Source organism: Pseudophryne corroboree, chromosome 7, assembly GCF_028390025.1.
Source record: "Pseudophryne corroboree isolate aPseCor3 chromosome 7, aPseCor3.hap2, whole genome shotgun sequence".
Lineage (NCBI taxonomy): Eukaryota > Metazoa > Chordata > Amphibia > Anura > Myobatrachidae > Pseudophryne > Pseudophryne corroboree.
Genome location: NC_086450.1, coordinates 501638789 through 501915262, shown reverse-complemented (window position 1 = coordinate 501915262; position 276474 = coordinate 501638789). Strand labels below are relative to the sequence as shown.

General features: G+C 48.4%; 2 protein-coding genes and 1 non-coding gene across 5 annotated transcripts; 1 reads left to right on the top strand and 2 right to left on the bottom strand.

Moving 5' to 3' along the window:
* Nucleotides 1-17851: 17851 nt before the first annotated feature.
* Nucleotides 17852-17924, bottom strand: TRNAK-UUU (transfer RNA lysine (anticodon UUU)). The gene has a single exon. It is a non-coding gene; the product is annotated as a tRNA-Lys (tRNA).
* Nucleotides 17925-59680: 41756 nt separating this feature from the next.
* On the bottom strand, nt 59681-72109 carry LOC134945788 (uncharacterized). Of its 2 annotated transcripts, none has more exons than XM_063935287.1 (5): nt 72028-72109; nt 66445-66470; nt 66227-66367; nt 63575-63721; nt 59681-60935 (listed from the first exon to the last, which is right to left on the bottom strand). In XM_063935287.1, exons 2-5 carry the CDS (start codon nt 66448-66450, stop codon nt 60819-60821), a joined length of 411 nt encoding a protein of 136 aa, XP_063791357.1. In that variant the 5' UTR covers nt 66451-66470; nt 72028-72109; the 3' UTR covers nt 59681-60818. The 2 variants fall into 2 exon arrangements, with proteins under 2 accessions (XP_063791357.1, XP_063791358.1); XM_063935288.1 differs by having other exon boundaries at nt 71971-72080.
* A 17-nt stretch (nt 72110-72126) lies between these two features.
* Nucleotides 72127-252524, top strand: LOC134945787 (nuclear factor 7, brain-like). 2 transcript variants are annotated; one of them, XM_063935286.1, is made up of 8 exons: nt 72127-72242; nt 182705-183163; nt 228403-228660; nt 228746-228841; nt 228998-229231; nt 229318-229340; nt 229447-229577; nt 251725-252524. In XM_063935286.1, exons 1-8 carry the CDS (start codon nt 72219-72221, stop codon nt 252261-252263), a joined length of 1764 nt encoding a protein of 587 aa, XP_063791356.1. In that variant the 5' UTR covers nt 72127-72218; the 3' UTR covers nt 252264-252524. The 2 variants fall into 2 exon arrangements, with proteins under 2 accessions (XP_063791356.1, XP_063791355.1); XM_063935285.1 differs by having other exon boundaries at nt 228373-228660.
* The last annotated feature ends 23950 nt before the right edge of the window (nt 252525-276474 follow it).

Sequence of the window (276474 nt, the reverse complement as noted above, 5' to 3'; positions counted from 1 at the left end):
GCTGGCAAACTCTCCCTCTGTCTCCCCAAAGGGCTAGTGGGGTCCTGTCCTCTATCAGAGCATTCCCTGTGTGTGTGCTGTGTGTCGGTACGTGTGTGTCGACATGTAGGAGGACGATGTTGGTGAGGAGGCGGAGCAAATTGCCTGTATTGGTGATGTCACTCTCTAGGGAGTCGACACCGGAATGGATGGCTTATTTAGGAATTACGTGATAATGTCAACACGATGCAAGGTCGGTTGACGACATGAGACGGCCGGCAAACAAATTAGTACCTGTCCAGGCGTCTCAGACACCGTCAGGGGCTTGTAAAAACGCCCATTTACCTCAGTTGGTCGACACAGACACAGACACGGACACTGACTTCAGTATCGACGGTGAAGAAACAAACGTATTTTCCTTTAGGGCCACACGTTACATGTTAAGGGCAATGAAGGAGGTGTTACATATTTCTGATACTACAAGTACCACAAATAAGGGTATTATGTAGGGTGGGAATAATCTACTTGTAGTTTTTCCTGAATCAGATAAATTAAAGTGTGTGATGATACGTGGGTTTCCTCCGATAGAAAATTATTTGAGGTATACCCTTTCCCGCCAGAAGTGAGGGCGAGTTGGAAAACACACCTTAGGGTGGATAAGGCGCTCACACGCTTATAAAAACAAGTGGCGTTACCGTCTCCAGATACGGCCGCCCTCAAGGAGCCAGCTGATAGGAAGCTGAAAAATATCCTAAAAAGTATATACACACATACTGGTGTTATACTACGACCAGCAATCGCCTCAGCCTGGATGTGCAGCGCTGGGGGGGCTTGGTCGGATTTCCTGACTGAAAATATTGATACCCTTGACAGGAACAATATTTTATTGACTATAGAGCATTTTAAGGATGCATTTCTATATATGCGAGATGCACAGAGGGATATTTGCATTCTGGCATCAAGAGTAGATGTGATGTCCATATCTGCCAGATGATGTTTATAGACACGACAGTGGTCAGGTGATGCAGATTCCAGACGGCACATGGAAGTATTGCCGTATAAAGGGGCGGTCCATCGGACCTGGTGGCCATGGCAACAGCTGGAAAATCCACTTTTGTTACCCCAAGTCACATCTCAGCAGAAAAGGACACAGTCTTTTCAGTCTCAGTCCTTTCGTACCCATAAAGGCAGGCGGGCAAAAGGCCAGTCATATCTGCCCAGGGTTAGAGGAAAGGGAAGAAGACTGCAGCAGGCAGCCCATTCCCAGGAACAGAAGTCCTCCACAGCTTCTGCCAAGTCCGCAGCATGACGCTGGGGCCATACAAGCGGACTCAGGTGCGGTGGGGGGTCATCTCAAGAGTTTCAGCACGCAGTGGGCTCACTCGCAAGTGGACTCCTGGATCCTACACGTAGTATCCCAGGTGTACATTGGAAATTCGAGACGTCTTCCCCTCACAAGTTCCTGAAGTCTGCTTTACCAACGTCTCCCTCCGACAGGGAGGCAGTATTGGGAAAAAATTCACAGGCTGTATTCCCAGCAGGTGATAATCAAAGTACCCCTCCTACAACAAGGGAAGGGGTATTATTCCACACTATATTGTGGTACTGAAGCCAAACGGCTCAGTGAGATCTAAAAGATTTGAACAATTACATACAAGGGTTCAAATCAAGATGGAGTCACTCAGAGCAGTGATAGCGAACCAGGACGATATGGTGTCACTGGATATCAGGGACGCTTACCTACATGTCCAAATTTTGCCCTTCTCACCAAGGGTATCTCAGGTTCGTGGTACAGAACTGTCACTATCAGTTCAGACGCTGCCGTTTGGATTGTCCACGGCACCCCGGGTCTTTACCATGGTAATGGCCGAAATGATGATTCTTCCTAAAAGAAATATGGACGCTTTCCTGATAAGGGCAAGGTCCAGAGAACAGTTGGCGGTCGGAGTAGCACTATCGCAAGTAGTTCTACGACAGCACGAGTGGATTCTAAATATTCCAAAATCGCAGCTTTTCCGACGACACGTCTAATGTTCCTAGGAATGATTCTGGACACAGTCCAGAAAAGGATGTTTTCTCCCGGAGAAGAAGGCCAGGGAGTTATCCGAGCTAGTCAGGAACCTCCTAAAACCAGGAAAGGTATCAGTGCATCATTGCACAAGGGTCCTGTGAAAAATGGTGGTTTCTTACAAAGCGATCCCATTCGGTAGATTTCACGCAAGAACCTTTCAGTGGAATCTGCTGGGAAAATGGTCCGGATCGCATCTTCAGATGCATCAGCGGATAACCCTGTCTCCAAGGACAAGGGTGTTTTCTTCTGCGGTGGCTGCAGAGTGCTCATCTATGAAAGGGCCGCAGATTCGACATTCAGGACTGGGTCCTGGTGACCACGGATGCCAGCCTGAGTGGCTGGGGAGCAGTCACACAAGGAAAAAATTTCCAGGGAGTGTGATCAAGTCTGGAGACTTCTCTCCACATAAATATACTGGAGCTAAGGGCAATTTACAAGGCTCTAAGCTTAGCAAGACCTCTGCTTCAAGGTCAGCCGGTATTGATCCAGTGGGACAACATCACGGCAGTCGCCCACGTAAACAGACAGGGCGGCACATGAAGCAGGAGGGAAATGGCAGAAACTGCAAGGATTCTTCGCTGGGCGAAAAATCATGTGATAACACTCTCATCAGTGTTAATTCCGGGAGTGGAAAACTGGGAAGCAGACTTCCTCAGCAGGCATAACCTCCATCCGGGAGAGTGGGGACTTCAGCGGGAAGTCTTCCACATGATTGTAAACCGTTGGGAAAAACCAAAGGTGGACATGATGGCGTCCCGCCTGAACAAAAAACTAGACAGATATTGCGCCAGGTCAAGGGACCCTCAGGCAATAGCGGTGGACGCTCTGGTAACACTGTGGGTGTACCAGTCAGGGTATGTGTTCCCTCCTATGCATCTCATACCAAAAGTACTGAGAATCATAAGAAGGAGATGAGTAAGAACGATACTCGTGGTTCCGGATGGGTCAAGAAGGACTTGGTACCCGGAACTTCAAGAGATGCTCACGGAAGAACCGTGGCCTCTACCTTTAAGAGAGGACCTGCTCCAGCAGGAGCCTTGTCTGTTCCAAGACTTACCGCGGCTGCGTTTGACGGCATGGCAGTTGAACGCCGGATCCTGAAAGGGCATTCCAGATGAAGTCATCCCTACCCTGGTCGAAGCCAGGAAGGATGTAACCGCAAAACATTTTCACCGCATTTGGCGAAAATATGTTGCGTGGTGTGAGGCCAAGAAGGTCCCTACAGAGGAATTCCAACTGGGTCGTTTCCTACATTTCCTGAAAACAGGACTGTTTATGGGCCTAAAATTAGGGTCCATTAAGGTTCAAATTTCGACCCTGTCGAATTTCTTCCAGAAAGAACTGGCTTCAGTGCCTGAAGTTCAGACGTTTGTAAAAGGGGTACTGCATATACAGCCTCCTTTGGTGCCCCCAGTGGCACCTTGGGATCTCAATGTTGTTTTGAGTTTCCTAAAGTCACATTGGTTTGATCCACTCACCACTGTGGAATTAAAATATTTCACATGGAAGGTGAAGATTCTATTAGCCCTGGCTTCAGCCAGGCGTGTGTCAGAATGGGCGGCTTTATCATATAAAAGCCCTTACTTAATTTTTAATTCTGACAGGGCAGAATTGAGGACTCGTCCTCAATTTCTCCTTAAGGTGTTTTCTGTTTTTCACATGAACCAACCTATTGTGGTACCTGCGGCTACTAGGGACTTGGAGGACTCCAAGTTACTTGACGTTGTCAGGGCCCTGAAAATATATGTTTCCAGGACGACTGGAGTCAGAAAATCTGACTCGCTGTTTAGCCTGTATGCACCCAACAAGATGGGTGTTCCTGCTTCTAAGCAGACAATTGCTCGCTGGATTTGTAGTACAATTCAGCTTGCACATTCTGTGGCAGGCTTGCCACAGCCAAAATCAGTAAAAGCCCATTCCACAAGGAAGTGGGCTCATCTTGGGCAGCTGCCCGAGGGGTCTCGGCTTTACAACTTTGCCGAGATGCTACTTGGTCAGGGGCACACCCTGACTGGGGAGGACCTGGAGTTCTCTCATTCGGTGCTGCAGAGTCATCCGCACTCTCCCGCCCATTTGGGAGCTTTGGTATAATCCCCATGGTCCTGACGGAGTCCCCAGCATCCACTTAGGACGTTAGAGAAAATAAGAATTTACTTACCGATAATTCTATTTCTCGTAGTCCGTAGTGGATGCTGGGCGCCCATCCCAAGTGCGGATTGTCTGCAATACTTGTACATAGTTATTGTTACAAAAATCGGGTTATTCTTGTTGTGAGCCATCTTTGCAGAGGCTCCTTCGTTGTTATCATACTGTTAACTGGGTTCAGATCACAGGTTGTACGGTGTGATTGGTGTGGCTGGTATGAGTCTTACCCGGGATTCAATATCCTTCCTTATTATGCACGCTCGTCCGGGCACAGTATCCTAACTGAGGCTTGGAGGAGGGTCATAGGGGGAGGAGCCAGTGCACACCACCTGATCCTAAAGCTTTTATTATTGTGCCCTGTCTCCTGCGGAGCCGCTAAACCCCATGGTCCTGACGGAGTCCCCAGCATCCACTACGGACTACGAGAAATAGAATTATCGGTAAGTAAATTCTTATTATACCTGTCCGGCTGCAGTACTAGTGATATTATATATATATATATATACTAGGTGCTTCATCGCGCCCTACGGGCGCTCTTCACACCGTCGCAAGGTGCTACGCCCCCTTAACCCTTGCATGCCTTTCTGGGGTTTAATATTTGTATTATATGGAGTATTACCTGCATTCCTTTGTTAGTGGTTAAATATTGCACAATGAAAGGGCGTGCGATGGTGAAAGAGGCGCAGCCCCTTGCGACGGCGTGAACAGCACCTGCAGGGCACGATGTACAGAATGTAGCGGGTGCGGGGGGGACTGCGGATGGTGTCTGTAGATGCTGCGGGTGGAGGGGAGGCAGAAGTGGGGGTGGGGCCCGGATGGGGAAGGTTCGGGAGGTGCTGCGCGTGGGGGAGGGGCAGAGGAGTGGGGGATGCAGATGGGGGAGGGGTCCGGAGGCACCGCAGGTGGGGGAGGGGCAGGGGTGCCACGGGTGGGAGAGGGGCAGGTGTGGGGATGTTGTGGATGGGTGAAGGGTTCCGGAGGTGCTGTGGGATGGGAAGGGACGGGTGTGCCGGGGGTTGGGTAGGGGACCGCAGGCACCATGGGTAGGGTAGGGGCAGGTACGGGTGTTGCGGCGGATGGGAAAGGAGGTCCGGAGGTGCTGCAGGTGGTGGAGGGGCAGGTGCAGGGGTGCCATTGGTGGGGGAGGGGTGGGTGAGGGGGGGACCGCTGATGGAGGAGGGTGTCTGCAGATGCTGCGGGTGGAGGGGGGCAGGTGTAGGGGGAGACGTATAAGGGGGGTGAATGGTGGAAGGGGCCTGGAGGTGCTGTGGGTGGTGAAGGGGTGGAGGAGTGGGAGCCACGGGTGGTGTAGGGGGTCTGGAGGCACAGCATGTGGGGGAGGGGTGGAGTGCCGCATGTGGTGGAGGGGAAGGTGCGGAGGTGTGGTGCATTGGGGAGAGGTCTGGAGGCGCTGCGGGTACTGTACATGCCATAAAAGGTAGTTGGAGGGTATGCAGTAACAGGGCCAGGACAGGGGTGACAGGGTCAGTACAGGGTTGACGGGGCCAGGACAGGGGTGACGGTGCCAGGATAGGGGTGACGGGGCCAGGACAGGGGTGACGGGGCCAGGACAGGGGTGACGGGGCCAGGACAGAAATGATAGGGACAGGATAGGGGTGACAGGGCCAGGGTAGGGGCGGCAGGACCAGGACAGGGGTGACGGGGCCAGTATAGGGTTCACAGGGCAAGCACAGGGGTGACAGGGCCAGGATAGGGGTAACAGGGCCAGCATAAGGGTGACAGGGCCAGGATAAGGGTGAAAGGGCCAGAATAAGGGTGGCAGGGTAAGGCCAGGGACATGACAGAACACAGGGCATGGGAGAGATTGGTATTAGGGACAAAACAGTGGTGACTGACAGATGTGTCTTACCGGAGTCACTGCTGCTGGCTGCTGCTGTTCCACTCCAACCTGTTGGGATCTGCTGCTGCTGGAGACTTGGCATGGCTGACTCTCTCAGGCTGGAGTCCTGCTTTCTCTGCCAGTCCGCATCCCTCCCCCCCCTCCTCAGTCACACACCGCAGACCTCGCGCAGCTGCCGGGCACTGTGGTAAGGTGAGACTGGAAATGACTGGTTAGCCCCCAGGAGATGCTGCGGCTGGAGGGAGGAGGGGGTCATAGCATGCACGTGGCGCGGACCTCACGGCTTCCGGGCACTGTGGTAAGGGGAGACTGGGAGTGACTGGTTAGCTCCCAGGAGACGCTGCGGCTGGAGGGAGGAGGGGGTCAGAGCCTGCAAGCAGCTCGGATTTCTGCAGCGCTTCCCGCCAGCTAAAGTGTGTGAATGAGCTGGGCGCACTCCACTGCGGGTGGCAGCGCTGCAGCTAGCGGTGGGGTTGCCGGGGCTGGAGATAACAGAGGCAGTATGGAACCTGCACAGCGGCAGGTGCCTCACTAAACTGCAGCTAAGAAGCGTGGAGTGTGTCAGAAAGTGACGCTCCTCCGCACCAGAGAGACCCTGCTGAGTATGCCGATGTGGGGGGTCAAGCACACAGTGAGCCGGTGCCCGTCTGTCTGTATGACATACCCCTCACACACCCCCATACCTCCCAAATGTCCCGATTTGCGCGGGACAGTCCCATTTTTTGGGGTCTGTCCCGCTGTCCCACCCGCGGGTCGCAGTGTCCTGCGGTGGGGGGGGGCAGTTGGAAAGCTCCTGTACTCGCTGTTCTGCTTAGCAGAGCAGCGGTGAATAGTGGAGACAGAGGGAGAGGGGGCATCAGGGGGTACGGATTAATGGGGGGGTTCCAGCAGCAGAGCCGGATTAAGGGGGGGGGGATACGTACCGTTGGCCCCACAGTTTTAGAGGCCCCCCCGGCTGGAGTAGCTCTGTCCCAGCTCAGAAGCTCCCCCCCCCCCCGTCCTGACAGCGGCAGCATTGTGCTACAGTCAGCACACGCTGCTGCATATTGGCAGGTCTGTGGAGTTGCAGGGAGGCAGCAGTCTCCCTGCTTTCTTCTCCCTGTGCGGGTGTGTAGGGGGGAGCGACCACCTCCTCTGGATTTAGCCCTAGCTGAGGGGCCAAAATCCCATAAAAAAAATAAAAACAAAAATCGGAATTTGCATAAGGGGGCGTGGCCGCGCGGTCCGCGATTAGGCCACGCCCCAAACCCCCAGCAGGCACAGCAATGAGATAGGGCTTCCCTGTCACAAGTGCCCTGTGCCCCCCGGACTCATAATCAGCCCCTGGGGGCATGCCAGCAGCTCACAGAGCGCTGGGCAAGCCCCCTCACTGACGAAAACGGGGACCCTCCCGTGAAGCCACGCCCCCTTTTCGCCGAGTGTTTCCCTCCTTCTGCCTGGAGAAAGCTCCTGTAGAAAGCTGGGAGGTCTGCACCCCTGCCTGTGACATGCCCAATGCCCATGCTATCTGCTTCTGCTCCTAGTCTCCTGTAGATTTGGCCAGATCTCTGTGACTCATTTGAATAACTCCGCCCACTGTTGTGACTCCGCCCAGCGTTAGCAAATGAATCACAAGGTCACAGAATAGGGCTATTATATAGGAGATATATATATATATATATATAAATTTCATCTCATTATCATCCAGTCTATATTAGCAGCAGACACAGTACGGTAGTCCACGGCTGTAGCTACCTCTGTGTCGGCAGTCGCTGGTCCATCCATAATTGTATACCACCTACCCGTGGTTTTTTTTTTTCTCTTTCTTCTTGATACATACTACTATAGTAGCTTACTGTAGCAGTCTGCGGTGCTGCTGAGCTGACAGTGTCCAGCAGGTCCGTCATCAGTCATTACATAATAAATATATATACCTGTCCGGCTGCAGTACTAGTGATATTATATATATATATATATATTAATTTCATCTCATTATCATCCAGTCTATATTAGCAGCAGACACAGTACGGTAGTCCACGGCTGTAGCTACCTCTGTGTCGGCAGTCGCTGGTCCATCCATAATTGTATACCACCTACCCGTGGTTTTTTTTTTCTCTTTCTTCTTGATACATACTACTATAGTAGCTTACTGTAGCAGTCTGCGGTGCTGCTGAGCTGACAGTGTCCAGCAGGTCCGTCATCAGTCAGTACATAATAAATATATATACCTGTCCGGCTGCAGTACTAGTGATATTATATATATATATATATATATATATATATTAATTTCATCTCATTATCATCCAGTCTATATTAGCAGCAGACACAGTACGGTAGTCCACGGCTGTAGCTACCTCTGTGTCGGCAGTCGCTGGTCCATCCATAAGTATACTAGTATCCATCAATCTCCATTGTTTACCTGAGGTGCCTTTTAGTTGTGCCTATTAAAATATGGAGAACAAAAATGTTGAGGTTCCAAAATTAGGGAAATATCAAGATCCACTTCCACCTCGTGCTGAAGCTGCTGCCACTAGTCATGGCCGAGACGATGAAATGCCAGCAACGTCGTCTGCCAAGGCCGATGCCCAATGTCATAGTACAGAGCATGTAAAATCCAAAACACCAAATATCAGTAAAAAAAAGGACTCAAAAATCTAAAATAAAATTGTCGGAGGAGAAGCGTAAACTTGCCAATATGCCATTTACCACACGGAGTGGCAAGGAACGGCTGAGGCCCTGGCCTATGTTCATGGCTAGTGGTTCAGCTTCACATGAGGATGGAAGCACTCAGCCTCTCGCTAGAAAAATGAAAAGACTCAAGCTGGCAAAAGCACCGCAAAGAACTGTGCGTTCTTCGAAATCCCAAATCCACAAGGAGAGTCCAATTGTGTCGGTTGCGATGCCTGACCTTCCCAACACTGGACGTGAAGAGCATGCGCCTTCCACCATTTGCACGCCCCCTGCAAGTGCTGGAAGGAGCACCCGCAGTCCAGTTCCTGATAGTCAGATTGAAGATGTCAGTGTTGAAGTACACCAGGATGAGGAGGATATGGGTGTTGCTGGCGCTGGGGAGGAAATTGACAAGGAGGATTCTGATGGTGAGGTGGTTTGTTTAAGTCAGGCACCCGGGGAGACACCTGTTGTCCGTGGGAGGAATAGGGCCGTTGACATGCCTGGTGAAAATACCAAAAAAATCAGCTCTTCGGTGTGGAAGTATTTCACCAGAAATGCGGACAACATTTGTCAAGCCGTGTGTTGCCTTTGTCAAGCTGTAATAAGTAGGGGTAAGGACGTTAACCACCTCGGAACATCCTCCCTTATACGTCACCTGCAGCGCATTCATAATAAGTCAGTGACAAGTTCAAAAACTTTGGGCGACAGCGGAAGCAGTCCACTGACCAGTAAATCCCTTCCTCTTGTAACCAAGCTCACGCAAACCACCCCACCAACTCCCTCAGTGTCAATTTCCTCCTTCCCCAGGAATGCCAATAGTCCTGCAGGCCATGTCACTGGCAATTCTGACGAGTCCTCTCCTGCCTGGGATTCCTCCGATGCATCCTTGCGTGTAACGCCTACTGCTGCTGGCGCTGCTGTTGTTGCTGCTGGGAGTCGATGGTCATCCCAGAGGGGAAGTCGTAAGCCCACTTTTACTACTTCCACCAAGCAATTGACTGTCCAACAGTCCTTTGCGAGGAAGATGAAATATCACAGCAGTCATCCTGTTGCAAAGCGGATAACTGAGGCCTTGACAACTATGTTGGTGTTAGACGTGCGTCCGGTATCCGCCGTTAGTTCACAGGGAACTAGACAATTTCTTGAGGTAGTGTGCCCCCGTTACCAAATACCATCTAGGTTCCACTTCTCTAGGCAGGCGATACCGAGAATGTACACGGACGTCAGAAAAAGACTCACCAGTGTCCTAAAAAATGCAGTTGTACCCAATGTCCACTTAACCACGGACATGTGGACAAGTGGAGCAGGGCAGGGTCAGGACTATATGACTGTGACAGCCCACTGGGTAGATGTATGGACTCCCGCCGCAAGAACAGCAGCGGCAGCACCAGTAGCAGCATCTCGCAAACGCCAACTCTTTCCTAGGCAGGCTACGCTTTGTATCACCGGTTTCCAGAATACGCACACAGCTGAAAACCTCTTACGGCAACTGAGGAAGATCATCGCGGAATGGCTTACCCCAATTGGACTCTCCTGTGGATTTGTGGCATCGGACAACGCCAGCAATATTGTGTGTGCATTAAATATGGGCAAATTCCAGCACGTCCCATGTTTTGCACATACCTTGAATTTGGTGGTGCAGAATTTTTTAAAAAACGACAGGGGCGTGCAAGAGATGCTGTCGGTGGCCAGAAGAATTGCGGGACACTTTCGGCGTACAGGCACCACGTACAGAAGACTGGAGCACCACCAAAAACGCCTGAACCTGCCCTGCCATCATCTGAAGCAAGAAGTGGTAACGAGGTGGAATTCAACCCTATATATGCTTCAGAGGTTGGAGGAGCAGCAAAAGGCCATTCAAGCCTATACAATTGAGCACGATATAGGAGGTGGAATGTACCTGTCTCAAGCGCAGTGGAGAATGATTTCAACGTTGTGCAAGGTTCTGCAACCTTTTGAACTTGCCACACGTGAAGTCAGTTCAGACACTGCCAGCCTGAGTCAGGTCATTCCCCTCATCAGGCTTTTGCAGAAGAAGCTGGAGGCATTGAAGGAGGAGCTAAAAGGGAGCGATTCCGCTAGGCATGTGGGACTTGTGGATGGAGCCCTTAATTCGCTTAACAAGGATTCACGGGTGGTCAATCTGTTGAAATCAGAGCACTACATTTTGGCCACCGTGCTCGATCCTAGATTTAAAACCTACCTTGGATCTCTCTTTCCGGCAGACACAAGTCTGCTGGGGTTCAAAGACCTGCTGGTGACAAAATTGTCAAGTCAAGCGAACGCGACCTGTCAACATCTCCTCCTTCACATTCTCCCGCAACTGGGGGTGCGGGGAAAAGGCTCAGAATTCCGAGCCCACCCGCTGGCGGTGATGCAGGGCAGTCTGGAGCGACTGCTGATGCTGACATCTGGTCCGGACTGAAGGACCTGACAACGATTACGGACATGTCGTCTACTGTCACTGCATATGATTCTCTCCCCATTGAAAGAATGGTGGAGGATTATATGAGTGACCGCATCCAAGTAGGCACGTCAGACAGTCCGTACTTATACTGGCAGGAAAAAGAGGCAATTTGGAGGCCCTTACACAAACTGGCTTTATTCTACCTAAGTTGCCCTCCCACAAGTGTGTACTCCGAAAGAGTGTTTAGTGCCGCCGCTCACCTTGTCAGCAATCGGCGTACGAGGTTACTTCCAGAAAATGTGGAGAAGATGATGTTCATTAAAATGAATTATAATCAATTCCTCCGTGGAGACATTGACCAGCAGCAATTGCCTCCACAAAGTACACAGGGAGCTGAGATGGTGGATTCCAGTGGGGACGAATTGATAATCTGTGAGGAGCGGGATGTACACGGTGATATATCGGAGGATGATGATGAGGTGGACATCTTGCCTCTGTAGAGCCAGTTTGTGCAAGGAGAGATTAATTGCTTCTTTTTCGGTGGGGGTCCAAACCAACCCGTCATTTCAGTCACAGTCGTGTGGCAGACCCTGTCACTGAAATGATGGGTTGGTTAAAGTGTGCATGTCCTGTTTATACAACATAAGGGTGGGTGGGAGCGCCCAAGGACAATTCCATCTTGCACCTCTTTTTTCTTTCATTTTTATTTGCGTCATTGTTATGCACACCAGTGCCTGCAGGAAAGTACTGGTGTCAGGACTGTTATGCACTCCAGTGCCTGCAGGAATGTACTGGTGTTTGAACTGTTATGCAAAACAAATGGACTTACAGACAGACTGGGGAATATGACATAACGTACACAGAAGGTGATAGGGTAACAAAATACACACAAAGTGAACAGAGAAGCCCAGAGGCTAAGGAACTGGGTATCTCCCTTGTATTAGAACTGCTCAGATGAGAAAAGCAAGATGTTGTGTTTTAATACGTAGAGAACCCGAAATGCTGTTGCTAAGGGCAACAGCAAAACCCTAAAGGGTTACCAACGGGTGTGGCAGTAAACTCCTTGGTCAGAGATGGAATGATAGACACAAGGAGAGTCTCCACAATCCTAATTCTCACTTGCAGTGCACAGGTTCAGCTTACTGCCACTAAACTGACCCCTGACACCTAGCAAAGTGAGACAGGATTAGACAGGCAAGTCTTAGAATACAGCCGCAAACTTGCTAAGTTCACAGAGTAGTAACAGAACCCCAGCAAGCTAAACGACTGACTCCAGTCTTACTGCTAGGTCTGGATTGGCAGAGTGTAATACCAAATCCCCAGGCCTATTTGCAGTAAGCAACAAACAAATACAAAGCTACACAGTACTGGCTAACTTTCAGAAACTGACTAACCAACAAAGATTCAGCAGCATCTGCTTACCCTGAGAAGAGGCCTTATAAAGCAGGTGCTGTCCACGCCCCACTCAGACCTCACAGACTGTGAGCACAAAAACCAGCACCGGATCCCCTGCCATGCACAGAGCCTATAACCACTGCACAGCAAAAGACCCGAACCGGAGTATCAGCTGCGCTCAGGTCACTCCGCTAGCACTTGTCTCCCGGTTGCCATGACGACGTGGCAGCACAGGGCAGGAGACCCTAACAGTCATGTGCTGTTTGGGGAGTGTTTTTTGGAAGGGCCATCCTGCGTGACACTGCAGTGCCACTCCTAGATGGGCCAGGTGTTTGTGTCGGCCACTAGGGTCGCTTAGCTTACTCACACAGCTACCTCATTGCGCCTCTTTTTTTCTTCTTTGCGTCATGTGCTGTTTGGGGAGTGTTTTTTGGAAGGGCCATCCTGCGTGACACTGCAGTGCCACTCCTAGATGGGCCAGGTGTTTGTGTCGGCCACTAGGGTCGCTTATCTTACTCACACAGCTACCTCATTGCGCCTCTTTTTTTCTTCTTTGCGTCATGTGCTGTTTGGGGAGTGTTTTTTGGAAGGGCCATCCTGCATGACACTGCAGTGCCACTCCTAGATGGGCCAGGTGTTTGTGTCGGCCACTAGGGTCGCTTAGCTTACTCACACAGCTACCTCATTGCGCCTCTTTTTTTCTTCTTTGCGTCATGTGCTGTTTGGGGAGTGTTTTTTGGAAGGGCCATCCTGCGTGACACTGCAGTGCCACTCCTAGATGGGCCAGGTGTTTGTGTCGGCCACTAGGGTCGCTTATCTTACTCACACAGCTACCTCATTGCGCCTCTTTTTTTCTTTGTGTCATGTGCTGTTTGGGGAGTGTTTTTTGGAAGGGCCATCCTGCGTGACACTGCAGTGCCACTCCTAGATGGGCCAGGTGTTTGTGTCGGCCACTAGGGTCGCTTAGCTTACTCACACAGCTACCTCATTGCGCCTCTTTTTTTCTTCTTTGCATCATGTGCTGTTTGGGGAGTGTTTTTTGGAAGGGCCATCCTGCGTGACACTGCAGTGCCACTCCTAGATGGGCCAGGTGTTTGTGTCGGCCACTAGGGTCGCTTAGGTTAGTCATCCAGCGACCTCGGTGCAAATTTTAGAACTAAAAATAATATTGTGAGGTGTGAGGTGTTCAGAATAGACTGAAAATGAGTGGAAATTATGGTTTTTGAGGTTAATAATACTTTGGGATCAAAATGACCCCCAAATTCTATGATTTAAGCTGTTTTTTAGTGTTTTTTGAAAAAAACACCCGAATCCAAAACACACCCGAATCCGACAAAAAAAATTCGGTGAGGTTTTGCCAAAACGCGGTCGAACCCAAAACACGGCCGCGGAACCGAACCCAAAACCAAAACACAAAACCCGAAAAATTTCAAGTGCACATCTCTAGTGACAACCTCAATATAACAAGCCCAGGATGCTGCAATGGCTCCCATGATCTTTCAGGCCCAGTGTTGCCCAGGACAACCCAGGACAACATATGACTATCAGAGTATGTTGGGGTTTGTAGCTACCCAACCCCCGGAGAGCCACAGGCATTCCAGGCCTGGCCTCGAGCCTCCGAAATCGCTGGCTAACTTGATACTATGATGCATTTAGCAAATGTTTGTCTTCTGAGAAGATTATTTCCATGATAAGAACCTGAATAGGTATTGACCACACTGGAGTTTGTGCTAGTGCTTTCAGACCTAAGGACCCAGGTAGGTGTAGCTGGTCTGGTATAAAGTTTATCTACAGGGTGAATAAACCTCCTGATAAGAGGATTATTAGTCAATCTGCTTCCTGAGAATGTTGACAGCGCTGATACTTGGCCCTCAAGTGTTCCTAAATTTGGCCCTGGATCCAGGCGAGATGGGTGAAAGCCATCATGTCCCCTGCTGATGGTAACTGGAATGATCTGGAACACCATCCACTAATGACCTGACAGACGTCATATTTAGCGGAGGTTCTCTGTCTGCATATAGCCTATACGTGAATGGTTTGCTGAGCGAGGCCTCAACCAACCTCGATGTCTAGACCATCAAGCCATTAAATCTCTGTGACAGTAAGTGCCTATTGAGAGGAAGTTTAACTGCAATGTTTTCTGCTACCTTGAATAAATAAGCAAACCACGACCACCATGATGGTAGAACAGCAGAGATCTCTGCTTTGTGCTACAGTATCTTTCTAAGGTTACAGAGTTGGTGGAAATCTATGACCAAGGTAAAAATTCCCAGGTGGATGGAACCTTAAGAGACTCAGACTTGGGTGACCATGTGGTGTCATATTCTTGTTATATTTCAAGTTCATCAAGTCTATGCCAACTGGATCTCACCTGCCTCAAACTAGCTCCCAATTTCTTGGATGAGGCAATGTCCTGCTCATATAGCCTACAATGTATTCAGAGAGCCTTGAATACATTTTGTTGATTGAGCGGAAAAATTGTTTTTGGAGACTCGGTCAACCAGCAATCCTTGTTCCATCTTGTTTGGACCTCACAACTTCTCATCTTGTCTGTAATTATTCCCCATTGTCCAAGTGACTGTCAGGAGATGAAGGGAGTTATACCTTTAATCAGTAGGTCATCTAAGCACAGTAGACAAATATGTGAATTCCGCAAGGTTTCTAATCAACGTGACCATTAATTTAGAGAAAATTCTCTGATAATGTGACTTTGCTAAAGGGAAGAACTTTGTACTGATAATGTTCTCTTTCCAGATATTGAACTTGAGGAGCTTCTGATGGTTGTGCAGCAGATGTGTTTAAAGAGCAGGTCTTAGCCATGGGCTTACACCTAGATATGGAAGAAGTCTGAATACCAGATGAAAGCCGATGGGAATTGGCCAATAGACCTTGCAATCTTGTTTGATTCTAGGCAGCTTAGCTGGGCCCCAGTCTTCCCCCTGAGGCTGCAGGACTCTGCTTAGCTTTGGTCACTCTACATGTGGTCTTAGGGCCTTTGGGCACCCTATTTCTTCCAACCTTACCATCTTCTACTAGCTCTGCCATGTCTACATTGCTTTGCTTCCTATTAGTTTACCTTACAGCCCCTCATAATGCTCTCTTCTCTTTCTATGGATAGAAAAGAGCTCAGACTAACCAAACCTTTATTGGTGATGTTATCCAGCTTTGTGCCAAAATGAAGAGAACCATCATATGGCAAAAGGCCTAAATTTACCTCTGATGCACTGCCACCACTGACACAATCCCAAACACCTGCTGCCTGCCACGGACATACTACATGGATCCCTCAGGAAGCTTCTGCTCTTCCATAGAAGTCACACATTAATTGTCTCTTTTGTTTACATCCAGTGTTTAAATGAATTATTCTCTCCTCATTCCCTCCATGAGTTCTCTGACTTATAGTCAAGTAAAATTGTGTCAATCAGAGGTGCAAAAGGCTCCAGCTATTGTATAGGAGGAGGTGGATCAGTGCCTGCTCTACATGACAGCTACTAATGAAACTCAATTCTCCAGCTAAAGTTGTGTGTCCTGCACAGGCACTTGCTCATATTCCACAGGCTACATCCGGACAGCTCTGTTGGCCGGGAAAACCTTTTCCGCTGGCTGGTCTCACTCTTCTGTAATTACTTTCTGCAAGACTTGTGCCCTGAATACACCACTCAAGGCTCCATCAGACGTTCTCATACCCTTAATGAGCGGTTCTTCCATTACATATAAAAAGGGCCATCACCTCAATTGTACTATACCCTCCGGGAGGCCACAGCCTGGTTCCTCCAAGTGCGGTGACCTCGGGGAAAGCGGTGTCCTTGGTGACACAGCATTCAGCAGTGGAAGAAGAAGCAGAGTACAGTAATGAGGTGGCAGCTTCTGCCTCTCAGTAACACAGATTGCAGTCTCTCTGGAGCAGGGTGTGATAGGCCCGGAAGGCATTAACCGTAAGAGGTTCCAGCTTCACCAGCTAATTACAGGCAATTACTGGTTGCTCATCCTCAGGCTGTATCCCACGGGGTCAAACCTTCTCCCAAACCGATGTTCGCTTATGTTTACTGAAAACTCAGGGGAATGTCGCTCTCTTCACTAAGACCTTGTAATTAAATTCATCTCAACCACAACGAACAGCTAAACGCAGCTGTACTTCCAGGTCATTAGACTGATGTATCTCTCTTCTGCTTCCAGCACCATGTGCTATATAGGTCCGTGCTTGGTTCCTATCCTTTGATGTGAGCGAGAAGGACACCCAGGCACAATAGCTAATCGATAGTAAGCTCAGTGTCCTCATCTAAACACTAGTGGCCTAGTTCAGCATGAAAGATCATATGTAGTAGTGGTCAAATGCAGATGACCAGACAGATAGAAGCAAATGGCCTGAATCTGCGTTGGATGCAAAAGTGCACGCAGCGGCATCTATCGGCGGTTGGACATGCCACAAATGTCGACACAAACTCCTTCCCCTGTGTACATCCGTGTGGCTGATTGTGCAAGGACTGAGATGCCCAATTTTAGTGAACGCTGCATCACTCCTTCATTATAAGGCTTCTGTATACATGTGACTAGTGCATCCAGCATTTAAAGTCATCTGAGTGTCTACTGCAGCCCTCATAGGGAATGCTAGATCCCTATTTTATGACCAGCAGCAGAACAGCGCCACTTAGTGGACGCATTAGCATGAAAATAATCTTTCCAGCATCTAGAAAGCCATAGCCTTTGAGAAAAGCAATGTTTGGCCAATTGTGGCACATTTTACAATATGCTAGGGACACTTGGGGTGACCTATATTAAAGGAATATTCATGGACTGATATACAATTTTTGTAGCAGCTGATGGCTGCGATATAGCGAAGGAAATAAACAGAACTATCTGCAAATCACAACCGGATAATGTAGACTGTAATACTGCTGCTCCGACCACACCATTAGGAATAATGGAAGACTATGTTTGTGCTACTCTCAGAATGCTTCACATAACTTCCCCAGATCTCTCACATTGCAGAACAGACCCCAGCCGGACGAGATGAATGTCACATGCACTAGCAGTGACATATAATTGGCTGTCTGCAGAAGCACAATGGACAGTAGCGTGATGGAAATTTGTTAAAAAATAAAAAAAGCAGTAGGAACTAGATCAGCAGCTGCAGCGCCACCTGCAGGCGGCCTCTGCTAATCACACCATAGATTACTCCAGAAGCACATGGCCCTTAAATGTAAACTTTAAGATTTAACGCAATATAAAACTTTTTACAATCCAGCTACAATTGCAGCTGAGGGACTGCGGTAGAGAAACGGAATGTGTGTATTATAGAGAATGCACTCACGCTGAATAAGCAATAAAAAGATTTTGGAGCCGCCCGAACAGGGACTTGAACCCTGGACCCTCAGATTAAAAGTCTGATGCTCTACCGACTGAGCTATCCGGGCTCCATGCTAAGGCTGTCACCTGTATGCTATACAAACGCAGCTATATTACATGGGCTTTTATATAGCATCTCTTAGAATGTTTCTACACTCAGTTCCCATATGGACTAGTGGAATTTTTTCATGTGCTTTCAACAAAATATTCAACTAAGTTCTTAATACATCAATTATATATATATATATATATATATATATATATATATATATTATATTACACACATTGGTGGTCATTCCAAGTTATTCGCTCGCTAGCAGTTTTTAGCAGCCGTGCAAACGCTATGCCGCCGACCACTAGGTGTATTTTAGCTTAGCAGAAGTGCGAACGAAAGGATCGCAGAGCGGCGGCAAAGTTTTTTTGTGCAGTTTTAGAGTAGCTCAAAGCCTACTCAGCGGTTGCGATGACTTCAGACTGTTCAGTTCCTGTTTTGATGTCACAAACACGCCCTGCGTTCGACCAGCCACGCCTGCGTTTTACCTGGCACGCCTGCGTTTTTTCGAACACTCCCTGAAAACGGTCAGTTGACACCCAGAAACGCCCACTTCATGTCAATCACTCTGCGGCAACCAGTGCGACTGAAAAGCTTCGATAGACCCTGTGTGAAACTACATCAACAGGGCAGTGGCGGGGGGAGTGAAGTTTTTTCACTCCCCCCGTCATTCAGCTCCATAGCAGTGCAGGCAAATATGGACGAGATCGTTCAAATATCTTTCAGTATTCTCGCCCAGTGTGTAGGGCCTATTAGATGAAGACTAATAATCTTACTGGTTTTGATTATAGCACACCCCGCAACTGTTTTTTTATGGTCTGTACCGGCAAAACAGGGGCTGTACCAGCACCGGGATTTGTATAGCAGAACTGCTCAGTGACCGGCAGCTCCCTCCGTCCTTCCCTGACAGCGCCGCCTGACCCCAGAACAGCCGCCAGTATCATACAAAGAGTAGCGCCCACCCTTTACCGATGGCCATGCCCCCTGTAGGAAACGTTGGAGGGTATGCTATAGAAGTGACAACATCACTAGTGGCCCATTATAATGGTATAATTTATAGAATATTATCACGCTGTATAGGGTGACCATAGTGGGGCTAATTCAACAAGGAACGCAAAACTGCAAAAATCGAGAAAATACATAAAATCTGAGACAAAAAAATATGATTTCTGAGACAAAAAATACAACTTCTCATACGTAGCAAAAACTGCGTATGCACTACGAAAACTAGGCGTGTAGGGGGCGTACTAAAGGGCTGGTCTCGCAAAAACTACGAGCAGGGGCGTGTTGTGGGCGATTTATTTAGCTGAAAACCGCTCCGAAATTGTCGGTTTTTTTTTATGAGTGAATTAGGTGAAGAACATGAATTTAACCCTATTCCAAATTATTATTGTCACAAAAAAGGGGGGGGAAAATCCCCCCCCCAAAAAAAAACAAAACATTGAAACATTGCGACCATCGGAACATCGTGGCTTTCATTTTGAAAGCCGGGACAGCCTGCAGGTATACGGGGGGAAGGGGGAAGGGGGTCTGGGGGTGGCTTGGGAGCAGCAGCGGATCTTGCCACGGGCAAGCAGGACTTTTGCCCGGGGCGCCGCACCATGGCAAGATCCGCTGCTGCTGTGCCCCCCGCTGCCCGCTCTGTCCCGCTGTGAAGGGAAACTAGACGCTACACGTCTAGTTTCCCCTCGTGGAGAGGACCTTTACTGTAATGAATGATGTGCGGTGCGCGTTGACGACATCGCGCACCGCACAGCAAAGGTCCTCTCCACGTAGCGTCTAGTTTCCCTTCATGGAGAGGACCTTTGCCGTGCGGTGCGCGATGACGTCATCGCGCACCGCACATCATTTCAGCGGCGCTACTACTGTACAGGGGGCGGAACTGACCACGCCCCCTGTATGAAGCCATGCCCCTATTGCCGCCCGGGGCGCAAAAAGCCCCTGAACCAGCCCTGCTTGGGAGGGTTCATTTACTATTGTCTGCAGCCGCTGGAGGGAGGGGGGGATCCTGCCGTGCTGACCGATCAGCAGTGATCGGCAGCACGGCAGACACAGGGGGAGAGTGCAGGGAGGCAGAGGGACCTTCCAGTCCAGTAGCGGATCTTGCCACGGGCAAGCAGGACTTTTGCCCGGGGCGCCGGCGCCATCCGGAGGGCGCCGCACCATGGCAAGATCCGCTGCTGCTGTGGTGCCCCCCCGCTGCTGTGGCCCGCTGTCCCGTTGTCCGTTCCGTTGTGAAGGGAAACTAGACGCTACGCGTCTAGTTTCCCTTCGTGGGCTGCCCGCAGTGAAGGGAAACTAGACGCTACGCGTCTAATTTCCCTTCCTGGAGAGGACCTTCACTGTAATGAAGTGCGGTGCGCGTTGACGTCATCGCGCACCGCACAGCAAAGGTCCTCTCCACGAAGGGAACTAGACGCTTAGCGTCTAGTTTACCTTCGTGGAAAGGACCTTTGCTGTGCGGTGCGCGATGACGTCATCGCGCACCGCACATCCTACAGCAGTACAGGGGGCGTAACTGACCACGCCCCCTGTATGAAGCCACGCCCCCAATGCCGCCCGGGGCGCCCGAAGCCCCGGAACCGGCCCTGTTCCAGTCCCTCGGACAGCAGCGGAGGGAAGTTTCCCTTCCCTGCTGCTGCTAACACTCTCTATCTGACTGGTCGCATCCTGTGCGCCCAGGTCAGATAGAGCACTTGCAGGTATGGTCACATCTGATCTGATGCCACCATGCCAGGCAAGTGGTTAATACATGTATTACTCTAAAATATATGTTAGTAGTAATCTAATAATTCTTTAAATTAATAACAATTCAGGTTTGTCAAGAACACACTTGTTTTCCTACAAATGTACAATAACATTTACAAGGAAGTTTTTTTTTGTTTGTTTTTTTGGTTTGGTTAATGGCTTTTTGTTTAGAAGCTGAGGTTTTTTTTTATGATTTAAAGCAACAAACAATTATTATTATCTTTAAAAATCATACCCACATACATGTGTAAGGTTTTTGGGGTTTTTTCCCCCTTGACAAAGAAACATACGTTCAATAACATCACCACAATAATTGTGATTTTGTCAACATTTTAATTATGCAGCACTTTTTAGAAAAAAATATATTTTCACATTAAACAATAACATAAGGAATGTTAATAAGAAAGAAACATTAATATGTCATGTATGTAACTGTCAACATAAAAAAAACACAACTTTTTTCTTTTCCTTTTTCCGCCTGCGTTTGTGGATTCGCCAGCGGAATGTAGCTCGTCTTGTTGTTCGACTCATCCTGTCAGTAGGCATGGTTGGCTCAATGTTATGTGTGGCTGATGTTAAATTGTGACAGAAACCTATACGCAAAAAATGCGACGGAGTGTAAGTTTTTTTTGCAAAAAATGCGGAATTTTAAATCTCATCGCAAAATATGTACATTTGACAATTCCACCTTTTTTTTGTAACATTAAATTAGTGTTGCAGATTCTCCGTTTGGGCGTGCTTTCGCAATTTTGCAATTGGTCGCAGTTTTTGATAATTTGTACTTTTTACGATCCTTACTGAATTAGCCCTTTTATCCCTATTACCTGGGACGCTCATGAATTACACAGGTTCTGTGGCTGGCTGACTTTAAGACTACATTTCAGCTGGTTTTAATCAGCCACAGAACCTGTGTAATCTATGAGCGTACCCAGTGGCGGAACTAGCGAGCGGTGGGCCCATGTGCGACAAAATGCTTTGGGCCCCCCCCCTCCAAGTCCACCCCCTCACCCCTGGAGAGGATCTGGTGAGGGGGACCTGCTCAGGGCCTGGGAAATGGATACCTAGCAACAGTGCCGTAACTAGACATTTTAGTGCTGTGTGCAAGAAACGGTATTGGAGCCCTTGTGAAACAGGGGTGATGCGCGCCGGAGGCACGCGCCCAAAAAATAAATAGGGGTGTGGCTTCATGGGGAAGGGGTGTGGCCACAAAATAATACCAATTCATATAACGGTGCACAGTAGTCTCCATTATTCAAATTACGCCGCACGGTAGCACCACTACACCAGGTAGAGCCCCTTTTCCACCTTACGGCGGACAGATTCCCCTTTTTACACATTACGGCAGACAGCGTCCCCCTTTTTACACATTACGGCAGACTCCCGGGCAGCCAGGGAGAAGAAGGAGGGAGGGGGACTCGGGAGCCGCAGCAGCGCAGTGTAATTGGTGGAGCCGCATCCCAGCATTCACAGCGGCGGAGGGCAGCCTATGGTGAAGGAGAGGGCCAGCAGCAGTGCCTCCACGAATTGCGCAGCGCTGCTGCGGCTCCCTCCTCCACCTCCCTCCTCCTCCTTCACCCTCCCCCCCTCGTAATCGGTGCGCTCCTCTCCTCGGCGGCGGCACACAGCGGCATCCAGGCGGCATGTAATGAGTCGGTTTGACTCATTAAATGCCGCTCTGGCTTTGGGCCCCTGGACAGTGGCGGGCCCCAGTGCAAGGCGCTGCCTGCACTGGCGGTAGTTCCGCCTCTGAGCGTACCAGGTAAAAGGGATAATATGGTCACCCTATATAATACGATAGTACACTCTACTTCAAAGGAATCAGAATTCCATTAATTATTTGAACATTTTATGTGTGTCGTAGAACAGCAAGGGGACGTGCTCTGTATATAGTGCTGACCGGTGACTTCCAACATCCATATAGCTATAGAGTGTAAGCTTACCAGCAAGGCCCTCTTACCTCCCGGTCTGTCTGTTACTACCCAATCTTATTTTATGATTGTGTTGTTCCCAATTGTAAAGTGAATATTAGTAACTGCTAATATTATTATTAATAATTATAATAATATAACCAAAGTGAACCACATAGAAATATAGAATTTGACGGCAGATAAGAACGGATTACATATGATATCCCGACGTTCGGGATGCCCGTAGTCAAAATACTGACTGCGTCATCGCGCCACTGGGAATCCTGACACCTTCACAGTAAGGTACCTAACCCTAATCTCTCTCCCCCCTAACCCTCCCTCCCCGCAGCCTAACCCTAATCTCTCTCCCCCCTAACCCTCCCTCCCCGCAGCCTAACCCTAATCTCTCTCCCCCCTAACCCTCCCTCCCCGCAGCCTAACCCTAACCCTCCCGGGTGGTGCCTAACCTGTCCTCCCACTGCCTAAAGCTAACCCTCCCACCCCTGCAGCCTAACCATGGGGGTCATTCCGAGTTGATCGCTCGCTAGTAGTTTTTAGCAGCCGTGCAAACGCATAGTCGCCGCCCACGGGGGAGTGTATTTTCACGTTGCAGAAGTGCGAACGCGTGTGCAGCAGAGTGGCAGCAAAAACATTTCGTGCAGAACAAGACCAGCCCTGTAGTTACTTATTCTGTGCGATGATTGCTGCGACGAGTGACACGGTAATGACGTCAGATACCCGCCCAGCAAACGCCCGGTAACGCCTGCGTTTTTCCAAACACTCCCAGAAAACGGTCAGTTGCCACCCAGAAACTCCCACTTCTTGTCAATCTCCTTGCGTTTGGCTGTGCGATTGGAATTGTCGCTAGAACCTGTGCAAAACCACAAAGGACTTAGTACCCGTACGATGCGCGTGCGCATTGTGGTGCATACGCATGCGCAGATTAGCTGTTTTTTTTTCAATGATCGCTACACAGCAAACGACGGCAGCTATCGATCAACTCGGAATGACCCCCCATAACCCTTCCCCCCCGCAGCGTAAACCTTACATTCCCTTACCCCTAACCCTCCACGGTGGTGCCTAACTACTCCTCCCGCAGCTTAAACCTAACCCTCCCTCTCCTGCAGCCTAACCCTGACCCTCCCTCCCCTGCAGCCCAACCCTGACCCTCCCTCTCCTGCAGCCTAACCCTGACCCTCCCCTGCAGCCTAACCCTGACCCTCCCTCCCCTGCAGCCTAACCCTGACCCTCCCTCTCCTGCAGCCTAACCCTGACCCTCCCTCTCCTGCAGCCTAACCCTGACCTCCCTCCCCTGCAGCCTAACCCTGACCCTCCCTCTCCTGCAGCCTAACCTCTCCTGCAGCCTAACCCTGACCCTCCCCCTCCTGCAGCCTAACCCTGACCCTCCCCCTCCTGCAGCCTAACCCTGACCCTCCCCCTCCTGCAGCCTAACCCTGACCCTCCCTCTCCTGCAGCCTAACCCTGACCCTCCCTCTCCTGCAGCCTAACCCTGACCCTCCCTCCCCTGCAGCCTAACCCCGACCCTTCCTCTCCTGCAGCCTAACCCTGACCCACCCTCTCCTGCAACCTAACCCTGACCCTCCCTCTCCTGCAGCCTAACCTCTCCTGCAGCCTAACCCTGACCCTCCCCCTCCTGCAGCCTAACCCTGACCCTCCCCCTCCTGCAGCCTAACCCTGACCCTCCCTCTCCTGCAGCCTAACCCTGACCCTCCCTCTCCTGCAGCCTAACCCTGACCCTCCCCCTCCTGCAGCCTAACCCTGACCCTCCCTCCCCTGCAGCCTAACCCTGACCCTCCCCCTCCTGCAGCCTAACCCTGACCCTCCCTCTCCTGCAGCCTAACCCTGACCCTCCCTCTCCTGCAGCCTAACCCTGACCCTCCCTCTCCTGCAGCCTAACCCTGACCCTCCCTCTCCTGCAGCCTAACCCTGACCCTCCCCCTCCTGCAGCCTAATTCTGACCCTCCCTCTCCTGCAGCCTAACCCTGACCCTCCCTCTCCTGCAGCCTAACCCTGACCCTCCCTCTCCTGCAGCCTAACCCTGACCCTCCCCCTCCTGCAGCCTAACCCTGACCCTCCCCCTCCTGCAGCCTAACCCTGACCCTCCCTCTCCTGCAGCCTAACCCTGACCCTCCCTCTCCTGCAGCCTAACCCTGACCCTCCCTCTCCTGCAGCCTAACCCTGACCCTCCCCCTCCTGCAGCCTAACCCTGACCCTCCCTCTCCTGCAGCCTAACCCTGACCCTCCCTGCCCTGCAGCCTAACCCTGACCCTCCCTCTCCTGCAGCCTAACCCTGACCCTCCCCCTCCTGCAGCCTAACCCTGACCCTCCCCCTCCTGCAGCCTAACCCTGACCCTCCCTCTCCTGCAGCCTAACCCTGACCCTCCCTCTCCTGCAGCCTAACCCTGACCCTCCCTCTCCTGCAGCCTAACCCTGACCCTCCCCCTCCTGCAGCCTAACCCTGACCCTCCCTCTCCTGCAGCCTAACCCTGACCCTCCCTCTCCTGCAGCCTAACCCTGACCTCCCTCCCCTGCAGCCTAACCCTGACCCTCCCTCTCCTGCAGCCTAACCTCTCCTGCAGCCTAACCCTGACCCTCCCCCTCCTGCAGCCTAACCCTGACCCTCCCCCTCCTGCAGCCTAACCCTGACCCTCCCCCTCCTGCAGCCTAACCCTGACCCTCCCTCTCCTGCAGCCTAACCCTGACCCTCCTCTAACATCTTAGCCTCTACCACCTCTGATGGGAGACTATTCCACTTATCCACTACCCTTTCTGTGAAGTAATTTTTCCTTAAATTTCCCCTGACCCTGCCTCCCTCCAGTCTCAGTGCATGTCCTCGTGTTTTAATACCTCTTCTCTTTTGGAGAATGTTTCCCTCCTGTACAATGATAAAGCCCTTGATATATGTGACAGTCTCTATCATGTCCCCCCTTTCCCTTCTCTGCTCCAAACTATACATGTTAAGATCTTTTAGTTTTTCTGGGTAAGTTGTGTGATGTAGGCAGTGCCAGATTAAGGTCCACATGGGCCTGGAGCTGAAATTTACAAAGGGCCTAATTGTGTGCCGCCACATGGGGTGTGGCTAGTGATGTGGGGGGCATGATCAGTGGTGTGGGGGTGTGGCCTTCCTTCAGTCACCTTAATTGCCCTCTCCACTTCACTTATATCAACAGTGTAATTTGAAAGTTAACAAACAAAAGGAAACCCCCTGTAAATAGCAGTGCCGCTTATACACATAATGATGCCCACGGTAGCAGTGCCCCTTATACACATAATAATGCCCACGGTGGCAGTGCCCCTTATACAAATAATAATTACCCATGGTAGCAGTGCCACATATACACATAATGCCCAGAGTAAAAGCCTCTTATGCACAGAATAATAATGCCCAAGATAGCAGTGCCTCTTATACACATAAAAATGCCCACGATATCAGTGCCTCTTATACACATAATGCCCACTGTATCAGTGCCTCTTATACACATAAAGCACACTGTAGCAGCGCCTCTTATACACATAACAATGCCCACGGTAGCAGTGCCTCTTATACACATAAGAATGGCCACGGTAGCAGTGCCTCTTATACACATAAGAATGGCCACGGGATCAGTGCCGCTTATACACATAATAATGCCTACGGTATCAGTGACACTTATACACATAAGAATGGCCACGGGATCAGTGCCTGTTATACACATAATGCCCACGGGATCAGTGCCTGTTATACACATAATGCCCACGGGATCAGTGCCTCTTATACACAAAATAATGCCAACGGTAGCAGTGCCGCTTATACACATAAGAATGGCCACGGTATCAGTGCCTCTTATACACATAATAATGGCCACGGTAGCAGTGCCTCTTATACACATAACAATGCACACGGTAGCAGTGCCTCTTATACACATAAGAATGGCCACGGTAGCAGTGCCTCTTATACACATAAGAATGGCCACGGGATCAGTGCCGCTTATACTAGAGATGAGCGCCTGAAATTTTTCGGGTTTTGTGTTTTGGTTTTGGGTTCGGTTCCGCGGCCGTGTTTTGGGTTCGAACGCGTTTTGGCAAAACCTCACCGAATTATTTTTGTCGGATTCGGGTGTGTTTTGGATTCGGGTGTTTTTTTCCAAAAACACTAAAAAACAGCTTAAATCATAGAATTTGGGGGTCATTTTGATCCCAAAGTATTATTAACCTCAAAAACCATAATTTACACTCATTTTCAGTCTATTCTGAATACCTCACACCTCACAATATTATTTTTAGTCCTAAAATTTGCACCGAGGTCGCTGTGTGAGTAAGATAAGCGACCCTAGTGGCCGACACAAACACCGGGCCCATCTAGGAGTGGCACTGCAGTGTCACGCAGGATGTCCCTTCCAAAAAACCCTCCCCAAACAGCACATGACGCAAAGAAAAAAAGAGGCGCAATGAGGTAGCTGTGTGAGTAAGATTAGCGACCCTAGTGGCCGACACAAACACCGGGCCCATCTAGGAGTGGCACTGCAGTGTCACGCAGGATGGCCCTTCCAAAAAACCCTCCCCAAACAGCACATGACGCAAAGAAAAAAAGAGGCGCAATGAGGTAGCTGACTGTGTGAGTAAGATTAGCGACCCTAGTGGCCGACACAAACACCGGGCACATCTAGGAGTGGCACTGCAGTGTCACGCAGGATGTCCCTTCCAAAAAACCCTCCCCAAACAGCACATGACGCAAAGAAAAAAAGAGGCGCAATGAGGTAGCTGTGTGAGTAAGATTAGCGACCCTAGTGGCCGACACAAACACCGGGCACATCTAGGAGTGGCACTGCAGTGTCACGCAGGATGTCCCTTCCAAAAAACCCTCCCCAAACAGCACATGACGCAAAGAAAAAAAGAGGCGCAATGAGGTAGCTGTGTGAGTAAGATTAGCGACCCTAGTGGCCGACACAAACACCGGGCCCATCTAGGAGTGGCACTGCAGTGTCACGCAGGATGTCCCTTCCAAAAAACCCTCCCCAATCAGCACATGATGCAAAGAAAAAGAAAAGAAAAAAGAGGTGCAAGATGGAATTATCCTTGGGCCCTCCCACCCACCCTTATGTTGTATAAACAAAACAGGACATGCACACTTTAACCAACCCATCATTTCAGTGACAGGGTCTGCCACACGACTGTGACTGATATGACGGGTTGGTTTGGACCCCCCCCAAAAAAGAAGCAATTAATCTCTCCTTGCACAAACTGGCTCTACAGAGGCAAGATGTCCACCTCATCTTCACCCTCCGATATATCACCGTGTACATCCCCCTCCTCACAGATTATCAATTCGTCCCCACTGGAATCCACCATCTCAGCTCCCTGTGTACTTTGTGGAGGCAATTGCTGCTGGTCAATGTCTCCGCGGAGGAATTGATTATAATTCATTTTAATGAACATCATCTTCTCCACATTTTCTGGATGTAACCTCGTACGCCGATTGCTGACAAGGTGAGCGGCGGCACTAAACACTCTTTCGGAGTACACACTTGTGGGAGGGCAACTTAGGTAGAATAAAGCCAGTTTGTGCAAGGGCCTCCAAATTGCCTCTTTTTCCTGCCAGTATAAGTACGGACTGTGTGACGTGCCTACTTGGATGCGGTCACTCATATAATCCTCCACCATTCTATCAATGTTGAGAGAATCATATGCAGTGACAGTAGACGACATGTCCGTAATCGTTGTCAGGTCCTTCAGTCCGGACCAGATGTCAGCATCAGCAGTCGCTCCAGACTGCCCTGCATCACCGCCAGCGGGTGGGCTCGGAATTCTGAGCCTTTTCCTCGCACCCCCAGTTGCGGGAGAATGTGAAGGAGGAGATGTTGACAGGTCGCGTTCCGCTTGACTTGACAATTTTGTCACCAGCAGGTCTTTCAACCCCAGCAGACCTGTGTCTGCCGGAAAGAGAGATCCAAGGTAGGCTTTAAATCTAGGATCGAGCACGGTGGCCAAAATGTAGTGCTCTGATTTCAACAGATTGACCACCCGTGAATCCTTGTTAAGCGAATTAAGGGCTGCATCCACAAGTCCCACATGCCTAGCGGAATCGCTCCGTGTTAGCTCCTTCTTCAATGCCTCCAGCTTCTTCTGCAAAAGCCTGATGAGGGGAATGACCTGACTCAGGCTGGCAGTGTCTGAACTGACTTCACGTGTGGCAAGTTCAAAGGGCATCAGAACCTTGCACAACGTTGAAATCATTCTCCACTGCACTTGAGACAGGTGCATTCCATCTCCTATATCGTGCTCAATTGTATAGGCTTGAATGGCCTTTTGCTGCTCCTCCAACCTCTGAAGCATATAGAGGGTTGAATTCCACCTCGTTACCACTTCTTGCTTCAGATGATGGCAGGGCAGGTTCAGTAGTTTTTGGTGGTGCTCCAGTCTTCTGTACGTGGTGCCTGTACGCCGAAAGTGTCCCGCAATTTTTCTGGCCACCGACAGCATCTCTTGCACGCCCCTGTCGTTTTTTAAAAAATTCTGCACCACCAAATTCAAGGTATGTGCAAAACATGGGACGTGCTGGAATTTGCCCATATTTAATGCACACACAATATTGCTGGCGTTGTCCGATGCCACAAATCCACAGGAGAGTCCAATTGGGGTAAGCCATTCCGCGATGATCTTCCTCAGTTGCCGTAAGAGGTTTTCAGCTGTGTGCGTATTCTGGAAAGCGGTGATACAAAGCGTAGCCTGCCTAGGAAAGAGTTGGCGTTTGCGAGATGCTGCTACTGGTGCCGCCGCTGCTGTTCTTGCGGCGGGAGTCCATACATCTACCCAGTGGGCTGTCACAGTCATATAGTCCTGACCCTGCCCTGCTCCACTTGTCCACATGTCCGTGGTTAAGTGGACATTGGGTACAACTGCATTTTTTAGGACACTGGTGAGTCTTTTTCTGACGTCCGTGTACATTCTCGGTATCGCCTGCCTAGAGAAGTGGAACCTAGATGGTATTTGGTAACGGGGGCACACTGCCTCAATAAATTGTCTAGTTCCCTGTGAACTAACGGCGGATACCGGACGCACGTCTAACACCAACATAGTTGTCAAGGACTCAGTTATCCGCTTTGCAGTAGGATGACTGCTGTGATATTTCATCTTCCTCGCAAAGGACTGTTGAACAGTCAATTGCTTACTGGAAGTAGTACAAGTGGGCTTACGACTTCCCCTCTGGGATGACCATCGACTCCCAGCGGCAACAACAGCAGCGCCAGCAGCAGTAGGCGTTACACGCAAGGATGCATCGGAGGAATCCCAGGCAGGAGAGGACTCGTCAGACTTGCCAGTGACATGGCCTGCAGGACTATTGGCATTCCTGGGGAAGGAGGAAATTGACACTGAGGGAGTTGGTGGGGTGGTTTGCGTGAGCTTGGTTACAAGAGGAAGGGATTTACTGGTCAGTGGACTGCTTCCGCTGTCACCCAAAGTTTTTGAACTTGTCACTGACTTATTATGAATGCGCTGCAGGTGACGTATAAGGGAGGATGTTCCGAGGTGGTTAACGTCCTTACCCCTACTTATTACAGCTTGACAAAGGGAACACACGGCTTGACACCTGTTGTCCGCATTTCTGGTGAAATACCTCCACACCGAAGAGCTGATTTTTTTGGTATTTTCACCTGGCATGTCAACGGCCATATTCCTCCCACGGACAACAGGTGTCTCCCCGGGTGCCTGACTTAAACAAACCACCTCACCATCAGAATCCTCCTGGTCAATTTCCTCCCCAGCGCCAGCAACACCCATATCCTCCTCATCCTGGTGTACTTCAACACTGACATCTTCAATCTGACTATCAGGAACTGGACTGCGGGTGCTCCTTCCAGCACTTGCAGGGGGCATGCAAATAGTGGAAGGCGCATGCTCTTCACGTCCAGTGTTGGGAAGGTCAGGCATCGCAAACGACACCATTGGACTCTCCTTGTGGATTTGGGATTTCAAAGAACGCACAGTTCTTTGCGGTGCTTTTGCCAGCTTGAGTCTTTTCAGTTTTCTAGCGAGAGGCTGAGTGCTTCCATCCTCATGTGAAGCTGAACCACTAGCCATGAACATAGGCCAGGGCCTCAGCCGTTCCTTGCCACTCCGTGTGGTAAATGGCATATTGGCAAGTTTACGCTTCTCCTCCGACAATTTTATTTTAGGTTTTGGAGTCCTTTTTTTTCTGATATTTGGTGTTTTGGATTTGACATGCTCTGTACTATGACATTGGGCATCGGCCTTGGCAGACGACGTTGCTGGCATTTCATCGTCTCGGCCATGACTAGTGGCAGCAGCTTCAGCACGAGGTGGAAGTGGATCTTGATCTTTCCCTAATTTTGGAACCTCAACTTTTTTGTTCTCCATATTTTATAGGCAGAACTAAAAGGCACCTCAGGTAAACAATGGAGATGGATGGATTGGATACTAGTATACAATTATGGACGGACTGCCACGGTTAGGTGGTATAAAAAAACCACGGTTAGGTGGTATATAATACAATTATGGATGGACGGACTGCCTGCCGAGTGCCGACACAGAGGTAGCCACAGCCGTGAACTACCGCACTGTACACTGGTTGATAAAGAGATAGTAGTATACTCGTAACAACTAGTATGACGACGGTATAAAGAATGAAAAAAAATCCACGGTTAGGTGGTATATATTATAATACAATTATGGTTGGACGGACTGCCTGCCGAGTGCCGACACAGAGGTAGCCACAGCCGTGAACTACCGCACTGTACACTGGTTGATAAAGAGATAGTAGTATACTCGTAACAACTAGTATGACGACGGTATAAAGAATGAAAAAAAAACCACGGTTAGGTGGTATATATCATAATACAATTATGGTTGGACGGACTGCCTGCCGAGTGCCGACACAGAGGTAGCCACAGCCGTGAACTACCGCACTGTACACTGGTTGATAAAGAGATAGTAGTATACTCGTAACAACTAGTATGACGACGGTATAAAGAATGAAAAAAAAACCACGGTTAGGTGGTATATAATACAATTATGGTTGGACGGACTGCCTGCCGAGTGCCGACACAGAGGTAGCCACAGCCGTGAACTACCGCACTGTACACTGGTTGATAAAGAGATAGTAGTATACTCGTAACAACTAGTATGACGACGGTATAAAGAATGAAAAAAAAACCACGGTTAGGTGGTATATAATACAATTATGGTTGGACGGACTGCCTGCCGAGTGCCGACACAGAGGTAGCCACAGCCGTGAACTACCGCACTGTACACTGGTTGATAAAGAGATAGTAGTATACTCGTAACAACTAGTATGACGACGGTATAAAGAATGAAAAAAAAACCACGGTTAGGTGGTATATATTATAATACAATTATGGTTGGACGGACTGCCTGCCGAGTGCCGACACAGAGGTAGCTACAGCCGTGAACTACCGCACTGTACACTGGTTGATAAAGAGATAGTAGTATACTCGTAACAACTAGTATGACGACGGTATAAAGAATGAAAAAAAAACCACGGTTAGGTGGTATATATTATAATACAATTATGGATGGACGGACTGCCTGCCGAGTGCCGACACAGAGGTAGCCACAGCCGTGAACTACCGCACTGTACACTGGTTGATAAAGAGATAGTAGTATACTCGTAACAACTAGTATGACGACGGTATAAAGAATGAAAAAAAACCCACGGTTAGGTGGTATATAATACAATTATGGTTGGACGGACTGCCTGCCGAGTGCCGACACAGAGGTAGCCACAGCCGTGAACTACCGCACTGTACACTGGTTGATAAAGAGATAGTAGTATACTCGTAACAACAACTAGTATGACGACGGTATAAAGAATGAAAAAAAAACCACGGTTAGGTGGTATATATTATAATACAATTATGGATGGACGGACTGCCTGCCGAGTGCCGACACAGAGGTAGCCACAGCCGTGAACTACCGCACTGTACTGTGTCTGCTGCTAATATAGACTGGTTGATAAAGAGATAGTATACAATACTACTAATATACTGGTGGTCAGGCACTGGTCACCACTAGTCACACTGGCAGTGGCACTCCTGCAGCAAAAGTGTGCACTGTTTAATTTTAATATAATATTATTTATCATGTACTCCTGGCTCCTGCTATAACAACCTGCAGTGCTCCCCAGTCTCCCCCACAATTATAAGCTTTATATACAATACATTGATGTGCAGCACACTGGGCTGAGCAGTGCACACAGACTGAGTCACTGTGTGACTGTGTATCGTTTTTTTCAGGCAGAGAACGGATATATTAAATAAAACAAACAACTGCACTGTCTCTGGTGGTCACTGGTCACTGTGGTCGTCAGTCACTAAACTCTGTCTGCACTCTCTTCTAATCTACAGTATCACAGCAATCTCTCTCTCTCTCTCTCTTCTAAATCTAATCTAAATGGAGAGGACGCCAGCCACGTCCTCTCCCTATCAATCTCAATGCACGTGTGAAAATGGCGGCAACGCGCGGCTCCTTATATAGAATCCGAGTCTCGCGAGAATCCGACAGCGTCATGATGACGTTCGGGCGCGCTCGGGTTAACCGAGCAAGGCGGGAAGATCCGAGTCGCTCGGACCCGTGAAAAAAAACATGAAGTTCTGGCGGGTTCGGATTCAGAGAAACCGAACCCGCTCATCTCTAGCTTATACACATAATAATGCCTGCGGTATCAGTGACACTTATACACATACGAATGGCCACGGGATCAGTGCCTGTTATACACATAATGCCCACGGGATCAGTGCCTCTTATACACAAAATAATGCCAACGGTAGCAGTGCCACTTATACAAATAAGAATGGCCACGGTATCAGTGCCTCTTATACACATAATAATGGCCACGGTAGCAGTGCCGCTTTTACACATAATAATGGCCATGGTAGCAGTGCCTCTTATACACATAATTAATAATGGCCACGGTAGCAGTGCCACATATACACCTACAACTGATGGAAACGCAGTTCTGTCCCGTTCCGACCCACTATAAACCCTAACATTTTTTTTTTATAGGAATACCTAGTAAGCACAATAACAAATTTATAAAAAATGAATATTACATACACAGTATGCACACATAATAACAATGTATAATTAAAAATATATTAAATGAACAATTGAACAAGACTTCTTTTATCTTCCCAATAAGGGTTTATGGACAGAAATCCTTAATCGATAGTATCCAATCCTAAAAAGTGCCATATAGAATTCTAGTGTCAATAGTTGTATTCCAGTAAAGTGAGTTGTGCTTATTTATTCCAGCGATGTCAGTCTCTGGAGGGAGGGCGTCTGACTGTACGGCTCAAAAAGAGCGCGGCGCTAAGCTCCACCTCCTGAATGTTACACTTACTTCCACAGCATCGTGGGTAAAGTACTTTGGCAGCATTGTGAGTGTGTGCAGCTGCTAGCCTTCTCCATTCCCAATGTTGGATACACAGTAACTTTGTACAGTAACGACAAACATCAAAGGTGGAGCATAGCGCTGGGACGTTACATACAGAGCCCAGGCGACCTCCTTTTGTCAGCGTAAAAGTTATTCCGTTACATCATTGCTGTGGGGATACGTTTTACATCTAGGAGGTGGAGCATAGTGCCGTACTATTTTGGGTAAATGTATGAACACGTTATGTGCGCTATACCACTTCGCCCCCATGTATGATGGCTACGGTGCAGCTGATAGTAGGCCGATATGTGCGGGCAATGTATCGCTGACCACACTACACACACATCACCACATATATACACACACACTACTGCCACATATACGCACAAACACTACACACACACACACACACACACACACACACACACACACACACACACACACACACACCTATATATATAATATATATATATATATATATATATATATATACCCCCAACTCGAACAGCCGGCACTCCACGGAAAGATATCAATAACCTGCCAGGGTGCTCTCTAGAGGCCTGCCAACCTCAGTAATATCATCCAAATAATAGTCACTCCTGGACTACCAACTTGGTGAAAAATCAAGGTGCTTTAATCTTCAACGTTTCGGGGTACTGCCCCCCGTCATCAGGACACACATAACACTCTGTATATATATATATATATATATATATATATATATACTCAGTAGGATGTGACAGGCGGCACTCAAGCAGACTCTTAGCAGTTGAAGAAAAGCGGTTCGTTTATTATACCGACATGTAGTGTATTTATTAACCCAGGGTAATCTAGGACCTATCTGGGCCTGTGTCTTAACCCTTGGGCGCAACGCCTGTTCTCTAGGAATAGCCAAGGCCCTATTTCTAGCCGGGGGGGATGGATAGTCCACCAGTTACACCACATTGGTACAGGGGTAATAGATTTAGGCAACAGCTTTTTAACATCACTATGTCATTGTTATGTCTGCTAATTGTAATGTTTCACATTTGATTGTTTTTGTTGTTTTTTCTAGGTTGCCACGGCAACCTTCCTGTGACACGGACCAACGTTAATGCAGGGACCGGTGACGCTGACGCGCGCTTCCGGGGTGGGCGTGCAGTGGAGCTGAGCAAAGGAGCGTCCTGTTATCACGGTGACGATCCGGCGCTTTTGCCTATGATGGCGTCACACGCGGGCGACGCAGGAGCGGGACCGGACCCACGAGCAGACGTTTGGCGCCGTGAAGCAGGTGAGTATGGTTATGGTATTATGTCTCATTCATGTATTGTGTGTATATAAGTTTATTCTGTGGTTCAGTTTGGCTGGTTAGGCCCTGAGGACGGGGTATTCCCCGAAACATGTCGGTATAATAAACGAACCGCTTTTCTTCAACTGCTAAGAGTCTGCCTGAGTGCCGCCTGTCACATCCTACTACATAGAGGACTTGCTTTGTCTCTCATGGAGGGCACCGCAGCACATTGAATTTTGGAGAGGGAGTGCCGGGTCTGTTTATCCTGTATATATATATATATATATATATATACACACACACACACACAGTACACACTAATCACCACATATATACACACACACCGCTGCCACATATACGCACAAACACTACACACACACCACCGCTACATATACACACACATACAGTACACACACACACCCACTACATTTACACACATACAGTACACACACCCACAACCATATATACACACCCACACCCCCACAAATACACACTCGCATTACACACTACACACACGTACAGTACACACACACACACCACATACACAGACAGTACACACCACACACACACAATACACATACCACCACATATGCACACACTACACACACATAGGGGGTCATTCCGAGTTGTTCTCTCGTTATTTTTTTTTCGCTACGGAGCGATTAGTCGCAAACTGCGCATGCGCAATGTTCGCAGTGCGCCTGCGCCAAGTAAATTAGCACAAAAGTTTGGTATTTTACTCACGGCGTAACAACGTTTTTTCATCGTTCTGGTGATCGGAGTGTGATTGAGAGGAAGTGGGTGTTTCTGGGCGGAAACTGGCCATTTTATGGGAGTGTGCGGAGAAACGCTGGCGTTTCTGGGAAAAACGCGGGAGTGTCTGGAGAAACGGGGGAGTGGCTGGCCGAACGCTGGGTGTGTTTGTGACGTCAAACCAGGAACGAAACTGACTGAACTGATCGCAGTGTAGGAGTAAGTCTGGAACTACTCAGAAACTGCTAAGAAATTTCTATTCGCAATTCTGCTAATCTTTCGTTCGCTATTCTGCTAAGCTAAGATACACTCCCAGAGGGCGGCGGCCTAGCGTGTGCAATGCTGCTAAAAGCAGCTAGCGAGCGAACAACTCGGAATGAGGGCCATAGAGTACACACCCACAACCATATATACACATACACCACCATATATAGACACAGTACACACTACACACACATACAGAACACACACACCACTGCTGCCTATACACACACACACACTACATACACATACAGTACACACACCACCACATATACACACAGTACACACTACACACACACCGCTGAATATACACATGCACAGTACACACTACACACACATACAGAACACACACACCACTGCTGCCTATACACACACTACATACACATACAGTACACACACCACCACATATACACACAGTACACACTACACCGCTGCATATACACATGCACAGTACACAATACATACACATACAGTACACGCACACACACCACCACATATACACAGCACACACTACACATACATCACCACATATACACACAGTACAAATACACTACACAGTCATACAGTACACACAAACACTACAAATACACATACAGTACACACACCATCACATATACACACACACACACACACACACACACACAAACACTACACACACATACTGTACAGTACACAAACCAATCGATGCTACTCATAAAGAAGAAGCCATTATACAACTCACAATTACCAGGCTCCATGCAGCTGCAGCTCCTCCTGTAGTCTGGGGGGCGGAGCTTGTGACTGTGAGTGACAGGCTCAGGACTCCGGAGGAGAGACTTAAGGGGAGGGGCAACTCCCACACTGCCTTCACGGATCTCTGTGACTCATCTGGTAAGAGTGCTGGAGCTAGAGAGACGGGGAATGGGAGAGAGGAGGCCGCTGGCAGTCTATGACAGGAAAAGTTTTTTTTCCTGTCAATGCTGTCAGTCTCCTGTGGGCCTATTTGCAATGGGGGGCCTGGAGCTGCAACTCCATCTGCCCCATTGTTAGTCCGGCCCTAGATGTAGGCGGTATCCGTTCTGATGGTTGACAATGTTAAGGTCGACACTAATTAGGTCCACCACTATTGGTCGACATTGGCATGGCTGACATGGACAAATGGTCGAAACATGAAAAGGTCGACATGAGTTTTTCGAATTTTTTTTTGGGGTGGAACTTTTTCATACTTTACGATCCACGCGGACTACGAGTTGTAAACGCTGGTTTACGTACAGGACTAAAGCAACACTTTAAAAAGACATTTCATACACTTTAAATGAAGCCGCTGCAGCCGCTATACTTAATCCACAATCTACGTACCTATTACACCATTAGAGTACAGAGTCCCGTACCGTGTACGGACTTTGCGTTCAAACACCGCGCTGACTGTACAAAGTACACACAGCGCGTACACACCCAAAGATACACCGTGAACCTTTAACAGCTATGCATGCGATAGTAATACACTTTAAACCTTAGCAGGGAAAGGAAAACACAACACCAGATTGTATTTAAACTGCTGGGTTCCGACACCACAACATATTACTGAAAGGGGGTTACAATCACAAAGCAATACAATACAAAAGAAAATGGCTACAGTCAATGGTACATACTTTTGGTTTCGCCTGCGCTTCCCGGTCCGGTCCTCAGTCATCAAGGGTGATGACCTTCAGAGTCTGTGATAGTGACCTGGCATGCAACTGGCTCTTTATACAGTAGCTCAAAACATAATACAATAGACACTGTGTGCTCTTCTTCCATTGGTTCGGGGGTGGGACATATCCTGTGCACCGGGGATCATTGGTCAGCTCAAGAAGTGGGCGATGGCTAGGACTTGAGATGTGGTTTCTGTTGTTTGCATCTGAGTTTCCGCCCCATGACCAGTTAAACCCATCACATTAATCATACATAGATCTGGTATTATTAACAACTTAATGTGGTAATATATAATAATATTCTTATTCCCACCAGATTAATGTTTACGTGACTCTTAACAATATGATCCCACACATGATATGATTATCTATTTCCATCCTCAAGATATACATATACCCACATATATCCATATACTCATATATATATATATATATGTATACATATACACACACATACACATACTCCTGCTATTAAAATTTGTTAGGAATTATATATATATATATATATATATATATACACAAACACATACATCTCCAAGAGTTTAGACTATGAATGTTAGTATCTCAGATTTCTAAATGTCTGGTTTGTATTTTTGTTAGCTATTGCTAATTGAGTTTCTCTCAGCCTGGGTTTCTGGGAATTGTCTCTTTGTTTGTTTTGTCTTCAGGTGAGACAATGACAATCCAGTTCTTATTGCTTTCAATAGAAATTCGGCTACCCTAGTAAACAAAGGTGTTTGCCTTCTTCATAGAATTTCAAAGCTTAATGTAAATAAGGCCATTGTATTTTAGTCTCTGGGAGTTTTAATTTATGTGTGACCGATCTTCATGCTATTTAGAAGAAGAAGCAGACAGTGTGGGATTTATGCAATATATAGATTAGATTTATGATATGTCTTTGTGGCTTTTCCATGCGAGTACAAATTCCACTGTAATTACTCATACCAAGCTCTAATGCGCAGGACCGTGGGAGCGACCATACGCAATTTGCGAATATGTGCACGCACAGCCGAATACGTACGCACACGGAGGCCATCTATGTGGTGTTTGTACGTAATGTGTGTTGTAATATTTTCTGACTTCGACAGTCCACCCTTTGACAGTCATCAATAACTGCCACTAACTCATCAATAAACAGGAAAAAAAATATTACCTATACAATATATACAAAAGCTTGGATGATCGGGGAAGAGTTGTAGGTGGGAAATGTATGACCTAGTGGGATAGTAAAAAGCATGCATGTATGAATCCATGTCTGAGGGGCATGTATCATTGTGCCGTATATGTTCTAGATAAGCTTCGAGGTAGTGCGAAGTATACATTAAATCCTTCTCCTCCCGTATTAAGGGTCTGGAAATGGGCCAACAAACACTACCGAGCTCTATTCGGCTTCTTGTTCCAACAAATGGGGTGCACATTTAGTTGATGATACAAGGAGGGGGAAACATATGTGAGTGCTAGTATATGTGGATATCACCTGTCGACTATGTGTGCCATTAGCTGGAGGTTGCAGAGATGAAGATAAGACACATATATAAAAATACATTCACATAAACATTTTGGGTAGGGCTGACGTCTTTTCCAGATGGATGTATCTGGGCAGAGGGGGAGACAAAGAAAAACGGGTGAAAGAAACATGTCATGAAATTCATTTGCAATCCTTATCATAACACTGTCTCTATGGATGGGTCATAAATTAAATCTGCTGCTATAACAGCGCCCTCGCTCCTTAGACTCATCAAATTTGTGCCGTGCTTGCGCCGCATTAGAATTTGAACACACCTAAATATCGAACCAATAATTATGATGACTCCCAGGATACAAAGGAGAAACTTCCCCACACTCATAATGACATTCTGAGCCCACTCTCCTAAACCTGAGAACCATTTGCGTGGGTTCAACCATGAGACCCAGCCGGTCAGTTCATTACTCACAGCCGCTAAGGTAAGGTTCTGCTTCCTCCTGAACTCCCACTTCAACTGCAAGATATCGTCCATCTTTTGATCGATAATCTCCATTGGGTCGTCAGTGCTGTTTGTAATATAAGTACAGCACTTCACACCATATTGAGTTGCCAGGGTAACACAGTACCCACCTGTCACGGCTGTGACATAATTAAGGACCATTCTGTGCTGAATCAGTTCCTTCTTGTAGGCTTGTAACTCCCTTCCCGTATACCTGAAGGTGTCGTCATACATCTCAGGTGATATTATCTATCAAGTTCGCTACCGCATGGATATACCTATAATTTATAGTTCCTCTGGCAGTACGGGTAATGTCTAATGCGAGAAGGAACTGAATCCCGGTGGATTCGTGGATCAAATCAGAGGCTGCGTGCTCTGCCCTATCTATGAGGTGTCTCTTGATGATGTGTTCATAGTGAGTATGAGTATAAGGAGCCTGAGCACTGCGGTGAACGTCTTTCATTTTATCATGGGTTATGGTCATGGCCTCTGGTAGTACTCTCCCAATATAACACAATCCCTCTGAGCTCGGGGCAAGCTACTTGTACGCCTTCCTCCCACATATGAAATAGGCATCATCTGGGACAACATAGGGGACAAAATATAACATCACCATATTACAAATTTTCCAAGTAAAGAAACCAATCCCTAGTTCTCCCATCTGCTCAGTACAAGTATCGGGCTGGATGATATGAGCACAATACCCTGACGATACTTTTCCAACCCACATGGTCTTGCTTCCACGAGTATACCTATACCGAAAATACCTCCCACTGTTGGCTATTTGGCGTATAAGTTCAGAGTCTATGGGTATCCTATCAGCTCTGTATGAAAAGGTCATTGTCTGGTTATTCCACGTCACTGCCCAATTTCCATGTTTTCGGTAATTGGAAATATTAAAACACAATAAGGACCTGTCTACGTGATACTGGTGGAGCTTCAAACTAGGGGGCCTAGAGATATTGAATTTCTTGTCCACCGGTCTCCCACCCCGCAATTTGAGTACCTCATCTATTGCTAAAGGGTATGGTACTAATCCTGACTTACTCTGACCTTGAGGTACTTGTGAGCACACCCAGCATTCTGTCTGGTTTAAGACCTTACCCACTAGTGAGTGGTAATCACTCAACGGATGGCGGTCCATGTCAATATTAAGGTTGGACTGACATCTCTGGATGCACCCATCTTCTACTATATTCTCACAATTCCTACAAATACAATATTCATCAGACAATAACCCCTCACAGTGCCTCTCCGAGCTCCCTGACTACCAGAGCGCTTACTGATGCCAGCCTTTACTAAAGTGATGTGCTGCTCCTGAGATCCTACAAATTCATACTCGCCATCAGAACCCATCCAGATCCCTGCTCGACCTCTCTGGGACCCTCACCAAAACAAACTGTCCTAATCAAAACCAGAATTACTAACAAAACCCGAAACGCAGTCTCTTGTGATCGATCCATTTCGTTAGGGGAAAGGAGGAAAATAAGGAGAAAAGGAAAGAAAATTCAGGGGGAGGTGAAAAAAGAAAAATGGTGCGACAACCGTTCTAGATCTTGTTACTCTCTGTGTTCAGATGCCCTTCAACAGTCCTGCCTCTCAACTTTCCCGGAACAAACACTCCAGTGATACGAGATTCTCTATACTCTGCTCTTTGTCACGAGTTCTCTCCAGGTCAGCGACCTTCTTGCAGTGGGACGAGTGGACCCAAGTCTCTCTTTTGGCGACCTTCAGTGCTGTCGTGCTGGTTAACAAGACTTGGTATTGTCCTTCCCACCTGTCTATGAGGCAACCTGAGCGTAAGAAATTTAGAATCATCACATAATCCCCAGGCTCAATGTCATGACAATTACTGTTCGGTAGGTCAGGGATCACCAGCTTTAAATTTCTTTGTTGATTTCTCAGCTGCTGGCTCATCCCAACCAAATATTTCACAGTCACTTCATTATTGCATTTCAAATCATCCTGGGGGTCTATCATTACATGAGGTTGTCGACCAAAAAGAATTTCAAAGGGTGATAAGTTAAGGGGAGACCTAGGAGTGGTTCTGATGCTGTACAACACTAGTGGCGAAGCTTCTGGCCACAGCAATCCAGTTTCAGCCATTAATTTGCTCAGCTTGTTCTTAATAGTGCTGTTCACTCTCTCCACCTTTGCACTTGCCTGTGGACGGTACGGAGTATGCAGCTTGCTATTAATTCCCATCAGTTTGCACATGACCTGAAAGACTTCACCTGTAAAATGGGTACCCCTGTCACTTTCAATTATTGTAGGGATACCATATCTACACACAAATTCCTGCACAATTTTCTTTGCAGTGAACGTGGCAGTATTTGTGGCAGCAGGGAACGCTTCTACCCAGTTGGAAAACACATCAATACAAACTAACACATATTTAAAATTCCTACAGGGTGGTAACTGTATGAAGTCGATTTGTATTACCTGAAAAGGTCCGTCTGTAGGAGGGATATGGGATGGCTCTGTTGGTATTGTCTTTCCAATATTCTTCCTCAAGCAAGTAAAACATGTCTCTCTTACCTGCATGAGAAGAGAATCCTGGCGCACACCAGTAGGCTCTCATCAGCCTGCACATATCCTCTTTGCCTAGGTGAGTCAGACCATGTGCCACCTCAGCTAGACTTGGAAGATATGCTCTGGGTCGCTACTAGCTTACCGTGTCCACCTGCCCACAGTCCTGAGGACTCCTGGCCATACCCCTTTGTCCTCCAGACTGCCTCTTCCTGTAGGGAACACAAATTTTTCATTTTAATTTACTATCGTGTGTTATCAGTTGTGTGAAGTAAACCGTCTCTGGATGAGAGGAGAGAGGGTAAAATAGTAAATAAAAAAAAAGAAAATGTCAGGTTTGGCATTCACCAACAGGCTGTCACACCATCATGCATATCGGTGTCTGTGCACAGTCTCCCTTTACCAGTATTCTCATTCTCCACCCTTTGTGCATGACCAGGGACACCACATTAATACTGGTGTCCTTATGTTCTTATACTGGTCAGATATACTGGATTTGGGCAGAGCTCTGAAGGACCAAGTAGGCATGTGGCGTTTGAACTGTAATCGGGTCCATGTGTTGTACCCTGCTGTTGGTGAACGTAAGAGATGAGGAGGAAACTTTGAAGAAAAATCACATAGAGGTTAGTAATGGGTAAGTTTATAGAGGCAAAGAGGTTTTTCTAAAATTTGACAACTGGATTGGGCACTATGGGGAAGTGATTCTCTACTGTCTATACCCCTAAAAAAAATTCTATGTGTCATATCTCTACTGGGGCTATCCCAGCCATCAATATAGTGTCCTGTCCATCCTAAGTTCATAGGGAACCCGGTATCTGTGAGATAATTTCCTCTACCTGTGATGGACATGCATCTAGAACAGTGAAATGCAATATTAGTCTTCGTGGGTATCCAACATACTTTGTGCTTCCTGGGCGGGAGCACTCTATATGTATACCATCTCTAACAAAACTCCTGTTATGTTAATCAGGGGCCATTTCTGCTAGAGAAAGAAGCAAAAGTTTAGAGGCCTCCTCTTAACTCCAGCAAGTTCTGTCAAAAGGGTAAAGTTGCATTTATTCTGTTCTTCCCATTAACCGAATCTGTTTTCTATATGGCTCGTGATTCCTTACTAGATGTCCCTTGATCCCGTCTATGTGTTTAATACTGTGGCTTGTTTTCTCTGTCTAGGGGTCTATATTGACTATGTGTTCTACTATACCTACAATCTCTGGTAAAATGCCCTTCCTTCCTACAAGTGTAACATATTCTAGGTCTTTTCTTACTACCCGGGTTTTGGGGTTTTAGTTGATGAGACTTTGCTGCAAGGGCCTGTAGACTTATTGTCATCAGCTTCTCCTCCTGTTGTTTTCTACGCCTAGCAATATTCTTATGATGTTCAATTGCGCACACTCTAAGACAAGCTGCTGTGGCCCCTCTCCAATTTGGCAAAGATGCTTGTACCCTATCCCTAACTGCCTTATTGAGTCCGTCCATTAGCACAGAGACAGCCATCTCCCCGTAATTCGCATCGTTCCCTGTATCTGATACCCCTATGTATCTATCCATTATTTACAGGGCCCGATGGAAATATTCAGATGTCATTTCATTTTCCCTCTGTTTTATGGAGAAAATTCTTCTCCACTTAACAGTAATGGGGAAACACAACTCTAGTTGCCTATTAATTCGTTCTATATTTTCCTGATTGTTTCCGTCAGTCATAGGACTATCCGACTCTAACCTACAATCAGTGATAAATTTTTGGGTGTCAATATTAGGGGGTAGGCACGCTTTTAAAAGTATCTGCCAATCTTTATTAGCTGGTTCATAAGCATTACCTAGATCTCTGATAAACTTTTGACATCTGGCTAAATACTCCCGGGGATCGGGGAATTCTGAAATTATTGACCGCAGCTCAGCTCTGGACCATGGGCAATACATTGCATTATTCCTGGTGAGGATTACTCCCTGACTATCGGTTCCCCCATTGGGAGTTATTATTTCCAAGACAGGATGTAATCCTACCATTCCGTTTCTAATCTGTTTACTGTAGGGTGTTGTTGTCTCTGTGCAATGACCCGTCTCACACTTACCGGTAGCTGTGACCTCACCAGTTCTTTCAGTGGGGAACACTGGTACCGCTCTAACTGGGTGGACAGGCCCCACCTGAGTTTCCTGCAAAGCGACTGCCTGAACGAGAGCTGTGATTTGGCTGGATCCTTCATCTTCCTGTGACCTATGACCTTGAAAAGACTTCAAAACAGGATGCAACTTGCAAAGGTTAGGGTTAATACATTGCTCTTGCATACTACTATCATTTACAGATGTACCATTGATTGTAGCCATCTTATTCCCTTCGACCTGTGTCGGTAATGGTGATTTCGTGTCTCCATTCCTGCTAGGTTTGGAACCTGCTTTACGAGTTTGTTCTCTTTGCATCTCCCCCTCTTGCTGCCATAAATTTAAACAATCGTTATATCTAATCCTTTGTTTTCTGGATTTAAGAAGACATATTTTACTGCTTACATTCTGCAGTACCTCGGGTTCAAAGCTGCCCACCTTAGGGAATGGTACCCTATCTTTGTCAGTCATACGTAACCATTCATTGCAAAAAGCCTCCGTGTGTGAACCATACTTTTCACACATAATAAACCTTGCTGATCCTCTCGGTCGCAATTCTTCAGCCTGAACCCTAGCTACCAAACGCCCACTGCTTGTGCAATTGGATCCCATCGCGGACTTTTTGCCAATAAACGCAATCCCCAATGCACATTGGAGATAGACGGTGAAAGACACCTAGCGCTTTCACTCGCTCCTTCTCCGCTGAGTACCACGACTCACTCCAATAGTGAACACCGCGTACCCAGTGAGGCCCTATTGGTTTCTATTTACTGGAAGTGTTAGGAGTGACTTACCTTTTCCAGTAAATATCCGCCGCTGGAGATTTTCCTGAGAGAGACCAGCGAAAACTCCCTATACACTTATACACAAATCACGCTTGCGTATGCTCTATACAGCGCTAATGATACCGCAATTTTACGCAAAAGCTCGTAAAAGGGGTATCAAGTTGCGCTATATATCGCACCCACAAACGCGCGGTCCAATCGCACAGCTTATAGGTACTTGTTACCTATCTGCCGTACAACCACGGGTCGATGTACAAACTGCGACCCTCAGCTCGGAGCGTAACAAAAAACGAGATTTATGGTAAGAACTTACCCTTGTTAAAACTCTTTCTGCGAGGTACACTGGGCTCCACAAGTCTGGACAATGGGGAGTAGAGTAGAGTAGGATCTTGATCCGAGGCACCAACAGGCTCAAAGCTTTGACTGTTCCCAGAATGCACAGCGCCGCCTCCTATATCACCCCGCCTCCCAGCACAGGATCTCAGTTTAGTTAACCAGCCCAATGCAGTAGCAGGAAAAGAGACGACAACGGTTAGTAACCACATACACCACACTCTCACGACAAGAGAAGTGTCAGCGGCTAATGCCATATCAACCCAAAGAAGCTAAGTGCGTCAGGGTGGGTGCCTTGTGGAGCACAGTGTACCTCGCAGAAAGAGTTTTAACAAGGGTAAGTTCTTACCATAAAACTCGTTTTCTGCTGCGGGGTACACTGGGCTCCACAAGTCTGGAAAATGGGGATGTCCTAAAGCAGTTCCTTATGGGAGGGGACGCACTGTAGCGGCCTTTGTGCAGCACCCGTGAGGGTATAAATCGCTTTCAGACAACCCACTACACGTTTATCCGTAGGCTCTTTTAGAGACGTGACGGTAGTGACAGGTAGAGCTGAGGAAACCACCATCCTAGCCACATGTGAGTCTACTGGAGGCGTTTCCCAATTCTTAGACAGCTCTGGCGCGAGGGGATAGCGAGCCAGCATCTTCTTTTGAGGCACAAACTTCGTACCCGGGCTTTGCCATGGTTCCTGACGTATATCCACTAGGTGGTCAGAGTGAGGTAAAACTTGTTTAATCACCTTCTGACGCTTGAACCTATCTGGTTTCTTAGGAGGAACGGATGGCTCGGAATCATCCGTAATCTGCAGAATTAACTTAATAGCCTCCAAAAGATCAGGAACATCCACATGTGAACTACCCTCCCCATCAGCCGTATCTGAGTCAGAACCTGTGGGGTCAGTGTATGTGCTGTCTTCATCAGACGAGGTGTCAGTGACAGCAGTGGATTGTGAGGAGACGAGCGCTCGCTTAGAGGACCTCTTGGACTTAGGCGAGCGTTGGTCAGACGTTTTAGTAGTCAGGGACTGGTTCAACTTCTTTAATTGAGCAGATAAATCGTCCGCCCACGGCGGGTTAGCTGCAGGGACCACATACGGTTGTACCGGCATTGGGGGTCCCATAGGGGGTGTTAGTTTATGAACTAGCGTATGCAGAAGCGTGGAAAAAGCGGCCCACGGAGGGTCAGTCAGCGCCTCCGTTGCCACAGTCCCACTGGGGGGCAAGGAGCCCCCAGAACCAGAGCCCACAGCTGCTATATTCTCCCCATATGTGCCTGTGGCTTCAGCAACACCAGCAGTGTGTTCCGCCCCAGAACCGTTACCCTCAGAAGCAGACATTATATAACTTGCAGTATGAGGTAACACAGTACAATTATTAGCAGCACTATATCCCTAAACCCAAACCCATGCGCAGTGTAGTCAGCACTAGCAGAGATAAAGGAGAGATATGGTGACTAAATCACAGAGAAAAATACGTAATACAGTATATCTTTGTGAAAATCCTATATTAAATAACACCTGACGCACCAAGCCCCCTCAGGTTATAGAATATAGGGATAGCAAGTTGAGTGAAAGACATGAGATGGACACCACTCAGCTATCAATGCACACACAGATAGTCACAGTTTGTACAATGCAGAGGTTATTACAGACAATAATGCTGCACTGGACTAGCTTACACAGCTATATAATCAATAGATATAACAGTACACAGTAAGAAACTGGATGTATATCACAGGGTAATTGTACTATAAACCCCTGACTAAATGCACTCTTTCTTAACTAGCACTGACTAAAAAGGCAGGTAGAATACTTAAGTGTCATGTAAAAGCACAGTGCTGACAACCAGGCGGCTTTACATAGGAGGATTTGCCCAAGCAGTCCCAGGAACAGTGAAGTGAGGAGTAATGGTGCCGCAGACACTGACAGGGAGTGAGGAAAAGACAGAGATGCAGCTCCAGGGCGGGAACACTTGCTGGAAATGGCGCCCTGGGGCTGGGGGAGGGGCTTCAGGTCTAAGCCTTATCCGCCTTGCTGGCAAAACCACTGGGTACTGTGGGCGATATTAAAATCGGTTTTAAGAGAAAACCTGACCTGCGCCCATGCCCTGGTGATCTGGGATCGCCTGTATCCACAGTGTCCACCGCCAGCGCGCGCAGCCCGCCTCCCAATGACCGCGCCGGATCGCGATAAAGACCGGGTCCCGCGAGCGGGACCCACTTACCACCTCCCGAAGCGCGGCCACGCGATCCTGGAGAGCCCCAGCCGTGTGTGTCTAACATGAAGAAAACCGGAGCCTCCGCTGTAGGTACCCGGCAACCAGGGCTCGGGAGTGTACAGCGCCGCTGGGGAGAGCTGGAGCTGCAGCAGTGAATGTCACAAGACATTTACCACCGCTGCTGCCCTTGAAGTCTTCACTTTTTACCTCATAAAAAGCTTTTCTTAGGGCTGCCTGGAGCAGCCCCTCTGTTCAGTGCCTGCTTACTGCAGCACCAACTGACAAACTGAGCTCCTGTGCTGGGAGGCGGGGTGATATCGGAGGCGGCGCTGTGCATTCTGGGAACAGTCAAAGCTTTGAGCCTGTTGGTGCCTCGGATCAAGATCCTACTCTACACCCCATTGTCCAGACTTGTGGAGCCCAGTGTACCCCGCAGCAGAAAACCTTTTTACTTCACAATGCACAATTCCCTATTACGCTCCTCTGCAAATCTCCTCACGATTTGCGTATTTCAATCTATATTAACGTGAGTCAGCCGCCTCACGCCACCAAGCCTCCACTTACTTGGTGTACCACGGGACCCGATTTCCGGGGTTCAAATCCACTCACTCCTACGTTCGCTCACTCAAATACACTTTGGTTTTTCTGTACAGAAAATTTTAATTCATTCAGATAGGCAGCTTTACCCCCAGAGGCAATACAGTTTAAACAAACGTTTTATACTAATCTGCTTTAGAAACCGAGTAGTTTTGTGCTATTGTAGCATGGCTACTGTCCCACCTTTGAACTAAACGACACTATTGTGTAATTTGTATTTAGCGCCAGCACTCTTACGCACTTTGCGTAAACACGTGACCGTGCGTGTCTCTTACGCTGCGTGCGCAGTCCTGTACTTTGTCCGAGACATGTGTACAAAACCGTGCGTCTGCAATGAAACAAATCCCACAGCTCTATAAATGTGAGCAATGCTAACTATAATCGCTCACAAGCACAACTCACACTTGTTCTATGCTTTATATTTACTTCCTTAAACACTGTTATTTTAGTTTTAACTTTATAGCAACAAACGTATCCGTTTTCACACAGATCTAAATTAATCTAGCAATCTGAGTCTTATGGCAACAATGTGAGAGGGTATGCAAAGTATGGGTGTCATTGTGTACGCTATTTGTCGCCCAAAAAAAATTTCACAGATTTTTTAAATAGCTTTTTTCCTGTTGTTTTTTCGGGTTTTACCAGCACCTCTACAAACCATACAGAGCAGACGTCATCTAATCAGCACACAAGTAGGGTTTTCAGTGTATCCATCGACCACGAAAAGGTTACGTAGGATACTTTCTGTCCACCCATTTGCTGATAGATTAAGTCTGCTATGACCTGTTAGGCTGTGAGTATGTGAAAATCGGATGAGCCCCCAATTGTAAACGCTGGTTTACGTACAGGACTAAAGCAACACTTTAAAAAGACATTTCATACACTTTAAATGAAGCCGCTGCGGCCGCTATACTTAATCCACAACCTACGTACCTATTACACCATTAGCGTACAGAGTCCCGTACCGTGTACGGACTTTGCGTACAAACGCCGCGCTGACTGTACAAAGTACATGCAGCGCGTACACACCCAAAGATACACCGTGAACCCTTAACAGCTATGCATGCGATAGTAATACACTTTAAACCTTAGCAGGGAAAGGAAAACACGACACCAGATTGTATTTAAACTGCTGGGTTCCACCACAACATATTATTACTGAAAGGGGGTTACAATCACAAAGCAATACAATACAAAAGAATAATGGCTACAGTCAATGGTACATACTTTTGGTTTCGCCTGCGCTTCCCGTTCCGGTCCTCAGTCATCAAGGGTGATGACCTTCAGAGTCTGTGATAGTGACCTGGCATGCAGCTGGCTCTTTATACAGTAGATCAAAACATAATACAATAGACACTGTGTGCTCTTCTTCCATTGGTTCGGGGGTGGGACATATCCTGTGCACTGGGGATCATTGGTCAGCTCAAGAAGTGGGCGATGGCTAGGACTTGAGATGTGGTTTCTATTGTTTGCATCTGAGTTTCCGCCCCATGACCAGTTAAACCCATCACATTAATCATACATAGATCTGGTATTAATAACTTAATGTGGTAATATATAATAATATTCTTATTCTCACCAGATTAATGTTTACATGACTCTGAACAATATGATCCCACACATGATATGATTATCTATTTCCATCCTCAAGATATACATATATCCACATTTATCCATATACTCATATCTATCTATCTATCTATCTATCTATACACATACATATACATAAACACACATACTCCTGCTATTACAATTTGTTAGGAATTATATATATACACACACACACACACACACACACACACACACACACACACACACACACACACACACACACACACAAAACACATACAACTCCAAGAGTTTAGACTATGAATGTTAGTATCTCAGATTTCTAAATGTCTGGTTTGTATTTTTGTTAGCTATTGCTAATTGAGTTTCTCTCAGCCTGGGTTTCTGGGTATTGTCTCTTTGTTTTGTCTTCAGGTGAGACAATGACAATCCAGTTCTTATTGCTTTCAATAGAAATTTGGCTACCCTAGTAAACAAAGGTGTTTGCCTTCTTCATAGAATTTCAAAGCTTAGTGTAAATAAGGCCTTTGTATTTTAGTCTCTGGGAGTTTTAATTTATGTGTGACCGATCTTCATGCTATTTAGAAGAAGCAGACAGTGTGGGATTTATGCAATATATAGATTAGATTTATGATGTCTTTGTGGCTTTTCCATGCGAGTACAAATTCCACTGTAATTACTCATGCCACGCTCTAATGCGCAGGATCGCGGGAGCGACCATACGCAATTTGCGAATATGTGCACACACAGCCGAATACGTACGCACACGGAGGCCATCTATGTGGTGTTTGTACGTAATGTGTGTGTGTTGTAATATTTTCTGACTTCGACAGAGTCGACCAATAGCGGTCGACCTAATGAATGTCGACTTTAACATTGTCGACCATTCATAATGGAGCCAATGTAGGCCATGCACCAATTTAGTTGCCCTTCTATGTACAGTCTCTAATGTATTTATATCCATTTGAAGATCTGGCCTCCAGAATTGAACACAGTATTCTAGATGAGGCTGTACCAATGACCTATACAGTGGCATTATTACTTCTTTCTTTCTGCTGCTAACTCCTCTCCCAATGCAGCCAAGCATCTGATTAGCCTTCTTCATTGCTGTGTTACATTGCTTACCTGCCTTTAAGTCACCTGAAATAGTGACTCTTCAGTAGTTTCCAGTATAGAGCCAGTAATACTATATTTAGCCTTTGGATTTTTGAGACCCAAGTGCACATATTTTGTAGGGTGTAATAGTAATAATAATAATAATAGCTGTGAGCCTGTGTTGGTGACTGGCAGCCAAAGCCTTCTACACTCCAGAGAGATTTTGAAAAGGAGATAATTATTTGACGGAAGGCAGCTATGAAAAATATTATCAGATGCATGTTTAAAGGATACTTAACTTGCTACTTTAATCTACTGAGAGAGAATGCTGCTATAAATTTTTTTTTTAATTACCAGCTGAACAAACCAGAATACTTAACCAAGTAACAGTGCAGGAAGAACGAAGCACTGGGCGGGCGCCCAGTATCCTCTACGGGCTACGAGAAAAGGATTTACCGGTAGGTAATTAAAATGCTATTTTCTCTTACATCCTAGGAGATACTAGGAATCCATTTAATACCATGGAGAAGTACCAAAGCTCCTAAACTGGGTGGGAGAGTGCTGAGGTTCCTGCGAACTGATTGACCAAACTGAAGGTCCTCAGAGGCCAAAGTATCGAACTTGTAAAACTTAGCAAACGTGTTCGAACCTGACCAAGTAGCTGCTCGGCAGAGCTGTAACGCTGAGACACCCCGGGCAGCCGCCCAAGAAGAACCCACTGACCTAGTAGAGTGGGCCTGTACAGATTTTGGAACCGGCAATCCTGCCATGGAATAAGCATGCTGGATAGTGAGCCTGATCCAGCGTGCAATTGACTGCTTTGAAGCAGGACATCCAATCTTATTGGGATCATAAAGAACGAACAGCGAGTCCGTTTCCTGAGACGAGCTGTTCTCTTTACATACACCATCAAAGCCCTCACAACATCCAAAGACTTTGAAGTAGCAGAGGTGTCCGTAACCACCGGAACCACAATAGATTGGTTGATGTGAAATGCAGACACCACCTTAGGAAGAAATTGCTGACGAGTTCTGAGTTCAGCTCTGTCCTCATGGAAAATTAAGTAGGAACTCTTGCGAGACAACGTCCCTAGCTCCGTCACACGTCTTGGTGAAGCCAAGGCCAACAATGAGACGGTCTTCCATGTAAGGTACTTTACGTCAACCTCCTGCAACGGTTCAAACCAGTCCGGTTGGAGGAACTGCAGAACCAAATTGAGATCCCAAGGTGCCGTGGGAGGCACAAAGGGAGGTTGGATGTACAGAACACCTTTAAAGAACTTCTAGAACTCAGGGAGAGAAGTCAATTGTTTCTGAAAGAAAATAGACAAGGCTGAAATCTGGACTTTTATGGAGCCCAGACGTAGGCCCACATCCAGTCCCGACTGCAGAAAGAGCAGGAAACGTCCCAGATGAAATTCCACCGTAGGATATTGTCTGCTCTCACACCAAGAGACATTGGTGGTCATTCCAACTTGTTCGCTCGCTAGCAGTTTTTAGCAGCCGTGCAAACGCTATGCCGCCTCCAACTGGGAGTGTATTTTAGCTTAGCAGAAGTGCAAACGAAAGGATCGCAGAGCGGCTACAAAATAATTTTGTGCAGTTTCAGAGTAGCTTCAGACCTAATCAGCGCTTGCGATCACTTCAGACTATTCAGTTCCTGTTTTGACGTCATGAACACGCCCTGCTTTCGCCCAGCCACGCCTGCGTTTTTCCTGGCACGCCTGCGTTTTTCCGAACACTCCCTGAAAACGGTCAGTTGACACCCAGAAACGCCTTCTTCCTGTCAATCACTCTGCGGCCAGCAGTGCGACTGAAAAGCTTCGCTAGACCTTGTGTGAAACTACATCGGTCGTTGTAATAGTACGACGCGCATGCACATTGCGCCGCATACGCATAAGTGCCGTTTTTTTTTTTGCCTGATCGCTGCGCAGCGAACAAAAGCAGCTAGCGATCAACTCGGAATGACCCCCATATTTCTTCCAAATACGATGGTAATGTTTAGACGTTACCCCCTTCCTGGCCTGGATCATAGTCGGGATGACTTTGTCAGGTATACCTCTCCTGGCTAGAATCAGCCGTTCAACTTCCATGCTGTTAAACGTAGCCGCGGTAAATCCTGATAAGACGAACGGGCCCTGTTGCAGAAGATCCTCGCGATAAGGTAGAGGCCACCGAACTTCGAGCAACATCTCGAGAAGATCCGCATACCAGGCCCTTCGTGGCCAGTCCGGAGCAATGAGGATTGCCTGAACCTTTTCCCTTTTTATTCTTTTTAGAATTCTTGGGAGAGGAAGTGGAGAAAACACGTACACCATCTGGTAGACCCACGGACTTGTCAGTGCGTCTACCGCCACTGCCTGTGGGTCTCCCGACCTGGAACAATACCGCTTGAGCTTCTTGTTGAGTCGAGAGGCCATCATGTCGATTTGTGGACATCCCCACCAACGTCTCAAACACCTGAACACCTCCGGGTGGAGGTCCCACTCCCCCGGGTGCAGGTTGTGTCTGCTGAGGAAGTCTGCTTCCCAGTTGTCTACTCCCGGAATGAAGACCACCGACAATGCCGCGGCGTGTTTTTCCATCCAGAGGAGAATTCTTGACACCTCTGACATTGCTGCTCTGCTTTTGGTTCCGCCCTGTCGGTTTATGTACGTTACCGCTGTCACAAAGTAGAGATGAGGCCTGCAGAAGGGCGTTGTAGACAGCCCTGAGTTCTAGGAAGTTTATTGGAAGGACGACTTCCTGACTTGACCATCTTCCTTGAAACTGCACCCCCTGGGTGATTGCTCCCCAACCTCTGAGGCTTGCATCTGTGGTTAGTAGAATCCAATCCTGATTCCTGAACCTCTGACTCTCGACGAGGTGAGAAGTCTGTAGCCACCACAGAAGGGAGATCCTGGCTCTTGGCGAAAGACAGATCCTCTGGTGCATGTAAAGATGCGATCCGGACCATTTGTCCAACAGATCCAGCTGGAAGGGCCTCGCCTGAAACCTTCCGTACTGAAGCGCCTCGTAAGAGGCCACCATTTTCCCCAGAAGGCAAATGCACAGATGTACTGAGATCCAGGTAGGCTTCAGGACAGCCCGAACCATCGACTGGATTACCATAGCCTTCTCCAAGGGAAGGAACATTCTCAGACTCTGTGTAGAGTATCATTCCCAGGAAAGGAAGCCTCTGCGTCGGTTCCAGGTGAGATTTTGGTAAGTTCAGAATCCACCCGTGATCCAGGAGTAATCTGGTTTAGAGGCCAGTGCTATCCAACAACCGCTCCCTGGATGGTGCCTTTTTCAGAAGATCGTATAGGAACGGAATTATGTTCACTCCCTGTTTGCGGAGTAGAAAAGTCATCTCTGCCATCACTTTGGTGAACATCCTCAGTGCCGTGGAGAGACCAAATGGCAGGGCCTGGAACTTGTAGTGAGAGTCCTGCAATGCAAACCGTAGATAAGCCTGATGAGGCGGCCAGATCGGAATGTGAAGGTACGCATCCTTGATATCCAGAGACACCAGGAATTCCCCCACCTCCAGACCGGAGATCATCGCTCTCAGAGACTCCATCTTGAATTTGAACACTCGTAAGTACGGGTTCAACGACTTGAGGTTCAAAATTGGTCTTACAGAACCGTCCGGTTTCGGTACTACAAACAAGTTGGAATAATACCCCTTGTTTTGCAGATGAGGTGGAACTGGAACAATGACCTAAGTCTGTACCAGTTTTTGAATAGCGTCCTGTAAATTTATACTTGCCTCTTGCGAAACTGGTAAGTCTGATTTGAAGAATCTGTGAGGTGGGAGCTCCTGGAACTCTAGTCTGTAGCCCTGGAAAATAAGATCTATGACCCAGGGATCCTGGCACGAACTTGTCCAGATGTGACTGAAGAATTTTAGTCGGGCTCCCACCCGCCAGTCCTCCAGGCATCGCGGTCCACCGTCATGCTGAAGGCTTTGAGGAAGCAGAGATTGAGCTCTGTTCCTGATAACCGGCAGTTGCTGGTTTGCGTGGTTTACCTCCAGCGCCTCTGGTGGCTGTAGAAGAGCCTCTGGTTTTGCCCCTAAACTTGGCCGTCCGAAAGAACTGTAAATTGGGTCCTGAGTAAGCCTTACAGGCTGGGGGAGCTGCAGAAGGAAGATATGTAGACTTATCCGCTGTAGCTTTGGAGATCCATTTGTCTAGTTCATCTCCAAATAAGGCCTCTCCTGTGAAGGGTAGGCATTCCACGCCTTTCCTGGAGTCCACGTCAGCAGTCCACTGACGTAGCCATAAGCCCCTGCGTGCTGACACTGCCATAGCAGTAGTGCGTGCATTAAGCAAGCCTCTCTCTTTTATGGCTTCCACCATAAAGTTCGCAGAGTCCTGTATATGTTGCAGTAGCAAAATAATCTCCCCTTGAGGCAAGGTATTTAATCCCTCAATTAGGTTACCCGACCATTTGGCAATGGCTTTAGTAATCCACCCACATGCTATACTGGGTCTCTGGGCCACACCAGGAGCTGTATACAAAAATTTGAGTGTGGTCTCAATTCTACGATCAGCCGTGTCTTTCAGGGAGGCTGCACCCGGGACAGGCAATACAATTTTTCGTGACAGCCTGGATACTGATGCATCCACTATCGGTGGATTTTCCCATTTTTTCCTATCCTCAGGGGGAAAAGGAAAAGATGATAGCATTTGAAATTTCCTACCAGGATTAACCCACGGTTCTTCAAACAGGGTATTTAGTTCCTCTGAGACAGGAAAAGTGACTGAGGATTTCTTTTTTTATATTAAAATAGGATTCCTCACTCTCCTCTGTCACCTTATCAGGGATATGCAGAACTTCTCTGATCGCTTCTATGAGAGCATCTATTCCCTGTGACAGAGTAGCCTCCCCCACCTCTGAGTCCACCTCCCCCTCCTCCATGTCAGACCCCTCATCATCAGAGTCAGACTGCAGGATATGGGCCAAAGTACGTTTTTGCGGACAAATGGCAGGGGACTGAGACACTGGTTTGTGTACTGAGTCTCTTTTCATAAACTCAGTCATCGATTGTCCCGTTATCCTGGGTAGGTACACTGCACTGAGTACACCGTAGTGAACCCCCTGGAGAAGAGGAACACTGTGCCTTACATGAAACACACTCTTTGTCTGACATACTGTAACAGTGACAGCACACACACACGAAAAGATTAAATGCACAATTAACCCACAAAGAGCTCTTCCAGGGAGACACAGAGATAGTATGGAGCCAGCACACGGCGCCCTTATCGCTAATGCTAAGCTTATCCGGGTCGTAGACTAAGTACCTAGATTAGGGACTTGGTACACTAATAACCACTCCCCCCGCTATGACCCCCTGGTACCGCTGAGGTAATCTGGAGTCTCTCCGGAGGAGCTGCGCGTCCCTGTCAGTCAGCGCATGTGTCCGCTGCAAAGAGAAAATAGCGCAGGTGAGCTGCTGGACCGGCTCCCCTTCAATGGCGCACGGTCTTCCCGCTCTTTTTTATACTGGCTGAGGTAATTTTGTGCCTAAAATGGAGTCAGTCCCCTTTTAAGTCTGTAATGCCAGTCTGGGTACTGTGTACACATATAGTGTACTGAGACTCAGTTCGCCCCCTCAGAAGCTGTGCGTCTCTGTACCCTCATGCCGCCATAATGGCCGGCGACCCGCTAACCGGGACGCCGGCTTAGTACTCACAACTCTTCTTACTTCTGGCTCTGTTAGGGGCGGTGGCGTGCTGTGGGAATGTACGCTCGCCGTGGTGGGGCTTGCAAATAGTTCCCTCAGGAGCTAGTGTCCTGTCAGCGGGGAACGGGACCATTAACCCTTCAAGAGGTTGAACCCCCCCGGTCCTGCCTGAAAATAATAAACAGATAAAATAAATGCAGAAAACTGTTCAGGAGCTTCCATAAGCGTGATTGGCTGATCCGGGCATTTATTTTCTAAATAGAGTCTGGTAGGAGGGGCATAGAGGGAGGAGCCAGCGCACACTATCAAATTATTAAAGTGCCCAAGGCTCCTAGTGGACCCATCTACACCCCATGGTACTAAATGGATTCCCAGTATCCCCTAGGACGTAATAGAAAGAGGCTTTTCCAGTACTGGGTTTTGCATACTCCTCCCCATTTATGCTGGTGGGGCAGAAGTCCCCATGGCGCTTGCTATGTGCACGGTGTAGCTGCTCTATGTAGTGATCTCTGCTGGAGAGCTGGTCAGACACAGAACAGCAGCTAGCTCCTGATTGGAGGAATGCTGTAGCCGGCTCTCCCCTTGTCCCCGGAGACATGAGTACAGGGACCACCTGCATCACACAAGCAGTGGGGGTCTCAGAAACGGGACTTTGGGAGAGAACCCTTTAGACATGAGATGTTGGAAATGTTGCCCCCAAATCCAGGTTCATTTATGAAATCAGACAAAAACCCGTTGTTCAGCTTTGGCCTAGTAATACTCTATTTCCTTTATTCAATTTACCTGTGAGAAAAACAAGAGAACCAGTCTCCAGTGTTAATTTTAGAGGAATTGTATTACTTAGTTTTTAGTGTTATAGAGGGTGGTCTGGAGACTAGAGGCCCAGGGTGAGGATGGTAGGTGACAGGCTGTCCACGGTGGAGAGCACCAGATGCCAGATCATAGTAATGCAAGGCCAGTTATATCTGCCATTGGCTTTTTCCACCATGTGTGTAATTTTCTCATTCATATCCTGTCTCCGAACCCCCTGCTTTCTACCTGAGCTTCCAGCTCTCTCTGAGCCTCCTGCTCTCTACCTGAGCTTCTAGCTCTCTCTGAGCCTCCTGCTCTCTACCTGAGCTTCTAGCTCTCTCTGAGCCTCCTGCTCTCTACCTGAGCTTCTAGCTCTCTCTGAGCCTCCTGCTCTCTATCTGAGCTTCTAGCTCTATCTGAGCCTCCTGGTCTCTACCTGAACTTCCAGCTCTCTGAGTCTCCTGCTCTCTACCTGAACTTCCAGATCTCTGAGTCTTCTGCTCTCTGAGCTTCTAGCTTTCTCTTAGCCTCATACACTACCCTATCTTCCATCTCTCCTAGCCTCCTGCTGTCTATCTGAGCTTCTAGATCTCTCTTAGCCTCCATCTCTCTGAGCCTCCTGCTCTCTACCTGAGCTTCTAGCTCTCTCTGAGCCTCCTGCTCTCTACCTGAGCTTCTAGCTCTCTCTGAGCCTCCTGCTCTCTACCTGAGAGTCCATCTCTCAGCCTCCTGCTCTCTACCTGAGCTTCCAGATCTCTAAGCCTCCTGCTCTGAGCTTCCAGCTCTCTCTGAGCCTCCTGCTCTCTTCCCGAGCTTCCATCTCTCTGAGCCTCCTGCTCTCTACCTGAGCTTACAGCTCTCTGAGCCTCCTGCTCTCTACCTGAACTTCCAGATCTCCCTGAGCCTCACTCCCTCTCTCTATGAGCCTCTCACTCTCCATTTCTCTCTCTGAGCTTCCATCTCTGTCTGAGCCTCACTCCCTTTCTCTATCCAATCTTCCAGATCTCTCTGAGCCTCTCACTCCCTATGCGTCTCCCTCTCTATCTTAGCTTTCAGGTTTCTCTGAGCCTCTCACTTTGTCAGAGCTACCAGCTCTTTCTGAGCCTCTTGCTTGCTACCTTGCTCTCCTGATTGCTCTCCCTCTGAGCCTCTGGATATCTCTCTCTCCCCCTGAGCCTCTCGATATCGCTCTCTCCCTGAGCCTCTCGATATCGCTCTCTCCCCCTGAGCCTCTCAATATCGCTCTCTCCCCCTGAGCCTCTCGATATCGCTCTCTCCCCCTGAGCCTCTCGATATCGCTCTCTCCCCCTGAGCCTCTCGATATCGCTCTCTCCCACTGAGCCTCTCGATATCGCTCTCTCCCCGAGCCTCTCGATATCGCTCTCTCCCCCTGAGCCTCTCGATATCGCTCTCTCCCTCTGAGCCTCTCGATATCGCTCTCTCCCCGAGCCTCTCAATATTGCTCTCTCCCCCTGAGCCTCTCGATATCGCTCTCTCCCTCTGAGCCTCTCGATATCGCTCTCTCCCCGAGCCTCTCGATATCGCTCTCTCCCCCTGAGCCACTCGATATCTCTCTCTCCCTCTCAGCCTCCCGAACTCTGTCTTAGCCTCCCGGTCTCCGCCTCACTCTCTCGGAGCTTCCCGGCCTCCGCCTCACTCTCTCGGAGCCTCCCGGTCTCCGCCTCACTCTCTCGGAGCCTCCCGGTCTCCGCCTCACTCTCTCGGAGCCTCCCGGTCTCCGCCTCACTCTCTCGGAGCCTCCCGGTCTCCGCCTCACTCTCTCGGAGCCTCCCGGTCTCCATCTCCCTCTCTCGGAGCCTCTCGGTCTCCGCCCCACTTCTCCATGCTGGATCTGTTTATGGTCACCCTCCCTGTGAGCTGTAGATCACCGTGCTGTTAGCCTAAACCCCATAATTACAGCCGTGCTGATCTGCTGCTCACACTGCCCCAATCTGGTCATTGTAGTAATCACTGCACCCAGCCTGACACATATCTACTCAAGCAGATTATACTAGAGACAATGAATTGTTACTCAAATTGATTATTTGTATAGTGTGCATGAGAACATTTAAAAAAAAAAAAAACACACTTCCATTCTAATATGTTACAATTAAGCATTTAATATATAAAACAAATATAAAAAATATATTTTAAAAGCACCAAAAATACATTCAGCACAAAAATATATATTAAAAGACATACAGTGAAAAGGAGTGATCACGGAAGTGATCAGGAATGTAAGAGTGAGGTGTCCGGGGCAAGGGACGCTGTGGGCTGGAAAAGCACCTAATCTCTTACCTGTATAAGAGGCCACCAAATATGGCCAAAGAAACCCTTCATGTCCTCAAATACATATATAACATTCAGGAATGAGCCTGATCCCATATGGAATGGGAGAGACTATAAAGGAGGCACTCGTGTTGGAAAAGGATGTTGCAGACCAGAAGATTGTATGCCTACAGTGTTGGGATTTAATACAAGAGGGAACACGGAGCATGTAACACGCCACGCAGCACATTTATAGTGCGCTTCCCATGATAACAGTAGATGAGCAGGATAAATGGGGGGAGACAGAAGAACAGCAGCACAGAGGGAAACAGTAGATGAGCAGGATAAATGGGGGGAGACAGAAGAACAGCAGCACAGAGGGAAACAGTAGATGAGCAGGATAAATGGGGGGAGACAGAAGAACAGCAGCACAGAGGGAAACAGTAGATGAGCAGGATAAATGGGGGGAGACAGAAGAACAGCAGCACAGAGGGAAACAGTAGATGAGCAGGATAAATGGGGGGAGACAGAAGAACAGCAGCACAGAGGGAAACAGTAGATGAGCAGGATAAATGGGGGGAGACAGAAGAACAGCAGCACAGAGGGAAACAGTAGATGAGCAGGATAAATGGGGGGAGACAGAAGAACAGCAGCACAGAGGGAAACAGTAGATGAGCAGGATAAATGGGGGGAGACAGAAGAACAGCAGCACAGAGGGAAACAGTAGATGAGCAGGATAAATGGGGGGGAGACAGAAGAACAGCAGCACAGAGGGAGAAAGGACTGGATGCATCACAGATTCACAAATGACTCCAGGCAGCAGAGTCTACAGTGCCCTCTACAGGGCAGACAGCAATTAGCAGCCTGGTCGGTAGCGGAGGGGACACGGGTACAGGCAATGAAGCACTGTAGGAGAGCGCGGCTTTCTCTCCTTTGACACTTTGGAGGCGACTGTGGCTTCAGGTCATCCTCATGAAGACAGTTTAATCTCGCAGAAGATGCAGTTGATTGTGCTGCAGTCCGGAGGCTGGTAGACGCAGGCGATACCATACGGACATATGGACACATCCTTGCAGCTGGGACAGCTCTGGGAGGGAGAAAACAGGAGAGTCTGTTATAAGCGGCGACACACGGACAAACCAGATTGGCCGGTGCATGTCCCGGCATGGAACAGCAGCTGCAGAGAAGGGAATGCACGCGCCAGATAGACATTATATAAGATGGTCCCTATTCACAAGAACTTATAATCTAACTGGAAGAGAGACACTGATACCAAAGGCACAAGTGCATGTTGGGAGTGATTCAGCTGGGGATTAATAAGGAGTGATCAGGATGGATGGAAGGGAATCAGGCCAGGCTGCCTAATAGACAATCCGGCTATGAGCCCACCACTCTGTAAACACAGGGGATCCTGCTAATGTAGGTGATGCCATAGAGATAACTGTTGTGTATCACGTCGCATAGAGGCCAGGCTATACCTAGTGTTTCCCTCAGCAGATAGTGGATGTGACGATGTGATAGGGCACTGCAATCGTCTTCATTGGAAAGAAATTATTATGTTACAATAGTCATTCTTTATTGCTGATAATGGCCCTCATTCCGAGTTGTTCGCTCGCTTTGCACACGCTAAGCCGCCGCCCTCTGGGAGTGTATCTTCGCTTTGCAGAATTGCGAACGAAAGATTCGCAGAATTGCGAAAAGAAATTTCTTTGCAGTTTCTGAGTAGCTCGAGACTTACTCTGCCACTGCGATCAGTTCAGTCAGTTTCGTTCCTGGTTTGACGTCACAAACACAACCAGCGTTCGCCCAGACACTCCCCCGTTTCTCCAGCCACTCCCGCGTTTTTCCAAGAAACGGCAGCGTTTTTTCGCACACACCCATAAAACGGCCAGTTTCCGCCCAGAAACACCCACTTCCTGTCAATCTCACTCCGATCACCAGAACGAAGAAATTTCTTCATAAAGCCGTGAGTAAACTACCAAACTTTTTTGCAAATTTACTTGGCGCAGACGCACTGCGAACATTGCGCATGCGCAGTTTGCGACTAATCGCTCCGTTGCAAAAAAAACTAACGAGCGAACAACTCGGAATGAGGGCCAATATTCATCTTTTGGCCTGCGGGTCCGGTGACTGTCCAACAGCACCACCCAAAGGCTGCTACGATGTACTACATCCCATGAAACACTCAGTCATATTACTTAGACAGCTTTTCAAATGCTTGAATTTCAGACTGCATGTAGAGGTTAATAGTAGTTGCAGCCCTAGTCTCATACACACAGCGGAAGCAGACATTTTGGGGGATTAACTGTAATACTAATACCCCTTTCATATCACAAACCCGGGTCAGATCCGGGATTTGAACACGGCTCCGACCCGGGTAAGAGACGTTCACATCGCAATACTGACCTGGGTTATTCCCGGGTTATTGCAGTGTTGGTGCCTTTTTGCTCAACCCGGGTCACCCATGTTAAAACCAGTGTGATGTCATTTTAAAAGGACTTGATTGGTTCCCAGTTTTTGCCCATTCAACTTCTGTGCCCATGTTCAACTGACTGTGGGTTACACTTTTTTTTTGTTGTTGAAAAATTAAATTTCAGTTCATCCCTGTACATCCCTGACTGTACCTAATCAAGGGCATGAAGACGCTGGAATACGAGGAAAGGCTTGCAAGGCTAGGCATGTTTACATTGGAAAAGAGGAGACTAAGAGGGGACATGATCAACCTCTACAAATATATAAGGGGTCAATACACAGAGCTTGGGAGGGACCTGTTTTCTATAAGATCAGCACAGAGGACACGTGGTCACGCGCTTAGGTTAGAGGAGAGGAGTTTCCGCACATTGAGGCGAAAAGGTTTTTTCACAGTAAGGACAATACGTGTTTGGAATTCCCTGCCTGAGAGAGTAGTAACTGCGGACACAGTCAACACCTTTAAGAATGGGTTAGATAAATTCCTATTGGATAAAGATATTCGGGGTTATGGTGCGTAGGCACGCATTATAGTTAATATAACTAGTCCTAACATAAAATAACTAGTCCTATAATAAGACTGCATAGGAGACCACAAATAGGTTGAACTCGATGGACAATTGTCTTTTTTCAACCTTAGTTACTATGTTACCCGTTATCTGCCGACAGATTTCCTCCTCACCCCTGATCCGCAGCAACTCCCTGGCTTCATCATCACCCCAGTTTGTCATGGTTAATGAGGTCCAAGGAGTGCTGAACTGCTCCAAAGGAGTGCAGAGCTGTGCAGATTGCTTGAAGACACGTGTGCTCGCAGTGCAGTACTGTAAACAAACCTCAGCTGACTACAAACAGCCAATCAGCGCAATTGCTTCAGAGCCGGGTGGAATATCCCGGGACTGTACCTTTTTAGAGCAAAATAACCCGGGTCCGACACGTGTACAACTCTTCTTTTAACCCGGGAACAAATACCGGGTTGGACGGCCTGGGATATTCAACCTGGCGCATTCACACTGCACCTCTACACGGGCTGACTCGGCAGCAACCCGGGAAAAAGCCGGGTTATTCTGGCGATGTGAAAGGGGCTTTATACTCGTGTGAATTCAGAATATTAATTTGCCAACAATTAGTGACATCACTGGATCCCTGGTAGAAGTAACAGACTGCAGGAGAGAGTGTCAGGGGGCGGGTGACAGAAGCACAGCGGCGATACAGAGCGGTGAGCAGGAAGTACAGCCTCCGCCATACTGTCGCACATACCCGCTTAGCGGGACAGCAGGTGTCCATGCACTGTTTAGTCGTTGGTATCCTGCAGTCACAGGTCTGGGCACAACTCGCACACATGTCACAGACCCCGAACTCGCCCACCTTCTGCCACCCCATGCACGAGGGGCAGCACCCTTGAGCCTGTGAAATAACGAGAGAAAAAAAACAGAGAGAAAGGGGTAATGGAAATAACACATGACATGAATAGAAATCAACAGAAATGTGAACAGAGAGATGGCAGGGAGCAAGAAGAAAAGGCTGGCATAGCTCGGGACCGATTGGGCAACAGCCCGGGGCACCCAGACTTACATGCAAAAAGTGACTTTCCATCCATGTTTATTTAGTGCATTGGCCCCACTCAATGTGACATCATAACCAAATTGGCTCCGCCCATTCTGTGATGTCAATAGAGGATGTCTGCGTGCAGGAACGTCTGGGGCCGTCACTCTGGGCATATCACATGTAGTTAGCATGTAGGTCTCTCCAGGTACTGTTATCATTTACAACTCTCACATACGTCAGTGGACCTGCCGAAATGTTTAAGTTGTCCGCTCAACTACAGTGGCCCAATAGGAACAAACTTCCTCAGCATATGAGTTAGGCCAGGGACCACCAGCTGGTGGGGAGACGGGTCACTACTGCAGGATGATGGATAATGACTGGGGACAGTACTACACGCGAGAGGACACGGGGGTCACTTCTAAGTAACAACAGTCACCTGAATACAGCCAGGAAAGGCAGAGTAAAAAATGGAAAAAGCTATGCGCTCAGGTGAATAGCACTGCACTTGGTTGTCAGCAGCCTCTTGAAAAAGGGAATTGCCAATCCCTTAAAACACAACCAATAAAACAATTAACAAGTGGCGCTGGACAACCAGAGTAAATTAAAACATTTATTTTCTTAAATGCATGTAAAAATTACAACAACCTCCCGGGGGTGATAAATCTTAAAACAACACAATGTCTGGATTAACATTGAATGAGCGTAATTAATAGCATGTAATTAGTTTATAAATAACACCTGGAAGGTAAACAGCCTTTTATGGGTTATATATATGCACACTATTATTACTAATTAATAGAACAAAAGTCACTAGCAACTGTTTTCTTTTAGCCAGTTGTAAAAATGTAAGTTCATAACAGTGGGTAGCTATTGCAGAAAAAAGACACGTGTATATTAATAGCTGTGTGCACACAGTTACCACTGGGCAGGAGCTCCTACGGTCTCTGCTCCCCGGTGTTGTCCCACAGTCCGGACGGAGACACTCACCAGAGCCTCAGTGGACAATCTGGAAGCCGTGCCGTGCGGGGTGTCTCAATGCGCCGTCCTAGCCCAATTCACACCGTCTCCGGTACCTCCGTGCTTTGCAAACGGGGGCTATTAGCTGGTATATCCGGAGTTGAATGAGGTAAACTTTCCTGGTGTGTGTGACCCACAAGGAGCCTAACTTCTATTGGGCGGGCATCCGACAGGGGCTCCGTTCGCCGATCTGTGCCGGACTTGAAGAGGCGGCTGACGTAGCTTCCACCGCTCAGCTTGGCATGTGCGGTCTGGCTGCAAAGGATGAAGAAATGCAGCATAGATGTTCCCAGTCGAGAAAGACGCCCTGCTGGCGTTGAAACGCGTTAAGGATACAGGCTTTCTATCACAAGGATTTATACTCTAAAGCTACGGGGAGCTGTTACACATAACAGCGATAAGCCCTGCATTTTCTGGATCCACGGCTCACCACTGCGACTGGGAACATCTATGCTGCATTTCTTCATCCTTTGCAGCCAGACCGCACATGCCAAGCTGAGCGGTGGAAGCTACGTCAGCCGCCTCTTCAAGTCCGGCACAGATCGGCGAACGGAGCCCCTGTCGGATGCCCGCCCAATAGAAGTTAGGCTCCTTGTGGGTCACACACACCAGGAAAGTTTACCTCATTCAACTCCGGATATACCAGCTAATAGCCCCCGTTTGCAAAGCACGGAGGTACCGGAGACGGTGTGAATTGGGCTAGGACGGCGCATTGAGACACCCCGCACGGCACGGCTTCCAGATTGTCCACTGAGGCTCTGGTGAGTGTCTCCGTCCGGACTGTGGGACAACACCGGGGAGCAGAGACCGTAGGAGCTCCTGCCCAGTGGTAACTGTGTGCACACAGCTATTAATATACACGTGTCTTTTTTCTGCAATAGCTACCCACTGTTATGAACTTACATTTTTACAACTGGCTAAAAGAAAACAGTTGCTAGTGACTTTTGTTCTATTAATTAGTAATAATAGTGTGCATATATATAACCCATAAAAGGCTGTTTACCTTCCAGGTGTTATTTATAAACTAATTACATGCTATTAATTAGGCTCATTCAATGTTAATCCAGACATTGTGTTGTTTTAAGATTTATCACCCCCGGGAGGTTGTTGTAATTTTTACATGCATTTAAGAAAATAAATGTTTTAATTTACTCTGGTTGTCCAGCGCCACTTGTTAATTGTTTTATAGGAAAGGCAGAGTGTTCCTGACGTACAATGAGGGTAAATATATCTCGGGAGAAGCCTGGAGCGTGTGGAGAATAAAGGGAGTGAATAATGAGACAGATAGAACAGCTGACACAAAAGACGGTCTCGCAGCGAGACTGCAGACAGGTAACTCGCACTCACCTGCAGACACTGGTGAACCAGGAGCAGAAAGAGCAAGACAATGAGATACAAAGAGACAGCCAGAAATATAACACCTGGGAGAGGGATGCTCAGCTGAGAGACGGGCGCTGTAGAGGACGAGACAGCTGGGAATGTGAGAGCCTGAAAAAGACACACAGGGTGATCAGGTGAGAGAAGGAGACCACTCAATACGACGAACAAGGTGTTCAGATACTCACAGCCATCAGCTCCGGGATGCAGGATCCTGTGAGAGAAGACACAAATAATTATTACCATTGTGCAACATTCCGGTGTTACCCTCATGCACATAAGGATATCACTAACTACCCTGGGAACCGCTGGTCACACACCTATTCTCCTCATAGACATACCAGAACATAATATCTGCACATATCTGTCCCTGATGCCTCTAGTCATACACATATACACACTGTCCTGCAATATATGTCCCCAATGCCTCTAGTCATACACCCATACACACTGTCCGGCACATATCTGTCCCTGATGCCTCTAGTCATACACACTGTCCTGCACATATCAGTCCCCGATGCCTCTAGTCACATACATATACACAGTGTCCTGCACATCTGTCCCCGATGCCTCTAGTCATACACATATACACACTGTCTTGCAATATATGTTCCCGATGCCTGTAGTCATACACATATTGTATACACACTGTCCTGCACATATCTGTCCCCGACGCCTCTAGTCAAACACATATACACACTGTCCTGCAATATATGTCCCCGATGCCTCTAGCCATACACATATACACACTGTCCTGCGCATATCTGTCCCCGATGCCTCTAGTCATACACATATATACACTGTCCTGCACATATCTGTCCCCGATGCCTCTAGTTCTACACATATACACACTGTCCTGCACATATCTATCCCAATGCCTCTAGTCATACACCTATACACACTGTCCTGCACATATCTATCCCAATGCCTCTAGTCATACACCTATACACACTGTCCTGCACATATCTATCCCAATGCCTCTAGTCATACACCTATACACACTGTCCTGCACATATCTATCCCAATGACTCTAGTCATACACCTATACACACTGTCCTGAACATATCTATCCCAATGCCTCTAGTCATACACCTATACACACTGTCCTGCACATATCTATCCCAATGCCTCTAGTCATACACCTATACACACTGTCCTGCACATATCTATCCCAATGCCTCTAGTCATACACCTATACACACTGTCCTGCACATATCTATCCCAATGCCTCTAGTCATACACCTATACACACTGTCCTGAACATATCTATCCCAATGCCTCTAGTCATACACATATACACACTGTCCTGCACATATCTGTCCCTGATGCCTCTAGTCATACACATATACACACTGTCCTGCACCTATCTGTCCCCGACGCCTCTAGTCATACACCCATACACACTGTCCTGCACATATCTGTCCCTGATGCCTCTAGTCATACACACTGTCCTGCACATATCAGTCCCCGATGCCTCTAGTCACATACATATACACAGTGTCCTGCACATCTGTCCCCGATGCCTCTAGTCATACACATATACACACTGTCCTGCAATATATGTTCCCGATGCCTGTAGTCATACACATACTGTATACACACTGTCCTGCACATATCTGTCCCCGACGCCTCTAGTCAAACACATATACACACTGTCCTGCAATATATGTCCCCGATGCCTCTAGCCATACACATATACACACTGTCCTGCGCATATCTGTCCCCGATGCCTCTAGTCATACACATATATACACTGTCCTGCACATATCTGTCCCCGATGTCTCTAGTTCTACACATATACACACTGTCCTGCACATCTGTCCCCGACGCCTCTAGTCATACACATATACACAGTGTCCTGCACATATCTGTCTCCGATGCCTCTAGTCACACACATATACACACTGTCCTGCACATATCTATCCCAATGCCTCTAGTCATACACATATACACACTGTCCTGCACATATCTGTCTCCGATGCCTCTAGTCATACACATATACACACTGTCCTGCACCTATCTGTCCCCGACGCCTCTAGTCATACACCCACACACACTGTCCTGCACATATCTGTCCCTGATGCCTCTAGTCATACACACTGTCCTGCACATATCAGTCCCCGATGCCTCTAGTCATATACATATACAGTGTCCTGCACATCTGTCCCCGATGCCTCTAGTCATACACATATACACACTGTCCTGCAATATATGTTCCCGATGCCTGTAGTCATACACATACTGTATACACACTGTCCTGCACATATCTGTCCCGACGCCTCTAGTCAAACACATATACACACTGTCCTGCAATATATGTCCCCGATGCCTCTAGCCATACACATATACCCACTGTCCTGCACATATTTGTCCCCGATGCCTCTAGTCATACACATATACACACAGCCCTGCACATATCTGTTCCCGATGCCTCTAGTCATACACATATACACACTGTCCTGCACATATCTGTCCCCGATGCCTCTAGTCATACACATATACACTGTCCTGCAATATATGTCCCCGATGCCTCTAGTCATACACAGTGCCCTGCACATATCTATCCCCGAAGCCTCTAGTCATACACATATACACAGTGCCCTGCACATATCTATCCCAATCCCTCTAGTCATACACCTATACACACTGTCCTGCAATATATGTCCCCGATGCCTCTAGTCATACACATATACACAGTGCCCTGCACATATCTGTCCCCGATACCTCTAGTCACACACATATACACACTGTCCTGCACATATCTGTCCCTGATGCCTGTGGTCATACACATATACACACTGTCCTGCGCATATCTGTCCCCGATGCCTCTAGTCATACACATATACACACTGTCCTGCACATATCTGTCCCCGATGCCTCTAGTTCTACACATATACACACTGTCCTGCACATATCTGTCCCCGACGCCTCTAGTCATACACATATACACAGTGTCCTGCACATATCTGTCTCCGATGCCTCTAGTCACACACATATACACACTGTCCTGCACATATCTGTCCCTGATGCCTGTGGTCATACACATATACACACTGTCCTGCGCATATATCTGTCCCCGATGCCTCTAGTCATACACATATACACACTGTCCTGCACATATCTGTCCCCGATGCCTCTAGTTCTACACATATACACACTGTCCTGCACATATCTGTCCCCGACGCCTCTAGTCATACACATATACACAGTGTCCTGCACATATCTGTCTCTGATGCCTCTAGTCATACACATATACACAGTGTCCTGCACAAATCTGTCCCCGATGCCTCTAGTTCTACACATATACACACTGTCCTGCACATATCTGTCCCCGACGCCTCTAGTCATACACATATACACAGTGTCCTGCACATATCTGTCTCCGATGCCTCTAGTCATACACATATACACAGTGTCCTGCACATATCTGTCTCCGATGCCTCTAGTCATACACATTTGGGGCCTGATTTGGAAGCAAGGCAGAAAAAGCAAGTAACTGTATCTGGAACAAACCATGTTTCCATGCAAGGGGAGTAAATACATTTATATTATTTCTGTGCAGGGTAAATACTGGCTGCTTTTGCATGTAGCCCACAAATGTTAGACAGCTCTATTTTTACACTGCAATTTAGATCTCAGTTTGGACACACCCCACCCAAATCTAACAGGAGCTAAAGTGCCAAGTAATGGCTCCGCAGTTAAATAAGTGGGAGCCTCAGGCCAACATGTTTTCTAAGGGGGGGCAGGCGTGTAAGCATGCCCCCCCACCCCCTTTTGCAGCTACCTAGCTCAGCTGGGTAGAGAGAGGAGGGGGAGGCACCAGGAGTTAAAAGGGACAGCCAGAGGAGAGAGAGCCCACCGATCCATCCCACTGAGAGAAGTAGGGGTTTTGGGTAAGTATAACTCTAGGGGTAAGTAGAGGTCAGTTGTGTAAAACGTAAGAAAAAACAAGCACAGTAGCTGATACGTGGGTGCTTGATGATTAACGAGTATTGTCTGGGTTATGTGATAGATTTTTGTTCAATAACTTTTCATTTTCAAAAACAAAAAATGTTTTTTTCTTCGTTATTTATGTATAGCAAATGTGATTTTGTGTATATTAGATTGTCACGGTAAGTAGCAGGAAAAAGCAGTGCGCATGGTATGTGGGGGATTGCCAGAATGCCTTGCATAAGTCACTAATTAGTAGGCCGCACGCCTGGTTCCAGCAAAATGCGGCATGGGCCATATGGATTGCGCGCCACTGAAGGGTGTTATGCGCATGGTAGCTGGTCCCCCAACGTAGGGGATGTGGTTGTGTTGCGTCCCTACAAGGTTGGTCCGAACACGCCCCAGGTGGAAGGGAGCACAGATAGGCCGCCCGTGCCCCAAGTGTAGGGGGCGTGGTCGCATACCTACGAGGTTGGGCCGGGCACGCCCAAGGTGGTAGATCATCACATAAGCCTTGCGCACCACTTTCCTTGCCCTGCGATTTGGTTGTGTTTGTGTTATGATAAAATAAAGCAGTGACCGATTTCATTTGTTCGAAAATTACGTGTTCTCGTCTCAGTTACCAGTACACAAGACCCTACATATACATACATAATATCCCCCCATGCACATAAGACCCTGTATCCACAATACCCCCTGTACATATTACCCCACTGCACACAATGCCACCTCAGTACATGAGACCCTGTATACACAATACCTTCCTGTATATAGTACCCCGCAGAACACAACACCCCAGTACATGAGACCCTGTATACACAATTCCCCCCTGTATATACCCCCTGTATATAGTACCCCACTGCACACAATACCCCCCCAGTACATGAGACCCTGTATACACAATACCCCCCTGTATATGGTACCCCGCTGCACACAACACCCCCCCAGTACATAAGACCCTGTATACACAATACCCCCATGTATATAGTACCCCACTGCACACAACACCTCCCCAGTACATGAGACCCTGTATACACAATTCTCCCCTGTATATACCCCCTGTATATAGTACCCCACTGCACACAATACCCCCCCAGTACACGAGACCCTGTATACACAATACCCCCCTGTATATGGTACCCCGCTGCACACAACATCCCTCAGTACATAAGACCATGCATACACAATACACACCTGTATATACCCCCTGTATATGGTACCCCGCTGCATACAACACCCCCCCAGTACATAAGACCCTGTATACACAATACCCTCCTGTATATAGTACCCCACTGCACAGAACACCTCCCCAGTACATGAGACCCTGTATACACAATACCTCCCTGTATATAGTAACCCGGAGCACACAACACCCCCCAGTACATGAGACCCTGTATAAACAATAACCCCCTGTATATAGTAGTATAGTACCCCACTGCACAGAACACCTCCCCAGTACATGAGACCCTGTATACACAATACCCCCCTGTATATACCCCCTGTACATAGTACCCCGCTGAACACAACACCTCTCCAGTACACGAGACCCTTTATACACAATATAGCTCCCTGTATATAGTATCCCACTGCACACAACACCTCCCCAGTACATGAGACCCTGTATACACAATACCCCCCTGTATATACCCCCTGTACATAGTACCCCGCTGAACACAACACCTCCCCAGTACATGACACCCTTTATACACAATATAGCTCCCTGTATATAGTATCCCACTGCACACAACACCTCCCCAGTACATGAGACCCTGTATACACAATACCTGTCTATACATAATTTCCCAATGTACATAGAACAGACACCACACAGAGGTAGTTACCCCGCTGCCGCCTCTGGAGACCGCTCACATCTCGCGAGAGCAGAGTCGGCGTCCCCCGGTTACCATAGAGACGGGAGCGCGGCGCCAGAACGCTGGTGTGGACGGCGGCACGGAGAGGACAATCCTCCTCAGAGCGCGCTAATCCTCTGACGCTGGCGGCTCTCTAGGGAATCTGACAGTCAGGAATCAGGATGCCGCTAGCCGCCTCAGCTGAGGTAATTCCCGCCAGGACGTGGGAGTCAGGGCTCGGGCTGCGCCGCGGGTCATGGTGCTGGCACGGAGCTGGTGGCTGTTGTGTAGCATCTATCTATCTATCTATCTATCTATCTATCTATCTATCTATCTATCTATCTATCTATCTCTCTATATCTCTATATCTCTCTCTCTCCACACTATATATAGATATAATACCCACCCTATATATAGCTTTACAGTGCATCCGGAAAGTATTCACAGCGCTTCACTTTTTTTCACATTTTGTTATGTTACATCCTTGTTCCAAACTGGAATAATTTAATTTCTCTAACGTCCTAGAGGATGCTGGGGACTCTGTAAGGACCATGGGGATAGATGGGCTCCGCAGGAGACATGGGCACTTTAAGAAAGACTTTGACTCTGGGTGTGCACTGGCTCCTCCCTCTATGCCCCTCCTCCAGACCTCCGTTTGATACTGTGCCCAGAGGAGCTGGGTGCATTTCAGGAGCTCTCCTGAGTTTCCCGTCAGAAAGTATATTTGTTAGGTTTGTTATTTTCAGGGAGCCTGCTGGCAACAGACTCCCTGCATCGAGGGACTGAGGGGAGAGAAGCAGACCTACTTCTGTGAGTTGATAGGCTCTGCTTCTTAGGCTACTGGACACCATTAGCTCCAGAGGGATCGGTACGCAGGTCTCACCCTCGCCGTCCGTCCCAGAGCCGTGCCGCCGCCCCCCTCGCAGAGCCGGAAGATAGAAGCCGGGTGCGTATGAGAAGAAAAGAAGACTTCAGAGGCGGCAGAAGACTTCATGATCTTTACTGAGGTAACGCGCAGCACTGCAGCTGTGCGCCATTGCTCCCATACACCTCACATACTCCGGTCACTGTAAGGGTGCATGGCGCAGGGGGGGAGCCCTGGGCAGCAATATAAACCTCGTTTTGGCAAAAAATAACATATATACAGCTGGGCACTGTATATATGTATGAGCGCCCGCCAAATTTTACATTTTAAGTGGGACAGAAGCCCGCCGCCGAGGGGGCGGGGCTTCTCCCTCAGCACTCACCAGCGCCATTTTTTCTCCACAGCACCGCTGAGAGGAAGCTCCCCGGACTCTCCCCTGCTTATACCACGGTAGACGAGGGTTGAAAAGAGAGGGGGGGGGGGGCACATAATTCGGTGCAAATTACATACAGCAGCGCTACTGGGCAAACATTAAGTTACTGTGTTATTCCTGGGTTATATAGCGCTGGGGTGTGTGCTGGCATACTCTCTCTCTGTCTCTCCAAAGGGCCTTGTGGGGGAACTGTCTTCAAATAGAGCATCCCCTGTGTGTGTGTGTGGTGTGTCGGTACGCGTGTGTCGACATGTCTGAGGAAGAAGGCTATGTTGGAGAGGAACGGGAGCAAATGAATGTGGTGTCTCCGCCGGCAGCGCCGACACCTGACTGGATGGATATGTGGAATGTTTTAAATGCTAGTGTAAACTCATTGCACAAAGTTTAGACAAGGCTGAAGCTTTGGGACAGTCAGGGTCTCAACCCATGCCTGGTCCTATGTTGCAAGGACCGTCAGGGTCTCTTAAGCGCCGACTATCCCAGATTGTTGACACGGATACCGACACGGATTCGGACTCCAGTGTCGACTACGATGATGCAAAGTTACAGCCAAAATTGGCAAAATCCATTCGATATATGATTATGGCAATAAAAGATGTTTTGCACATCAGAGGAACCCCCTGTCCCTGACAAGAGGGTACATATGTACAAGGGAAAGAAGCCTGAGGTAACCTTTCCCCCCTTACACGAGCTAAACGAGTTATGTGAAAAAGCTTGTGAATCTCCAGATAAAAGACTGCAGATTTCCAAAAGGATTCTTATGGCGTATCCTTTCCCATCAACGGATAGGTTACGATGGGAATCCTCCCCTAGGGTGGACAAAGCATTAACACGCTTATCCAAGAAGGTAGCCCTGCTGTCACAGGATACGGCTACCCTCAAAGATGCTGCGGATCGCAAACAGGAGGTTACCCTGAAGGCCATTTATACACATTCAGGTACCTTACTCAGACCGGCGATTGCGTCGGCCTGGGTGTGTAGTGCAGTAGCGGCATGGACGGATTCTTTATCTGAGGGGATGGATACCCTAGATAGGGATACTATTTTATTGACCCTGGGGCATATAAGAGATGCTGTCCTATATATGAGAGATGCTCAAAGAGACATTAGTCTACTGGGTTCTAGAATAAAGGCTATGTCGGTTTCTGCCAGAAGAGTCCTATGGACACTGCAATGGACAGGTGATGCTGACTCAAAAAGGCATATGGAGGTTTTACCTTACAGGGGTGAGGAATTGTTTGGGGAAGGTCTCTCGGACCTAGTCTCCACAGCTACAGCTGGAAAATCAAATTTTTTACCTTATGTTCCCTCACAGCATAAGAAAGCTCCGCATTATCAAATGCAGTCCTTTCGGTCACAAAGAAACAAGAAAGTGCGAGGTGCGTCCTTTCTTGCCAGAGGTAGGGGCAGAGGAAAAAAGCTGCACAACACAGCTAGTTCACAGGAACAGAAGTCCTCCCCGGCCTCTACAAAATCTACTGCATGACGCTGGGGCTCCACTGGCAGAGTCCGGCCCAGTGGGGGCACGTCTTCGGAATTTCAGCCACATCTGGGTTCACTCCCAGGTGGATCCCTGGGCAATAGAAATTGTTTCTCAGGGTTACAAGCTGGAATTCCAAGAAGTGCCTTCTCGACGATTTTTCAAATTGGCTCTACCAACTTCTCCCCAGGAAAGGGAGATAGTGTTATATGCAATACAAAAATTGTATCTTTAACAGGTGGTGGTCAAGGTTCCCCTCCTCCAACAAGGAAAGGGATACTACTTGACCATGTTTGTAGTCCCGAAACCGGACGGTTCGGTCAGACCCATATGAAATTTGAAATCCCTGAACCTATACTTGAAAAGGTTCAAATTCAAGATGGAATCGCTAAGAGCGGTCATTGCAAGCCTGGAAGGGGGGGATTTTATGGTGTCCCTGGACATAAAGGATGCATACCTTCATGTACCCATTTATCCACCTCATCAGGCGTACCTCAGATTTGCGGTACAGGACTGTCATTACCAATTTCAGACGTTGCCGTTTGGTCTCTCCATGGCCCCGAGAATTTTCATCAAGGTAATGGCGGAAATTATGGTGCTCCTGCGCAAGCAAGGTGTCACAATTATCCCATACTTGGACGATCTCCTCATAAAAGCGAGATCAAGAGAGCAGTTGCTGAACAGCGTGTCACTTTCACTGAAGGTGTTGCAGCAACACGGCTGGATTCTCAATATCCCGAAGTCGCAGTTGGTTCCTACGACTCGTCTGTCTTTCTTGGGCATGATTCTGGACACGGACCAGAAGAGGGTTTATCTCCCGATAGAAAAAGCCAAGGAACTCATGACTCTTGTCATGAACCTATTGAAACCAAAACAGGTGTCAGTGCATCACTGCACTCGAGTCCTGGGAAAGATGGTGGCATCATACGAGGCCATTCCCTTCGGCAGGTTCCATGCAAGGACTTTCCAATGGGACCTACTGGACAAATGGTCCGGGTCACATTTACAGATTCATCGGTTGATCACCCTATCCCCCAGGGCCAGGGTATCACTCCTGTGGTGGCTGCAGAGTGCTCACCTTCTCGAGGGCCGCAGATTCGGCATTCAGGGCTGGATCCTGGTGACCACGGACGCAAGCCTCCGAGGTTGGGGAGCAGTCACACAGGGAAGAAATTTCCAAGGTCTTTGGTCAAGTCAAGAGACTTGTCTTCACTTCAACATCCTGGAACTAAGGGCCATATACAACGCCCTACGTCAAGCGAAGAACTTACTTCGCGACCAACCGGTTCTGATCCAGTCAGACAACGTCACAGCAGTTGCTCATGTAAACCGCCAAGGCGGCACAAGGAGCAGAGTGGCGATGGCAGAAGCCACCAGAATTCTTCGCTGGGCGGAGAATCACGTAAGCGCACTGTCAGCAGTGTTCATTCCGGGAGTGGACAACTGGGAAGCAGACTTCCTCAGCAGGCACGACTAACATCCGGGAGAGTGGGGACTTCATCAGGAAGTCTTCGCACAGATTGCAAGTCGGTGGGGACTGCCACAGATAGACATGATGGCGTCCCGCCTCAACAAAAAGCTACAGAGGTATTGCGCAAGGTCAAGAGACCCTCAGGCAGTAGCGGTAGACGCCCTAGTGACACCGTGGGTGTTCCGGTCAGTCTATGTATTTCCTCCTCTTCCTCTCATACCCAAGGTGTTGAGGATAATAAGACAAGGAGGAGTGAGAACAATCCTCATCGTTCCAGATTGGCCGTGGAGGACCTGGTATCCGGATCTGCAGGAAATGCTCACAGAAGATCCGTGGCCTCTTCCTCTAAGACAGGACCTGTTGCAGCAGGGGCCCTGTCTGTTCCAAGACTTACCGCGGTTGCGTTTGGCGGCATGGCGGTTGAACGCCGGATCCTAGCGAAAAAAGGCATTCCAGATGAGGTCATTCCTATGCTGATAAAGGCTAGGAAGGACGTGACAGCTCAACATTATCACCGTATATGGCGAAAATATGTTGCTTGGTGTGAGGCCAGGAATGCCCCTACGGAGGAATTCCAGCTGGGCCGTTTCCTTCACTTCCTACAGTCAGGAGTGACTTTGGGCCTAAAATTGGGTTCCATTAAGGTCCAGATTTCGGCCCTATCCATTTTCTTTCAAAAAGAGCTGGCTTCTCTACCTGAAGTTCAGACGTTTGTGAAGGGAGTGCTGTGCATTCAGCCCCCTTTTGTGCCCCCGGTGGCACCTTGGAATCTTAACGTGGTGTTGAGTTTCCTGAAATACCACTGGTTTGAACCACTCAAAACGGTGGAATTGAAATATCTCACGTGGAAGGTGGTCAGGCTACTAGCATTGGCTTCGGCTAGGCGTGTGTCAGAATTAGCGGCTTTGTCACATAAAAGCCCTTATCTGGTTTTCCATGCGGATAGAGCAGAATTGCGGACCGCCCACAATTTCTGCTGAAAGTGGTTTCATCCTTTCATATAAACCAACCTATTGTGGTGCCTGTGGCTACTACTGACTTGGAGGATTCCGAGTTACTGGATGTAGTGAGGGCTTTGAAGGTTTATGTAGCCAGAACGGCTAGGGTCAGGAAAACAGAATCTTTGTTTCTCTGACGTCCTAGTGGATGCTGGGAACTCCGAAAGGACCATGGGGAATAGCGGCTCCGCAGGAGACTGGGCACAAAAGTAAAAGCTTTAGGACTAGTTTGTGTGCACTGGCTCCTCCCCCTATGACCCTCCTCCAAGCCTCAGTTAGATTTTTGTGCCCGAACGAGAAGGGTGCAATCTAGGTGGCTCTCCTGAGCTGCTTAGAGTAAAAGTTTAAATTAGGTTTTTTATTTTCAGTGAGTCCTGCTGGCAACAGGCTCACTGCATCGAGGGACTAAGGGGAGAAGAAGCGAACTCACCTGCGTGCAGAGTGGATTGGGCTTCTTAGGCTACTGGACATTAGCTCCAGAGGGACGATCACAGGCCCAGCCATGGGTGGGTCCCAGAGCCGCGCCGCCGTCCCCCTTACAGAGCCAGAAGAGCAGAAGAGGTCCGGAAAATCGGCGGCAGAAGACGTCCTGTCTTCAATAAGGTAGCGCACAGCACCGCAGCTGTGCGCCATTGCTCTCAGCACACTTCACACTCCGGTCACTGAGGGTGCAGGGCGCTGGGGGGGGGGGCGCCCTGAGACGCAATAAAAATACCTTAGATGGCAAAAAATACATCACATATAGCTCCTGGGCTATATGGATGCATTTAACCCCTGCCAGAATACATAGAAAAACGGGAGATAAGGCCGCCGATAAGGGGGCGGAGCCTATCTCCTCAGCACACTGGCGCCATTTTCCCTCACAGCTCCGTTGGAGGGAAGCTCCCTGGCTCTCCCCTGCAGTCACTACACTACAGAAAGGGTTAAAAAAGAGAGGGGGGGCACTAATTACGCGCAGTATTAAAGATACAGCAGCTATAAGGGGAAAAACACTTATATAAGGTTATCCCTGTATATATATAGCGCTCTGGTGTGTGCTGGCAAACTCTCCCTCTGTCTCCCCAAAGGGCTAGTGGGGTCCTGTCCTCTATCAGAGCATTCCCTGTGTGTGTGCTGTATGTCGGTACGTTTGTGTCGACATGTATGAGGAGAAAAATGATGTGGAGACGGAGCAGATTGCCTGTAATAGTGATGTCACCCCCTAGGGGGTCGACACCTGAGTGGATGAACTGTTGGAAGGAATTACGTGACAGTGTCAGCTCTGTATAAAAGACAGTGGTTGACATGAGACAGCCGGCTACTCAGCTTGTGCCTGTCCAGACGTCTCATAGGCCGTCAGGGGCTCTAAAGCGCCCGTTACCTCAGATGGCAGATATAGACGCCGACACGGATACTGACTCCAGTGTCGACGGTGAAGAGACAAATGTGACTTCCAGTAGGGCCACACGTTACATGATTGAGGCAATGAAAAATGTTTTACACATTTCTGATAATACGAGTACCACCAAAAAGGGGTATTATGTTCGGTGAGGAAAAACTACCTGTAGTTTTCCTGAATCTGAGAAATTAAATGAGGTGTGTGATGATGCGTGGGTTTCCCCCGATAACAACTGATAATTTCTAAAATGTTATTGGCATTATATCCTTTCCCGCCAGAGGTTAGGGTGCGTTGGGAAACACCCCCTAGGGTGGATAAAGCGCTCACACGCTTGTAAGGGCTCTACCCTCTCCTGAGATGGCCGCCCTTAAGGATCCTGCTGATAGAAAGCAGGAGGGTATCCTAAAATGTATTTACACACATACTGGTGTTATACTGCGACCAGCAATCGCCTCAGCCTGGATGTGCAGTGCTGGGTTGGCGTGGTCGGATTCCCTGACTGAAAATATTGATACCCTAGATAGGGACAGTATATTTTTGCCTATAGAGCATTTAAAAGATGCATTTCTATATATGCGTGATGCACAGCGGAATATTTGCCGACTGGCATCAAGTCTAAGTGCGTTGTCCATTTCTACCAGTAGAGGGTTATGGACACGACAGTGGTCAGGTGATGCGGATTCCAAACGGCATTTGGAAGTATTGCCTTATTAAGGGGAGGAGTTATTTGGGGTCGGTCTTTCAGACCTGGTGGCCACGGCAACAGCTGGGAAATCCACGTTTGTACCCCAGGTCGCCTCTCAACATGAGAAGACGCCGTATTATCAGGCGCAGTCTTTTCGTGGACAAGCGGGCAAAAGGTTCCTCATTTCTGCCCCGTGACAGAGGGAGAGGAAAAAGGCTGCAGAAATCAGCCAGTTCCCAGGAACAGAAACACTCTCCCGCCTCTGCCAAGCCCTCAGTATGACGCTGGGGCTTTACAAGCAGAATCAGGCACGGTGGGGGGCCCGTCTCAATGAATTTCAGCGCGCAGTGGGCTCACTCGCAAGTAGACCCCTGGATCCTTCAGGTGATATCTCAGGGGTACAAATTGGAATTCGAGACGTCTCCCCCTCGCCGTTTCCTAAAGTCGGCTTTACCGATGTCTCCTTCTGACAGGGAGACAGTTTTGGAAGCCATTCACAAGCTGTATTCCCAGCAGGTGATAATCAAGGTACCCCTCCTGCAACAGGGAACGGGGTATTATTCCACACTGTTGTGGTACCGAAGCCGGACGGCTCGGTGAGACCGATTCTAAATCTAAAATCTTTGAACACTTACATACAGAGGTTCAAATTCAAGATTGAGTCACTCAGAGCAGTGATTGCGAACCTGGAAGAAGGGGACTACATGATGTCTCAGGACATCAAGGATGCTTACCTTCATGTCCAAATTTACCCTTCTCACCAAGGGTACCTCAGGTTTATGGTACAGAACTGTCACTATCAGTTCAGACGCTGCCGTTTGGATGGTCCACGGCACCCCGGGTCTTTACCAAGGTAATGGCCGAAATGATGATATTCCTTCGAAGGAAGGGAATTTTAGTTATCCCTTACTTGGACGATTCCCTGATAAGGGTAAGATCCAGGGAACAGTTGGAAGCACTATCTCAGGTAGTGTTGCGGCAGCACGATTGGATTCTCAATATTCCAAAATCGCAGCTGGTTCCGACGACTCGTCTTCTGTTCCTAGGGATGATCCTGGACACAGTCCAGAAAAAGGTGTTTCTCCCGGAGGAGAAAGCCAGGGAGTTATCCGAGCTAGTCAGGAACCTCCTAAAACCGAGCCAAGTCTCAGTGCATCAATGCACAAGGGTTCTGGGTAAAATGGTGGCTTCCTACGAAGCAATCCCATTCGGCAGATTCCACGCAAGAACTTTCCAGTGGGACCTGCTGGACAAATGGTCCGGGTCGTATCTTCAGATGCATCAGCGGATAACCCTGTCACCAAGAACAAGGGTGTCCCTCCTGTGGTGGTTGCAGAGTGCTCATCTTCTAGAGGGCCGCAGATTCGGCATTCAGGACTGGGTCCTGGTGACCACGGATGCCAGCCTGCGAGGCTGGGGAGCAGTCACACAGGGAAGGAATTTCCAGGGCTTATGGTCAAGCCTGGAGACATCACTTCACATAAATATCCTGAAGCTAAGGGCCATTTACAATGCTCTAAGCTTAGCAAGACCTCTGCTTCAAGGTCAGCCGGTGTTGATCCAGTCGGACAACATCACGGCAGTCACCCACGTAAACAGACAGGGTGGCACAAGAAGCAGGAGGGCAATGGCAGAAGCTGCAAGGATTCTTCGCTGGGCGGAAAATCATGTGATAGCACTGTCAGCAATTCCGGGAGTGGACAACTGGGAAGCAGACTTCCTCAGCAGACACGACCTCCACCCGGGAGAGTGGGGACTTCACCCAGAAGTCTTCCACATGATTATAAACCGTTGGGAAAAACTCGACAGGTATTGCGCCAGGTCAAGGGACCCTCAGGCAATAGCTGTAGACGCTCTGGTAACACCGTGGGTGTACCAGTCAGTGTATGTGTTCCCTCATCTGCCTCTCATACCCAAGGTACTGAGATTGATAAGATGGAGAGGAGTAAGCACTATATTCGTGGCTCCGGATTGGCCAAGAAGGACTTGGTAACCGGATCTTCAAAAGATGCTCACGGAGGATCCGTGGCCTCTACCTCTAAGAAGGGACCTGCTTCAGCAAGGACCCTGTCTGTTCCAAGACTTACCGCGACTGCGTTTGACGGCATGGCGGTTGAACGCCGGATCCTGAAGGAAAAAAGGCATTCCGGATGAGGTCATCCCTATCCTGATCAAAGCCAGGAAGGATGTAACCGCAAAACATTATCACCGCATTTGGCGAAAATATGTTGCGTGGTGCGAGGCCAGTAAGGCCCGACGGAGGAAATTCAACTGGGTCGATTCCTACATTTCCTGCAAACAGGAGTGTCTATGGGCCTGAAATTGGGGTCCATTAAGGTTCAAATTTCGGCCCTGTCAATTTTCTTCCAAAAAGAACTAGCTTCAGTCCCTGAAGTTCAGACGTTGTAAAAGGGGTACTGCATATACAGCCTCCTTTTGTGCCTCCAGTGGCACCTTGGGATCTCAATGTAGTTTTTGGGTTCCAAAAAGTCACATTGGTTTGAACCACTTAAATCTGTGGAGTTAAAATATCTCACATGGAAAGTGGTCATGCTGTTGGCCCTGGCCTGGGCCAGGCGCGTGTCAGAATTGGCGGCTTTATCCTGTAAAAGCCCTTATCTGATTTTCCATTCGGACAGGGCGGAATTGAGGACTCGTCCTCAGTTTCTCCCTAAGGTGGTTTCAGCGTTTCACCTGAACCAACCTATTGTGGTGCCTGCGGCTACTAGGGACTTGGAGGACTCCAAGTTGCTAGACGTTGTCAGGGCCCTGAAAATATATGTTTCCAGGACGGCTGGAGTCAGAAAATCTGACTCGCTGTTTATCCTGTATGCACCCAACAAGCTGGGTGCTCCTGCTTCTAAGCAGACTATTGCTCGTTGGATTTGTAGTACAATTCAGCTTGCACATTCTGTGGCAGGCCTGCCACAGCCAAAAATCTGTAAATGCCCTCTCCACAAGGATGATGGGCTCATCTTGGGCGGCTGCCCGAGGGGTCTCGGCTTTACAACTTTGCCGAGCAGCTACTTGGTCAGGAGCAAATACGTTTGTAAAATTCTACAAAATTGATACCCTGGCTGAGGAGGACCTGGAGTTCTCTCAATTGGTGCTGCAGAGTCATCCGCACTCTCCCGCCCGTTTGGGAGCTTTGGTATAATCCCCATGGTCCTTTCGGAGTTCCCAGCATCCACTAGGACGTCAGAGAAAATAAGAATTTACTTACCGATAATTCTATTTCTCATAGTCCGTAGTGGATGCTGGGCACCCATCCCAAGTGCGGATTGTCTGCAATACTTGTACATAGTTACAAAAATCGGGTTATTATTGTTGTGAGCCATCTTTTCAGAGGCTCCTCTGTTATCATGCTGTTAACTGGGTTCAGATCACAGGTTATACGGTGTGATTGGTGTGGCTGGTATGAGTCTTACCCGGGATTCAAAATCCTTCCTTATTGTGTACGCTCGTCCGGGCACAGTATCCTAACTGAGGCTTGGAGGAGGGTCATAGGGGGAGGAGCCAGTGCACACCAACTAGTCCTAAAGCTTTTACTTTTGTGCCCAGTCTCCTGCGGAGCCGCTATTCCCCATGGTCCTTTCGGAGTTCCCAGCATCCACTACGGACTATGAGAAATAGAATTATCGGTAAGTAAATTCTTATTTTATCCTGTATGCTTCTAACAAGGTTGGTGCTCCTGCTTCAAAGCAAACTATTGCTCGCTGGATCTGTAATACGATTCAGCAGGCTCATTCTGCGGCTGGATTGCCGCTGCCAAAATCAGTTAAGGCCCATTCCACAAGGAAGGTGGGCTCTTCTTGGACGGCTGCCCGAGGGGTCTCGGCATTACAGCTGTGCCGAGCAGCTACTTGATCAGGTTCAAACACTTTTGCAAAGTTCTACAAGTTTGATACCCTGGCTGAGGAGGACCTTGTGTTTGCTCATTCGGTGTTGCAGAGTCATCCGCACTCTCCCGTCCGTTTGGGAGCTTTGGTATAATCCCCATGGTCCTTACGGAGTCCCCAGCATCCACTTGGACGTTAGAGAAAATAAGATTTTACTTACCGGTAATTCTATTTCTCGTAGTCCGTAGTGGATGCTGGGCGCCCGTCCCAAGTGCGGACTTCTTCTGCAATGCTTGTATATAGTTATTGCTGCAATAAGGGCTATGTTTTTGTTGCATCAGGGTTGATCTGATGCTCTGTTGTTGTTCATACTGTTAACTGGGTAAAGTTATCACAAGTTATACGGTGTGGCTGGTATGAGTCTTGCCCTGGATTTCCAAAATCCTTTCCTTGTACTGTCAGCTCTTCCGGGCACAGTTTCTCTAACTGAGGTCTGGAGGAGGGACATAGAGGGAGGAGCCAGAGCACACCAGTATCCAAATTCTTTCTTAAAGTGCCCATGTCTCCTGCGGAGCCCGTCTATTCCCCATGGTCCTTACGGAGTCCCCAGCATCCACTACGGACAACGAGAAATAGATTTACCGGTAAGTAAAATCTTATTTCTCTAACGTCCTAGTGGATGCTGGGGACTCCGTAAGGACCATGGGGAATAGACGGCTCCGCAGGAGACTGGGCACACTAAAAGAAAGATTTGGTACTACCTGGTGTGCACTGGCTCCTCCCTCTATGCCCCTCCTCCAGACCTCAGTTAGATTTCTGTGCCCGGCCGAGCTGGATGCACACTAGGGGCTCTCCTGAGCTCCTAGAAAGAAAGTATATGTTAGGTTTTTTATTTTACAGTGAGACCTGCTGGCAACAGGCTCACTGCAACGAGGGATTAAGGGGAGAAGAAGCGAACCTACCTGCTTGCAGCTAGCTTGGGCTTCTTAGGCTACTGGACACCATTAGCTCCAGAGGGATCGACCGCAGGCCCAGTCCTTGGTGTTCGTTCCCGGAGCCGCGCCGCCGTCCCCCTTACAGAGCCAGAAACAAGAAGATGGTCCGGAAAAGCGGCGGCAGAAGACTTCAGTCTTCACCAAGGTAGCGCACAGCACTGCAGCTGTGCGCCATTGCTCCTCATGCACACTTCACACTCCGGTCACTGAGGGTGCAGGGCGCTGGGGGGGGGCGCCCTGAGCAGCAATAATATCACCTTGGCTGGCAAAATAACCACAATATATAGCCCCAGAGGCTATATATGTGGTAATTACCCCTGCCAGAATCCATAAAAAAGCGGGAGAAAAGTCAGCCGAAAAAGGGGCGGAGCCATCTCCCTCAGCACACCGGCGCCATTTTCTCTTCACAGTGTAGCTGGAAGACAGCTCCCCAGGCTCTCCCCTGTAGTTCTCAGGCTCAAAGGGTTAAAAAGAGAGGGGGGGCACTAAATTTAGGCGCAATATTGTTTATACAAGCAGCTATTGGGGAAAATTCACTCAGTGATAGTGTTTATCCCTACATTATATAGCGCTCTGGTGTGTGCTGGCATACTCTCTCTCTGTCTCCCCAAAGGGCTGTGTGGGGTCCTGTCCTCAGTCAGAGCATTCCCTGTGTGTGCGGTGTCGGTACGGCTGTGTCGACATGTTTGATGAGGAGGCTTATGTGGAGGCGGAGCAGATGACCGATAAAGGGGATGTCGCCCCCTGGGGGCCGACACCAGAGTGGATGGATAGGTGGAAGGTATTAACCGACAGTGTCAACTCCTTACATAAAAGGCTGGATGACGTAACAGCTATGGGACAGCCGGCTTCTCAGCCCGCGCCTGCCCAGGCGTCTCAAAGGCCATCAGGGGCTCAAAAACGCCCGCTCCCTCAGATGGCAGACACAGATGTCGACACGGAGTCTGACTCCAGTGTCGACGAGGTTGAGACATATACACAATCCACTGGGAACATCCGTTACATGATCCCGGCAATAAAAAATGTGTTACACATTTCTGACATTAACCCAAGTACCACTAAAAAAGGGTTTTATGTTTGGGGAGAAAAAGCAGACAGTGTTTTGTTCCCCCATCAAATGAGTGAATGAAGTGTGAAAAAGCGTGGGTTCCCCCGATAAGAAACTGGTAATTTCTAAAAAGTTACTGATGGCGTACCTTTTCCCGCCAGAGGATAAGTTACGCTGGGAGATATCCCCTAGGGTGGATAAGGCGCTCACACGTTTGTCAAAAAAGGTGGCACTGCCGTCTTTGGATACGGCCACTTTGAAGGTACCTGCTGATAAAAAGCAGGAGGCTATCCTGAAGTCTGTATTTACACACTCAGGTACTAGACTGAGACCTGCAGATAGTGCTGCTGCAGCGTGGTCTGTAACCCTGTCAAACAGGGATACTATTTTGCGAACATAAGTCGTCGTCTTATATATGAGGGATGCACAGAGGGATATTTTGCCGGCTGGCATCCAGAATTAATGCAATGGCCATTCTGTCTGGAGGGTATTAGAGACCCGACACTGGACAGGTGATGCTGACTTTAAAAGGCACATAGAGCCTTATAAGGGTGAGGAATTGTTTGGGGATGGTCTCTGGGACCTCGTATCCACAGCAACAGCTGGGAAGAAATTTTTTTACCTCAGGTTTCCTCACAGCCTAAGAAAGCACTGTATTATCAGGTACAGTCCTTTCGGCTTCAGAAAAGCAAGCGGGTCAAAGGCGATTCCTTTCTGCACAGTGACGAGGGAAGAGGGAAAAAGCTGCACCAGTCAGCCGGTTCCCAGAATCTAAATTCTTCTCCCGCTTCCTCTGAGTCCACCGCATGACGGGGGGGCTCCACAGGCGTAGCCAGGTACGGTGGGGGGCCGCCTCAAAAATTTCAGCGATCAGTGGGCTCGCTCACAGGTGGATCCCTGGATCCTTCAAGTAGTATCTCAGGGGTACAGGCTGGAATTCGAGGCGTCTCCCCCCCGCCGTTTCCTCAAATCTGCCTTGCCGACAACTCCCTCAGGCAGGGAGGCTGTGCTAGAGGCAATTCACAAGCTGTATTCCCAGCAGGTGATAGTCAAGGTGCCCCTACTTCAACAAGGACGGGGTTACTATTCCACACTGTTTGTGGTACCGAAACCGGACGGTTCGGTGAGACCCATTTTAAATTTGAAGTCCTTGAACACATACATAAAAAAAATTCAAGTTCAAGATGGAATCGCTCAGGGCGGTTATTGCAAGCCTGGAGGAGGGGGATTACATGGTATCCCTGGACATCAAGGATGCTTACCTACATGTCCCCAGTTACCATCCTCACCAGGAGTACTTCAGATTGTGGTACAGGATTGCCATTACCAATTCCAAACACTGCCGTTTGGACTGTCCACGGCACCGAGGGTCTTTACCAAGGTAATGGCAGAAATGATGATACTCCTTCGAAAAAAGGGAGTTTTTAATTATCCCGTACTTGGACGATCTCCTTATAAAGGCGAGGTCCATGGAGCAGTTGTTGGTCGGAGTAGCACTATCTCGGGAAGTGCTACAACAGCACGGATGGATTCTATACATTCCAAAGTCACAGCTGGTTCCTACCACATGCCTGCTGTTCCTGGGGATGGTTCTGGACACAGAACAGAAAAAAAAAAAAGTGTTTCTCCCGCAGGAGAAAGCCAAGGAGCTGTCATCTCTAGTCAGAGACCTCCTAAAACCAAAACGGGTACCGGTGCATCACTGCACACGAGTCCTGGGAAAAATGGTGGCTTCATACGAAGCAATTCCATTCGGCAGGTTCCATGCAAGGACCTTCCAGTGGGACCTCTTGGACAAGTGGTCGGGATGGCATCTTCAGATGCATCGTCTGATAACCCTGTCTCCAAGGACCAGGGTGTCTCTACTGTGGTGGCTGCAGAGTGCTCATCTTCTAGAGGGCTGCAGATTCGGCATACAGGACTGAGTCCTGGTGACCACGGATGCCAGCCTTCGTGGCTGGGGAGCAGTCACACAGGGAAGAAACTTCCAAGGACTATGGTCAAATCAGAAGACTTCCCTGCACATAAATATTCTGGAACTAAGGGCCATTTACAATGCCCTAAGTCAGGAAAAACCCCTGCTTCAAAACCAGCCGGTACTGATCCAGTCAGACAACATAACGGCAGTCGCCCATGTAAACCGACAGGGCGGCACAAAAAGCAGGTTGGCGATGGCAGAAGCCGCAAGGATTCTCCGATGGGCGGAAAATCACATAATAGCACTGTCGGCAGTGTTCATTCCGGGAGTGGACAACTGGGAAGCAGACTTCCTCAGCAGACACGACCTACACCCGGGAGAGTGGGGACTTCATCCAGAAGTCTTCCTACTGTTGGTAAACCGTTGGGAAAGGCCACAGGTGGACATGATGGCGTCCCGCCTCAACAACAAAGCTAAAGAGATATTGCGCCAGGTCAAGGGACCCTCAGGCGATAGCTGTGGACGCGCTAGTGACACCGTGGGTGTACCAGTCGGTTTATGTGTTCCCTCCTCTGCCCCTCATACCAAAGGTACTGAGAATAATAAGAAGACGAGGAGTAAGAACGATACTCGTGGTTCCGGATTGGCCAAGAAGAGCTTGGTACCCGGAACTTCAAGAAATGTTATCAGAGGACCCATGGCCTCTACCGCTCAGACAGGATCTGCTACAACAGGGGCCCTGTCTGTTCCAAGACTTACCGCGGCTGCGTTGGACGGCATGGCGGTTGAATTCCGGATCCTAAAGGAAAAGGGCATTCCGGAGGAAGTCATTCCTACGCTGATAAAAGCCAGGAAAGAAGTAACCGCAAACCATTATCACCGCATTTGGCAAAAATATGTTGCGTGGTGTGAGGCCAGGAAGGCCCCACAGAGGCATTTCAGCTGGGTCGTTTTCTGCACTTCCTACAGTCAGGAGTGACTATGGGCCTAAAATTGGGTTCCATTAAGGTCCAGATTTCGGCTCTGTCGATTTTCTTCCAGAAAGAACTGGCTTCACTGCCTGAAGTTCAGACTTTTGTAAAGGGAGTGCTTCATATTCAGCCCTTTTGTGCCTCCTGTGGCACATTGGGATCTCAATGTGGTGTTGAGTTTCCTAAAATCACATTGGTTTGAACCACTTAAAACCGTGGATCTCAAATATCTCACGTGGAAAGTGGTCATGTTATTGGCCTTGGCTTCGGCCAGGCGTGTGTCAGAATTGGCGGCTTTGTCGTGTAAAAGCCCTTATCTGATTTTCCATATGGATAGGACAGAATTGAGGACTCGTCCCCAGTTTCTCCCTAAGGTGGTATCAGCTTTTCACTTGAACCAACCTATTGTAGTGCCTGCGGCTACTAAGGACTTGGAGGATTCCAAGTTACTGGACGTAGTCAGGGCCTTGAAAATGTATGTTTCCAGGACGGCTGGAGTCAGGAAAACTGACTCGCTTTTTATCCTGTATGCACCCAAAATAGGTGCTCCTGCTTCTAAGCAGACTGTTGCTCGCTGGATTTGTAGCACAATTCAGCTGGCGCATTCTGCGGCTGGTTTGCCGCATCCTAAATCAGTGAAAGCCCATTCCACGAGGAAGGTGGGCTCATCTTGGGCGGCTGCCCGAGGGGTCTCGGCTTTACAATTTTGCCGAGCTGCTACTTGGTCAGGGGCAAACACGTTTGCTAAATTCTACAAATTTGATACACTGGCTGAGGAGGACCTTGAGTTCTCTCATTCGGTGTTGCAGAGTCATCCGCACTCTCCCGCCCGTTTGGGAGCTCTGGTATAATCCCCATGGTCCTTACGGAGTCCCCAGCATCCACTAGGACGTTAGAGAAAATAAGAATTTACTCACCGATAATTCTATTTCTCGTAGTCCGTAGTGGATGCTGGGCGCCCATCCCAAGTGCGGATTGTCTGCAATACTTGTATATAGTTATTGCCTAACTAAAGGGTTATTGTTGAGCCATCTGTTGAGAGGCTCAGTTGTTATTCATACTGTAACTGGGTAAAATATCACGAGTTATACGGTGTGATTGGTGTGGCTGGTATGAGTCTTACCCGGGATTCAAAATCCTTCCTTATTGTGTCAGCTCTTCCGGGCACAGTATCCTAACTGAGGCTTGGAGGAGGGTCATAGTGGGAGTACCAAATCTTTCTTTTAGTGTGCCCAGTCTCCTGCGGAGCCGTCTATTCCCCATGGTCCTTACGGAGTCCCCAGCATCCACTACGGACTACGAGAAATAGATTTACCGGTAAGTAAAATCTTATTTTTTTACCCCTCAAAATTCTACACACAATACCCCATAATGACAACTTTTTTTGAGATTTTTGCTTTTTTATTAAACGGGATTTTAATACCTACCGGTAAATCCCGCTCTCGTAGTCCATAAGGGATACTGGGGTGAACTTAGTACGATGGGGTATAGAAGGGGTACAAAGGAGCCGGTGCACTTTAAATTTCTTCCACTGGGTGTGCTGGCTCCTCCCCTCCTACAGGCAGTTAAGCAAAATAGTGCCCAAAGGAGAAAGGACATACTTGAGAGAGAGAACATAACAACAATGGGGGTTATTCCGAGTTGATCGCTCGCTATGGATTTTTGCGGCGCAGCGATTATGGCAGAACGTGTCTAATCTGTGCATGCGTATGCACCGGAATGCGCTGGCGCGTCGTACAGGTACAAAGAGCTTTGTGGTTTTGCACAGGTTCTAGCGACACTTCCAGTCGCACTGTCGAACGCAAGGAGATGGATAGGAAGTAAGAGTGTATGGGTGTCAACTGACCGTTTTCTGGGAGTGTTTGGAAAAACGCAGGCGTGGCCGGGCATTTGCAGGGCGGGTATCTGACGTCAATTCCGGGACCATCGTCGCTACAATAATGGCACAGAATTAGTAACTACAGGGCTGGTCTTTGTTCTGCACAAAATGTGTTTGCTGCCGCGCGGCTGCACAGGCGTTCGCACTCCTGCAAACCGAAAATACACTCATTCGTGGGCGGCGACTATGCGTTTGCACGGTTAGCGAGCGATCAACTTGGAATCGGCCAATGAGTGGCGAGATTCACACACCAGCACACTATAACAAAAAACAACCAGCGAACGGCTGTAACAAAACAGCAACAGCTGAACAGGTAACCTATTAGAAAAGCAAAAACCTGCAGACAAGTCACCGCACTGAGACGGGCGCCCAGTATCCCTTATGGACTACGAGAAAAGGATTTACCGGTAGGTATTAAAATCCCGTTTCTCTGACGTCCTAAGTGGATGCTGGGACTCCGTAAGGACCATGGGGAATAGCGGCTCCGCAGGAGACTGGGCACAACTAAAGAAAGCTTTAGGACTACCTGGTGTGCACTGGCTCCTCCCACTATGACCCTCCTCCAGACCTCAGTTAGAATCTTGTGCCCGGCTGAGCTGGATGCACACTAGGGGCTCTCCTGAGCTCCTAGAAAAGAAAGTATATTTTAGGTTTTTTATTTTCAGTGAGATCTGCTGGCAACAGACTCACTGCGACGAGGGACTAAGGGGAGAAGAAGCGAACCTACCTGACTGGAGATAGTTTGGGCTTCTTAGGCTACTGGACACCATTAGCTCCAGAGGGATCGAACACAGGACCCGACCTCGATCGTTCGGTCCCGGAGCCGCGCCGCCGTCCCCCTTACAGAGCCAGATGCATGAAGATGGTCCTGGAAATCGGCGGCAGAAGACTTCGGTCTTCAACAAGGTAGCGCACAGCACTGCAGCTGTGCGCCATTGCTCCTCATGCACACCTCACACTCCGGTCACTGATGGGTGCAGGGCGCTGAGGGGGGCGCCCTGAGCAGCAATATGAATACCTTGGCTGGCAAAAAATCACAATATATAGTCCCAGAGGCTATATATGTGATAAATACCCCTGCCAGAATCCATGAAAAAAGCGGGAGAAAAGTCTGCCGAAAAAGGGGCGGGGCTATCTCCCTCAGCACACTGGCGCCATTTTTTCTTCACAGTGCAGCTGGAAGACAGCTCCCCAGGCTCTCCCCTGTAGTTTTCAGGCTCAAAGGGTTAAAAAGAGAGGGGGGGCACTAAATTTAGGCGCAATATGTGTATACAAGCAGCTATTGGGGAAAAATCACTCAGTTATAGTGTTAATCCCAGCATTATATAGCGCTCTAGTGTGTGCTGGCATACTCTTTCTCTGTCTCCCCAAAGGACTTTGTGGGGTCCTGTCCTCAGTCAGAGCATTCCCTGTGTGTGTGCGGTGTGTCGGTACGGCTGTGTCGACATGTTGGATGAGGAAGGTTACGTGGAGGCGGAGCAGAGGCCGATAAATGGGATGTCGCCCCCTGTGGGGCCGACATCAGAGTGGATGGATAGGTGGAAGGTATTAACCGACAATGTTAACTCCTTACATAAAAGGCTAGATGACATAACAGCTGTGGGACAGCCGGCTTCTCAGCCCGCGCCTGCCCAGGCGTCTCAAAGGCCATCAGGGGCTCAAAAAACGTCCGTTACCTCAGATGGCAGACACAGATGTCGACGCGGAGTCTGACTCCAGTGTCGACGAGATTGAGACATATACACAATCCACTAGGAACATCCGTTGCATGATCTCGGCAATGAAAAATGTGTTACACATTTCTGACATGAACCCAAGTACCACATAAAAGGGGTTTTATGTTTGGGGAGAAAAAGCAGCCAGTGTTTTGTTCCCCCATCAGATGAGTGAATGAAGTGTGTAAAGAAGCGTGGGTTCCCCCGATAAGAAACTGGTAATTTCTAAAAAGTTACTGATGGCGTACCCTTTCCCGCCAGAGGATAGGTCACGTTGGGAGATATCCCCTAGGGTGGATAAGGCGCTCACACGTTTGTCAAAAAAGGTGGCACTGCCGTCTTAGGATACGGCCACTTTGAAGGAGCCTGCTGATAAAAAGCAGGAGGCTATCCTGAAGTCTGTATATACACACTCAGGTACTATACTGAGACCTGCAATTGCCTCAGCATGAATAGTGCTGCTGCAGCGTGGTCTGATACCCTGTCAGATAATATTAATACCCTAGACAGAGATAATATTTTGCTAACACAGAGCATATTAAAGACGTCGTCTTATATATGAGGGATGCACAGAGGGATATTTGCCGGCTGGCATCCAGAATTAAGGCAATGTCCATTCTGCCAGGAGGGTATTAGAGACCCGGCAGTGGACAGGTGATGCTGACTTTAAAAGGCTCATGGAGATTCTGCCTTATAAGGGTGAGGAATTGTTTGGGGATGGTCTCTGGGACCTCGTAACCACAGCAACAGCTGGGAAGAAATTTTTTTACCTCCGGTTTCCTCACAGCCTAAGAAAGCACCGTATTTTCAGGTACAGTCCTTTCGGCTTCAGAAAAGCAAGCGGGTCAAAGGCGCTTCCTTTCTGCACAGAGACAAGGGAAGAAGGCAAAAGCTGCACCAGACAGCCAGTTCCCAGGATCAAATATCTTCCCCCGCTTCCTCTGAGTCCACCGCATGACGCTGGGGCTCCACAGGTGGAGACAAGTGCGGTGGGGGCGCGTCTCGGGAACTTCAGGGACCAGTGGGCTTGCCCACAGGTGGATCCCTAGGTTCTGTAAGTAGTATCACAGGGATACAAGCTGGAGTTCGAGGCGACTCCCCCTCGCCGTTACCTCACATCAGCCTTGCCTGCTGCCCTCGGAGAAAGGGAGGTAGTACTGGCGGCAATTCACAAGCTGTACTTCCAGCAGGTGAAATCAAGGGACCCCTCCTTCAACAAGGCCGGGGTTACTATTCCAAAATGTTTGGGGTACCGAAACCAGACGGTTCAGTGAGACCCATTCTAAAATTTAAATACTTGAACACTTATATACGAAGGTTCAAGTTCAAAATGGAATCGCTCAGGGCGATTATTGTAAGCCTGGAGAATTTCATGGTATCACTGGACATCAAGGATGCTTACCTGCATGTCCCTATTTACCCTCCTCACCAGGAGTACCTCAAAATTGTGGTAGATGATTGTCATTACCAATTCCAGACGTTGCCGTTGGTCTGTCCCCGGCACCGAGGGTATTTACCAAGGTAATGGCCGAAATAATTATCCCGTACTTGGACGATCTCCTTATAAAGACGAGGTCCAGGGAGCAGTTGTTCGTCGGAGTAGCACTATCTCGGGAAGTGCTACAACAGCACGGCTGGATTCTGAATATTCCAAAGTCGCAGCTGGTTCCTGCGACACGTCTACTGTTCCTGGGTATGGTTCTGGACACAGAACAGGAAAAAGGGTTTCTCCCGGAGGAGAAGGCCAAGGAGTTGTCATCTCTAGTCAGAGACCTCCTAATACAAATACAGGTGTCGGTGCATCAATGCACGCGAGCCCTGGGAAAGATGTTAGCTTCTTACGAAGAAATTCCATTCGGCAGGTTCCATGCAAGGATCTTCCAGTGGGATCTGTTGGACAAGTGGTCCGGGTCGCATCTTCAGATGCATCGGCGGATAACCCTGTCTCCAAGGGCCAGGGTGTTGCTGTTGTGGTGGCTGCAGAGTGTTCATCTTCGAGAGGGCCGCAGATTCGGCATACAGGACTGGGTCCTGGTGACCACGGATGCCAGCCTTCGAGGCTGGGGGGCAGTCACACAGGGAAGAAACTTCCAAGGACTATGGAAAAGTCAGGAGACTTCCCTACACATAAATATTCTGGAACTAAGGGCCATTTACAATGCCCTAAGTCAGGCTAGACCCCTGCTTCAACACCGGCCGGTGCTGATCCAGTCAGACAACATCACGGCGGTCGCTCATGTAAACCGACAGGGCGGCACAAGAAGCAGGATGGCGATGGCAGAAGCCACAAGGATTCTCCGATGGGCGGAAAATCAGGTGTTAGCACTGTCAGCAGTGTTCATTCCCGGAGTGGACGACTGGGAAGCAGACTTTCTCAGCAGACACGACCTCCACCCGGGAGAGTGGGGACTTCATCCAGAAGTTTTCCAAATGATTGTACACCGTTGGGAAAGGCCACAGGTGGACATGATGGCGTCCCGCCTCAACAAAAAGCTAAAAAGATATTGCGCCAGGTCAAGGGACCCTCAGGCGATAGCTGTGGACGCTCTGGTAACACCATGGGTGTACCAGTCGGTGTATGTGTTCCCTTCTCTGCCTCTCATACCCAGGGTAATGAGAATAATAAGAAGGAGAGGAGTAAGAACTATACTCATTGTTCCGGATTGGCCAAGAAGAGCTTGGTACCCAGAACTCCAAGAAATGATCTCAGAGGACCCATGGCCTCTGCCGCTCAGACAGGACCTGCTGCAGCAGGGGGCCTGTCTGTTCCAAGACGTACCGCGGCTGCGTTTGACGGCATGGCGGTTGAACGCCGGATCCTGAAGGTAAAGGGCATTCCGGAGGAAGTTATCCCTACGCTAATTAAAGCTAGGAAAGAAGTGAACGCAAACCATTATCACCGCATATGGCGGAAATATGTTGCGTGCTGTGAGGCCAGTAAGGCCCCAACGGAGGAATTTCAGCTAGGTCGATTCCTGCACTTCCTACAGTCAGGGGTGACTATGGGCCTAAAATTGGGTTCCATTAAGGTCCAGATTTCGGCTCTATCGATTTTCTTCCAAAATAGAACTGGCTTCACTGCCTGAAGTTCAGACTTTTGTTAAGGGAGTGCTGCATAGTCAGCCCCCGTTTGTGCCTCCAGTGGCACCGTGGGATCTCAACGTGGTGTTGGATTTCCTGAAGTCGCATTGGGTTGAGCCACTTAAATCCGTGGAGCTAAAATACCTCACGTGGAAAGTGGTCATGCTGTTGGCCTTGGCGTCGGCCAGGCGTGTATCAGAATTGGCGGCTTTGTCATGCAAAAGCCCTTATCTGATTTTTTATATGGATAAGGCGGAAATTGAGGACTCGTTCCCATTTCCTTCCTAAGGTGGTATCAGTTTTTCATGTGAACCAACCTATTGTGGTGCCTGCGGCTACTTGGGACTTGGAGGATTCCAAGTTACTGGACGTAGTCAGGGCCCTGAAAAGTATATGTTTCCAGGACGGCTGGAGTCAGGAAAACTGACTCGCTATTTATCCTGTATGCACCCAACAAGCTGGGTGCTCCTGCTTCTAAGCAGACTATTGCTCGCTGGATCTGTAGCACGATTCAACTTGCTCATTCTGCGGCTGGACTGCCGCACCCTAAATCTGTAAAAGCCCATTCCACGAGGAAAGTGGGCTCTTCTTGGGCGGCTGCCCGAGGGGTCTCGGCTTTACAAATTTGCCGAGCTGTTACTTGGTCGGGTTCAAACATTTTTGCAAGAGTCTGCAAGTTTGATACCCTGGCTGAGGAGGACCTAGAGTTTGCTCATTCGGTGCTGCAGAGTCATCCGCACTCTCCCGCCCGTTTGGGAGCTTTGGTATAATCCCCATGGTCCTTACGGAGTCCCAGCATCCACTTAGGACGTCAGAGAAAATAAGATTTTATTCACCGGTAAATCTATTTCTCGTAGTCCGTAGTGGATGCTGGGCGCCCATCCCAAGTGCGGATTGTCTGCAATACTTGTATATAGTTATTGCCTAACTAAAGGGTTATTGTTGAGCCATCTGTTGAGAGGCTCAGTTATTATTCATACTGTTAACTGGGTATAGTATCACGAGTTATACGGTGTGATTGGTGTGGCTGGTATGAGTCTTACCCGGGATTCAAAATCCTTCCTTATTGTGTCAGCTCTTCCAGGCACAGTATCCTAACTGAGGTCTGGAGGAGGGTCATAGTGGGAGGAGCCAGTGCACACCAGGTAGTCCTAAAGCTTTCTTTAGTTGTGCCCAGTCTCCTGCGGAGCCGCTATTCCCCATGGTCCTTACGGAGTCCCAGCATCCACTACGGATTACGAGAAATAGATTTACCGGTGAGTAAAATCTTATTTCTCTAACGTCCTAAGTGGATGCTGGGACTCCGTAAGGACCATGGGGAATAGCGGCTCCGCAGGAGACTGGGCACAAAAGTAAAAGCTTGAACTAGCTGGTGTGCACTGGCTCCTCCCCCTATGACCCTCCTCCAAGCCTCAGTTAGATTTTTGTGCCCGAACGAGAAGGGTGCATGCTAGGTGGCTCTCCTGAGCTGCTTAGAGTAAAAGTTTATTTTAGGTTTTTTATTTTCAGTGAGTCCTGCTGGCAACAGGCTCACTGCATCGTGGGACTAAGGGGAGAAGAAACGAACTCACCTGCGTGCAGAGTGGATTGGGTTTCTTAGGCTACTGGACATTAGCTCCAGAGGGACGATCACAGGTTCAGCCTGGATGGGTCCCGGAGCCGCGCCGCCGGCCCCCTTACAGAGCCAGAAGAACGAAGAGGTCCGGTGAAATCGGCGGCAGAAGACGTTCCTGTCTTCAACTAAGGTAGCGCACAGCACTGCAGCTGTGCGCCATTGCTCTCAGCACACTTCACACTCCGGTCACTGAGGGTGCAGGGCGCTGGGGGGGAGCGCCCTGAGACGCAATAAAAACAGAAATACCTTAGGATGGCAAAAGAAATACATCACATATAGCTCCTGGGCTATATGGATGTATTTAACCCCTGCCAGTTTTCCAGAAAAAAGCTGGAGATAGGCTCCGCCCCTTCACGACGGCCTTATCTCCTCAGCACACAAGCGCCATTTTCCCTCACAGTTCCGCTGGAAGGACGGCTCCCTGACTCTCCCCTGCAGTCCCTACAGAATCAGGGTAAAAACGAGAGAGCGGGGGCACCATTGGCAGCTAAATTATAAACAGCAGCTATAAAAGGGAGTAACACTTATATAAGGTTATCCCTATATATATATATATATATATATATATATATATATATATATATATATATAGCGCTCTGGTGTGTGCTGGCAAACTCTCCCTCTGTCTCCCCAAAGGGCTAGTGGGGTCCTGTCCTCTATCAGAGCATTCCCTGTGTGTGTGCTGGGTGTCGGTACGATTGTGTCGACATGTATGAGGAGGAAAATGATGTGGAAGCAGAGCAATTGCCTGTATTAGTGATGTCACCCCCTAGGGAGTCGACACCTGACTGGATGGTTGTATTTAAAGAACTACGTGACAATGTCAGCACTTTACAAAAAACTGTTGACGACATGAGACAGCCGACAAATCAATTAGTGCCTGTCCAGGCGTCTCAGACACCGTCAGGGGCGGTAAAACACCCGTTACCTCAGTGGGTCGACACAGACCCAGACACGAATACTGAGTCCAGTGTCGACGGTGAGGAGACAAACGTAATGTCCAGTAGGGCCACACGTTACATGATCACGGCAATGAAGGAGGCATTGAACATTTCTGACACTACAAGTACCACAAAGAAGGGTATTATGTGGGGAGTGAAAAAACTACCAGTAGCTTTTCCTGAGTCAGATGAATTAAATGAGGTGTGTGATAAAGCGTGGGTTTCCCCCGATAAAAAAGTGCTAATTTCTAATAAATTATTGGCACTCACACGTTTATCTAAACAAGTAGCGTTACCGTCTCCTGATACGGCCGCCCTCAAAGAACCAGCGGATAGAAGGCTGGAAAATATCCTGAAGGGTATATACACACATACTGGTGTTATACTGCGACCAGCAATCGCATCAGCCTGGATGTGCAGTGCTGGAGTGGCGTGGTCGGATTCCCTGACTGAAAATATTGATACCCTGGATAGGGACAGTATATTACTAACTATAGAGCATTTGAAGGATGCATTACTATATATGCGTGATTCACAGAGGAATATTTGCACCCTGGCATCAAGAGTGAGTGCTATGTCCATTTCTGCCAGAAGAGCGTTATGGACGCGACAGTGGTCAGGGGATGCGGATTCCAAACGACATATGGAAGTATTGCCGTTTAAAGGGGAGGAGTTATTTGGGGCCGGTCTATCGGACCTGGTGGCCACGGCAACGGCCGGAAAGTCCACCTTTTTACCCCAGGTCACCTCTCAGCAGAAAAAGACACCGTCTTTTCAAACTCAGTCCTTTCGTTCCCATAAGTACAGGCGGGCAAAAGGCCACTCATTTCTGCCCCGGGGCAGAGGAAGAGGAAAAAGACTGCACCAGGCAGCCTCTTCCCAGGAGCAGAAGCCCTCCTCTGCTTCTGCCAAGTCTTCAGCATGACGCTGGGGCTTTACAAGCGGACTCGGACACGGTGGGGGCCCGTCTCAAAAATTTCAACGCGCAGTGGGCTCACTCGCAAGTGGACCCCTGGATTCTGCAGGTAGTATCACAGGGGTACAAACTGGAATTCGAGACGTCTCCCCCTCGCCGGTTCCTGAAGTCTGCTCTACCAAAGTCTCCCTCCGACAGGGAGGCAGTTTTGGAAGCCATTCACAAGCTGTATTCCCAGCAGGTGATAATCAAGGTACCTCTCCTACAACAGGGAAAGGGGTATTATTCCACGCTGTTTGTGGTACCGAAGCCGGACGGCTCGGTGAGACCAATTTTAAATCTAAAATCCTTGAACACTTACATAAAGAGGTTCAAATTCAAGATGGAGTCACTCAGAGCAGTGATAGCAAACCTGGAAGAAGGGGACTATATGGTGTCTCTGGACATCAAAGATGCTTATCTCCACGTCCCAATCTACCCTTCTCACCAAGGGTACCTCAGGTTCGTGGTGCAAAACTGTCATTATCAGTTTCAGACGCTGCCGTTTGGATTGTCCACGGCACCTCGGGTCTTTACCAAGGTAATGGCCGAAATGATGATTCTTCTTCGAAGAAAAGGCGTTTTAATTATCCCTTACTTGGACGATCTCCTGATAAGGGCAAGGTCCAGGGAACAGTTAGAAGTCGGAGTAGCACTATCTCAGTTAGTGTTACGTCAGCACGGGTGGATTCTAAATATTCCAAAATCGCAGCTGATTCCAACGACACATCTCCTGTTCCTAGGAATGATTCTGGACACAGTCCAGAAAAAGGTGTTTCTCCCAGAGGAGAAGGCCAGGGAGTTATCCGAGCTAGTCAGGAATCTCCTAAAACCAGGCCAGGTGTCAGTGCATCAGTGCACGAGGGTCCTGGGAAAAATGGTGGCTTCTTACGAAGCGATTCCATTCGGAAGATTCCATGCAAGAACGTTTCAGTGGGATCTTCTGGACAAATGGTCCGGATCGCATCTTCAGATGCATCAGCGGATAACCCTGTCGCCAAGGACAAGGGTGTCTCTTCTGTGGTGGCTGCAGAGTGCTCATCTACTAGAGGGCCGCAGATTCGGCATTCAGGATTGGATCCTGGTGACCACAGATGCCAGCCTGAGAGGCTGGGGAGCAGTCACACAGGGACAAAATTTCCAGGGCTTGTGGTCAAGCATGGAAACATCTCTTCATATAAACATTCTGGAACTAAGGGCCATTTACAATGCCCTAAGTCAAGCAAAACCCCTGCTTCAGGGTCAGGCGGTATTGATCCAATCGGACAACATCACGTCAGTCGCCCACGTAAACAGACAGGGCGGCACGAGAAGCAGGAGGGCGATGGCAGAAGCTGCAAGGATTCTTCGCTGGGCGGAGAATCATGTGATAGCACTGTCAGCAGTGTTCATTCCGGGAGTGGACAACTGGGAAGCGGACTTCCTCAGCAGACACGACCTTCACCCGGGGGAGTGGGGACTTCATCCAGAAGTCTTCCAAGAGATGGTAAACCGTTGGGAAAAACCAAAGGTGGACATGATGGCGTCCCGTCTCAACAAAAAACTAGACAGATATTGCGCCAGGTCTAGGGACCCTCAGGCAATAGCGGTGGACGCTCTGGTAACACCATGGGTGTACCAGTCAGTGTATGTGTTCCCTCCTCTGCCTCTCATACCAAAAGTACTGAGAATCATAAAAAGGAGAGGAGTAAGAACTATACTCGTGGTTCCGGATTGGCCAAGAAGGACTTGGTACCCGGAACTTCAAGAGATGCTCACGGAGGACCCGTGGCCTCTACCTCTAAGAAAGGACCTGCTCCAGCAGGGACCTTGTCTGTTCCAAGACTTACCGCGGCTGCGTTTGACGGCATGGCGGTTGAACGCCGGATCCTGAAGGAAAAAGGCATTCCAGAAGAAGTCATCCCTACCCTGATAAAGGCCAGGAAGGATGTAACCGCGAAACATTATCACCGCATTTGGCGAAAATATGTTGCGTGGTGTGAGGCCAAAGAGGCCCCTACAGAGGAATTTCAACTGGGTCGCTTCCTACATTTCCTGCAAACAGGACTGTCTATGGGCCTAAAATTAGGGTCCATTAAGGTTCAAATTTCGGCCCTGTCGATTTTCTTCCAAAAAGAACTGGCTTCAGTGCCTGAAGTCCAGACGTTTGTCAAAGGGGTACTGCATATACAGCCTCCTTTTGTGTGTGCCCCCGGTGGCACCTTGGGATCTCAATGTGGTTTTGGGGTTCCTAAAATCACATTGGTTTGAACCACTCACCACTGTGGAATTAAAATATCTCACATGGAAGGTGGTAATGCTGTTAGCCCTGGCTTCAGCCAGGCGTGTCTCAGAATTGGCGGCTTTATCTTATAAAAGCCCTTACCTGATTTTTCACACGGATAGGGCAGAATTGAGGACTCGTCCTCAATTTCTCCCAAAGGTGGTTTCAGCGTTTCATGTGAACCAGCCTATTGTGGTGCCTGCGGCTACTAGGGACTTGGAGGACTCCAAGTTACTGGACGTAGTCAGGGCCCTGAAAATATATATTTCCAGGACGGCTGGAGTCAGGAAATCTGACTCGCTGTTTATCCTGTATGCACCCAACAAGCTGGGTGCTCCTGCTTCTAAGCAGACGATTGCTCGTTGGATTTGTAGTACAATTCAGCTTGCACATTCTGTGGCAGGCCTGCCACAGCCAAAATCTGTAAAAGCCCATTCCACAAGGAAGGTGGGCTCATCTTGGGCGGCTGCCCGAGGGGTCTCGGCTTTACAACTTTGCCGAGCAGCTACTTGGTCAGGGGCAAACACGTTTGCTAAATTCTACAAATTTGATACCCTGGCTGAGGAGGACCTGGAGTTCTCTCATTCGGTGCTGCAGAGTCATCCGCACTCTCCCGCCCGTTTGGGAGCTTTGGTATAATCCCCATGGTCCTTACGGAGTCCCAGCATCCACTTAGGACGTTAGAGAAAATAAGAATTTACTTACCGATAATTCTATTTCTCATAGTCCGTAGTGGATGCTGGGCGCCCATCCCAAGTGCGGATTGTTTGCAATACTTGTATATAGTTATTGTTACAAAATGCGGGTTATTATTGTTGTGAGCCATCTTTTCAGAGGCTCCTTCGTTTATCATACTGTTAACTGGGTTCAGATCACAGGTTGTACGGTGTGATTGGTGTGGCTGGTATGAGTCTTACCCGGGATTCAATATCCTTCCTTATTATGTACGCTCGTCCGGGCACAGTATCCTAACTGAGGCTTGGAGGAGGGTCATAGGGGGAGGAGCCAGTGCACACCAGCTAGTTCAAGCTTTTACTTTTGTGCCCAGTCTCCTGCGGAGCCGCTATTCCCCATGGTCCTTACGGAGTCCCAGCATCCACTACGGACTATGAGAAATAGAATTATCGGTAAGTAAATTCTTATTTTTTCTCTTACGTCCTAGAGGATGCTGGGGTCCACATTAGTACCATGTGGTATAGACGGGTCCACCAGGAGCCATTGGCACTTTAAGAGTTTAATAGTGTGGGCGGGCTCCTCCCTCTATGCCCCTCCTTCCAGACAGTATAGAAAATGTGCCCGGAGGAGCCGGTCACAGCTACGGGAGTACTTTTAGTTTTATTATTTTTAATAGAATTTAGGCACAGGGAGGCTGCTGGCAACAGCCTCCCTGCTTCGTGGGACTAAGGGGGGAGTAGTGTCCGCCCTGCGGGGTCTGAGCCACTATCTCCGCTGACAGGACACTGAGCTTCTGAGGGAATAGAGCGATCGCCGCCACAGGGGATCGCTCACCCCAGCAGCATGCCGCCACCCTCTTACAGAGCCAGAAGATCGGTGGCAAGTTAGTCACCGGCCCCCCTGACAAGTGGGGAGCCGGTGTGAAGATGGCGGCAACAGGGTAGGGAGCGCGGTATTAACTGCGCTCCGGAGCTCAGAGACACACTGTGAGGGGCGCCCTGAGCCAGCGCCTACACCCTGCACTGGTCAGCAAGGCTGTCGGGGTCCCTGGATCTCAGCCAGCATATACCTCAGGCCAGTATAATCCTTGTGAAGAGCGGGAAGACGCGCCATCTTCAGGGGGCGGAGCTTCTCAGAGCGGACCAAGCAGTGTTCAGCGCCATTTTCTCTGCCTGCAGTCTTCAGCGCTGTCCCGCCACATCAACTCCAGCTATCTGTAGGGTACCAGGGGGTTGTAGAAGGGGGGGAGGCAGTGTATATACTGTCTCTACCTATTAAGGAGCACAGTCAGCGCGGGGTGGGGGATTCCCTGTTCCTCAGAAGCGCTGTGTGTGGGTTGGCTCCAATCTCTGTGTCTCTCTGCAATTCTTGGGGGAAAACTCGGTCTGCCCTTTCCCTGTGTGTATGTTGGGGGTGTGGGGATTGCAAGCAGACATGTCTAGATACTCTGTATCATATGTTGCAGAGGATATATCTTCTCAGGAAGATCCCATTCCATGTAATCAGGATTGCACTGTTGTAGCGCAGATACCGGCTAGTGAACCGGAGTGGTTAACCTCTCTTAAGGGGGCTATTTCTCAGATTTCTGAGAGGGCTGCGGAGACTGAGAATGCAACTCAGGTTTTACAGTCCTCTATGGCAGTATGGTCAGGTTCTGTTCCCTCGGGCCCCCCTGCGGTACACTCTCAAAAACGTGCTCTTGCCCAAATTACGCAGGATGACACGGATACTGATTCTGACATGGTGATGGGGATGTGTTGCGGGGGGCGGCATCACTTGCTAAGGGGGTGCAGTTGATGATAGAGGCCATTAGAGATGTGTTAAATATTGCTGACACAACTCCTGAGCAGGTTGAGGAGGCTTATTTCACTGATAATAAGAAAGCCTCGCTAACCTTCCCTGCATCTAAAGAATTAAATGCTGTATTTGAAAAATGCTTGGAAAACCCGGATAAAAAATTCCAGATCCCTCTAAGGCAGTGATTTTCAACCTTTTTTTACTCGCAGCACACCGAGCAATATTTTAAAATTGCCAAGGCACACCATAAGTTCCCCACAGAAAAACACACACATTGGCCCTCACAGTAAATAAAAAAATCCACACATTTTTTGGCCTACACAGAAAAAACAATCACATTGCTCCCCACATAAATCATGTTGCTCAATACATAAATCCTATTGCTCCCCACATAAATCAATTACATTGCTGCCCACATAAATCATGTTGCTCACACATAAATCAATCACATTTCTCCCCACATAAATCCTATTGCTCCCCACAGGAGAAGTAAAATAACAAATATTAGCCCCTACCGGTCAGCTGTCCTCCTTCCTGTCCCTCAGTGGTGGGGGTTGTTCATAGTGGAGTGCTGCGAATACTGAGCAGCGGGCAGTCGGGCAGGTGTGGATGTGGGTGGGCAAGGACAGATGTGTATGCAGGCAGGAACTGGAAGATGTGTATGCAGGCGGGTGGGCTGGCTGGGTGGTGAGATGCGGCTGGCCGTGACCTATGAAATCACACCGCCGCATCTTCAAGGCATAGGTCACGGCCGGAGCACGACTAATCCTCTAAGAAGAGCCCGGGCCAACAGTTCACTCTGAAGGTGTAGGAAGCTGCTCTGGCTCCGGGGCACACCTTACAACTGGTCGCGGCACATTAGTGTGCCACGGCACACTGGTTGAAAATGCCTGCTATAAGGGTTCTGGTTGCTTTTCCCTTCCCTGATGAAGATAGAAAAAAGTGGGAGACCCCGCCTATAGTTGACGCGTCTGTCTCCAGGCTGTCAAAGAAGGTGGTCTTACCTGTTCCGGGATCTACCACGTTGAAAGAACCGGCAGATCGCGAGGTTGACACTACGCTCAAGTCCATATACACGGCTTCAGGGGCGTTATTGCGGTCTACTATTGCCTGTGCATGGATTTCTAAAGCTATAGCAAAGTGGTCAGGCACGTTACTAGAGGACTTGGCTAAGATGGATAAGGGTGAGGTTGAATTGTTTTTACGTAACATACAGGATTCTGCGGGATTTATGGTAGAATCCATGAAGGACCTGGGTTCCATGGCTGTGGGGATCTCCTCCATGTCCGTCTTGGCTCGCAGGGGTTTCTGGCTGCGCCAATGATCTGCGCACGCGGAATCCAGGAGAAGTGTGGAGAACCTACCCTTCACAGGTCAGGCTCTTTTTGGGGAGGCGCTGGACGCGTGGATTTCCACGGCAACCGCGGGTAAGTCTCCTTGGGATTCAGTCTGAAGATCGACACTGTTTAGGTCGACAGTCAATAGGTCGACAGAATTTATAGGTCGACATGTGCTAGGTCATAAGGTCGACATGAGTTTTTCACATTTTTTTAAAACTTTCTCTGACGTCCTAGTGGATGCTGGGAACTCCGTAAGGACCATGGGGAATAGCGGCTCCGCAGGAGACTGGGCACAACTAAAAGAAAGCTTTTAGACTACCTGGTGTGCACTGGCTCCTCCCACTATGACCCTCCTCCAAGCCTCAGTTAGATTTCTGTGCCCGGCCGAGCTGGATGCACACTAGGGGCTCTTCTGAGCTCCTAGAAAGAAAGTTTATTTTAGGTTTTTTATTTTACAGTGAGACCTGCTGGCAACAGGCTCACTGCATCGAGGGACTAAGGGGATAAGAAGCGAACCTACCTGCTTGCAGCTAGCTTGGGCTTCTTAGGCTACTGGACACCATTAGCTCCAGAGGGATCGACCGCATGGAACTGGCCTTGGTGTTCGTTCCCGGAGCCGCGCCGCCGTCCCCCTTACAGAGCCAGAAGCAAGAAGAGGTCCGGAAAATCGGCGGCAGAAGACATCGGTCTTCACCAAGGTAGCGCACAGCACTGCAGCTGTGCGCCATTGCTCCTCATACACACTTCACACTCCGGTCACTGAGGGTGCAGGGCGCTGGGGGGGGGCGCCCTGAGCAGCAATAAAAACACCTTGGCTGTCAAATATATCACAATATATAGCCCCAGAGGCTATATATGTGATAAATACCCCTGCCAGAATCCATAAAAAAGCGGGAGAAAAGTCCGCGAAAAAGGGGCGGAGCTATCTCCCTCAGCACACTGGCGCCATTTTCTCTTCACAGTGCAGCTGGAAGACAGCTCCCCAGGCTCTCCCCTGTAGTTTGCAGGCTCAAAGGGTTAAAAAGAGAGGGGGGGCACTAAATTTAGGCGCAATATTGTATATACAAGCAGCTATTGGGAAAAATACACTCACTATAGTGTTAATCCCTAAATTATATAGAGCTCTGGTGTGTGCTGGCATACTCTCTCTCTGTCTCCCCAAAGGGCTGTGTGGGGTCCTGTCCTCAGTCAGAGCATTCCCTGTGTGTGTGCGGTGTGTCTGTACGGCTGTGTCGACACGTTTGATGAGGAGGCTTATGTGGTGGCAGAGCAGATGCCGATAAATGTGATGTCGCCCCCTGTGGGGCCGACACCAGAGTGGATGGATAGGTGGAAGGTATAAACCGACAGTGTCAACTCCTTACATAAAAGGCTGGATGACGTAACAGCTGTGGGACAGCCGGCTTCTCAGCCCGCGCCTGCCCAGGCATCTCAAAGGCCATCAGGGGCTCAAAAACGCCCGCTCCCTCAGATGGCAGACACAGATGTCGACACAGAGTCTGACTCCAGTGTCGACGAGGTTGAGACATATACACAATCCACTAGGAACATCCGTTACATGATCCCGGCAATAAAAAATGTGTTACACATTTCTGACATTAACCCAAGTACCACTAAAAAAGGGTTTTATGTGTGGGGAGAAAAAGCAGGCAGTGTTTTGTTCCCCCATCAAATGAGTGAATGAAGTTTGAAAAAGCGTGGGTTCCCCCGATAAGAAACTGGTAATTTCTAAAAAGTTACTGATGGCGTACCCTTTCCCGCCAGAGGATAAGTTACGCTGGGAGATATCCCCTAGGGTGGATAAGGCACTCACACGTTTGTCAAAAAAGGTGGCACTGCCGTCTTAGGATACGGCCACTTTGAAGGAGCCTGCTGATAAAAAGCAGGAGGCTATCCTGAAGTCTGTATTTACACACTCAGGTACTAGACTGAGACCTGCAGATAGTGCTGTTGCAGCGTGGTCTGTGACCCTGTCAAACAGGGATACTATTTTGCGAACATATTAAAGACGTCGTCTTATATATGAGGGATGCACAGAGGGATATTTTGCCGGCTGGCATCCAGAATTAATGCAATGTCCATTCTGTCAGGAGGGTATTAGAGACCCGACACTGGACAGGTGATGCTGATTTTAAAAAGGCACATAGAGCCTTATAAGGGTGAGGAATTGTTTGGGGATGGTCTCTGGGACCTCGTATCCACAGCAACAGCTGGGAAGAAAATTTTTTACCTCGGGTTTCCTCACAGCCTAAGAAAGCACTGTATTATCAGGTACAGTCCTTTCGGCTTCAGAAAAGCAAGCGGGTCAAAGGCGCTTCTTTTCTGCACAGAGACGAGGGAAGAGGGAAAAAGCTGCACCAGTCAGCCAGTTCCCAGAATCAAAATTCTTCCCCTGCTTCCTCTGAGTCCACCGCATGACGCGGGGGCTCCACAGGCGTAGCCAGTTACGGTGGGGGGCCGGCTCAAAAATGTCAGCGATCAGTGGGCTCGCTCACAGATGGATCCCTGGATCCTTCAAGTAGTATCTCAGGGGTACAAGCTGGAATTCGAGGCGTCTCCCCCCCGCCGTTTCCTCAAATCTGCCTTGCCGACAACTCCCTCAGGCAGGGAGGCTGTGCTAGTTACATAGTGATGAGCGGATTCGGTTTTACTCGGTTCTCAAAACCGAATCTTATTGGCTATCCAAAACACGTGACATCAGTGAGTCAATAAGATTCGGTTTTGAGAACCGAGTAAAACCGAATCCGCTCATCAGAGGCAATTCACAAGCTGTATTCCCAGCAGGTGATAGTCAAGGTGCCCCTACTTCAACAAGGACGGGGTTACTATTCCACATTGTTTGTGGTACCGAAACCGGACGGTTCGGTGAGACCCATGTTAAAATTGAAATCCTTGAACACATACATAAAAAAATTCAAGTTCAAGATGGAATCGCTCAGGGCGGTTATTGCAAGCCTGGAGGAGGGGGATTACATGGTATCCCTCGACATCAAGGATGCTTACCTACATGTCCCCATTTACCATCCTCACCAGGAGTACCTCAGATTTGGGGTACAGGATTGCCATTACCAATTCCAAACACTGCCGTTTGGACTGTCCACGGCACCGAGGGTCTTTACCAAGGTAATGGCAGAAATGATGATACTCCTTCGAAAAAAGGGAGTTTTAATTATCCCGTACTTGGACGATCTCCTTATAAAGGCGAGGTCCAAGGAGCAGTTGTTGGTCGGAGTAGCACTATCTCGGGAAGTGCTACAACAGCACGGATGGATTCTATACATTCCAAAGTCACAGCTGGTTCCTACCACACGCCTACTGTTCCTGGGGAGGGTTCTGGACACAGAACAGAAAAAAGTATTTCTCCCGCAGGAGAAAGCCAAGGAGCTGTCATCTCTAGTCAGAGACCTCCTGAAACCAAAACAGGTATCGGTGCATCACTGCACACGAGTCCTTGGAAAAATGATAGCTTCTTACGAAGCAGAATTCCATTCGGCAGGTTCCATGCAAGAACCTTTCAGTGGGACCTCTTGGACAAGTGGTCGGGATCGCATCTTCAGATGCATCGGCTGATAACCCTGTCTCCAAGGACCAGGGTATCTCTACTGTGGTGGCTGCAGAGTGCTTATCTTCAAGAGGGCCGCAGATTCGGCATACAGGACTGGGTCCTGGTAACCACGGATGCCAGCCTTCGAGGCTGGGGTCAGTCACACAGGGAAGACATTTCCAAGAACTTTGGTCAAGTCAGGAGTCGTCCCTACACATAAATGTTCTGGAACTGAGGGCCATTTACAATGCCCTAAGTCTGGCAAGGCCTCTGCTTCAAAACCAGCCGGTACTGATCCGATCAGACAATATCACGGCGGTCGCCCATGTAAACCGACAGGGCGGCACAAGAAGCAGGATGGCGATGGCAGAAGCCACAAGGATTCTCCGATGGACGGAAAATCACGTCTTAGCACTGTCAGCAGTGTTCATTCCGGGAGTGGACAACTGGGAAGCAGACTTCCTCAGCAGACACGACCTACACCCGGGAGAGTGGGGACTTCATCCAGAAGTCTTCCAACTGTTGGTAAACCGTTGGGAAAGGCCACAGGTGGACATGATGGCGTCCCGCCTAAACAAAAAACTAGATATTGCGCCAGGTCAAGGGACCCTCAGGCAATAGCTGTGGACGCTCTAGTGACACCGTGGGTGTACCAGTCGGTTTATGTATTCCCTCCTCTGCCTCTCATACCAAAGGTACTGAGAATAATAATAAAACGAGGAGTAAGAACGATACTCGTGGTTCAGGATGGGCCAAGAAGAGCTTGGTACCCAGAACTTCAAGAAATGATATCTGAGGACCCATGGCCTCTACCGCTCAGACAGGATCTGCTACAGCAGGGGCCCTGTCTGTTCCAAGACTTACCGCGGCTGCGTTTGACGGCATGGCGGTTGAATTCCGGATCCTAAAGGAAAAGGGCATTCCGGAGGAAGTCATTCCTACGCTGATAAAAGCCAGGAAAGAAGTAACCGCAAACCATTATCACCGTATTTGGCGAAAATATGTTGCGTGGTGTGAGGCCAGGAAGGCCCCAACAGAGGAATTTCAGCTGGGTCGTTTTCTGCACTTCCTACAGTCAGGAGTGACTATGGGCCTAAACTTGGGTTCCATTAAGGTCCAGATTTCGGCTCTGTCGATTTTCTTCCAGAAAGAACTGGCTTCACTGCCTGGAGTTCAGACATTTGTAAAGGGAGTGCTACATATTCCGCTCCATTTGTGCCTCCTGTGGCACCTTGGGATCTCAACGTGGTGTTGAGTTTCCTAAAATCACATTGGTTTGAGCCACTTAAAACTGTGGATTTGAAATATCTCACGTGGAAAGTGGTCATGTTATTGGCCTTGGCTTCGGCCAGGCGTGTGTCAGAATTGGCGGCTTTGTCATGTAAAAGCCCTTATTTGATTTTCCATATGGATAGGGCAGAATTGAGGACTCGTCCCCAGTTTCTCCCTAAGGTGGTATCAGCTTTTCACTTGAACCAACCTATTGTAGTGCCTGCGACTACTAGGGACTTGGAGGATTCCAAGTTACTGGACGTAGTCAGGGCCTTGAAAATTTATGTTTCCAGGACGGCTGGAGTCGGGAAAACTGACTCGCTTTTTATCCTGTATGCACCCAAAATAGGTGCTCCTGCTTCTAAGCAGACTGTTGCTCGCTGGATTTGTAGCACAATTCAGCTGGCGCATTCTGCGGCTGGTTTGCCGCATCCTAAATCAGTGAAAGCCCATTCCACGAGGAAAGTGGGCTCATCTTGGGCGGCTGCCCGAGGGGTCTCGGCTTTACAACTTTGCCGAGCTGCAACTTGGTCAGGGGCAAACACGTTTGCAAAATTCTACAAATTTGATACCCTGGCTGAGGAGGACCTTGAGTTCTCTCATTCGGTGCTGCAGAGTCATCCGCACTCTCCCGCCCGTTTGGGAGCTTTGGTATAATCCCCATGGTCCTTACGGAGTTCCCAGCATCCACTAGGACGTCAGAGAAAATAAGATTTTACTCACCGGTAAATCTATTTCTCGTAGTCCGTAGTGGATGCTGGGCGCCCATCCCAAGTGCGGATTGTCTGCAATACTTGTATGTAGTTATTGCCTAACTAAGGGTTATTGTTGAGCCATCTGTTGAGAGGCTCAGTTATATTTTATACTGTTAACTGGGTATAGTATCACGAGTTATACGGTGTGATTGGTGTGGCTGGTATGAGTCTTACCCGGGATTCAAAATCCTTCCTTATTGTGTCAGCTCTTCCGGGCACAGTATCCTAACTGAGGCTTGGAGGAGGGTCATAGTGGGAGGAGCCAGTGCACACCAGGTAGTCTAAAAGCTTTCTTTTAGTTGTGCCCAGTCTCCTGCGGAGCCGCTATTCCCCATGGTCCTTACGGAGTTCCCAGCATCCACTACGGACTACGAGAAATAGATTTACCGGTGAGTAAAATCTTATTTTTTCATACTTAACGATCCACGTGGACTACGATTGGAACGGTAATCTGTGCCGAGCGAAGCGAGGCACCTTGCCCGAAGTATAGTGAGCGAATTCGGGTTCCCGGTCACTCTACGAAGAAAACGACACCAAAAAACCTCACGTTGACCTAGCACATGTCGACCTAGAAACCCTGTCGACCTTCCAACCCTGTCGACCTAGTGACTGCGACCTATAGTGGTCGACCTAGACATTGTCGACCTAGACACTGTCGATCTAATGATCCACACCCAGTCTCTTTCTTCCATCAGCTGCACCGGCTACGAAGAAACCCTTTTCTCCCGATACGTCAGTCCTTTCGGACCGCTAGGACTAGAAAGAACAAGCTGTCTAACACCTTCTTTAGAGTAGGTCGTGCAAAATCCGCAAAACCTGCACCTGCAGGTTCCCAAGACCAGAATCTGCTTCTGGTGCCCCGGAATCTTCAGCATAACGGTGGACTGCGCAGCCTGGAGGATGGTCAGATGGGTGCACGGCTCAGGCGTTTCAGCCACGTCTGGGTGTCGTCCGGCCTGGATCCCTGGGAACGGGATATTGTGTCCCAGGGGTACAGGCTGGAGTTTCAAAATCTCCCGCCTCACCGATTTATCAAATCAGGCTTGCCAGCTTTACTGACAGACTGAGCTATCCTACGGGAGGCTATCAAAAATTTGGAAAAGTCACAGGTCATTGTTCCAGTTCCACCTCATCAGCAAAACAAGGGTTACTATTCAAACCTTTCTCTTACGTCCTAGAGGATGCTGGGGACTCCGTAAGGACCATGGGGTATAGACTGGCTCCGCAGGAGACATGGGCACTATAAAGAACTTTAGAATGGGTGTGCACTGGCTCCTCCCTCTATGCCCCTCCTCCAGACCTCAGTTAGATCCTGTGCCCAGAGGAGACTGGGTGCATTACAGGGAGCTCTCCTGAGTTTCTCTGAAAAAATAATTTTGTTAGGTTTTTTATTTTCAGGGAGCACTGCTGGCAACAGGCTCCCTGCATCGTGGGACTGAGGAGAGAGAAGCAAACCTACTTAAATGATAGGCTCTGCTTCTTAGGCTACTGGACACCATTAGCTCCAGAAGGAGTCTGAACGCAGGTCTCCCCTCGCCGTTCGTCCCAGAGCCGCGCCGCCGTCCTCCTCACGGAGCCGGAAGATAGAAGCCGGGTGAGTATAAGAAGAAAGAAGACTTCAAAGGCGGCAGAAGACTTCAGATCTTCTCTGAGGTAACGCGCAGCGGTACCGCTGCGTGCCATTGCTCCCACACACAACACACACGGCAGGCACTGATGGATAAAATTGCTGCCTGCAGGGGGGGCGCCCTGGGCAGCAATTTTAAACCTCTAGGACTGGCTAAAATGAATATATAGGCTCCGAGGGCTGTATATAGTAAATCCCCCGCCAGTATTTAAAAAAAAAAAAAAATCGAGCGGGACCGAAGCCCGCCGCTGAGGTGGCGGAGCTTGATCCCTCAGCACTAACCAGCGCCATTTTCTCCACAGACACTGCAGAGAAGCTGGCTTCCCGGACTCTCCCCTGCTGAGCACGGTGACACAGGGCAGAAAAGAGGGGGGGGGGGGGGCACTTTAAAGGCGCAGTGGGTGTATTATATGCACATAATTATATAAAAGCGCTATTTATCTGGGAATTGGTTTTTCCAGTGTCAGTTGGCGCTGGGTGTGTGCTGGCATACTCTCTCTCTGTCTCTCCAAAGGGCCTTATTGGGGATCTGTCTCCATATAAATATCCCTGTGTGTGTGGGGGTGTTGGTACGAGTGTGTCGGCATGTCTGAAGCGGAAGGCTCTTCTAAGGAGGATGTCGAGCAGATGATTGTGGTGTCTCCGTCGGCAACGCTGACACCTGATTGGTTGGACATGTGGAATGTTTTAAATGCAAATGTGACATTATTACATAAAAGGATGGACAAAGCAGAGTCCAGGGAAAAAGCAGGGAGTCAATCCATGGCTTTGACTGTGTCACAGGGCCCTTCAGGGTCTCAAAAACGTCCCCTATCCCAAATAGCAGACACTGATACCGACACGGATTCTGACTCCAGTGTCGACTACGATGATGCAAGGTTACACCTAAGGGTGGCAAAAAGTATTCATTATATGATTATTGCAATAAAAGATGTTTTGCATATCACAGATGACCCCTCTGTCCCTGACACGAGGGTACACATGTTTAAGGAAAAGAAACCTGAGGTGACATTTCCCCCATCTCATGAGCTGAACGCATTATTTGAAAAAGCTTGGGAAACTCCAGACAAAAAACTGCAGATTCCCAAAAGAATTCTTATGGCGTATCCTTTCCCGGCACAGGACAGGGTACGGTGGGAATCCTCGCCCAGGGTAGACCAGGCTTTGACGCGCTTATCCAAGAAGGTGGCGCTACCGTCTCCAGACACGGCAGCCCTCAAGGATTCTGCTGATCGCAGACAGGAAACGACTTTAAAATCAATTTATACACATACGGGTGCTTTGCTCAGACCGGTAATAGCATCAGCTTGGGTTTGTAGCGCGGTAGCAGCTTGGACAGATACCTTGTCAGCTGATATTGATACCCTAGATAGGGATACCATTTTATTGACCTTAGGTCACATCAAAGACGCAGTCTTATATATGAGGGACGATCAGAGAGACGTCGGCCTACTAGGTTCAAGGGCCAATGCCATGGCGATTTTTGCTAGGCGCGCACTGTGGACCCGCCAGTGGACGGGTGATGCCGACTCAAAAAGGCATATGGAGGTTTTACCTTACAAGGGTGAGGTGTTATTTGGGGAAGGTCTCGCGGACCTGGTTTCCACAGCTACCGCGGGTAAATCTACTTTCTCTGACGTCCTAAGTGGATGCTGGGGACTCCGTCAGGACCATGGGGAATAGCGGCTCCGCAGGAGACAGGGCACAAAAGTAAAAGCTTTAGGATCAGGTGGTGTGCACTGGCTCCTCCCCCTATGACCCTCCTCCAAGCCTCAGTTAGATTTTTGTGCCCGGCCGAGAAGGGTGCAATTTAGGTGGCTCTCCTAAAGAGCTGCTTAGAGTAAAAGTTTTGTTAGGTTTTTTATTTTCAGTGAGTCCTGCTGGCAACAGGCTCACTGCATCGAGGGACTTAGGGGAGAGAAGTGAACTCACCTGCGTGCAGGATGGATTGGCTTCTTAGGCTACTGGACACCATTAGCTCCAGAGGGAGTCGGAACACAGGTCTCACCCTGGGGTTCGTCCCGGAGCCGCGCCGCCGACCCCCTTGCAGATGCCGAAAAGTGAAGAGGTCCAGAAACCGGCGGCAGAAGACTTTTCAGTCTTCATAAGGTAGCGCACAGCACTGCAGCTGTGCGCCATTGTTGTCAGCACACTTCATAGCAGCGGTCACTGAGGGTGCAGGGCGCTGGGGGGGGCGCCCTGGGCAGCAATGATAGTACCTTATTCTGGCTAAAAATACATCACATATAGCCCCTGGGGGCTATATGGATGTATTTAACCCCTGCCAGGTCTCAGAAAAACGGGAGAAGAAGCCCGCCGAAAAGGGGGCGGGGCCTATTCTCCTCAGCACACAGCACCATTTTCCCTCACAGAAATGCTGATGGGAAGGCTCCCAGGCTCTCCCCTGCACTGCACTACAGAAACAGGGTTAAAACAGAGAGGGGGGGCACTTATTTGGCGATATGTATATATATATTAAAATGCTATAAGGGAAAAACACTTATATAAAGGTTGTCCCTGTATAATTATAGCGTTTTTGGTGTGTGCTGGCAAACTCTCCCTCTGTCTCCCCAAAGGGCTAGTGGGGTCCTGTCCTCTATCAGAGCATTCCCTGTGTGTGTGCTGTGTGTCGGTACGTGTGTGTCGACATGTATGAGGACGATGTTGGTGAGGAGGCGGAGCAATTGCCTGTAATGGTGATGTCACTCTCTAGGGAGTCGACACCGGAATGGATGGCTTATTTAGGGAATTACGTGATAATGTCAACACGCTGCAAGGTCGGTTGACGACATGAGACGGCCGGCAAACCAATTAGTACCTGTCCAGGCGTCTCAAACACCGTCAGGGGCGTTAAAACGTCCTTTTACCTCAGTCGGTCGACACAGACACGGACACTGACTCCAGTGTCGACGGTGAAGAAACAAACGTATTTTCCTTTAGGGCCACACGTTACTTGTTAAGGGCAATGAAGGAGATGTTACATATTTCTGATACTACAAGTACCACAAAAAAGGGTATTATGTGGAGTGTGAAAAAACTACATGTGGTTTTTCCTGAATCAGATAAATTAAATGAAGTGTGTGATGTTGCGTGGGTTTCCCCCGATAGAAAATTATTGGCGGTATACCCTTTCCCGCCAGAAGTTATGGCGCGTTGGGAAACACCCCTTAGGGTGGATAAGGCGCTCACACGCTTATCAAAACAAGTGGCGTTACCGTCTCCAGATACGGCCGCCCTCAAGGAGCCAACTGATAGGAGGCTGGAAAATATCCTAAAAAGTATATACACACATACTGGTGTTATACTGCGACCAGCGATCGCCTCAGCCTGGATGGGCAGCGCTGGGGTGGCTTGGTCGGATTCCCTGACTGGAAATATTGATACCCTTGACAGGGACAGTATTTTATTGACTATAGAGCATTTAAAGGATGCATTTCTATATATGCGAGATGCACAGAGGGATATTTGCACTCTGGCATCAAGAGTAAGTGCGATGTCCATATCTGCCAGAAGATGTTTATGGACACGACAGTGGTCAGGTGATGCAGATTCCAAACGGCACATGGAAGTATTGCCGTATAAAGGGGAGGAGTTATTTGGGGTCGGTCCATCGGATCTGGTGGCCACGGCAACAGCTGGAAAATCCACCTTTTTACCCCAAGTCACATCTCAGCAGAAAAAGACATCGTCTTTTCAGCCTCAGTCCTTTCGTCCCCATAAGGGAAGAAGACTGCAGCAGGCAGCCCATTCCCAGGAACAGAAGCCTTCCACCGCTTCTGCCAAGTCCTCAGCATGACGCTGGGGCCGTACAAACAGGTGCGGTGGGGGGTCGTCTCAAGAGTTTCAGCACGCAGTGGGCTTACTCGCTAGTGGACCCCTGGATCCTACAAGTAGTATCCCAGGGGTACAGATTGGAAATTCGAGACGTCTCCCCCTCGCAGGTTCCTGAAGTTTGCTTTACCAACGTCTCCCTCCGACAGGGAGGCAGTATTGGAAACAATTCACAAGCTGTATTCCCAGCAGGTGATAGTCAAAGTACCCCTCCTACAACAAGGAAAGGGGTATTATTCCACACTATATTGTGGTACTGAAGCCAGACGGCTCGGTGAGACCTATTCTAAATCTGAAATATTTGAACACTTACATACAAAGGTTCAAATCAAGATGGAGTCACTCAGAGCAGTGATAGCGAACCAGGAAGAAGGGGACTATATGGTGTCCCTGGACATCAAGGATGCTTACCTCCATGTCCCAATTTGCCCTTCTCACCAAGGGTACCTCAGGTTCGTGGTACAAAACTGTCACTATCAGTTTCAGACGCTGCCGTTTGGATTGTCCACGGCACCCCGGGTCTTTACCAAGGTAATGGCCGAAATGATGATTCTTCTTCAAAGAAAAGGCGTCTTAATTATCCCTTACTTGGACGATCTCCTGATAAGGGCAAGGTCCAGAGAACAGTTGGAGGTCGGAGTAGCACTATCTCAAGTAGTTCTACGACAGCACGGGTGGATTCTAAATATTCCAAAATCGCAGCTGTCTCCGACGACACGTCTGCTGTTCCTAGGGATGATTCTGGACACAGTCCAGAAAAAGGTGTTTCTCCCGGAGGAGAAAGCCAGGGAGTTATCCGAGCTAGTCAGGAACCTCCTAAAACCAGGCCAAGTGTCAGTGCATCAATGCACAAGGGTCCTGGGAAAAATGGTGGCTTCTTATGAAGCGATTCCATTCGGCAGATTCCACGCAAGAACTTTTCAGTGGGATCTCCGGATCGCATCTTCAGATGCATCAGCGGATAACCCTGTCTCCAAGGACAAGGGTGTCTCTTCTGTGGTGGCTGCAGAGTGCTCATCTACTAAAGGGCCACAGATTCGGCATTCAGGACTGGGTCCTGGTGACCACGGATGCCAGCCTGAAAGGCTGGGGAGCAGTCACACAAGGAAAAAATTTCCAGGGAGTGTGATCAAGTCTGGAGACTTCTCTCCACATAAATATACTGGAGCTAAGAGCAATTTACAATGCTCTAAGCTTAGCAAGACCTCTGCTTCAAGGTCAGCCGGTATTGATCCAGTGGGACAACATCACGGCAGTCGCCCACGTAAACAGACAGGGCGGCACAAGAAGCAGGAGGACAATGGCAGAAACTGCAAGGATTCTTCGCTGGGCGGAAAATCATGTGATAGCACTGTCAGCAGTGTTCATTCCGGGAGTGGACAACTGGGAAGCAGACTTCCTCAGCACGACCTCCACCCGGGAGAGTGGGGACTTCATCGGGAAGTCTTCCACATGATTGTGAACCGTTGGGAAAGACCAAAGGTGGACATGATGGCGTCCCGCCTGAACAAAAAACTGGACAGGTATTGCGCCAGGTCAAGAGACCCTCAGGCAATAGCTGTGGACGTTCTGGTAACACCGTGGGTGTACCAGTCGGTGTATGTGTTCCCTCCTCTGCTTCTCATACCTAAGGTACTGAGAATTATAAGACGTAGAGGAGTAAGAACTATACTCGTGGCTCCGGATTGGCCAAGAAGGACTTGGTACCCGGAACTTCAAGAGATGCTCACAGAGGACTCATGGCCTCTGCCGCTAAAAAGGGACTTGCTTCAGCAAGTACCATGTCTGTTCCAAGACTTACCGCGGCTGCGTTTGACGGCATGGCGGTTGAACGCCGGATCCTAAGGGAAAAAGGCATTCCGGAAGAGGTCATTCTTACCCTGGTCAAAGCCAGGAAGGAGGTGACCGCACAACATTATCACCACATGTGGCGAAAATATGTTGCGTGGTGTAAGGCCAGGAAGGCCCCACGAAGAAATTTCAACTCGGTCGATTCCTGCATTTCCTGCAAACAGGAGTGTCTATGGGCCTCAAATTGGGGTCCATTAAGGTTCAAATTTCGGCCCTGTCGATTTTCTTCCAGAAAGAATTGGCTTCAGTTCCTGAAATCCAGAAGTTTGTCAAGGGAGTACTGCATATACAACACCCTTTTGTGCCTCCAGTGGCACTGTGGGATCTCAACGTAGTTCTGGGATTCCTCAAATCACATTGGTTTAAACCAATCAAATCTGTGGATTTGAAATATCTCACATGGAAAGTGACCATGATGTTGGCCCTGGCCTCGGCCAGGCGAGTGTCAGAATTGGCGGCTTTGTCTCACAAAAGCCCATATCTGATTGTCCATTCGGACAGGGCAGAGCTGCGAACTCGTCCCCAGTTTCTCCCTAAGGTGGTGTCAGCGTTTCACCTGAACCAGCTTATTGTGGTACCTGCGGCTACTAGGGACTTGGAGGACTCCAAGTTGCTAGATGTTGTCAGGGCCCTGAAAATATAGGTTTCCAGGACGGCTGGAGTCAGGAAAACTGACTTGCTGTTATCCTGTATGCACCCAACAAACTGGGTGCTCTTGCTTCTAAGCAGACGATTGCTAGTTGGATGTGTAGTACAATTCAGCTTGCACATTCTGTGGCAGGCCTGCCACAGCCAAAATATGTAAATGCCCATTCCACAAGGAAGGTGGGCTCATCTTGGGCGGCTGCCCGAGGGGTCTCGGCTTTACAACTTTGCCGAGCTGCTACTTGGTCAGGGGCACACCCTGGCTGAGGAGGACCTGGAGTTCTCTCACTCGGTGCTGCAGAGTCATCCGCACTCTCCCGCCCGTTTGGGAGCTTTGGTATAATCCCCATGGTCCTGACGGAGTCCCCAGCATCCACTTAGGACGTCAGAGAAAATAAGAATTTACTTACCGATAATTCTATTTCTCGTAGTCCGTAGTGGATGCTGGGCGCCCATCCCAAGTGCGGATTGTCTGCAATACTTGTACATAGTTATTGTTACAAAAATCGGGTTATTATTGTTGTGAGCCATCTTTTCAGAGGCTCCGCTGTTATCATGCTGTTAACTGGGTTCAGATCACAGGTTGTACAGTGTGATTGGTGTGGCTGGTATGAGTCTTACCCGGGATTCAAAATCCTTCCTTATTGTGTACGCTCGTCCGGGCACAGTATCCTAACTGAGGCTTGGAGGAGGGTCATAGGGTGAGGAGCCAGTGCACACCACCTGATCCTAAAGCTTTTACTTTTGTGCCCTGTCTCCTGCGGAGCCGCTATTCCCCATGGTCCTGACGGAGTCCCCAGCATCCACTACGGACTACGAGAAATAGAATTATCGGTAAGTAAATTCTTTTCTCTATCGTCCTAGTGGATGCTGGGGTTCCTGAAAGGACCATGGGGAATAGCGGCTCCGCAGGAGACAGGGCACAAAAAGTAAAGCTTTTCCGATCAGGTGGTGTGCACTGGCTCCTCCCCCTATGACCCTCCTCCAGACTCCAGTTAGATTTTTGTGCCCGGCCGAGAAGGGTGCAATCTAGGTGGCTCTCCTAAAGAGCTGCTTAGAGAAAGTTTAGCTAGGTTTTTTATGTTACAGTGATTCCTGCTGGCAACAGGATCACTGCAGCGAGGGACTGAGGGGAGAAGGAGTCAACTCACCTGCGTGCAGGATGGATTGGCTTCTTGGCTACTGGACATCAAGCTCCAGAGGGACGATCACAGGTACAGCCTGGATGGTCACCGGAGCCGCGCCGCCGGCCCCCTTGCAGATGCTGAAGACAGAAGAGGTCCAGAATCGGCGGCTGAAGACTCCTGCAGTCTTCTAAAGGTAGCGCACAGCACTGCAGCTGTGCGCCATTTTCCTCTCAGCACACTTCACACGGCAGTCACTGAGGGTGCAGGGCGCTGGGAGGGGGGCGCCCTGGGAGGCAAAATGAGTACCTATAAAGGCTAAAAATACCTCACATATAGCCCTAGAGGCTATATGGAGATATTTAACCCCTGCCTGATTTCTCAAAATAGCGGGAGACGAGCCCGCCGGAAAAGGGGCGGGGCCTATCTCCTCAGCACACGGCGCCATTTCCTCTCACAGCTCCGCTGGTCAGGACGGCTCCCAGGTCTCTCCCCTGCACTGCACTACAGAAACAGGGTAAAACAGAGAGGGGGGGCAAATTTATGGCGATATTTTTATATAACAAAGCAGCTATAGGGGAGCACTTATTATAAGGCTATCCCTGATATATATATATAGCGCTTTTGGTGTGTGCTGGCAAACTCTCCCTCTGTCTCCCCAAAGGGCTAGTGGGTCCTGTCTTCATTAGGAGCATTCCCTGTGTGTCTGCTGTGTGTCGGTACGTGTGTGTCGACATGTATGAGGACGATATTGGTGTGGAGGCGGAGCAATTGCCAAATATGGGGATGTCACCTCCTAGGGGGTCGACACCAGAATGGATGCCTTTATTTATGGAACTACGGGATAGTGTCAACACGCTAAAGCAGTCGTTTGACGACATGAGACGGCCGGACAATCAATTAGTGCCTGTCCAGGCGACTCAAACACCGTCAGGGGCTGTGAAACGCCCTTTGCCTCAGTCGGTCGACACAGACCCAGACACAGGCGATGACTCCAGTGGTGACGGTGACGAATCAACCGTATTTTCCAGTAGGGCCACACGTTATATGATTTTGGCAATGAAGGAGGCGTTACATTTAGCTGATACTACAGGTACCACTAAACAGGGTATTATGTGGGGTATGAAAAAACTACCTATAGTTTTTCCTGAATCAGAAGAACTAAATGACGTGTGTAATGAAGCGTGGGTTGCCCCTGATAAAAAGCTGATAATTTCAAAGAAATTATTGGCATTATACCCTTTCCCGCCAGAGGTTAGGGAGCGCTGGGAAACACCTCCTAGGGTGGACAAGGCGCTAACACGCTTATCTAAACAAGTGGCGTTACCCTCTCCTGAGACGGCCGCACTTAAAGATCCATCAGATAGGAGGATGGAAAATATCCAAAAAAGTATATACACACATGCAGGTGTTATACTACGACCAGCTGTAGCAACTGCCTGGATGGGCAGTGCGGGGGTAGTTTGGTCAGAATCCCTGATTGAAAATATTGATACCCTGGACAGGGACAATATTCTACTGTCGTTAGAACAAATAAAGGATGCATTTCTTTATATGCGTGATGCACAGAGGGATATATGCACACTGGCATCACGGGTAAGTGCTATGTCCATTTCGGCCAGAAGAGCTTTATGGACGCGACAGTGGACAGGCGATGCGGATTCAAAACGGCATATGGAAGTTTTGCCGTATAAGGGGGAGGAGTTATTTGGAGTCGGTCTATCAGATTTGGTGGCCACGGCTACAGCCGGGAAATCCACCTTTCTACCTCAAGTCACTCCCCAACAGAAAAAGGCACCGACTTTTCAACCGCAGCCCTTTCGTTCCTTTAAAAATAAGAGAGCAAAGGGCTATTCATATTTGCCACGAGGCAAAGGTCGAGGGAAGAGACAGCAACACGCAGCTCCTTCCCAGGATCAGAAGCCCTCCCCGGCTTCTACAAAAGCCTCAGCATGACGCTGGGGCTTCTCAAGCGGACTCGGGGACGGTGGGCGGTCGTCTCAAAAATTACAGCGCGCAGTGGGCTCACTCGCAAGTAGATCCCTGGATCCTGCAGATAATATCTCAGGGATACAGGTTGGAATTAGAGACAGATCCACCTCGCCGTTTCCTGAGGTCTGCTTTACCAACGTCCCCCTCCGAAAGGGAGACGGTGTTGGAAGCCATTCACAAGCTGTACTCTCAGCAGGTGATAGTCAAGGTACCTCTTCTGCAACAAGGGAAGGGGTATTATTCCACTCTTTTTGTGGTACCGAAGCCGGATGGCTCGGTAAGGCCTATTCTAAATCTGAAGTCCTTGAACCTGTACATAAAGAAGTTCAAGTTCAAAATGGAGTCACTCAGAGCAGTGATAGCGAACCTGGAAGAGGGGAACTTTATGGTATCCTTGGACATCAAGGATGCGTATCTCCACGTTCCAATTTACCCCTCACACCAGGGGTACCTCAGGTTCGTTGTACAAAACTGTCACTATCAGTTTCAGACGCTGCCGTTCGGATTGTCCACGGCACCTCGGATCTTTACAAAGGTAATGGCCGAGATGATGATTCTTCTTCGAAGAAAAGGCGTATTAATTATCCCATACTTGGACGATCTCCTAATAAGGGCGAGGTCCAGAGAACAGCTAGAGATGGGATTAGCACTGTCTCAAGAAGTGCTAAAACAGCACGGGTGGATTCTGAATATTCCAAAATCCCAGTTAATGCCGACAACTCGTCTGCTGTTCCTAGGGATGATTCTGGACACGGTTCAGAAAAAGGTTTTTCTCCCGGAGGAAAAAGCCAAGGAGTTATCCGAGCTTGTCAGGAACCTCCTAAAACCAGGAAAGGTGTCTGTACATCAATGCACAAGAGTCCTGGGAAAAATGGTGGCTTCTTACGAAGCGATTCCATTCGGCAGATTCCACGCAAGAATTTTCCAAAGGGATCTGTTGGACAAATGGTCAGGGTCGCATCTTCAGATGCACCTACGGATAACCCTGTCTCCAAGGACAAGGGTGTCTCTTCTGTGGTGGTTGCAGAGTGCTCATCTATTGGAGGGCCGCAGATTCGGCATACAGGATTGGATCCTGGTGACCACGGACGCCAGCCTGAGAGGCTGGGGAGCAGTCACACAAGGAAGAAACTTCCAGGGAGTATGGACGAGCCTGGAAACGTCTCTTCACATAAACATTCTGGAACTAAGAGCAATATACAATGCTCTAAACCAGGCAGAACCTCTGCTTCAGGGAAAACCGGTATTGATCCAGTCGGACAACATCACGGCAGTCGCCCATGTGAACAGACAGGGCGGCACAAGAAGCAGGAGGGCAATGGCAGAAGCTGCAAGGATTCTTCGCTGGGCAGAGAATCATGTGATAGCACTGTCAGCAGTGTTCATCCCGGGAGTGGACAACTGGGAAGCAGACTTCCTCAGCAGACACGATCTTCACCCGGGAGAGTGGGGACTTCATCCAGAAGTCTTCCACATGCTGGTAACCCGTTGGGAAAGACCAATGGTGGACATGATGGCGTCTCGCCTCAACAAAAAACTGGACAGGTATTGCGCCAGGTCAAGAGATCCGCAGGCAATAGCTGTGGACGCGCTGGTAACGCCTTGGGTGTACCAGTCGGTGTATGTGTTTCCTCCTCTGCCTCTCATACCAAAAGTATTGAGAATTATACGGCAAAGAGGCGTAAGAACGATACTAGTGGTTCCGGATTGGCCAAGGAGGACTTGGTACCCGGAACTTCAAGAGATGATCACGGAAGATCCGTGGCCTCTACCTCTAAGGAGGGACTTGCTTCAGCAGGGTCCCTGTCTGTTTCAAGACTTACCGCGGCTGCGTTTGACGGCATGGCGGTTGAACGCCGGATCCTAAAGGAAAGAGGCATGCCGGAAGTAGTCATTCCTACTTTGATTAAAGCAAGGAAGGAAGTAACCGTGCAACATTATCACCGAATTTGGCGAAAATATGTTGCGTGGTGCGAAGATCGGAGTGCTCCGACGGAGGAATTTCAACTGGGTCGATTCCTACATTTCCTGCAATCAGGATTGTCAATGGGTCTCAAATTGGGATCTATTAAGGTTCAAATTTCGGCCCTGTCGATTTTCTTTCAAAAAGAATTGGCTTCAGTCCCTGAAGTCCAGACCTTTGTTAAGGGAGTGCTGCATATACAGCCTCCTGTGGTGCCTCCAGTGGCACCGTGGGATCTAAATGTGGTTTTGGACTTCCTAAAATCTCATTGGTTTGAACCACTAAAAAAGGTGGATTTGAAATATCTCACATGGAAAGTGACCATGCTTCTAGCCCTGGCTTCTGCCAGGAGAGTGTCAGAATTGGCAGCTTTATCTTACAAAAGCCCATATCTGATTTTCCATTCGGACAGGGCAGAACTGCGAACTCGTCCGCATTTTCTCCCTAAGGTGGTGTCAGCATTTCATCTGAACCAGCCTATTGTAGTGCCTGCGGCTACAAGTGACTTGGAGGACTCCAAGTTACTGGACGTTGTCAGAGCATTAAAAATATATATTGCAAGGACAGCTGGAGTCAGAAAATCTGACTCGTTGTTTATATTGTATGCACCCAACAAGATGGGTGCTCCTGCGTCTAAGCAGACGATTGCTCGTTGGATCTGTAGCACAATCCAACTTGCACATTCTGTGGCAGGCTTGCCACAGCCTAAATCTGTAAAGGCCCACTCCACAAGGAAGGTGGGCTCATCTTGGGCGGCTGCCCGAGGGGTCTCGGCATTACAACTTTGCCGAGCAGCTACGTGGTCAGGGGAGAACACGTTTGTAAAATTTTACAAATTTGATACTCTGGCTAAGGAGGACCTGGAGTTCTCTCATTCGGTGCTGCAGAGTCATCCGCACTCTCCCGCCCGTTTGGGAGCTTTGGTATAATCCCCATGGTCCTTTCAGGAACCCCAGCATCCACTAGGACGATAGAGAAAATAAGATTTTACTTACCGATAAATCTATTTCTCGGAGTCCGTAGTGGATGCTGGGCGCCCATCCCAAGTGCGGATTATCTGCATAAGTTGTACATAGTTATTGTTAACTAATTCGGGTTATTGTTAAAGGAAGCCATCTTTCAGAGGCTCCGCTGTTATCATACTGTTAACTGGGTTTAGATCACAAGTTGTACGGTGTGATTGGTGTGGCTGGTATGAGTCTTACCCGGGATTCAAAATCCTCCCTTATTGTGTACGCTCGTCCGGGCACAGTACCTAACTGGAGTCTGGAGGAGGGTCATAGGGGGAGGAGCCAGTGCACACCACCTGATCGGAAAAGCTTTACTTTTTGTGCCCTGTCTCCTGCGGAGCCGCTATTCCCCATGGTCCTTTCAGGAACCCCAGCATCCACTACGGACTCCGAGAAATAGATTTATCGGTAAGTAAAATCTTATTATTTTTTTGCCTTATGTTCCCCCACAGCAAAAGAAAATGCCACAGTATCAGATGCAGTCCTTTCGGTCGCATAAGTCCAGAAGAGGTCGGGGCTCTTCCTTTCTCGCCAGAGGTAAGGGTAAAAGGAAAAGAATGCCTGCTACGGCCAGTTCCCAGGAACAGAAGTCCTCCCCGGCTTCTACTAAATCCACCGCATGACGCTGGGGCTCCACTGAGAGAGTCCGCTCTGGTGGGGGCACGTCTTCGACTCTTCAGCCACGTCTGGGTTCAGTCGGACGTGGATCCTTGGGCGATGGAAATTGTATCCCAAGGCTACAAGCTGGAATTCGAAGACGTGCCTCCCAGCCGATTCTTCAAATCGGCTTTACCAACGTATTCCCCCAGAGAGGGAGATAGTTTTAGCTGAAAATCAAAAGCTGTGTCTACAGCAAGTGATTATCAAGGTTCCCTTAATACAACAGGGAAAAGGGTACTATTCAACCCTATAAGTGGTCCCGAAACCGGATGGCTCGGTCAGACCCATTCAAAACTTAAAATCCCTGAACCTGTACTTAAAAAGGTTCAAGTTCAAGATGGAATCGCTCAGGGCAGTTATCTCCAGCCTGGAAGGGGGGGGGGGGATTTTATGGTGTCACTAGACATAAAGGATGCATACCTTCATGTCCCCATTTATCCTCATCAGGCGTACCTGAGATTCGATGTACAGGACTGTCATTACCAATTTCAGACTTTGCCGTTTGGCAAGGAGTCACAATTATCCCGTACTTGGACGATCTCCTGATAAAAGCGAGATCAAAGGAACAGTTGCAGAAAAGCGTGTCGCTCTCCCTGAGAGTGCTGCAGCAACATGGCTGGATCCTAAATCTACCAAAGTCACAGTTGGTTCCAACAATCTCCAATCTAGGTCTCAATTGGTGGCCTCACTCCACGTGACCGGCTATGATCACGTGACATAATATCCGGGTTCATATTTCTATGTTTTTAAAGTCGTTCTAGCACTCGTTTTTAATAATGAAAACAGATTTTATGTGAGTCTTTAAAAATGATTGCCTTCTGTTTGTATTTTTTATTTGATTTATGAAATGAATATGAATATGTGTTTAGCAGGGCCAACAGGTGTTTTCAAATCATCCCTAATGATTAAGGGTATATAAAGCCCACTGGCTGGACACTAGATTTATGCTCCTGAGGAAGCTGGCACCCATTAGACCAGCGAAACGCGTTGAGCTTCTGCCTGTAGGACCACTAATACCAGCAACCCTCATCCACCTCCTGGCAACTTTGGACCTATCAGCTTCCACTAGGATAAAATTCTGACACAAGTTCCTCGTTTGACCTGGACTCATCCCCTTTTTGCTATCTGGTTCTCAACTGCAATAAGAGACCTAGGGGATCTATCTGGAATCCAGTCTGGTAAATCATCTTATACCTAATTGAACTTGTGGGCAAATGTGGAATAGTGTCCTAGCCAGGAATTGTGGACATTATTTATAAAAGGGTCAATACAGTGGGATCCTACAAAGCGCTTTTTTATTGTACAGCAATTGCTTGTGTTTTATTTATTATTTATTGAAGGGTGAGATATCCTCCATTTGATGAATGTTTATTAAATATAATAATTTTTAAACCTTACTAATTGAGTTATTTATCTCACATTCGATCTCAGCCGGCGCCAGTACCCACTCTTTCTTCCAACAACTCTGCTGTCTTTCTTAGGCATGATTCTGGACACAGAACAAAAGAGGGTTTTTCTCCCGATGGAAAAAGCCCAGGAACTCCAGAACATGGTCAGAGACCTGTTAAAACCAAAAAGGATGTCAGTCCATCAATGCACTCGAGTACTGGGGAAAATGGTGGCGACCTACGAGGCCATCCCCTTCGGCAGGTTTCATGCGAGGACTTTTCAGTGGGACCTTCTGGACAAGTGGTCCGGGTCCCACCTTCAAATACATCAGAAAATAACCCTGTCCCCCAGGGCCAGGGTGTCTCTCCTGTGGTGGCTGCAGAGTGCTCACCTTCTAGAAGGTCGCAGGTTCGGCATTCAGGACTGGGTTCTGGTGACCACGGACGCGAGCCTCCGAGGATGGGGAGCAGTCACACAAGGAAGGAATTTTCAGGGACTGTGGTCAAGCCAGGAGGCTTGTCTACACATCAACATACTGGAATTAAGGGCTATATACAACGGCCTACGACAAGCGGAGAATCTTCTTCGCGACCTACCGGTTCTGATTCAATCAGACAACGTCACAGCCGTGGCTCATGTAAACCGCCAAGGCGGGACAAGGAGCAGAGTGGCAATGGCAGAAGCCACCAGGATTCTGCGCTGGGCAGAAAATCACGTAAGCGCACTGTCAGCGGTATTCATTCCGGGAGTGGACAACTGGGAAGCAGACTTCCTCAGCAGACACGATCTCCATCCAAGAGAGTGGGGACTTCATCAAGAAGTCTTTGCAGAGATAACAAGTCTTTGGGGACTTCCTGAAATAGACATGATGGCATCACGCCTCAACAAGAAGCTTCGGAGGTATTGTGCCAGGTCAAGGGACCCTCAGGCAGTAGCGGTGGACGCCCTGGTGACACTATGGGTGTTTCAGTCGGTCTATATGTTCCCTCCTCTTCCTCTCATTTCAAAAATATTGAGAATCATAAGACGAAAAAGAGTACAGACAATACTCATTGTTCCAGATTGGCCTCGAAGGGCCTGGTATTCAGATCTTCAGGAGATGCTCACAGAAGATCCGTGGCCTCTTCCTCTCAGGGAGGACCTGTTGCAGCAGGGACCCTGCGTGTTCCAAGACTTACCGCGGTTATGTTTGACGGCATGGCGGTTGAACACCGAATTCTAGCGGGGAAGGGTATTCCGGAAGAAGTCATCCCTACTCTGATAAAGGCTAGGAAGGAAGTGACGGCGAAACATTATCCCCGTATCTGGAGGAAATATGTATCTTGGTGTGAAGCCAAGAATGCTTCTACGGAAGATTTCCACTTGGGCCGTTTTCTCCACTTTTTACAGACAGGAGTGGATATGGGCCTAAAATTAGGCTCCATTAAGGTACAGATTTCAGCCCTATCTATATTCTTCTAGAAGGAATTGGCTTCTCTCCCAGAAGTCCAAACTTTTGTAAAGGGAGTGCTACACATCCAGCCTCTTTTTGTGCCCCCAGTGGCACCATGGGACCTTGACGTGGTATTACAGTTCCTAAAATCTCACTGGTTTGAACCTCTTCAAACAGTTGAACTAAAGTTTCTCACTTGGAAAGTGGTCATGTTGTTGGCCTTGGCATCTGCAAGGCGGGTGTCCGAATTGGCGGCCTTATCTCATAAGAGCCCCTATCTCATTTTCCATGAGGATAGAGCAGAGTTGAGGACTCGTCCTCAATTTTTACCTAAGGTGGTGTCATCGTTTCATATGAACCAAAGTATTGTGGTGCCTGTGGCTACGGGAGACTTGGAGGATTCCAAATCCCTTGATGTAGTTAGGGCCTTAAAAATTTACGCAGCCAGGACGGCTCGGGTTAGGAAAACAGGCACTGTTTGTCCTGTATGCAGCCAACAAGGTTGGCGCTCCTGCTTCTAAGCAGACTATTGCTCGCTGGATCTGTAACACGATTCAGCAGGCTCATTCTACGGCTGGATTGCCGTTACCAAATTCAGTAAAGGCCCATTCCACTAGGAAGGTGGGCTCTTCTTGGGCGGCTGCCCGAGGCGTCTCGGCCTTACAGCTTTGCCGAGCAGCTACTTGGTCGGGTTCAAACACTTTTGCAAAATTCTACCAGTTTGATACCCTGGCTGAGGAGGACCTCATGTTTGCTCAATCGGTGCTGCAGAGTCATCCGCACTCTCCCGCCCGGTTTGGAGCTTTGGTATAATCCCCATGGTCCTTACGGAGTCCCCAGCATCCTCTAGGACGTAAGAGAGAAAATAAGATTTTAAACCTACCGGTAAATCTTTTTCTCCTAGTCCGTAGAGCAGGGGTGTCAAACACAAGGCCCGCGGGCCAAATCCGGCCCGCCAGACCTCGTCTGATGGCCCGCGGTGCCGCCGCCAGCCTTGCAGCCTCCCCTGCACGGAGTAAATTCATTTTAAAAATGGCTCAAGTTAAAAAAAAAATAAAAAAATTTACTTACCTTCCGGGACCTGGCCCGACTTCTTCCTGCCCCGCACTGCTCCCTGGGTGTCGGACGTGACGTCATCACGTGACGTCCGCCCGACATCTCCAGGGATCAGAGGAGCGCGCGGACGCCGCGGAGAGGAGCAAGAAGAAAGAAGTAAAAGAAAGAAAGAAGTAAAAGGTAAGTAAAGTAAATGGAGGGGGCAGATGGCTGGGCACTATAAAAGGGGGCAGATGGCTGGGCACTATAAAAGGGGGCACATGGCTGGGCACTATAAAAGGGGGCACATGGCTGGGCACTATAAAAGGGGGCAGATGGCTGGGCACTATAAAAGGGGGCAGATGGCTGGGCACTATAAAAGGGGGCAGATGGCTGGGCACTATAAAAGGGGACAGATGGCTGGGCACTATAAAAGGGGGCACATGGCTGGGCACTAAAAGGGGGCACATGGCTGGGCACTATAAAAGGGCAGATGGCTGGGCACTATAAAAGGGGGCACATGGCTGGGCACTATAAAAGGGGGCACATAATAATTGAATGCAGTGACATTAATTTATGATAATAAAGAGTGGACACATAGACCTACAGATACAACCGGCCCTTTGATTGGGACCAAACTGCTGATGCGGCCCCCGATGAATTTGAGTTTGACACCCCTGCCGTAGAGGATGCTGGGCGCCCGTCCCAGCGCGGACATATTTCTGCATGACTTGTATATAGTTATTGCTTACATAAGGGTTATGTTACAGTTAAGATCAGTCGTTGGCTGATACTGTTCTGTTCATACTGTTAACTGATTGCGTATATTCCAGGTTATACGGTGTGGATGGTGTGGGCTGGTATGAATCTTGCCCTTGGATTAACAAAAATCCTTTCCTCGTACTGTCCGTCTCCTCTGGGCACAGTTTCTCTAACTGAGGTCTGGAGGAGGGGCATAGAGGGAGGAGCCAGTGCACACCCATTCTAAAGTTCTTTATAGTGCCCATGTCTCCTGCGGAGCCCGTCTATACCCCATGGTCCTAACGGAGTCCCGAGCATCCTCTACGGACTAGGAGAAAAATATTTACCGGTAGGTTTAAAATCTTATTTTTTGTGGTACCGAAGCCGGATGGTTCGGTTAGGCCAATTTTGAACTTGAAATCGTTAAACCCTTATCTAATGGAGTTCAAATTCAAAATGGAGTCTCTCAGGGCGGTGATCTCAGGTCTGGAGGAGGGTGTCGAAGTTCAAAATATTTCAGTACACACATCACGTACAAACTACACACAGATGGCCTCTGTGCGTGTACTTGTTCTGCCGTGCGTGCACATATTCGCAATTTGCGTATGATCGCTCCCGCAGTCCTGTGTATTAGCGCGTGGTATAAGTAATTACAGTAGTGTTTGTAATCGCATGGAAAAGCCATAAATACACATTACATAGTTAATCCAAATAGTGCACAATGTACTCATAGCCCACATGCACCGCACCAGTGATTTATACTTGTTTAAATGGTACAGCAACAAAGGGATTCACCTTTACAGGATAGGAGGGGTCAGAACTAGGTTATAAGGTTGTGGTTGGTATCCAGCTGTAGGGTATTTTAAGAGCAATATTCTGGTGTTGGTTTGCAGAAAATTGCACGCTCCTGCGAATAGTTATGCGCAGGAGCAGAATATTAATATTAACTGTATTTACTGTACTCTTGCTATGCGGCGGGAACCCAGAGGAGAACATCTGCAAGTGCACCTGGACCAGACATCACCCACCTATTCATACCGACCTATGACCTCTCCTGTACTGTAAATGACCATCCCTGTGTCCAATGGACAAAGAGATTAGTTTCCATTGTGTTAGGTTTTGGACAAATGTATAAAAAGCCAGCTGCAGGCCAGGTCACTCTCACAATCTCTGAAGATCATCTACCTTGATGATTGAGGACCGGACCGGGAAGCGTAGGCGAACAAACGTATGTACCATTGACTGTAGCCTTTTTCTCTAATTGTATTGTATTATGCTTGTAACCCCCTGCTAGTAAAGATAACCGTTGGGTTGGACCCCAACATAGTTTTGAAATACAATTGGTGTCGTGTCCCATTTCCTGCTAAAGGTTTAAGGTATATTACTATCACACGTGTAAGTGCATTGTACTCTCAGCGTATCTCTGTGTGTGTGTATCCATTGCGTTTACTTTGTACGTCCATCGCGGCGTGAGTAAGCAAAGTGGGTACGGGCCTTTGTACGCTAACTGTGTAAAAAGTACGTAGGGTAAGGATCAAATACAGCGGCCGCAGCGGCACGATTTTAAAGTGTGTGTTTTTAAGTATTGCTTTTAGTCCTGTAAGTAAATCAGCATTTACAAGGGGGAGTTTCTGGTGTCCCTGAACTTCAAGGATGCGTACCTCCACATTCCCATTTGGCCGCCGCATCAGGCTTATCTCAGGTTTGCACTGCTAGATGATCACTATCAGTTTCAAGCACTGCCATTCGGTCTCTCCACGGCACCAAGGGTTTACACCAAGGTCATGGTAGAGATGATGGTTCTCCGCAGGCAGGGGGTGAACATAATTCCGTATCTGGACGATCTTCTGATAAAGGCATCGTCCAGGGAGCAGTTGTTACAGTCCATTACTCTCACGACTCCTCTGCTCAGGGAGTACGGTTGGATCCAGAACCTTCCAAAGTCACATCTGGAGCCGACAAGGAGACTTTCTTTCCTGGGGATGATCCTTGACACGGAGGTGCAGAGGGTGTTTCTGCCGGTGGAGAAAGCGTTGTTGATACAGACAATGGTCCGGGATGTCTTGAAGCCTGCCCGGGTATCGGTTCATCAGTTCATTCGCCTTTTGGGGAAGATGGTTGCCTCTTACGAGGCTCTGCATTACGGAAGGTTTCATGCTCTGTCTTTCCAGCTGGATCTCCTGGATTTCACCTACACATGCACCAGAAAATACGTCTGTCGCCGAAAGCGAGGATTTCACTCCTCTGGTGGCTGCAAATGCCTCACCTTCTGGAGGGCCGCAGGTTTGCGGTTCAGACCTGGATCCTTCTAACCACGGATGCAAGTCCCAGAGGCTGGGGCGCAGTGACCCAAGGGGAAACCTTTCAAGGAAGGTGGTCAAGTCAGGAATCCCTTCCAATAAACATCCTGGAGCTAAGAGCCGTGTACAACGGTCTTCTTCAAGCAGCACACCTTCTGCAAGATCAGGCTGTTCAGGTGCAGTTGGACAACTTGACGACAGTGGCCTACATAAACCAACAGGGCAGAACGGAGAGCAGAGCTGTAATGTCAGAGGTGACAAGAATCCTCCTCTGGGCGGAAAGGCATGCAGTGGCGCTGTCAGCAATCTTCATTCCGGGCGTGGACAACTGGGAAGCAGACTTCCTCAGCAGGCAAGATCTCCATCCAAGAGAATGGGGGCTACACCTAGAGGTGTTCGCAGAAGTGACAAGTCTTTGGGGTGTCCCTCAAATAGACATGATGACCTCCCGTCTCAACAAGAAGCTTCGGAGGTACTGTTCCAGGTTGAGAGACCCACAAGCAGTGGTAGTGGATGCCCTGGTAACATCAAGTAAGTGTATGTGTTCCTTCCACTTCCACTCATTCCAAGAATTCTAAAGCTTCTAAAAAGAACAAGAGTTCTGGCGATCCTCACTGCGCCGAACTACTAGAAGATCCAATGCTTTTCCTCTTCGGGAGGACCTTCTACAACAGGGGCCGTTCGCTTATCTGCACTTACCACGGCTACGTTTGACGGCATGGCGGTTGAGCGCCAGATCTTAGCTCGGAAGGGTATTCCGAGCGTGGTTATTCCTACCCTTATACAGGCTAGGAAAGGGGTAACATCTAAACATTACCATCGTATTTGGAAGAAGTATGTGTCTTGGTGTGAATCCAAGAAGTTTCCTGTGGTGGAGTTTCAACTTGGACGGTTTCTCCTATTCCTGCAAGCGGGTGTGGATATGGGCCTGCGTTTGGGATCCCTACAGGTCCAGATTTCGGCTTTATCCATTTTCTTCCAGAAACAATTGGCTGCCCTCCCTGAGGTTCTGACCTTTTTTGAAAGTGGTTCTGCACATCCAGCCTCCCTTTGCGGTGCCGACAGCACCCTGGGATCTTGACGTGGTATTGCATTTCCTGCAATCGGATTGGTTTGAGCCTTTACAGGAGGCTGATATCAAGTTTCTCACGTGGTAGGCTGTCACTTTGTTGGCCTTGGCGTCTGCGCGACGTGTGTCGGAATTGGGGGATTTGTCCTGTAAAAGTCCCTATTTGGTCTTCCATGAAGATAGGGCGGAACTCAGGACACGTCCACAGTTCCTTCCAAAGGTTGTTTCGGCTTTACATATTAACCAACTTATTGTGGTACCAGTGTCTACTGACTCCTCGATTGCTTCAAAGTCTTTGGATGTTGTGAGGGCTTTGAAGAGCTATGTGAAGAGGACTGCTCGTCACAGAAAATCGGATTCTCTGTTTGTCCTTTATGATCCCAAGAATATTGGGACAATTTCTCGCTGGATCAGGTTTACTGTCCAGCATGCATATTCTACGGCACGATTGCCATGTCCAAAATCTGTTAAGGCCCACTCTACGTGTAATGTGGGTTCTTCCTAGGCGGCTGCCCGGGGTGTCTCGGCTTTGTAGCTTTGCCGAGTGGCTACTTGGTCTGGGTCGAACACGTTTGCTAAGTTTTACAAGTTCGATACTTTGGCCTCTGAGGACCTCAATTTTGGTCAAGCAGTTCTGCAGGAGCCTGCGCACTCTCCCTCCCGTTCTGGGAGCTTTGGTACATCCCCATGGTACTAATGTGGACCCCAGCATCCTCTAGGACATAAGAGAAAATAGGATTTTAATTACCTACCGGTAAATCCTTTTCTCGTAGTCCATAGAGGATGCTGGGCGCCCGCCCGCCCAGCGCTTCGTTATCCTGCAGTGGTTCTTTGGGTCAGTACTGCCTTGTTCTTAGGTAAGTTCTGCGTTTCTTTACTGGTTTCAGTATTGTTTCAGCTGTTGCTGAGTTTCAGGCTTGTTAGCCTGGTTTGCCGGTTTGTGTGAGCTGGTATGAATCTCGCCACTATCTGTGTTTCCTTCTCTCGAAGTATGTCGTCTCCTCGGGCACAGTTTCTAGACTGAGTCTGGTAGGAGGGACATAGAGGGAGGAGCCAGCCCACACTCTCAGATTCTTAAAGTGCCAATGGCTCCTGGTGGGCCTTCTATACCCCATGGTACTAATGTGGACCCCAGCATCCTCTACGGACTATGAGAAAAGGATTTACCGGTAGGTAATTAAAACTCTATTTTCTCTGGCATCCATAAGGGATACTGTGGTGAACTTAGTACGATGGGGACGTCCCAAAGCATCCAGAACGGGCGGGAACGTGCAGAGACGACTGCAAAACCGCCTGCCCAAACTGGGTATCCTCTTTGGCCAGGGTATCAAACTTGTAGAACTTCACAAAGGTGTTCTTTCCCGACCAGGTAGCAGCCCGGCATAATTGTAAGGCCGAGACTCCACAGGCAGCCGCCCAGGAAGACCCCACTGATCTTGTATAGTGGGCCTTCAGAGACTGTGGAACAGGTAAGGCTGCCGACACATAGGCCTGTTAGTCAGCCTAATCCAACGAGCAATGGACTGCTTAGAAGCAGGACAACCTTTTTTCTGTGCATCATAGAGCACGAACAATGAATCCGTCTTTCCGATCCGAGCTGTCCTTTTGACTTAAATCTTCAATGCTCACACAGCATCCAATGACTCCGGAGGAGCAGAAGTGCCAGCACTAGACGGGATAACGATTGGTTGATTCAGGTGGAACGCAGAGACAACCTTCGGCAGGAACTGCTGTCTAGTTCTGAGCTCTGCTCTGTCCCCGTAAAAGACCAGGTAGGGACTTTTACATGATAAAGCCTCCAATTCAGGGAGACACCTAGCAGAAGCCAGGGCCAGCAACATCACCGTCTTCCACGTGAGGTACGTATCTTCCACTGATGTCAAAGGTTCAAACCAGGAGGACTGAAGAAATTCTAACACTTCTTTCAGGTCCCAGGGTTCCGTGGCGGCACAAACGGAGGTTGTATGTGGAGAACTCCTGGCAAGAAAGTCTGAACCTCTGGCAACAGTCAACTTTTTCTGGAAGAAAATTGAGAGAGCTGTTATCCGGACCTTGAGGGACCCTAGATGCAAGCCCTTATCCACACCAGCCTGCATGAAGCGGAAAAGACCTCCTAAATGGAACTCCGCCGGTGGAACTGTGCGTTCCTCGCACCAGGAGACATATCTCCTCCAGATATGATGATAGTGTTTTGACGTTACCGGCTTTCTGGCCTTGACCATGGTTGCAATAACCTTCTTGGAAAGGCCTTTTCGAGCTAAGATGTTCCGCTCAACTTCCAAGCCGTTAAACGAAGACGCCGTAAGTCCGGGTAGACAAACGGCCTTTGTTGTAGAAGATCTCTTCTCAGTGGCAAGGGCCATGGGTCCGCCACGGACATGTCCAGAAGATCTGCGTACCACGCCCCCCGAGGCCAATCCGGGGCAATCAGAATTGCCTGGACCCCCTGATTCCTGATTCGTTTGAGCACCCTCGGGAGCAACAGAATCTGAAGACACGGGTAAACCGACCGATAATGCCAAGGAGACGTCAGTGCGTCTATTGCCCTCGCTTGAGGCTCCCTCGTTCTAACGCAATACCAGGGAAGCTTCTTGTTGAGCCGAGAGGCCATCAAGTCTATCTGTGGGCAACCCCACAAATCGATGATCTGTTGAAAAACCTGCTGGTGGAGACCCCACTCGCCCCGGTGGAGATCATGACGACTCAGGAAGTCCGTTTCCCAGTTGTCCACCCCCGGAATGAAAATGGCAGACATGGCTCTAGCGTTTCTTTCCGCCCAGAGGAGTACCTTTGACACCTCTCACATGCAGGCTCTGCTTTTTGTTCCTCCTTGTCGAATTATGTCAGCCACTGCCGTGGCATTGTCCGACTGAACCTGGATCGCTCGATCCTTGAGCAGAGGAGAGGCCTGAAGCAAAACATTGTAGATTGCCCAAAGTTCCAGAATGTTGATAGGAAGTAGGACTTCGTGGGCTGACCACCTGCCATGGAACCGAGCCCCTTGGGTGACAGCTCCCCATCCTCGCAGACTCGCATCCGTCGTGAGCAGGATCCAATGCTAGATCCCGAAACTTCGACCTTCCAGTAGGAGGGCGGACTGTAGCCACCACAGGAGGGAAATCCTGGCTTGAGGCGACAGGCGTATTATCCGGTGCATTTAAAGATGTGATCCGGACCATATGCTCAGGAGATCCAACTGAAATGTTCTGGCATGGAACCGTCCATACTGAATCGCCTCGTATGAGGCTACCATCTTCCGCAACAATTTTATGCAAAGATGGATGGATATTCTTGTAGGCCGGAGGATCATTTGGACTATCTCCTGAAGCGTTCTCGCTTTGTCCTCTGGGAGGAAGACTTTTTGGGCCGCCGTATCCAGTAACATTCCCAGGAACATAGTTGCTGAGTCGGTTCCAGTTGGGACTTGTGGAAATTTAGGATCCACCCATGTTGCAACAGAGGATGGATAGAGCGGTCTATATGGAGCAATAACAGCTCCTTTGATCTTGCCTTTTATCAAAATATCGTCCAGGTAAGGAACCACATTGACCCCCTGGACTCGGCGTTGGAACATAATTTCCGCCATCACCTTCTTGAAGACCCTTGGAGCTGTGGACAGGCCGAAGGGTAACGCCTGAAACTGATAGTGATCATTCAGTAGGACAAACCTCAGAAAAGCTTGGTGGGGGGGCCAAATCGGGATGTGGAGATAAGCATCCTTTATGTCCAGAGAGACCATGAACTCCCGTTCTTCCAGGCCTGCAATTACCGCCCGTAGGGACTCCATCTTGAACTTGAAAACCTTGAGGCAAGCGTTCAGTTATTTGAGATTCAGAGTGGGTCTTACCGAACCATCTGGTTTCGGTACCGCAAACAGGTTGGAGTAGTAACCTCTTCTTTGTTGCAACAGTGGAACTGGAACAATGACCTTGGTCTGGACCAGTTTGAGGATAGCTTGTTGTAACGTAACCCTGGTATGCTCCAAAACTGGTAAGCCTGATTTGAAAAATCGTTCGGAAGGAGCGCTGTCGAACTCCAGTTTGTAACCCTGGGAAACGAGTTCCTTTAGCCAGGTATCCTGGCAAGAGTCTGCCCAGATGTGACTGAAGTGACGTAGACTAGATCCCCCCGGGTGGGGAGGCACCGTCATGCTGAAGCTTTTGTGGAAGCTGCACTGGTGTTTGGGTCCCGGGAAATAGCTGTAGCAGCTGGTTTTCTAGTCTTACCTCTGGTGCCTCGTGCCGCATTGGAGGCATCTCTGGCTCTTGACCTGAATCTAGAGGTCCGAAAGGAATGAGTAGACTGCCCCGGGTAGGTGCGCCTAGCCGGAGGAACCCCAGAGGGGAGAAACGTGGATCTCCCCGCAGTGACCTTAGAAATCCATGTTTCTGCAGTGGGGTACACTGGTATTCCACAGGAAATAACATTGGGGTGTAGAGTTGGATCTTGATCCGAGGCACCAACAGGCTAAAGCTTTGACTGTTCCCAGGATGCACTGCACTACCTCCTCTATAGCCCCGCTTCCAGGCACTGGAGCTCAGTTTGTAAGTTGGTGCCTGCAGAGCAGGCAGCTAACAGGTGGGGCTGCGCTAGGCAGTCCTGAAAAGAGCTTTTTAAGAAGACTTCAAGGGCTGCAGCACTGGTTATGTCACTCTGACATTCTGTGCTGCGGCTCCATCACCTCCCCCAGCAGCGCTGCATACTCCCGCAGCCGGTTCCCAGGTACTTGCAGCGCAGGCGCACCGGTCATCAGGCACACCACCGCTGCCGCTCTCCAGGATCGCGTCGCTGCACATTAGGGAGGAGGTAAGAGGGCCCCCCAGGTGGGACCCGCCAGTAATCGCGATCCGGTCGAGGTCCCAGGAGACGGACCGCTCCGCTGGCATGGACACTGTACTGCATGGTGACCCCACTATATCCACCAGGGCAAGGGAGCACAGGTCGGATTTGCTAAAATCCGTTTACTATAGGCTCCACAGTACCCGGTGTTGAGGACCAGCATAGGGGATAAGGCGCTGACCTGTAGCTACTCCCCCAGCTCCGGGTGCCATCTACTGCTGGTGTTCCTGCCCTGGAGCTGCATTTCACCCTCACTCCCTGACTGAGATTTTGGCGCCATCTTCACTACTAGCTGGGCTGATCTCCGGGACTACAGGGCACTGTCTCCTCTGTAAAGCCGCCTGTTTCATCAGCGCTATGCATTTACAGACACTTAAGTATTCTACATGTCATTTTAGACAGTGTTAAGAACAAGTGTACTACTATCTGAATATTTAGTACAAGTGTTCTGTGCTATACATCCAGTATCTACTGTGCATTGTTATAACTCTATACATACATATCTATATGTAGCTTTACTAGTCCAGTGCAGTTTTATCGTTTATCTGTAATAACTCCTGCATTGTACCTGTGACTGAGTGTGCTTGTAGCTGCTGTGTGGATTCTATTCTTGTGCATCACACGTATTGCTAGCACTATATTCGGTACCCCGGGTGTCTACGTGCGTCAGCGTCTCATATTTTTATAAATAAATACATATATATATATATATTGCTCAAAAAAATAACGGGAACACTAAAATAACACATCCTAGATCTGAATGAATGAAATATTCTTATTAAATACTTTGTTCTTTACATAGTTAAATGTGCTGACAACAAAATCACACAAAAATTATCAATGGAAATCAAATTTATTAACCCATGGAGGTCTGGATATGGAGTCACACTCAAAATTAAAGTGGAAAAACACACTACAGGCTGATCCAACTTTGATGTAATGTCCTTAAAACAAGTCAAAATGAGGCTCAGTAGTGTGTGTGGCCTCCACGTGCCTGTATGACCTCCCTACAACCCACACAAGTGGCTCAGGTAGTGCAGCTCATCCAGGATGGCACATCAATGCGAGCTGTGGCAAGAAGGTTTGCTGTGTCTGTCAGCGTAGTGTCCAGAGCATGGAGGCGTTACCAGGAGACAGGCCAGTACATCAGGAGACGTGGAGGAGGCCGTAGGAGGGCAACAACCCAGCAGCAGGACCGCTACCTCTGCCTTTGTGCAAGGAGGAACAGGAGGAGCACTGCCAGAGCCCTGCAAAATGACCTCCAGCAAGCCACAAATGTGCATGTGTCTACTCAAACGATCATAAACAGACTCCATGAGGGGGGCATTAGGGCCCGACGTCCACAGGTGGGGGTTGTGCTTACAACCCAACACCGTGCAGCACGTTTGGCATTTGCCAGAGAACACCAAAATTGGCAAATTCGCCACTGGCGCCCTGTGCTCTTCACAGATGAAAGCAGGTTCTCACTGAGCACATGTGACAGACGTGACAGAGTCTGGAGACGCCAAGGAGAACGTTCTGCTGCCTGCAACATCCTCCAGCATGACCGTTTTGGCAGTGGGTCAGTAATGGTGTGGGGTGGCATTTCTTTGGGGGGCCACACAGCCCTCCATGTGCTCGCCAGAGGTAGCCCGACTGCCATTAGGTACCGAGATGAGATCCTCAGACCCCTTGTGAGACCATATGCTGGTGCGGTTGGCCCTGGGTTCCCCCTAATTCAATACAATGCTAGACCTCATGTGGCTGGAGTGTGTCAGCAGTTCCTGCAAGACAAAGGCATTGATGCTATGGACTGGCCCGCCCGTTCCCCAGACCTGAATCCAATTGAGCACATCTGGGACATCATGTCTCTCTCCATCCACCAACGCCACGTTGAACCACAGACTGTCCAGGAGTTGGCGGATGCTTTAGTCCAGGTCTGGGAGGTGATCCCTCAGGAGACCATCCGCCACCTCATCAGGAGCATGCCCAGGCATTGTAGGGAGGTCATACAGGCACGTGGAGGCCACACACACTACTGAGCCTCATTTTGACTTGTTTTATGGACATTACATCAAAGTTGGATCAGCCTGTAGTGTGTTTTTCCACTTTAATTTTGAGTGTGACTCCAAATCCAGACCTTCATGGGTTAATAAATTTGATTTCCATTGATAATTTTTGTGTGATTTTGTTGTCGGCACATTCAACTTTTGTAAAGAACAAAGTATTTAATAAGAATATTTCATTCATTCAGATCTAGGATGTGTTATTTTAGTGTTCCCTTTATTTTTTTGAGCAGTGTATATATGTGCTACACAGGATATACTGTTTTGTATTTTTCTCTGTGTTTCAGTCACCTCATACCGCTTAAATCCTTTGTTTGTTCTCTGTATTTACTGTCACATAACACAGGGGGTTATTTGCAGGTATTGTCTTTGTCTGGCTATATTTTACTGTCATGCTGTAAGGCTACATTTCTCTTACGTCCTAGAGGATGCTGGGGTCTCCGTAAGGACCATGGGGTATAGACGGGCTCCGCAGGAGACATGGGCACTACAAAGAATTTTAGAATGGGTGTGCACTGGCTCCACCCTCTATGCCCCTCCTCCAGACCTCAGTTAGATCCTGTGCCCAGAGGAGACTGGGTGCATTACAGGGAGCTCTCCTGAGTTTCTCTGAAAAATAATTTTGTTAGGTTTTTTATTTTCAGGGAGCACTGCTGGCAACATGCTCCCTGCATCGTGGGACTGAGGAGAGAGAAGCAGACCTACTTAAGTGATAGGCTCTGCTTCTTAGGCTACTGGACTCCAGAGGGAGTCGGAACGCAGGTCTCCCCTCGCCGTTCGTCCCAGAGCCACGCCGCCGTCCTCACAGAGCCGGAAGATAGAAGCCGGGTGAGTATAAGAAGAAAAGAAGACTTCTTAGGCGGCAGAAGACTTCAGAACTTCCCTGAGGTGAGCGCGCAGCGGTAACGCTGCGTGCCATTGCTCCCACACACAACACACACTAGCAGGCACTGATGGGTGCAGGGCGCCCTGGGCAGCAATAAAAACCTCTAAATCTGGCATTTATAAGTTTATGGGCTGCGGAGGCAGTAATTATATAAATCCCCCCGCCAGTTTTTATACTTTGAGCGGGACCGAAGCCCGCCGCTGGAGTGGGCGGAGCTTGGTCCCTCAGCACTAACCAGCACCATTTTCTCCACAGAGATCTGCAGAGAAGCTGGCTCCCCGGTCTCTCCCCTGCTGAACACGGTGACACAAGGCTGAAAATAGGGAGGAGGGGGGGCACTTGTTAGGCGCAGTGAGTGTTTTACCCAGTAAATTATATATATATAAAAGCGCTATATTATCTGGGAAATTGTTTCCAGTGTCAGTTGGCGCTGGGTGTGTGCTGGCATACTCTCTCTCTATCTCTCCAAAGGGCCTTATTGGGGAACTGTCTCCTTATAACTATATCCTTGTGTGTGTGTGTGGTGGTGTCGGTACAAGTGTCGGCATGTCTGATGCGGAAGGCTCAGCTAAGGAGGAGGTGGAGCAGATGATTGGGGTGTCTCCGTCGGCAACGCCGCCTCATGATTGGATGGACATGTGGAATGTTTTAAATGCAAATGTGACCTTATTACATAAGAGATTGGACAAAGCAGAGTCCAGGGAAAAAGCAGGGAGTCGATCCACGGCTTCGACTGGGTCACAGGGCCCTACTGGGTCTCAAAAACGTCCCCTATCCCAAATAGCAGCCACTGATACCGACACGAATTCTGACTCCAGTGTCGACTATGATGATGCGAGGTTACACCCAAGGGTGGCCAAAAGTATTCATTATATGATTATTGCAATAAAAGATGTTTTGCATATCACAGATGACCCCTCGGTCCCTGACACGAGGGTGCGCATGTATAAGGAAAAGAAACCTGAGGTAACCTTTCCCCCATCTCATGAGCTGAATGAGTTATTTGAAATGGCTTGGGAAACTCCAGACAAAAAACTGCAGATTCCCAAGAGGATTCTTATGACGTATCCTTTCCCTGCACAGGACAGGGTGCGTTGGGAATCCTCACCCAGGGTGGACAAGGCTTTAACGCGCTTATCCAAGAAGGTGGAGCTACCGTCTCCGGACACACGGCAGCCCTCAAGGATCCTGCTGATCGCAGACAGGAAACTACTTTAAAGTCTATTTATGCTCATACGGGTGCTTTACTCAGACCGGCAATAGCATCGGCATGGGTATGTAGTGCAGTTGCAGCTTGGACAGATACCTTGTCAGCTGACCTTGATACCCTAGACAGGGATACCATTTTATTGACCTTAGGTCACATCAAAGACGCAGTCTTATATATGAGGGACGCTCAAAGAGACGTTGGGCTGCTAGGTTCGAGAGCCAACGCCATGGCGATTTCTGCTAGGCGAGCCCTGTGGACCCGCCAATGGACGGGTGATGCCGACTCAAAGAAGCATATGGAGGTTTTGCCATACAAAGGTGAAGTTTTATTTGGGGAAGGTCTCGCGGACCTGGTGGCCACAGCTACCGCGGGTAAATCTACCTTTTTGCCTTTTGTTCCCCCACAACAAAAGAAAACTCCACAATATCAGATGCAGTCCTTTCGGTCGCATAAGTCCAGAAGAGGTTGGGGCTCATCTTTCCTCGCCAGAGGTAAGGGTAGAGGGAAGAGAGCACCTGCTCCGGCTAGTTCCCAGGAGCAGAAGTCCTCCCCGGCTTCTACTAAATCCACCGCATGACGCTGGGGCTCCACTGAGGGAGTCCGCGCCGGTGGGGGCACGTCTTCGACTCTTCAGCCAGGTCTGGGTTCTGTCAGACGTGGATCCTTGGGCGATGGATATTGTATCCCAGGGTTACAAACTGGAATTCGAAGAGGTGCCCCCTCGCCGATTTTTCAAGTCGGCCTTGCCAGCTTCTCTCCCAGAGAGGGAAGTAGTGTTAGCTGCAATTCAAAGGCTGTGTCAACAGCAAGTGGTTGTCAGGGTTCCCCTAGTCCAACAGGGAAAAGGGTACTATTTAACCCTGTTCGTGGTCCCGAAGCCGGATGGTTTGGTCAGACCCATTTTAAATCTAAAATCCCTAAACCTGTACTTGAAAAAGTTCAAATTCAAGATAGAATCGCTCCGGGCTGTGATCTCCAGTCTAGAAGGGGGGGATTTTATGGTGTCACTCGACATAAAGGATGCATACCTTCATGTCCCCATATATCCTCCTCATCAGGCGTACCTGAGATTCGCTGTACAGGACTGTCATTACCAGCTTCAGACGTTGCCGTTTGGGCTTTCCACGGCCCCGAGGATTTTCACCAAGGTGATGGCGGAGATGATGGTGCTCCTGCGCAGGCAGGGAGTCACAATTATCCCGTACTTGGACGATCTCCTGATAAAAGCGAGATCGAGATATCAATTGTAGAGGAGCATGTCGCTCTCCCTGAGAGTGCTACAACAACACGGTTGGATTCTCAATCTGCCAAAGTCACAATTGATTCCAACGACTCGACTATCATTCCTAGTCATGATTCTAGACACGGATCAGAAGAGGGTTTTTCTCCCGATAGAAAAAGCCCGGGACCTCCAGAACATGGTCAGAGACCTGCTAAAACCAAAAAGGGTGTCTGTTCATCAATGCACTCGTGTTCTGGGGAAAATGGTGGCAGCCTACGAGGCCATCCCCTTCGGCAGGTTTCATGCAAGGACTTTTCAGTGGGACCTCCTGGACAAGTGATCCGGGTCCCATCTACAAATACATCAGAAGATAAGCCTGTCCCCCAGGGCCAGGGTGTCTCTCCTGTGGTGACTGCAAAGTGCTCACCTTCTAGAGCAGGCATTCTCAACCGCGGTCCTCAAGGCACACCAACAGTGCAGGTTTTAGTGATATCCAGCCTTCAGCACAGATGGTTAAATCAAAATAACTGAGCTATTAATTAAGTCACCTGTGTTCAAGCCTGGATATCACTAAAACCAGGACTGTTAGTGTGCCGTGAGGACCGAGGTTGGGAAACACTGTTCTAGAGGGTCGCAGGTTCGGCATTCTTGACTGGGTTCTGGTGACCACGGACGCGAACCTCCGAGGTAGAAATTTTCAGGGGCTATGGTCAAGCCAGGAGGCTTGTCTACACATCAATGTACTGGAGTTGAGGGCCATATACAACGGCTTAAGACAAGCGGAGAATCTTCTTCGCGACCTACCGGTTCTGATTCAGCAGAGTGTCAATGGCGGAAGCCACCAGGATTCTTCGCTGGGCGGAAAATCATGTAAGCGCTCTGTCAGCGGTCTTCATTCTGGGGGTGGACAACTGGGAAGCAGACTTCCTCAGCAGACACGATCTCCATCCAGGAGAGTGGGGACTTCATCAAGAAGTTTTTACAGAAATAACAAGTCTTTGGGGAATTCCTCACATAGACATGATGGCGTCCCGCCTCAATAAGAAGCTTCGGAGGTATTGTGCCAGGTCAAGGGACCCTCGGGCAGTAGCGGTGGACGCCCTGGTGACACCATGGGTGTTTCAGTCGGTCTATGTATTCCCCCCTCTTCCTCTCATCTCAAAAATATTGAGAATCATAAGACGACAAAGAGTGAAAACCATACTCATTGTTCCAGATTGGCCTCGAAGGGCCTGGTATTCAGATCTTCAGGAGATGCTCACAGCCTCACAGCTCACGTGGCCTCTTCCTCTCAGGGAGGACCTGTTGCAACAGGGGCCCTGCGTGTTCCAAGACTTACCGCGGTAACGTTTGACGGCATGGCGGTTGAACGCCGAATCCTAGATGGGAAAGGTATTCAGGAGGAAGTCATCCCTACTCTGATAAAGGCTAGAAAGGAGGTGACGGCGAAACATTATCACCGTATCTGGAGGAAGTATGTATCTTGGTGTGAAGCCATGAAGGCTCCTACGGAAGATTTCCATCTGGGCCGTTTTCTCCACTTTCTACAGACAGGAGTGGATATGGGCCTAAACTTAGGCTCCATTAAGGTACAGATTTCGCCCCTGTCTATTTTCTTTCAGAAGGAATGGCTTCTCTCCCGGAAGTCCAGACTTTTGTAAAGGGAGTGCTGCACATCCAGCCTCCTTTTGTGCCCCCAGTGGCACCATGGGATCTTAACGTGGTATTACGGTTCCTGAAGTCTCACTGGTTTGAACCTCTTCAAACGGTTGAATTAAAATTTCTCACTTGGAAGGTGGTCATGTTGTTGGCCTTGGCATCTGCAAGGCGGGTGTCTGAATTGGCGGCCTTGTTTCACAAGAGCCCCTATTTGATTTCCCATGTGGATAGGGCAGAGTTGAGGACTCGTCCTCAATTTTTGCCTAAGGTGGTTTCTTCATTTCATATGAACCAACCTATTGTGGTGCCTGTGGCTACGGGAGACTTGGAGGATTCCATGTCACTGGATGTAGTCAGGGCCTTAAAAATCTATGTAGCCAGGACGGCTCGGGTTAGGAAAACAGAAGCACTGTTTGTCCTGTATGCAGCCAACAAAGTTGGCGCTCCTGCTTCGAAGCAGACTATTGCTCGCTGAATCTGTAACACGATTCAGCAGGATCATTGTACGGCAGGATTGCCGTTACCAAATTCGGTAAAGGCCCATTCCACTAGGAAGATGGGCTCTTCTTGGGCGGCTGCCCGAGGCGTCTCGGCTTTACAGCTTTGCCGAGCAGCTACCTGGTCGGGTTCAAACACTTTTGCAAAGTTCTATAAGTTTGATACCTTGGCTGATGAGGACCTTGCGTTTGCTCAGTCGGTGCTGCAGAGTCGTCCGCACTCTCCCGCCCGGTCTGGAGCTTTGGTATAAACCCCATGGTCCTTACGGAGTCCCCAGCATCCTCTAGGATGTAAGAGAAAATAAGATTTTAAACCTACCGGTAAATCTTTTTCTCCTAGTCCGTAGAGGATGCTTGGCGCCTGTCCCCAGTGCGGACAAAATCTGCAAGGCTTGTATATTGTTGCTTACATAAGGGTTATGTTACAGTTGAGATCAGTCTTTAGCTGATACTGTTTTGTTCATACTGTTTACTGGTTGCGTATATTCCAGGTTATACGGTGTGGATGGTGTGGGCTGGTATGAATCTTGCCCTTAGATTAACAAAATCCTTTCCTCGTACAGGTTGAGTATCCCATATCCATATATTCCGAAATACGGAATATTCCGAAATACGGACTTTTTTGAGTGAGAGTGAGATAGTGAAACCTTTGTTTTTTGATGTCTCAATGTACACAAACTTTGTTTAATACACAAAGTTATTAAAAATATTGTATTAAATGACCTTCAGGCTGTGTGTATAAGGTGTATATGAAACATAAATGAATTGTGTGAATGTAGACACACTTTGCTTAATGCACAAAGTTATAAAAAATATTGGCTAAAATTACCTTCAGGCTGTGTGTATAAGGTGTATATGTAACATAAATGCATTCTGTGCTTAGATTTAGGTCCCATCACCATGATATCTCACTATGGTATGCAATTATTCCAAAATACGGAAAAATCCCATATCCAAAGTACCTCTGGTCCCAAGCATTTTGGATAAGGGAGACTCAACCTGTATTGTCCATCTACTCTGGGCACAGTTTCTCTAACTGAGGTCTGGAGGAGGGGCATAGAGGGAGGAGCCAGTCCACACCCATTCTAAAATTCTTTATAGTGCCCATGTCTCCTGCGGAGCCCGTCTATACCCCATGGTCCTTACGGAGTCCCCAGCATCCTCTACGGATTAGGAGAAAAAGATTTACCGGTAGGTTTAAAATCTTATTTTCCTATAATGTCTGCCACACAGGGCGGAAAATCCGCGGACGCTCCTGCATCATGCAGTGCTGGCTCCACGGATTTACCTGAAGGGGAAGTTTTAGCTGTTGGTTCAGGCACTAGGTGCCATGCATCTCCCAACCAGCTCGCAGCACCTGTGGCCAATCAGGAACCACCCTGGGCAGCATTTTCAAATATGCTGACCACGCTGGTAACGCATCTTACACCCCCTGTGGGGCCTCCTGTGTCAGGTGCAAAAATTATATCCAATCTTTGATTGCTCAGAAACCTGCCCCTCGGGGGCCAAGGGGTCCGCCAAGCGGGCCATTTCTTCCTCACAATCCACTAATATTTCGGATAATTCTTCTGATGAAAATGGGGAATATACTGATCCGTCAGACACTGATACAGTCGCTTCTGATGAGGAATCTACAACACAGGTTGATGTTCCTGACCTAGTGGAGGCTATCAAGCTGATTCTCCAAATGGAGGATGAGAGCGAGCCCTCTCCTACGTCTAAGAAACCTAATAAATTCAAACGTCAGTAGGTTACTAAATTAGTCTTACCACATTCTGACCATTTAATTGACATACGTCAGGAATCCTGGGCGTCCCCAGGAAATAATTTTTCCCTGTCTAAAAAGATGCTAGCTCATTATCCTATCCCTGCGGAGTTGAGTAACAAGTGGGAAACTCCACAGCTGGTGAACTCTCATGTCGCCCATCTTGTGGTGTCATCTACTCTGCCTGTCACCACTGTCACCTGACTGAAGGAACCGACGGATAAGCGTGTGGAGGGATGCCTGATGTCTATTTACTGCCTTACAGGTGCTGTACATAGACCAACTATGGCAGCCTCCTGGGCTGCAAAAGGAATTGAAGCATGGGTTCAGGCAATTGAGGATGAGCTGCCTCAGGATTTTTCTGACACTGCCAGACAATACCTGTCGTATATTACCACAGCCTCCCACTATATTCAGGAGGCGGCCTCTGAGACAGGTGTTATAGTTGCCAAGGCGTCTACTGCGTCTATCCTGGCTCATCGTATTATGTGGTTAAGGTCCTGGAAGGTGGACCTGGACTCAGCGTCTGCTAAGACTGCGTTTCTCCCAAGTACTAATCCTTCTGCTCCGAAGGCTTAGAGTACCACTTTCCGTTCCTTTCAACCTTCAGGGAAAGCAAAAGGTCAGACGTACCCGAGACAGGCTCGTGCTTCCAAGACCACTAAGTCCAAACCTAAACAATCCTGGGCTGCCCGTCAGCCTGCTTCCAAACAAGACAAGCCTGCTGCATGACAGGGCGGGCCTCCCCCTGTGGGACCCCAGGGTGGGAGACCGACTTCTGCAGTTCGCCCAGGTCTGGTTAAAGACCACTTCGGACGCCTGGGTGCAGGAAGTTGTCTCTCACAGGTACACACTCTCTTTCAAGAAACGTCCCCCTCACCAGTTCTGCTAAATGGTTATCCCTCGGATCCGTTGAAAGCGCAAGCTCTACACTTGGTTGTGCAATCCCTCCTGGACACAGGAGTGGTTGTGCCGGTACCTCTGTACCAGAGAGGCAGGGGATATTATTCAACCCTGTTTCTAGTTCTGAAGCCAAATGGGTTCTTCCGGCCAATACTCAACCTCAAATCATTGAACAAATTTGTGAGTGTCCAAATTCCGTATGGAAACTCTGCGCTCTATTGTACTGGCTATGGAACCCCGAGGACTACATAGTATCCCTGGACATACAGGGTGCTTACCTGCATATACCTATTGCCATTTCAAATCTGCAATATCTGCGGTTTGCTATTGGCAACCTGCATTACCAATTCCAGGCTCTGCCCTTTGGATTGGCCACGGCCCATCGGATCTTCACTAAGGTCATGGCCGTGATGACTGCTCTTCTTCGCCGTCAGGGAATCAGGATCCTGCTGTATCTGGACGACTTGCTGATCCTGGCAAACTCCCAAGATGTTCTCCTCAGTCATGTGAAACTGACTGTCCAATTCCTACAAGCCCACGGTTGGCTCATCAACTGGAAAAAGTCCTCGCTGGTCCCTGCTCGGAGCATGGTGCACCTGGGGGCACTGTTAGACACACACAGCCAAATGTTGTTTCTATCTCTGGAGAAAGTCCTGAAACTTCAGGACAGGATCAGATACTTCCTCTCTCGCCCCAGAGTGTCGATACACTTGGCGATGCAAGTACTAGGCCTCATGGTGTCGGCTTTCGACATGGTAGAGTGCGCTCAATTTCGTTCCCGCCCTCTACAGAGGTTAATCCTTTCCAAGTGTGACGGTCTGCCTCACCGGATCATATCTCTAATGATCTCCTTGACTCCGGAGGTTCGTCAGTCACTGAGCTGGTGGCTACAGGACCAACGATTGAGCAGGGGCCGTCCCTTCTGGATCTCCAACTGGGTCCTTCTGACGACGGACGCCAGTCTGCGAGGTTGGGGCGCAGTGTTGGAGCAACACTCTCTCCAGGGTCGGTGGACCAGGGAGGAATCTCTCCTCCCGATAAACATTCTGGAATTGCGAGCTGTGTTCAATGCATTGACACTAGCCTTGCCTCTGGTACAGAACAGGCCTGTTCAAGTACAATCAGACAACGCCACCACGGTGGCATACATAAATCATCAAGGCGGCACTCGAAGCCACATGGCAATGACGGAAGTGTCAAATATCCTTTGTTGGGCGGAACGCCATCTGCCAGTAATATCGGCAGTGTTCATTCCGGGAGTCCTCAACTGGGAAGTGGATTTCCTCAGTCGTCAGGACGTGCACACCGGAGAATGGAGTCTTTCAACTCCTAGTGGACAAGTGGGGCCTACCAGATGTAGACCTGATGGCGTCTCGACACAATCACAAAGTTCCGGTCTTCGGATCAAGGACAAGGGATCCTCAAGCAGCGTTCGTTGACGCACTGGCAATTCCATGGAACTTTCGGCTGCCCTACGTATTCCCTCCAGTGTCACTCCTGCCCAGGGTTCTACAGAAGCTCAAGCAAGAAGGAGGAATACTACTTCTAGTCGCTCCAGCGTGGCCCAGACGGCATTGGTTCTCAGACCTGCAGCGTCTGTTGATAGAGCGTCCTCTTCTACTTCCTCAACGTCCAGACCTCCTCGTTCAGGGCCCTTGTGTCTACTCGGACCTGGCCAGACTGGCTTTGACGGCATGGCTCTTGAAGCTTCCCTCCTGAGAGCCAAAGGATTTTCCGAGGCGATTATCCAAACTATGTTGAAGGCCCGCAAACCGGCTTTGGCACAAATTTACTATAGGGTCTGGAATTCTTACTTCACCTGGTGTGCTGCTAAGAATTACGATGCTTCCAAGTTTAGTACTTCCAGACTTTTGGCTTTTTTGCAACAAGGACTGGCCTCCCTCAAGGTTCACATATCTGCCTTGTCGGTGTGGTTTCAGCGGAAAATTGCGTCTATTCCTGACATTCATACCTTCACTCAGGGCGTATTGCGGATTCAACCACCCTATGTCCCTCCTGTGGCTCCATGGGATTTGTCTGTTGTCCTGAAAGCCCTACAAGAGTCTCCATTTGAACATCTTGGGACGGTGGACCTTAAGTGGCTCACTGCCAAGGTCCTCTTTTTGCTGGCTATTGCCTCTGCTAGAAGGGTTTCAGACTTAGGCACATTGTCCTGCCGTCCACCCTTTCTGATATTTCATCGTGACCGGGCAGTTCTTAGGACTCACCCCAGTTATTTGCCTAAGGAGGTGTCCTCTTTTCACCTTAACCAGGAGATTGTGGTTCCGGCCTTTATCTCTTCTGGCTTGTCCTCCAAAGAGCGGTCTTTGGATGTGGTACGGGCTCTCCGTATATATGTGGAACGGACTGCCTCTATAAGGAGGTCAGATTCCCTTTTTGTACTTTTTGGTTTTCTCTTACGTCCTAGAGGATGCTGGGGTCCACATTAGTACCATGGGGTATAGACGGGTCCCTTGGGAGCCATGGGCACTTTAAGAGTTTAATAGTGTTGGCTGGCTCCTCCCTCTATGCCCCTCCTACCAGACTCAGTTTAGAAAATGTGCCCGGTGGAGCCAGTCACAGCTAGGGGAGCTTCTAGGGGCTTTTCTAGTTTTCTTATTTTTTTAAGAGCTGTTAGGTACAGGGAGACTGCTGGCAACAGCCTCCATACTTTGTGGGACTTAGGGGGGTAGTAGGATCCAAGCCTTGAGGTTAATTGCCCCTATCTCCGCTGACAGGACACTGAGCTCCTGAGGGTGTCGATCGCAAGCCCCCGAGGCGACCGCTCGCTCCCGCACCACTGCCCCCCCCCTAACAGAGCCAGAAGATGCGGTGGTGAGTATGACGCTGGCGCCCGGTGAGCGGGGCACCGGCGGGAATAGCGGCATTAGGGTGTGAGCGCAGCGCTGATACTGCGCTCCGGAGGGCTCAGAGGTACAGTTGTGCGGCGCTGTGAGGGGCGCCGTGGGCCAGCGCAATACCCTAACACTGGTCTTCAGAGCTAACGGGCTAATCCCACAGTTAGCAGCAAGCAACCTTCGCCCAGTATAAAATAACAAGAGCGGGAAGACGTGCCATTACAGGGGGCGGGGCTTCTCAGAGCGGATACAGCACTCGCCAAGCCATTTTCTCCCTGCAGATCACACTACAGAGACGCTGACAGGGAGCGCTGCTCTCCACATAACTCCAGTTATCCTCTGCGGTACCGGGGTGTTAAGGTTACTCTGTCAGCGCCAGTCATTTATTTATAATAACTGCCTACTGGGGCGCTGTGTGTGCTGGCTCCTTATACTCTGTGTCTCTCTGAAGGTACTTTGGGGGGGGGGGGGGGGGACTGTGTCTGACATTTTCCTGTGTGTGTGTTATATATCTCACATTACCATGTCTAGTGACTCTGTATCTTGTGCTGCAGAGTGTGTGTCCTCTCCAGAGGAGTCTATTCCATGTACTCAGGATTGCAATGTACTGTCTCAGCCTTCTGAATCCTAACCCCCATGGGTGGCTTCTATAAAGGGAATGATATCCCAGATTTCAACTAGGACAGCTCATACTTAGACTGAAATACAGGTTTTGAAAAGATCTGTAGAGGGTTTGTCGTATTCTACTCCCGCTATCTCATCCAAAACCCCTGATATATATCCTAAAAAGCGTGCTCTTGCCCAAATAATGCAAGTCGACACGGATACCGACTCTGATACAGGAGACGGTGAGGGGGATATTCTGGGGGGTGAGGCATCCCTTACTAAGGGGGTGCAACTCATGATTGAGGCTATAAGGGACATTTTACACATTACTGATAAGGTACCTAAGCAGGTAGAGGAGGCTTACTTTACTGACACTAAGAAATCCTCCCTTACATTCCCTACGTCTAAGGAATTAAACGCATTGTTTGAAAAATCCTGGGAAAACCCAGAGAAATAATTCCAGATCCCTAAAAGGGGTTCTCATTGCTTTTCCTTTCCCTGGGGATAGGAAAAAGTGGGAAAACCCGCCGGTAGTAGACGCTTCAGTTTCTAGATTGTCTAAGAAAGTGGTTTTGCCTGTCCCTGGGTCCATCGCTTTAAAAGAGCCGGCTGACCGCAAGATTGAGAGGGTGTAGTATGGTATGCCGGCGGCCGGGCTCCCGGCGACCAGCATACCGGCGCCGGGAGCCCGACCGCCGGCATACCGACAGCGTGGCGAGCGCAAATGAGCCCCTTGCGGGCTCGCCACGCTGCGCTATTTATTCTCCCTCCAGGGGTGTCGTGGACCCCCACGAGGGAGAATATATGTCGGTATGCCGGGTGTCGGGATTCCGGCGCCGGTATACTGTGCGCCGGGATCCCGACATTCGGCAACCAGAAGACCACCCGATTGAGACTACACTCAAATCTTTATACACAGCAAATGGCTTAGCTTTAAGACCCACTATTGCTTGTGCATGGATTTCTAAAGCCATAGTAAAGTGGTCAGGCACTTTACTAGAGGAGTTAGATTCTATGGATAGAAGTGACATTGAATTGTTTTTACATCACATACAGGATTCGGCAGGTTTCATGGTGGAAGCCATGAAAGACCTTGGACATTTGAATGCGAGAGCTTCTTTCATGGCTGTCTCGGAGCTCAGAGGACTCTGGCTGTGCCAATGGTCTGCGGATGCGGAATCCAAGAAAAGTTTGGAGAACCACTTCACAGGTCAGGCTCTGTTTGGGGAAGTGTTAGATGCGTGGATCTCCACGGCAACTGCGAGTAAGTCAACTTTTCTTCCCTCTTCTACACAACCGACTAGGAAATTATATCCTACGTCTGCAATGCAGTCCTTTTGGACAGCTAAAGTTAAAAAGTTCAAATCCCACTTTCTTTAGAGGTGGTCGGGGGAAATCCCGAAAACCTGCACCCACAGGTTCCCGGGAACAGAAACCTGGTTCTGCTTCCTCAAAATCCTCGGCATGACGGTGGACCTCCCAGCCTGGAGATCGGGCAGGTGGTAGCAAGACTAAGAAATTTTAGTCATGTCTGGGCGTCCTCATGCCTGGATCCCTGGGTACAGGATATCGTTACCCAGGGGTACAGACTGGAGTTTCAAGAACTCCCACCTCACAGATTCTTCAAATCAGGCTTGCCAGCTTCACTGTTAGAAAGTGCGATCCTACAGGAAGCCATTCAAAAATTACTAAGGTCAAATGTAATTGTTCCAGTTTCACCTCACCTACAACACAAAGGTTATTATTCAAACCTGTTCGTGGTACCGAAACTGGACGGTTCGGTAAGACCGATATTAAACCTAAAGTCATTGAACCCCTACTTGAGGGAATTCAAATTCAAGATGGAGTCTCTGAGAGCGGTGATCCCAGGTCTGGAGGAGGGGGAATTCCTGGTATCCCTGGATATCAAGTATGCGTACCTTCACATCCCGATCTGGCTGCCTCACCAGGCTTATCTCAGATTTGCGCTGCTGGACTCTCACTATCGGTTCCAGGCGCTGCCGTTTGGCCTCTCCACGGCACCAAGAGTGTTCACCAAGGTAATGGCTTGAAAAAGGGCCTGGAATAGGCCTGAAACGCGTTGGTGCGGTGCAGGAGATTACCCAGGTGGTATCAGGTGGAGTGACTATCGGGTCCAGGGAGCTGATTACCCGGGAGGCTTACTGGAACTTTATACCATCTACGTGTTTTGAGAACTAGTCAGGTTCTCTTAACGTCCGGTAATTACAATATCTGTGCCACTACTGGGATTCTTTTCTGCATCACGTGTGTCTGTCTTCGTCTCAATAGTCGTATCTGGATTTTAATAGGAGTGCTTTTTTATGTCTGTTTTGTGTGTTATATTAAAAAAATGTTTGTGCATGATCCTTTCCTCATTTCCTCTATTTTATGGTCATCCTGAGAGTGAGCATAATCAGAAGAGGGATGCTGTATAGGACACAAGCTGATTAACCCATTACATGCTGAAGATACAAGCCATCCACATGAACGTAAATTGTCGACCATCTGTTTTCATATCTTGCTTATATATCATCCTATTGTTGGTTACTAACACTGAGACTCTGTTGAAAGTTAAATATTATAGAGGAGTGCCCTATACCATTAACACTACTATTTGTTGAAACCATTTGTAATTTTTGGGGGTGAGGGAGATGCCCCTATTGTGTTTTTTGGTTAAGGCAGCACCATTTGTTGCGCACTAAATTGAAGCCATATTTGCATAAAAATAATGGCAGAGATGATGCTACTCCTTCGCCAGCAGGGTGTAAACCTAATTCCTTATCTGGACGATCTGCTGATAAAAGCGTCTTCCAGGGAGAAGCTGTTGCAGAGCATTTCTCTCTCAACTACTCCAGGATCATGTATGGATCCTGAATCTTCCAAAGTCGCATCTGGAGCCGACAAGGAGACTGTCCTTCCTGGGGATGATCCTTGACACGGCAGGACAGAGGGTGTTTCTGATGGAGGAGAAAGCGTTGGTGATACAAACAATGGTCCGGGATGTCCTGAAGCCAGCCCGGGTATCGGTTCATCAGTGCATTCGCCTTCTAGGGAAGATGGTTTCATCCTACGAGGCTCTACAGTATGGAAGATTTCATGCACGGTCTTTCCAACTGGATCTCCTGGACAAATGGTCGGGATCTCATCTTCACATGCACCAGAGGATACGTCTGTCACCGAATGCCAGAATATCGCTCCTCTGGTGGCTGCAAACTTCTCACCTACTAGAGGGTCGCAGGTTCGGGATTCAGAATTGGATCCTCCTAACCATGGATGCGAGCCTTCGGGGCTGGGGCGCAGTCACTGAAGGGGAAACCTTCCAAGGAAGGTGGTCAAGTCTGGAAGCCGGTCTGCCGATCAACCTCCTGGAACTAAGAGCCGTCTACAACGGTCTTCTTCAGGCGGCCCATCTTCTAAGAGACCGGACCATTCATGTACAGTCGGACAATGTGACGACGGTATACCAAAAAACAGACAAGAAAGTAATAACTTGCGCCTCTTTAGCAGCTTTGTACTGAAACCCCTTGGAGACACCACTTCCAAAAATGCATATATATTATCAAAAAAATTGGAGTAGTACACAAGCGCTTCTAGTTCTATAGAATTTCTTTACACGATACACTCTTAGTATCCGGTATTCTCAGTTTTCTGTGTAGTTCGCACCTCCAAACTGACCTCCTTGCAGGTGCTTGTACACATATAAAGGTATCTTTTTCCCAAATCTTCCTTTCTTATGATCCCTCTTAGTAAGACGCTCACCTCATATAGGAACCCTATATGCTCTAAAAGGTTTCTTTACGGTCTTCATACATCACATCACAATCTGAAGGCACCCTCTCCCTTGTTATAGCGCTCACCTTAAGGTAGATCCCTATGTTCCTTGAAAGGTTTCTTTTGCCGTCAGCGTCCACTGGATGTGTAATGGAAAGGAGCCACTTTTTTCAATCCTAAGCACTCAAGTATGATACCGTACGTCCACAGTAGTAAAAAAATGTAGTTTTAATTAAAAGAAAAAATGTCATACAATTAAAAAACATACATATACCCACATAAGGCCGTCTGGGTTTGTCCCTCTCTACTCCCTTCGGAACCGATGGTGATAATTTCACCAAAAAAGGTTTTTTGATGGCACTTACTGCCTGGGTTCCTGATTGGAGAATTTAACTGATGGAGGAGAAAACAACCCTTAGACCGGGGTAAAAATAAATTAAAAGCCAACGCGTTTCGGAAAAATCCTTCCTCAGGGCATGTTTGAGGACCTACCCAGTCGGCCTTTTAAACCTAACTGAGATTACCTCCCAATATCATAACCAATCAGATGCATCCGTTTTGGGCATCCGTTATAAACATGTTTCTGATGTTCAGAAATGATATTACTGTCCTGTACATATCTATGCATGATATTTTACATGTTTAAACATGAATTAGTACATGTAAATAAAGAAAAAAACAAACTTTTGCATTAATTGGTATTAAACAAGATCCGTTCCGGAATACCCCTAATCCCAATCCCTACTCGTTTTATACGAGTTGATTGCCCTTAGTCCGGAGTTATTGTCCATGTTTCCCTAATGTGCCGTTTTGTCACTTCCGGTTCCGGTTTCTATGGAGACGCACATATCTCCATGCGGTGGTGCGTCTTCAAAGACTCTCCTACTAGCGGTGATGTGGTTCCGAGTGTTGTTATGGAAACCGCTTCCTCAGAATAGTAGCCATGGAAACCTGTGTAGTTTGTCAGTTCCTGTATATGATGACGTGTTTCCGGTTCGGTGGAACGCAAACAAGGAAGTCTGCTGGAACGCATATCCCGTTTTTCACAGCATAGAGTGTAGATGTTCACATATTCTCATTGTGAAAGACAGAGACAACACAAAAAAAAATTTCTGTTAGTCATGGATCAAGTTTCTATACTTTGTATACATATACAGTTAGACAGTACTTAGAAAGATTTCTATTACAGGAACCACTTCATTTCGAATTCTACATTTAATCCATTTGGGACCAGAGTTTTTAGCTCATAAATGGTCCTCATCTCACTTTTTGCCAGTCGTTTTTCCCCATCGTTAGTTCTCCAATTAGGGGCAATTAATTTAATTCCACTGAAACTTTTTAGATGGTTAATATTGCATGCATGAGCATTTTTGAAGTGCAATGATACATTGTGGGTTTCTAACCCTTTTTTGATATTACGTACGTGCTCAGCCATCCTTATCTTAAGCACTCGGGTAGTTCTACCCACATATTGCAACCCACAAACACATTCTAAGAGGTATATAACGTTTTTAGAGTTGCATGTTATGAAGTCTTTGATGTTATAAAACTTCTGGGTTTGTACAGACTTGTATTGGGTGATTTTGCTCTCTTTATTTTTGCACATTTTACACATAGTGCACAGACCGCATCTGTAAAAGCCTTTTGATCTATTCCTAGTAAGCATTTTTGGGGCTGTAACCACACTGCTTACTATGCTTTCTTTCAGATTTTTAGCTCTTCTATATGTAAATCTGGGTACTTTTGAGACCACATCTTTAAGACATGGGTCTTTTCCTAAAATTGACCAGTGTTTTCTTATTATTTGCTCAACCTGTCTGTATTGGCTGTTATAGGTAGTGATAAACAATACATTGTTTAACCCTTCTTTATTTTTAGATGATTCGGTGGTCAACATCTTAATGCGGTCATGTTTCCCAGTTTCCTTCATAATCGATGTCACATTGTCTTGCTCATATCCCTTTACTTTAAATTGATCCTGCAAGGTTTGTGCCTGTTCCCAATATTTATCAATATCTGTACAGTTCCTCCTTATCCGTTGGAACTGACTTTTTGGGATGCTTTTAAGCCAGTTTAAGTGATGATTACCTCTGAATCACTGATTCAGTATCAGTGATTCAGAGGTAAACTTTTTGGACCTTCGTATATATACGGATAATGGGGCAATTAAGACAAGTAATTATACAAAATCTACTGACTGCAACTCATACATAGATTACAGCAGTAATCATCACTTAAACTGGCTTAAAAGCATCCCAAAAAGTCAGTTCCAACGGATAAGGAGGAACTGTACAGATATTGATAAATATTGGGAACAGGCACAAACCTTGCAGGATCAATTTAAAGTAAAGGGATATGAGCAAGACAATGTGACATCGATTATGAAGGAAACTGGGAAACATGACCGCATTAAGATGTTGACCACCGAATCATCTAAAAATAAAGAAGGGTTAAACAATGTATTGTTTATCACTACCTATAACAGCCAATACAGACAGGTTGAGCAAATAATAAGAAAACACTGGTCAATTTTAGGAAAAGACCCATGTCTTAAAGATGTGGTCTCAAAAGTACCCAGATTTACATATAGAAGAGCTAAAAATCTGAAAGAAAGCATAGTAAGCAGTGTGGTTACAGCCCCAAAAATGCTTACTAGGAATAGATCAAAAGGCTTTTACAGATGCGGTCTGTGCACTATGTGTAAAATGTGCAAAAATAAAGAGAGCAAAATCACCCAATACAAGTCTGTACAAACCCAGAAGTTTTATAACATCAAAGACTTCATAACATGCAACTCTAAAAACGTTATATACCTCTTAGAATGTGTTTGTGGGTTGCAATATGTGGGTAGAACTACCCGAGTGCTTAAGATAAGGATGGCTGAGCACGTACGTAATATCAAAAAAGGGTTAGAAACCCACAATGTATCATTGCACTTCAAAAATGCTCATGCATGCAATATTAACCATCTAAAAAGTTTCAGTGGAATTAAATTAATTGCCCCTAATTGGAGAACTAACGATGGGGAAAAACGACTGGCAAAAAGTGAGATGAGGACCATTTATGAGCTAAAAACTCTGGTCCCAAATGGATTAAATGTAGAATTCGAAATGAAGTGGTTCCTGTAATAGAAATCTTTCTAAGTACTGTCTAACTGTATATGTATACAAAGTATAGAAACTTGATCCATGACTAACAGAAATTTTTTTTTGTGTTGTCTCTGTCTTTCACAATGAGAATATGTGAACATCTACACTCTATGCTGTGAAAAACGGGATATGCGTTCCAGCAGACTTCCTTGTTTGCGTTCCACCGAACCGGAAACACGTCATCATATACAGGAACTGACAAACTACACAGGTTTCCATGGCTACTATTCTGAGGAAGCGGTTTCCATAACAACACTCGGAACCACATCACCGCTAGTAGGAGAGTCTTTGAAGACGCACCACCGCATGGAGATATGTGCGTCTCCATAGAAACCGGAACCGGAAGTGACAAAACGGCACATTAGGGAAACATGGACAATAACTCCGGACTAAGGGCAATCAACTCGTATAAAACGAGTAGGGATTGGGATTAGGGGTATTCCGGAACGGATCTTGTTTAATACCAATTAATGCAAAAGTTTGTTTTTTTCTTTATTTACATGTACTAATTCATGTTTAAACATGTAAAATATCATGCATAGATATGTACAGGACAGTAATATCATTTCTGAACATCAGAAACATGTTTATAACGGATGCCCAAAACGGATGCATCTGATTGGTTATGATATTGGGAGGTAATCTCAGTTAGGTTTAAAAGGCCGACTGGGTAGGTCCTCAAACATGCCCTGAGGAAGGATTTTTCCGAAACGCGTTGGCTTTTAATTTATTTTTACCCCGGTCTAAGGGTTGTTTTCTCCTCCGTCAGTTAAATTCTCCAATCAGGAACCCAGGCAGTAAGTGCCATCAAAAAACCTTTTTTGGTGAAATTATCACCATCGGTTCCGAAGGGAGTAGAGAGGGACAAACCCAGACGGCCTTATGTGGGTATATGTATGTTTTTTAATTGTATGACATTTTTTCTTTTAATTAAAACTACATTTTTTTACTACTGTGGACGTACGGTATCATACTTGAGTGCTTAGGATTGAAAAAAGTGGCTCCTTTCCATTACACATCCAGTGGACGCTGACGGCAAAAGAAACCTTTCAAGGAACATAGGGATCTACCTTAAGGTGAGCGCTATAACAAGGGAGAGGGTGCCTTCAGATTGTGATGTGATGTATGAAGACCGTAAAGAAACCTTTTAGAGCATATAGGGTTCCTATATGAGGTGAGCGTCTTACTAAGAGGGATCATAAGAAAGGAAGATTTGGGAAAAAGATACCTTTATATGTGTACAAGCACCTGCAAGGAGGTCAGTTTGGAGGTGCGAACTACACAGAAAACTGAGAATACCGGATACTAAGAGTGTATCGTGTAAAGAAATTCTATAGAACTAGAAGCGCTTGTGTACTACTCCAATTTTTTTGATAATAATGTGACGACGGTGGCTTACATAAACAGACAGGGTGGAACGAAGAGCAGAGCTGCAATGTCAGAGGTGACGAGAATCATCCCCTGGGCAGAAAAACACGCGTTGGCGCTCTCATCAAATCTTCATCCCGGGAGTCGACAACTGGGAAGCAGACTTCCTCAGCAGACACTATCTCCATCCAGGGGACTGGGGTCTCCATCCGGAGGTGTTCAAGGAAATAACAGACCTTTGGGGGTTACCCCAAATAGATATGATGGCCTCTCGTGTCAACAAGAAGCTTTGACGCTGTTGTTCCAGGTCGAGGGACCCACAAGCAGTGGCAGTGGACGCCCTGGTGTCTCCGTGGGTGTTCCAGTCGGTGTACGTGTTTCCTCCACTTCCACTCATTCCAAGAGTTCTAAAGCTCGTAAGGAGAACAAGAGTTCAAGCGATCCTCATTGCTCCAGATTGGCCAAGGCGGGCTTGGTACGCTGACCTTCTGAATCTCTTGCAGGAAGAGCCGAGGCCTCTTCCTCTTCGGGAGGACCTGCTGCAGCAGGGGCCGTTCGCCTATCAAGACTTACCGCGGCTACGTTTGACGGCATGGAAGTTGAGCGCCTGATACTTGCTCGGAAGGGCATTCCTACCCTGATACAGGCTAAGAAAGGGGTCTAAGCATTACCATTGTATTTGGAAGAAATATGTCTCTTGGTGTGAGTCCAAAAGTTTCCTACGGTGGAGTTTCAACTGGGACGTTTCCTCCTTTTCCTGCAAGCAGGTGTGGATATGGGCCTAAGGTTGGGATCTGTGAAGGTCCAGATTTCGGCCCTGTCCATTTTCTTCCAGAAACAATTGGCTGCCCTCCCTGAGGTTCAGACCTTTTTGAAGAGAGTTCTGCACATTCAACCTCCCTTTGTACCGCCTACGGTGCCTTGGGACCTTAATGTGGTGTTGCAGTTCCTCCAGTCGGACTGGTTTGAGCCTCTACTGGAGGTTGAGGTCAAATTTCTTACATGGCAGGCTGTCACGTTGTTGGCCATAGCTTCTGCTAGACGTGTGTCAGAATTGGGGGCTTTGTCCTGTAAAAGCCTTTACTTGATATTCCACGAAGATAGAGCTGAACTCCGGACACGTCAGCAGTTTCTTCCAAAGGTTGTGTCGGCATTTCATATCAACCAACCTATTGTGGTGCCAGTGGCTACTGACTCCTCAATTTCGTCAAAGTCCTTGGATGTTGTGAGGGCTTTGAAAATCTATGTGAAGAGGACTGCTCGTCACAGGAAATCGGACTCTTTGTTTGTCCTGTATGATCCCAAGAAAATTGAGTGTCCTGCTTCAAAGCAGACTATATCTCGCTGGATTAGGTTCACTATCCAGCAAGCTTATTCTACGGCAGATTGCCGTGTCCAAAATCGGTTAAGGCCCACTCTACTCGTAAGGTGGGGTCTTCCTGGGCGGCTGCCCGGGGTGTCTCGGCGTTACAGCTTTGCCGAGCAGCAACTTGGTCTGGGTCGAACACGTTTGCTAAGTTCTACTTTGGCCTCTGATGATCTGAAGTTCAGTCAATCAGTTTTGCAGGAGTCACCACGCTCTCCCTCCCGTTCTGGGAGCTTTGGTACATCCCCATGGTACTAATGTGAACCCCAGCATCCTCTAGGACGTAAAGGAAAATAGGATTTTGGTTATCTACCGTTAAATCCTTTTCTCATGGGGGGTCATTCCGAGTTGATCGTAGCTGTGCTAAATTTAGCACAGCTACGATCGTAAACTCAGACATGCGGGGGGACGCCCAGCGCAGGGCTAGTCCGCCCCACATGTCAGTGCCAGGCCACCCCCGCACAAATAAAAAAGCATCGCACAGAGGCGATGCCTTTGTATCTGTGGAGTAACTTCCGGCCAGCGCAGCTCCTGCGGCTGGCCCGGGAGTTGTGTGTCGCTGCCGCTGTCACATAGCTGCCGAACCACGCCCCCCCAATGGTCCAGCCACGCCTGCGTTGGCCGGACCGCGCCTACTAAACGGCGGCTTAACGCCGCCGTTCAGCCCCCTCCCGCCCAGCGACCGCCTCTGTCTCAGAGGCGATCACTGGGCACCGAGAACTGCCATGCGCCGGCGCACTGCAGCGCCGACGCATGCGCAGTTCCGACCCGATCACTTCGCTGCGACAAACTGCAGCGATCGATCGGGTCGGAATGACCCCCATAGTCCGTAGAGGATGCTGGGCGCCCGCTCAGCGCTTCGTTTTCCTGCAACCGTTATCTGGTTCAGTACAACTTTGTTTAGTTATGTACTGCATTGTTACTTGGTAAGTAATGTTTCAGCAGTTGCTGAGTTTTTCAAGCTAGTTAGCTTGAGGTGCCTTGTATGTGTAAGCTGGTATGAATCTCGCCACTATCTGTGTTAATCCTTCTCTCGAAGATGTCCATCTCCTCGGGCACAGTTTCTAGACTGAGTCTGGTAGGAGAGGAGCCAGCCCACACTGTTAAACTCTTAAAGTGCCAATGGCTCCTGGTGGACCAGTCTATACCCCATGGTACTAATGTTGACCCCAGCATCCTCTTCGGACTACGAGAAAAGGATTTACCGGTAGGTAACCAAAATCCTATTTAAAAGCGATTTACACCCTAGCAGGTGCTGTGAAACGACCCACTATTGCAGCGACATGGGCTGCAGAGGCTATTGAAGCGTGGGTTCAGGAGGTGGGAGCGGAGCTGCCTTCCAACTTTTCTGATAATGCTAGACAATGTCTCTCGTATATTGTCACAGCCTCTCATTACATTAAAGAAGCTGCTTCTGATGCCGGTAGGCTTCTACTACGTCCATTTTGGCTCGCCGGATTCTATGGTTACGGTCCTGGTCTGTAGATCTGGATTCTAAGAAAACCCTAGAGGTGCTCCCTTTTAAGGGAGACATTCTTTTTGGAGAGGACCTCAACAAGATAGTGGCTGACTTAGCTTCTGCTAAAACAGCGTGTCTACCTAGTACTGCTCCTTCGGTGCCGAATGCTAAGAGTACTTCCTTTCGTCCTTCAGGTAAAGCAAAAGGTCAGGCGTACCCGAATCAGGCTCGCACTTCCAAACCCACTAAGCCCAAACCTAAACTGGTTTGGGCTGTCCGTCAGCCTGCTTCCAAACCTCACAAGCCTGCTGCATGACGGGGTGGGCCTCCCTCTGGGGGATCCCAGGGTGGGGGGCCGACTTCTAGGGTTTATCCAGGAATGGTTGAAGACCACTTCCGATGCCTGGATACGGGAAGTTGTCACTTGAGGTTACGACGCATCCTTCAAGAATCGTCCCCCTCATCGATTTTGCCTGACAGATGTTCCTTCGGATCAGGTGAAGGCAAAAATTCTTCATTCGGTGGTGCAGTCCCTCCCGGACACAGGAGTGATAGTACAGGTGCCCCTGGTTCAGAGAGGCAAGGGCTTCTATTAACCGCTGTTCCTAGTCCCGAAACCGAATGGGTCCTCTCAGCCCATTCTCAACCTCAAGTCCGTGAACAAATATGTGAGGGTCTCCAAGTTTCATATGGAAACTCTTCGCTCTATTGTTCTGACCTTGGGACCTGGGGATTATATGGTCTCCCTGGACATACAGGATGCTTACTTGCATATTCCTATTGCAATGTCTCATCAGCAATACCTGAGGTTTGCTGTTGGCAACCTCCATTACCAATTTCGAACTTTACATTTTGGTTTGACCAGGCCCCGCGAGTCTTCATGAAGGTCATGGCGGTAATGACGACTGTACTCCGCCGTCAAAGGGTCAGGATCCTCCCATATCTGGATGACTTGTTGATCCTGGTGAATTCCCCAGAAATTCTCCTACGCCATCTGGATCTGACGCTCCAGTTTCTGCAAGCCCACGGGTGGCTCATCAACTGGAAGAAATCTTCCCTGTTCCCTGCTCAGAGCATGGTGCACCTGGGGGCGTTGTTGGACACCCACAACCAGCGGTTGTTCTTGTCTCAGAAGAAGGTCCTGAAACTTCAGGACAGGATTCGATGCTTCCTATCTCGTCCGAAAGTGTCGATATATTCGGCGATGCAAGTGCTAGGTCTCATGGTGTCGGCTTTCGACATGGTGGAGTATGCCCAATTCCATTCCCGCCCTCTGCAGAAACTGGTTCTTGCCAAGTGGGATGGCCTGCCTCACCGGATCAGGTCTCACATGATCTCCTTGTCTCCGGAGGTCCGTCTGTCACTGAGCTGGTGTCTTCAGGACCAACGATTGAGCAGGGGTCGTCCCTTCTGGATCTCCAACTGGGTCCTTCTGACGACGGATGCCAGTCTGAGAGGTTGGAGCGCGGTGTTGGAGCAACACTCCCTTCAGGGTCGGTGGACCAAGGAGGAGTCTCTCCTCCCGATAAACATTCTGGAACTGCGGGCGGTATTCAATGCACTGAACTTGGCCCAGCATTTAATACAGAACAGACCTGTTCAAGTACAGTCGGACAACGCCACCACGGTGGCGTAATAAATCAAGGCGGCACTCGAAGCCGCATGGCAATGAGAGAAGTATCAAGGATTCTTCAGTAGACGGAATGTCATCTGCCAGCAATATCGTCAGTGTTCATTCCGGGGGTCAGGACGTACGCGCCGGAGAGTGGATTCTCCATCCAGAAGTATTTCAACCCCTAGTGGACAAATGGGGCCTCCCAGATGTGGACCTGATGGCGTCTCGACACAATCACAAGTTTCCGGTCTTCGGAGCAAGGACAAGGGATCCTCAAGCAGCGTTCGTGGACGCACTGGCAATTCCTTGGAACTTTCAGCTGCCATGTGTGTTCCCTCCGGTGTCACCCCTGCCCAGAATTATAAGGAAGTTCAAGCAAGAAGGACGACTGCGTGGCCCAGACGGCATTCGTTCTCAAACCTTCAGGGTCTCTCGATAGAGCGTCCCCTTCTACTTCCGCAGCACCCAGATCTCCTCGTTCAGGGCCCCTGTGTATATCAGGATTTGGCCCGGTTGGCTTTGACGGCGTGGCTCTTGAAGCTACCGTTCTGAGGGCCAATGGTTTTTCTGAGGCGGTCATTCAAATCATGTTGAAGAAACCGGCTTCTGCTCGGATTTATCATAGGGTCTGGAATTCTTACTTTGCTTGGTGCGCATCTAACAATCATGACGTTTACAAGTTTAGTACGGCCAAAGTTTTGGCCTTTCTACAACAGGGCCTGGACTTGGGCCTTCGTCTGGCCTACATTAAGGTTCATATTTATGCCTTGTCGGTTTGGTTCCAGAGGAAAATTGTGACTCTGCCTGCTGGTGTTTTACGGATTTAACCTCCCTATGTCCCACCTGTGGCTCTTTGGAACTTGTCGAGGTTCTAGCGGCTTCACAAGAGTCTCTGTTTGAGCCTCTTGAATCTGCAGACCTTAAGTGGCTTTCTCTTAAGGTTTTGTTTCTGCTGGCTGCTGCCTCTGCTAGACGGGTGTCGGATTTGGGTGCCTTGTCCTGAGAATCCCCCATCTGATATTTCACAGTGACCGGGCGGTTCTTCGAACATGTCCCGGGTACCTACCTAAGGTGGTGTTTTCTTTCCACCTTAATCAAGAAATCGTGGTTCCGGCTTTTGCCTCTCCTGAATTGTCTTCCAAAGAGCGGTCTTTGGATGTGGTACGGGCTCTCCATATCTATGTGAAGAGAACTGCCTCCATTCGGATGTCCGATTCTCTCTTTGTGCTGTTTTGTTTTCACAAACGTGGCTGGCCTGCTCACAAGCAGACCCTGGCCAGATGGATTAGAATGGTGATTGCACATGCTTATGTACAGGCTGGCCTTCCAGCTCCTGCTACCATCAAGGCCCATTCTACTCGATCCTTTGGACCTTCTTGGGCGGCCCGCCGTGGTGCGACCCTTGAACAATTGTGCAAGGCGGCTACGTGGTCCTTGGTGAACACGTTCATAAGGTTCTATGCCTTTGATATATCCGCCACCCAGGATGCTTCCTTTGGACGCCGGATTCTTGTGCCCGCTACAGTGTGTCCTCTCCCATGAGGAACTGCTTTAGGACATTCCCAGATGTTATTCCCTGTGGAATACCAGTGTACCCCGCAGCAGAAAACGAGATTCGTGGTAAGGACTTACCGTGGTTAAATCTTTCTGCAATGTACACTGGGCTCCACAGGGCGCCCACCCTGACGCACTTAGCTTCTTTGGGTTGGTATGGTATTAGCCGCTGACACCTTCTCCTGTCGTGAGAATGTGGTGTATGTGGCTACTAACGGTTGTAGTCTCTTTTTTTACCTGCTACTGCATTGGACTGGCTAATAAAACTGAGCTCCTGTGACACGGAGGCGGGGTTATAGAGGAGAAGGCGCTATGCATTCTGGGAACAGTCAAAGCTTTTAGCCTGTTGGTGCCTCAGATCAAGATCCTACTCTTCACCCCGATGTTATTCCCTGTGGAACCCAGCGTACCTCGCAGAAAGATGTAACAAAACCATAAATCTCGTTTTATGGTAGACTTACCATTGTTAAATCTCTTTCTGCGAGGAACACTGGATTCCACAGGGCGCCCACCCTGACGCACTTCGCTTCTTTGGGTTTGTATGGCATTAGCCGCTGGTCCCTTCTCCTGTCGTGAGAATGTGGTTCTATGTTATTAACCTCTGCCGTCTCTCTTACCTGCTACTGCATTGGACTGGTTAACGAAACTGATCTCCAGTGCCCGGAGGCGGGGTTATAGAGGAGGTGGTGCAGTGCATCCTGGGAACAGTCAAAGCTTTAGCCTGTTGGTGCCTCGGATCAAGATCCAACTCTACACCCCAATGTTATTCCCTGTGGAAACCAGTGTACATCGCAGAAAGAGATTTAACAATGGTAAGTCTACCATAAATCTCCATTTTTCACATTGTCATTATGGGGTATTGTGTGTAGAATTTTGAGAGAAAATTTTGGAATAAGGCTGTAACATAACAAAATGTGGAAAAAGTGAAGCGCTGTGAATACTTTCTGGATGCACTGTATCTAGAGATATATACAGTTGTGGATGTGGGAATTTTGAATTGGGGGTATAGTTTCCACATGTGTAAGGGCAGAAGTAAGCATCCCTCACACTTCTCATAGACACGGGGCTTTGCAGATCTTACCTGTGTAGGATTTTGCCATCCACAGCTACTAAATAAAATTGGTAAGTTATATGGTGCCTTTGCCCGTTATGCCAGCCTATGTCATGCCCAAAAGCTTGTCGGGTCAGCCAAAATACAGGTGGGTCATGCATACCTCCCAAATGTCCCGATTTTGTCGGGACAGTCCCGTTTTTCACGGTCTGTCCCACCCGCGGGTCGCAGTGTCCCGTGGTGGGGGTGGGTAGTTGGGAGTCCCCCCCTCCTTGTCACTCACTGCTCTGAGCAGAGCAGCGGTGAATAGATGCTGTGCGCAGCGTCTATTCCCCGAGAGAGAGGGACGGGGCATGGCCAGCGCTATTCCTGGCCCCATAATGACGAAAATGGGGGCGTGACTTGCGATCGCGGCACTTGCCGTGAGGCCACGTCCACTAGCCAATAAACCACACACCCTAGTTTCGGGTGCGATGTCCCTCCCTGGAAGAGAAAAAAGTTGGGAGATATGGGTCATGTCATGTGTAAGTGATCACTTTCTGTTGGTATCAAGTGTCAATTTTATGGCCCAAGACTTGAGGCCCAGTTTGGGTTTTAGGGTATGTAGCCTCATGCACGAGGGTGATAAAAGGCTGCTAGACTGATCATTAGGTCTCTCTCACTGCCTGGGGAAAAGGGAGACTGCTGAGTACCTGTGAGAGAAACCTGCTGCGGTAAGCAAGTGAGCTATGCTTGGTAAAACTACTTGTGTTTTGTAGTGAGTTAGGAATGACTTGTGTTTAGTGCCAGACGGCAAGGTATTTATGTTGTTGTTTTATTTTGCTGCTTAATAAAACTGGTTGCACCAGAAACCTTGGACTTGTGTGATCTCTCGGCTGCTGTGCTCTGCCATCTACCCTAGGAGATGGTACCTGTTTCCATAACCCTGGTACGCACACACTGCCTGGGTTGAGAGGAGACTGGCAGCCACATCAGCAGCTCCCCTCAGACATTTAGTATGCAGGTAGCTCTGTGATTACAGTTCTCTCTAACGACTCCTCCACGGTCGCTTGGTCTCTCCCAGTGGACCACCTCACCCTCCCATGTGAGTGGGCACTCACTTGATCTAGTCTTCATTCAGTGTTGGGAGATTTCTGACTATTCCATCTCCCCATTCCCCCTCCCTGACCATCACCTGCTCTCTTTTAACTTAACTCTCTCTGCTTCTCCATCTCTACCTCCTAGGGCTACCATCACTAAGCATAACATTGAGGCCATCGACACCTGTTCCATTCACTTCTCTATCTCCTTTTCTCTTACGTCCTAGAGGATGCTGGGGACTCCATAAGGACCATGGGGTATAGACGGGCTCCGCAGGAGACATGGGCACTATAAAGAACTTTAGATGGGTGTGCACTGGCTCCTCCCTCTATGCCCTTCCTCCAGACCTCAGTTAGATCCTGTGCCCAGAGGAGACTGGGTGCATTACAGGGGAGCTCTCCTGAGTTTCTCTGAAAAAGAATTTTGTTAGGTTTTTTATTTTCAGGGAGCACTGCTGACAACAGGCTCCCTGCATCGTGGGACTGAGGAGAGAGAAGCAGACCTACTTAAGTGATAGGCTCTGCTTCTTAGGCTACTGGACACCATTAGCTCCAGAGGGTCGGAACGCAGGTCTCACCCTCGCCGTTCGTCCCGGAGCCGCGCCGCCGTCCTCCTCACAGAGCAGGAAGTTAGAAGCCGGGTGAGTATTAGAAGAAAGAAGACTTCAAAGGCGGCAGAAGACTTCAGTTCTTCTCTGAGGTAACGCTGCGCGCCATTGCTCCCACACACAACACACACTGCAGGCACTGATGGGTGCAGGGCGCAGGGGGGGCGCCCTGGGCAGCAATAATAAACCTCTAGGACTGGCTAATAAGTTATATAGGCTGCGGAGGCAGTAGATTATACAATCCCCCGCCAGTATTGAAAATTTGAGCGGGACCGAAGCCCTCCGCTGAGGGGGCGGAGCTTGATCCCACAGCACTAACCAGCGCCATTTTCTCCACAGCACTGCAGAGAAGCTGGCTCCCCGGACTCTCCCCTGCTGAACACGGTGACAGAGGGCAAAAAGAGGGGGGTGGGCACTTATAATTGGCGCAGTGAGTGTATATTGATATATATAAAAGCGCTGTTTATCTGGGAATTTTATTTCCAGTGTCAGTTGGCGCTGGGTGTGTGCTGGCATACTCTCTCTCTGTCTCTCCAAGGGGCCTTATTGGGGAACTCTCTCTATATACATGTATCACTGTGTGTGTGGGGGTGTCGGTACGTGTGTGTCGGCATGTCTGACGTGGAAGGCTCATCTAAGGAGGAGGTGGAGCAGATGATTGTGGTGTCTCCGTCGGCAACGACGAAACCTGATTGGTTGGATATGTGGAATGTTTTAAATGCAAATGTGACTTTATTACATAAGAGATTGGACAAAGCAGAGTCCAGGGATAATACAGGGAGTCAATCAATGGCTTTGACGGTGTCACAGGGCCCTTCAGGGTCTCAAAAACGTCCCCTATCCTAAATAGCAGACACTGATACCGACACGGATTCTGACTCCAGTGTCGACTGCGATGATGCAAGGTTACACCCAAGGGTGGCCAAAAGTATTAATTATATGATTATTGCGATAAAAGATGTTTTACATATCACAGATGACCCCTCTGTCCGTGACACGAGGGTACACATGTTTAAGGAAAAGAAACCTGAGGTAACGTTTCCCCCATCTCATGAGCTGAACGCGCTATTTGAAAAGGCTTGGGAAACTCCAGACAAGAAACTGCAGATTCCCAAGAGAATTCTTATGGCATACCCTTTCCCTGCACAGGACAGGGTACGGTGGGAATCCTCGCCCAGGGTGGACAAGGCTTTAACGCGCTTATCCAAGAAGGTGGCGCTACCGTCTCCAGACACTGCAGCCCTCAAGGATCCTGCTGATCGCAGACAGGAAACGACTTTAAAATCAATTTATACACATACGGGTGCTTTGCTCAGACCGGCAATAGCATCGGCTTGGGTTTGTAGTGCGGTAGGAGCTTGGACAGATACCTTGTCAGCTGATATTGATACCCTTGATAGGGATACCATTTTATTGACCTTAGGTCACATCAAAGACGCAGTCTTATATATGAGAGACGCTCAGAGAGACGTTGGGCTACTAGGTTTGAGGGCCAACGCCATGGCGATTTCGGCTAGGCGAGCACTGTGGACCCACCAATGGACGGGTGATGCCGACTCAAAGAGGCATATGGAAGTTTTGCCTTACAAGGGTGAGGTTTTATTTGGGGAAGGTCTCGCTGACCTGGTTTCCACAGCTACCGCGGGTAAATGTACTTTTTTGCCTTATGTTCTCCCACAGCAAAAGAAAACACAACAGTATCAGATGCAGTCCTTTCGGTCGCATAAGTCCAGAAGAGGTCGAGGCTCTTCCTTCCTCGCCAGAGGTAAGGGTAGAGGGAAAAGAATGCCTGCTATGGCTAGTTCCCAGGAGCAGAAGTCCTCCCCGGCTTCTACTAAATCCACCGCATGACGCTGGGGCTCCACTGAGGGAGTCCGTGCCGGTGGGGGCACGTCTTCGACTCTTCAGCCACGTCTGGGTTCAGTCGGACGTGGATCCTTGGGCGATGGAAATTGTATCCCAAGGCTACAAGCTGGAATTCGAAGACGTGCCTCATCGCCGATTCTTCAAATCGGCTTTACCAGCTTCTCCCCCAGAGAGGGAGATGGTTTTAGCTGCAATTCAAAAGCTGTGTCAACAGCAAGTGATTATCAAGGTTCTCCTAATACAACAAGGAAAAGGGTATTATTCAACCCTGTTTGTGGTCCCGAAACCGGATGGCTCGGTCAGACCCATTCTAAATTTAAAATCCCTAAACCTGTACTTAAAAAGGTTCAAGTTCAAGATGGAATCGCTCAGGGCAGTTATCTCCAGCCTGGAAGGGGGGGATTTTATGGTGTCACTAGACATAAAGGATGCATACCTTCACGTCCCCATATATCCTCCTCATCAGGCATACCTGAGATTCGCTGTACAGGACTGTCATTACCAGTTTCAGACGTTGCCGTTTGGGCTTTCCACGGCCCCGAGGGTTTTCACCAAGGTGATGGCGGAAATGATGGTGCTCCTGCGCAGGAAAGGAGTCACAATTATCCTGTACTTGGACGATCTCCTGATAAAAGCGAGATCAAAGGAACAGTTGCAGAAAAGCGTGTCGCTCTCCCCGAGAGTGCTGCAGCAGCATGGTTGGATTCTAAATCTACCAAAGTCACAGTTGATTCCAACGACTCGACTATCTTTCTTAGGCATGATTCTGGACACGGAACAGAAGAGGGTTTTTTCCCGATGGAAAAAGCCCAGGAACTCCAGAACATGGTCAGAGGCCTGCTAAAGCCAAAAAGGGTGTCAGTCCATCAATGCACTCGAGTACTGGGGAAAATGGTGGCGACCTACGAGGCCATCCCCTTCGGCAGGTTTCATGCGAGGACTTTTCAGTGGGACCTTCTGGGCAAGTGGTCCGGGTCCCATCTTCAAATACATCAGAAAATAACCCTGTCCCCCAGGGCCAGGGTGTCTCTCCTGTGGTGGCTGCAGAGTGCTCACCTTCTAGAGGGTCGCAGGTTCGGCATTCAAGACTGGGTTTTAGTGACCACGGATGCGAGCCTCCGAGGATGGGAAGCAGTCACACAAGGAAGGAATTTTCAGGGACTATGGTCAAGCCAGGAGGCTTGTCTACACATAAACATACTGGAATTAAGGGCCATATACAACGGCCTACGACAAGCGGAAAATCTTCTTCGCGACCTACCGGTTCTGATTCAATCCGACGTCACAGCCGTGGCTCATGTAAACCGCCAAGGCGGGACAAGGAGCAGGGTGGCAATGGCGGAAGCCACCAGGATTCTGCGCTGGGCAGAAAATCACGTAAGCGCTCTGTCAGCGGTATTCATTCCGGGAGTGGACAACTGGGAAGCAGACTTCCTCAGCAGACACGATCTCCTTCCAGGAGAGTGGGGACTTCATCAAGAAGTTTTTGCAGAGATAACAAGTCTTTGGGGACTTCCTCAAATAGACATGATGGCGTCACACCTCAACAAGAAGCTTCGGAGGTATTGTGCCAGGTCAAGGGACCCTCAGGCAGTAGTGGTGGACGCCCTGGTGACACCGTGGGTGTTTCAGTCGGTCTATGTGTTCCCTCCTCTTCTGCTCATCTCAAAAATATTGAGAATCCTAAGACGAACAAGAGTGCAGACAATACTCATTGTTCCAGATTGGCCTCGAAGGGCCTGGTATTCGGATCTTCAGGAAATGTTCACAGATGATCCGTGGCCTCTTCCTCTCAGAGAGGACCTGTTGCAACAGGGGCCCTGCGTGTTCCAAGACTTACCGCGGTTACGTTTGATGGCATGGGGGTTGAACAAATCCTAGCTGGGAAAGGTATTCCGGAGGAGGTCATCCCTACTCTGATAAAGGCTAGGAAGGAGGTGACGGCGAAACATTATCACTGTATCTGGAGGAAGTATGTCTCTTGGTGTGAAGCTAAGGATGCTCCTACGGAAGATTTCTACTTGGGCCGTTTTCTCCACTTTCTACAGACAGGAGTGGATATGGGCCTAAAGTTAGGGCCGAAATCTGTACCTTAATGGAGCCTATCTATATTCTTTCAGAAGGAATTGGCTTCTCTCCCAGAAGTCCAGACTTTTGTAAAGGGAGTGCTACACATCCAGCCTCCTTTTGTGCCCCCAGTGGCACCATGGGACCTTAACGTGGTGTTACAGTTCCTAAAATCTCACTGGTTGGGAGCTTTCGTATAATCCCCATGGTCCTTGCGGAGTCCCCAGCATCCTCTAGGACGTAAGAGAAAATAAGATTTTAAACCTACCGGTAAATCTTTTTCTCCTAGTCCGTAGAGGATGCTGGGCGCCCGTCCCACTGCGGACATATTTCTGCATGACTTGTATATAGTTGTTGCTTACATAAAGGTTATGTAACAGTTAAGATCAGTTGTTGGCTGATACTGTTTTGTTCATACTGTTAACTGGTTGCGTATATTCCAGGTTATACGGTGTGGATGGTGTGGGCTAGTATGAATCTTGCCCTTAGATTAACAAAAATCCTTTCCTCGTACTGTCCGTCTCCTCTGGGCACAGTTTCTCTAACTGAGGTCTGGAGGAGGGGCATAGAGGGAGGAGCCAGTGCACACCCATCTAAAGTTCTTTATAGTGCCCATGTCTCCTGCGGAGCCCGTCTATACCCCATGGTCCTTACGGAGTCCCCAGCATCCTCTACGGACTAGGAGAAAAAGATTTACCGGTAGGTTTAAAATCTTATTTTCTCTTACGTCCTAGGGGTTACCGGTAATCCATTTAGTACCATGGGGTATAGACGGGTCCACTAGACGGGTCTCCCTCTGTGCCCCTCCTACCAGACTCGGTTTGGAAAATGTGGCCGGAGGAGCCGGTTACGTCTCTAGAAGCTCCTGAAGAGTTTTTTGCATTTATTTTCTGAATTTGTTATTTTCAGGCAAGATTGGATGGCACAAGCCTGCCTGCTTCGTGGGACCTCCCAAAGGGTTAATGGTCCCGTTCCCTGCTGACAGGACACTAGCTCCTGAGGGAACTATATGCAAGCCCCACCACGGCGAGCGTACATTCCCGCAGCACGACGCCACCCCTAACATAGCCAGAAGACTGAAGAGTGGTGAGTACTAAGCCGGCATCCCGGTTAGCGGGTCTCCAGCCATTATAGCGGCATGAGGGTACGGAGATGCACGTCTTCTAACCGGGGCGGACTGCATCTCCCGACTGTGTACAGACACAGGTGCTGAACAGCGGACACAGTACCCAGACCCAGTCTGTCTCTATTTTATGCACATAGACACATACAGCTAGTATAAAGAAGAGCGGGAAAACAGTGTGCCATTGAAGGGGCGGGGCTTCACTATGAGTGGATCCAGCAGCTCACCAGCGCCTTTTTCCCTCTGCAGCTGACACAGACGCTGACTGACAGGGACGCGCAGCTCCTCCGGAGAGACTCCAGATTACCTCAGTGGTACCAGGAGGTCAGCAGGGGGGGAGCGATTATTAGTGTACTAAGTCCCTAATCTAGGTACTTAGTCTGCGGCCCGGCTAAGCTTGGCATTAGCGATAAGGGTGCTGTGTGCCAGCTCCATATTCTCTCTGTGTCCCCCTGAAAGGGCTCTTTGTGGGTTAATTGTGCATTCAAACCTTCTCCTGTGTGTGTGTGTGTGTGTGTGTGTGTGTGTGTGTGTGTGTGTGTTTGTGTGTGTGTGTTGTCACTATACAGTATGTCAGACAAAGAGTGTGTTTCATGTAAGGCACAGTGTTCCTCTTCTCCAGGGGGTTCACTAGTGTGTACTCAGTGTAGTATCCCTTCCCAGGCTAGTGGGGCAGAACCAGCATGGCTAGACTCCATTAGGGGAATGATTTCCTCCATTTTTACTAAGTTATCTCGAAATAAGAAAGAGACGCAATACTTAAGGCAGTCTATAGATGAGTTGATGAAAAGAGACTCCGCACCCAAGCCGGGGTCTCAGTCCCTCGCCATTTGTCCGCTAATAGGTACTTTGGCCCATGTTCTGCAGTCTGACTCTGATGATGAGGGGTCAGAAATGGAGGAGGGTGAGGTGGACTCAGAGGTGGGGGAGGATACTCTGTCACAGGGAATAGAGGCTCTCATAGAGGCTATCAGAGAGGTTCTGCATCTCCCTGATAAAGTGACAGAGGAGAGTGAGGAATCTTATTTTAATGTAAAGAAGAAATCCTCAGCCACTTTTCCTGCGTCAAAGTTACTAAATACCCTGTTTGAAGAACCGTGGGTTAATCCTGATTAAAAAAATTCAGATCCCTAAACGGTTGTTATCATCTTTCCCTTTTCCTCCTGAGGATAGGAAGAAATGGGAAAATTCACTAATAGTGGATGTATCGGTATCCAGGCTCTCACGAAAAATTGTATTTCCTGTCTCGGGTGCAGCTTCCCTAAAAGATGTGGCTGACTGCAAAATTGAGACTATGCTTAAATCTTTGTATACAGCTGCTGGGGTGGCCCAAAGACCCACTATAGCATGTGGGTGGATTACAAAATCCATTGCTAAATGGTCGGGTAATCTGATTGAGGGAGGTTGTCTTGTTCCTGCAACATATACAGGAATCTGATAACTTTATGGTGGAAGCCATAAAAGAAATAGGCTATGCTTGCTTAATGCACGTACTACGGCTATGGCAGTGTCTGCACGCGAGGATCTATGGCTACGCCAGTGGACTGCGGATGCGGACTCCAGGAAAGGCGTGGAGGGCCTACCTTTTACAGGAGAGGCCTTATTTGGAGATGAACTAGACCTATGGCGGGTAAGTCCACATATCTTCCTTCTGCAGGTCCCCCAACTAGGAAGGCCTACTCAGGACCCAGTTTGCAGTCCTTTTCGGACTGCCAAGTTTAGGGGCAAGGCCAGAGGTTCTTCTACCACCATCAGAGCCGCTAGAGGTAAACCACGCAAACCAGCAACTGCCGGTTCACAGGCACAGAGCTCAGGATTTGCTTCCTCAAAGCCTTCTGCATGACTGTGAACAGCGACGCCTGGAAGACTGCCAGGTCGGAGCCCAGCTAAAAATTTTCAGTCACATCTGGACGGGATCGTGCCAGGATCCCTGGGTCATAGATCTTATATCCCAGGGCTACAGACTGGAGTTCCAGGAGCTTCCACCTCACAGAGTCTTCAAATCAGGCTTACCAGTTTCACAAGAGGCAAGTATAACTTTACAGAACACCATTCACAATCTGGTACAGACTCGGGTCATTGTTCCAGTTCCACCTCATCTGCAAAACAAGGGGTACTATTCCAACTTGTGTGAAGTACCGAAACCGGACAGTTCGGTAAGACCGATTCTAAACCTCAAGTCGTTGAACCCGTACTTACGAGTGTTCAAATTCAAGATGGAGTCTCTGAGAGCGGTGATCTCAGGTCTGGAGGAAGGGGAATTCCTAGTGTCTCTGGATATCAAGGATACGTACCTTCACATTCCGATCTGGCCGCCTCATCAGGCTTATCTACGGTTTGCACTGCAGGACTGTCACTACCAGTTCCTGGCCTTGCCATTTGGTCTCCACGGCACCGAGGGTGTTCACCAAGGTGATGGCAGAGATGATGTTTCTACACCGCAAACAGGGAGTGAACATAGGGGGTAATTCCAAGTTGATCGCAGCAGGAATTTTGTTAGCAGTTGGGCAAAACCATGTGCACTGCAGGGGAGGCAGATTTAACATGTGCAGAGAGAGTTAGATTTGGGTGTGGTGAGTTCAATCTGCAATCTAAATTGCAGTGTAAAAATAAAGCAGCCAGTTTTTACCCTGCACAAAAACAAAATAACCCACCCAAATCTAACTCTTTCTGCACATGTTATATCTGCCCCCCCCCCCCCCCCCTGCAGTGCACATGGTTTTGCCCAACTGCTAAAAAAAATTCCTGCTGCAATCAACTTGGAATTACCCCCATAATTCTGTACCTGGACAATCTTCTGATAAAGGCACCGTCCAGGGAGCGGTTGTTGGACAGCATTGTCCTCTCAACCAGACTATTCCTGGATCACGGGTGGATTCTGAACCAGCCGAAATCTCACCTAGAGCCAACACGGAGGCTTCCTTTCCTGGGTATGATACTGGACAGAGTCTCAGAAGGTGTTCCTACCCTTGGAAAAGGCAATGCTAATCCAGTCGATGGTTCGGGCTATCCTGAAGCCAACCCGGATCTCTGTGCATCTGTGCATTCACCTTCTGGGGAAAATGGTGGCCTCTTACGAGGCGCTTCAGTAAGGAAGGTTTCATGCAAGGCCCTCCCAGCTTGATCTGTTGGACAAATGGTCCGGATCGCATCTTCACATGCACCAGAGGATCTGTCTGTCGCCAAAAGCCGGAATCTCCCTTCTGTGGTGGCTACAGACTTCTCACCTAGTCGAGGGTCGACGGTTCGGGAATCAGATTTGGATTCTGCTAACCACAGATGCAAGCCTCAGAGGTTGGGGAGCAGTCACCCAGGGGGTGCAGTTTCAGGGAAGATGGTCAAGTCAGGAAGTCGTCCTTCCAATCAACATCCTGGAACTCAAGGCTATATACAACGCCCTTCAGGCCTCATCTCTTCTTCAAAATCAGGCCATTCAGGTCCAGTCGGACAATGTGATGTACATAAACCAACAGTGCGGAACGAAATGCAGAGCTGCAATGTCAGAGGTGTCAAGAATTCTCCTCCGGGCGGAAAAACACGCTGTGACGTTGTCGACGATCTTCATTCTGGGAGTAGACAACTGGGAAGCAGACTTCCTCAGCAGACACGACCTGCACCCGGGGGAGTGGGGCCCTCACTCGGAGGTGTTCAGGTGGTTGACACATCAGTGGGGATATCCACAAATCGACATGATGGCCTCTCGTCTCAACAAGAAGCTCAAGCGGTATTGTTCCAGGTCGATAGACCCACAGGTAGTGACGGTAGACGCTATGACGACTCCATGGGTCTACCAGATGGTGTACGTGTTTCCTCCATCTCCTCTGATCACAAGAATTCTAAAAAGAATAAAAAGGGAAAAGGTTCAAGCAATACTCATTGCTCCGGACTGGCCAAGAAGGGCCTGGTATGCGGATCTTCTGGAGATGCTCCTCGAAGATCCGTGGCCTCTACCTCTTTGCGAGGATCTTCTGGAATAGGGCCCGTTCGTCTATCAAGACTTACCGCAGCTACGTTTAACGGCATGGAAGTTGAACGGCTGATTCTAGCCAGGAGAGGGATTCCTGACAGGGTCATCCAGACTATGATCCAAGCCAGGAAGGGGGTAACGTCTAAACATTACCACTGTATTTGGAAGAAATACGTCTCTTGGTGTGAGAGCAGACAATATTCTGAGGTGGAATTTTATCTGGGATGTTTCCTGCTTTTTTCTGCAGTTGTGTATGGATGTGGGCCTACGTTTAGGCTCCATAAATGTCCAGATTTTGGCCTTGTCTCTTTTCTTTCAGAAACAATTGGCTTCTCTCCCTGAGGTCCAGACGTTCTTGAAAGGTGTTCTGCACATCCACCCTCCCTTTGTGCCTCCCACGGCACCTTGGGATCTCAGTTTGGTGTTGCAGTTCCTCCAATCAGACTGGTTTGAACCGTTACAGGAGGTTGGCGTAAAATACCTTAAGTGGAAGACTGTCACACTCTTGGCCTTGGCTTCAGCAAGACGTGTGTCGGAGTTAAGGGTGTTGTCTCACAAGAGCCCCTACCTAATTTTCCATGAGGACAGAGCTGAACTCAGAACTCGTCAGCAATTTCTTCCCAAGGTGGTGTCTGCGTTTCACATCAACCAGCCTATTGTGGTTCCGGTTGTTACGGACACCTCTGCTACTTCAAAGTCTTTGGACGTTGTGAGGGCTTTGAAGGTGTATGTAAAGCGAACAGCACGTCACAGAAAATCGGACTTGCTGCTTGAGTATCCTGCTTCAAAGCAGTCACTTTCACGCTGGATCAGGCTCACTATCCAGCATGCTTATTCCACGGCAGGTTTGCCGGTTCCAAAATCTGTACAGGCCCACTCTACTAAGTCGGTGTGTTCTTCAGCGGCTGCCCGGGGGGTCTCGGCTTTACAGCTCTGCCGAGCAGCTACTTGGTCAGGTTCGAACACGTTTGCTAAGTTTTACAAGTTTGATACCTTGGCCTCTGAGGACCTTCAGTTTGGTCAATCAGTTCTACAGGAACCTCAGCACTCTCCCACCCGGTTTGGGAGCTTTGGTACATCCCCATTGTACAAAATGGATTCCCAGTATCCCCTAGGACGTAAGAGAAAATAGGATTTTAATTACCTACCGGTAAATCCTTTTCTGGGCGCCTGCCCAGTGCTTCATACTTCCTGCACTGTTACTTGGTTAAGTATTCTGGTTTGTTCATCTGTTGCTGTTCATGTTTCAAGTTTGGTTGGCATGACTTTCCTCTTGTTTTGTGTGTGCCTGTTCAGAATCTCACGACTTTCCTTTTCTATCTCTTAAAGTATGTCCATCTCCTCGGGCACAGTTTCCTAGAGTCTGGTAGGAGGGGCATAGAGGGAGGAGCCAGTGCAGACTCTCAATTTCTTAAAGTGCCCACGGCTCCTAGTTGACCCGTCTATACCTCATGGTGTTAAATGTTTTCCCAGTATCCCCAACGGACTACGACAAAAGGATTTACCGGTAGGTAATTACAATCCTATTTTCTCTCTCATGCCATGAACAAGCCACTTCTCTATACAATGCCTCCCTTACTTTTGCTCTTGACCCCGTTGCTCCGGCAACCACTATTCACCCTAGCAGATCAACACCTCAATCATGGCATTCCGGAGTCACTAGAGATTTGCAAAAATGTTCACGTATAGCCGAGTTACAGTGGAGGCAATCACGCTCTAAGGCGTACTTCTCCATTTCAAATTTATGTCCTCATCCCGCAGTGCTGCCCTTTCCTTCTCTAAACAGTTGTATTTAAAGAACCTCATCTCCATCCAGTCTTCAAACTCCCAGCATCTCTATGCCACTGTTACCTCCCTTCTCTGCCCAACCCCACCTCGGCTACATTCACCACTCTCTGCCCTTCACTTTGCCAACTATTTTGCATCCAAAACTGACTTCATATGTCAGGACATCATATCTCACCTGACCCTCGACAACCTGCCCCCTCCTTTCCCTGACCACCCCTCCCCATCCTTCCTACCAACCCTGACTTCTTTTTCCCCAGTATCTGGAGAGGAAGTCATGGCCCTCATCCGGTCCTTCCCCACACCACCTCCTGACTTGACCCTATCCCTCCCGCTACCTCTCTCCTTCTGCCTGTTCTTATCTTACCCACCTCCTCAATCTCTTCCTCTTATCAGACACTGCCCCATCTCTCTCCTCCCTTTTGCCTCCAAACTCTTCAAGCGTAATGTCTACAATCACCTTACTGCCTTTCTTTCCTGTCACTTCCTGCATAACCCATTTCAGTTTGACTTTCGTCCTCTCCACTCCACTGAAACTGCCCTCAAGAAAGTCTGCAATGACCTCCTTGCTGCCAAATTCAAGATCCACTACTCTCTCCTTCTCATTGACCTCTCTGCTGCTTTTGACATTAGGCCTGATTCAGATCTGATCGCAGCAGCAAATTTGTTAGCTAATGGGCAAAACCATGTGCACTGCAGGTGGAGTGGACGGGGGGCAAACATAACATGTGCAGAGAGAGTTAGATTTAGGTGTGGTGTGTTCAAACTGAAATCTAAATTGCAGTGTAAAAATAAAGCCAGTATTTACCCTGCACAGAAACAATATAACCCACCCAAATCTAACTCTCTCTGCACATGTTATGTTTGCCCCCCGTCAGTGCACATGGGGCCTTATTCAGACCTGATTGCAGCAGCGAATTTGTTAGCTAATGGGCAAAAACCATGTGCACTACAGGGTGGCAGATATAACATTTGCAGAGAGAGTTAGATTTGGGTGGGGTGTGTTTAAACTGAAATCGTTTAGACTGGGGCTTTTAGCAGGTGTCTCTCATAGCCTCTTGTTGCAACTTCAAAGTTCCAGTTTTATGCAAAATCCAGGAACCCGCTGGTTTTTCAGAGTAACATGCCATGATGGTTCCGTGAGGTTTTCATCTAGCGTATCTGTTTTCACCGACCACAATGTTGCATCTGGCACCCTAATGCATGAAAGATCAATGGTTATCCTAGTGGATCCAGACTGGCCACACAGATCGTGGTAGTTCGACATTCTCATTATGGTGTCTTTCACTTTGATCGTACCTGATGCTTAAATTCTGTTTCTACATGAAGACCTTCGTCAATCAGTTTTGATGGTCTGGCTTTTAGAAACGTGTTTTTAAAAGCTGAGGGTGTGTCTCTCTTGGTAGTTCTTACTATTCGGGAAGGCCAGAACCAGTTTCATCATGCACTTACCACAGAGTATTAATACTCTACATCTTGTGGTGTGATCAGTGAAGGGTTCATACCTCCCATGTTTCTCCTTTCTTGTTTCTTGGCCTGACTTATTGGGTGTTTGGAAGCTTTGTTCCTTGAAAGAACAGATTTGACCCCTCTCAATTTATTCCCAGCAGGGTTTAGCCCTTCTGCCAAAAGTTCAAACCTTTTTACTGGGCATAGTACGTACTCAACCACTGTTTCATCCTCTGATAACACTGTGGACTCTTATTCTTTTTCTACCGACTCTCAAACAGACTCCTTTTCAGCTTTTAAATGCAGCAAATCTTCAATTTGTTACTTGGAAGCTGGTCTTCATTATGACTTGAACTCAACTTGGCTGAGTTAGGGGCTTTGTTTTTCAGGCCATCTTTTCTCTTCTTCCATGGTGATAGAGCGGTTCTCCGTACGATTCCTACATTCCAGCCAAAACTTGTTTAGGTTTTTCTCTCTAACTAGGAAATTGTCTTTTCAGTTTTTCCTTCTTCGGCCACATCCCGAGGCCAGGATGATCTAGCTCTCTTGGGTGTAATTTGAGCTCTGAAGATTTACTTTGACCAGATTTCTGTCCACCGCAGGATTCTCTGCTTGTTCCTTACGACGCACATAAACGTGGCTGGCTGGCTTCAAAGCAGACCGTTACGCATTGAATCCGCCCAGTCATCACTCAAGTCTATTCTAGTGCAGGACGACCAGCATCGGGTGTCATTCCACTAAGATGGGGCAATCTTTTGGGCTGTGGGACAAGGGGCTTCAGCAGAGTGGGTCTGTAATGCAGCTCCCTCATCCTCTGTCCACACGTTTTGTCATCTTCAGGTTTTTGCCTGAGCGTTCCCTCCCCTTGGGGCGGCTGTTTTACGTCCCATGGCCCAGTGATCCCCAGCTTTGCTGCAAGAGAAAATAGGATTTTTGGTCACTTACCGTTGAATCTGTTTCTCTTAAGCAGGCTGGGGAACACTGTGCCTCCTCCCTCACGCTCAGTCCTGCAGAGTTTCGATTCTTCACCCTCCTTTCCCTACTGGTTGGTTTCTTTGTTCTAACAGTTTCACTGGGTTACTGCTAGTCCTTACTGGACTCTTTTAAAGGAGTACTTGCATCATAGGGTTGCAGGTGGGAGGAGCTTAGAATTTAAAGCTACAGTTTAGTTTAAAGGCCAGCTCCTCCAGCCAACCTGCAATCCAGTGGTCCAGTGTTCAGTGTTCCCCAGCCTGCTTTGTAAGTTGACAAAAATACTATTTTATCAGTGACATAGAGCCTCATTTCAAAACCTATAGGGGCAGATTCAAATTAGGCCACCAGAACGGGTCCCAGCGGCTTCCCCGCGTAACTGCACAGGACAGATTCTGCTTGCAGCCATAATGCACGGAAAAATGTGCAAAGCGGTCTGCAAATGGCTCATTAAGCCGCATCGTGGCGCAGAGGTTTTGTCTTATTATAATTCTGTTATGTTCAAATGCGGTCATTCTACCCTGCAACATATTGCTGAAGGAGTTAACTTGTAATGAGTTGTATTGTGCAGTGTTACCTGTTCCCAGCACACAATGGGGGTAATTCAGATCTGATCGCAGCAGCAAATTTGTTAGCAAATGGACAAAACCATGGGGGTGATTCAGACCTGATCATAGATGTGATAAATTTAGCACATCTACGAGCAGCTTCCCTGACATGCGGGGGAGACGCCAGGCACAGGGCTATTCCGCCCCGCATGTCAGGTCCGACCCCTCCGCACAAGTACAAACGCATCCCACAGAGTGGAAATAGAACCTGTGGTGAGCCACTGAGCCCGCAAGGGGCTTTGTTGCGCTCACCCTCCCCGCCTCACCGCTGGTCAACCTGCCTAAACCCCATTTGTATGGGAAGCTATAGATGTTTCTGCAGTAATGCACAATACATGAAACATATGCACCTGTTCTCTAATGTGCTTATATCATGCACTCTGTAATTTATAAAGACAGCGAAGTAGGAGTGCCACCGGAGTTAGTGTCAGGACATTGTTGCTTAATCCTGTATTTGGAATTATTTAGTTACTCTAACTCATTGGTCATCAAACTCAGTCCTCAAGAAACACTAACAGACCAGGTTTTACAAGTCACCCGGCAGGTGCACTGTGTATCATCAACTGTCACATTTTAAAAATCCACAGGTGATCTGGAAAACATGAACAGTTAGTGCTCCTTCAGGACCGAGTTTGGGAACCACTGCTCTAATATATTATTGTGGACTTACCATATACTTAATTTCCATTCAGTATGCAGATTCAATTACCCCCCCTCAATACTTTCTCTGTTCCTCTAGAAAGCCAAGGTGAAAGCAGAAAATGCTCCAGCCAATAATTCGGCGATGGCCTCTGGGGATTTTGCGGCGGAACTAACATGCCTCTTGTGCAATGAGCTCTTCAAGGATCCAGTCATGGTTGACTGTGGCCACAACTTCTGCCGCGACTGCATCGACGAGGCCTGGGAAGGTCAGGATTCCTTTACTTGCCCTGACTGCAAGGATGTCATAACTGAGAAGTACACCACCAACCGAGCCATAGCTAACCTGGTGAAGAAGACTGTTGGTGCCCCCACTGTTGTGACCCCGGCAAAGCCTGTAGAGAAGGTCAAGCCTGCGGAGAACTGCCCTGAACACAATGAGAGGCTGAAGCTGTACTGTAAAGACGACGGGACTCGGAGCTGTGTCATCTGCCCGTACTCTCTGAAACACGCGAGTCACCATTTCCTGCCCATCCAGGACGCAGTGGAGGTGCACAGGGTAAGTTGTCTGGTACTCAGGGTGTTTCAGACTGAATCTTATCTATGATTGTGAGAGACACAGCTCTCGGAGACATCACTGCAGCCTGCCGCCCACAGCGATACTCACGGACATAAACCAACCGATTGGCCAGCATTTATACACCAGGGAAAGGATGGTTCAACTCCCTGGAGAGCAGATGCACACATTGCTTTCTATTCTTTCCACTACCCTCTCATTGACCCGTTCACTACCTTTGCAATCGGGTTAAAAGTAGAAGTAGTAGTGTCAACAGGTAAGTATTTTCTCCTTTTCTATCTCTTTCCGTCCATGCTCGGAGTCCAGCATATACACAGAGGTAAGTTTTTGTGTGATATATGACAACGGCGGAAATATATAAAACCGCTAAGCTTGGAACCCAATTGGACGGCTGTGGAAATTCATAATTCTGCACATGTACATTTCTTAAGCATTATAGGGACAGCTTACTGTGGAAATTATGTCTGCTGTATCATGATGCTATATAGCTGTGTTCTCTCTAAATACACACCACGTTTGGGATTTAATGAAGTCCAAGTTCAGCGACCATGAGTGGTGCCGGCTGAACTCTGACTTTTTTTTTTTTTTTTAAAGGGGAAATCATGTACATGGCTAAACCAATCCTTGCACATGATTTCCCCTTTAAAAAAAACGTCTGAGTTCGAACGGCATCTCGCATGCCCGCCGGACTCGAACTTAATTACATCCCTGCCCATATCACAAGAGTATATAATATTTCTCTGACGTCCTAGTGGATGCTGGGACTCCGTCAGGACCATGGGGATTAGCGGCTCCGCAGGAGACAGGGCACAAAAATAAAAGCTTTAGGACTAGGTGGTGTGCACTGGCTCCTCCCCCTATGACCCTCCTCCAAGCCTCAGTTAGGTTTTTGTGCCCGTCCGAGCAGGGTGCAATCTAGGTGGCTCTCCTAAAGAGCTGCTTAGAAAAAGTTATTAGGTTTTTTATTTTCAGTGAGTCCTGCTGGCAACAGGCTCACTGCAACGAGGGACTTAGGGGAGAAGAAGTGAACTCACCTGCGTGCAGGATGGATTGGCTTCTTAGGCTACTGGACACCATTAGCTCCAGAGGGATCGAACACAGGCCCAGCCATGGAGTCCGGTCCCGGAGCCGCGCCGCCGACCCCCTTGCAGATGCCGAAAAGTGAAGAGGTCCAGAAACCGGCGGCAGAAGACTTTTCAGTCTTCATGAGGTAGCGCACAGCACTGCAGCTGTGCGCCATTGTTGTCAGCACACTTCACACCAGCGGTCACTGAGGGTGCAGGGCGCTGGGGGGGGGGGGCGCCCTGGGCAGCAATGATAATACCTTGTTCTGGCTAAAAATACATCACATATAGCCCCTGGGGCTATATGGATGTATTTAACCCCTGCCAGGTCTCACAAACACCGGGAGAAGAGCCCGCCGAAATAGGGGGCGGGGCCTATCTCCTCAGCACACAGCGCCATTTTCCTGCACAGCTCCGCTGCGAGGAAGGCTCCCAGGACTCTCCCCTGCACTGCACTACAGAAACAGGGTAAAAAAACAGAGAGGGGGGGCACTTTTTTGGCGATATTGATATATTAAGCTGCTATAAAGGAAACAACACTTGTTCCTATATATTTATAGCGCTTGGGTGTGTGCTGGCAAACTCTCCCTCTGTCTCCCCAAAGGGCTAGTGGGGTCCTGTCTTCGATAAGAGCATTCCCTGTGTGTCTGCTGTGTGTCGGTACGTGTGTGTCGACATGTATGAGGACGATGTTGGTGTGGAGGCGGAGCAATTGCCGGTAATGGTGATGTCACCCCCTAGGGAGTCGACACCGGAATGGATGGCTTTGTTTATGGAATTACGTGATAATGTCAGCACGTTACAAAAATCAGTTGACGACATGAGACGGACGGCAAACCAGTTAGTACCTGTCCAGGCGTCTCAGACACCGTCAGGGGCTGTAAAACGCCCTTTACCTCAGTCGGTCGACACAGACCCAGACACGGACACCGAATCTAGTGTCGACGGTGAAGAAACAAACGTATTTTCCAGTAGGGCCACACGTTATATGATCACGGCAATGAAGGAGGCTTTGCATATCTCTGATACTGCAAGTACCACAAAAAGGGGTATTATGTGGGGTCTGAAAAAACTACCTGTAGTTTTTCCTGAATCAGAGGAATTGAATGAAGTGTGTGATGAAGTGTGGGTTAACCCCGATAGAAAACTGCTAATTTCAAAGAAGTTATTGGCATTATATCCTTTCCCGCCAGAGGTTAGGGCGCGCTGGGAAACACCCCCTAGGGTGGATAAGGCACTCACACGCTTATCAAAACAAGTGGCGTTACCGTCTCCTGAAACGGCCGCCCTCAAGGATCCAGCTGATAGGAGGCTGGAAACTACCCTGAAAAGTATATACACTCATACTGGTGTTATACTGCGACCAGCCATCGCCTCTGCATGGATGTGCAGTGCTGGGGTGGTTTGGTCGGATTCCCTGACTGAAAATATTGATACCCTGGATAGGGACAGTATTTTATTGACTATAGAGCAATTAAAGGATGCTTTTCTTTATATGCGAGATGCTCAGAGGGATATTTGCACTCTGGCATCGAGAGTAAGTGCGATGTCCATATCTGCCAGAAGAAGTTTATGGACGCGACAGTGGTCAGGTGATGCGGATTCCAAACGGCATATGGAAGTATTGCCGTATAAAGGGGAGGAATTATTTGGGGTCGGTCTATCGGATTTGGTGGCCACGGCAACAGCCGGGAAATCCACCTTTCTCTAACGTCCTAGTGGATGCTGGGGACTCCGTCAGGACCATGGGGAATAGCGGCTCCGCAGGAGACAGGGCACAAAAGCAAGCCTTTAGGATCACATGGTGTGTACTGGCTCCTCCCCCCATGACCCTCCTCCAAGCCTCAGTTAGGTTTTTGTGCCCGGCCGAGAAGGGTGCAATCTAGGTGGCTCTCTTAAAGAGTTACTTAGAAAAAGTTTTTAGGTTCTTTATTTTCAGTGAGTCCTGCTGGCAACAGGCTCACTGCATCGAGGGACTTAGGGGAGAGATTTTCAACTCACCTGCGTGCAGGATGGATTGGATTCTTAGGCTACTGGACATAGCTCCAGAGGGAGTCGGAACACAGGGCTCGCCCTGGGGTTCGTCCCGGAGCCGTGCCGCCGACCCCCCTTGCAGACGCTGAAGATGAAGAGGTCCGGAACCAGGCGGCAGAAGACTCTCAGTCTTCATCAGGTAGCGCACAGCACTGCAGCTGTGCGCCATTGTTGTCAGCACACTTCACACAGCGGTCACGGAGGGTGCAGGGCGCTGGGGGGGGGCGCCCTGGGCAGCAATGTATAATACCTGTATGGCGAAAAATACATCACATATAGCCCTTGAGGCTATATGGATGTATTTAACCCCTGCCAGATATCTAAAACTCCGGAGAAGAAGCCCGCCGAAAAGGGGGCGGGGCCTATTCTCCTCAGCACACAGCGCCATTTTCCCTCACAGAAAGGCTGGTGGGAAGGCTCCCATGCTCTCCCCTGCACTGCACTACAGAAACAGGGTTAAAACAGAGAGGGGGGGCACTGATTTGGCGATATGTATATATATTAAAATGCTATAAGGGAGGAACACTTATATAAAGGTTGTCCCTGGATAATTATAGCGTTTTGGTGTGTGCTGGCAAACTCTCCCTCTGTCTCCCCAAAGGGCTAGTGGGTCCTGTCCTCTATCAGAGCATTCCCTATGTGTGTGCTGTATGTCGGTACGTGTGTGTCGACATGTATGAGGAAAATATTGGTGAGGAGGCGGAGCAAATTGCCTGTAATGGTGATGTCACTCTCTAGGGAGTCGACACCGGAATGGATGGCTTATTTATGGAAATTACGTGACAATGTCAACACGCTGCAAGCCGGTTGACGACATGAGAGGGCCGGCGAACAAATTAGTATCTGTCCAGGCGTCTCAAACACCGTCAGGGGCTGTAAAATGCCCATTTACCTCAGTCGGTCGACACAGACACGGACACTGATTTCAGTGTCGACGGTGAAGAAACAAACGTATTTTCTTTTAGGGCCACACGTAAGGGCAATGAAGGAGGTGTTACATATTTCTGATACTCCAAGTACCACAAAAAAGGGTATTATGTGTGAGGTGAAAAAACTACCTGTAGTTTTTCCTGAATCAGATAAATTAAATGAAGTGTGTGATGATGCGTGGGTTTCCCCCGATAGAAAATTATTGGCGGTATACCCTTTCCCGCCAGAAGTTAAGGCGCGGTGGGAAACACCCCTCAGGGTGGATAAGGCGCTCACACGCTTATCAGAACAAGTGGCGGTACCATCTACGGATAGGGCCGTACTTAAGGAGCCAGCTGATAGGAGGCTGAAAAATATCCTAAAAAGTATACACACACATGCTGGTGTTATACTGCGACCAGCGATCGCCTCAGCCTGGATGTGCAGAGCTGAGGTGGCTTGGTCGGATTCCCTGACTAAAAATATTGATACCTTTGACAGGGACAGTATTTTATTGACTATAGAGCATTTAAAGGATGCATTTCTATATATGCGAGATGAGCAGAGGGATATTTGCACTCTGGCATCAAGAGTAAATGCGATGTCCATATCTGCAAGAAGATGTTTATGGACACGACAGTGGTCAGGTGATGCAGATTCCAAACGGCACAAAGATGTATTGCCGTATAAAGGGGAGGAGTTATTTGGGGTCGGTCCATGGGACCTGGTGGCCAGGGCAACTGCTGGAAAATCCACCGTTTTTTACCCTAAGTCACATCTCTGCAGAAAAAGACACCGTCTTTTCAGCCTCAGTCCTTTCGTCCCTATAAGAGTCATATCTGCCCAGGGATAGAGGAAAGGGAAGAAGACTGCAGCAGGCAGCCCATTCCCAGGAACAGAAGCCCTCCACCGCTTCTACCAAGTTCTCAGCATGACGCTGGGACCGTACAGGACCCCTGGATCCTACAAGTAGTATCCAAGGGGTACAGATTGGAATGTCGAGAGGTTTCCCCCCTCGCAGGTTCCTGTAGTCTGCTGTACCAATGTCTCCCTCCGACAGGGAGGCAGTATTGAAAACAATTCACAAGCTGTATTCCCAGCAGGTGATAATAAATTTACCCCTCCGACAACAAGGAAAGGGGTATTACTCCACACTATATGGTGGTACTGAAGGCTAGGTGAGACCTATTCTAAATCTGAAAAATTTGAACACTTACAAGGGTTCAAATCCAGATGGAGTCACTCAGAGCAGTGATAGCAAAGAACAAGGGGACTATATGGTGTCCCGGGACATCAGGGATGCTTACCTCCATGTCCCAAAATTTGCCTTTTCTCACCAAGGGTACCTCAGGTTCGTGGTACAGAACTGTCACTATCAGTTTCAAGACGATGCCGTTGGATTGTCCAAGGCACCCCGGGTCCCAACCAAGGTAATGACCGAAAGGAGGATTCGTCTTCAAAGAAAATGGACGACCTCCTGATAAGAACAAGGTCCAGAGAACAGTTGGAGGTCGGAGTAGCACTATCTCAAGTAGTTCTACGACAGCACGGGTGGATTCTAAATATTCCAAAACCGCAGTTGTTCCGACGACACGTCTGCTGGTCCTAGGGATGATTCTGGACACAGTCCAGGAAAAGGTGTTTCTCCCAGAGGAGAAAGCCAGGGAGTTATCCGAGCTAATCGGGATCCTCCTAAAACCAGGAAAAGTGTCAGTGCATCATTGCACAAGAGTCCTGGTAAAAATGGTGGCTTATTACGAAGCGCTTCCATTCGGCAGATTTCACGCAAGAACTCTTCAGTGGGATCTGCTGGACAAACGGTCCGGATCGCATCTTCAGATGCATCAGCGGATAACCCTATATCCAAGGACAAGGGTGTCTCTCCTGTGGTGATTACAGAGTGCTCATCTTCTAGAGGGCCGCAGATTCGGCATTCAGGATTGGATGCTCGTGACCACGGAGGCCAGCCTGAGAGGCTGGGGAGCAGTCACATAAGGAGTGTGATCAAGTCTGGAGAATTCTCTCCACATAAATATACTGGAGCTAAGAGCAAATTTATAATGCTCTAAGCTTAGCAAGACCTCTGCTTCAAGGTCAGCCGGTATTGATCCAGTGGGATAACATCACGGCAGTCGCCCACGTAAACAGAAAGGGCGGCACAAGAAGCAGGAGGGCAGTGGCAAAACTGCAAGGATTTTTCGCTAGGCGGAAAATCATGTGATAGCACTGTCAGCAGTGTTCATTCCGGGAGTGGACGACTGGGAAGCAGACTTCCTCAGCAGGCACGACCTCCACCCGGGAGAGTGGGAACTTCATCGGGAAGTTTTCCGCATGATTGTGAACCGTTGGGAAAGACCAAAGGTGGACATGATGGCGTCCCGCCCGAACAAAAAATGGGACAGGTATTGCGCCAGGTCACGAGACCTTCAGGCGATAGCTGTGGACGTCCTGGTAACACCATGGGTGTAACAGTCGGTGTATGTGTTCCCTCCTCTGCTTCTCATAACCAAGGTATTGAGAATTATAAGACATAGAGGAGTAAGAACTATACTCGTGGCTCCGGATTGGCCAAGAGGGACTTGGTAACCGGAACTTCAAGAGATGCTCACAGAGGACTAATGGCCTCGGGAGCTAAGAAGGGATTTGCTTTCAGCAAGTACCATGTCTGTTCCAAGAGGAACCGTGGCATCGGCCTTTAAGAAAGGACCTGCTCCAGCAGGGACCTTGTCTGTTCCAAGACTTACCGCGACTGCGTTTGACGGCATGGCGGTTTGAACGCCAGATCCTAAGGGAAAAGGCATTCCGGAAGAGGTCATACCTACCCTGGTCAAAGCCAGGAAGGAGGTGACCGCACAACGTTATCACCGCATGTGGTAAAAAATATGTTGCGTGGGTGAGGCCAGGAAGGCCCCACGAAAAAATTTCAACTAGGTCGATTTCTGCACTTCCTGCAAACAGGAGTGTCTATGAGCCTCAAATTGGGGTCCATTAAGGTTCAAGTTTCGGCCCTATAGATTTTCTTCCAGAAAGAATTGGCTTCAGTTCCTGAAGTCCAGACGTTTGTCAAGGGAGTATTGCATATACAGCCCTTGTGTGCCTCCAGTGGCACCGTGGGATCTCAACGTAGTGTTGGGATTCCTCAAATCATATTGGTTTGAACCACTCAAATCTGTGGATTTGAAATATCTCACATGGAAAGTGACCATGCTGTTGGCCCTGGCCTCGGCCAGGCGATTGTCAAAATTGGCGGCTTTGTCTTACAAAAGCCCATATTTGATTTTCCATTCAGACAGGGCAGAACTGCGGACTCGTCCCCAGTTTCTTCCTAAGGTGGTGTCAGCGTTTCACCTGAAACAACCTATTGTGGTGCCTGCGGCTACTAGGGACTTGGAGGACTCCAAGTTGCTAGACGTTGTCAGGGCCCTGAAAATATATATATATATATAATTCCAGGACGGCTGGAGTCGGAAAGTCTGACTTGCTGTTTATATTGTAGGCACCCAAAAAGCTGGGTGCTCCTGCTTCTAAGCAGACTATTGCTCGTTGGATTTGTAGTACAATTCAGCTTGCACATTCTGTGGCAGGCCTGCCACAGCCAAAATCTGTAAATGCCCATTCCACAAGGAAGGTGGGCTCATCTTGGGCGGCTGCCCGAGGGGTCTCGGCTTTACAACTTTGCCGAGCAGCTACTTGGTCAGGGGCAAACACATTTGCTAAATTCTACAAATTTGATACCCTGGCTGAGGAGGACCTGGAGTTCTCTCATTCGGTGCTGCAGAGTCATCCGCACTCTCCCGCCCGTTTGGGAGCTTTGGTATAATCCCCATGGTCCTGACGGAGTCCCCAGCATCCACTAGGACGTTAGAGAAAATAAGATTTTACTTACCGATAAATCTATTTCTCATAGTCCGTAGTGGATGCTGGGCGCCCATCCCAAGTGCGGATTGTCTGCATTACTTGTACATAGTTATTGTTACAAAAAAATCGGGTTATTATTGTTGTGAGCCATCTTTTCTAGAGGCTACTTCATTGTTATCATACTGTTAACTGGGTTCAAATCACAAGTTGTACGGTGTGATTGGTGTGGCTGGTATGAGTCTTACCCGGGATTCAAGATCCTTCCTTATTGTGTACGCTCGTCCGGGCACAGTACCTAACTGAGGCTTGGAGGAGGGTCATGGGGGGAGGAGCCAGTACACACCATGTGATCCTAAAGGCTTGCTTTTGTGCCCTGTCTCCTGCGGAGCCGCTATTCCCCATGGTCCTGACGGAGTCCCCAGCATCCACTACGGACTATGAGAAATAGATTTATCGGTAAGTAAAATCTTATTTTTTACCTCAGGTCCCCTCCCAACAGAAAAAGACACCGTCTTTTCAGCCGCAGTCCTTTCGTTCCTATAAGAACAAGCGGGCAAAAGGACAGTCATATCTGCCCCGAGGCAAAGGAAAGGGTAAGAGAGTGCACCAAGCAGCTCCCTTCCAGGAGCAGAAGCCCTCCCCGGCTTCTGCAAAGCCCTCAGCATGACGTTGGGGCTTTACAAGCGGACTCAGGGGCGGTGGGGGGTCGACTCAAGAATTTCAGCACACAGTGGGCTCACTCACAGGTGGACCCCTGGATCCTGCAGGTAGTATCTCAGGGTTACAGGTTGGAATTCGAGAAGTCTCCCCCTCGCCGGTTCCTAAAGTCTGCTCTGCCAACGTCTCCCTCAGACAGGGCGACGGTATTGGAAGCCATTCACAAGCTGTATTCTCAGCAGGTGATAGTCAAGGTACCCCTCCTACAACAGGGAAAGGGGTATTATTCCACACTATTTGTGGTACCGAAGCCGGACGGCTCGGTAAGACCTATTCTAAATCTGAAATCTTTGAACCTGTACATACAAAAATTCAAGTTCAAGATGGAGTCACTCAGAGCAGTGATAGCGAATCTGGAAGAAGGGGACTTTATGGTGTCCCTGGACATCAAGGATGCTTACCTGCATGTCCCAATTTGCCCTTCACATCAAGGGTACCTCAGGTTCGTGGTGCAAAACTGTCATTATCAGTTTCAGACGCTGCCGTTTGGATTGTCCACGGCACCTCGGGTCTTTACCAAGGTAATGGCCGAAATGATGTTTCTTCTGCGAAGAAAAGGCGTATTAATTATCCCTTACTTGGACGATCTCCTGATAAGGGCAAGGTCCAGAGAACAGCTGGGGGACGTAGTAGCACTAACCCAAGTAGTGCTGCAACAGCACGGGTGAATTCTGAATTTTCCAAAATCTCAATTGACCCCGACGACACGTCTGCTGTTCCTGGGAATGATTCTGGACACGGTTCAGAAAAAGGTGTTTCTTCCGGAGGAGAAAGCCAGGGAGTTATCCGAACTTGTCAGGAACCTCCTAAAACCAGGAAAAGTGTCTGTGCATCAATGCACAAGAGTCCTGGGAAAAATGGTGGCTTCTTACGAAGCGATTCCATTCGGCAGATTCCACGCACGAACTTTTCAGTGGGATCTGCTGGACAAATGGTCCGGATCGCATCTGCAGATGCATCAGCGGATAACTTTGTCTCCACGGACAAGGGTGTCTCTTCTGTGGTGGTTGCAGAGTGCTCATCTGTTAGAGGGCCGCAGATTCGGCATACAGGACTGGGTCCTGGTGACCACGGATGCCAGTCTGAGAGGCTGGGGAGCGGTCACACAGGGAAGAAACTTCCAGGGAGTGTGGTCAAGCCTGGAGATGTCTCTTCACATAAATATACTGGAGCTAAGAGCGATTTACAATGCTCTAAGCCTGGCAAAACCCCTGCTTCAGGGTCAGCCGGTGTTGATCCAGTCGGACAACATCACGGCAGTCGCCCACGTAAACAGACAGGGCGGCACAAGAAGCAGGAGGGCAATGGCAGAAGCTGCAAGGATTCTTCGCTGGGCGGAAGATCATGTGATAGCACTGTCAGCAGTGTTCATTCCGGGAGTGGACAACTGGGAAGCGGACTTCCTCAGCAGACACGATCTACACCCGGGAGAGTGGGGACTTCATCCAGAAGTTTTCCACATGATTGTGAACCGTTGGGAAAAACCAAAGGTGGATATGATGGCGTCCCGCCTCAACAAAAAAATGGACAGGTATTGCGCCAGGTCAAGAGACCCTCAGGCAATAGCTGTGGACGCTCTGGTAACACCGTGGGTGTTCCAGTCAGTGTATGTGTTTCCTCCTCTGCCTCTCATACCAAAAGTACTGAGAATTATACGGCAAAGGGAAGTAAGAACGATACTCGTGGCTCCGGATTGGCCAAGAAGAACTTGGTACCCGGAACTTCAGGAGATGCTCACGGAAGATCCGTGGCCTCTACCTCTAAGACGGGACCTGCTTCAGCAGGGACCGTGTCTATTCCAAGACTTACCGCGGCTGCGTTTGACGGCATGGCGGTTGAACGCCGAATTCTAAGGGAAAAAGGCATTCCGGAAGAGGTCATCCCTACCCTGGTAAAAGCCAGGAAGGAGGTGACTGCACAACATTATCACCGCATTTGGAGAAAATATGTTGCGTGGTGTGAGGCCAGGAAGGCCCCGACGGAGGAATTTCAACTGGGTCGATTCCTACATTTCCTGCAAACAGGATTGTCTATGGGCCTCAAATTAGGGTCCATTAAGGTTCAAATTTCGGCCCTGTCGATTTTCTTCCAGAAAGAATTGGCTTCAGTTCCTGAAGTCCAGACTTTTGTAAAAGGAGAACTACATATACAGCCCCCGGTTGTGCCCCCAGTGGTTCCGTGGGATCTTAATGTAGTTTTGGATTTTCTCAAATCCCATTGGTTTGAGCCACTCAAATCGGTGGATTTGAAATATCTTACATGGAAAGTAACCATGCTACTGGCCCTGGCTTCAGCCAGGAGAGTGTCAGAATTGGCGGCTTTATCGTATAAAAGCCCATATCTGATTTTCCATTCGGACAGGGCAGAACTGCGGACGCGTCCTCAGTTTCTGCCTAAGGTGGTTTCAGCGTTTCACCTGAACCAGCCTATTGTGGTGCCTGCGGCTACTAGCGATTTGGAGGATTCCAAGTTGCTGGACGTTGTCAGGGCATTGAAAATATATATTTCAAGGACGGCTGGAGTCAGAAAATCTGACTCGCTGTTTATACTGTATGCACCCAACAAGCTGGGTGCTCCTGCTTCTAAGCAGACGATTGCTCGTTGGATTTGTAGCACAATTCAACTTGCACATTCTGTGGCAGGCCTGCCACAGCCTAAATCTATCAAGGCCCATTCCACAAGGAAGGTGGGCTCATCTTGGGCGGCTGCCCGAGGGGTCTCGGCATTACAACTCTGCCGAGCAGCTACGTGGTCGGGGGAGAACACGTTTGTAAAATTCTACAAATTTGATACCCTGGCTAAAGAGGACCTGGAGTTCTCTCATTCGGTGCTGCAGAGTCATCCGCACTCTCCCGCCCGTTTGGGAGCTTTGGTATAATCCCCATGGTCCTGACGGAGTCCCAGCATCCACTAGGACGTCAGAGAAAATAAAATTTTACTTACCGATAAATCTATTTCTCGTAGTCCGTAGTGGATGCTGGGCGCCCATCCCAAGTGCGGATTGTCTGCAATACTTGTACATAGTTATTGTTACAAAAAAATCGGGTTGTTATTGTTGTGAGCCGTCTGTTCAGAGGCTCCTACGTTTGTCATACTGTTAACTGGGTTCAGATCACAAGTTGTACGGTGTGATTGGTGTGGCTGGTATGAGTCTTACCCGGGATTCAAAATCCTTCCTTATTGTGTACGCTCGTCCGGGCACAGTATCCTAACTGAGGCTTGGAGGAGGGTCATAGGGGGAGGAGCCAGTGCACACCACCTAGTCCTAAAGCTTTTATTTTTGTGCCCTGTCTCCTGCGGAGCCGCTAATCCCCATGGTCCTGACGGAGTCCCAGCATCCACTACGGACTACGAGAAATAGATTTATCGGTAAGTAAAATCTTATTTTTTTTTTACAATTTTGTTTAATATTTTACCCCCACGAGAAGTTTCATAAACCCTTGGGACTTTAGAGTAACCTCAATACAGTATTCTATCATAATATTGAGACAAATGAACTGTATGTTGTTTAAGTGTATATGTCCTGGATATTTTTACCCTGAATAAATAAAAAGTTATGAGTGCACCAGAAAAGGAGTTTACCTTTTCGCCCACATCTGTGGACCACACCTCTCTAAGTACCAAGAACCCATATACTGTATGAGGGGTGTGCAATAAGTTTCCGGATGTGGTAGAGTAAAGAAGATAAAATCTGACTTTCTGGTTGTGAACTGTGATCTCTTACTAAAGCTCTTGTGAAATGTCAGGACACAGAACCGTGTATAAGTAGTACTGTACACCGAAGAAGTCAGCATGTTCACTTCCTTCACAAACCTATTGTGAAGCTCAACAGAGGCCGCTGGAGATCCATGATCTTTTACGACTACAAGAGTGGTCTGTGATAGCAGGAGAGTTGTGAATGACTGAGCTGCTTTTGGGAGGAAGCACCGTCCCAAACCTCAGTGTTTGAGTGGTTTGCAGAATTTGGACGCGGGACACGATCCCTGGAAGACCAGCAGCTCTGCGGCCACCTGTGTCTACCATCACCGAGGACAACGTTGCTGCCGTATGGGCCATAGTTGAGGTGGACGACTGTGGCCCAGTTAGAGAAGGAGATGGCCATCTCCTCAGGACACATCAGCTTTATACTCCAAGAAAAGCTTGGCCTGAGCAAGGTTTCTGCATGCTGGGTGCCCCATCAGCCTGACTCAAGAGTAGAAAGGAGGTTTGGGTGACTTGGTGCGACAACTTGCTGGCCAGCTTTGATGGTTACTCAAATTCTGGGAGATAAAAAACAGTCTGCCCAGTGGAACCCAGTTGGAGGTGCGCCACCACAGATGTTCTAACGAGAGTGCAGCATGGTCAAGCAGATGGTGGCTGTTTTTGTGGCCAAGACTAGTAATGTAGCTACTGTTCCACTTGTGTAGCAGTGCACCATCACTGGGGACTGGTATGCCAACCAGTGTCTGACGCAAGTGCCGTCCAAGAATTCATACTTACAGTGCCCTTCTCCATCATGACAATGCACCTGTCCACATGTCCAGGAAAGTGGTGGATTTTCCGGCCCATGAACGCATCCAGGACCTTTGTCATCTGCCGTACAATCCAGACTTGGCCCCCTGCAACTTCTTCGTGTTCCCACAAATCAAGTGCAAGATGTGTGGGAATAGTTTTCAGTCACTGGAAGCTACCGTGGACTCACTGGAAGCTGCAGTGGAGACCTCCATCCAGCATGTAGAAGACATACCTGTTTGGGACTGGCCCAGATGCTTCACCGAGTGGTTTCAGCGCATGCAACTTTGCATATACTCCTTTGCATACTTTTGAATTTTTTTTTATTTCTGCAGCAGGTTACATTGGTTTTCACAGGGGAAACATCGGGGTGTAGAGTGGATCTTGATCCAGAGGCACCAGCAGGCTAAAGCTTTAGGCTATCCCAGGATGCATTGGGGCCTCCTCTATAACCCCGCCTCCAGGCACTGTGAGCTCCGTTTCAGTTGGAGTCTGCAGCAGCAGGTCACTTAACAGGTGGACTGCATTGGGCAGTCCTGAAAAAGCTTTTTCTGACAGAAAATTTCTTCAAAACTGGGCTGTAAGCGCTGTATGTGTGTGTGACATTCAGCGCTGTGGCTCCATCACCTCCCAAGCGGCGTTGCATACTCCCGCTGGCTCAGTTCCCGGGTACTTGCGGCGGAGATGCTCCGACTTAGGCACACAGTCGCAGATGCTCTCCTGGTTCGTGTGGCTGCTATGGGGAGGAGGTAAGAGGATCCCCCAGACGGGACCCACCATTAAATCGCGTTCTGTCCGTGACCTAGGGAGACGGGTCACAGCGCTGGCGTGGACACTGTCACCGACCACCAGGGCAATAGAGCACAGGTCGGGTGTACTAACGCCCCATTTAATAAGGCTCGCTAGTACCTGGGGTGTAAGTCCAGCATAGGGGAGCCGGCGCTTGCCCTGTAGCCTCTCCCCGGCCCAGGGTGCCATCTACTGCAGATTTCTCTTACGTCCTAGAGGATGCTGGGGACTCCGTAAGGACCATGGGGTATAGACGGGCTCCGCAGGAGACATGGGCTCTCTAAAGACTTTAGAATGGGTGTGCACTGGCTCCTCCCTCTATGCCCCTCCTCCAGACCTCAGTTAGATCCTGTGCCCAGAGGAGACTGGGTGCACTGCAGGGGAGCTCTCCTGAATTTCTCTGAAAAATACTTTTTGTTAGGTTTTTTATTTTCAGGGAGCACTGCTGGCAACAGGCTCCCTGCATCGTGGGACTGAGGGGAGAGAAGCAGACCTACTTGAATGATAGGCTCTGCTTCCTAGGCTACTGGACACCATTAGCTCCAGAGGGGGTCGGAACGCAGGTCTCACCCTCGCCGTTCGTCCCGGAGCCGCGCCGGCGTCCTCCTCACAGAGGCGGAAGATAGAAGCCGGGTGAGTATTAAGAAGAAAAGAAGACTTCACAGGCGGCAGAAGACTTCAGATCTTCATTGAGGTAACGCGCAGCGGTAACGATGCGCGCCATTGCTCCCACACAGACACACACAGCAGGCACTGTAAGGGTGCAGGGGCGGCGCCCTGGGCAGCAATAAAAACCTCTAGGGACACTGGCATATAAAGTAGATACTGCGGAGACAGTATATTAATAAACCCCCGCCAGTATAAATAATTTGAGCGGGACTGAAGCCCGCCGGTGAGGGGGGCGGGGCTTGGTCCTCCAGCACTAACCAGCGCCATTTTCTCCACAGTACACTGCAGAGAAGCTGGCTCCCCGGACTCTCCCCTGCTGAACAAGGTTACAGAGGGCAAAAAAGAGGGGGGGGCACATTTCATTGGCGCAGTGAGTGTATTTATATATTTATATAAAAGCGCTGTACTAACTGGGATTTTATTCCAGTGTCCGGTGGCGCTGGGTGTGTGCTGGCATACTCTCTCTCTGTCTCTCCAAAGGGCCTTATTGGGGGACTGTCTCCATATAGATATATCCCTGAGTGTGTGGGAGTGTCGGTACGTGTGTGTCGGCATGTCTGAAGCGGAAGGCTCATCTAAGGAGGAGGTGGAGCAGATGATTGTGGGGTCTCCGTCGGCAACGCCGATACCTGATTGGTTAGATATGTGGAATGTTTTAAATGCAAATGTGGCTTTATTATATAAGAGTTTGGACAAAGCAGAGTCCAGGGATAAAACAGGGAGTCAATCAATGGCTTTGACTGTGTCACAGGGCCCTTCAGGGTCTCAAAAACGTCCCCTGTCCCAAGTAGCAGACACTGATACCGACGCGGATTCTGACTCCAGTGTCGACTACGATGATGCGAGGTTACACCCAAGGGTGGCCAAAAGTATTCATTATATGATTATTGCAATAAAGGATGTGTTACATATCACAGATGACCGCTCTGTCCCTGACACGAGGGTCCACATGTTTAAGGAAAAGAAACCTGAGGTAACCTTTCCCCCATCTCATGAGCTGAACGCTTTATTTGAAAAAGCTTGGGAAACTCCAGACAAAAAACTGCAGATTTCCAAGAGGATTCTTATGGCGTATCCTTTCCCTGCACAGGACAGGGTACGGTGGGAATCCTCGCCCAGGGTGGACAAGGCTTTAACGTGCTTGTCCAAGAAGGTGGCGCTACCGTCTCCAGACACGGCGGCCCTCAAGGATCCTGCTGATCGCAGACAGGAAACGACTTTAAAATCAATTTATTCACATACAGGTGCTTTGCTCAGACCGCCAATAGCATCGGCTTGGGTTTGTAGTGCGGTAGCAGCTTGGACAGATACCTTGTCAGCTGACATTGATACCCTAGATAGGGATACCATTTTATTGACCTTAGGTCACATTAAAGACGCAGTCTTATATATGAGAGACGCTCAGAGAGACGTTGGGCTACTAGATTCAAGAGTCAACGCCATGGCGATTTCTGCCAGGCGAGCCCTGTGGACCCGCCAATGGACGGGTGATGCCGACTCAAAGAGGCATATGGAAGTTTTGCCTTATAAGGGTGAGGTGTTATTTGGGGAAGGTCTCGCGGACCTGGTTTCCACAGCTACCGCGGGTAAATCTACTTTTTTGCCTTATGTTCCCCCACAGCAAAAGAAAACACCACAATATCAGATGCAGTCCTTTCGGTCGCATAAATCCAGAAGAGGTCGGGGCTCTTCCTTCCTCGCCAGAGGTAAGGGTAAAGGGAAAAGAATGCCTGCCACGGCTCGTTCCCAGGAGCAGAAGTCCTCCCCGGCTTCTACTAAATCCACCGCATGACGCTGGGGCTCCACTGAGGGAGTCCGCGCCGGTGGGGGCACGTCTTCGACTCTTCAGCCACGTCTGGGTTCAGTCAGACGTGGATCCTTGGGCGATGGATATTGTATCTCAGGGCTACAAGCTGGAATTCGAAGAGGTGCCTCCGCGCCGATTTTTCAAATCGGCTTTACCAGCTTCTCCCCCAGAAAGGGAGATAGTTTTACTGCAATTCAAAAGCTGTGTCAACAGCAAGTGATTGTCAATGTTCCCCTCGTTCAACAGGGGAAGGGGTACTATTCAACCCTGTTTGTGGTTCCGAAACCGGATGGCTCGGTCAGACCCATTCTAAATCTAAAATCCCTAAACCTGTACTTGCAAAAGTTCAAATGCAAGATGGAATCACTCCGGGCAGTTATCTCCAGCCTGGAAGGGGGGGATTTTATGGTGTCACTGGACATAAAGGATGCATACCTTCATGTCCCCATATATCCCCCTCATCAGGCGTACCTGAGATTCGCTGTACAGGGCTGTCATTACCAGTTTCAGACGTTGCCGTTTGGGCTTTCCACGGCCCGAGGATTTTCACCAAGGTAATGGCGGAAATGATGGTGCTCCTGTGCAGGCAGGGAGTCACAATTATCCCATACTTGGACGATCTCCTGATAAAAGCGAGATCAAGAGATCAGTTGCTGAAAAGCGTGTCGCTCTCCCTGAGAGTGCTGCAGCAGCATGGCTGGATTCTAAATCTACCAAAGTCACAGTTGGTTCCAACGACTCGGCTATCGTTCTTAGGCATGATTCTGGTCACAGAACAAAAGAGGGTTTTTCTCCCGATGGAAAAAGCCCAGGAACTCCAGAACATGGTCAGAGACCTGTTAAAACCGAACAGAGTGTCAGTTCATCAATGCACTCGAGTAATGGGAAAAATGGTGGCGACCTACGAGGCTATCCCCTTCGGCAGGTTTCATGCGAGCACGTTTCAGTGGGACCTTCTGGACAAGTGGTCCGGGTCCCATCTTTAAATTCATCAGAAAATAAGCCTGTCCCCCAGGGCCAGGGTGTCTCTCCTGTGGTGGCTGCAGAGTGCTCACCTTCTAGAGGGTCGCAGATTCGGCATTCAGGACTGGGTTCTGGTGACCACGGACGCAAGCCTCCGAGGATGGGGAGCAGTCACACAAGGAAGAAATTTTCAGGGACTATGGTCGAGCCAGGAGGCTTGTCTACACAACAGCATTCTAGAATAAAGGGCCATATACAACGGCCTACGACAAGCGGAGAATCTTCTTCGCGACCTACCGGTTCTGATTCAATCAGACAACGTCACAGCCGTGGCTCATGTAAACCGCCAAGGCGGGACAAGGAGCAGAGTGGCAATGGCGGAAGCCACCAGGATTCTTCGCTGGGCGGAAAATCACGTAAGCGCTCTGTCAGCAGTCTTCATTCCGGGAGTGGACAACTGGGAAGCAGAATTCCTCAGCAGACACGATCTCCATCCAGGAGAGTGGGGACTTCATCAAGAAGTTTTTGCAGAGATAACAAGTCTTTGGGGACTTCCTCAAATAGACATGATGGCGTCACGCCTCAACAAGAAGATTCGGAGGTATTGTGCCAGGTCAAGGGACCCTCAGGCAGTAGCGGTAGACGCCCTGGTGACATCGTGGGTGTTTCAGTCGGTCTATGTGTTCCCTCCTCTTCCTCTCATCTTAAAAATATTGAGAATCATAAGACGAAAAAGAGTTCGGACAATACTCATTGTTCCAGATTGGCCTCGAAGGGCCTGGTATTCAGATCTTCAGGAGATGCTCACAGAAGATCCATGGCCTCTTCCTCTCAGGGAGGACCTGTTGCAGCAGGGGCCCTGCGCATTCCAAGACTTACTGCGGTTACGTTTGACGGCATGGCAGTTGAACACCGAATCCTAGCTGGGAAAGGTATTCCGGAGGAAGTCATCCTTACTCTGATAAAGGCTAGGAAGGAGGTGACGGCGAAACATTATCACCGTATCTGGAGGAAGTATGTCTCTTGGTGTGAAGCTAAGAATGCTCCTACGGAAGATTTCCACTTGGACCGTTTTCTCCACTTTCTACAGACAGGAGTGGATATGGGCCTGAAGTTAGGCTCCATTAAGGTACAGATTTCGGCCCTATCTATATTCTTTCAGAAGGAATTGGCTTCTCTCCCAGAAGTCCAGACTTTTGTAAAGGGAGTGCTGCACATCCAGCCTCCTTTTGTGCCCCCAGTGGTACCTTGGGACCTTAACGTGGTGTTACAGTTCCTAAAATCTCACTGGTTTGAGCCTCTTCAAACAGTTGAATTAAAATTTCTCACTTGGAAGGTGGTCATGTTGTTGGCCTTGGCATCTGCAAGGCGGGTGTCCGAATTGGCGGCTTTGTCTCACAAAGGTGGTTTCATCGTTTCATTTGAACCAACCTATTGTGGTGCCGGTGGCTACGGGAAACTTGGAGGATTCCAAGTCCCTGGATGTAGTCAGGGCCTTAAAAATTTACGTAGTCAGGACGGCTCGGATTAGGAAAACAGAGGCACTGTTTGTCCTGTATGCGGCCAACAAGGTTGGTGCTCCTGCTTCTAAGCAGACTATTGCTCGCTGGATCTGTAACACAATTCAGCAGGCGCATTCTACGGCTGGATTGCCGTTACCAAATTCGGTAAAAGCCCATTCCACTAGGAAGGTGGGCTCTTCCTGGGCGGCTGCCCGAGGTGTCTCGGCCTTACAGCTTTGCCGAGTAGCTACTTGGTCGGGTTCAAACACCTTTGCAAAATTCTACAAATTTGATACCCTGGCTGATGAGGACCTCATGTTTGCTCAATCGGTGCTGCAGAGTCATCCGCACTCGCCCGCCCGGTTTGGAGCTTTGGTATAATCCCCATGGTCCTTACGGAGTCCCCAGCATCCTCTAGGACGTAAGAGAAAATAAGATTTTAAACCTACCGGTAAATCTTTTTCTCCTAGTCCGTAGAGAATGCTGGGCGCCCGTCCCAGTGCGGACATATTTCTGCAAGGCTTATATATAGTTGTTGCTTACATAAGGGTTATGTTACTGTTAAGATCAGTCTTTGGCTGATGCTGTTTTGTTCATACTGTTAACTGGTTGCGTATATTCCAGGTTATACGGTGTGGATGGTGTGGGCTGGTGTGAATCTTGCCCTTGGATTAACAAAAATCCTTTCCTCGTACTGTCCGTCTCCTCTGGGCACAGTTTCTCTAACTGAGGTCTGGAGGAGGGGCATAGAGGGAGGAGCCAGTGCACACCCATTCTAAAGTCTTTAGAGTGCCCATGTCTCCTGCGGAGCCCGTCTATACCCCATGGTCCTTACGGAGTCCCCAGCATCCTCTACGGACTAGGAGAAAAAGATTTACCGGTAGGTTTAAAATCTTATTTTTCCCGCCCTGGAGCTGCCTCACACTCTCATTCACTCCCTGACTGAGACGCTGGGCGCCATTTTCTAATTTTCTAAGCATAGTTGCGGCTGGTCTCTGGGACTGCAGTGCAAGGTCTCCCTTGTAAAGCCGCCTGTATACAGCGCTGTAAATTTACAAACACTTGAGTATTTTACATGTCTTTATACAGACAGCGTTAGTTAAGAAAAAGTGTGCCTATTACAGGATATACTGTATTGTACGAGTATTCTGATATATACCTCCGGTCTAGGACCGTGCTGTGTTATATATCTGTACATATACTAGTCCAGTGCAGTTTTATTGTCATAATAATTATCTGCATTGCCTGTGGCTGTGTATGCCTGTATCTGCTGTGTGGTTTCATTTTCAGTGTTTCCGAGATATATTTATTACTATATTCTGTACCCTAAGGGTCTAGGTGCGTCAGGGTCATATATATAGTGCGTCACAGTATTTACCCATTACGTGTATTCTACTGTGTCTACAGTCACATGCTAAAGGATTTAATAGCAGCCGATCAGGTCTGAACTGCGCATGCGCCGGCACCGCAGTGCGCCTGCGCTTTCCTGACAGTCGACGGCCATCTCAACCGTTCTATCGCCTCTGCCTGATTGACAGGCTGAGGCGGTCGCTGGGCGGGCCGGCGGCATTTGGCCATCGTTTTAGGGGCGCGGTCTGGGCAACGCAGGCGTGCCCGTACAGCAACGAGTAGCTCCCTGTCAGCACGCAGGAGCTGCGCTGGTAGGGAGCTACTCACCAAGTACAAAAGCATCGCCGCTGTGCGATGCTTTTGTACTTGTGCGGCGGGGCAGAGCCAGACATGCGGGGCGGACTAGCCCTGTGCTGGGCGCCCCCCGCATGTCTAAATAACTGATCGTAGCTGTGCAAAATTTAGCACGGCTACGATCAGGTCTGAATTAGGCCCAAAGTCGCTCTGTTGTTGCATTTGTGTACAATGTCTAACAAGAAGGGCAGTAAGTCTATGGACGCTCCTGCATCATGCAGAGCATGTGCCAAAGATTTACCAGAGGGGGCAGCTGTGTATGATGGTCGGTGTACTATGTGTCATACATCTCCTAGTCAGTCCACAGCTCCTGTAACCAATCAGGAGCCACCCTGGGCTGCGTTCACAAACCTGCTGGGTACTCTGGTGGAACACCTCACACCCCCTATGGGACCACCTATGCCATTACAGCCACAAATTGTCCCTATGGTTAATCTGCCTTGGGCTGAAAATTTGTCTAGCCAGTTGCGGCAATGAAATCATTCCTTGGTCTGGCAAAAATCTACTCCAGGTCACTCTCGTTTCTGTTGTCCATCTAAGTGAGCTGCTTCCTCCTCACAATCCACTAATCTCTCAGATGTTTCATCTGAAGAGGAGAGGGAGCATACTGTCCTGTTAGACACTGAATCAGGTGTTTCTGACGAGGATTCTCCATTGCAAATTGATGTCCCTGCCCTTGTGGTTGCTATTAAGCAAATCCTACAAATCACTGAATATGAGGAACCCACTACTGTGGCTAAGAAAACTGATAGCTTTAAACGGCAGGAGGTGGTTAAAAATCTATTATCCCATTCTGACCATTTGGTGGACATCAGGCAGGAGCCCTGGTCTAATCCAGTGAAGAAATTCCCTATGTCTAAACGGGCCTTGGCTCGCTATCCTCTCCCTGCAGAGTTATGCAACAAGTGGGAAAATTCACCGCCGGTGGATTCTCATGTCACCTGCCTAGTGGTGTCATCCACTCTCCCATTCACCACTGTCACTTCACTGAAGGAACTGACAGATAAGCGTGTGGAGGGATGCCTGAAGTCTATTTACTCCCTTACAGGTGCTGTACATAGGCCAACTACTGCAGCCTCTTGGGCTGCAAAAGGAATTGAAGCATGGGTTCAGGCATTAAAGGAAGAGGTGCCCGAGGATATATCTGACAATACCAGATAATACCTGTCTCACATTACCACCGCCGCCTATTACATTCAGGACGCGTCCTCTGAGGCAAGTGTGTTGGCAGTCAAGGCATCGACTACGTCTGTCCTGGCTCGCCGTATTCTGTGGTTGAGGTCATGGAAGGTGGACCTAGACTCCAAAAAGACCTTGGAGGTGCTCCCCTTTAAGGGGGACATTTTGTTGGGGGAAGACCTAAATAAAATTGTCTGAAGTGGCAGCTGCTAAGACTGCCTTTCTCCCAAATACTAATCCTTCTGCACAGAAGGCTAAAGGTACCACTTTTCATTCCTTTCGGCCTCAAGGGATAGCAAAAGGTCAGGCATACCCGAGACAATCTCGTGCTCCCAAAACCACTAAGCCCAAGGCAAAGCATGCCTGGGCGGCCGGTCAGCCTGCTTCTAAACAATACAAGCCTTCCGCATGACAGGGCGGGCCTCCCCCTGGGGGACCCCAGGGTGGAAGGCCAACTTCTGTAGTTCACCGAGGGCTGGTTAAAGACCATTACAGACGCATGGGTATGCAGTCTCCTTCAAGAGACGTCCCCCTCGCCAGTTTTGCACCATGGTTATCCCTTCAGATCCACAAGACGCAAGCTCTACAAAAGGTTGTGGGTTCCCTTCTGAATACAGGAGTGGTAGTGCCAGTTCCTCTGGCCCAGAGAGGCAGAGGTTACTACTCGACCCTGTTTCTAGTTCCAAAGCCCAACGGGTCTTTCCGGCCTATACTCAGCCTCAAATCACTGAACAAGTTTGTGAGAGTGTCCAAGTTCCGTATGGAAACACTGCGCTCAATTGTACCCGGAGACTATATGGTATCCCTGGATATACAGGATGCGTACCTGGATATACTTATTGCCATGTCGCATTAGCAGTATCTGCAGTTTGCTATTGGCAACCTCCACTATCGGTTCCTGGCTCTACCATTTGGACTGGCTACGGCTCCTTAGATCTTCACCAAGGTCATGGCCGTAATGACGGCCCATCTCCATTGCCAGGGAGTCAGGATCCTGCCGTATCTGCACGACTTGCTGATTCTGGCACACTCCCACGATGTCCTACTCGGTCATCTGCAACCAACGGTAAGCTTCCTACAAGCCCACGGGTGGCTCATCAATTGGAAGAAATCCTCGCTGGTCCCAGCTTAGAGCATGGTGCAAGTGGGGGGCACTCCTGGACACACACAGTCAACGACTGTTTCTGTCTCCAGAAAAAGTCCTGAGACCTCAAGACAGGATAAGATGCTTTCTTTGTCGCCCCAGAGTGTCGATACACTCGGCGATGCAAGTTCTTGGCCTGGTGTTGGCATTTGACATGGTAGAGTACGCTCAAAATCATTCTTGCCCTTTGCAGAGGTTAATCCTTTCCAAGTGGGATGGCCTACCTCATTGGATTAGATCTCATGTGATCACTTTGACTCCGGAGGTTCGACTGTCGCTGACATGGTGGCTACAGGACCAGCAATTGAGCAGGGGCCGCCCTTTCTGAATCCATGACTGGGTCCTGCTGACAACGGACACCAGTCTGAGGGTGTTGGAGCAACACTCTTTTCAGGATCGCTGGACCAAGGAGGAGTCACTCCTCCCAATAAGCATTTTGGAGTTGCAGGCGGTGTTCAATGCACTGACTCTCGCCCTGCCTTTGGTACAGAACAGGCCAGTTCAAGTACGGTCAGACAATGCCACTACGGTGGCATACATAAACCATCAAGGCGGCACTCAAAGCCGCATGGCTATGATGAAGGGTCAAAATCCTTCATTGGGCGGAGTGCCATCTGCCATCTATATCGGCAGTGTTCATTCCGGGCATCCTAAACTGGGAAGCGGACTTCCTCAGTCGCCAGGATGTGCACACTGGAGAGTGGAGTCTTCATCCAGAAGTCTTGCAACTCCTAGTGGACAAGTGGAGCCTACTAGACCGATGACGTCTCAACACAATCGCAAGGTTCCGGTTTTCGGATCAAGGACCAAAGATCCTCAAGCAGCGTTAGTGGACGCACTGGCAATTCCATGGAACTTTCGACTGCCCCTACGTGTTCCCTCCAGCGTCACTCCTGGCCACGAGTAGAAGACGAAGGATTTCTACTTCTAGTCGCTCCAGCGTGGCCCAAACTGCATTGGTTCTCAGACCTGCAGGGTCTTACAAAAGAGTGTCCTCTTCTACTTCCTCAGCGCCCAGACCTCCTCGTACAGGGCCCTTGTCTTTATCCGGACCTGGCCAGGCTGGCTTTGACGGCATGGCTCTTGAAGCATCACTCCTGAGAGCCAAAGGATTCTCTGAGGTGGTCATCCAAACTATGGGGGTAATTCAGACCTGATCGCTCGCTAGGGTTTTTTTGCAGCCCTGCGATCAGATAGTCGCTACCTACAGGGGGAGTGTATTTTAGCTTTGCAAGTGTGCAAACGCATGTGTAGCAGAGCTGTACAAACAGATCTTGTGCAGTCTCTGCGCAGCCCAGGACATACTTAGCCGCTGCAAACACTTCAGCCTGTCCGGGACCGGAATTGACGTCATGAACCCTCCCTGCAAACGCATGGACACGCCTGCGTTTTTCCAACCACTCCATGAAAACGGTCAGTTGCCACCCACAAACGCCTTCTTCCTGTCAATCACCTTGCAATCGCCCGTGCAAATGGATTCTTCGCACAAACGCATCGCTGAGCGGCGATCCGCTTTGTACCTGTGCGATGCGCCTGCGCATTGCGGTTCATGTGCAGTTCTGACCTGATCGCAGCGCTGCAAAAAACGCTAGCGAGCGATCAGGTCTGAATTACCCCCTATGTTAAAAGCCCGTAAACCGGCTTCAATTGCAGGGTCTGGAATTCTTACTTCACCTGGTGTGCTGATAAGAATTATGATGCATACAGATTCAGAACTTCCAGAATTCTGGCTTTTCTGCAAAGAGGCCTGGACTTAGTCCTTCCTCTGGCCTCCCTCAATGTTCACATATCTGCCTTCTCGGTATGGTTTCAGAGAAAAATTGAGTCTATACCTGACGTTCATACATTCACTCAGGGTGTCTTACAGATTCAGCCTCCCTATGTCCCTCCTGTGGCTCCATGGGATCTGGCTGTTGTCCTGAATGCCCTGCAAGAGTCTCCATTTGAACTTCTGGAGACGGTGGACCTTAAATGGCTCACGGCCAAGGTCTTGTTTTTACTGGATATTGCCTCTGCTAGAAGGGTGTCGGACTTAAGTGCATTGTCCTGTCGTCCACCCTTTCTAATATTTAATCGTGACCGTGCAGTTCTTTACCTGGACTCGCCCAGGTTATTTACCTAAGGTGGTTTCATCTTTTCACCTTAACCAAGAGATTGTGGTTCCGGCCTTTATCTCTTCTGATTTGTCCTCCAAAGAGCCGGTCTTTGGATGTGGTTAGGGCTCTCCGTATATATGAGGAGAGGACTGCCTCTATCAGGAGGTCAGATTCCCTTTTTGTCTTGTTTGGTTTTCACAAACGTAGCTGGCCTGCGAATAAGCAAACCTTGGCCAGATGGATTAGAATGGTGATTGCACAAGCTTATGCGCAGGCTGGTCTCCCAGCTGCTGCTGTTAATGCCCATTCTACTCGGTCTGTTGGACCTTCTTGGGCGGCCCGCCGTGGCGCGTCCGCAGAACAGTTGTGCAAGGCGGCTACGTGGTTCTCTGTGAACACGTTCATTAGGTTCTATGCCTTTGATACTTCCGCCTCCCAGGATGCTTCCTTTGGACCCCAGGTTCTCATACCCGCTAAAGCACTTCCCCTCCCTTGAGGAACTGCTTTAGGACATCCCCCGATGTTATTCCCTGTGGAACACAATGTAACCTGCTGCAGAAAAGGAGATTTATGCTAGACTTACCATACTTAAATCTCTTTGTGCGAGGTACTCTGGATTCCACAAGGCGCCCACCCTGACGCACCTAGCTTTTATGGGCTTGCATGGCATTAGCCGCTGGTCCCTTCTCCTGTCGTGAGAATGTGGTTCTATGTGACTAACATCTGCCTTCTCTTTTACCTGCTCCTGCATTGGACTGGTTAACGAAACTGAGCTCACAGTGCCTGGAGGCTAGGTTATAGAGGAGGCACCAATGCATCCTGGGATAGCCTAAAGCTTTAGCCTGTTGGTGCCTCTGGATCAAGATCTACTCTACACCCCGATGTTTCCCTGTGGAACCCAATGTACCTCGCAGAAAGAGAGTTAACAATGGTAAGTCTACCATAACTCTCCTTTTTCACTTTGTAAATATACGTTATGTGCATCTGAAAACTTATTGCACACCCCACTCGTATAATTCTGTTTGGAGATATGATTGTTTGCACTAGTTGGTTGTGTGAGGAATAATTCATTATATTTCTCTTACGTCCTGGGGTCCACATTAGTACCATGGGGTATAGACTGGTCCTCTAGGAGCCACTGGCACTTTAAGAGTTTGAGAGTGTGGGCAGGCTCCTCCATCTATGCCCCTCCTACCAGACTCAGTTTCGAAAATTAGCCGGTCACAGCTAGAGGAGCTCCTAGAGCTTCTTTAGTTTTATTATTTTTCTAAGAGTAAAGTTAGGCACAGGGAGGCTGCTGACAACAGCCTCCCTGCTTTGTGGGACTTAGGGCGGACACTACTCCCCCCCCTGAGGGGTTTTGAGCCACTATCTCTGCTGACAGGACATTAGCTCCTGAGGGTGATGATCGTTAGCCGCCCCATGTGACCGCTCACTTCCGCAGCATACCACCACCCCCTAACAGAGCCAGAAGATTCCGGTGGCGAGTGAGTCACCTGCCCCCTCAGCAAGCGGGGAGCCGGTGTGAAGATGGCAGCAACAGGGTGGGAGCGCAGGATTAACTGTGCTCCGGAGGCTCAGTGGTACATAGTGCGGCGCTGTGAGGGGCGCCCTGAGCCAGCGCCTATACCCTACACTGGTCAGAAAGCCTGTCAGGGACTTCAGTTACACTGCCAGCAGAAATCCTCAGCCAGTATAAAGAATTGAAGAGCGGGAAGCAGCGCCATGTTCAGGGGGCGGAGCTTCTCCTCAGAGTGGACCCAGCAGCGTTCAGCGCCATTTTCTTGCCTGCAGATCCTATACAGAGACGCTGACAGGGAGAGCTGTTCCTCCAAGCACCTCCAGCTATCCTGTGCGGTACCAGGGGGTTGTAGAAGGGGGGGGGGCTGTGTAAATACTGTGTAGTCTATTAAGGTTACACAGTAAGCGCTAGGTAGTTGTTTTATATCTGCCTCAGTAAGCGCTGTGTGTGGGTTGGCTCCAATCTCTGTGTCTCTCTGTGGCATACTTGGGGGGGAAACTGTGTCTGACATTTTCCTGTGTGTGTGTTTGTTGTCTCACATAGCTATGTCTAGGGACTCTGTGTCATATGCTGCAGAGGATGTTTCCTCTCAGGAGGAATCCATTCCATGTACACAGGAATGTAATGTCTTGTCTCAGATCCCTATTACTGAGCCTGAGTGGTTGTCCTCTATTAAGGGGATGATCTCTCAGATCTCTACTAGGGTAGCTCATACTGAGACTGAAACTCAGGTGTTAAAGAACTCTATGGCAGTTTGGTCAGGTTCTGTTCCTATTCCTGCAAAATCCCCTAGTATGTTCCCACAGAAACGTGCACTTGCCCAGATTATGCAAGATGACACGGATACCGACTCTGATACAGCAGACAGTGAGGGGGACGTGCTGAGGGGGGGCGGCATCCCTTGCAAAGGGGGTGCAGCTCATGATTGAGACCATTAGAGATGTGTTAAACATTAATGACACGCCACCTGGGCAGGTTGAGTAGGCTTACTTCACTGACAGTAAGAAAGCCTCGCAAACTTCCCTGCGTCTGAAGAATTAAACGCTATATTTGAAAAATCCTGGGAAAATCCGGAGAAAAAATTCCAGATCCCAAAAAGGGTTCTGGTTGCTTTTCCCTTCCCTGAGGAGGATAGGAAAAAATGGGAAAACCCACCCATAGTTGACGCATCTGTCTCCAGACTGTCTAAAAAGGTGGTTTTACCTGTCCCTGGATCTACCGCGTTAAAAGAACCTGCTGATCGTAAGATTGACACTACGCTCAAATCCATATACACTGCTTCAGGAGTGGCGTTAAGGCCCACTATTGCCTGTGCATGGATTTCTAAAGCCATAGTAAAGTGGTCAGGCACATTACTAGAGGATTTTGATACAATGGATAGAAGTGACATTGAATTGTTTCTACGTAACATACAGGATTCTGCGGGGTTCATGGTGGAATCCATGAAGGAACTGGGTACGCTGACTGCACGGATATCTTCCATGTCGGTCTCGGCTCGCAGGTGACTCTGGCTACGCCAACGGTTTGCAGACGCGGAATCCAGGAGAAGTGTTGAGAACCTACCCTACACAGGTCAGGCTCTTTTTGGGGAAGTGTTGGATGCGTGGATTTCCACGGCAACCGCTGGTAAGTCACCTTTCCTTCCCTCTGCTACACCTTCTACGAAGAAACCATTTTCTTCAGCTGTGTCGTAGTCCTTTCGGGCCGCTATGGCCTAAAAGTCCAAGCCTCCTACCACTTTCTTTAGAGGTTGTCGTGCAGAATCCTGGGAGCCTGCACCCGCAGGCTCTCAGGACCAGAAACCTGCTTCTGGTTCCTCAAAATCCTCAGCATGACGGTGGACTGCACAGCCTGGAGGACGGGCTGGTGGGTGTGAGACCGAGACTCGTACGTTTCAGACACGTCTGGGTGACGTCTGGCCTGGATCCCTGGGTACAGGATATTGTGTCCCAGGGGTACAGACTGGAGTTTCAAAAACTCCCGCCTCACCGATTCTTCAATTCAGTCTTGCCAGCTTTGCTGACAGACAGTGCTATCCTTCGGGAAGCCATCCTAAAATTGGAAAAGTCACAGGTCAATGTCCCAGTTCCACCTCATATGCAAAACAAGGGTTATTAGTCAAACCTTTTCGTGGTTCCGAAACCAGATGGCTCGGTCAGACCAATTTTGAACTTGAAATCGTTGAACCCTTACCTGGGGGTGTTCAAATTCAAAATAGAGTCTCTCAGAGCAGTGATTTCAGGTCTAGAGGAGGGGAGAGTTCCTGGTATCCCTGGATATCAAGGATGCGTACCTCCACATTCCGATTTCGCTGACGCACCAGGCTTATCTCAGATTTGCACTGTTAGACAGTCACTAGCAATTTTAGGCACTGCCATTCAGCCTCTCCACAGCACCGAGGGTGTTCACCAAGGTGATGACCGAGATGATGGTTTTCCTCCGCAGACAGGGGGTGAACATATCTGGCCGATCTGCTGATAAAGGCATCGTCTCGGGAGACGTTCAGTCCATTGTTCTCACGACTCATCTGCTCAGGGAACACGGTTGGATCCTGAACCTTCCGAAGTCACATTTGGAGCCGACAAGGAGATTGTCTTTTCTGGAAATGATTCTCGACACGGAAATGCAGAGGGTGTTTCTGCCGGAGGAGAAAGCGTTGGTGATTCAAACAATGATCCGGGATGTCCTGAAGCAAACCCGGGTATCGGTTCATCAGTTCATTCGCCTTCTGGGAAAGATAGTTGTCTCCTACGAGGCTCTGCAGTTACGGAAGGTTTCATGCTCGGTCCTTCCAACTGGATCTCCTAGACAAATGGTCAGGTTCTCACCTACACATGCACCAGAGCCGAAAGCCAAGATTTCACTCTGGTGGCTGCAAATGCCTCACCTTCTGGAGGGCCGCAGGTTCGGGATTCAGGACTGGGTCCTTCTTACCTTGGATACAAGTCTCCGAGGCTGGGGCGCAGTCACTCAGGGGAAACCTTCCAAGGAAGGTGGTCAAGCCTGGAATCCAGTCTTCAAATAAACATTCTGGATCTAAGAGCCGTCTACAACGGTCTTCTCCAAGCGGCTCATCTTCTGCGAGATCGAGCCATTCAAGTGCAGTCGGACAATATAACAACGGTGGCCTATATAAACCGTCAGGGTGGAACGAAGAGCAGAGCTGCAATGTCAGAGGTAACAAGAATCCTCCTCTGGGCAGAAAGCACGCGGTGGCGCTGTCAGCAATCTTCATTCCGGGAGTATACAACTGGGAAGCGGATTTCCTCAGCAGACACTATCTCCATCCAGGAGAGTGGGGACTCCATCCAGAGGTGTTCACGGAGGTAACAGATCTTTGGGGTGTATCTCAAATAGACATGATGGCCTCCCGTCTCTTATCAAGACTTACCGCGGCTACGTTTGACGGCATGGAAGTAGAATGCCAGATATTAGCTCGGGAGGGCATTCCTAACAAGGTTATTCCTACCCTGCTATAGGCTAGGAAAGGAGCAACATCTAAACATTACCATCGCATTTGGAAAAGAATGTCTCTTGGTGTGAATCCAAGAAGTTTCCTACGGTGGAGTTTCAACTGGGACGGTTTCTCCTCTTTCTGCAAGCAGGTGTGGATGTGGGCCTGCGTTTGGGCTCCATAAAAGTCCAGATTTTGGCCTTGTCCATTTTCTTCCAGAAACAATTGGCTTCCCTCCCTGAGGTTCAGACTTTCTTGAAAGGGGTTCTGCATATCCAGCCTCCCTTTGTGCCACCTACGGCACCCTGGGATGTTAACGTGTTGTTACAGTTCCTCCAATCGGATTGGTTCGAGCCTGTACAGGAAGTTGAGGTCAAGTTTCTCACGTGGAAGGCTGTTACTTTGTTGGTCTTAGCTTCTGCTCGACGTGTGTCGGGGTTGGGGGCTTTGTCTTGTAAAAGCCCCTACTTGGTCTTCCATGAAGATAGAGCTGAGCTCTGGACACGTCAGCAGTTCCTTCCGAAGGTTGTGTCTGCGTTTCATATCAACCAACCTATTGTGGTGCCAGTGGCTACTGACTCCTCAATTTCATCAAAGTCATTGGATGTTGTAAGGGCTCTGAAAATCTATGTGAAGAGGACTGCTCGTCACAGGAAATCGGACTCTGTTTGTCCTGCATGATCCCAAGAAACTTGGGTGTCCTGCTTCTAAGCAGACTTTCTCTGGCTGGGTCCACAGGTTATCCACAGGATAACATTGGGATATGCCGGAGCAACAGCGGAAATGGCACTAAACGGTCACGAGCTTTCTGGCCTCCCAGGATGCATCGGGTCTTCACCATATAATCCCGCCCACTGACTCAGCCAGATCAGTTTTTTGTTTGGTGCGGCAGGAGCCGGACCATGGTCACAGGGCTGCTGTTAATAGCAGCCTGAAGCTTTTATTATTTTATTTTTATAGTCTTACTGTGTTTTTTGAGCGACTTTTCTTAACAGCGTCTTAAACGCATACTAGAAAGAGTCGCTCCAACAACTCCTCACCGGGTTGCAACAACGCTTACCTTCGCGGTACAGTGCTGTTCGACGGGCGTCTGTGTCGGATGTTCTAGCAGGTCCAGCAGACGTAACCAGGCTGTGGCTGGAGCATGGGGGGAAGGTAAGTCTATGGATTTCCTCTTACTAGGGGGGTCCGGACACAGCTACACTGTATTGGTGGAGACTACAAACAGTGTGTTGATGCGCCGAACACTCTCTGGTGCGACAGCGCTACGCTCTAGGGATCATAGGCGCCAGGACTAGGTTGAGGCCGCGATACTTAAAGTTTAAGTCAACGGGGGGAATCCGACGCTATCCTGGCCGCCCCTCCCCCAAGTTCATGACCAGTTTCCGTGCGTCTCCCGTCCATGAACTGAATGACTTCACTTCCGTCTCAGACACTACCACGAGGGTACTCGGTCGCAGCTTAGACGCAGCGGTTGTGTACACTAGAGATTGCCGGACCGAGTCGCAGGCCTTAGCGTCTGCATACACGTGGCATTTCACTGAGTGTCCGTGTCCGTTAGTGAGCGTCCGTGTCTTGCATCAGTTATCAGAATGGCAGTGTACACCAGTAGCGTCTGAATCCACTCAGCGTCTTGCGAGCGTATTTGTTTGGATATGGAAGTGTGGTGAGTCTCCCTGTATCCCGCTTTATGGAGGAAGGGTATACAGTACTAAAAATTCTCTCTACTTGTTAGTATGAATTGTTAATTTTAGTACATATTGCATATGAGACCTGTATATTACTGTTGTTTCTGCATGTTATGTTTGAAAAAAAAAAGTTAAAAACAGAAGTACAATATCCTACTTACTTGTAAGTTGTTATGGGGGTTGTATTCTCATATGACAATGTTTAATGCCTTAACATGTGACTTACTGCTAGTATGTGTGCTGACTTTTTTATGTCGTCAGTCCTGTTCTGACCCTCAATTCAGGTGCACGGTTGTGGTCAGATTGATCTCACTTCTAAATATCCATATATAGGTGATTTTCAGTCACAAATTGACGAGGAGAATTTATCAGGCACTCCTACATCCCTAACATGTTTATCTTGTAAAACAGGGTTAATTGGTATAGGCCAGTTGGTCACTTATGAGGGGTTGTGTGCAAACTGTTTTGCTTTTCAGCAAAGTAAAAAACAGGATTTGGTTCAACAACCAGTAGAGCCACCATGGAATATGTTCGCAATAGCTTCAATAGCGGATAGGTTAACTCTGGCAGCACCACCCCAGGGGTTAGGTTACACTATTAACCCATACATGCAGCTCCCTTCCTACGACTTGGTTCCAGTAGCCTCTACAAGTAACCAAGGGACAGGTAAGACTAAGACAGATGCGTCTATGTGGCAGACTACACACGATGATACAACAGATGATGATACAGTATATTCAAATACTCCGTATGATGATCGGTCGCAGAGTTTTAGTTCAGAGGATGTAGCTGAACTTATTGATGCTATGAAGGCTGTTCTCTCTTTGGAAGAGCCAGCCAAAACAGTGTCAAGATCTAAAGCACCTGTGTTTAAACGAACAAAGACAGTTAAAACTGAATTCCCAGCGTCAGATGAGCTGACGGAAATGATGGAAGAATGTTGGGCGACGCCCAGTAAAAAGTATAAGATTCCGAAAAGATGGAATTCTTATTATCCATTTCCAGCTGCGGATTGTTCGAAAAGAGAAGTTCCTCCAAAAGTAGAGGCACATGTACTGCGACTTGTGCATAAATCTGCTTTGCCACTGTCATCTACCTCATTAAATGATGTCACAGACAGAAGGGTAGATAGCTTCTTGAAAAATGTATTTTCTCTCGCAGGAGCAGTGGTAAGACCTGCTATGGCTTCGGCCTGGATAGCAAAGGCAATGGGCGAATGGATAGAGGAACTAGAGTATGGCCTCTCTTCTCCTAATAGGGAGCAAGAGTATAATTTAAGCCGTTTAAGACAATCTGCCCAATATTTGGAAGAAGCAGCAATTGATATGGGTACAATTGCTTCTAAAGCTTCAGCCTTGACAGTAGCCGCTCGTAGAGCAGATGGCTACGTGCCTGGAAAGCAGATGCGGAATCCAAGAAAGAATTGGAAGCATTGCCTTTCATTGGTAATATATTGTTTGGAAAACAATTGTCTGATATTCTAGAATCGGAGGCTGAATCAAAGAAGGTCAGATTTCCGGCTAGTTATAACCCTAAGACTAAGGTTTCAAAGTTTCGGCCATTTCGATGGCAAGGCAAAGCGAAAGCTAAAGAGGAGTCTAAGCAACCCCAGTCCAATAGATCGGCCAGGGGTAGGAAGTAATGGGCTAGTAGAAAGCCAGCTTCCAAGCCTGAACAAAAACCATCAGCCTGAAGAGACGGGCCTCCGCCTGGAGGATTCCAGGGTTGGGGGCCGACTCCTTCATTTTGCACACACATGGCAACAGTCGACAACAGATGCTTGGGTGCAGAAGGTGGTATCTCAGTGGTATGGGTTCCCATTCAGGAGGCAGCCTCCTCAAAGATTTTTTTGCACCAGCCTGTCTCGTATAGAGTCGAAGGCCAATGCCCTGCAAGAAGCAGTCCAAAAATTACTGCAGTCAGGTGTGATTGTCCCAGTACCTCCATCACAAAGGGGACAGGGGTTTTACTCCAATCTATTTCTGATCCAGAAGCCAAATGGGTCATTTAGACCAATTCTCAATCTGAAAATGTTAAACAAATACATTTGGATCCCAAGGTTCCACATGGAGACATTACACTCCATAATGTTGGCTATGGAACCAGGAGATTACATGGTATCTCTGGATGTACAGGATGCTTACCTACATGTGCCTATAGCACGGTTTCATCATTGTTACCTCAGGTTTGCCATCCTCCAGGAACATTTTCAGTTCCAAGCCTTGCCCTTCGGGCTAGCAACAGCACCCAGGGTGTTTACCAAAATTATGGTGGTTATGGCGGCTTATCTCCGCAAGCAGGGGATAAGAATATTCCCATACCTAGACGACCTGTTAATCGTAGCACATTCGCAGGAGTTACTTTTGAGCCATCTTCAACAGACAGTAGTTTGTTTACAGAGACACGGGTGGCTCATAAATTGGGAAAAGTCGTCTCTGAATCCGTCACAGCGGATGGTTCATTTGGGGGCCATATTGGATTCTGGTCTACAGAGAGTTCTCTTACTAGAGAAAAAGATAGTCAATGTGCAGGTGATGACTCAGGAAGCGTTGCACACCCAGACAGTGTCAGTCCATGCAGCAATGCGACTGTTGGGTCTGATGGTATCAACCTTCGACATGATGGAATATGCGCAGTTCCACTCCAGACCTTTACAGCACCTTATTCTGACCAACTGGAACGGAAGTCATCAGACGATAAAAAAGCAGATGATAAAGTTTCCAGTAAACGTAAAAAGGTCTCTAGCGTGGTGGCTACAGACAGACCATTTAAACAAGGGGAGACCCTTTTGGATAAAAGAATGGCAAGTCCTGACAACAGATGCCAGTCTGCAAGGCTGGGGTGCGGTACTCGGAAGCCTTTGGTTCCAGGGAAAATAGACCGTAAGGGAAAGTCGCCTGCCAATAAATCTGTTGGAAATAAGGGCCATTTATATGGCTCTAGTTCAGGCAAAGGACAGTCTGCAAGGAAGACCGGTCCAGATTCGCTCAGACAATGCGACTGCAGTAGCGTACCTCAATCATCAAGGAGGAACTCACAGCAAAAGATTGATGGAGGAAGTAACTCCCATTTTAAGATGGGCCGAACTCCATCTCCCAGCATTGTCGGCAGTGTTTATCCCAGGTGTACTGAACTGGGAAGCGCATTTTCTCAGTCGACACCATTCAGGAAACCGAGTGGGCAATACACCCAGAAGTGTTTCAGACAATAGTGAACAGATGGGGTCTACCAGAGATAGACCTCATGGCGTCTTGTCTAAACAACAAAGTTCCGAGGTACGGATCGAGAACAAAGGATCCCAGAGCAGTCCTTGTAGACGCACTGTCATTAGAATGGAAATTTCATCTGGCGTATCTGTTCCCTCCAATATCTCTGTTACCCAGAGTAGTGAGAAAAATAAAGCAAGCAAAGGGAGTAATAATTCTAATAGCTCCAGCTTGGCCAAGAAGGCATTGGTACACAGATTTACTGAGAATGTCCGTGGAAGCACCGATACTGCTCCCTCAACGTCCAGATCTGCTAATGCAGGGTCCTTGTTGTCACAATCATCTGGATCATCTGTCTTTGACGGCGCGGCTGTTGAAACCTCTATCTTAGAAGCTAGAGGATTTTAAAAACAAGTAATCCAAACTATGCTTAGAGCAAGAAAGCCTTCTTCAGCTCGTGTGTATCATAGAATATGGCAAGCCTATATTCATTGGTGTACTGAAAAAAGTTTGAATCCAAGATCTTTTAAAGTATTCAGGATTTTGGATTTCCTTCAAGCAGGATTGGATAAAGGTTTGAAAGTAGCTTCCTTGAGAGTTCAAGTATCAGCGTTAACTGTCTGGTTTCAGCGAAAGATTGCTGATTTACAGGATGTACGTACTTTCTTTCAGGGAGTTGTACATATTCAACCTCCATTTGTTCCTCCTGCAGCTCCCTGGGATTTGAATTTAGTTCTTAAATTCCTCTAGGGACCTCCGTTTGAACCACTTAAGAGAGCAGATCTTAAATGGTTAACAGCTAAAGTACTTTTTCTTCTGGCAATGGCGTCAGCCAGAAGAGTGTCAGATTTAGGAGCGTTATCGTGTAAGTCTCCTTTCCTAAGTTTTTTTCCAGACAGAGCAGTTCTCAGAACTAGATCTGGTTATCTTCCGAAGGTTGTTTCAAAGTTTCACCTTAATGAAGAGATTGTAGTCCCAGCTTTTTAGGTATCGGGACTTTCTGCGGGAGAAGCGTTGCTGGACGTAGTCAGAGCTTTAAGAATCTACATAGATCGTACTAGTGCCATCAGAAAAACAGATTTTCTCTTCATCCTCTACGGATTTCATAGAAGAGGATGGCCTGCTAGTAAACAGACGCTGGCAAGATGGCTCCGAATGGTAATATCAGAAGCTTATTCTCATGCAGATCTCCCTACTCCGGCTAATGTCTCTGCTCACTCTACACGTAAGGTAGGGCCTTCATGGGCAGCACAACAGGGTGCTTCAGCAGAACAGATTTGTAAGGCAGCCACATGGTCTTCCATAAACACATCCGTTAGACATAATGCCTTGGATACTTTTGCCTCTCATGACGCAGACTTCGGGCGAAAGGTCCTCCTGTGTAATCAGGAGCGTCCCCACCACCAAAAACTGGCTTTGGGAATCCCAATGTTATCCTGTGGATAACCTGTGGACCCAGCCAGAGAAATAGATGTTATGATAAGAACTTACCGTTGATAACGTAATTTCTCTTATGTCCACAGGTATCCACAGGGGTCCCACCCTGACGCACCTGATTTGAGGATCTTGACAATCACTAAACCTCTTCCCTCTTGTATGGAAGGGTGTGCATGTGTGTGCTTATCGCCTAAATAGGTTTCTGCTGCGGGGTACACTGGGCTCCACAAGGATGGACAATGGGGTGTAGAGTAGGATCTTGATCCGAGGCACCAACAGGCTCAAAGCTTTGACTGTTCCCAGAATGCACAGCGCCGCCTCCTCTATAACCCTGCCTCCCTGCACAGGAGCTCAGTTTTGTAGTTGGTGCTGCAGTAAGCAGGCACATAACAGAGGGGCTGTACCAGGCTGCCCTAAGAAGAGCTATTTTTGAAGAAAAAAGTAAAGACTTCAAGGGCAGCAGCGGTGGTAAATGTCAGAAGACATTCACTGCTGCAGCTCCAGCTCTTCCCAGCGGCGCTGTACACTCCCGAGCCCTGGTTGCCGGGTAACTACAGCAGGAGGCTCCGGTTTTCTTCACGTCAGGCACACACGACTGGGGCTCTCCGGAATCGCGTGGCTGCACTTCGGGAGGTGGTGAGTGGGTCCCGCTAGCGGTCTTTATCGCGATCCAGGGTGGTTAGTGGGAGGCGGGCCGTGCACGCTGGCAGTGGACACTGTGGCAGTACAGGCGATCCCACTAGATCACCAGGGCATGGGTGCAGGTCAGGTTTTCTCTCTAAACCATTTTTCAGTAGCCCACAGTACCCAGTGGTTTTGCCAGCAGGGGGATAAGGCTTAGACCTGAAGCCCCTCCCCCAGCCCCAGGGCGCCATTTCCCGCAAATGTTCCCGCCCTGGAGCTGCATATCTGTCTCTCCCTCACTCCCTGTCAGTGTCTGGCGCCATTATCTCTCAGCTTCACTGTTCCTGGGACTGCTTGGGCAAATCCTCCTGTGTAAAGCCGCCTGGTTGTCAGTGCTGTGACTTTACATGACACTTAAGTATTCTTCCTGCCTTTTTAGACAGTGCTAGTTAAGAGAGAGTGCATTTAGTCAGGGTTTTCTAGTACAATTACCCTGTGATATACATCCAGTTCTTACTGTGTAGTGTTATATCTATTGACTATATATCTATATATTACCCCTTTCACATCGCACAAATAACCCGGTATCGACACGGCAAATTGCCGTGTCGACACGGGTCAGTGTGCGATGTGAAAGCACTTTCTGTGAATTAGCGGGTCGCCTGACCCGGTAATTCAACCCGGTATAAAAGAAGGATTATACCCGGGTTGATTACCGGGTCAGGTGCGGTGTGAATGGGAGCCGTGTCGATGCGACACGGTTCCCATTCACAGCATAGGGAGAGGCGGCGCAGGAGATGAGCTCATCTCCCAGCGCCGCCTCCACCCCCGCCCCTGCTGCTGCTGCACCCTCCCGCTGCTATGGCAACCGACCCGGTATATTGCTGGGTCGGAAAGCCTGCAGACGGGAGCAAATGCCGGATCCCACCCGGTAAGGACACGTTTCTTTTACCGGGTGGGATCCGGCATTAGCGATGTGAAAGCGGTATATGTAAGCTAGTCCAGTGCAGTATTATTGTTAGTAATAACCTCTGCATTGTACAAACTGACTATCTGTGTGTGCATTAGATAGCTGAGTGGTCTCCATTTCGTGTCTTTCACTCAACTTGCTATCCCTATATTCTATAACCTGTGCGTCAGGTTTTATATTGATATAGGATTTTCACAAAGATATACTTTAATACGTATTTTTCTCTGTGATTTAGTCACCATATCTCTCCTTTATCTCTGCTAGTGCTGACTACACTGCGCAGGGGTTTGGGTAAGAGGTATTGTGCTGCTGCCAATTGTATTATGTTACCTGATACTGCAAGTTATATCATGTCTACTTCTGAAGGTAACGGTTCTGGGGCTGAACACACTGCTGGTGTTGCTGAAGCCACAGACCCCTATGAGGAGACTATAGCAGCTGTGGGCTCTGGTTCTGGGGGCTCCTTGCCCCCCATTGGGACTGTGGCAACGGTGGTACATAATGACCCACCTTGGGCTGCTTTTTCCACGCTTATGCATACGCTAGTTCATAAACGAACACCCCCATATGGGACCCCCAGTGCCGGTACAACCGTGTGTGTTCTCTCCAGCTAACCCGGACGATTTATCTGCTCAATTGAAGAAGTTGAACCAGTCCCTGACTACAAAAAAGTCTGACCATCGCTCGCCTAAGTCCAAGAGGTCCTCTAAGCGAGTGCTTGTCTCCTCACAATCCACCGCTGTCACTGACACCTCATCTGATGAAGACGGCACTTACACTGACCCCACAGGTTCTGACTCAGATACTGCTGATGGGGAGGGTAGTTCACATGTGTATGCTCCTGATCTTTTGGAGGCTATTAAGTTAATTCTACAGATTACGGATGATCCCGAGCCATCCGTCCCTCCTAAGAAACCAGATAGGTTCAAGCGTCAGAAGGTGGTTAAACAAGTTTTACCTCACTCTGATCACCTAGTGGATATACGTCAGGAACCCTGGGAAAACCCGGGTACGAAGTTTGTGCCTCAAAAGAAGATACTGACTCGCTATCCCCTCGCGCCAGAGCTGTCTAAGAATTGGGAAACGCCTCCTCCAGTAGACTCACATGTGGCTAGGATGGTGGTTTCCTCAGCTCTGCCTGTCACTACCGTCACGTCTCTAAAAGAGCCTACGGATAAACGAGTGGAGGGTTGTCTGAAAGCGATTTACACCCTCACGGGTGCTGCACAAAGGCCCACTATTGCAGCAACATGGGCTGCAGAGGCTATTGAAGCATGGGCCTTGGAGTAAGAAGCTGAAATCTCTTCTGACCATGCTAGACAATGCTTGTCATATATTGTCACAGCTTCTCGCTAAATTAAAGAGGCGGCTTCTGATGCCGGTATCCTAGCAGCCAAGGCCTCAACTACGTCAGTCCTGGCTCGCCGGATATTGTGGCTGAGATCCTGGTCTGTGGATCTGGACTCTAGAAAAACCCTGGAGCTACTCCCTTTCAAGGGAGATATTCTGTTTGGGGAGGACTTAAATAAGATAGTGGCTGACTTGGCTACTGCCAAAACTGAAAACAATAAACAAGAAAAAGCGCCAGGAAACTGGATAAGAAATTTCTGACAAATTTAATAAAGAATAAAAATTATTCACTGTTGCAACAGATAATTGGAAAATTCATTGGAATCAATTAAAAATAGGGCTTAATATAGCACTGCAAGAATTTAAAAAGTCCCATATGCTTTATATAGTATATAGAATTTGCCGGTACTCAAATGAAACAGTTCATCCCAAGAAGCTTTTTTGCCACAGTCCAGGAACAATATTGCGAATGGAAAAGAGAATACTGCAGTTAATGACCTTACGTAGCTAGGTTCAAGACGCTGCTTGGTCCAGTAATTTTGCTCAGGTCCAATGATGCAGTGGTCCAAATCGCTGATGCAAAGAGTTCCTTTATCTGACTTCTAGGCGTTTGTATGGGGATGTATAGTCAAAGTCCAGCTGCTACACCGACGCGTTTCGCTGTTATACACAGCTTTCTCAAGGTGATCACCTTGAGAAAGCTGTGTATAACAGCGAAACGCGTCGGTGTAGCAGCTGGACTTTGACTATACATCCCCATACAAACGCCTAGAAGTCAGATAAAGGAACTCTTTGCATCAGCGATTTGGACCACTGCATCATTGGACCTGAGCAAAATTACTGGACCAAGCAGCGTCTTGAACCTAGCTACGTAAGGTCATTAACTGCAGTATTCTCTTTTCCATTCGCAATATTGTTCCTGGACTGTGGCAAAAAAGCTTCTTGGGATGAACTGTTTCATTTGAGTACCGGCAAATTCTATATACTATATAAAGCATATGGGACTTTTTAAATTCTTGCAGTGCTATATTAAGCCCTATTTTTAATTGATTCCAATGAATTTTCCAATTATCTGTTGCAACAGTGAATAATTTTTATTCTTTATTAAATTTGTCAGAAATTTCTTATCCAGTTTCCTAGCGCTTTTTCTTGTTTATTGTTTTCAGTTATAGGGTCTAACTAACCCTGGTATATTAGCTGCTCTAAGAAAGACCACTCACTACGAGCGCCAAAGGTTTTACTTGTTAATTCCATTTTTACACTATTGCCAAAACTGCCTGTCTGCCAAGTACCGCTCCTTCTGTGTCGAAAGCTAAAGGTACTTCCTTTCGCCCCTTTCGTCCTTCAGGTAAAGCAAAAGGTCAGGCGTACAACAAGCAGGCCCGCACTTCCAAACCTGGTAAGCTAAAGCCAAAAAGAGCCTGGGCGGCCCGTCAGCCAGCTTCCAAGGCCGATAAGCCTGCCGCATGATGGGGCGGGCCTCCCTCTGGGGGATCCCAGGGTGGGGGGCAGGCTTCTTGGGTATACCCAGGAATGGTTGAAGACCACTTCAGATGCCTGGGATACGGGAAGTCGTCACTCGAGGTTATGCCATAGCCTTCAAAAATCGACCCCCCTCATCGATTTTGCCAGACAGACGTCCCGTCGGACCAGACAAAGGCAAACATGCTGCATTCGGTGGATACAGGAGTCGTAGTACAGGTGCCTCTTGCACAAAGGGGCCGGGGGTACTATTCTCCGCTGTTTCTAGTCCCGAAACCAATGGGTCCTCCCGGCCCATTCTCAACCTCAAGGCATTGAACAAGTTTGTGAAAGTTTCCAAGTTCTGTATGGAAACCCTTCGCTCTATAGTTCTGGCTTTGGAACCTGGGGACTACATGGTCTCCCTGGACATACAGGATGCTTACCTGCATATTCCTATAGCAGCGTCACATCGGCAATACCTGAGGTTTGCTATTGGCAACCTCCACTACCAGTTTCGGGCATTACCTTTTGGTTTACCAAAGGCTCCGCGAGTCTTCACCAAAGTAATGGCGGTGATGACGGTGGTACTCCGCCGTCAAGGGGTCAGGATACTGTCGTATCTGGACGTCTTGTTAATCCTGGCAAATTCCCCAGAACTTCTCCTACGTCATCTAGATATGACGGTCCAGTTTCTACAAGCCCACGGGTGGCTCATCAACTGGAAGAAATCCTCCCTGATCCCTGCTCAGAGCATGGTGCATCTGGGAGCGCTATTGGACACTCACATCCAGCGGTTGTTCTTGTCTCAGGAGAAAGTCCTGAAGCTTCAGGACAGGATTCGTTGCTTCCTTTCTCATCCGCAAGTGTCAATACATTCGGTGATGCAGGTGCTGGGCCTCATGGTATCAGCATTCGACATGGTGGAGTATGCTCAATTCCATTCTCGCCCCCTCCAGAGGCTGATTCTAGCCAAGTGGGATGGCCTGCCTCGCCGGATCAGGTCTCAAATGATCTCATTGACTCCGGAGGTTCGTCTGTCGCTGCTCTGGTGGCTCCAGGACCAACAATTGAGCAGGGGCCGTCCCTTCTGGATATCCAACTGGGTCCTGTTGACGACAGATGCCAGTCTAAGAGGTTGGGGCACGGTGCTGGAGCAACACTCCCTTCAGGGTCAGTGCACCAAGGAGGAATCTCTCCTCTCGATTAACATTCTGGAATTGCGGGCGGTCTTCAATGCGTTGAACCTAGCCCAGCATTTGATTCAGAACCGTCCTGTTCAAGTACAGTCGGACAACGCCACCACAGTGGCTTACATAAATCATCAAGGCGGCACTCGAAGCCGTCTGGCAATGAAGGAAGTCTCATGGATTCTACATTGGGCGGAACACCATCTACCGACTATATCAGCAATCTTCATTCCGGGAGTCCTGAATTGGGAAGCAGACTTTCTCAGTCGTCAGGACGTGCATGCCGGCGAGTGGGGCCTCCATCCAGAAGTGTTTCAACTCCTAGTGGAAAAGTGGGGTCTTCCAGACGTAGATCTGATGGTGTCTCGACACAATCACAAGGTTTCGGTCTTCGGAACAAGGACAAGGGATCCTCAAGCAGCATTTGTGGATGTGTTGGCGGTGCCGTGGAGGTTTCGGCTGCCGTACGTGTTCTTTCCGGTGTCACTCCTGCCCAGGGTAATTTGGAAGTTCAAGCAAGAAAAAGGAATTCTGCTTCTCATAGCTCCAGCGTGGCCCAGAGGACACTGGTTCTCAGACCTGCAGGGCCTCTCATCAGAGCGTCCAATTCTACTTCCACAACGCCCAGACCTCCTCGTTCAGGGCCCCTGTGTCTACCAGGACCTAGCCCGGCTGTCTTTGACAGCGTGGCTCTTGAAGCTTCCGTCTTGAGGGTTAAAGGTTTTTCTGAGGAGGTCATTCAAACTATGTTACATAGAAACATAGAATTTGACGGCAGATAAGAACCACTTGGCCCATCTAGTCTGCCCCTTTTTTTATTTTATCCTTTAGGCAATCTCAACCCTTTTTTAACCTTACTTCTTTGTAAGGTTATGTTGTGGGCCCGGAAACCGGCTTCTGCCCGGATTTACCATAGGGTCTGGCATTCCTACTTTGTTTGGTGCGCATCTAACAATTATGACTCTTCCAAGTTTGGTACAGCCAAATTTTTGGCTTTTCTGCAGCAGGGCCTGGATTTAGGCCTGCGTCTGGCCTCCCTCAAGGTTCATATTTCTGCCTTGTCGGTGTGGTTTCAGAGAAAAATTGCGACTTTACCTGATGTTCATACTTTCACTCAGGGTGTGTTGCGTATCCAACCTCCCTATGTCCCGCCTGTGGCTCCTTGGGACTTGTCGGTGGTTTTGGAGGCATTGCAGGAGCCTCCTTTTGAACCCCTTGGTTCAGCTGATCTTAAGTGGCTTTCCCTTAAGGTGGTGTTCTTGCTGGCTATTGCCTCTGCTAGAAGAGTGTCGGATTTGGGTGCCCTTTCTTGTAGTTCCCCATATCTGATTTTTCACCGTGACCGGGCGGTACTTCGGACTTGTCCCGGTTATTTACCGAAGGTGGTTTCCTCGTTCCACCTTAATCAGGAGATTGTGGTTCCGGCCTTTGTCTCTCCTGACTTGTCTTCCAAAGAGCGGTCTTTGGATGTGGTACGGGCTCTCCGTATCTATGTGAAGAGAACTGCTTCTATTCAAAAATCTGATTCTCTTTTTGTTTTGTTTGGATTTCACAAACGTGGCTGGCCTGCTCACAAGCAGACCCTGGCCAGGTGGATTAGAATGGTGATTGCACATGCTTATGTGAAGGCTGGTCTGTCAGCTCCTGCTCACATTACGGCCCATTCTACTCGGTCTGTTGGACGTTCTTGGGCGGCCCAACGTGGTGCGACCCTTGACCAATTGTGCAAGGCGGCTACGTGGTCCTCCGTGAACACGTTCATAAGGTTTTATGCCTTCGATACTGCCGCTTCCCAGGATGCTTCCTTTGGACGCTGGGTTCTTGTGCCCGCTACAGTGCGTCCCCTCCCATACGGAACTGCTTTAGGACATCCCCATTGTCCATCCTTGTGGAGCCCAGTGTACCCCGCAGCAGAAAACGAGTTTTATGGTAAGAACTTACCTTTGTTAAAACTCTTTCTGCGAGGTACACTGGGCTCCACAAGGCGCCCACCCTGACGCACTTAGCTTCTTTGGGTTGGTATGGCATTAGCCGCTAACATTTCTCCTGTCGTGAGAGTGTGGTGTATGTGGCTACTAACCGTTGTCGTCTCTTTTCCTGCTACTGCATTGGGCTGGTTAACTAAAAACTGAGATCCTGTGCAGGGAGGCGGGGTGATATAGGAGGCGGCGCTATGCAGTGTGGGAACAGTCAAAGCTTTGAGCCTGTTGGTGCTTCGGATCAAGATCCTACTCTACACCCCATTGTCCATCCTTGTGGAGCCCAGTGTACCTCGCAGAAAGAGTTTTAACAACGGTAAGTTCTTACCATAAAACTCGTTTTCTACCTGATGCTCCTGCCTAATCGCTGTGGAAAGAACTGATTTTACTGAGTCGGTGGGCGGGATTATATGGTGAAGCCCCGATGCATCCTGCGAGGCCAGAAAGCTCGTGACCGTTTGGTGCCATTTCCGCTGTCGCTCCGGCATATCCCAATGTTATCCTGTGGATACCTGTGGACATAAGAGAAATTACGTTATCAACGGTAAGTTCTTACCATAACGTCTATATATCTCGCTGGATCAGGTTTACTGTCCAGCATGCGTATTCTACGGCAGGATTGCCGTGTCCTACGTCTGGTCAGGCCCACTCTACTCGTAAGGTGGGTTCTTCCTGAGCGGCTGCCCGGGGTGTCTCGGCTTTACAGCTTTGCTGAGCGGCTACTTGGTCTGGGTCGAACACGTTTGCTAAGTTTTACAGGTTTGATACTTTGGCCTCTGAGGACCTGAAGTTTGGTCAATCAGTTCTGCAGGAGCCTCCGCGCTCTCCCTCCCGTTCTGGGAGCTTTGGTACATCCCCATGGTACTAATGTGGACCCCAGCATCCTCTAGGACGTAAGAGAAAATAGGATTTTAATTACCTACCGGTAAATCTTTTTCTCGTAGTCCGTAGAGGATGCTGGGCGCCCGCCCAGCGCTTCGTGATCCTGCAGTGGTTACTTAGTTCAGTACTTCTTAGTTCCTGATTAATTACTGTTTTGTTACTTGGTTAAGTAATCTTGTTCAGCTGTTGCTGAGTTTTCAAGCTGGTTAGCTTGGTTTGCCTTATATGTGTGAGGTGGTGTGAATCTCACCACTATCTGTAAAATCCTTCTCTCGAAGTTGTCCGTCTCCTCGGGCACAGTTTCTAGACTGTGTCTGGTAGGAGGGGCATAGAGGGAGGAGCCAGCCCACACTCTCAAACTCTTAAAGTGCCAGTGGCTCCTAGTGGACCCATCTATACCCCATGGGACTAATGTGGACCCCGGCATCCTCTACGGACTACAAGAAAAGGATTTACCGGTAGGTAATTAAAATCCTATTTTTTCCTCTCTTGTCCTGTGAAGATTCAATCTTTTTTACTTTCTGACTGTAAGGATGTCATAACTGAGAAGTACACCACCAACCGAGCCATAGCTAACCTGGTGAAGAAGACTGTTGGTGCCCCCACTGTTGTGACCCTGGCAAAGCCTGTAGAGAAGGTCAAGCCTGCGGAGAACTGCCCTTTGCACTATGAGAGGCTGAAGCTGTACTGTAAGGACGACGAGACTCTGAGCTGCGTCATCTGCCGGGACTCTCTAATACATGCAAGTCACAATTTCCTGCCCATTCTGGACGCAGTGGATGTGTACAAGGTAAGTTGTGAGGTAACCAAAGAGTTTCAGACTGATTCTCATCTGTGATTTTTATTTACCTTGTTTAACATTGCCTCCCCTCCAGACGGAGCTGTCTGCCATAGTGGCTCCACTAGAAGAAGTCTTGAAGGTGACTGAACAGTTGGCCAATCAGCAGAGTGAGAAGGTTAAACAGCACAGAGTAAGTGATCTCATACAGAGAAGTGGGGGTGTATAAGTTACTGCTTGTACCGATCAATATGTATGTCTATGTGAAGCCAGTTGGGACTGCACTGAGGGATCTCCTGCAGAAACATCAGGTCTCTGGTCTGATTCTCTACCCTCTCTGTGCCCTTAGACGAATGTGTCTGACTACAAGCAGCACATTGTGTCGGAGTTTGAGAAGCTACACTCTTTCCTGAAGCAACGCAAGGAGAAACGCCTGGAACAGCTTAATGAGCAAGGGGACAGTCTGCTGAAAGAAATGGAGTCCAACATGGTCAAGATGCAGAAGAACAGACGCATCATTAAGCAGACCATATCTATGGCCAACGAGAGGGTGAACGATAAGGACTCCATCTCTTTCCTCACTGTAAGTGGCCATACCTGCCAGGTTACACCGTGTCTGCTGCTCCTATTACTCTTAGTACGTTACCTCTTTCTGTTTTATTCCTGCAGGACATCAAAGCATTCATGGAGAAGTAAGTTTCCCATGCACTTCTATTATCTAGTAATTGTAGTCTAATGATTTTCATGTTGGTGTCTGGTACTCGTGTTGCAATGTACATCTCTCTCCTGTCCATCCAGGTGCCAGGAGCAGCAGAGAGAGGCCATTTCCTCCAGGAATAGCCTTCTGTCCAAGGATCTGTGCCAGGGAACTTTCAAGGGGCCCATTCAGTATACCGTGTGGAAGCAGATGAAGTCTTATGTCGTTCCATGTAAGTATTGCACTAGGAGTGTGTTGTATAGGTGTCGGAGAGAGCGGAGTAAGAGTCCACAGCCTGTAGGCCTCATCCGACAAAAGCAGTAGTGGTTAATATATGAAATGTTTATGTTTTAATGTATATGAACCCTCTTTTAGGGGGTTGGACACTGTATAAATTAATCCTTCTGCATTCAATTTCCCATGGTATAACCCCAAGTGAACCCGATGGCACTCCTGCCTGACTTCCTCTGGTGGAAGCAAAGTGTTGCTGAAGGACCTAGAACACAAGTTCCGGGTTATAAAGGCTGTCTGACTCCAGCTAATTCCTAAGTGACCAGGGGCCTAATTCATACCTGATCGCAGCAGCAAATTTGTTAGCAGTTGGGCAAAACCATGTGCAGTGCAGGTGGGGCAGATGTAACATGTGCAGAGAGAGTTAGATTTGGGTGGGGTGTGTTCAAACTGAAATCTAAATTGCACTGTAAAAATAAAGCAGCCAGTATTTACCCTGCACAGAAATAAAATAACTCACCCAAAACTAACTCTCTGCACATGTTACATCTGCCCCACCTGCAGTGCACATGGTTTTGCCCATTAGCTAACAAATTTGCTGCTGCGATCAGGTCTGAATTAGGCCCCAGATCTGATCTGCTCCTATTTTGCATGTTGTGCTTTTTATCAAGATACAGGAGAACAGGGATATATATATATATTTTATATTCTGGACAGCATGCAGTCATGACTGGGTCTGTGAGGAGTCTGTTCCCTTAAGGTCCAGGTGTCTATGCTGGCAGTCCATCGGTACTCTAACGCCCATATTCATGTTTTTTAGGGTTACATGTGAGCATGGCTATACTCGAGTTCATCTAGCTGGAGCTATAACCTAACCCACTTGCTGGAGGAGTGTCCATTTGAGCCTTGAGATCAGGGTTTCCCAACCTTGGTCCTCATGGTGCACTAACAGCGCAGGTTTCAGTGATATCCATGCTTGGCAACAGGTGGTTAAATAAAAAAAACAGGTACTAATGAAATAACCTGTGCTCAAGTAAGGCTATCCATATTAGATAGAAGTTCACTGCTTTAACATCTGTGTATTAGTAAGGTCTAATTTCCTCTTGGCATTCCATTTCTCAATAGTTGACGGAGGCACTCTGGGTTCCTCATAAGACATGTATTTTGCAGATAACCAGAGGTACAGTATTTCTGCTGCGAGGTACACTAAGCTCCACAAGGATTAACATCGGGGGGTGTAGAGTAGGATCTTGATCCGAAGCACCAACAGGCTCAAAGCTTTGACTGTTCCCAAGATGCACAGCGCCGCCTTCTCTATAACCTCGCCTCCGTGCACAGGAGCTCAGTTTGTAAGTTGGTGCCATGCAGTTAGCAGGCATTCAACAGGGGGCTGCTCCTGCAGCCCTAGGAATTTTTCAGAAGAAAAAAGAATAATTGAAGACTTCAAGGGCTGCAGCAGTGTTAGATGTCAGTCAGACATCCCCTGCTGCAGCTCCATCACTCCCCCAGCGGCGCTGTATACTCCTGCGCCCTGGTTGCCGGGTCACTGCAGCGGAGGCTCCGGTGTTCTTCTCAGTCACACACTCGCCGCTGTCTCCTGGATCGCGTGGCCACGTTCAAAGGGGAGGTAAGGGGTCTCTTTGGCCCGCTGTAATCGCGATCCGGCGCGGCCGTGGACACTGTAAGAGGCAGCCGCTCCACTAGCCTCCGGGACACAGGGCACAGGTGGGGTTTTTGTCTCCGTTTAAAACCCGTTTCATTGCAGCCAGCAGAGGGATAAGGCCTGACCTGTAGCCCTTCCCCCAGCCCCAGGGCGCCATTTGGGTAAATGTTCCCGCCCTGGAGCTGTATATCTCTCCCTCACTCCCTGTCAGCCGCCATTACACGGAGCTGCGCTGTTCTTGGGACTGCTTGGGCAAATCCTCCTCCGCCTGCTCGTCAGCGCTGTGCATTTTACAGGGGTGTAGTACTGGTGACCGGCAGTCTCCTGACCGCCGGTCACCTTACCGACGCCGGGATCCCGGCAGCATACCGACGCCGGGATCCCGGCGGGGAGGGGCGAGTGCAGCAAGCCCCTTGCGGGCTCGCTGCGCTCGCCACGCTGCGGTCGCCACGCTGCGGTCGCCACGGGTTCTATTCCCACTCTATGGGTGTCGTGGACACCCACGAGTGGAAATAGTCCCTGTTGGTCGGCTTGCCGACCATCGGGATAGTGAGCCGTCGGGCTCACGGAGGAGGTCATGTGACTGTCGGTCAGCTGACCGGCGGTCACATGACTACCACCCTTTTACAGGACATTTAAGTATTCTACCTGTCAGTGGTTTTAATTAAGAAAGAGTGCATACATTCAGGGTTGTGTGGTACAAACACTGTGTGATATACATCCAGTAATTACTGTGTTTTGTTATATCTACTGTTTACATATATATAGCTATACTGAGTATTACTTTGTATTGCTAGTACAGTGCAGTTTTATTGTTTGGTATAACTTCTGCATTGTACGTGTGTGTGTGTGTGTGTGTGCATGTAGCTGATGCGTGGCTGCCATGTCATGTATTTCACTCAGCTTGCTACTCCTATATTCTGTAAAACGAGGGGGCTAAGTGTGTCAGGTTTATTAACTAATATCTGTGTTTCACAAGATATACTGTACTTACTGTGTATTTCTCATACGTCCTAGAGGATGCTGGGGTCCACTTCAGTACCATGGGGTATAGACTGTTCCGCAGGAGCCATGGGCACTTTAAGACTTTTCAATGGTGTGAACTGGCTCCTCCAGACCTCAGTTTTAGAAATGTGCCCAGGCAGACTGGATGCACTCCAGAGGAGCTCTACTGAGTTTCTCTGAAAAGACTTATGTTAGGTTTTACATTTTCAGGGAGAACTGCTGGCAACAGTCTCCCTGCTTCGTGGGACTGAGGGGGCAGAAGTAGGAACCAACTTCCTAAAGCGTTTCCTGGCTCTGCTTCTGGCTGACAGGACACCATTAGCTCCTGAAGGGAGCTGACCGTTAGCCGTGCCTAGATGCTCACTCCCACAGCACGCCGTCACCCCCCTCACAGAGCCAGAAGTCAGAAGACAGGTGAGTGTTAGAAGACAGATCTTCAATCAAGAAAGTGACGGCTAAAGGTACCGCGCGGCTGGCGGGAGCGCATCGCGCCATGTTGCCCACACATACACAGGCACTGCAGGGTGCAGGGCGCGGGAAGGGGGGTGCCCTGCGCAGCATGAAACCTATGGAAACTGTCAGAAATAAGGGGCATAAGTTGCTGAGGCACAGTCCTACCCCCGCCAGTATAAAAAATGACCTCATAAAAGCTGAGGAGAAACACGCCATTGAAGAGTGGAGCTTCCTCCTCATTCAGCCAGCACACTGCTCAGCGCCATTTTCTCTCTCTCTCCTCAGGCTGCAGAGACAACGCTGGTCCTCCTCCACTTGTTCCCTGAACAAGTATCAGGGTGCAAAACAGGGGGGCCACGGTGAATTTGGTGCTATATAATTGTGTGATTAACATTATAAAAGCGCTGCATGTCAGTGGGCATTTTGTGTTCACAGACATTGTGTTACTGGCGCTGGGTTGTGAACTGGCAAATCCTATTTGTGTCCCTCTGACAGATTTTACTGTGGGTCTGTCCCCTATAAGTCCTGGAGTGTCTGTGGTGTGGTTGTGCACGTGTGTGACATGTCTGTGGCAGGGAGATCTTCCTCTGTGGGAGACATGTTAGGGACACAGAGGTGTAATATGACACCAAGTGCCTGACTGGGTGAAAGGTTACATGATAGTGTGAATCATATCAGTAAGAGGTTGGACTGAATCTCATACAGAAAGCTGAACATAATCTGTTGAAGATGTGATTTTTAATAGTTCTGCCATTCATCCACAGGGACCGCTCTGGGTCACATACAAATTTGCACATGTTTTAGCTATAAAGGTGGTGTTAGAAGTTACGAAGCCCCCTCTTTTACCACAAGGAGAGGGTTTACTTTAGTAAAGAAGTAATGTAATTTTCCCTCCACCTCGGGAGTTGAACAGTCTCTTGGAGGGAGTCTGATTTAACCTGTAAAGAAATTCCAGATTCCCAAAAGGAATTCAGGCAGCTTACCTTTTTCCAAAAGGTGGGAGTCGCCCCGCATTTTAGACAGGGCCCTGTCATAAAAGAGAAAAGGTGTTTCTCCCTGTGCCTGGAAGGGCTTCACTTAAGGAGCCGACAGACCGCAAGTGAGTGAGGTGATCTATTGATGTGGCCAATGGGACACTACTCAGGCCTACCATTGTCTGTGCGTGGGTGAGTAGTGCTATTGAAAAGTGGTCAGAAAACTAGTCATTCGACATTGACGCAATAGCTGGAGACGAGATACTCCTAACGTTAGGTCATATCAAAGATGCTGCTGCGTACATACTCGAAACCATGAAATATATTTGTCTCTTGGGATCAAGAACCGCTACCATGGCAGTATCGGTGCCGGAGGGCGTTGTGGATTCGCCAGTGGAATGCTGATGCAGATTCCAAAAGAAATATGGAGGCTCTCCCGTATAAAGGTGAGACCTTGTTTGGTGATAGGCTGGATGCGTTAGTCTCGGCGGCTACCGCAGGTAAGTCGAATTCTTCCCTTATGCTCCTACACCGGCGAAAAAGACACCTCACTCTCACATGCAGTCCTTTCAGCCCAACAAATACAAAAAGACCAAAGGTTCCCCCTTTTTTGCAGGTAGGGGAAGGGGAAAAGGAAAGAAATCCGCAGCGTCTCCCGGATCGCAGGAGCAGAAGTCCACCCATGCTTCTGCCAAATCTGCAGCATGACGCTGGGGCTCCCTTGCGGGAGTCCGCTCGGGTGGGAGCACGTCTGAAACTTTTCAGTCAAATCTGGATTCAATCTGGCCTGGACCCATGGGTCTTACAAATAGTGGCCCATGGGTACAAACTAGAGTTTCAAGACGTCCCCCCATGCCGATTTTTCAAATCGACCTTGCCAGCTTCTGTTCCAGAAAGAGAGGCAGTAACAACGGCAATTCAAAAATTATGTCAGGATCAGGTCATTGTCCTGGTACCCTTGTCACAGCAAGGAGAAGGTTTTTATTCAAGCCTCTTCGTAGTTTCCGAAGCCGGACGGCTCGGTCAGACCGATTTTAAACCTGAAAAATCTGAATCTCTACCTGAAAAGGTTCAAGTTCAAGATGGAATCCCTGAGGGTAGTGATTTCCAGTCTGGAGGAGGGGGACTACATGGTGTCAGTAGACATAAAGGATGCTTACTTGCATGTTCCCATTTATCCTCCTCACCAAGATTATCTGAGATTCGCAGTACAGGATTGCCATTACCAGTTCCAGACGTTGCCGTTCGGACTCTCCACGGCACCGAGGGTATTCACCAAGGTGATGGCGGAGATGATGGTCCTCCTTCGTCAAAAAGGAGTCAATATAATTCCTTATCTGGAGGATCTCCTGATAAAAGCGAGATCCAGGGAACAGTTGGTGCAGAACATCGCACTCTCCCTGTCAATACTCCAACAACACGGTTGGATCATGAATTTTCCAAAGTCGCAGTTGGAACCAAAGACAAGATTGTCCTTTTTAGGGATGATTCTGGACACAGAAGTACGGAGAGTATTTCTTCCAGTGGAAAAGGCTCTGGAAATCCAGAAAATGGTCAAACAAATATTGAAACCAACAAGCGTGTCGATCCATCAATGCATTCGGTTGTTGGGGAAAATGGTAGCGGCCTACGAGGCCATACAGTTTGGCCGATTTCATGCCAGAGTATTCCAGTGGGACCCTGTTGGACAAGTGGTCCGGATCCCACCTACACATGCACCGGAAAATAATCCTGTCCCCCAAAGCCAGGATTTCGCTCCTGTGGTGGCTACACAGTTCTCACCTACTAGAGCAGGGCTGGCCAAACCAGTCCTCGAGATCTACCAACAGTTCACATTTTCCAGATCACCTAGCTGGTGCACAGGTGTAGTAATTACTAATTAAGATGTGCTGCATTCATTCCTAACTGACAATTCTACAGGTCTCCAGGAGGCCTGGAAAACATGAACTGTTGGTAGATCTCGAGGACCGGTTTGGCCAGCCCTGTACTAGAGGGACGCAGGTTTGGGATTCACGACTGGGTCCTAATAACCACAGATGCAAGTCTCCGAGGCTGAGGAGCTGTCACACAGGGGGAAAGCTTTCAAGGAAAATAGTCAAGTCAGGAAGCCTGCCTTCACATAAACGTTCTGGAATTGAGAGCCATTTACAACGGCTTTCTACAAGCGGTACATCTTTTTCAAGATCATCCCGTGCAGATCCAGTCGGACAATCTAACAGCAGTTGCGTACATAAACAGGCAAGGTGGAACGAAAAGCAGAGCGGCAATGGGAGATGTGACAAGAATTCTCTCTGCAGAAAGACATGTAAGAGCTTTGTCAGCAATTTTCATTCCGGGAGTGGACAACTGGGAAGCAGACTTCCCCAGCAGACACGATCTCCATCCAGGAGAGTGGGGCCTCCACCAAGAAGTCTTCGCAGAGGTGACAAGTCTTTGGGGAGTTCCTCAAGTAGACATGATGGCATATCGCCTAAACAAGACGCTTCAGAGATATTGTTCCAGGTCGAGAGACCCTCAAGAGATAGCAGTGGATGCACTGGTGACCCAGTGGGTGTTTCGGTCGGTATATGTTTTCCCTCCACTTCCACTAATTCGAAAAGTTTGCAAAATAATAAGAAGAACAAGAGTTCGAGCAATCTTTATTGCCCCAGACTGGCCAAGGAGGGCTTGGTATCCAGATCTTCAGGAGTTGCTCATAGTAGATCCTCGGCCTCTTCCTCCTCGAGAGGACCTACTACAGCAGGGTCCGTGTGTATATAAAGACTTACCGCGGCTACGTTTGACGGCATGGCTGTTGAGCGTCGGATCCTAGCCCGAAATGGTATTCCCAGGGAAGTAATCCCCACTCTTATTCAGGCCAGGAAAGGAGTAACGTCTAAACATTCCACCGTATTTGGAGAAAATATGTGTCTTGGTGTGAATCCAAGAAGGCTCCTACGGAAGAGTTTGAGTTTGGACGTTTTTCTCCATTTTCTGCAGGCTGGTGTGGATGCGGTCCTTAGATTGGGGTCAATCAAGGTCCATATTTCGGCCTTATCAGTTTTCTTTCAAAACAATTGGCCTCCTTTCCAGAAGTTCAGACGTTCGTGAAAGAGGGTTCTGCACATCCAGCCTCCATTTGTGCTTCCAGTGGCACCATGGGACCTTAATGTGGTATTGCAGTTCCTTCAATCAGATTGGTTTGAACCTCTGCAGGAGATAGAATTGAAAGTTCTCACTTGGAAAGTGGTGATGCTTTTGGCCTTGGCATCCGCAAGGCGGGTGTCTGAGTTGGGGGCCTTGTCTCACAAGAGCCCTTACCTGATCTTCCATGAAGATAGGGCAGGGTTAAGAACTCGTCAATAATTTCTTCCAAAGGTGGTTTCGTCCTTCCACATAAACAAACCTATTGTGGTGCCAGTAGCTACTGACACTTTCACTGAGTCACAGTCTCTAGATGTGGTTAGAGCTTTGAAGATTTATGTAGCAAGAACAGCTCGGTTACGGAAAACAGAGGCTCTGTTTGTCCTGTATGCTCCCAGCAAGATTGGGTGTCCTGCTTCTAAGCAGACTATTGCGCGCTGGATCAGAGGGATAATTCAGCACTCTCATTCTACGGCAGGCTTGCCGGTACCGAAGTCGGTGAAGGCCCATTGTACTAGGAAAGTGGGCTCATCCTGGGCGGCTGCCCGGAGCGTCTCGGCTTTACAACTTTGCCGAGCAGCTACTTGGTCAGGGTCAAACACATTTGCTAAATTTTATAAGTTTGACACTTTGGCCGATGAGGACCTCAAGTTGGTCAATCGGTGCTGCAGGGTCGTCCGCACTCTCCCGCCCGTACTGGAGCTTTGGTATAACCCCATGGTACTGAAGTGGACCCCAGCATCCTCTAGGACGTATGAGAAAATAGGATTTTAATACCTACCGGTAAATCCTTTTCTCCTAGTCCGTAGAGGATGCTGGGCACCCGACCCAGTGCATACTTTACCTGCAGTTTGTTCTTTATAGTTACACAAGTTGTGTTTCATTTGTTTCCGGCATGTTGCTGTAAATGGTTCCTGCCTGTCGGCGTGTGTCATGTTGAATGCCATGTTGTGCGGCATGGTTGAGGTGTGAGCTGGTATGAATCTCACCATTAGTATAAAAGTAAAGCCTTTCCTCGAAATGTCCGTCTCCCTGGGCACAGTTCCTATAACTGAGGTCTGGAGGAGGGGCATAGAGGGAGGAGCCAGTTCACACCCTTGAAAAGTCTTAAAGTGCCCATGGCTCCTGCGTAACAGTCTATACCCCATGGTACTGAAGTGGACCCCAGCATCCTCTACAGACTAGGAGAAAAAGATTTACCGGTAGGTATTAAAATCCTATTTTACCTCATTTTCAACACCTGGTTGACATACGTCAGGAATCCGGGAACAAAATTTCACATTGCATAAGAGACTGTTGGCTCGCTATCCTCTCTGTGCGGAGCTATATAAAAATCGGGAAACTCCTCCACCTGTAGATTCTCATGTTGCACGCATGGTAATTTCCTCAGCACTGCCATTGACTACCGTCACCTCTCTGAAGGAACCGACGGATAGACGTGTGGAGGGTTATTAACGGGGGCTGTGCATAGACCAAACATTGCAGCAACATGGGCTGCTGAAGCTGTTGAAGCATGGGCTCAGGAGCTGGAGGCGGAGCTACCTTCCAACGCTTCTGATCATGCCAGACAATGTCTCTCATATATTGCCACGGCTTCTCTTTACCTTAAGGAGGCGGCTTCCGATGCCGGGGTGCTGGCGGCCAAGGCTGCCACTACGTCCATCTTGGCTGGACGTATCCTTTTCGTTGAGATCCTGGTCGGTGGATATGGATTCTAAGAAAACCCTGGAGGTGCTTCCTTTTAAGGGAGACATTCTTTTTGGAGAAGACCTCAATAATATTGTGGCTGACCTGGCCTCTGCTATAACAGCTTGCCTACCAAGTACGGCTCCTTCTGCACAGAAGGCTAAAAGTACTTTCTCTCTGCCCTTTCGTCCTCCAGGAAAAGCAAAAGGTCAGGCGTACCTGAAACAAGCTCATACTTCCAAATCTGCTAAGCCCAAACCAAAGCGGGCCTGGGCTGCCCGTCAGCCTGCTTCCAAAACTGACAAACCTGCCGCATGACGTGGGGGGCCTGCTTCTAGGTTTTGCCCAGGAATGGTTGAAGACCACTTCAGATGCCTGGGTAAGGGAAGTCGTCAATCGAGGTTACGCCGTGTCCTTCAAGAAACGTCCCCCTCATCGATTTTGCCTGACAGACGTCCCTTTGGACCCAGTGAAGGCAAACACTCTTCATTCAGTAGTACAATCCCTCCTGACCACAGGTGCCTCTGGCTCAGAGAGGCAAGGGGTACTATTTACCGCTGTTTCTAGTCCCGAAACCGAATGGGTCCTCGCGGCCCATTCTCAATCTCAAGTCCTTAAACAAGTATGTGAGGGTCTCCAAGTTTCATATGGAAACTATACGCTCTATTGTTCTGACCTTGGAGCCTGGGGACTATATGGTCTCCCTGGACATACAGGATGCCTACCTGCATATTCCTATTGCAATGTCACAACAGCAGTACCTGAGGTTTGCGGTGGGCAACCTTCATTACCAATTTCGGGCGTTACATTTTGGTTTGACAACGGCTCCGCGAGTTTTCACCAAAGTAATGGCGGTAATGACGGCTGTACTCCGCCTTCAAGGGGTCAGGATCCTACTGTACCTGGACGATTTGTTGATCCTGGCAAATTTCCCAGAAATTCTCCTGCGTCATCTAGATCTGACTGTCCAGTTCATGAAAGCCCACGGGTGGCTAGTCAACTGGAAGAAATCTTCCCTGGTTCCTGCTCGGAACATGGTGCACCTGAGAGCGTTATTGGACACTCACAACCAGCGGTTGTTCTTGTCTCAGGAGAAAGTCCTGAAGCTTCAGGACAGGATTCAATGCTTCCTATCTCGTCCACAAGTGTCGATACATTCAGCATTGCAAGTGCTAGGTCTCATGGTGTCGGCGTTCGACATGGTGGAGTATGCTCAATTCCATTCTCGCCCTCTGCAGAAGTTAATTCTTGCCAAGTGGGACGGCCTGCCTCACCGGATCAGATCTCAAATGATCTCCTTGTCTCTGGAGGTCCGCCTGTCACTGAGCTGGTGGCTTCAGGACCATCCCTGGATATCCAACTGGGTCCTGCTGACTATGGATGCCAGTCTGAGAGGTTGGGGCGCGGTGTTGGAACAACACTCCCTTCAGGGTCGGTGGACCGAGGAGGAGTCTCTACTCCCGATAAACATTCTGGAACTGCAGGCGGTGTTCAATGCACTGAACCTAGCCCAGCATTTGATACAGAACAGACCTGTTCAAGTACAATCGGACAACGCCACCACGGTGGCGTACATCAATCATCAAGGCGGCACTCAAAGCCGCATGGCAATGAGGGAAGTATCACGGATTCTTCAGTGGGCAGAACGCCATCTGCCAGCCATATCCGCAGTGTTCATTCCGGGGGTCCTAAACTGGGAAGCGGACTCTCTGTCGTCGGGACGTACACGCCGGAGAGTGGAGCCTCCATCCGGAGGTTTTTCAACTTCTCGTGGACAAGTGGGGCCTTCCAGATGTGGACCTGATGGCGTCTCGACACAAGCACAAGGTTCCGGTCTTCGGATCAAGGACAAGGGATCGTCAAGCAGCGTTCGAGGACGCTCTGGCAATTGCATGGAACTTTCGGCTGCCGTACGTTTTCCCTAAGGTGTCACTTCTGCCCAGAGTAATAAGGAAGTTCAAGCAAGAAGGAGGAATCCTACTTCTGATCACTTCAGCGTGGCCCAGACGGCACTAGTTCTCCGATCTACAGGGCCTCTCGCTAGATTGTCCCCTTCTACTTCCACAATGACCAGACCTCCTCGTTCAGGGCCCTTGTGTTTACCAGGACTTGGCCCGTCTGGCTTTGACGGCGTGGCTCTTGAAGCTTCCGTTTTGAGGGCCAAGAGTTTTTCTGAGGCGGTCATTCAAACTATGTTGAAGGCCCGTAAGCCGGCTTCTGCTCGGATTTCCCATAGGCTTTACTTGGCGCACGTCTCATAATCCATGACTTTTTTCAAGTTTAGTACGGTCAAACTGTTAGCATTCCTACAACAGGGCCTGGACTTAGGCCTTCGTCTGGCCTCCCTCAAGGTTCACATTTCTGCCTTGTCTGTTTGGTTTCAGAGAAAGATTGCTACCCTACCGGATGTTCATGCTTTCACTAAGGGTGTGTTGCGGATTCAGCCTCCTTATGTACCACCCGTGGCCCCTTGGGATCTGTTGGTGGTTCTGGAGGCCTTACAAGAGTCTCCGTTTGAACCTCTTGCGTCTGCAGACCTTAAGTGACTTTCCCTTAAGGTTTTGTTTTTGCTGGCTATTGCGTCCGCTAGAAGGGTCTCGGACTTGGGTGCCTTATCCTGTAAGTCCCCCTATCTGATTTTTCACCGTGACCGGGCGGTTCGTAGAACGCGTCCGGGTTATCTACCCAAGGTGGTGTCTTCCTTCCACCTTAATCAGGAGATTGTGGTGCCGGCCTTTAGTTCTCCTGAGTTGAGCGGTCTTTGGATGTGGAACGGGCTCTCCGTATCTATGTGAAGAGAACTGCCTCCATTAGGACGTCTGATTCTCTCTTTGTGCTGTTTGGATTTCACAAACGTGGCTGGCCTGCTAACAAGCAGACCTTGGCCAGATCAGGCTGGTCTGCCAGCTCCTGCTACCATCAACGCCCATTCTACTCGGTCTGTTGGACCTTCTTGGGCGGCACGCCGTGGTGCGACCCTTGAACAATTGTGCAAGGCGGCTAAGTGGTCCTCCGTGAACACGTTCATAAGGTTCTATGCCTTCGATACTTCTGCCTCCCAGGATGCTTCCTTTGGACGCTGGGTTCTTGTGCCCGCAGTAGTGCGTCCCCTCCCATAAGGAACTGCTTTAGGACATCCCCGATGTTAATCCTTGTGTAGCCCAGTGTTCCCTGCAGCAGAAAACGAGATTTATAGTAAGAATTTACCGTTGTTAAATCTTTCTGCGAGGTAAACTGGGCTCCACAAGGCGCCTACCCTGACGCACTTGGCTTCTTTGGGTTGGTATAGCATTAGCCGCTGACACCCTCTCCTGTAGTGAGTGTGTGGTGTTTGTGGTTACTAACGATTGTCGTCTCTGATACCTGCTACTGCATCGGACTGGTTAACGAAACTGAGCTCCTGTGCACGAAGGTGGGGTTATAGAGGAAGCGGCGCTGTGCATCTTGGGAACAGTCAAAGCTTTGAGCCTGTTGGTGCTTTGGATCAAGATACTACTCTACACCCCCCGATGTTACTCCTTGTGGAGCCCAGTGTACCTCGCAGAAAGAGATTTAACAATGGTAAGTTCTTACCATAAATCCCGTTATTTGCCTTGTGCGATGCATAGTGAGTCATACAATCCCATACATTACTGCTGTCAATTATCTGTCAGTATCCGACCTGTTCGGATCTGGGGTATTTGTCTGAGAACACAGGAGCAGAAACTACCGGGATGTAGATGAAGCTAGTGTACGAATAGTCAGGCAATACAACAACGCTACTCACGAGCAGAGTCTGCGATAACATGGGAAATAGATAACCAGACTAAAAGTCTGTTATACTGGACACCAGACTGGATCCTGGTGACGAGATATCCAGGATGGAACAGGTGATGCCTTGGACTGATCTGGAACCGGTGACGATTGAGACCGGACTGGAACCGTTGATGCCACTGGACAAGGCTGGAACCAGTGACACTTCTGACCGGACTGGAACCGGCGATGTCTCTGGACTGGCATGGAACTTTTGATGCTTCTGGCCGGGTTGGAACCGGTGATGTCTCTGGCCGGACTGAAACTGGAAATGTCTCTGGTTGCTAGGCTGAGACCGGCTAAGGCACAGGGTGCTGGGCTGGGACTGGCTAAGGTTCACGGCGCCAGGCTGTGACCAACTAAGGTTTAGAGTGCCGGGCTGGGGCCAACTAGGGTGACACTAGAGAAATGCAGCAGATACCGGACTGGGACCGACTTTGGTGACACTGGAGCAAAGCAACAGATACCGTACTGGAACCAGCAGTGCAGCCCAGATGATAACTTCACTGGCATGCACTTAGTACAGACTCTAGCACTGTTGAGCTTAGGTGTTACAGGACACTGACTGGATAAAGCTGATCACTGGAGAGAACCAGTGTAGAATAAGAGTAGAAAAAAGAAAAGTGACTGCGCTATTTCTCCAGGTGCGTATATGAATAAAAACACGTGTTTTTCACTTCTCTGGTGTTTATTTTAGTACAAACGTTATATCTCATACAACAATATAATAAAAAATTAAGTATGCATACTCATTAGGGGCACATTCTAAAAAATTATTTTATAATAATAAAAATGATGATATTTCTCTGTTTTAGACATCCAGTGCTCAAATCTATCAGAGACAATTAATAGTTACACTCCTGGATTAAAATGCAACATAATTTATGTATCCACAACGTTTAAACTGTGATTTTCCAAGGTGAAAACTCAGTTCTCTGTTTAAAGACACAGTTTCCACAACATTGAATATTGCTTATCTTCGTTGTATTAGAACTCAGACTTTAGCATAGGACCACAGTTCTCATTCATATAATTGCAAAGTCCATAGACTGACAGTTTCTAAATAGAGCCGCTTACCACCGTGTCCGTGGATGCAGACGTGATGGGGAGATCCTCGCCGTGCACAGCGATGCTGGTTTGCTTTCCTTCTCCCCGTCCGTCCTCCGTGGTGGTAGCGGTGCTGGATGGTTTCTAACCCTCAACGTGAGTGGGGCCGCTTGTATGTGGACAATTTTCAGAATAGACTCTCCACCTTGCTAGCCGCGTCTCCTTTGATTGCAGTTCAGCTGGAGCGGCAGGTGTGTAGGAGGTCTCGTTGGTTGTCCTTAGCTCCCAATCCGGCAGGGTTGATCCCAAACAATGTCGCTGATCACTTGGCAGGGTGAAAGGCAATTCTCTAACGCGTTTCGCACACAGGTGCTTCCTCAAAGAGTAATGTACTTTCAATTTCCAAGGCTTTATATACCTGACCACCCTGATTGATGTTCCTCCCATTGGTCCAGATTGAATCACAGGTGCATTCTATTTCTAATTATCTGCTATGTGCACTTTGCTCTAATTGCTACAACTGGAGTACTGATCGTTATTATCAATTCTATTAAAAAATGCATACGTTTGATATAGAGAATATATATATGTGTCCATCAAGGAGAGATATTCTTAATTACTCATATACCACATTCCGAATTAACAGATAAATTAAACAAATGGATAAATAAATAAATAAGACAAAATTATAATTAAACATCCACCACTTCTTATCTCATATTTCTAACCCACCCCAGTATCGAACTCATAACCTCACTAATGGTAAACCAACACCTTACTCATTGAGCTATTAGGTGTTCACAATATCCCTCTGGGTTATTTCTTATATGATGTATCTTAACTCCATTATTCAACAATCTCTATATAGCGGAGTATCCTTACGTTTGATAAACAGACATTTCTCATTAGTAGAGTAAACATTCTGTAATCAGCATCCCGTATAGCATGGGTCTTCAACCTGTGGCCCTCCAGCCGCTGCGGAACCACACATCCCACCATGCCCCGCCACAGCCCCGCCATTAAGGCATGGCAAAACTGAGGCAGGGCATGCTGGGATGTGCAGCTCCGCAGCAGCTGGAGGGCCACAGGCCGAAGACCCACGCCGCATAGGAATACAGACCAACCCCACATTTAATCATATGTTTAACTTTGTTCTATAATCATTTTTAGCCCGATTAGCTATCAGACTTTTTTGTCTTAGTGCAGCTTTTAATCTATTCTCATCGAGCTCATCATCCATAAAGACTATGATTTATTAATTTTATATATCATAATAAACATAATAAACACAAAAAAATGTTCAGCTAAAGGATTTTAATTACAAATAGCAAACCCGTTTATATATTTTGATAGGTAGGTATATCTGACATACTCTGGATTCGAACTCCACATATAATTATATAAGGATTTCGACCTTACCCACTCGGCTACAGCGTCCCCTATATTTAATGTAGATTTTTCTTTATTCTATATTTTGTATGATGTTATTTTATATAATGTATACAACAACTCTTACCAAAAGATTGATCCTTTCTTTTTAAACTTCTTTTTTTTTTTTTTTTTTTATACATATATGTAAAGGAAAAATGATAAATGGCACCCACAATTAAATAATTCTTAAATTGTTTACTAGACTTTTCTTTCTCTCACTTGCTCACTTTTCAACCACTTTTCTGTTTCTTCATTATTATAGCTAATATTAATATGTCCTAAGTGGTCAGTGAATCCACTCGACAACTGAGACATTTCAGCATGATTATCTAATTTCCAAGCTTACAGGTAGTCTGTCCTTTCCTCTCAAAATGAGGACTATTTTATACATATCCCTCTTCTTCCGAGGGGTTCTATCTATAAAAAATGAATGAACTTATATATGTCTCCATCTAATCCCTTTACATGAAAGATTCAAAGTCAATATTCTCATTCAATCCATAAGGATGAATGGTTTTTAATTTAAAGATCCAAAAAGCTTCTTTAGAACTCAAAGTTCTGAACCTATCTCCCCCTCTTTTTGTGTTTTTAATATGTTGTACTCCTATCACTGTGAGGCCTTCAATACACCCTCCATGTTCTTCTGTAATGTGTCTAGACACACTGTGAAAAGGGTACTTTTTTAAGATGTTTAGCCGATGTTCTCTAAACCTGGTCTTCAGGCTTCTAGTGGTCCTACCCACGTATTGTAATCCACATTGACACTGTAACACATATATACAGTAAACTGTATTACAGTTGATAAATTCCTCAATTTTAAAAACCTCTTTATTCACATGTGACCTAATTTCTGTGGTTTTATTTCTCATATACCTACACGTGATGCAGTTGGTTTTCCCACATTTATAACACCCTGTGTAATTTATGGTGGACAGCCATGTTGTTTTGGCTTCTGGTTTGTCCATGCTTTTTAGCATACTGGGTGCTAAATGTGACTTTAGATTTCTGTTTTTCTTAAAAATAACTTTCAACTGTGGATGTATAGCTTTTTGTAAAACACGATCTTGTTGTAAGATATCAAAGTTTTTGGTTAGGATCTTTTTAATTTCCCCTGATTTATTATTATATTTTGACAAGAAAAATAGCTGTGAATAATCATCTCCATAGTTTTTTATATCCCAGGTTCTTTTCTCTTTTTGTTTAGATTGTAAAAGTATATCTCTATCTAAATTTAAACTTTTATTATACGCAGATTTTAATATAGGCTTGGGGTAGCCTCTATCTACAAAATCTTCAAACATAATGTTAGCCTGATTTATAAATGTATCCTTATTAGTACAGTTCCTCCGTATACGATTAAATTGACTCTGTGGCACATTTCGCAGCCAGGGTTTGTAATGGCCACTTGAATAATGTAAAAAATTATTGGTATCTACTGTCTTTTTGTAATTGGTTGTAATAATCTTTGTATTTTCTGAGGAGATAGTCAGGTCTAGGAAATTAACTGAATTCTGATCCAAACAGTGAGTGAATTTTAAATTATATTCATTAGAATTAAGGTGAGTAACAAAATCAAACGCTGATTGTGCACCCCCATCCCAAATTATAAGTAAATCATCAATGTACCGGCCATAGTACACCAGGTTTGCGCCAAATGGGCCACTCCAAATAAATTCCTCCTCAAATTTTCCCATATATAGATTGGCAAAACTCGGCGCAAACCTGGTGCCCATGGCCGTACCCACCAACTGTAAATAAAACGTGTCATCAAACAAAAAATAATTATGTGTCAAAATAAAAGTGATAGAGTCTAATATAAACAGTTTGAGTTTATCAGAAATCTCTATGTCTGTACTTAAATAAGAGGCTATAGCGTCTACTCCCAATTTATTTATTTCCATTCTATATTATTTAAAATATTAATTACATGCATTGTGTCCCGTATGTGTGACTTTAAATTAATTACGTGTTTCTGCAAAAAATAATCAATAAATTGTGAAAGAGTGGAAGTGAGGGCCCCAATACCAGAAATTATAGGTCTCCCAGGGGGTGCAGTGAGTGATTTGTGAATTTTGGGAATGTGATAAAATATAGGTGTGATGGGAAATTTAACAAACAAAAATAAAAATTCCTCCTTAGAGATAGTTTCTTGTTTGAAACTAATTTAAAGTCACACATACGGGACACAATGCATGTAATTAATATTTTAAATAATATAGAATGGAAGTCAAGCTATCTATTCCTTTCACTTGATGTGCAGGCACTGTACACCCATATACCACATAAATTGGGAGTAGACGCTATAGCCTCTTATTTAAGTACAGACATAGAGATTTCTGATAAACTCAAACTGTTTATATTAGACTCTATCACTTTTATTTTGACACATAATTATTTTTTGTTTGATGACACGTTTTATTTACAGTTGGTGGGTACGGCCATGGGCACCAGGTTTGCGCCGAGTTTTGCCAATCTATATATGGGAAAATTTGAGGAGGAATTTATTTGGAGTGGCCCATTTGGCGCAAACCTGGTGTACTATGGCCGGTACATTGATGATTTATTTATAATTTGGGATGGGGGTGCACAATCAGCGTTTGATTTTGTTACTCACCTTAATTCTAATGAATATAATTTAAAATTCACTCACTGTTTGGATCAGAATTCAGTTAATTTCCTAGACCTGACTATCTCCTCAGAAAATACAAAGATTATTACAACCAATTACAAAAAGACAGTAGATACCAATAATTTTTTACATTATTCAAGTGGCCATTACAAACCCTGGCTGCGAAATGTGCCACAGAGTCAATTTAATCGTATACGGAGGAACTGTACTAATAAGGATACATTTATAAATCAGGCTAACATTATGTTTGAAGATTTTGTAGATAGAGGCTACCCCAAGCCTATATTAAAATCTGCGTATAATAAAAGTTTAAATTTAGATAGAGATATACTTTTACAATCTAAACAAAAAGAGAAAAGAACCTGGGATATAAAAAACTATGGAGATGATTATTCACAGCTATTTTTCTTGTCAAAATATAATAATAAATCAGGGGAAATTAAAAAGATCCTAACCAAAAACTTTGATATCTTACAACAAGATCGTGTTTTACAAAAAGCTATACATCCACAGTTGAAAGTTATTTTTAAGAAAAACAGAAATCTAAAGTCACATTTAGCACCCAGTATGCTAAAAAGCATGGACAAACCAGAAGCCAAAACAACATGGCTGTCCACCATAAATTACACAGGGTGTTATAAATGTGGGAAAACCAACTGCATCACGTGTAGGTATATGAGAAATAAAACCACAGAAATTAGGTCACATGTGAATAAAGAGGTTTTTAAAATTGAGGAATTTATCAACTGTAATACAGTTTACTGTATATATGTGTTACAGTGTCAATGTGGATTACAATACGTGGGTAGGACCACTAGAAGCCTGAAGACCAGGTTTAGAGAACATCGGCTAAACATCTTAAAAAAGTACCCTTTTCACAGTGTGTCTAGACACATTACAGAAGAACATGGAGGGTGTATTGAAGGCCTCACAGTGATAGGAGTACAACATATTAAAAACACAAAAAGAGGGGGAGATAGGTTCAGAACTTTGAGTTCTAAAGAAGCTTTTTGGATCTTTAAATTAAAAACCATTCATCCTTATGGATTGAATGAGAATATTGACTTTGAATCTTTCATGTAAAGGGATTAGATGGAGACATATATAAGTTCATTCATTTTTTATAGATAGAACCCCTCGGAAGAAGAGGGATATGTATAAAATAGTCCTCATTTTGAGAGGAAAGGACAGACTACCTGTAAGCTTGGAAATTAGATAATCATGCTGAAATGTCTCAGTTGTCGAGTGGATTCACTGACCACTTAGGACATATTAATATTAGCTATAATAATGAAGAAACAGAAAAGTGGTTGAAAAGTGAGCAAGTGAGAGAAAGAAAAGTCTAGTAAACAATTTAAGAATTATTTAATTGTGGGTGCCATTTATCATTTTTCTTTTACATATATGTATAAAAAAAAAAAAAAAAAGAAGTTTAAAAAGAAAGGATCAATCTTTTGGTAAGAGTTGTTGTATACATTATATAAAATAACATCATACAAAATATAGAATAAAGAAAAATCTACATTAAATATAGGGGACGCTGTAGCCGAGTGGGTAAGGTCGAAATCCTTATATAATTATATGTGGAGTTCGAATCCAGAGTATGTCAGATATACCTACCTATCAAAATATATAAACGGGTTTGCTATTTGTAATTAAAATCCTTTAGCTGAACATTTTTTTGTGTTTATTATGTTTATTATGATATATAAAATTAATAAATCATAGTCTTTATGGATGATGAGCTCGATGAGAATAGATTAAAAGCTGCACTAAGACAAAAAAGTCTGATAGCTAATCGGGCTAAAAATGATTATAGAACAAAGTTAAACATATGATTAAATGTGGGGTTGGTCTGTATTCCTATGCGGCGTGGGTCTTCGGCCTGTGGCCCTCCAGCTGCTGCGGAGCTGCACATCCCAGCATGCCCTGCCTCAGTTTTGCCATGCCTTAATGGCGGGGCTGTGGCGGGGCATGGTGGGATGTGTGGTTCCGCAGCGGCTGGAGGGCCACAGGTTGAAGACCCATGCTATACGGGATGCTGATTACAGAATGTTTACTCTACTAATGAGAAATGTCTGTTTATCAAACGTAAGGATACTCCGCTATATAGAGATTGTTGAATAATGGAGTTAAGATACATCATATAAGAAATAACCCAGAGGGATATTGTGAACACCTAATAGCTCAATGAGTAAGGTGTTGGTTTACCATTAGTGAGGTTATGAGTTCGATACTGGGGTGGGTTAGAAATATGAGATAAGAAGTGGTGGATGTTTAATTATAATTTTGTCTTATTTATTTATTTATCCATTTGTTTAATTTATCTGTTAATTCGGAATGTGGTATATGAGTAATTAAGAATATCTCTCCTTGATGGACACATATATATATTCTCTATATCAAACGTATGCATTTTTTAATAGAATTGATAATAACGATCAGTGCTCCAGTTGTAGCAATTAGAGCAAAGTGCACATAGCAGATAATTAGAAATAGAATGCACCTGTGATTCAATCTGGACCAATGGGAGGAACATCAATCAGGGTGGTCCGGTATATAAAGCCTTGGAAATTGAAAGTACATTACTCTTTGAGGAAGCACCTGTGTGCGAAACGCGTTAGAGAATTGCCTTTCACCCTGCCAAGTGATCAGCGACATTGTTTGGGATCAACCCTGCCGGATTGGGAGCTAAGGACAACCAACGAGACCTCCTACACACCTGCCGCTCCAGCTGAACTGCAATCAAAGGAGACGCGGCTAGCAAGGTGGAGAGTCTATTCTGAAAATTGTCCACATACAAGCGGCCCCACTCACGTTGAGGGTTAGAAACCATCCAGCACCGCTACCACCACGGAGGACGGACGGGGAGAAGGAAAGCAAACCAGCATCGCTGTGCACGGCGAGGATCTCCCCATCACGTCTGCATCCACGGACACGGTGGTAAGCGGCTCTATTTAGAAACTGTCAGTCTATGGACTTTGCAATTATATGAATGAGAACTGTGGTCCTATGCTAAAGTCTGAGTTCTAATACAACGAAGATAAGCAATATTCAATGTTGTGGAAACTGTGTCTTTAAACAGAGAACTGAGTTTTCACCTTGGAAAATCACAGTTTAAACGTTGTGGATACATAAATTATGTTGCATTTTAATCCAGGAGTGTAACTATTAATTGTCTCTGATAGATTTGAGCACTGGATGTCTAAAACAGAGAAATATCATCATTTTTATTATTATAAAATAATTTTTTAGAATGTGCCCCTAATGAGTATGCATACTTAATTTTTTATTATATTGTTGTATGAGATATAACGTTTGTACTAAAATAAACACCAGAGAAGTGAAAAACACGTGTTTTTATTCATATACGCACCTGGAGAAATAGCGCAATCAGTCACTTTTCTTTTTTCTTGTGTAGCTTCTTGATCAGTGTTTTGATCAAGTTTTAGCTGTACGTACACAGGTACAGCTGGACAAAGATTGCAGCTCTAAATTTATAAATCTCAAATTAAGAGTAAATAATACAATTAACAAATTAGCGCCTGGATCAGGGTTGTTTTTTCTAGAATAAGAGTAGATGGAGTCCGTGCTGCTGAGTGCAGATAATGCGGCTGGAAGGAGAAGTAATAGTCTTGCTGAATAATATGACTGCTGGCAGGAGACTCGGGGATTAACAACATGCCAGCAATCAGGATCTCTGTGGCAGAATGGGAAATACACTTCACCAGCTATTGGCTAGAAAGTCTGTAATAATACTGTGCAATCAGGAAACTGCGGTCTGGAACACAGATTAAGTCAGTGTAGAAATGCAGAGTTTAACTCTGAAGGCAATGATTAGCAAATTTCATAGGTAAGTAGTCTACTACACTCTGGAGCCAGGAATAGCAGTATAGCGTACTGCAAGCAAGAGCTTGTAAAGTAGGTTAGTACTCAAGGCCTTGAATTGATGGCCAGAGAGGGTTTAGATAGGAGTTGCAGGTCTCTGATTGGCTGTTTGTGTCCGTTGTGGTAAGGAGCACTCTAACTGGAGGAATGCAGTTAGCTAACATGCTCCAGCATGGCAACGGCCGTGCATCTGTTCTCAAACAAGGACAAGCAAGAAATCTTGGCCTGCAGTACAGGTGGCAGAGGTAAGTCACAAGACAAGTTACTTGAGTGAAGAAAGTCAGGATCGTGACATTATCCATGTGTAAATAACCAGCAAGGCATTTAACAGTAGGGACTTGTGTTCTGTTTTGTGTATTTAATACTCATCTATAAATTGAAGTGTGTAGAGTTTCATGTTTGTAGTAACTAGATCTATTCCCTTGTGTTTACTACATGTGTATATTCTGTTCCATAGATCTGTCTCCAGTGTTGTTGGACCCCAGCACAGCGCACCCACACTTGCTACTGTCTGATGGGCTGACCAGTGTTAAATATGTGGACTCCAGCCTCCACCTCCCTGACAATCCCAAACGTTTCAGCCATTGCTTCCTTGTTTTGGGATCTGAGGGTTTCAGTTCAGGCCGCCATTACTGGGAGGTAGATGTGGGAGATAAAACCGCTTGGGATATCGGCATGGCCAGCGAGTCCTGCAACCGTAAGGGTAAGATCAAGCTGAACCCCAATAATGGGTACTGGGCCATTTGGCTGAGGAATGGTAATGTGTACAAGGCCACCGAGCATTCTTCCAAGACCCTCGTCCTAAATGCCATACCTAAAAAAATCGGCATCTACTTAGATTATGAAGGTGGTCAGATATCGTTCTACAATGCGGATGACATGTCTGCCATCTACACATTCAATGCGACCTTCACTGAGAAGCTGTACCCCTACCTGTCTCCATTCCTGCACGATTCCGGACGTAATGCAGAGGCCCTCCGTCTTGTACATAATTAAGCTCTTTAGATGGTTACATGGAGTAGGAAATGAGTCATTCACATTCCGTCAGGCAAGTTAGCTTTTAGTATCTGTTCTTGTTCATTGGCTGGCTGAAGCTATTTGTTTTACATTACCCTTATAGTGTATTTTGTTAATTATGGTTTTCTCCAAGATATGTGAATATATCTTGCAGTTCTGACCTGTTGTGTATTTAGGTTTTTGAATTTCTGGACTTGCTTTATGTTCAGTTTTGAAAATAAAATCTACTTCATGATCTGGTATTATTAAAGGATCTTACTTGTTTCCTCATACAACTTGGGTGGATTATGCCTGTAAGTGCCAATAAGCCTGAGGGCACTGGGGAACGTCACAGGTGGACAGAAGTCTCAAACTTGTTACAATGGAGGATATGTGGGAAGATAAGGTTATATGGTGGTGGGTGCTACAGTGAGCAACTATGGTTGCCTGAAACCAGTCATAGGCTTAAAGACAAATCTAGACGAGCTATTGTATAGCACTACTTCCTTACACACATGGCAGGTGAGATACATAAGGGCAGAGGTCCCAAATGCAGTCCTCAAGGCACCCTAACAGTTCAGGTTTTAAGTATATCCATGGCTCAACACAGATGGTTATATCAAATTGGTACTAATTAAGTCACCTGTTGCAAAGAATATGTATCCTTAAAACCTGTACCGTTAGGGTGCCTTGATGGCCGCGTTTGGAAACCTCTGAATAAAGGTATAGTATTTATAAATGAAATTTATTTGAAAGAATAAACTTACCCCCTGTGTTCCACTATGCCTGGCAATATGAGACTGTTGCTCTCTGTTCCTGAGAACAGGGAACCAGCCTGGGATCCCTGACAGCACGTCCAGGCCTGTTCTATGTGAATCCTCCAGGTGCAAGGCTGGCTTTGGAGAGCGGCACCCTCTTCTCATACAGTCAGATGGTTTTGAATGAATCTAAGAATCGCACTGTGAACCAGCTGGCAAGGCTCCACCCTGGAGCTCGGCAATCAGGTGTGCAGTCTCCTGGAGCCAGATTCTTATGAATTATCTCCAGACCTTGGGATAAGGTCCTGGGAATTAGCTTGGGCGTGAGATCTAAAAATAAAATCTTCCGGCCCAGACTTGGTGGCACCAGGTCGGAGATTCCCTTTGCTCTGGGTGAATGTAAAGAGAGGTTGAACATCACTCGGCCCCTGCTCAAGTAATTGAAAAAGGACATGTGATGGATTTGTTAATGTGACCAGTCAGGTTTACCACACCTGTCCCCCCTAACTGCAACTGTATAACACAAGGGCTTGAAGCTATGAGCTATTGACCAGTAACCATTTTCACTGCTGAGGTCCCGTGTTGTCCTGGTGATGAACAGATTAGCGCTAACCCATGTTGCCGCTGTCCTGCACAGAGACCGGTGCTTTGTTCAATATCCAACAGTCGTGATCCAGAGCAAGGAATTAGCTATAGTAGACAATTGGTGATCCATGTAGGTGCCCAACTGATACTTGTATTCGGTGAGAACCACGGTCCTGGCTACTAGGCTAATACCACAATCTTGGTGAACACTCAGGGTGGAATGGATATGAACATGGTTGCAGGATAGGAACCAGTTGTGTTGAGTACCCCAGGGATCTGTACTTGAACTTGTATGTTTTAATATCTTTGTTGGTGACATTGCGAATGGTATTGAAGGGAAAGTATGCCCTTTTACAGATAGCACAAAGACATGGAACAAGGTAGACACACCAGGAGGTGTAAAACAAATGACTGAGGATCTAGGTAGACTAGAGGAACAGACAAGAACCTGGCAACTACAGTTTAATGTCAAAAAAAGGCTAAATCATGCACTTGGGTCTCCAAAGCCCAAATGCTAAATATAGTATCAAGGGTACTACTATATAATGGAAACTACTGAGGAGGAAAGGGATCTAGGAGTCACTATTTCAGGTGACTTAAAGGCAGGTAAGCAATGTAACAAAGCAATGAGGAAGGCTAATCAGATGCTTGGCTGCATTGGGAGAGGAATCCGCAGCAGAAAGAAAGAAGTAATAATGCCACTGTATACTGTAGGTCATTGGTACGGTCTCATCTGGAATACCGAGTTCAGTTCTGGAGGCCATATCTTCAAGAGGATATTAATACATTAGAGACTGTACAAAAAAAGGTCAACTAAGATGGTGCATGGTCTACATCACAAAACTTACCAGGAAAGACTAAAAGATCTCAATATGTATAGTTTGGAGCAGCGAAGAGAAAGAGGGGACATGGAAAAAACGTTAAAAATATGTCACGGGTTTTAGCCAGGTCCAGGAGGGAAACATTTTTCAAAGGAAGAGAAGTATTAGAACACGAGGACATACACTGAGACTGTAGGGAGTGAGGTTCAGGGGAACTTTGAGGAAAAATTACTTCACAGAAAGGGTAGTGGATCAGCGGAATAGCCTCCCATCAGAGGGAGTAGAGCAATTTAACTATGCTTGGGATAGACATAAGAATATCCTTACAAAGAACAAATAGGTTTGACGTTGCTATAAGGAAAAAAAGGTCTGCAGACTAGATGGGCCAAGAGGTTCTTATCTGCTGTCAAATTCTTCTGAACTCCGTAAACTGAATTTGTGAAGTGATGAAGTCTGCTTACCAGGTGGTGTCAACATGGAAGACAATGCGCTTCAACACAGACAAGTGTAAGGTAATGCACTGTGGTAACAAGAACAAAAATTACACCTACCTACTAAATGGGGTAAAATTAGGGGATTCTGTACTGGAAAAGGACTTAGGTGTCCTCATAGATAGCAAGCTAAGCAGTAGTACCCAAAGTAGGACTGCAGCAAAGAAGGCTAATAAGATATTAGCATGCATAAAACAAGGTATTGATGCTAGGGACGAGAGTATTATACTCCCGTTATATAAATCACTAGTGAGGCCACACCTTGAATACTGTGTACAATTCTGGGCACCGTACTACAAAAAGGATATCCTGGAGCTTGAAAAGGTACAGAGGAGGGCGACCAAACTAATTAAGGGCATGGAGACGATGGAATAAAAGGAAAGGCTTGAAAGACTAGGCATGTTTACATTGGAAAAGCGGAGACTAAGAGGGGATATGATCAACATCTACAAATATATAAGGGGACAATACACAGAGCTTGTGCGGGACCTGTTTTTGGTTAGATCAACACAGAGGACTCGTGGACACTCGCTCAGGTTAGAGGAGAGGAGATTCCGCACAATACGGCGTAAAGCCTTTTTCACGGTAAGGACAATACGTGTTTGGAATTCCCTGCCCGAGGGAGTTGTAATGGCGGAATCTGTCAACACCTTTAAGAATGGGTTAGATAAATTCCTAATGGATAAGGATATCCAGGGGTATGGTGCATAGTCATGCATTATAGTTACTATAAATAGGGATAAAATGCAACGGCTGACAGCAGCATCAGTCAGAAATTTTAGTCAAATCATCATGCATAGGAGACCACAAATAGGTTGAACTCGATTGACAATTGTCTTTTTTCAACCTCAGATACTATGTTACTATGTTACTAGAAATGGGGTAGGGACCTCACTGAAAACCATTGTAAAATCTGGTTTGACCAATACTGTGTATGTGGCACCAGCCAATAAAATGCACACCTGACCCACTTTTGCTGGACTGAGATTTCAATAGTGATGTTAACTTATGCCCCTTCAGCCACAAGTGGAGATGAGGCGAAGTTGAGTACGTAGCTTTGGCCGTGCAAAAGCCTACAGGATCTGCCAACAAAACGGACTTCTAATCATCCTTGCGGCAGTTCCTTAGAATCCTGCACATAAAAGTCCTCACCCTCTATATCCCCCTTTACCAGGGAAACTCGGTTGATAATAAACTAAGCCCCAGCGAAGGGGACAATAATACAGAAAAGCAAGCAAAACCTTTTTCCAACATGAAAACAGACATTGAAATAAACATTATAGGCAAAACAATGTAAAAATAGGATTTTAATTACCTACCGTTAAATCCTTTTCTCGTAGTCCGTAGAGGATACTGGGGTCCACATTAGTACCATTGGGTATAGACGGGTCCACTAGTAGCCTTTGGCACTTTAAGAAATTAATAGTGTGCGCTGGCTCCTCCCTCTATGCCCCTCCTACCAGACTCAGTCTAGAAACTGTGTCCGAGGAGACGGACATACCTTGAGAGAAGGATTGAAAGGCCAGTGGTGAGATTCGAACCAGCACACACAAACCAAGAGGAAAGCCATGCTAACCAAACTTGAACAGGAACAACAGCTGAACCAACAATATTACTTAACCAAGTAACTGTGCAGGAAACACGAAGCACTGGGCGGGCGGGCGCCCTGTATCCTCTATGGCAGGCATTCCCAACCACGGTCCTCAAGGCACACTAACAGTGCAGGTTTTAGTGATATCCAGGCTCCAGCACAGGTGACTTAATTAGTAGCTTAGTTATTTTGAATTAACCATCTGTGCTGCAGCCTGGATATCACTGAAACCTGCACTGTTGGTGTGCCTTGATGACTGTAGTTGGAAATGCCTGCTATATGGACTACGAGAAAAGGATCTACTGGTAGGTAATTAAAATCCTATTTTCTCTTGCATCCTAGAGGATACTGGGGTGCACATTAGTACCATGGGGATGTACCAAAGCTCCCAAACCGGGTGGGAGAGTGCGGAGGTTTCTGCAGAACTGATTGACCAAATTGAAGGTCCTCAGCGGCCAAAGTATCGAACTTGTAGAACTTAGCAAACATGTTCTAACCCAACCAAGTAGCTGCTCGGCAGAGCTGTAAAGCCGAGACACCCTGGGCAGCCGCCCAGGAAGAACCCACTGACCTAGTAGAGTGGGCCTGTACAGATCTTGGAACCGGCAAACCTGCCATAGAGTAAGCATGCTGGATAGTAAGCCTGATCCAGCGAGCAATAGACTGCTTTGAAGCAGGACACCCAATTTTATTGGGATCGTAGAGAACAAACAGCGAGTCCGACTTTCTGTGACGAGCTGTCCGTTTCACATAAATCTTCAAAGCCCTCAAAACATCTAGGGACTTTGGGGTAGAGGAGGTATCGGTAACCACCGGAACCACAATAGGTTGGTTGATATGAAATGCAGACACCACCTTTGTAAGAAATTGCTGACGAGTTCTGAGTTCAGCTCGATCCTCATGAAAAATCAAATAGGTGCTCTTGTGAGACAATCACCCCAGTTCCAACACCCGCCTGGCTGAAGCCAGGGCCAACAGTGTAATGGTCTTCCACGTAAGGGATCAAACCATTCTGATTGGAGGAACTGCAACACTACATTGAGATCCCAAAGTGCCGTGGGAGGTACAAAGGGTGGTTGGATGTGCAGAACACCCTTCAAGATCGTCTGAACCCCAGGGAGGGAAGCCAATTGTTTCTGGAAGAAAATGGACAAGGCCGAAATCTGCACTTTTATGGAGCCCAGGCGTAGGCCCACATCCACACCTGACTGCAGAAAATGTCCCAGTTGAAATTCCACCATATCAAATTTCCTCTTCTCACACCAAGAGACGTATTTCTTCCAAATACAATGGTAATGCTCAGACGTTTACCCCTTTTCTGGATTGGATCAAAGTCGGAATAATCTTAACGGGATGCTTTTCCGGGCTAGAATTTGACGCTCAACTTACATGCCGTCAAACGTGGCCGTGGTAAGTCTTGGTAGATGAACGGCCCTTGTTGCAGGAGATTCTCTCGTAGAGGTAGAGGTCACGGATCCTCCAGGAGCATCTCCAGTAGATCCACGTACCAAGCCCATCTTGGCCAGTCCGGAACAATGAGAATTGCTTGAACCCTTTTCCGTTTTATTCTTTTGAGAATCTTTGGGATCAATGGCAGTGGCGGAAACACATACACCATCTGGTAGGTCCATGGGGACCGCCACTGCCTGTTGGTCCCTCGACCTGGAACTATACCGCTGGAACTTCTTGTTGAGACAAGAGGTCATTATGTTGATTTGTAAAATGCCCCACCGACGTGTCAAGCACCCGAACACCTCCGGTTGGAGGCCCCACTCTCCTGGGTGGAGGTAGTGTCTGCTAAGGAAGTCTTCTTCCCAGTTGTCTACTTCCGGAATGAATATTGCCGACAACACCACCGCATGCCTTTATGCCCAGAGGAGAATCCTTGTCACCTCTGACATTGCTGCTCTGCTCTTCGTTCCGCCTTGTTGGTTTATGTACGTTACTGCCGTCGCATTGTTAGACTTAACTTGAATGGCTTGATCTTGAAGAAGATGTGATGCCTGTAGAAGGGCGTTGTATATGGCCCTTAGTTCCAGAATGTTGATCGGAAAAATGGCTTCCTGACTTGACCATTTTTCTTGGAACTGTTCCCCATGGGTGACTGCTCCCCAACCTCTGAGGCTTGCGTCTGTGGTTACCAGTATCCAATTTTGAATCCCGAACCTTCGGCCCTCAGTCAGGTGAGAAGTCTGAAACCACCATAGAAGAGAGATTCTGGCTCTTGGCGACAGATGCATTCTCTGGTGCATTTGGAGATGTGTCCTGGACCATTTGTCCAACAGATCCACTTGGAAGGGCCCTGCGTGATACCTTCTGTACTGTAGCGCCTCGTAGGCGGCTACCATCTTCCCCAGAAGGCGAATGCAGAGATGCACCGCTATCCAGGTTTGTTTTAAGACATCCCACACCATCGACTGGATCACCAATGCCTTTTCCAATGCAAGGAATACCTTCTGTGCCTCCGTATCCAGTATCATCCCCAGGAACGGAAGCCTCCGTGTTGGTTCCAGGTGAGATTATGGTAGGTTCACAATCCACCCGTTATGCCAGAGTAGTCGAGTTGAGAGGGCAATGTTGTCCAACAACCTCTCCCTGGATGGTGCCTTGATCAGCAGGTCATCCAGGTATGGAATTATGTTCACTCCCTGTTTGCGGAGGAGAAACATAATTTCTGCCATTACCTTGGTGAACACCCTGGGTGCCTTGGAGAGGCCAAATGGTTGTGCCTGGAACTGATAGTGACAGTCCTGTAATGCAAACCTTAGATAAGCCTGACGAGGCGGCCAGATTGGAATATGAAGGACGCATCCTTGATATCCAGAGACACCAGGAATTCGCCTTCCTCCAGACCTGAGATCACCGCTCTCAGAGACTCCATCTTGAATTTGAACACCCGTAAGTTCAATGATTTGGGTCTCAACGAACCGTCCGGCTTCGGTACCACAAACGGGTTGGAATAATAACTTTGTTCTGCAGCTGAGATGGAAATGGAACAATGACCTGAGTCTGTACCAGTTTTTGAATTGCGTCCTGTAAAATTACACCTGCCTCTTGAGAAGCTGGTAAGCCTGATTTGAAGAATCTGTGAGGCGGGAGTTCCTGAAACTCTAGTCTGTAACCCTGTGTGATAAGGTCTATGACCCAGGGATCCTGGCATGATGTCGCCCAGACGTGACTGAAGTCTCTTAAACAGGCTCCCACCTGCCTGTCTTCCAGACAGTGCGGTCCATCGTCACGCTGAAGGCTTAGAGGAAGCAGAACCTGAGTGCTGTTCCTGTGAACCTGCAGTTGCTGGTTTCTTGGGTTTACTGTCTATAACCTTTGAAGGTTGTAGTAGAACCCTTGGTCTTATTTTTAGATTTTGCTGTCCAAAAGGACTGCAGAGTAGGAGCCGAGTAGGTCTTCCTAGGTGGAGGAGCTGCGGAAGGAAGGAATGTAGACTTACCCACCATAGCCTTGGATATCCACGTATCCAGTTAATCTCCAAACAGGGCCTCGCCTGTGAATGGTAGGCTTTCCACACCTTTTCTGGAATCCGCAGTCCACTGACGTAGCCATAAGCCCCTGCGTGCTGACACAGCCATGGCTGTGGTGCGTGCATTTAGCAAGCCTATCTCTTTTATAGCCTCAGCCATAAAACATGCAGAGTCATGGATATAGTGTAAGAGTAAAAGAATCTCCCCCTTGGGTAAGGAATTTAAACCCTCTATTAGATTACCTGACCATTTCTCAATGGCTCTTGTGATCCAAGCACAAGCTACAGTAGGCTACTCCCGCAGCTATGTACATAGATTTGAGAGTGGTCTCAATCTTGCGGTTAGCCGCGTCTTTTAAGGAGGCTGCCCCCGGGACCGGCAAGACTATCTTGCGTGATAATCTAGATACCGATGCATCAACAATCGGTGGGTTTTACCATTTTTTCCTATCATCCTGAGGAAAAGGGAAGGACGTAATTAACCTTTTAGAGATCTGAAATTTCTTGTCAGGATTAACCCAAGTTCTTCAAACAGGGAATTTAATTCCTGAGATGCAGGGAAAGTAACAGAGGATTTCTTTTTCAGATTAAAATTAGATTACTCATCTTCTCCTGCCACTGTGTCATCTTTGATGTGCAGGACCTCCATAATAGCTTCTATCAGGGCCTGTATTCCTTGTGACAAGGCTGCATCCCCCCCACCTAAGTCCACCTCACCCTCCTCTGGGTCTGACACATCATCATCATCATCATCAGTGTCAGCCTGCAATATGTGTACCAGTGTACGCTTCTGTGGACAAATGGCAGGGGTATAAGACGCTGGCATGGAACTTGAATCTCTATTCATCAGGTCATCCATAGACTGTCTTAACTGTTGCATCTCTTTCTCAGTATGGGACAATTTATTAGAAATATCTGAGATCATACCTTTTAGAGAATCCAACCATGCTGGTTCGGATCCACTAGTCAGAGAATGTGTACTACCCTGAGTACATTCATCTACGATCACTACGATCCCCCCGAGGAAGAAATACACTCTGCAGTGCATGAAACACACTCTTTGCCTGCCATTGTAATGTGAAAGTATACACACACACACACACACACACACACACACACACACACACACACACACACACACGTTAAGCCCAGTTAACCCAAACAGAGCCCTTCTAGGGGGACACAGAGTATGATGGAGCCAGCCACACAGCGCCCTTCTTGCTAAAGCTCAGCTTAGCTGGGTCGCAGAATAAATACCTTTTAATAGCGTACTAGTATTCTTATTCTGCTTCCCCCCTGCTGTGACCACCTTGTACCGCTGAGGTGCAATGGAGTTCTTGTGAAGGAGCTGCGCGTCTCTGCCAGTCTGATCTGTGTAAGCTGCAGAGGGAAAATGGCGGCGGTGAGCTGCTGGATCCGCTCATAGTGAAGCCCCTTCCCCGTAATGGTGCGCGGTCTTCCCGGTTTTTATTATACTGGCTGAGGTCATTTCTGTTCTACAGTGGGTTAAAACCCCTGTAGAAGCGCTGCCAGTGTGGGTATATGTTGTGGCTCCAGCTCGCCCCTCACAGCACGCTGCATGTCTCTGAAGCCTGGAGACGCAGCCTGCTTGTCAGCGCTGCGCTCCTACCCCTTGTGCCGCCATTACAGCTGGCGACCCACTAACCGGGAGGTCGGCCACCTACTCCCCACTCTTCTAACTTCTGGCTCTGTTAGGGGAGGCGGCGTGCTGCGGGTCTGTACGCTCGCCATGGTGGGGCTTGCGAATAGGACCCTCAGGAGGTCAGTGTCCTGTCAGCGGGGAACGGGACCATTAACCCTAGGGAGGTTGGGCCACTCCCCCCCCCCACCTAAATCCCACGAAGCAGGCAGTCTGGTGCCATCCAGACCTGCCTGCATATGCACCGAAATGCGCAGGCGCGACGGACCGCAGCACCGGGCATGGGTGCCTGGCGATGGGATGGTGCGAAAAAAGTGATCGCACGGGTGATCGTAAGGTGATTGACAGGAAGAGGCTGTTTGTGGGTGGCAACTGACCGTTTTAAAGGAGTGTCTGGAAAAACGCGGCCATTTTCAGGGAGGGTATCTGACGTCCGCTTCGGCCCCCATCAGCAGGAAACACTCGCAGCGGGTGTGTAAGTCTTGGGCTGAGCAGAGACTACACCAACTGATGTTTGTACAGCTCTGCTGCAAAAGCGAAAGGAACACCGGTACAGACCTACTGTATACCCTCCCCCTGTAGGCGGCGACTATCTGATCGTAGGGCAGCAAAAAACGCACTCTAGTGATCAGGTCTGAATTACCCCCATAGCACAGAGAAAGGAAAAAGGTGACTTTTTATTTTATTATTATTATTATTATTATTAAAGACAAGTATTCCTTTATTTAGCAAAACATTGTAATTAAAAATAAAGTAATTAATTTACATAGAAATCCTCCAAAATCGAGGATTTTCCACAAAACATCCTGAACACATACCCCTAGTGGCATTCTAAGAGATGAGGGGGGGTCTTCCTCCCTCTGTGCTCCTCCCCCACATACCTCTGCCACAGCAGTGTGTCCATCCTGTTCCACAGAAAGGTTTCTGTCCTGCCTGAGCTCACTTCTCTTAGGACTCCTCAGTACAGCTTGACAGGTGTACCGCCCCAGTGAAACTCCCAGTGGCGCAGCCGGGGCCAAATTGAGGGCCACATGGGCCTGGGGCTGAAAATGCTCAAGGACCTATACTGAGAAGAGGAAGAGCTCTGAGCAGCACTGTGTGGGTGTAACCAGAGGCATGTGGGTGTGGCCAGTGAAGTGTGGGTGTGGCCAGAACCATGGGGGAGCAGGGGGGGTATACGCCCTACACTGTAAGCCCCACTCTCCTGAAATATAGAAAAATAGACAAATTGCATCATTTTGTGAGAAAACTAGAATACCAATTAGTTGATTATGTGGCTCGCTGGCGGCTGGTCACCATTATGCTGCCATGGGCGCGGCCACCTTTCAGAGTTCCGGCTCTGGCATACTGCCATCTGCTGTGACGGCACCGTCTTTCTAAATACATCACCGTAACGATGGCGCTGGCAGGGGCCACTATGAAGGGAGGGGCACGCGTGCCCCATATGCACCGCACACCCATTACAGATAATGCCACTGCCAGTGCCTATGCCCCACAGAGAGAAATGAAATCAGGCAGTGCCCCCTCCTCTGTAGTAAACAGCTATTGGTGCAGTGCCTGCCTGGTATATCTGTGCACACTAGAGGGCGCCAACGTTGCAGGAAAGGTTTCTCTGTACCCGCAGTATAACACAGGTTGTTTGTCAGCAGCACAGACAAGTGAATCTCATCTCCACACCCTTTGTCTCCTGACTGCTAGCAAGGGTGGCTGACCGTTCCAGGCCCAGGGTACTCGATACGCCCTATCGCCTTCTCTTTCTAGTAACCAGTAGGAGTTTCACCTGATTCATTGCCTGGTGCTTGTCCTGCTGCAACCTTTGCTGCTTACTGTGCTTTTCCCATTTGTTTTCCATCTAAGCATTTCAGGCTCTCTCTACACACTGTCCAGGTGCATCTGATACAGTCATCCCAGCAGATGTCTATCGCACCCACGGCAGGTGATGGGCGCACCAGAGCGATGCTGGCAATGGTGCGATGCAGATGGTGCCCAGCCGATGCCAGGTGTGTGAGGCGGTGCCCCCACTCACCCCTTCGCTACTGGTCCGAGCAAGAGTTTCCTTCCCAGCTTGCAAATCAAGGCTTCAGTATGTAAAACATATTTTGCATAAGAGCTGTGCAGGGTGAGCCCTGCAGTAACCCTTTGCTGCCCAGCACCACCGCCTCCTCCTCCAGGGCTGGGCATCACATGGTGCAACGGTGCCCAGGTGCAGTCACCATAGCAACCAAGCAGCCAGGGTGGCAGTGGTGCAGACTGGTCACCGTATATTACAGCTGGATATGATGCTGCATTATAAGGGCAGACTAAGCAGGGTGCAGCACATCTTCTCCAGCCTCTGTCAGCACTAGGTACCGATCAATCAGGGAGAGCTGCTGTAATATATAGATAGGAAAATCAATTCATACAGAAGCGGTGGGTGTGCTGGAAAAGTGCCTCAGTCATCTGGTCAGAGACAGGATGGGTCCAGGCCATAAGGGGAGGGGGGTGGGGTGCAGTAACTGCTATGGTGCAGGAGGGGGAGGTTACAGCCAGCTCTCTACTAGATGGAGTGGAACTACAAGTTCCAGAGTGTCTTGCCAGCCTGCATGGTCCTGGTCCCTAGAGCACAGGTTCTCAAACTCGGTCCTCAGGACCTCACACAGTGCATGTTTTGCAGGTCTCCTCACAGAATCGCAAGTGAAATAATTATCTCCACCTGTGGACCTTTTAAAATGTGTCAGTGAGTAATTAATACACCTGCGCACCTGCTCGGTTACCTGCAAAACATGCACTGTGTGGGGTCCTGAGGACCGAGTTTGAGAACCTATGAGCTAGAGAGACACAGGTTGCTGCAATACCCCTGGCTGACAGGACATGCTGGAACTTGTAGTTCCACAACAGCTGGATGCTCTCTGTCATTGGCCACTGCAAGCTGCTTTCTAAACGCCCCATACAATTGCACAGTTCCTTACTGTACTTTGCGTTCCAGATTGTAAGCTCTTGGAACAAGGAATAACTGTGTGCTCTGGTCTTCATTGTCCCTGGCTGCAGAGCATGCAGTAATGTATAGCCTGGGGTGGTCTCTCACCAGAGCACAGATGCCCCAGGGTGTGGTATAAGGGCTGGGTGGATACGTTGGGATCTTCTGATACATTGAGTATAACCCCAGGGTATGTGGCGTGTGTAGGGATTTCATGGATTCTGCAGGATGGGTCTCACAGCAGTACATGTATATGGAGAAATATCTAGTGATTTATAAAGCAATATGCTCAGTAATACTGACTAACAGGACATGGAATCTGGTGAAGGTTCTCTGGGAGTGTGAAGCCACATATATTGCTGCTATTACATTACACACGTGTTGGTATGGTACATCATTCTATTTACATGAACATTGCTTGGGGGGGATCTCCAAGAGTCGATAATGAATGAGGTGGCAACCCTAGGCATGTGCCAGTTGTGAGCTTCGTGATATGAGTATGACCCTAAGGTGTGTGAATCCCCCATGTTATATAACGAGGATGACCCCAGGGTGTGTGTGTCCCCTGTGTGATATAATGAGGATGACCCCAGGGTGTGTGTGTGTCCCCTGTGTGATATAATGAGGATGACCCCAGGGTGTGTGTCCCCTGTGTGATATAATGAGGATGATCCCAGGGTGTGTGTGTGTGTCCTGTGTGATATAATGAGGATGACCCCAGGGTGTGTGTGTCCCCTGTGTGATATAATGAGGATGACCCCAGGGTGTGTGTGTGTTCCTTGTGTGATATGAGGATGACCCCAGAGTGTGTGTCCCCTGTGTGATATAATGAGGATGACCCCGGGGTGTGTGATATAATGAGGATGACCCCCAGGGAGTGTGATATAATAATAAGGATTACCCCAGGGTGTGTGTGTGTCCTGTGTGATATAATGAGGATGACCCAAGGGTGTGTGTCCCCTGTGTGATATAATGAGGATGACCCCGGGGTGTGTGATATAATGAGGATGACCCCCAGGGTGTGTGATATAATGAGGATGACCCCAGAGAGTGTGATATAATAATAAGGATTACCCCAGTGTGTGTGTGTGTGTGTGTGTGTGTGTGTGTGTGTGTGTGTCCTGTGTGATATAATGAGGATGACCCCAGGGTGTGTGTCCCCTGTGTGATATAATGAGGATGACCCCGGGGTGTGTGATATAATGAGGATGACCCCAGGGTGTGTGATATAATGAGGATGACCCCAGGGTGTGTGTGTCCCCTGTGTGATATAATGAGGATGACCCCAGGGTGTGTGTGTGTGTTCCTTGTGTGATATGAGGATGACCCCAGGGTGTGTGTCCCCTGTGTGATATAATGAGGATGACCCCGGGGTGTGTGATATAATGAGGATGACCCCAGGGAGTGTGATATAATAATAAGGATTACCCCAGTGTGTGTGTGTCCTGTGTGATATAATGAGGATGACCCCAGGGTGTGTGTCCCCTGTGTGATATAGTGAAGATGACCCCGGGGTGTGTGATATAATGAGGATGACCCCGGGGTGTGTGATATAATAATAAGGATGACCCCAGGGTGTGTGTGTGTGTGTCCTGTGTGATATAATGAGGATGACCCCAGGGTGTGTGTGTCCCCTGTGTAAAATAATGAGGATGACCCCAGGTGTGTGTGTGTGTGTGTGTGTGTGTGTGTGTGTGTGTGTGTGTGTGTGTGTGTGTGTCCGTGTGTCCCCTGTGTGATATAATGTGGATGACCCCAGGGTGTGTGATATAATGAGGATGGCCCCAGGGTGTGTGTGTGTGTCATGTGTGATATAATGAGGATGACCCCAGGGTGTGTGTCCCATCTGTGTGATATAATGAGGATGACCCCAGGGTGTGTGTCCCCTGTGTGATATAATGAGGATGACCCCAGGGTGTGTACGCCCCCTGTGTGATATGAGGATGACCCCAGGGTGTGTGATATAATGAGGATGACCCCAGGGAGTGTGTGTCCCCTGTGTGATATAATGAGGATGACCCCAGGGTGTGTGTGTCCTGCGTGATATAATGAGGATGACCCCGGGGTGTGTGATATAATGAGGATGACCCCAGGGTGTGTGATATAATGAGGATGACCCCAGGGTGTGTGATATAATGAGGATGACCCCAGGGTGGATGTGTCCTCTGTGTGATATAATGAGGATGACCCCAGGGTGTGTGTGTGTCCCCCATGTGTGATATAATAAGGATGACCCCAGGGTGTGTGTGTCCTCTGTGTGATCCCTGTGTTATATAATGAGGATGACCCCAGGGTGTGTGTCCCCTGTGTAATATAATGAGGATGACCCCAGGGTGTGTGTGTCCTGCGTGATATAATGAGGATGACCCCGGGGTGTCTGATATAATGAGGATGACCCCAGGGTGTGTGTCCCCTGTGTAATATAATGAGGATGACCCCAGGGTGTGTGTGTCCTGCGTTATATAATGAGGATGACCCCGGGGTGTCTGATATAATGAGGATGACCCCAGGGTATGTGATTTAATGAGGATGACCCCAGGGTGTGTGATATGAGGATGACCCCAGGGTGGGTGTGTGCTCTGTGTGATATAATGAGGATGACCCCAAGGTGTGTGTGTCCTGTGTGATATAATGAGGATGACCCCAGGGTGTGTGTGTGTCCCATGTGTGATATAATAAGGATGACCCCAGGGTGTGTGTCCCCTGTGTGATATAATGAGGATGACCCCAGGGTGTGTGATATAATGAGGATGACCCCAGGATGTTTGATATAATGAAGATGACCCCGGGGTGTGTGATATAATGAGGATGACCCCAGGGTGTGTGATATAATAATAAGGATGAACCCAGGGTGTGCGTGTGTGTGTGTGTCCTCTGTGTGATATAATGAGGATGACCCCAGGGTGTGTGTCCCCTGTGTAATATAAAGAGGATGACCCCAGGGTGTGCGTGTCCCCGGTGTAATATAATGAGGATGACCCCAGGGTGTGTGTCCCCTGTGTGATATACTGAGGATCACCCCAGGGTGTGTGATATAATGAGGATGACCCCTGGGTGTGTGTGTCCTCTGTGTGATATAATAAGGATGACCCCAGGGTGTGTGTCCCCTGTGTAATATAATGAGGATGACCCCAGGGTGTGTGATATAATAATAAGGATGACCCCAGGGTGGGTGGGTGGGTGTGTGTGTGTGTGTCCGTCCTGTGTGATATAATAAGGATGACCCCAGGGTGTGTGTATCCCCTGTGAAATATAATGAGGATGACCCCAGGGTGTGTGATATAATGAGGATGACCCCAGGGTGTGTGTGTGTCCTGTGTGATATAATGAGGATGACCCCAGGGTGTGTGTCCCCTGTGTGATATAATGAGGATGACCCCAGGGTGTGTGATATAATGAGGATGACCTCAGGGTGTGTGATATAATGAGGATGACCCCAGGGTATGTGTCCCCTGTGTGATATAATGAGGATGACCCCGGGGTGTGTGATATGAGGATGACCCCAGGGTGTGTGATATAATGAGGATGACCCCAGGGTGTGTGTGTCCTCTGTGTGATATAATGAGGATGACCCCAGGGTGTGTGTGCCCCCTGTGTGATATAATGAGGATGACCCCAGGGTGTGTGTCCCCTGTGTATTATAATGAGGATGACCCCAGGGTGTGTGATATAATGAGGATGACCCCAGGGTGTGTGTGCCCCCTGTGTGATATAATAAGGATGACCCCAGGGTGTGTGTGTCCTCTGTGTGATCCCTGTGTTATATAATGAGGATGACCCCAGGGTGTGTGTCCCCTGTGTAATATAATGAGGATGACCCCAGGGTGTGTGTGTCCTGCGTGATATAATGAGGATGACCCCGGGGTTTCTGATATAATGAGGATGACCCCAGGGTATGTGATTTAATGAGGATGACCCCAGGGTGGGTGTGTGCTCTGTGTGATATAATGAGGATGACCCCAAGGTGTGTGTGTCCTGTGTGATATAATGAGGATGACCCCAGGGTGTGTGTGTCCTGCGTGATATAATGAGGATGACCCCAGGGTGTGTGTGTCCTGCGTGATATAATGAGGATGACCCCGGGGTGTCTGATATAATGAGGATGACCCCAGGGTGTGTGATATAATGAGGATGACCCCAGGATGTTTGATATAATGAAGATGACCCCGGGGTGTGTGATATAATGAGGATGACCCCAGTGTGTGTGATATAATAATAATAAGGATGAACCCAGGGTGTGTGTGTGTGTGTGTGTGTGTGTGTGTGTGTGTGTGTGTGTGTGTGTGTGTGTGTGTGTGTGTGTGTGTGTGTGTGTGTGTGTGTGTGTGTGTCCCCTGTGTGATATAATGAGGATGACCCCAGGGTGTGTGTGTCCTCTGTGTAATATAAAGAGGATGACCCCAGGGTGTGCGTGTCCCCTGTGTAATATAATGAGGATGACCCCAGGGTGTGTGTCCCCTGTGTGATATACTGAGGATCACCCCAGGGTGTGTGATATAATGAGGATGACCCCTGGGTGTGTGTGTCCTCTGTGTGATATAATAAGGATGACCCCAGGGTGTGTGTCCCCTTTGTAATATAATGAGGATGACCCCAAGGTGTGTGATATAATAATAAGGATGACCCCAGGGTGTGTGTGTGTGTGTGTGTGTGTGTGTGTGTGTGTGTGTGTGTCCTGTGTGTGTCCTGTGTGATATAATAAGGATGACCCCAGGGTGTGTGTGTCCCCTGTGAAATATAATGAGGATGACCCCAGGGTGTGTGATATAATGAGGATGACCCCAGGGTGTGTGTGTCCCCTGTGTGATATAATGAGGATGACCCCAGGGTGTGTGTCCCCTGTGTGATATAATGAGGATGACCCCAGGGTGTGTGATATAATGAGGATGACCTCAGGGTGTGTGATATAATGAGGATGACCCCAGGGTATGTGTCCCCTGTGTGATATAATGAGGATGACCCCAGGGTGTGTGATATAATGAGGATGACCCCAGGGTGTGTGTGCCCCCTGTGTGATATAATGAGGATGACCCCAGGGTGTGTGTCCCCTGTGTATTATAATGAGGATGACCCCAGGGTGTGTGATATAATGAGGATGACCCCAGGGTGTGTGTGCCCCCTGTGTGATATAATGAGGATGACCCCAGGGTGTGTGTCCCCTGTGTAATATAATGAGGATGACCCCAGGGTGTGTGATATAATGAGGATGACCCCAGGGTGTGTGTGTCCCCTCTGTGATATAATGAGGATGATCCCAGGGTGTGTGTCCCCTGTGTGATATAATGAGGATGACCCCAGGGTGTGTACGCCCCCTGTGTGATATAATGAGGATGACCCCAGGGTGTGTGTTTCCCCTGTGTGATATACTGAGGATGACCCCAGAGTGTGTGTCCCCTCTGTGATATAATGAGGATGACCCCAGGGTGTGTGTGTCCTGCGTGATATAATGAGGATGACCCCGGGGTGTGTGATATAATGAGGATGACCCCAGGGTGTGTGATATAATAATAAGGATGACCCCAGGGTGTGTGATATAATGAGGATGACCCCAGGGTGTGTGTGTCCTCTGTGTGATATAATGATGATGACCCCAGGGTGTGTGTGTCCTGTGTGATATAATGAGGATGACCCCAGGGTGTGTGTGTCCCATGTGTGATATAGTAAGGATGACCCCAGGGTGTGTCCCCTCTGTAATATAATGAGGATGACCCCAGGGTGTGTGATATAATGAGGATGACCCCAGGGTGTGTGATATAATGAGGATGACCCAGGATGTTTGATATAATGAAGATGACCCCGGGGTGTGTGATATAATGAGGATGACCCCAGGGTGTGTGATATAATAATAAGGATGACCCCAGTGTGTGTGTGTGTGTGTGTGTGTGTGTGTGTGTGTGTGTGTGTCCTGTGTGATATAATGAGGATGACCCCAGGGTGTGTGTCCCCTGTGTGATATAATGAGGATGACACCAGGGTGTGTGATATAATGAGGATGATCCCAGGGTGTGTGTGTCCCCTGTGTGATATAATGAGGATGACCCCAGGGTGTGTATCCCCTGTGTGATATAATGAGGATAACCCCAGGGTGTGTGATATAATTAGGATGACCCCAGGGTGTGTGTGTCCCCTGTGTGATATAATGAGGATGACCCCAGGGTGTGTGTCCCCTGTGTGATATAATGAGGATGACCCCAGGGTGTGTGATATAATGAGGATGACCCCGGGGTGTTTGATATAATGAGGAAGACCCCAGGGTGTGTGATATAATGAGGATGACCCCAGGGTGTGTGATATAATGAGGATGACCCCAGGGTGTGTGTCCCCTGTGTAATATAACGAGGATGACCCCAGGGTGTGTGATAAAATGAGGATGACCCCAGGGTGTGTGTGTCCCCTCTGTGATATAATGAGGATGATCCCAGGGTGTGTGTCCCCTGTGTGATATAATGAGGATGACCCCAGGGTGTGTACGCCCCCTGTGTGATATAATGAGGATGACCCCAGGGTGTGTATCCCCTGTGTAATATAATGAGGATGACCCCAGGGTGTGTCATATAATGAGGATGACCCCAGGATGTTTGATATAATGAAGATGACCCCGTGGTGTGTGATATAATGAGGATGACCCCAGGGTGAGTGATATAATAATAAGGATGACCCCAGGGTGTGTGTGTGTGTCCTGTGTGATATAATGAGGATGACCCCAGGGTGTGTGATATGAGGATGACCCCGGGGTGTGTGATATAATGACTCGGGGTGTGTGATATAATGAGGATGACCCCATGGTGTTTGATATAATAAGGATGACCCCGGGGTGTATGATATAATGAGGATGACCTCGTGGTGTGTGATATAATGAGGATGTCCCCGGGGTGTGTGATATAATGAGGATGACCCCGGGGTGTGTGATATAATGAGGATGACCTCGGGGTGTGTGATATAATAATGAGGATGACCCCGGGGTGTGTGATATAATGAGGATGACCCCAGGATGTGTGATATAATGAGGATGACCCCAGGATGTGTGATATAATGAGGATGACCCCAGGATGTGTGATATAATGAGGATGACCCCAGGGTGTGTGATATAATGAGGATGACTCCAGGGTGTGTGATATAATGAGGATGAGCCCAGGATGTGATATATAATGAGGATGACCCCGGTGTTTGTGACATAATGAGGATGACTCCGGGGTGTGTAATGTAAGGAGGATGACCCCAGGGTGTGTGATATAATGAGGATGACCCCAGGGTGTGTGATATAATGAGGATGACCCCAGGATGTTTGATATAATGAAGATGACCCCAGGGTGTGTATCCCCTGTTTGATATAATGAGGATAACCCCAGGGTGTGTGATATAATTAGGATGACCCCAGGGTGTGTGTGTCCCCTGTGTGATATAATGAGGATGACCCCAGGGTGTGTGTCCCCTGTGTGATATAATGAGGATGACCCCAGGGTGTGTGATATAATGAGGATGACCCCGGGGTGTTTGTGTCCCCTGTGTGATATAATGAGGATGACCCCAGGGTGTGTGTCCCCTGTGTGATATAATGAGGATGACCCCAGGGTGTGTGATATAATGAGGATGACCCCGGGGTGTTTGATATAATGAGGAAGACCCCAGGGTGTGTGATATAATGAGGATGACCCCAGGGTGTGTGATATAATGAGGATGACCCCAGGGTGTGTGTGTCCTCTGTGTGATATAATGAGGATGACCCCAGGGTGTGTGTCCCCTGTGTAATATAACGAGGATGACCCCAGGGTGTGTGATAAAATGAGGATGACCCCAGGGTGTGTGTTCCCTGTGTGATATAATGAGGATGACTCCAGGGGATGTGATATAATGAGGATGACCCCCAGGGTGTGTGATATAATGAGGATGACCCCATGGAGTGTGTGTCCCCTGTGTGATATAATGAGGATGACCCCAGGGTGTGGGCGTCCCCTGTGTGATAATGAGGATGACCCCAGGGTGTGTGTGTCCTGTGTGATATAATGAGGTTGACCCCATGGTGTGAGTGTCCCATGTGTGATATAATAAGGATGACCCCAGGGTGTGTGTGTCCTCTGTGTGATATAATGAGGATGACCCCAGGGTGTGTATCCCCTGTGTAATATAATGAGGATGACCCCAGGGTGTGTGATATAATGAGGATGACCCCAGGATGTTTGATATAATGAAGATGACCCCGGGGTGTGTGATATAATGAGGATGACCCCAGGGTGAGTGATATAATAATAAGGATGACCCCAGGGTGTGTGTGTGTGTCCTGTGTGATATAATGAGGATGACCCCAGGGTGTGTGATATGAGGATGACCCCGGGGTGTGTGATATAATGAGGATGACCTCGGGGTGTGTGATATAATGAGGATGACCCCAGGGTGTGTGATATAATGCGGATGACCCCATGGTGTTTGATATAATAAGGATGACCCCGGGGTGTATGATATAATGAGGATGAACTCGTGGTGTGTGATATAATGAGGATGTCCCCGGGGTGTGTGATATAATGAGGATGACCCCGGGGTGTGTGATATAATGAGGATGACCTCGGGGTGTGTGATATAATAATGAGGATGACCCCGGGGTGTGTGATATAATGAGGATGACCCCAGGATGTGTGATATAATGAGGATGACCCCAGGATGTGTGATATAATGAGGATGACTCCAGGGTGTGTGATATAATGAGGATGACCCCAGGATGTGATATATAATGAGGATGACCCCGGTGTTTGTGACATAATGAGGATGACTCCGGGGTGTGTAATGTAAGGAGGATGATCCCAGGGTGTGTGATATAATGAGGATGACCCCAGGGTGTGTGATATAATGAGGATGACCCCGGGGTGTATGATATAATGAGGATGACCTCGTGGTGTGTGATATAATGAGGATGTCCCCGGGGTGTGTGATATAATGAGGATGACCCCGGGGTGTGTGATATAATGAGGATGACCTCGAGGTGTGTGATATAATAATGAGGATGACCCCAGGATGTGTGATATAATGAGGATGACCACGGGATGTGTGATATAATGAGGATGACCCCAAGGTGTGTGATATAATGAGGATGACCTCAGGGTGTGTGATATGAGGATGACCTCGGGGTGTGTGATATAATAATGAGGATGACCCCGGGGTGTGTGATATAATGAGGATGACCCCAGGATGTGTGATGTAATGAGGATGACCCCAGGATGTGTGATATAATGAGGATGACCCCAGGATGTGTGATATAATGAGGATGACCCCAGGATGTGTGATATAATGAGGATGACCCCAGGGTGTGTGATATAATGAGGATGACCCCAGGATGTGATGTATAATGAGGATGACCCCGGTGTTTGTGACATAATGAGGATGACTCCGGGGTGTGTAATGTAAGGAGGATGACTCCAGGGTGTGTGATATAATGAGGATGACCCCAGGGTGTGTGATATAATGAGGAGGACCCAGGGGTGTGTGATATAATGAGGATGACCTCGGGGTGTGTGATATAATAATGAGGATGACCCCGGGGTGTGTGATATAATAAGGATGACCCCAGGATGTGTGATATAATGAGGATGACCCCGGGATGTGTGATATAACGAGGATGACCCTAGGGTGTGTGATATAATGAGGATGACCCCAGGATGTGTGATATAATGAGGATGACCACGGGATGTGTGATATAATGAGGATGACCCCAGGATGTGTGATATAATGAGGATGACCACGGGATGTGTGATATAATGAGGATGACCCCAGGGTGTGTGATATAATGAGGATGACCCCAGGATGTGATATATAAGGAGAATGACTCCGGTGTTTGTGACATAATGAGGATGACTCCGGGGTGTGTAATGTAAGGAGGATGACCTCAGGGTGTGTGATATAATGAGGATGACCCCAGGGTGTGTGATATAATGAGGATAAACCCAGGGTGTGTGATATCATAATAAGGATGACCCCAGGGTGTGTGATATAATGTGGATGACCTCAGGGTGTGTGTGATATAATGAGGATGACCCCATGGTGTGTGATACAATGAGGATGACCCCGGGGGTAGGGTGATATTATAATGAGGATGACCCCAGGGTGTGTGATATAATAATGACTGAAGATGACCCCAGGGTGTTTGATATAATAATGAGGATGACCCCAGGGTGTGTGATATAGTGTGGATGACCTCAGGGTGTGTGTGATATAATGAGGATGACCCCAGGGTGTGTGATACAATGAGGATGACCCTGGGGGTAGGGTGATATTATAATGAGGATGACCCCAAGGTGTGTGATATCATGAGGATGACCCCGGGGTGTGTGATATAATGAGGATGACCCCGGGGTGTGTGATATAATGAGGATGACCTCAGAGTGTGTGATATAATGAGGATGACCCCGGGGTGTGCGATATAATGAGGATGACCACGGGGTGTGTGATATAATGAGGATGACCCTGGGATAGGGTGATATAATGAGGATGACCCCAGGGTGTGTGATATAATGAGGATGACCCTAGGGTGTGCAGTAAAATGAGGATGACCTCAGGGTGTGTGATATAATGAGGATTACCCTGGGGATAGGGTGATATAATGAGGATGACCCAGGGGATAGGGTGATATAATGAGGATGACCCCAGGGTGTGTGATATAATGAGGATGACCCCAGGGATAGGGTGATATAATGAGGATGACCCCGGGGATAGGGTGATATAATGAGGATGACCCCGGGGATAGGGTGATATAATGAGGATGACCCAGGTGATAGGGTGATATAATGAGGATGACCCAGGGGATAGGGTGATATTATAATGAGGATGACCCTGGGGATAGGGTGATATAGAGGGTGATATAATGAGGGTGACCCCCGGGGATAGGGTGATATAATGAGGATTACCCCGGGGATAGGGTGATATAGAGGGTAATATAATGAGGATGACCCCGGGGATAGGGTGATATAATGAGGATTACCCCAGGGATAGGGTGATATAATGAGGAGGACCCCAGGGATAGGGTGATATAATGAGGATGACCCCGGGGATAGGGTGATATAATGAGGATGACCCCGTGGATGGGATGATATAATGAGGATGACCCCAGGGTGTTTGATACAATGAGGATGACCCCGGGGGTAGGGTGATATTATAATGAGGATGACCCAAGGTGTGTGATATCATGAGGATGACCCCGGGGTGTGTGATATAATGAGGATGACCCCGGGGTGTGTGATATCATGAGGATGACCCCGGGGTGTGTGATATAATGAGGATGACCCCGGGGTGTGTGATATAATGAGGGTGGCCCAGGGTGTGCGATATAATGAGGATGACCCCGGGGTGTGCGATATAATGAGGATGACCCCGGGGTGTGTGATATAATGAGGATGACCCTGGGATAGGGTGATATAATGAGGATGACCCCAGGGTGTGTGATATAATGAGGATGACCCTAGGGTGTGCAGTATAATGAGGATGACCTCAGGGTGTGTGATATAATGAGGATTACCCTGGGGATAGGGTGATATAATGAGGATGACCCCGGGGATAGGGTGATATAATGAGGATGACCCCGGGGATAGGGTGATATAATGAGGATGACCCCAGGGTGTGTGATATAATGAGGATGACCCCAGGGATAGGGTGATATAATGAGGATGACCCCGGGGATAGGGTGATATAATGAGGATGACCCCGGGGCGGGGATAGGGTGATATAATGAGGATGACCCAGGTGATAGGGTGATATAATGAGGATGACCCTGGGGATAGGGTGATATAGAGGGTGATATAATGAGGGTGACCCCCGGGGATAGGGTGATATAATGAGGATTACCCCGGGGATAGGGTGATATAGAGGGTGATATAATGAGGATGACCC

Coding starts and splice junctions, on each gene's coding strand:
- LOC134945787 (XM_063935285.1), top strand. CDS start 72,219: ATGCCGCTAGCCGCCTCAGCTGAG. Junction 183,164..228,372: donor ACGCAGTGGAGGTGCACAGG/GTAAGTTGTCTG, acceptor TGTCCTGTGAAG/ATTCAATCTTTTTTACTTTC. Junction 229,232..229,317: donor ACTCCATCTCTTTCCTCACT/GTAAGTGGCCAT, acceptor TTATTCCTGCAG/GACATCAAAGCATTCATGGA.
- LOC134945788 (XM_063935287.1), bottom strand. Junction 63,722..66,226: donor TGGTTCACCAGTGTCTGCAG/GTGAGTGCGAGT, acceptor GTTATTTCACAG/GCTCAAGGGTGCTGCCCCTC. Junction 60,936..63,574: donor CCTGCTGTCCCGCTAAGCGG/GTATGTGCGACA, acceptor TCTCCCTCCCAG/AGCTGTCCCAGCTGCAAGGA.